Genomic DNA, 288,358 nt, shown 5'->3' with positions numbered 1-288,358 from the left:
TGTGTTGCATTCCCTATAAAGTATGATTTACATGTTTGTATTGTTCGTAGTAATTAAAGATTATTTTACTTATCTATATATTTGTATATATGCATGCATTTGTATATGAGTGCATGGGTGTCATTGTATACATGTGAAAGTCAGAGGACACTTGTAGAAGCTGCTTTTCTCCTTCTACCATGTTTGTTCCAGGGGTTAAATGCAAGTTGTCAGGTTTAGCAGCAAGTGTGTTTACCCATTGAGTCACCCTGCCTTTCCACCTTTTAGCAATTTTGAATTGTGTCTTCAACAATGTGATATGTTATAAAGACTGTTTTCTGTCATACTCATCCAAAAGCTGATACTGTCATTTTAGCCAGAAATTAATATGGCTAAATTCAATCTCCAAGTCCTCATCTAATACAGGCATCACTAGAATGCCTATTTCCTTCTTTCTGGCTTAGACTTCTTAAAGTTTGTCTATTGTGTGAATACATAGTTCAGGAACCAGAAAGAGACTTAGGCAGTCATGTGTGAGAAATTTTAGGTCAGGTCACCTAATTGCTATGTAGGCTTTTGTCACTGTGACAAGATACTTGTCACACAGATTTATTTTGGCTTATGATTTCTGTTTGTAGCTATTAATACAAAGAGCTGACCATAGAGAGACAGAAAAAATATGGCTGTAAAAACACATAGGACGTTACTCATTTCATGGCATACAGGGAGAGAGCAGAGAGACAGGGAGATATCCAGTGTATGCCCTAAAGAATACTCTTGCCATAACCTGCTTCTTCCAGGTAGGCCTCTCTTTCTCAAATTTTCAGATTATTCTAAAACAATGCCTCTAGTTAGAGACCAACCTTCAAGACATGAGCCCTTCTTAACCAAATGATAACAATTCTTTCATGGACCTGTCCTGCTCCTAGCTTGTAGTAGGTATGATCACAGTGGATGCTGCTCTCGGTCAGGTAAGACCACACACTTCTAAGCTTTAGCTGCCTTGTTTAGTACTAACTAGGGCATGTGCTCAAGGGGAAAATCTATTTAAAAAGTAAAATTTACATATGACATTTCTTTGTCTCAGTGACTTTTTCTACTTTGCTTTTTCTCTTTCCAGTGCCTTCGGGCAACTGGTTTTATCCCCCCCCCCCCCATATTGTCTACATTTTGTAGTTTTTATTTGGGAAAAAATTGTCTGTATAGAAACTATTTTTGCTCTAGTAGTGACATCCAAATTTCTAAAAATCTACACCTTAGAAAATGTTCCACTGGAATTCAAAACTAGAGGGAAGAAGCTATTCAGATGTTTAACAACAGTGCAATGAAACCTGCATCTTTAAAGACAGTGCAGGGAAACCAGCAGTAGACTTCGGGTGTTAAATGAAAAGGGAAGTTTGCATTGGGAGACTCAGACCCCTACTTTCCAACTCCCCAGTAAATGGCTGAAATCTGATCCTCAACTGAAATGTCAAGAACTTCTGGATATATAGATGGCCTTCGTGTTGAGAGGCAAGGTAATGATTTGGGATGGTATTTTCACAGGAGGAAGAGAATGTTGTGACTTTTCCTGAAGAGACACGGACCGTCACACCCTGCCCTCAGCATAGTGAAGCAACAACAAAGAAATAATTCCCCACAAGTTTAAGTAAATGAAATAGAGAGCATAGATGGAGTTACGTACAAAACACGGATGACTCATATGCTGCTGCACTGCCCAAAAGCCAACACAGTGTGGTGATACTTCCTAACAGCCTCTTCCATAGAGTTTCCTGAGCAACTGGAAGGCTGCTTGGCCTGTTTGAGAGACTTCTTTCCACAGCATAAAATTTTTTGCCACCTACTTTTAATAAGGGTTCAACCTCTCCTCTAGTCCACCCCCCCAGCAGAGGGAGTGGAAGAGAAAAGTTATTAGGAGGTGAGGGAAGTGGACCTGTCCAGCAATAGTTCTTGGGGTGAAGTCGATCTTCTTTGGCATCAGTTCAGTCCCACAGCAAACACCAAACACAACTCAGCAAGTTGCAGATCAGTTCATCAGGCGTGAACCAGAAGCTGTAGTTCAATCTTGGCGAAACAGCAAAGCTTGGCAACTGGCAGCAGAAACATCAAGCTGCTGCAGGAACCTCATGTGTGGTTCTTGGCCGAGTTTCTCTCAATGGCAACATTACCACAAGTTGAGCTTAACAAAGCTATGTAAGACACAGTGAGGCAGAGCAAATCAAACCAATGCTTGGTGCTCATCTCCCACTGTCTATGGAGTCATATTTATACTCCTTCATTGCAGGTCCTTTCATGTGTTTACTATATCAAAACATCCTTTCAACTGTGTCTGTTCCAATAAAACATCTTTTCACCTGTGTCTGCTTCAGGAAAACATTCTTTCACATGTTTGCTTTAGCAAGACATCCTTTGTCCTGTGTGCCCCAGCAAAACATCATTTGACATAACTAACTTTCCAAAGAAACTAAAAGTTTCTACTTCAAAGGGATTTTTGAATCTTGTAAGCTTCAGGCGCTTTCTGAGATGTCAAAGTTTTATTTCCTTTTTAAATCCCAATGAGCCACCATGTTTCTTCCAATATTTTAATACTGGAATATTTTAATTAGGAGAAGTTTGCTACAAAACAGATGTCTTAGTTAGTTTTCAATTGCCATAACAAAATACCATGACCAAGGCAACTTATAAAAGAAAGCACTTAATTTGGGGCTCAAGTTTCCAGAGGGTTAGAGTCCATGACAATCATGACAGAATTGCATGGCAGTAGGCAATCAGACATAGCACTAGCACAGTAACTGAGAGCTTATATCCTTATCCACAAGAATGAGGCAGAGGGAGAGACACGAGGAATGGGATGGGCTTTTAAAACCCCAAAGCCTGCACTCAGTGACACACCTCCTCACACGAGGCTACCCTTTCAAATAACTTCCCAAACAGTTCTACCAACTGGGGACTGAGTATGGGAGCCATTTTCATTCAAAGCACCAAAATAGAGTGTGAGAAGACAAACAGAAGTAAGAGTTGAAAGAAACAGAGCCTATAGGACAAATTAATGACTACAGAGATCCAGAGGGCCAGGAGAGTGGGTACAATGACAGAAGAGAGTCACAGAGGAATGCTGGTTAATAACACTGGGAGCTTCAAATTAACTGGGTAAACTCAAGTCCAAGGAGCTCCCATTGGGCCCTCAGTCATAATATCACCACTGACCTTGGCAGCAGTGACGAATGACAGATTGGAGAAGGTTTAAAAGTGAAGAGAAGGTGTGCTGGGTGCATATCATCCTGCATGCAGGCACCGTCAACACTTTTCACCATTTTCCATACACACATTTCATAACCATGTACCACATGATTTTCAAAAATTGTCACAGATACTTCTTCCACCTAAATCAGTTGATTTACAGTTTTCTACTTCTCTGTGGTGGTTTGAAAGCAATACATGTTCAGTGAAAACTGTGCTGTTGCTCTGGAAGTTTGACCTTTCCCCTGGCTAGCTGTATGTGGTGAGCTGGTCTATCACAATGCAAATCGGTGACATTATACCATAGCTCCTACCTAGCTGTGCCATCACAATCAGAGACAGGCAATACTCTAAGCAATGCTGGCCAGTAGTTTACTGTATTAAACACATTTCTGACTTACAGTGTTTGATTTATAATAAGTTTTCCAGGTCATAACCCCATCACAAGTTAAGGAGATTTATAATAAGTTTTCCAGGTCATAACCCCATCACAAGTTAATCAGCATACAAAACCATTTTTGGTCATATATTTATGTGGCTATCCTTTAAAATAAAGCCACCTAATTAATTATGCCTTCACAAATTTAAAGTAAGCAATTGGCGAAAAGGTTATGGCAGAAAGTTTCAGTATTATATCAGTGATTTTTTTTTTTTACTTCAAAAGGTATAATCACATTAAATCAGTCTTCCAGTAGATTTGAATCCCAAGTTGTCATTTGCTATTGGTGTGACTCTGTGCTTAACCTTGCTAAGAAGCAGGTTCTTGGCAGAGTTAGTAACAATGATAGCAGTACCAGACATGTAATTGTATTCCTCGGGGCATTGCTGTAAGCTTTATATATATTAAATGATGCCATACAGATAACAACTTTTTCTTGTAGTACTGTTATCTTTTCCCTTTTAGATGACAACATAACCAACCAACCAAACACAAAGAAACAGAAATAAGAATATTTGCTTGAATATTTGAGAATATTTGAGCAGACCTGCTCAAACCTCTGATGTCCTGGAATTTCAGCTGGATGCAGTGAAGCCACAGCATCAGAGGCTTATCAAGTTACTCTTCCCCCAACCCCTCTTCTAATATCTGAACACCCATAATCAGCTTGAAGAAGTTAATAAAGAGTCAGAACTCCTATTCCCTGGGCTTGGGGACTGAGGTGGTTAATATTGGGCTGTCTTTCTAGGGAGTAGTGGTTTTGTTGGAACAGGGAGGATTAGCTAGGATTTATTGCATAGCCATAACCTATTGGTAGAAATATGTATAATTATTATTAAACTGAAGTTATAATTTCTTAAATGGTACAAAATTTACTTTGATTTCAAATTTAAGGTTTTCATTGGTATGAGCTTCTTACTGATATAAAAGTGAGATTAATATTGTTACTCTCATAGGTATTGTGCCTGTAGAACACATTTAGGAAAACAAGGCTTAGACCCAGTCCTTCTTTAACTTTTCTAACTGATTTGAGATGGTTAGCCTGTAAGTTAAGGGCCTATAGCAAATTCATGGCTTTGAGTTTATTGTTAGGGTGCTTTCTATATTTTATTTAGAAATAGCTGAGTGGAGTTAACAGACAACAATCCAGATTGCCTTACATGGATAGTTGGTTTTCAAAATGTCAGAAGTCCACAGAATTGATGTTACAAACATTTCTGTATTAATATTTATTTTAATTAGAGACCTGTCTGCTCCTGACAGCTGATATCATTATAACTGATATCATTATAACATTAATTCATTTAATAAATATTTTTAAAAATCTTTGAGTGTGAGCATGAATTAGACAGATCCAAATTTGAAATTTACATGAAGGACTGAAGGTTAGTGGGTTCTTGCCAAGTTTAGTGTTCTTTTAAAAATATGCTGAGTTGCTGGGAGTGTCTCATATCTTGCAAGTTTTCGAGAATATAAATGGCAACTTGAGTGGAGTACAAATCACTGGGAGAGCTTTTGTGAGTGTATCAGGATTTAGCTTTACAACTTGGAGACCTGAGTATACTCATAGCCGGCCTGTCTGAGGACAGCTGAGAAGGAAGGGAGCAAATGGCACAGCAGTTGGGAACCATCACTTGCATCAGTCCAGCTGCCTGACAACTGTACAATGGAGACTATTTAACTGAAAGGGCAGTCTTAGTAAGCGACCAGGACTCGATGGGAACATGAGAGGCATAAAACCAGAATTGGGAATTAAAAAAAAAAAAAGAACACAATACAAAAAAAAATGTTTACCACCATAGATAATGATGTTCTGGGAAGACAGAAAGTCAACAACAAACTGGGGAGAGACAGACAGACAGACCCAGGGTGTTGTAATGAGTAGTCCTGGCTCAGGAGTTAGAAAGAGATTAGTATAAAGCTGGCCTTGATCTTTAAAAGCTGGCCCTTTAAATCTTGGTTCCTTCATAAAACTGTGTTAGTGTCTATTCTGGAGACCTGCACTGAGGAAATGAGATAATGTAAAAGAAGAGGCCAAAGGTATTACTCAACTATGCAAAACTCTGCTCAGACCTGCCATACTACAAAGCCAAAAAAAGTAGGAGAAAATTCAATAGAACTAATTGAAAAACTGAATCACAGAGCAGCTGTCTAACTAAATATCGTATAAACATTTGTAATTATGTCTCACACACAACTAATGTGGAAATGATATCATAATTTCTTAAGAATAGTATTAGATATAAGTGCACATAGGTATGATTTTTATAGAAAATTATTTATATAAAAATCAACAGTGGTTGTTATTTATATTGAAAGATCACAGATGGTTTTGATTTTCCCCATGTATACTAAAACCCAGAAGTTTATGTACCTTTCCAGGTTTTCTGCAGTAAGAGTGCATTGTTTATGTGAAACATGGATGTGTGATTGGAGACAAGCCATCATGGATGTTTTAATGTGTGTGGCTTTTAACCCTGTCATCATGGAATTCTAATTTGCTGGTCCTCAAATCTGTCACAAGTTAACCCCTGAGAAAATGGCAATAATCCAGCAGAAACCTAAAACGTGTACATAGAAGAATGAGAGGGATTTGATTTCACTTACTGTGGGTAGATTCTTTTTGTCTGCCTTGGTGTGTGCTGCTCTGAAAGGAAGTATATGTCACTGGAAAAGAATTTAATTGTTTGCAGAGAAAATGACAGCCAGTGGACACAGAAAGGAACATGAGTGCATGCTTCTCCAAGACTCACACTCAGGGGAGCTGGGCTTTCTAACTGGAGGAGTCAGTCACCTGCTCACCCACACAAACTTCAGGGCCGCACTGTGTCAGAAGAGCAGGGACATGGAGCTTCCTGATGCTCTTGAGGTGCTGGTGCATTTTGAGCTTTGGCTTGTAAGGTTGGCATGTTTTGTGGGGGAAGTTGACACCTCTACGAGCCTCAGTTTCTCAACTGTAAAATTCTATCTGTTTGCCACCCCTGAGAGAAGGTCCACTGAGAAAGGGGTCATATTTTGTCTTGCTTTGTTCCTGATGAGGTCACACGTAAGCTCGCTGTGCAGTAAATAAAATGACACAGGTGTTCCAAGTGGCACTGAAAGTACGCAGTCAATGTTGGCAATTACATCTGTGAACGTGGCCCTCCACGGTGTAGTGTATGCATATATATGCATAAATACATGTCATATTTATAGATGACATTTTATTTTTCAGGAAAAAAAAAAAACCCAAATCAGGTGTAGGGAAGTGTTAAGACGTGCTAAATCAAGATGGTGAGTTTTCTTTATACTTCGGTTTCTCTGCCCCAGAAACTTGTCAAATTGTCCTTAGCCTTTCCAAGAAGTGTTATATAGAAGGTGAGGTACCTTTGCCCTCACTAAATGTTAATTGTCTCTCAACATGAAGAGTAAAAAGTAGTTTTTGTTCATTTAACAGTAAATCTGGGCTGTTTGATTTGAAGGACTTGACTTAACTGCGATCCCATGGTGGCAGCATCCCACAGTGACTTTTTTTTTTTTTTAATGAAAATAGAATAGGCACCAGTAAGCTAAGCAAGAGTATTGATCTCAGCTAATATCCTGGCTAGTGTTGGGCACTTTCCAATTTAATGTGTGTAAGTATCATTGGTTGTGTATCAGCTTAACAGCTGCCTGCCACATATACCAGGCATTATACTAGAAAGGACTTAAAAATGAAGCAATCAGAAGAGATAGTTTTTGCTCTCTCTCTCTCTCTCTCTCTCTCTCTCTCTCTCTCTCTCTCTCTCACACACACACACACAACCTCACTTGTGTAGGATAAGAAAGAGAAACAAATTATTATGTAGTAAAAACCAGATTATGGGCCAAGCGATGAGATGTAACCTCTATCCGTGCTTAGCCATTTCATTTCAGCATGGGATCCATAGCTCTTGTGTGTCTTACAACTTTAGTAAATAGTATGGAGATCTTTAGTTTTTTTTTTTTTTTTTTTTAAAAAAATTAATAACTTCATATAGGATCATCTTACATAAGGATGAAATATAATCAAGCTTAATTGTGGGCATGTGTAAAAATGAACAGAAGTATGGAGCGAAAGTTTGGAAAAGGAACACATCATTGACCAATATTTATTTGAAGGAACAAAAAAATGGCAAGAGGGTGGTGAGAAGGCTGTTCCTTTGTTACATGTGAATTTCTGTATTTTCTTAAGATTTTGAATCAGGGATTTGGGCATGTATTGTTTCAGTAGTGAATGTATTATTGCATTGTTCTGGAGGCAGAGGAAAAGTTAAATCTTTCCTCAAATGCCCACATTTTGCTATTTCATCTGTCCCTTTTTAAATTTATCACTTTAAAATTACTACCTCACCACCATCGAGACCTTCACTCCCTTCTCTAGTTCATTGTCTTCACAAAAGTTACCAAAATCTGGCATCCCAGGCTGGAAAGATGATTCAGCAGTTAAGCTGGCAGAGGACCCAAGTTCTGTTCCCATTACCCATGGCAGACATCTCAAAACTGCCTGCAACTCTAGCTTTAAGAGATATGATGTGGTCTGGAGAGATGACTCAGCAGTTAAGAGCACTGACTGCTCTTCCAGAGGTCCTGAGTTCAATTCCTAGCAAGCATGTGGTGACTCACAACCACCTGTCATGGGATCTGGTGCCCACTTCTGGTGTGTTCCTGGAGAGAGTGACAGTGTATTCATAAACACACATAAATAAATAACTCTTAAAAAGAAGAGAAAGATGCGATGCCCTCTTCTGGCCTCTGTGCACACCTGCACACTTGAGCACATACACACAGAGACACTTGTATACATGGAATGAAAATTTTAAAATAATTTTAAAGTAAGATTTTAAAAGATCTGGCATCTTGTATATTTTACTTAAAAAAAAACCAAAAGTATAAGTCTTCCTAATCAGAGTATAGGCTCTATGTAAGGTGAAAATGCTGTGTATTCATTCCATAACTTCAAATCCTGTTGCCTAGGACACCAAGCAGGTGCTTGCAGGCTGACTTCCTGAGTCTATAGAATAGAATACCAACAGTATTGCTTCTGAATGGAAGGATTAGAGATTCTTCCCCTCCTCCTCCCCCTCTCTTTCCACCTTCTCCTCCTCCTTCTCCTCCTTCTCCTCCTCTTCCTCTTCTTTCTCTTCCTGTTACATGGAATCTGACCTTTTAAACAAGAATATATTAATTTTATTATTTAAGAAAGCTTTTAAAATTAAAAATTGTAACATTGTTACCTGGTTGTTGATAAATGAGACTCTGCTAGAAACCACAATGGAAGGAATATGGGTTAGTGGGAGTCAAGCCAAGGAGTCTCAAGAAACCTGGTGGGTTGAAGACAAAGTCTCCCCCCCCCCAATTCCTACAATCTTATCTTTTCTGTCACCTGTTGTTTTTTTCCAGACACTGGGATAAATGCCAAGTCATGGGTTATTGGCTTACAAAGGGTCTTCTGCTTCATGATTTTCCATCCTTAAACAGTGGAGCCCAGAAACTCACCCTCATCTTTCCACCCAGCCAATGTTTTCTTTTTTGCATCTGGTTCCTACTTAGGTTTCAACCAATTCTTTGTTGAGCCACTGGCCTCTTATTTTCCTTGGGAACTGGACTCTGTTTAGGCCATAAAAGGGATGAAATACACCACCTGATACTTCTCTATTCAGCTATTGAAAGCCATGCCCCAGATGGAGGTCTCAAGGGCCACGCTCTCCCATTGTGGCAGCAGCATCTACACCCAGCCCTTTGAAAGCGGCACATGTGAAAATGAACTTGGGGCTTTTGCCATTTTTTTTCTCTCTCATTTTCTCTCTCTTCTGTTGCAGGTTGCATTGAATGACTGGGGGGATCCACAGCTCATCTACATGTTAAAGTGTAGCCTGCCCTGAGAACAACAAGGGATGGTGGCCACCATCCAAAGTTAGGGGACATGGATTCTTATTGCCCTACCACTAAATTGCTATGTGATTCTGCTCAGACCATGTGGATTATGCCCAGTGTCTTCATCTGTAGACTTTTGACATATTTCTATAGTCCCTGCCCAGGTCAGCTTTGTTAATTGAGGACCGACAGTGACACCTGGTGGTTCATTTGGAGCCATGCCTTTCATTTCTCCACTGGACAGCCATAGAGAAAGAGTCCTCTTGGCCTGCTCTCCTTCCTGGTCCCTGGCTCACCCTTGTCAATCATCATTGCCCTCACTTTGTCTCCTGCCAGACTCAGAAGAATTCGTCTGCCTTCCTCCACAAGCTGCTTCCAGCCACAATCTGGCAGATGCTACTAAAGTCAAGGTAAAAATAACAGGCATACTTGAGAATGAGAGAATTTCAGCCTTGGGTGTTATGTCAGCTGGCAGGACAGCTTTAGAGAAAACATAGGCGACCTCTGCTAAAGTAGTAGAAGTAGACATTTGTTTCCTCGGGATCCTAGCTCGTAACACTATCAGACTCCAAACTGCTTCATGCTCTGCTTTCACCAAGTACAAAGTAAGAGAAAGTTGCCACTAGCACTGCCTTCAAACTTAGTTTATTTGTTCATTTATTCATCCACTGGACATTTAATGAATACTGATCTGTGCCAGAAATGCAAGCTTAAAGACACATAGATACAGTTTTCAAGCCTCGGTTTTGTGTAATAAAGAGGAAAGGTAAGAAAACTCCCAATACCAGGCAAGAAGATATTGGAAGGTAGCTGGTATCAGAGATGGAGAAATGGCTCAGCGGACAAGAGTGCTTCCTATTGAGGTATGCAGATCTGAGCTGAGATTCATGACACTCACATAAAAAGCTGGGTGTGTCTGCTCAAGCTCTTATAATCCCAACATTGCGGGGATCAGAAACTGGAGGATGGCTGATCATCATCACTACAGCTACAGGTTCAGTAAGAGATCATTTCCATAGAATAAGGTGGAAAGTTATAGAGCAGGATACTTAATATCCTCTGGCCTCCATCAGTGTGCATGGGAACACACACACACACACACACACACATACACACACACACTATACAAACAAATAAGGTATACCATGTGGACACAGAATGGCCTGTGCCTTGAGAAGAAAGGTTGATAGTGGACAGAACACTGATTAGGGGTTTTCCAGAGGAGGATCTTCTGGAATGCAAGAGTGGAAATTTGCATATATCTACATGATCTGTATCCCCAGTCTCGACACTAAAACCTAGCACTGTCCTGATCCAGCCCCACGCCTTCCATACTGTGCCATTCTACAGCTTCATTCTGTAGCCAAACCACTCAAAAGTGAAAAGTTCATGTTCTGTCCTCACTTTTTTACTCCCAGTTCCATGCAACCCACCCTGCTTTAGTTGTCACAGCGTGGTGACTAACATGGATAGAAAGCAAATGCACCACGACGACGCTGTACCTGAGCGGCTCCTTGTTTCTGCTGTTGCCATCCCGCCCGCCAGCCTACTGTCCCTCTCAGTGTCAGCCCCTTCCTGACATGTTTGCTTTTCTGACTTCATGATATCTACTCTTCAGTTAAGGCTGCTTCCACTCTATCTAACGTGAAATGTCCTCCTGTATGTGGAATCCCATTCATTCTTATGGTTGGGCACATCATTCTAAATTCATATATTTGAACCCGACCTCGGGAATTATTACTCATTGAGAGCTTGCTATTCTTGTTATATTTTTATCTTGATTTTTAATTTATTTTTTATTGTGTGAGAATTTCATACATGTTTATAATGCATTTTTATCAAATCTAATCCCTTCCTTCTCCTCAAATTTCTCACCTATCCCCAGTACCACTTTTCCTTCCTAACTTCATTTTTTCATCCACTAAGCCCATTCAGTACTGTCAGTATGTGCCTGTGGCAAGTACCATCTGCCGAAGCATGTGGAGCCTCACAAGGCTGGATAAAGTTTGGGCGGCCTTTCTTGTCACTTTTTGTTTTTATATTGGTACCGGATAGATGGTTAGATTGAAGGCCTTATGCAAGAAAATCTATCCTGATTTTCTTCATATATATGCATGCAGTATCTATCATGCTGACCAGATAGCTCAGTGGGTAAGGTACTTACCAAGAAAGCATGAGGATCTGAGTTCAAATCCCTAGCACCCACATGAATGCTATTTATAGTGTCATTCAATATGTTGATCCTAGGATTTCCTGGCCAGCCAGACTAACCAAACACTAAATTCTTGGTTCATTGAAGAGATCTTATCTCAAAAACTGATGCGAGAAGTGATTGAAGAATGCATTGGACTCTGGCCTTCACACGAACCTACATGAATGAGAGCATGTATGCATACTCGCAAGTCCACACACACACACACACACACACACACACACACACACAGAGAGAGAGAGAGAGAGAGAGAGAGAGAGAGAGAGAGAGAGAGAGAGAGAGAGCCTACTCAAAATAACTTGTTTACTGAATGACTAAATGAAACATTAAAAAGCAAATTATTTAAAGTGACAGAATAAACCTTTGATTTTTTTTTTTTAATTCTTCACTCGATCCAGTTCAGGTTCATCCAGGCAAGCCTTACAGGTTGTCACAGGCTCAGTGTTCCAGGATATGACCCAAGTTTTAAAGATTTTATGCTTCTATAGTAAGTGGCTCCCTTCCCCCATGGTCTCTACAGCCTACTGAGGAATTTCCCAGGATACTTCACTGATAGTCTTGATAATACCGGGTTCAGGAACTTCTTCCTCTGTGGCCCTGATGCTTGTTTGTTTTAGGAAATGCTGTTCCTGCAGCAGGTCATATTCCACCTTAGTGTGTATTCACATTCTCATACCTTTATCAAGCCACACCATTCCCCAGTTTCCAGGAACATGAGACAGAAAACAATGGTCCAGGCTGTGGAAAAGGAAAGGCTTCTTATCCTAGCCCATTAGCACCTGCAGAAAAGGAAGCTGTGGGCAGCACACTCAATTCAGAAAAGCAGGTAAACTCTCTTCAAAACAAACTTGAAGCTGAGATCCCTTCCATAGTTAAGGCCACAGGAACAGAGGAGCTCCCAGAACCAAGAGGGACCAAAAAATAAATCATCCTCATCTTCCTTTCTCAACAAAAGCCTTCAGGAAGGGGATCATTCGTCTCCTGGGATGGACCACCAGTCACATTAATCAGAAAGCTTTAAGGATACTTTATAAGTAGGCAAAACACAGCAATGATCTCTGGAATATTCTTCTTTCCTTTATCATGTGACATTGGTCAACCTAAACAAAATCAGTTTCTGAGCCTGGATTCTAGCTCTGGGTTTGCTAAACTACATGACACTTGGGTAATGACTTCCCTATTTTTTCTTCTACCTTCCTTCCCTCCCTCCCTCCCTCCCTCCCTCCCTCCCTCCCTCCCTCCCTTCCTTCCTTCCTTCCTTCCTTCCTTCCTTCCTTCCTTCCTTCCTTCCTTGTGTTTTTGTTTTGTTTTGTTTGTTTTGGTTTGTTTTGGTTTGGTTTGGTTTGGTTTGGTTTGGTTTGGTTTACTAGATCTTGCTATATAGCCCAGGCTGGCCTTAAACTTGTCATCTTCCTGCCTCAGCTTCCCAGGTGCCGGGATCAAAGCTTGTACCACTAAGGGGTCTTTAAAGTGGGCAGAATGTCCTTGCCAATCATTATGAGTATTAAATCAGATAATTGTCTAGTGCAGGGCACAATACCTGGATCAGGAAAAATCAGTGGTTTTGTACCCCTTCATGCCTGAGCAGAAGAAAATGTTTTAGAGACCTCAAAACTTGATCCAGAGAATTTCCTTCTCATCTAGCTCAGTCAAACACACAAACAAGTAATCTGGTGACCCAGATAAAGACTCCCAGCCTTGCATCCTGGTTCATGGTTCTCCGTGTTTTTTGCTTGTTCATGTGACGTGCTTGTTTGCCTTCTAATCCTGTATCTCTTGAGATGTGTGGCAATTAATATGTATAGATATAGAAGGCTTAAGGGCTTGAATTAAATCTGAGCTACAACATACTCATAAGTGACTATAAAGGCCTTGAACGGTAGCTAGCTTTAATTTTACAAGTATACAATGCATACCTAGTTTTAAATATTTGGCAAAACAATAAAATATTCAGTTAATAATTTATATATTAATTATACAATGAAACAATAATATATTGCATACCAGTGAGTTAACAAAGATTTAATCTTAATTTTATCCATTCTTTTTCATATGTTTAATGTAATTATTATAAAATTTGAAATCCTGTGCATAGCTGGATTTCAGTCTGAGCTGAAGGAGACTATGGATCAGTAACTGGGTGAAAGATCATTCAAATACATCCTAGACTTCGTGCTCTGTATTCCACACTACTAAGGTTGTAAGGCACTTTATAAGTTACAGTATCCTAGGTTTTTACAAATGTTGGGATATAGGTTTGTTCCTTTTTGAATGAAGATTTAGTAAATCACTAGTATGGGACAATTTCTGTAGAATAAATGTAAGGAGAAAAATGCCTTTCCCTTTGCAAATGAGAAAGAGAATACCTGTAGAAGTTAAAAGATTTAGCTATGGTGGATGACCTTGCTTTAAAGAGGCAGAGCTAGCCTGGAATCTGCATTTCACCCCCACCCTGGGCTCTTGGTAAAATTAGCAATTTAAAAAATAGTTCAAGTGCCATGGGGATGCGTCCACTCAGTTTCCCCTAAGGAGTAGTTTTTTGTTTAGCAGAATCTTACATTGTTGGGAAAATCTTACATGGTTGAAAAAAAAATGTTTTCAAGAGGCTCCTTGAACATTGGAGAGGAAACCCTTGCACTTTTCAGGTTTGGTAGATCATTGACACCTAGTAGAAAAGTATCGAAAGCTTCTAAAGGAGAGAGGCTCAAGACGTGAACAGGCGGGGGAGCTGCTGGTGGTTAATTGTTCACTAGCTCTGGAGGATGTGCCTGGGAGGGCAGCGGGAGTGAAACATTGACCAGCTCTGATTTAGATGCAGGAATGTACTGGGAGGCAAGGAAGGTCATGGGAGCAGTCGGCACCTGAGACAGCTCCCATGGGCAAAATTCCTGCGAGGAAAAGGGAGTGTGCTCTGAGGGGAGGAAAGGGCCTCTGGCAGCAGAATTCCTATGGTCATTTCCAGAACCTGATTTAAAAAGAAAGAGAGGAAGAAAGAAAGAAAGAAAGAAAGAAAGAAAGAAAGAAAGAAAGAAAGAAAGAAAGAAAGAAAGAAAGAAAGAAAGAAAGGGAAAAATCAGTGAGGTAATGTTTGACTTTCCATTCCAGCAAACTCTCCTAAATTTTATATCTGGGTTTAACAGAATAAGAGACAGGAGAAATAAAGATGAATTAATAAGATATTTTCCCTGACCTCTGAGCCAAACTGAAGAATGGAATGAACTAGCTTAAAGGTCCTTGGACCTGGATTCAAGTGCTGGCTTCCTCTCTCATCCTGCAGTCTTACGCAATTAGATAAGTCCCAGTGTTTCAGTGTAGTAAACTTGAAGAGAACGGTGATAAAGCTTCTTTCCACGTGTTGCTACATTGGTTAACTGATAAGGAGAAAGCTCCTGGTTCCTTCTCAATTGCTGTTTAGTTGAAAGGTAAGAAAGGCAGTATCTGGCTGTTTAAAATTGTGCAAAGCCTCCCACAGCTCCTGGGAAAAGTCTCAAGGTTCCATCCCTCTGTGATCTGATCCTCGATCATCTAGAGAGCATCCCTCTGCTCTGCCTCCCCCTCCCCACCTCCATGTCCCCACTTCCTGGAAGTTTCTGATCTGTGACCCTTCTAGAATCAACATTCTGGATGATGGGGCTTGGTGCTTTATTCCTTAACATTTTCTGAAGTCCCTCTGTCACCCAAGAGAATTACCCTTCAAAGGTCTTCCTCCAGTACAATCCTCCAGGCAGCCTTGGTCCTCTCCTGGGCTTAGAACTTAACACACTGTGGCCAAGCTTGCTAGATATAAATTGACAAGGAGCATGTTGCATTTCTCTTAAAGTACAAAAGTTTGCTGGCTGCCTGCCAGCCTGGTTTCTGTTTTAGAGACTTGGATTAAATTTCTCTTGGACTAGTTTGTAAAAGCCCTCGATGCTGGATGGAAAAGTGATTTGCATTTTCTCCTGGCAGGGAATTCTCCAAGTGAGAACAGCGTTGAAAAATAACCGCTTAACTAGAGCTCCAGCATGGTGTATGCATGCGTGCTGTGTGTGTGTGAACATGCACATGCACGTGCCTGAGTCTGGCCAGGTTGACAAGCTTCTCCTCATTGGTTGACAAACTCCAGAGGCAGAAAATCAATATGACTTTGTAAATATGGTGACCGTAATGACAACATAGTTTCATGGTTGAGTTTCAGAGTTGATGCTACATTCCCCAGCAATTGAGGCAGATGGGAAATCTTAAATCATCAGAAGAAAGGTTCTTGACCATTCTGGATTGGGGAGGGGTGACGCTATTGAAAGCGTTATGGTAACTGTTATTTCATTTTACTATAGACCCATTGTGTGCCAAATGCTTGTTTAATGTTTACAACTACCCAAATTAGGTTTCTTATTTTTTAGATGGTAAAAATGGACTCAGAGGTGAAGAGTCCTGTAAGACACTCTCCTACTAGTAGGAGCTAAATTTGAATTACCATCTAAGTATGTCTGCCTCCAGCTATTACGCTATATCCTCAGCCTGTGGGAGGCATGAGTCATGCAATGTTTTGATAGCAAATAAAACCACTCTTCATGATTGTTCGACTTCCAGGGAGAAGTGTTTATTCAAACATTGGGGTTCGATTGGTGTCATTCTGGAAATTAGTTGAGCTGAGAAGTGAGTAGCTAAACAAGGCAGGCATCCCTAGAAACTCCTCTTTTAGTTTACCCTCAAAGTATTTCGTTTCCCAAAGGAGCAGCTAAAACCTTTTATGCAAAAGATGCTAAGCTGCATGGAAGTATTCCTGTTACTATCTTTAGAGTACAAGCTAAACATGTCCAAAACAGTTTTTACCGCGCATGTCCAAAGTAATCATCTGCCATCTTTTTTTTTTTTTTCTTGAACTGTAACCTTAAGCTGAGCATGCCCTCTAATGAACATCTTAAATATGTTCCAGAATGTGGCTACCTTCAAAAGGCTTTCTCATATGACTATGTTTAGGCTTCTCCCTTCCCCTAGTAAAATTCTTCTCCTTCTTTTCTTCACAGAGGGTGTTGCTTTTGAAGTAGTTATCACAATCCCCCACCTGCTATAGGTACAGAATCTTTCTTCACTTTTTTATGTCTTGGTTGTGTTTTCTTTGGCTCTGCATGACTAAGATGCTGACTCCTTGCTTTTTGTTGGAAAGGCTGAAGCTTGGAGCGTCACCCCATCCTCTCTCCCATCAAAAGCAGAAAACTAAAATGAAGCCAATGTTGAGTCCATTACGCTACATTGTCCACAACCAATTTCTTTTCCAACCTCACGAGAACAGAAGCCTTATTTAGAAGCAACTTATATTATACAAAGCTTGTTTGAGGGAACTCAGGGGTAAGAAGTATGGCTGTGCTTCCTAAGAAAGTTGAGAAGGCAAAGCTGAGAAATCAGAACACAGATGTCAAGAGCTACTTCCTGGAGTGCACTTTCTCTTGAGCCTGGTTTTCTCAGCATCTTCACAAGAGGCCAGGTCTCTTATTTCCCAAGTACAAAAACTTCAGTTACGGTTATACTTTTGAATTTTTGTTGATGTCTTGAGAAAAAGATCAGACCTTCAGACTTCAGCCATCTCTACTTCCTTTCTCCCTGGAGAGACTTTCAAAAAGCCACACTCTCCTTCCCTCCATCAGGGTCACCACAAACCTGTCTCATCAAGTGTTCTACATTGTCACACTAACATGTTTAAGCAGGAAAGGCTGATGTGTTTCTGATCTCCTGATGATTACCATCCCTTTGATAGTCTGGAAGTGAAGCAAGAAAAGGAGAGACCGCCTTGCCGGTCCCCCACAGGTGTCAGTAAGTAGCCAAGTACACTTGAGGATGGCCGCAAACTTCTCAGGTGAAGATCTACCAGACTCCCTAAATTCTATTTATGAATTGATTTGAGAACGCCTACTGACCTGACTTAGATGGGTTCACTCAGTTCTGTCAGTTCTGCTAGAGACCAGGAGTCATGTGGATGTCAACAGAAAGGAATATGGCAGAGGAGAATACAGATTATATCAGAAGTGAAATCCTTATCTTGGTCAAATGGAGCTTATGAGGCCCCATAAACTGGCTCTGGGGTGAACACTCTCCATCGTTGAATAACATTCCTGTAACAATGACACCGATCACAGGGCTGATCTAAAATTTTAGCAATAACCCATTTTAGCAATAGCCCATTTTAGCGATGCCCCTGGTTCTTTCTTTCTCCTTATGGACTATCCAAGAAGAGAGGGGTTGTAAAACACTCACAGAAAGTCTTCTGTATATGGTGCCATTTCCAAATTCTGAGCACTTAAGTTACTCAGGCTTAACCTTAAAGTCTTTGATCAGCAATTCAGTTTTTTCACCTATTTAACAAATATGCTCATTATATACCAAGGCATAAAACATATATCACACCATGATCTATATTATGTAACTGCTTATGTCGTTATTCTATCAATAGATATATTGATATCGCAGGCCAGTCACTTAAAAATACAACAAATTTTGCCAGACTCTCAGTTGCCATCCTCATAATTGTATGTGAAAATTCACTGTCCTGGGGTGATAGGAAGATGTCCTTGGTAGTAGAAAGTAGGGGAGGCTGAGTGTGAGCACAAGATTTAAAAAAAAAAATAAAGAAAAGCCCAGAAAAGTAGTTTGCATTTCTAATTCCAGAAATGGGAAGGCAGAGACAAATGGATCCCTGGGACTCAACAGCCAGCCAGCTAGCTTACTTGTAAGCTCCAGGCCATTGAGCAAGTACGTTATCGGTGAGGCACACCATTTCAAAATGAGGCGGATGCCACCTGAATAACAAGTCCTCTGGCCTCCATATGTATGTGCACACACATAAACACACACTGGCACAGACACATGTACCCAAGTACTCCCATGAACACCTAAACACACATATATAATCCATCCTGGGGCTGAAGGGGACATGAAAGTGGGACTACAGTTGGAGAGTGAGGATTCTTGTGAAGGTGTTTGTACAGCAAAGTCAGGGATGACACCAAAGTCATCTTCCTTTTTTGATATCTTTATTCTTACTCACTCCAGAAAATATAAGTAACTCTTCCTGAATACCTTGCATTACTTCCTGGGAGAAGTGATTCCCTGTGGATCTGATGGTTGGTCAGTTTTCCAGTGTGAACATTTCAGTCAGGGCCTGGTAGCTAAGGCATTTTCCAGGAAAATTACAGACACTGATGGTTGGTCTGCAGTAGCTTGGTATATGTGAGCCAGCCACCTTGTATCTTCAAGTGCCATTTACACCTGAAGAATCAGCAGTTTTGAGTTGGATGAGGCTGGAGTGCCATATGTTTGGAGGGCAGCTGAGATCAGTGAACCAGACTTAAAGTTAAATCTTCACCAAGCTGTGTTGGTACCGCTGGTAAAGACAGATGGTTGTTCACATTCAAGGGGCTAACCACAGCTGAAGGAGCATAGCTCACAGCCCTACAGTAAAGTCTCCATTCAAGTACAGCACTTGACGGTCCAGAAGTGACGGCCAAGGAGCTGATTATACTTACTGACTGGCCAGGCCTGCTTGATTCCACACTAACATGTTAACTGCTCTACCTGTGGATATATGATCCATGTAAGCAAATCCAGATCTTGTGCATCTCTTAGTCTGCTCCTTTCACACAATGTCAAACCTCCAGGAATGAAATGACTACTGTTGTAAATATAATGGAACAGAGCCATACATCACTTGAGCCCACTGTTGACCCATGAAGGGTAAAAAGCAAAACTCTCTCCCCTAGAAACAAACAAGAGCAATAAAAAACATGGACGGGGTGGGTGTTGCACCATGATTATCTTACCTCTCCTGTAACTCTGCTATGTTTCAATGACTGGCTTCCCCAGTGGTGACTTAGTGAAAGCATAGAAAACTTAACCCTTTCTTCACTCTTTTGCTTGAATCTAACAAATGAGGAAAACAAAGCTCACTAAGTAGCCAGGCCTGTTTTCTAAGCATAAGTGATAGCCTTGAGCTGGTAGCAGGCATCCCTGATGCTGTACACCTTGCTCTACCATGGTAGGAGAAGGAGAATGAGCCACACCAAAGTAAAGGAAGGAAACTTTGTTAAAAGTCATCTACATGGAGATAATGGCTTTCCTGGTGTCAGACTGCCTAGTGTCCAAACATTCTGTGGCACATATAAGAGATGTGAAGAAGATAAACCACAAAGAGGGATGTGAGGGAACAGCTCTGGCAGACAACCTCCCAGTCTGTTAAACACAAGCTTGTGTATGCTTTGTAATAGCAGTTTGGTTGCTATCTAGGGGTTATTTTTTTTAATATTCTCACATTCATTCATTAGAATTCACATTCATTAGTAGTTATACATGCATGGACATCTATCTAATGTGTATGTTATCATGGCATTTTGCTTATTATCATAAAAGATGGAAAATAACTTTAGTTGCCATCAGTTTAGGTCAAGATCAGCCATAGAGTAGAATACAGGGACAAAGATTAATTTCTGGAATGAAGATTTGCAAAAGTACATCCAAGAGCAGAAATGTAACAGTGTTGGCACTACTAAAAAGAGTGTAGTAACAGTATTACCAAAAAAAAAAAAAAAAAAAAAAAAAAAACCTCATAATTCTATTATATGTGGTGATACAGTCAAATGACTAGATAATTATAATCACAATAGTATAGTTTGTGTGTGTATTCAATTTTGTATAAACATTATAAAATGCCTAGGAAGGAAAAACTAATATCAAATGTTTGATTTTGTTTTTAAAGATGTGTTCTTTACACTTTTACAGCAAGCTCTGGCTCTTAGAATCTTTCTGCCCTCTGCTTCTCCACAGTGTCCCCTGAGTCTAAGGTTGTGTTGTTTTTTGTAGATGATCTGAACAAGAGCAACGGTAGATATGCTGAGTGGGGAAGCAGCAAGAGGCCTGTATAGATGGGTATAACAGCCTAGATGGAAGAGTATAGATGTATAGATGTATAGATGGGTATAACAGCCTAGATGGAAGAGTTTGGAGAAAGAAAAGGAAGGGGGGATGATGTCATAATATTATAATCTCAAAAAATAAAATAATTAAAAATATCATTATAAAAATATTTGTTTGTTTTAATTTTTAGTTATGTGTATGTGGCAGAAGTATGTATCCTCTGAGCCAGAGGTATCAGTTCTTTCTGAAGCTGGAGTTAAAACATAGGAGCTAACCTACCTCTCCAGATCCCCTCTTATTTTTCTTTTTTAAAGTATAAGATGGGAAACCAAATATGAGGAAAAGCTTGGAAACAAAACTTTTGAAAGAATACAGTTCGATAATTCTGAACCATATGAATATATAGCTCTTCAGAAATTCAAATAAATATATGCAACTTTTAAAAAATTAAAATGTGATGAACACTAGGAAAGAGAACCCCAGCGTCCCTCAGGAGACTACCACGAGGGACATAGGTCAGCCTGTAGAGCCTGGGGAACATCCCTAAGAAATTAACCTTGGAATTGGGATGGGAAAAATGAAGAGTCAAAGGGCAAACAGGTGATGTGATGCTGCCCAGGAGAAAAAAAATATCATCAGCAGTACCTCCTCCACCAGCCCAGAAAGAGCCATCCGCTTAAAGAACAGAAAGATGTACAGTTGACTGAAATGCACATAGCGGCAGGCAGTCAGAGAGAGAAAGCAGCAGTTGAAGGCTGAGAGAAAGCAATGCACAGCCTATGTTTAAAATGCCTGGCTTTGTATTAAGAGCTGCACAAAACCATTGAAGAGGTTGAAGCTGGAAAGTGATGGGATCAAGGTTACAGTTAAAACGAGTCTAGAGCCAACGAGGGGATAAGACATGAGGAAGCACGAGGGATGCTAGCAACTCATAGAGCCGACAAGTCACTGTGGAGAACGGCTTGGCAGTTTCTTTTTAAAGTTAAACATACACCTACCCTATGACCTAGCAATTTCAGTCTCAGCTTTGTATTCAAGTTAAATGAAAACATGTGTTCACAAAAATATTTGTACAAGATTTTATAACGACAATAATTTGCAGGATCAAAATCTATACTGAAAAAAAAAAACCCGCCAATTTTCTATCAAAAAATTCATAAGCAAATAGTTATGCATTTATATTCTGGGATACTACTCACTACTCAGCTGCATCATAGATGATTCTTAAATAAAAAATAATAAAACCAAAAACCAAACTAACAACAACAACAAAAACCCCAGCAACAGCAAGTATGTGTCTGTATATACCTCCTGATTCTATGGATGTGAATGAAGTTCTTGTATGGAAATAATAATTTATAGTTATAGAAGTCAGAGGGGAGGGAGCATTGGCTAGAAAAAAGTTGAGGAATGATCTAGGGTGGTAGAAATGTTTTGTGTCTTGTACATTGCGATTACAAAGAATTCGCAATTGTCAATGTCGTCAAAGAATAACTGGGCTTGTGCCTCCTATTGTCTGTCAATTAAAAAAAAATAGATATTAAGAAAAGCAGGAAGTGAGTTCAACAATTCAGGGAGGCATGAAGGTAACCCAGCTGCCTATCGTAGCACTAAAACAGTGTATATAAGTTAGCAAACTCTATACAGCTGCAGGTGAGATGCATGGCTTTATGTAAACTGTAGGACTCAGTGAAGAAGCATGGACTCGGTTTAACCTAACTTATTTCAGACTTTGGTGGTGATGTTGACCTTCAGAACTTCCCCCAAAACAGTTCTGCTTGTCTGCTGTGAAAATCTTGGGATGATTCGTCATGATCTCCTTGTCAGCTTGTCATGGCTTGGCAGGAAATGGAAGCAACTACTGCTGAGATGTATCAAACTACTTAACCTTGGGGCAAAAGGAGAGTGGGCAGGAGCTATTTTTGCTAGGGGTGAAGGACAGTTTTCTGCTGAAAACTAGACTCTCAAAATAAAAAAAAAAAAAAGCATTCATTTGGTTGCTCCAGTTTTGAATTTACTTTTATTTATTTATTTAGAATAATTAAAGCCTGAAGGGTACAGCAAAAAGGAAGCAGACTGTCAGTTCCCAAGGCAGTGACTATAATGATCAGTGACACCGGCCACCCAGGGTTCAGGGGAGTTTGCTTGGAGCTGGGAATAGATAGTAAATACATGTGGACTGCTTGCAATCACATGCCTCAGTAAGAGAGGCTTGGAGAAAAGGCTACGCGGAAATCCACCCAAAGCTATCCGAATAGCTGTTCACCAACAATGTCGCCCAGTTCAACATTTTCCAGTGCATTTCCCCCCAATGTTAGTAATTCCATACTTATTTTAATTTCATATTTATTTTTTTCCTCTAAACTACTTTAAATAAGCAGATAAAGCTACAGCTTTTAGTATCCACACCAATAGATACTAAATGTCCTGGTTGTATACTTGGCCATTTAATCTGTGAAAGGAAGACATCCTTTCACAGGACAGTGTCTTAGATCCTTAAGTTATTCCTCAGCTACAGTAGAAAGATCAGTGTTCTACTTTTATTCTCTGATATCTGCTACCTAGTGTTTTTCCCCATTGTGGGTTGACGTTTTACTATGGTGCCTCTTCTTAAAACAAGGTAGGGTATCAAAAGCAGACATGACCTGAAACTCTCAGAGGAGCAATGAAAGATGGAGGTGGCTCTCACTGGGTCACCTTTTCCAAGGCATCAGGGCAGCCATGTTGACCAAACTGCTCCTGTCATGTCATTATTGCTATGGTTCCTTTGACTGGACCCTGATTGTCCCCTGACTTCTACCCATTTCCAAGCTTAATCTATTTTACAATTTCCTTCTTTTCTACTTATGCTGTCTGAAGTCTGCTTTCATTGCTGAGATTCGAGATGGTATACAGTCATCAAGCATTTCCTTCCCTGTCTCAAACCTTCTAAGTAATGCCTTTCATACAGTGTCTCAGTCACTCAGATCCCAGACATTACTTGGATGACAAGGGTCTTGTAAGACACCTGACTGAGAGGAGCATGGAGTGTGCTCAGTGTGAGAGCAAGGGAGATGCTTAAACCTGCACACGATGCAGGGCTGCATTGCATGACTGACGATGCGCAGTTGCTCCACGGAGGCAGAAGCACTCAAACACCAGGACTTGAGGTACCCTGCTACCTCATGATTACAGCAGCAGGAGGGAGGTATGGCTAAAGGTGGAGTGAAAACAAGACTTAGTGAGACTAGAGAGCTGGCCCGAGGTCACACAGCACAGAACTCTGTGATTTGGATACTGGAATTGGAGCCAGGTCTTATTGGTACCTGGGGTTGCCCCTTTCCACTCCAATAAATCTGCTAGGCAATGAAGAGTAACCATATGTCATTTCTGCCTTCCAGATTTGGATTTCAGCGTTGCATCCTTGACTTGGAATGAATCCACCTGAACCTAATGATGTAACCAGACCACTGGATTATAAATGTTTTTATTTATTTTTAAAACACAAGGTAAAAAAAAAAAAAAAAAAAAAAAAGAGTCCTCCAAGCCCATGGCAAGGAGAGCTGGCGCATCAAAGCCTGTTTTGATTTAAGTGGAATAGATCCAGCTTGAGTGTAAATTTGAGACTGTTTGCTTATGTCACACTCTATTTTTCAAATTGCTTTCACATGTCCCAGCTCACTCATCCCCCCCACTTCTGGATGGGAAAACTGAGGCATGAGACTTAAATAGATGTGTTCATGTTCGCGAGGCTAATTACCAGCAGAGCCAACACTGTCCCTGTCTGCGTGTTCAAAGGAAAGGTTGTGTCAATTAATTGAGGTCATAGACTGTTCACTGTGACAATTTCATTTAGTTCCTGGGCCGATTCAGGTAAATATTAGCCTGCATTTCACTTCAATCAGTCTTTCTCTATGTGTCTTTGGGTTTTTTACCCTTAATTATTTTTATTCTGTATTCCAATTCACCATTCATTCCTCTACTCTCTCTTTTCCTCTGTTAGTCTTTCTTTTTCTTCTCTCCTTTTTTTTTCTTTTGCTTCACTCATAAAAACATTTGTCTGTCTCACATAGGGATAAAATCATGTGACCAAGTGGCCTTTCAGGTCTTGGAAGCAGGGTATTTTCTTATGAATTTTTTTTTTTATTGTTTGGGTTGTTTTGTCAGGGTAATGAAAAAAGACTCCCAGGCCTCTTATCTCAGGCCTGCTAGAGGGTGCTTGCAGTTTTGTTTTTCTTTCCAAGCTGGTTCCTTACAAATGCATGCCTAAGGTCACTCCCAGGTCCCGGAGATAGTGTTGGGTAATCAATCACATCCAACACAACAGCCCCAGCAGATAATGTCAGTGCTGGAGTAAGGAAAAGCAACAGGGTAAACCGTCCTGGGACTGTGTGCTCAGCACAGGTGATCTGATGGGTTGCTTTTTGTTCCCCAGAAATTCTTTGAGAGTCAAAAATATCTTCTAGCTCTGTGGTCCTTTCTCCTTTCTGCTTCTATACTCAAAAACAACAAACAAACAAACAAAAGAAAACAAATATTCATGTATAGAAAAGGCTCAGAAATTTCCCAGATAATCTCATCATTGCAAATCTGAGAGCAATACAGACGTGTTTAATAGCTCCAAGGGATGGGTCCACATGGGGCCCTCAGCAATGATTAATCCTTTCAAAATATAAACAAACAGAACCCCAGAAGGAACTCTGTGCTGCCTTTGCGGAGGACAGGCTTTGCAAGCTCGATTAAGTCACGTCAGTGCTCCAGGATTCAGTTCTCTAAACCATAAAATAATGAGCTAGTTTATTTCTTGCACACGATGGTGGCGGTGGTGAGCTCAGCCATGCGTGCGTGCTTAGAAGCCAGAGGTCAACCTAGGTTTACCTCTCCACCTTCTTTGTTGAGACAAGATCTCTCCATGAACCTGTAGTTCAGTATCTCCTCTGAACTGTCTTACTAGTAAGTCCTAGGGATCCCATGTCTCTTTGTCTGCCTGACAGGATTCAGGAGCACATCCATCTCCTCCCTGCCATGGGAGGAAAGGAGAGGACTTTTACATGGGTTCTAGGGATCTGAATGCAGGTCCTCAGGCACCTATATTAAGCACTTTACCCATCAAGTCACCTCCTGGACTTATATTACTCAACTTGCCTGATCTACATAGTGAGACCATATTCCAGCCAACCAAGCAACCCACCAACCAAGCAACCCACCAACCAACCAGCCAACTAAGAGCAAAACAACAACTACTTAGTGACAGATCTTAAAATAAATACAGTGTCTGACCTCAGAGGCTTTCAAAATGGAATAAACCAAGTGGGGCTATTCAAGGGGAAATAATATCATTTAAAATTGTTGTTTCATTTCTTTATTGTGTGTGTGAGTATGTAAGTAGGTGTGCATGCACATGTGTTTACATGCGTGCCAGAGAGCCTGTGTGGCTGAGGACAACTTGTCCGAGTCAGTTTTCTCCTCCTACCCTGTGGGTTCCAGGGATCAAACTCAGGTGTCAGTGTTGTTAGCAAGCGAGAGTGAAGATACTTTGTAAAACACAGAAACCTCTCTGCCTAGTTTATTTTTAGGAGTCCTGCCAGCCTTAAAAGCTGACATATCGGACTTGTTTGCTTGTCTTCATTCCAATAGCTTTTTTGTACTAATGTATTTTGTTCCCCCTTAGTTACTTGTTTTAAAATTCCTTTTGTCATTCTTATCCATAAGCAATTACTGAATCAAATACTGTTTAATTGCCATGGCAACTAGAAAAGCTAGAGAACATAATAACCAGATCACCATATCCAATAAGAACAGCAAGGCTTAGAGAATAAGTCAACCTTTTCAAATTCACACAGCTATGATGTTGCAGAGCCAGTATCTAAGCCCAAACTGTCAATGTCTAAACTCATGCACCTTCTATTTTATTACATGGTGCTGCTTCAGGGAGATGCAGCCACTAAGGATCAGCAACATAATTTGCAAAATCAGGCATAAAATAAAAATATGAGTCTCTGGGCTGGCAAGACAGCCTAGTAAGCGATGCCCTGAATGATTGTCCAGGTCATTCATCCATGAAGCCAAATCTGCCAGCTACAGTGACTTTGTAAATGGTATCTACTGTCAAAGAAAAGACACATCCAAGCAGTGTGTAGGCCTAGACTACAGTGGCAGGTTTTTTTTTTTTTTTTTTCAGTGACCAGTTTTGTAAGCAGTTTTTCTGATATCCAGTGTGTATCACCTGAGTGGAACTTATGGGCTTTGTATGTGACTTTCCCAGCATACCCCCCATTGTTTTATTAAGCAATACTAATATTTCCAGTAAAGGGATATCTGACAAAATCTGTGTGGTTAAGAGCACTGGCTGCTTTTTCAGAGGACCCAGGTTGGAGTCTCAGTCCCAACACAGTGGCTAGCAACCATCCTTAACTGCAGTTCTAGGAGATCTGACACCCTCTTCTGGACTCTGTAGGTACTACATGCACACACACACACACACACACACACACACACACACACACACACACACACAGAGAGAGAGAGAGAGAGACAGAGACAGAGACAGAGACAGAGACAGAGACAGAGACAGAGACAGAGGGGGGGCAAAACACCCATACATATAAAAATCAAGGTTTAAAACAAGCTCAGACCATGCCCTTATCTTTACACTGAGAACATGAGGATGACTAACAAAGTACAAATAGATCATGGCAAAAATCCTCTTAAAATAAAAATATTTTTTAAAAGCATAGATGGGGATCTGAAGGTATGCTCTAACAAAGGCCAGTGGAATGAAATTTCCTAAACTCTGAACCTCTCTCCTGCAGCATGAAAGAGGAGGATAACTCCCAAAGATCCATCAGAGATCAAGTGTAGGTGTCTACTTCAGGTGCTTAACCACTGGTATTCAGTGGATCCAACATCACAGATCCTGTCGATCAAAGACATAGACATCTCACCAGAAATAAAGGCATGTGTGCATGGGAAAGCTTTGTAAGCAATTCAAGAAGTCTTGAAATGACCCCAGATCTGTATAAACCTTGTTTTCCATGGCGAGTTCTATAACTATAGAATGTGGCCATGTTAAAACTAGATAAAGCTTAGTCCTCAGGGGCTGAAGGCTGTGGTCATTTGGGATAATAAATTGTTGTACATGTTTTGGAAGACCTAGATATCTGACTTCCGACCCTATCATTGAAGTAGTTGTCCCACAATAGTTTGTTCCAATTAAAATGTTGTACCAAGTGGAAGAATCTACTGTCGGGGACCGCTCTGCCAAATGTTGGAACCTGCACTGCCAAAAGCCTGGGGGCCAAAATTGTTAGAGCCCGCACTGCCCTAAGCTTTGGGGGCTAAATTGTTCTGGCTCGTACTGCTGCTCCAGTCTGTGGGTCAGGGTTCAGCAAGAGAGTGAGGGCGGACACAAAGAATGGAGACCAGACAGAGTGTGATTCAGTCCCATTTATTCTCAAGAGTCTCTTCCTAGTCCAAGTCCCAGGTCTTGAGTTCCTAGTCCCTAGTGTCTCCAAGTTCCAAGTTTTCCAGTCTTTCTTCTGTCTGCCTCTTGCCTTTTATAAGTCTCACTTCTTAAGTCACGCCTTTAAATCATGCCTTTAACTCACACACACCCAAGGGAAGATCCTGGGTATATAAAACAAGATGTTATCAGAGTGTGTTCAGCTGTTGTAGGCTGTTGAAAACAAGTCTCTTGTCATGGTATATGGCTCAAGATGGCTGCAAGGATGATAGCAGCCTTCTGTCAGCTCCGCACAATCTACTGCCACAAATAGCTGCTGCTTGGGCATCAGTGAACATTTTTGGATCTTTTAGACAAGCCAGAGTGTCAGCTGATGAGCAGTTCTTGTCCATGAGACATACCTAGGAGGTGAACATGTAGAAACAGGAAAATGTACCATGATGGATGCTGGGAGACAATGCAAAGGAGGATGTTGTCTGTCTTCTCAGTCAGACCATGGAAAGGTTCCTAGGAGAGGACACAAAAACTTGAAGAATGATTTGAAAAGATATGAAGGGATCTTCTGAATGAGGGAGATGATTATGTACAGAAGAAAAGAAGGTGAAAGTGTGTGTGTGTGTGTGTGTGTGTGTGTGTGTGTGTGTGTGTAGAAGAAGGTATGGGAAATCTGGGAGACAGACGAACAGCTAGACTTCAGACCGTGGACATCACACCAGGTGGTTGAACTTCAGGAAGAATGTTACTTCTTGTGATGCATCGTAGGTCCTTTTGTGGCCATGGCACAGGAGGTCAGAGAGCCACCTGTCCTGGATAGTCTTCTATCAGGTGTGGGCAGACTGTAAGTGAATGAAGGACATCCCCTTTGAGATCCCAATCGTCCCTTTTCTCAAAGCATCAGATACTTCCGACGTAAAGCAGTTCAAAATGGCAGGTGCTGCTAGGCCTCAAATGCATCTCGAAGATGCCGGTGATCTCCTCTTAGCACACAAACAGTTTAACTCTTAGAAGGCTATCTGGCTCTGAGGAGGAAGTGTCAGTCAAGAGGAGAGAGCATGACGGGAAATGAATTAGGAAAATGCTGGCTGTCACCCTCCATCTGCATTCTGGGGCTTTACGGGTACTTAGGAGTGCTTTTGAGGAGTGTGTTTTTCTTTCAAGAAAAGTCATAAGCAACAACAACAACAACAACAAAAGGCCTTGTTTCTGCACTAAAGTTGTTCTACCTCTCTTAACCAGTAGGTGTCAGAAGACTCCTATTTTAAAACAAAACAAAAACAAGCCCTTCAAAATTACTGATCTAATGATAACAATTTTCCAGTGTTCAGATTTCTTAGTTTTTTTCTTTATTCTTCTTCTCCTTCTTCTTCTTCTTTTTTTTTTTTGTAATTCAGCAAGAGGAAATATTGCAGCTGTGTGTAACCTATCTCTCCAGAAACATACTTGACTGGCAAAATGGTTCTAATTCCTCAGACGACCCACAAATACAATGAGACCTAGTAGGTAGCCCATGGCAAATAGCTTTTGTTGAAATATCCATGGTAAATTTACATTTTACAGGAAATTCCATTGCGTTTACACTATTTATTTAATAGACATAATCTCTGTGATTATTTGCATTTATTTCTGAAGGAGGATGTTTTCCCTTCCTTGGACTAGGCTCAGGAAATGAGTGAAGTGGTCAGGAAGTTAGCTAAAGCTGATGTAACCCCAAAAGGAAGATCTGCTGTTGGGGGACAGAGGGGCTTACAAAAACAAAAAGGCCTAGGAAGTGGGCTTCTCATTCGTTATGGAAAATGTTATCCAGAATTTTGATTTTTAGAGGAAGAGAGATAGGAAAAAAGGTGTGTTCCCATGATTTCTTTTTCAGAGGATCTGTCAGGCACCCCACCTTTTACCAATAGTAGCAGCTGTTGAAGAAACTGTTAAGCAAGAAAGTCAAGATAGGCAATGAATGACTGAAACTAAGGTGAGGCTGTATTAAATGAAGGCTTTAGTAGGAAATTGTGTCAACTATTCCAGCAAATAAGTCTGGCAGGAAACTCCTGAGTCCTGAGTTGCTGGTGGTTCTCTAAGCACTCCATAAATGAATAAACATTTCACCTACCCTCAAAAATCTGTGCCTTCCACTAACATGGTGTGCCACAGACCCTTAGCCTCACAGGGGAGTCTCACAGCGCAGACAAACCCACGCCCCCAGACACTCTGAGTCAGTGAGTCAACCCCTGTGACCTTGCACGCTGTTAATCTGTAGCGGGCCATCTTGAGAGCACTGTATCAAATGAACAGAGCAAACAACTCCTAACCTCTGGGACAGAGGAGTACATTTTAGAAATAAAGGGTTGCCAAGGACAAGATTGCATCTTATGTGAAAAGTGGTGATCCCTGTCCCCTGTGTCCCTCAGCACTTACCTTTCTGCATTCACAGTTTTTTATCCAAACTCCATTTTGCCTGGTTTCCAGCCCACCATCCACACAGCAGTAACAGCAAAGCCCAGAAGGCCACCAACATAAACATGAACTTTTCTGGCTTTCCTCTGACTCCCCAAAGCCAACCCAGGAAAGAATACCACCTCCAGGCCCTTTCACAACTTGGCCTCAGCTGCCCTTCCCTCCCACTCCAAGAATCTCAGACTCCAGTTAGGCTGAAATGACTTGGTGCCTGGCGCCTACCTCCAGTCAACACAGGGTCAAGTTTATTCACACATTTATCCCTTTAGCTTGGGTAAAGGAGGGCAAATGGGCATGTACTTCCTTAAACATCTGTAGAACAATCTATCTGGGGTTCTAGAACTATGGCGTGACAGTATTGACAGAAGCAGCTTCCAAAGACACCAAGCAGAGTCACCTATAGAAATTCCCTATGGGGAACAAATGTTATAAAGCAATATGTATTTACAAAAGATGTCCAACTGGAGGTAGTTATCTGAATCTAATGATTCAATGTCTCTGATGGCACATGGCCTTTAACTTTCATGCTTTACATGTAGAATTTAGAGGGTCATTCAGAGGAACAGAGCCAGGCTTCTAAGGGTCACAGTGTCTGTTACATTCAGTTTTCCTTTTTCCTTCTCTCTTCAAAGTTGTGTGAGAAAAATTTGAATGGTGAGATTAAGAGTGGCCAAGAAAGGGTTAAATGATACTGACGACTCTGAAGTCCTTCTATTATTTATGCTAAAGCTAAGGAAGTTCTGAGGCTTGTGTCAGGAAGAAATGACATCATAGGTATGGTAAACCAGTTGCACCAATTTGAGGGAGGGGTCAAGGAAGGTATATATTCCTCACAGGACTGTCCCAGGACAGTGGCTGGCCCATGGTGGGCACTCATTCTGCTGTTCCACCAGCATTTCAAAAGCAGTGGGTTTTTTTCCAGGTTTAAAACCTGTTAATATAAGCTAAGTTTCTTCTCTGTTCATTCAACTGCATTTGAGGACTCAAAGTTAGAGTTTGTCTCTCATGGCTTTGTTTTGTTTTGAATCACCTCCTCTTTCTCCATTCCTGGCCTACTCCTGTGTTGTTAAATATTTGGTAGGGCAAAGAAGAAATGGCAAGGAACAGAAACCTAGAATAAGTAACATTGCGTGGTAGGTCTTTATTCTGTAACCTGTGTTTGAGACTAGAGAATGGTCTCGGAGGCTAGTGTCCCAGCATTCCTCAGTGAATCCTGCCATTGTAGTGACTTTTGTTGCCTGCGATTTTCTTTTGTGAGCCTCACTTCACTCAAGTTCCCAAGGCCCTCTTTCCCACCTGTTCCTTCCCTCCCTTTTTCTCATTTTGCTTCCATTTTGCTTCTACAAGCATACTCGAAACCTGTGTTCTACGACAGGTGCAACTCTAGGCTGCAGAAGCACGTAGAGAATCCCTGTTGGGTGTTCAGAGAATGGATGTATGTGCAGACCATTTCAGATGGCACAGGAAGGTTCCCAGAGTTTAAAACAAAGACCAAGGCTGACATAATGAAGAAAAATAAATAAATAAAAACAGGGACTGGGAAGTGGTAAGCCAGAAGACCAAGGGCATCTTCCCAGGACAGGGAAAATAAGAGTTCCATCGTGAAGACAGCACACATACAAGATAGTTCAAAAGATAGAATAGGTACTCCAGACAAGGCGGAAACACAGCCATCCCCACATACATGCACACAGGCATGCAGCTACAAATGCACAGGCAAGGAGGTGAGAGGGAAATCACAGAACTAGGTCCAGTTTTTCTCTGTGACTTATCACTCCATCACATGGCTCCTACCCTGGCCACTTACAGCCCAGCAAATGGAATGATGCAATCCTCAGGCCTTTCAGGAAATTCGGGTACCCAATCTTTTAATCTCTCATTAGGAAAGTAGCCTGGCCACAAGATTAAGTACATTCTTGGGTGAAAACAGGATTGGATGCGAGGGAGTCAGAATCTCATACAATCGCTCAACTGTTCCTTGGCCTGCCTTAACCTGGTTGTTTGGAGAAGCTGCGATCTCGGTAGGGTGAGGAACAGAAATGGTTACAGAAAGCTAACCTTTGGAAAGAGAAAGTTAATCTATCTGGATTAGTAAACACTAGAGGCAAACACAGCCTTTTCTGCTGTTTCCCTACCCGTTCCCATCTAGCAGAGATCCCTGCAGGGAAATAAAGAGACTGGGAGTGACACCTGGTCCAGAGAGACTGTCTGTTACTAGCAATGGTGGCTTCCAGGAGTGCACACCCACCTTTATGGCTCTTGTTCTCTGATCCCACCCTCTTTTACATCTCTCATAGCCCAGGACAACCCCATTCCTCCCATTCCTCTGGCCCCTGTCTCTTTGTTATTATCCATGTAAACAATTATCTATGTTATTATCTATGTTAACAATTTTCTCTCTTTTGAGTCTTATGCTCAATTTGTAGGTAGCTACCATGCTTAGGCACTGTGGCAAAATCAGTGATCTTCTTTGATTTTATTGCCATTTCCTTCTTTCTTCCCTTCCACCCCCAAACTAGGAATTCCCCAGAGGAAGTATTTAAAACTTCCCTCTCAGTGGGGACAGGATTCTTGGTTGGGAGGCTGGCAGAACTCATTAAACTGATGGGCAATGAAATATAATTCTCTTGGTGTTGTCTCTTCTTATCCTGGGAATGTAGGTCAGAATCCTTTGCCATGACAGGCTGCTGATCAATCGACCATTGATCTCATAACCTCAAGATGAAAGACCCTGAAGGGAAGAAAACAGGAGAGCTTTCTAGGAATCTCAAATGATGGTCAGGTCCATTTTGAAGTGGTTTGGGCTAAATCTCTTAAGGGCCAACACATTTGCAGAACATTGTATAGATCCTCCCGGTTCTACCAGCTCTGCTGCTTTGAGAAGGAAAGCTAAGAAGTTTGAGCTCTTCTCCCAGTGTGGTTTATTTCTGTGCACAGAACCTCCAAAAACAGGAGGCTGAGGCTGACCTCTTTGGTCAAGAGTCAGTTCAACTTTTAAATTATGATCGCATGTGAAGGCTAAAAATGGGAAAGGGAAAACTCGGTTCTCAGCACAGAAATGCTGGAAACCCTTAGCCTGCATTCCAGTTAGGGTCTTGGCCCCATGTGCAGATCTCCCACTGGGGGTAGGTGGGTGGGAGATCGGCCAAGTTCATTTTAAATTAGCTGAGTGTCAAGGACCATGGAGTTTACTCTAGAGGTGGCCAGTTTATGGATAAAACTATTTACTGTAGTGATTATGCTTTTTAATCCCTAAGAAACAGAAGCTCATAGGCAGGACTCATTATTGAGAAGGATGCCTTCCAGACTTCACATAATCTCAATGAACCTTGTGCATTAATGAAATCAAAAGATGGAGTTTGTTTCAGTTCCCTAAGGTCTCCATAGCAAGTGATCTCTACTGGCAAATAAAAATTAACAGAAATTCATTATCATACAACTTTGTAAACTAGAAACCTGAAATCAATGACTCCTTCTGGAAGCTCCCAGAAGAATCCTTCACGACTTTCTCCTTCTCGCTTCAGGAAGCCTCTAGCAAACTTTAATGTTTCTTTCTTTCTTGACCTACAGCTACAAAACTTCAAACTCTTTAAGTATGTGGCATTTCCCTCTGTACCTATGTCTAAGTGTATCTCTAATTGACAGACAACAGTTATGGGGTTAAGATACACCTCCAATGTAATATGAGCTTCTTTTCATTTAATTGGTCCTAAAAAGACCTCCTTTCCAAATAAGGTGATACACATTGATATCCAGGATTTGAACTTCAACACTTCTTTTGAGGGACTCAGTGTAAACCACAGGAATATAAAATGATACAAAATCCCAGGTAGAAGAAAAACAAAATCCCAAGTCCTAGACATGACACCCTCTAGCCATCTGTCTGCCCCACTGGATTACTCTCACTCTCTGAGTCTTGGTTTCTCTCTCTGCAAGCAATGCTTGTCCTACTTACTTCGGAAACACTCCTGGAATAAAACAAAGTCATGCAGTATTTTCTGTTGAAAAGTGTTTCTACAAGTGCAAGGGATTAGTACGAACTCGTTCCAGATTGTGTTGACTTTCCCTTAACTTCATAACTACTTAATAAGTGGGTAATGGAATGAGAAACACAGCCTGACTTACAGGGAAGAGAATTTAAATTACATGCCTCCCTTCATTTGGGCTTGAGATAAAGTTATAACAGAAATCTGCAGATAAGGAGAGTAATATTACAAACGCTTGTGCAGAGCTTTTTATTCACCCCCAAGAAGGGTGGTGTTCAAATTCAGCTAAGAGGTGGCAAGCACTGAAAGCAAAGCAAGAAGGATGATCTCAACGGTGACATCAGCAGCTGCCCTGTTTTCTGTGTGGTCCATATTACTGGATATGCTGACAATGTCCTGCTGGTTTTGTTTTTGTTTTGCAGTGTTGGGTATCAAGCCCAGTCTCACATGTGCTGGGCAAGCATTCTACCACTGAGCTGCACCTCACCTCCAATGCTCACATAGCTGCCTAGTCCAAAGACTCTTCTGGATATAGGGACAGAGACCACCCAACTTAGAAAATTAGCCCCAAATGACTGCTCACCCCGGAAGCATGAGATATACATAAAACAAAACCATTGTGTAAGAGATTTGGAGCTCCAGCAGCAATAAGAAATCTGTTCTTAAATTTCAAAAGGAAAAGATGACCACTCTTGGAAATACCAAGAGAGGGAAGGTATCATTGGGGTAACACCTTGCAAACTATAGCTATGTCCAAAACAACATGTGATCTACTTGCTTTCATTGACCTTAGATTGTGGGAGTTTGATGATCCAGGAGAAATCCCACAAGGAAAAAATAATATGAGCTAAAGAGCCTTTTTCAATTGGCCAAACTGATCCTCCCTTTCTCAGTGCTGGGCATGTATGCCTCCCAGGGATCGTCATATACCTTCAAAAACACACCAAATCACACACCACTTAATAAACAAAACTTTATTTTCCTTTAATACAAAAATTAAATAGCAAGTTTTTTTTAATACAGTGATAAATTAGAAATTTACAGTACAGACATCAATGCAGACACACTTTTGTACATCCTTAAAAGGGCGGTCTATTTCCTTGGAAATTCTGCAACTTATTCAGGGCAGGTATAGCAGGAGTTTTCCTGGTACCTCTGCATTATCATCTGAGTGGCCCCAGGTTGCATCCAGGTTTCTGGAGCTAGTGAGAGGCATCAGGTTCCAAGAAAAAAAAGTAGAGAACAACTAGATAAACTGCTGCACAAAATCGCTCTAACTGTATTTTATCTCCTTGTAGACTGGGATTGTGATTTTAGTTCATCTTTCTTATTAAGAGCCAAGGGGTCTCATCCGAGGCCTTATATATAGCCTCACAACATCTCTGTGAGGTCAAAGAAACTCAGAAGTATCTGGATGTCCCACTATGGAAGCAAAACCAACTTACCTCTCCCCACAGCCACAGTGAAGACAAGGCCTCAGCCTGTTAAACTCTCTAGATTTTGAAATGTACATAACTTGAAAGGGGAGGCAGATCTAGCCTTTGTGGGGCAGAGCTGCTGTCACCCTCTTTCAGCTTTCTGGGATGACACTGTCATAAGTGGAACATGGACATTCTAAGAGATCTGGGAGGCACAAGTACTGTGAGGAGGTGGCTCCGCTGGGATTCCAAACAGACTCTTTACCAACTGCTGCAAGGAATTGACCACTGCATAGAAGGGAAATAAGGCAAATGGAAGACAAAGACAAGTGAGGACAACAATGAGGGCAAATGTGATTTTTTCTGGGAAGAAACATGTTGGGGTGGAGTGGGGCCATGATATACTTCCTCTTGGTACTGTGCCATTATTGCACAGACTGCATGGCAAAAGGCAGGAACAGAGCACTCTATCCAGGAGCCAGTGGAACAACAAGATCTATCACTTGGGGCTTCAGTATCTGATCATTTGTAGGAGCAAAATGCTCTCTCAAGGGTTCCAAGATCTTTGACCTAAGCAAGAAGGAAAAATGATAACCTGGGTCTTTTGACAGACATACTGCAAGTTCAAACAACGACTCTGAAGTCAAATACAATAAGAAGTCAAAGAGCATTGCCCAAGTCCAGAGATTCATGATGACTGGCAGGGATAGCAACTCTCTCCATTGCCCTCTGTCTCAGGATGGAATTTACACATTAAGCACTTCCTGCCAAAGTCTGTGCCCTCTTGGTTTCCCTTCCTAACTGTCACACACGGGTGAGACCTTTTTCAATTGTGCCTGCTCTTTGAGGACTAAAAATATCAACTTCATCATGGTGTTCCATAGCACAACTTTGCACTCAATACCTAAGGCAATAAGTTCTGGGAGAGAAGAGCTGAGTACACAGCTGGAAGTATTAAATAGAACCACAGATCAGAACCTGATAACGACATGTCTCTGGTTCTGGCTTTAGGGATACAAGGGTTAGGGTACAAGTAAGGGAGTGACAGAAAGGGAATTCTCAGGAAATAGTGTCACCTGTCCCTTGTTTCAGGCCTCTGGGCACCGTGCCAGCTCAGAAGCCATCTCAGCAACCAGGAAACGGGTCACCATAAAGGAAGAAAGATATGATCGGCCGAGTAGCTCAGCCAGGTGGCTCTGGCCATGTCTGCCCTACACAGCATTCCTCTGCCCTATGGCTTGGCTGTTATGAAGCAAGACTAAGGAGTTTATCAAAGAGGAGGTTGGAGAGAGGCTTCCTTAGTTGTGCTTAGTAGAATATCTGGAACTTGAGGACTTTTCTTGAAAATTACAATCACATGTACTTACTCCAGATCTCAGAGGAAGGTAAACAAACCTCACTTTCCCCTCAGCATGTTGTCGTCCTCAAATATGCCAGTGTAAGTTCAACGGAACAACCCAAACCCTGGTCCTGCCATCTCCAAAGCCACAGTACATGCTGGAGCCAGTCCTTGGGGCCTACTCTGTTTTCCTAGGGAGTTTATATAGAGATTGTCATGAACCAAAGCTGGGGCTTTCTGTCATTAATTTAGAAGGAATCATGGGAGAGGTAGAGAGACCTAGGAAGAGATTTGTGGGAATGATTAGAAGAGTGATGCAGATGCTTGACAGGCATTGATAAGGAACTCCTCAGCCATCAAGTTCGTTTCCCAGAAACTGGAATCATTCTCCCCCATCAATAGGAAAGGGAAGACGGGACAACTCTGTGGTGTTGCTGAGACTATTAAGCCATTCTGAATTGCCAGGCCCCTTTGCTCAAACATAATGTCCCTTAAAAAGGCAAATTGCCTCAGAAGACAGAAAAATTGTCAGTACACTTGCTCTAGAATTCAGAATGCAGGTGGCCAGTTTCACCCAAAGGGTTGCTGTTGTCATGGTTATTGTAGACACATGCCCAGCACCTACTGCTTGCTCTTTGGAGGGTGCAGTCTTGGTCCTACAATCACTGAAGTATTATTCCAAAGAGAATTGCATTACAAAGCCTGCACAGGAAAGCTAGTCAGCTACTGCCTTGCTCTCCATCCCTTTCCTGTGCCAGAGTCACTGCAAACTCCCAAGACACCAAAGCAGAGCGTGAGTAAGGGCAGAATCTGCCCTGGGGTGCACACTCCAGGGCCCTGGACAGCTATGGGAACTGTCTGCAAACAGTGCAGGGCGTGTCCATTTCATCTTTCATAAGCAGCTCATTCAGGAGTTAAATTGGCCCTTCGATGGATCAGTTCTCATGCTCCTGGAGCCTTATGCCCTAGTCCAGTCCAGGTACTCAGGCTGTGTAAATCACCAGGGGCCACCCAGGTTCACGGTGATCTCAATGTCAGCAGCCCTAACACTCTCCTTTCCAAACACACAATGGGCCTTATATGCATCTTGATATCAGACATCTACAGAACTTGCAAAAACAAAATGTGTGGGAAAATATAGTCAGAAACAAAGCTCAAACTGAGAGAGAGAGGGAAAGGGAGAGAGAGAGGGAGAGGGGGAGGGGGAGGGGGAGGGGGAGGGGGAGGGGGAGGGGGAGGGGGAGGGGGAGGGGGAGGGGGAGGGGGAGGGGGAGGGGGAGAGGGAGAGGGAGAGGGAGAGGGAGAGGGAGAGGGAGAGGGAGAGGGAGAGGGAGAGGGAGAGGGAGAGGGAGAGGGAGAGGGAGGAGAGACCCAATTTTTAAAAATGTGTATTTGCAGAATTTGAACATGTATTTGGGATTTGGAGTCCATGAAATGTTTCTCCACAAAGTATGATTGGACAAAACATTAAGAGCTCTCTTACTAAAAGCATGAATCAATAAATAACTGCAGTTGCTGAAGCAGACAGGCATGAAATACAAGGAGAGCAACCTGTGACATGTACAATGTTTTGTCCCAGAGTTCTGGTGATTAAAACGCCTAAGGCAGGTTAAGAAAAAGGCCAGTCACAATTTTAAAAGAACTTCAACGTTTGATAGGTTGCTAGCGGGCACCCCCTTGTGAGGGACTTAAAGCATAAATTTTAAAGGCTTTGGATACCCTAGCAAAGGCAATTAAGACTCGTGCTGTTAGACTTTGCAGCTCATTTCATTCGGTCTACACCATATCCCCTGCTAACCAATCCAGCTTCTGGCTGGCATTCTGGAGGTTCATTAGGCACCATATAAATACTCCAGGCCACACTGCCTTCAATGAAATCTTATAAGGAGCCTTTGCCCATTACTAAGAAACAATTATACACCAAGTATTTGGATCTGCTGTCCTTAGTTGCCTTTACAAAGTTGAATAAGTCTCCATTGTGGCAAGTAGACCAAACTTCGATAACATTCTTATGCTACAGGGGGGGTTGGGGGTGGAAAGGCACTATCACACTAAGAATGCAAGTTGACCACAGTTTTAAAGTCAATTGAGTATACTATGTCATGGTCCAAGAATGTGCTTTTAATTGTAATTGACACACACAAATTACACAGTTAATCTGTGTGAATGCAAAGTTGCCAAGAAATTTAACATTTCAGTTCTTCCAGACTGGCGTCTGCCTAGATGCAATCACACAAACTAAAATATTTTAAAGTTCCAATTGCTTAACATTGCTTAATGCAATCGGTCTCTGGGGTCGGTAAGGTAAGTCAACTTTGCAATTCTCATTCTCCTTTGAATTAAGTGATTGTCAGAAAGTGAATCACCTTTCCTTTTCCTCTCATTAGGCATACTGCAGTGCAAAAAAATTCCTATAAAAATAACGTTTTTTTTTTTTTTTTTTTTGAGTCGAGTCATTAGTGTAAACTGAAGAAAACAGGGGCAGCCTAGAATTAGGGATGTTGAAATTTAAGGAGAGAGAAATCCATTGGATACCTTACTTGTGTTAGTACAGTACTTTTGTTTGCTCAAACAATTCTGTTTTACGACAAAGGCACTGAAGGATTTTGACACCACCTCTTGGGAGTGCGCTCCAGAGTTCTAAACAGCAGACAGTGTAGGCCAGAAGATGTTTATGTTAGACCAGCCAAACTATAAAACTCCGCCACACGTCTCCGAACCCAGCATTTCCAGTGTTTATAGATCACTTTGCTATCTGCAGGACCTAGTTACTATTTAAAATTTAAAAGAGTTTTAAAGATTAATCTTTCTCCTTGCATGTTATCAACTCACAGCTAAAATCCCACCCAGTAAGGAGCAAACACCGCCACCCTGGACTTCAGGAATCTAAGCTGGAGGGACCTCCACGAACTCCAAGCTGTGACCTGCTACAGTGATCAACGTTTTGATTTTTCACAGCTTTGAAAGCCTCTAACTGGCTTTTCTACTTTGGACCATTCCAAAGTCTGCAGCGAAACCATCGGTCATCTGATGCTGAGTCGGGTGAGGGGTGGTCGGCTGACGTGGGGATGTGTGCTGAAGTGTTTCTAAGTTTGTTCAAACTGAGATTCACTGCATTTCCTTCAGCATGAGGAAAGTGGAAGCTGGCTAGGCTTATACCACAGTTTCGTTGCCTTTCCCTGGCTTCACCCAACCATTCCCCCTCTTCTCTCTCTTTACCTTCCCAGAATTCACCAATCGGTTAGAACATTTTTGCCACGTGTGAAGAGTTTTGGCAGACCAAATCCACATGCCTGAAGTGATGCCCACGAGCAAAGACATAAAAATTTTCAACATTTCGACTGCCATGTTTGAGTCATCTGCAGAATACCGAAAGAGTGCCCAGTTTGAGATTTCATAGAAATAACAGGCAATCACACAGGTTGCAGGAACTGTGTACAGTACTGAGAAGACCCCGATCTTGACCATTAGCCTTTCCAACTTGTCTGTCTTTGTCCCATCTTTCTGAAGATTTGACCGAATTTTGAATAAGGCCACCAAACCTGCTGCAATGAACAGAGTTCCAATCACCAAATACGTGAAGAGAGGAGCCACCACAAAGCCAGTGAGGGCATCTAAGTTTTGGTTCCCAACATAGCACAGGCCAGTCAGTTCATCGGCATCCACTAGTCTCATAATCAAGATGACAATGGTTTTCACTGCGGGAATAGCCCAGGCTGCAATGTGGAAATAAGAACTGTGCATTTCAATGGCTTCGTGGCCCCACTTGAGTCCGGCTGCCAAAAACCAAGTGAGTGTCAGAATAACCCACCAAATGGAGCTGGCCATTCCAAAAAAGTACATCAGCAAGAAAATTATTGCACATCCTGTGTTCTTAAGTCCTTCTTGGATGAGAACGGGTTCTGCCGCCTCTTCAAAATCACAGGATATCCTTTCCCGGCCTACAGTCAGCCGAACAATATAAGCAATGCTATAAATATTATAGCACATACTGAGAAATATGATGGGGCGCTCAGGGTAAGAAAACCTGGATGAATCGATCAGGAAGGTCAGCACAGTGAAGGTGGTAGAGATGAAGCAGAGGCTGGCCCATACAGCCATCCAAATATCCGTGAACTCCTTAGCTGAGCGGCTATACAAGCCAGCATCGTAGCCACACTTGAGAACACAGTTCAGGCTCCTTTTCACCCAGATGTACTGATCAGAATTGGCTCCCACTGAGTGGCACTCTTCCCCGGGCTGGATGGGAGTTTTGTGGGGCAAGGGTACCTCTTCATCACCTGGTCCTTCCATGCACATGTGGTTGTGGTCATTCTGCGGTGGGAACTTGCTGCAGTTCAGGCTGTCCGGCCAGGCAAACCCAAATTCTTTCAGGACTGGCTCACATCGTCTCTTGACTGAAAGACACATGCCACCACAAGGGCCAATGGGGATGTTGATCTTCTCTGTGCACATTGGCACATAAACCGAACAAAGGAAGAACTGGAAAAGTAATGACAGGAACAAAGAAAACAATGAGTGGGATTTGACCAAAAGCACTGAGCTGAGTGAATGCTTTCAGGCAGTGTACATGTCTTCTTTTAAGCCAGCCTATGGGAATATGTCTGTTTACTCTGACCTCAGACTCTGCTGCCTAATAATCCATCACCTTTACACAGTTTCCGTGGTTGGGCTCTAGTGCTCCCTTTCACAGGAGCATAAATGAGAAAATAACTAAAATGTGTCTGAAGAATTACATAATCTTTTTTCATGTAACCCTTACAAAAATAAACGTTTAAATAGTGACTTCCAATATCTCTCTCCTCCTAGCTACCATTTGAGAGAACTAAAGAGTCTAATAAAGTGACTTGGTCACTTAGGTGATGGGTGCCTGACTTTTATCCTTATTTTTCTGTCACCTTAAAGTGTAGATCCCGTGACCATTCTATTTTACCCTAATTTACATTTTAATTTTAAAAAGCCAATCCCGAATTTAAACAGAAAATATACTAATTTGAGACTCTTGGACCCAGGGAGAAAATATGGGTTGGGGGTTCTTGGGCCTCCAGGGATTTGTTTGGTTAGCAACTCCTCAATGATTAATAATGAAGCACAATAGGAAGATGTAAATGTTAAGTCCCCGAAATTGCAACAGCAGCAGGGGAGAGTCCAGTTGCTGTCCTCAATTCCTCCAGCATTGATAAACAGTCTCCTTGGCTCCTTACAGATGTTGTCTATGAAGTCTAGAGTTACAAGTAACTATTTTCCAGCATGTAAAGGGATCCAGTCTTGTCTTTCAAAACAGCTTGGCTGCCTCCCCAGGATACATGTAATTAAAAATATATATCCCTGCAAAAGCTGTTTCTCCAACAAAATTGCCACTGATGTCAACTATGTGCTGTTTCCAAACTGTGAGTGAGAGGATCATTTCTTAAGCTTTTATAACCTAGTTTGGAAGTCTTGAAACTTCCACAGGGATATTTCACCAGCAAAAGGACTAATCCCAACCATCTTCCCCAAACCACAATTCAGCTTTTACAATGACCTATGTGAAAACCCGAGCCTGTAAATAAACTGTATGTCTGTTTCTTATCTCGCTAGAGCCAGAACTATAGATTTCTTGAGGTTTCAACCTGGACAACTCTAACCTCCATTTTTTTTTTTTTTTTTTATTAAAGCCACTCAGCCTCACCAATCAAAACATGACTATTGTTAAGTTTTTAAAACGTCATTCCAATCCGTTTCCCACTGAGTTGGCTGTATAAGAGAAATTATAACTATGCTACATATGCAAATTACTTTTCACTTTTTATTGTAGGGAGAATTTCTATATCATTTCACATTACCAAAGTTATAACATCTTAATGACTGTCAAGAAAAGGAAAAAGTGTGTGTGTGTGGGTTCCTTCAAATATGCAAACTACCTTCCTGGAGCTTTTTCAGTCCCTTCAAACACTAAACCTGCCTCCAACTCTAAGGACAAGAAAGAACTCAGGCCAACCTAACTAACCACTCTCTCCTGTATGACCTCTAAAAGTGCAGGACGACGGCGGTGGGGCATTCTGCAGAAAACAGGCAGTGATGTTTTATTTGGTAACCTACACCCAAAAATACAGCCAGAAAGGAGGTCGATGAGCGACCTGGATGGGGCGAAGTTCTGTCTCCTTATCACTCCTTCCAAGTTTTAGGTGCAATCAGCTGCCCTGCCAGGACTCGCCCACCAAGCAGCGGCTGCCTGCTGGAATCCTTGGCAAAGATAACCCTCAACTCCACTGGGGTTAGGGGCTTGGCCAGACATGGGCAGGGGAGAAAAACGGAAGGGCGGGGTGTAAGAATAGGTTCTTTCGCGGGCCAGATGACTTACACAACGTTTTGGCTTCCAGTCTCCAAGAGGAACAGAAAAGTTGGGGGGGTGGGGTGCGGGTTGGAAATCACTCTTTCAGGAGTTGTACCTTCAAGTTAGAAAGGGAGCAGGGTTCTCAATCTGTCAGGGATCCCAAGGAAGGAGTTTGTGAGTCCCTGTCTACCGAGTCCTCCGGGGATGGGGGTAGGGGCGCCCACCTGCAGCTGGCTGGAGCAGCCGTACTGGATGAGCGGCGTGAAAGTTGTCAGCTGCAGCTCGGCGTCTGTCTGCAGCTCGTGTCCCACTAAGTTGGGCATCTTGGTCACGTTGTAGCCGAGGTTCTGGCACATGGCGATGCGGATAGGGTCGCAGCGCCGCTCCTCCTCGTCCCCGAACCCCAGGGTCGGCCGCAGGAGCAGAAGCAAATGCAGCAGCAGCCCCAGCCTGAGCCCGACGCCTCCAGGCGCCCCCCGGACGCTCGGCCCTGTGCCCGGCCAGGCCATGGCCAGAGCCGCGGGCAGCAGCGGCGGAGGCTGCTCTAGCAGACACCCCCAGTTTGCACAGGAGCGCTGGTGGCCGCGCTGCTCCCAGCTCCGGGTAGGGAATGCCGTAAGGCGCCAAGGGCGATGAGGGGGAAGCGGCCGCCTCTCCAGCAGCTGTACGAGACTGTTCAGGATATCAGACGTCCGGAGCCGGGGCCGAGGGATGAACTGCTAGGGTCATGGCTGCAGGCGGCGATCCCAGAACCCGGCGCCGGCCGAGTCCGGCTTTTCGGCGAAGCCCGCCTGCACTCTACGCCGCGCTGTTCTCACCGCCCCAGCGCTCTGCGGCGCTGGAGGTTCGCAGGGCGGGGGCGGGGCGGGACGGACAACTCGACTGTCCAATGAAAGCCCCCCATGGGCAGAGAGGGCGGGAAGGGGCGGGGCCTCTCTCCCGCTGTAAGGGTCAGGCCCCCGCCCGCGGCTTGATCCTCTCTCCCTTGCTCGCTCCTGAGCCGCCCCGCCCCGCTTGGCTTCCCGGCGCTAGGCGTCCAACCACCCGGATCCATTGCACGCTGTGGCCAGGCGTCGATGGAGCCCCGTGGCTCCTGCCCAGCCAACCTGCTCTCTTCTTCCAGGTGAGACGTGTTCCCACATCTGTGCCCCTTTCATGTCCTTCCCCTTACAGCTGTCACCTCCGGCCCCGTGGCCACCTCTGTATCAAGCAAAATAATACACACAAAGAACACGGTATTTGGGGTTTACACAGATTGTGGCTTTAAATCCTTGCTGTGTGACCTTGAGCAAATTGCCCAACCTCTCCGCGTCAGGTTCCTCATCCGTAAAGTGACTTGGGAGGATTAGTGATAAAGCCTAAAAGGCTTAGAGTTGGTGCCTGGTACAGAGCGAGTTCGCAAAAATTTTCACCCCTCGCCAGTGGGGCTGGCGCCCGCCCCCCGACCCCGCCCCGTGCTCGGCGCGACCTGCGCCCGGGAGCAGCCGGTCTCAGCCCCGGTGGGGGAGGCGCCCCGGAGCAACAGAGCAGCCGCTGGGCTCGCGCTCCGATTTCCTCACCGTATGAAATGAAATTCCACAGGGGGATTCGAAAGGAAATGAGGCCGGGACGCTCCGTGCTTCTCGGCCCGCCGCCCTTCCTGTCTCGGGGACACGGTTTCTAAATAAGGTTGGGAGGGTGAGAGCGCGGGAGGGAAGAGGCTTGACCTGTGCACCCGAAGCGAGGAAGGCGCACAGGCCACAGGGACGCCCCTTCCCAGACCCCGGACACCGTTCCCCTGCATCCTGCACTCTTTTCGTCCCCGTTCTTGCTCTGTGTAGCGCTCTGAGGTTCGGCAGATGTTTCCACCCGTGTTCCAATCCAGCTTCTCTCCTTTTCACCCACAAAGGAAGGACTTTGTGTTGGGTCCACCCTCTCTCTGCTTCCCATTTGGCCAGTGGAACTCTCAGCAGGTGATTTCCTAAACCATGTACTTGTTGCTTGATTGGTCAAGCTAGTGGGAGCCTCCAACTGGCCACGCGGTAGGCCAGTTTCTGAGTGAAGTCCATGTTCTCCTGTCACATAGCGGTTCTCAGTACACGAGGTAATTAATGCCCGCAGTGCAGATCATCTAGTATAGTGACTGATGAATAATGCTCAATAACTTGGCTATCACTTTTGTGTTTATATTTGGGACAGATTGTGAAATGTAGATTTTAAGACTACGTCTTGCTTGTCAGTCTCGTGCTAAATTTTGAGGATACTGGTAATCAGTAAAGGGATTCCCCCTCTCTCCTTCAGATCTGTTTGTCTAACACCCCCCCAACCCCCCCCCCCCGTGATTTTCTGATGTTCTTTGTGCCTTCCCATTTCAGCTGATGCTCTGACACACAGCGGAGGTAAAGTACAAATGGGAAGGATACATGCACTCAAATTTTGTAGCTTTAATTTTCTTATGTTGGCTGGCCCTGGTTGAGGGTAAGTATGAACTCAGCTGTTTTGAGTATTTGCCTCTGTGCCTGGAATTGTTGGGCATATAAAAGCTGCATCGTCTCAAGTCATGTCATAGTCTGGTAAAGAATGTTTTGGCCCTTTAAGTAGACTGGGGAACCGAGTCTAAACCAAAGCAATAGTTGGCAGTGATAGGACCCACCAAATTGGAGCCCAACCTTTTAAAGCTGGAGGGTGGGATTACTTTCCAGGAGTTCAGGACCAGGTTGAGTCCTCTGTATACAAGTGCCTCTGGCTTACAGGGATGCGTAAATAATCAGATGAAGAGAGCAGCGACCTATTCATTGTTTGAAAGGAACACACTAGATGAATAAATTAAATTGATTGATACATGATCCCCATTCTCTAGGATCCCATAGGAGACAAACAAAACAAACACACTGGGCATGGTAAGCCGGCAGAAAACCATAAGCAAATTGGAGGTGGAGGTAGCTGAGTTTGGAGAGCTACTCAAAGAGATGACTTGCAAGACTGTGAGCTACTTACCAAAGTGGGCTTGGAGTACAGCTGGCGTTTCTCCTAGAGCAAGGTGTGTGCGCGTGGTTTATGAAACTGAGTTTCCTGAAGTCAAGGAGGATGATGGATCTGTCACCCACAGAGCGCCTGGCTAATAGGCAGGACATTGTTGGTGCTGGCTGAAGGGGCGCAATTATCAAATCGGTAACAGATTTCATAAGAAACCCTCTTCTGCACCAGTGTTCTATGACTTATACTCATAATTGTATTTAATTATTAACAGCCATCTGAGAAAGCATTTTTAGAGAAGCCAAACAATCTAACCAAGGTGCCTCACTATGTAGTAGAGAAGGACTCAGTTGCCCATTTACTGTAGTCTAAACTCCTTGTCCATGTTCCTGTTCTCAAAGAGAAAAGTGCTCAATTCTCAGCCTAGTCTACCATTAAGGATGACCTTTTCGGGGGGGGGGGGGTAGATCCTGACCTCTTCTCCTAGGCCTGGAATCTCTACTTAAGCATGTTTGAAGCAACTTGTCTCCTCTGAGAACACATGAAGAAGCTCCTTTTCCACCAGAAGCTTTTCCTGTCAACAGCTTTTCTTTCTAGCCAGGGAACTCATCACAGGTATTTTCCAAAAAAGAAAGCCAGGGGAATCACATTTCAGTCTGAATGTGGAGAGAAAACAAAGACCAGGACTTCAGGCTAAGACTGAATGGCCCCTTGGCCTCCTTCTCCTGGAGTTGTTCACACGGTCCATAACTGCCCCTGGTATCAAATACAGTGGGCTTGCCTTTGTTACAGAAAGTATTTCTCTGAGAGGTTCGAGCAGAGGGCTATCGTCCGGGTGACAGGCACAGTGTGTCTGAGAGAAAAAGATAGAGATTCATGAAAAGAACCTTCACTTACCCCAAAGTACAGGTCACCAGCCTCTAGTGGCTTTGTCCCAAGTGCAGGGCAATTTCCTTGGTCCGGCCTTTTAGTTTTTAGGATGCAAACCCTTCAGAGCTGCAACAAACATGACTTCTGTGGGTGGCTGGGCAGCTGGAGGGCTCGGTATTTGCAATCAAATGAGAGGCTGGGATCCAGTGAATTCCTGTGATGTGTTAAGTTTTCAACCTGACATTTTTGCACTGATCTATTTGTGTAATGGTGCCTGAGTTAAAAGCTCCCGTTTGGAGGCCAGCAGTTAGGTTAAAAAAAAAAAAAAAATCTACCACCTAAGGGGTTGGGTCCAGTAAACATGCTTTCCCTCCTAAAGAAAACCTCTTATTTGTAGTTCTTTGCTAACCCAATTAAATGTTGAAGTGGTCACCCCAGAGCCTGCTTTTTATTTCCTGAGAAACAGTCCAACTAATCCATATTCAGTAGCTTCTAAGAAAAGTCTTATTCCAACCACTCATGAAGAAACCAGCTTCTTTGAATCTAGACAGAACATTTAGAAATCACAAAGAGCTGTCTTGATAGAAAATGCAAGAGAGTGATTCATTATTACCCTGGTTGGTTTGGGAGGGGAAATTCACTGGGATTAATACGCGTACCTATAGGGAATTTATTATGGAGCCACCAAGCTCCCAATTTACATTGGGAGACACCAAGCCACATCCCATCAGTTTTGGAGTAGCTTGGGCACTACACTTACACCCAAACTAATTATAAAACAAAAACATGCATGCTGGGTCAGGTGGAAGAGAACATTAATCTCGCTCCAAGCTGGGCAATTGTAAGTCCTAAAAGGCTAAGTAACTGCTATTAAAAGGCAGAGTCAAAGTGCCTTCTTAGCCCATTGTGTTACTAGCCTGCATAGAATTATCACCACAGGGCTCTTGATATCAAGTAATCAAGTCCTGTTCCGTCCACCACCATACTTTTAGCAAGTGTGAGATGAAACATTGGAAATTCTTATTAGTGGAGATGATACAGTGAACAGACAGGCAGCCAGTAATGTCTGTGGGAGGGTAAAATCAATGCAAATGTACCGTATGCCCCCACAGGCTAATCTCAACGCAGTGTTCACGGTCACAGCATTAGCTTACATACAGTGACAGGTTGTCCCCTGAGCTGGGTACTCAGACAAGGTATGTAGCCATGCACAAGATGCTCCTGGCCTTTAAAGGCATTTACAGTTCACAGTCACGTGAGATCAAAAGAGAAACACATTGCTTTACGGTGGGCGTTTTTTCTTGGCCTCCCTGAACTCCATCCACTTCCATTGTCATACACAAAATTCTGTCTGTATTCCAAGGCTATATACCTTGTTTACGCTGTCTCTGTCAGAGGCAGTGAGTGCCATGTCCTTCCCTGATCCATAGAAGCCACTTAAGATTGTGGGTAGATATAGAAAACTGCCAAAATGTAATTAGGTCCTGTCCTTCTTGTAACTCAAGCATGATTCACAGTGTCCAGCTTTCTCCTGAACTTGGTTGTTTGACAATCATTTATCTTTCTTTTTAAATTTTATTGTGCCTATTCTTAAACACTCTAAGATGAAACATTTGTCTGGGCTGAAATGGTGGCTTAAATTAGAGGTGGAATGAGTTTATTTGCTTCAAGAATAATCAAACTATAGTATTTTCTTATCGCCATTTGAACATTGTCCGCTGAAGTCATTGAGAATTATGTGTAACACGGGACAGAGCAAGGCTCTCAAGCTGAGATGATGTAAGTTGGGGAATGACTTCTTGGTAAGTTTATAGAAAAATTAGGAGAGCTTAGTTTTGAGAAATGGGTAAGTTTCCGAGAGACCGAGGGAAGGATGGCAGTGAAACAGTAGTCTCAGAAGCAGCACGCCTCCTCGCTGGATTCGGTGAAAATGAATAGAAATAAAAATAACAGACAAAGGGTGACCTAGCCACAATCGTACACAGGCACTAGTATAAAGATAGAGGGACTTCATAGCCTCTGTCGAGGGAAGAGGAGGGACTGCTGTGTCCTGTGATGTGGAAACATCTTTGCCATTTTACCATTACCTTCATCTGGAAGCTAAGTGTGACCACAAGACATGTGTTTGAATTCTGAATTGATACAGAGTTGAGTTATAGTACTTGGTACTGTGTCAGTTTAGCTTACTAGAAGGTTCTTTGGCATATTGCAGGAGTGCATGTGAACACGTGCATGTGTGTATGTGTGTGTGAGTGTGTGTGTTATGTATGCACGAACACTTGTGCATACATATTTGTGTGCTGGTGCACTCACCATGCATATGTGTGTGTGTGTGTGTGTGTGTGTGTGTGTGTGTGTGTGTGAAGGCCAGAGGTATGTCTTCTTCTATTTCTCTTAACTCCTCTTCCTCATCCTTCTCCTTCTCTTCCTCCTCCTCCTCCTCTTCTTCTTTCTCTTCCTCTTCTTCTTTTCTTCTTCTTCCCCCTCTTCCTCTTCCTTTTCCTCTTTCTCCTCCTCCCCCTCCTCTTCCATCTCCTCTTTCTTTATCTTCTTCTCCTTTACCTACTCGCCCCCCCCCCTTCTTCCTCCTCCTTCTTTGAGATATCACCTCTCAGTGAGCCTGGATTTCAGTGTTTAAGCTAGGTTAGCTAGCCAGAAAGCCCTGGAACTCTTCCTCTAACATTCCTCGCTTCTATCCCTTGCCAGTGCTTTGCTTGCAGACTTGCCACCCCAGGCTCTCATGTGGGTACTAGGAGCTGAACTTAGGTCCTCATGATCGCACAGCAAACACATTAATCAGCTATGTTCTCTGTCCTACTCATAAGGCTTGACCACTTTTTAAAGAATTTCCTTTCCTATATCATTCCAGATTAATGGTGACCCTAAGGAAAATTAGCACGACACTGGAAGTCAAGGAGAAGCAGCTGTTTGATGCTCTGAAAGTCAAGTGTGAGTACAAGACAGCCTGAACACTCAGACACTGTCACTCACCTGTTGCCACAGTGGTTAGCATGCAACAGCAGCTGGATCTGAAGTTCCTCCAGATGCTAATAAGTGAGCCCTTCTAGTCACTGTGCACAAAGCTTGAAGGTGGTTAAACAGTGTCACTGTGAGTTCCATTTTGCCCTGGATTTCACACACGCCACACCCAGCTTCCAGCCTTTCTCCCTGATTGCAGCCCTGGCTGCTCGTAGGTGATTTCAGGAACAACAGGCAATGTCACACATGGAGGACTTATAATAAACTCTTTATTCTAGCTCACTCATAATTCCCGACTAGTATATCTCATAAAAAAGATCCATCGACTGTTAATACACGGAAACTGCTCCTCAACTTGCAGGGCAGCTGTAGCAAACAAATGTGACCTACCCACGTGGCATACAGACGCTGAGCTACTGGACCTTAGATCTTTGACCAAGTATGTATCACATTCTTCTTTGATATGTGTATGTGCCTGTAATCAGCCTGTTGTACTCGATCTGCAGCAAGCATCTAATTAACCCAGGCACGTTGTGTTTTTACATATGTTATCTTGTTTAATCCACCCTATCCCCAGAACAGATATTAAATGAAAATTACTTCTTTCCATCTCCACCAGTCTGAACTGCCCAGTCTGCTTCCCTGGCTCTGTTTTTGTACTGCTCATCAGTGATATAGTCTCTGTACAAGAGTGAGCGTTTAAAACCAACTCAAGGTTATATTCCTTGCAGATCGAAAAATTCTCAGGTTTTTCATTGCAACTGGAACAAAATTTAGCAGGCATAGAAAGAGAGCTCCCTTTTCAGCAATAGGGTTTTTTTGTTTTTTGTTTTTTCCCATGGTACACCATCATGTCCTTCCCTGGCGTCCTAAAATATTCTAAGCTAGTACCTGGTTATCTTCTCTGCCTAGAATGTTTCCCGTAGCCCTTTTCTTAACAGATGTCATTGTCTCCGAGATCTTCCCTGGATCCTTTAACCATTTATCCCTTAATCTCGTTTTGCTTCCTTCAAAATTGTTCCTCCTCTTCTCTCTCAAGGAGCTCGCCTGAGGTGCCACAGTAAATGGCAGAAACAATGTTCTGAGTCAGGCCCATTTGGCTCTGTGGGCAGTGCTTTATCTGTGATGCCCTCTTTCCACCTTTCTTAGCTTTATTTTTCCTACAGGTCTTCTATGCACTAAATAAATATACCCATAGGCCATTAGAACTGAACGGAACATATGATAATTAGCTATTTCCAAGTGAAGTCATTACAGTAAGGTAATGACTTAACAACTATTGATTGAGGTTTCACGGTTTGTATTGCTAAGGTAGGTAGAACAGGGTGGACATTGTAAGTTGCTCACTTACATCCTAGGGATTTCCAGTTATCTAAAAAAAAAGAAAGAAAGAAAGAAAGAAAGAAAGAAAGAAAGAAAGAAAGAAAGAAAAAGAAAACCTGGTTTTCCTTCAGTAGCCCGTGAGTTTTCAGTTTCAAGAATGTGAATGAAGTGGCAAATGGCTGTAAGTGAAGTACTGAGGAGGCTGAGGTAGAGAGACCCTGCTGCAGGACAAACAAAAGGGACTGAACTGTAAATGCCTTTTGTTTCCCTGTTTATCTACTTTGCTTTTGAGAACCCAAACCCATAATGTCAATTCTATAAATTCTAAAACCAGGCAGAGGAATGCCTTTTAAGAAAATGTTCTTCAGGCATATGCCCAGAAAAGACAGGAGCCGATAGCATCTGATAGCCAGAGACCTGCAAGGACATTTCCAGATCGCTGCTGCAGAGCCCTGTTTAGCAGATAAAGAAGCTGGGACTCTGTGGAAATGACTCACAGAAGAACAGGGCTAGAGACACTTGTGATTCATGTGCTACATCAGTCTGTCTTTCCTTTACCTCCTTTGTTCTGTAGACCCACCAGGCTGACTTGAGGCTTCAGACGGCACGCAGAAAGCTAGTATGTAGGTTGCCCTTCCTTGTGTGATAGTACGGATGCCCATACTGTTGATCCACTCAGTATGAACCAGTACCGCACTTACCTGCCTGCAGCAGCGACTGATCACTCCACATCTGCCGTCAGCACTCTTCCTTCTTATCAGAAGACTGTTTCTCTGAAAAGTGCTGTGTTTGATTTCTGCTTCTGTGATTCTATTTACAGCTTCATGTTGGGGCAGGCTAACGAAGTCTAAAAATTACAGCATCCATACCACATCAGGGTTAGAGAAGTCGGGGGCTCAGAGGATTTCAGAATTGTTGTTACTGCCGAGGCCACAGACTCTCTTATCACCCAATTTTGCAGATAAATGATTCAGAGAGAAAGGGGAGTATCAGTTAACTGTCCACATTGGTACTGCTAGGATGACACAGTACAAGGCCAGATCCCAGGGCACCCGACTTCACGGGTCAGTACTTTGTTATGCTGAGACCATAGCATAACACAACGATATTATAGCACTGATCCAGCCAGAGCATCTTCTACTATGGAAATTAAGAAATTCTATTTCTTCTTTAAAATAAAGGCCTGCCACAGTGTCTGCCCTCCAGAAGAACAAAAGCAAACATAAAATGTCGTTATCATTCTAATAATTTTATAAGAATCAAGAGGTAAAAATATGAAATTTCTTGCTTTTGGGTTTAGAAAATGCTGTTAGCTTTTCCTTACAAGTGAAAATGTATATATTAATGGTATACAACATAATATTTGATATATTTATACTTAGTGAAATGATAATCAAAATGAAGTTAACTAATAGATCCATAACACCACACAGTTCCCTTTATGTATATGTGTCAAAAATACTTAAGCGAACTTATCTCAGCAGAGGTCAGGTATATAATACTCTACTAATTACAGTCACCATGTCATACAGATCTCTATAGCTTATTCATCTTGCATAAGAACTATGTACTTGCATAATATTTTACCCTCTGACTAACAATTCTCCATTTACATAAAGCACACCTTAGCAATGTTCTCTTTTGGTGAGATTGAAGCTTTTAGGTTGCATGTGTAAGTGAGAACATACAGTACTTGTCACTTTGTGCCCGACCTACTTCACTTACACAGTGTCCTCCACGTTCCTACATGGAGGGTGACAGGATTGCCCTGTGTTTTTATAAATCAGGCTAATATTCCATTCCGTGTGTATGATGTTTTCTTTATACATTCATCCACTGATGGATGCTTACTTTAATTCAGTACCTTGACTATTACAAATAGTGCTTCAGTCAATGTAGCAGTATTGATATCTCTTTTACAAACTGATTTTATTTTCATTGGAGAGGTGTAGGTGTGTGTGTGTGTGTGTGTGTGTGTGTGTGTGTGTGTGTGTGTACCCAGTTAGTTTAACTAAGGCTGCTAACATGAGCATAGTGGGGGTGGTTTACTGAAATATAACAGTTTATCAGTATCTATAACAATAACAACCTCTCCACCATGGTATTTATTAAGTGTTAACTACTTATGGACCTGGTGAGGGGAGCAACTCATGAGCCCCCCTCTATGTATGATGAGATATTGACAAACCCAGTCTTACGCAAGTAATCACAGCTTTAGTGGATTTATGAGTGCAATGGCCATGTCATACCCAGAAGACACCTTTGCAGCACACCTCTGCAACCTCTGACCCTTAATGTTTTTCTATTCCCCCCTACCCTTCCATAATATTTCATGAACTTTTGGAGGTAGTAGTGATATATGGAATGCCAGGTATGAGCTCCATCCTGTAGAATAGGCATCAAATCAAATGAGAGGGTAGTTGGTTACCACTATAATAGTCATGCCACTACTGCATTGTTGGACATATCTTGCCAGCAAGTCATTACTATAGTTAGCATGATAAGACTGTTAATAACTTTTCTTTTCCAGAAGTCTACATAGCTCCTTTCAGCACTATAAAGTTACACAGCAAAGAGAACTAACTGTTTCAGCTCAGATCTAGCTTGATTTATCAAAATCTTGCAATTTTGATAAATCTTTGCAATCCCAGTATGCAGTGTCTTATGGTCTTATGATCTTGTCCTGGTGGGCAAACAAAAGCATTGTTTGTTTTCTAAGGATTATGCCCAAAAATCTATTACCCAGATTAATGTCAAAATGTTTCCCTAGTATTTAATAGTTCCAGGTCATACATTTAACTCTTTATTTAGAGTTTTTGTTTTCTAAATAAATGAAGATCTCATTTCACTGTTACTATATGTATATTTATATTTTACAATACAATTTATTGATGAGATTTTAATTAAAAATTTTTCATCTTTGACTTTTGGAAAATTGTTTTCACAAAGTTCTATTTCTGTTTAACCTATGAAGTTTTTTTGTTTTTGTTTCTTTTTTCAAATTTCTCCTTTGGCACAACCCAAAAGTCTTGACGCCTCCAACAGTTGCAGAAAGCCTTAAGTCCTCCAATTCCAGGTCATTTTTCATTACCTCTGGGAGCACTAGATCTAATGCCAGCACGGATATACTATTTTGATACTAAACACATTTCTCAGAAACCCAGGCAGCATGCCATTTCAAAGAGCTAGTTAATATTGTTGTCCCATGGTATGGAATCACCTCTGCTGTCCTTCAGTCTAGGCTTTGTTGGTTATGGAGAAGAATTGCTCTAACATTTGCCTCCAAAATGTGTTGGGGAAAAATACATTTACAAAATCCAAAAGTTGTTTGTCTATTGAGGCTTTCATCCCTGCATAAATAACGTTTCCATAAGGAAATTCTGCTGTAGGTCAAAACCATTTGTCTTCAGGTGATTTCTGGAGTGTTGTCTGGAGTGATTTCTGGAGAAGGCAAGTGAGAAAAACATATTAAAGCACAGAGAGGGGCTAAACAAGAACATGGTCCTAGATAATGTCTCAGTTCAGACATGGAGTATGCTGAGAGACAAATTACATTACAGAGGGACTCCCAGACTATGGTGAGGTGAGCTCTCCTTTTGTAACCCTGACATTCAGTCAGAGATCAGGGGTGTGTGTGTGTGTGTGTGTGTGTGTGTGTGTGTGTGTGTGTGTACAAAGCCTCCTAGTCAGGTTGGCTCTCACCTACTCAAGATCTCTTCTTTTTGGTCAAGAAAAATTTTCAAAGAATGGGATACCTGTCTATTATATTGGACAGCATTTTTTCCAGCATCCGAGGGCACTTGCTAAGGTTCACTGGTTGGTAAAACCATCTAAACAAGGTACTAACCACAATTTTGATATAAGACATAAAATCGTTTAAACATGAGTATTGCTTCACTAATCTTAGAATTCCCAGAGATGCCTCACTATATTCCTTCCCACAGATTCAATTAATGAGTAAATAAAGGGAAAAATTACATAACAAAACGGTCCCATGGTTTATAGTGGCTACAACCAAAGTTGTTATCCAAACACAGCAGTCTATTTCTGTATTCTTCCGGCCTATTGAAATTCATAACCTTGAATGTTATACCACAAATCATATTTTGTATTCATTTATATTATATGGTACTGCCATACAGTTCAGTCTCATAGATTGACCAATAGGTGGCACCAGAAACACCACACTTACTGCAGCTAATTTATGCAATATGTATTTATGTGCTAAAGCTTCAGTCTCTTTCTACATAACTGTGCCATATGGAAAAGGGATTCATAACATTGAATCCAGCTCCAAACTTGGTAACTTACAGTTCAGTTATTTTGGTATTTGAGTTCTTTCTATGGAGTACTTTGAGTTGGGGGGAAAAGGATGATAGGGCTAGTGAATTCAGAAAGAAAACATCTATTCATTAGCAACAGGAAGGAAAAATGCCTGGAGACCCGCATCCTCTACCTCTGAAGTCTCTTGAGTATATATATGCTGAAGATTATTAGGAAATATTTGAATAACAGGATAAAAAAAAGTCAAGGATCCTGCTTCCAAACATGAACTCTATTTTCCACTAAAAACAGACTTGGATGGCAACCAAGTCGTCCAAGGATCGCCCTCGCCCGCATCTAACCACAGGGTTCCACTCTGGGAAAGGGCTTTGAGTCTGGTGTTCATCATTTTCAGATTTGTTTCTTTTGAAGTTTGCACTTTATTGTTGATGAAGGGAAGTAAAGGAGGAAGGGCACTACCTCTTCCAGATTAGTTTTTCTTTTTTGAGAAGTCCAGCTTCTAGCTTCTTTCTGAGAGCAGACTATTTATTCTAAGGAGCTTGAAGAGTTATTGGGGAAAAGTGGTGGGCTGAACCAGGCTGCAGAACACTCTGCATTTGCTGATACTTCTCTAATCATCACTTGACCTTCCATCCATATTAAACATTGGGATACTGAGTCCTAGAAAAGTCATTAAGCTAGCCAGTTACTCAATCTAGTTTCTATGACTACAAGGTCAAGGCTAAACCTAGGATGTACAATTGGCTTGCTCTGCAAGTGTGGACTGATCCTTTTCAGCTCACCAGCCTTCAGTTTCATCCATAGTTTCCAGGCACCTTTCTGCTAGAAATCAGCAGATGCTGAACAGTACGTGTGGAGTGTGATGTCTTGAGTACTGATTGGGACTGGAGGTGTGGCTTGGCACCAAGGTCAATAGGAAGGGAGGGTAAATCTCACTTTGATAAGAGTCCAAGGTGGAAGGTGACACCGCTATTATACAATGTGTTAAACAGCCTGGTTCTTGTGTTTTGAGGGAAAAGCAAATACCAAGACCTGATTAGCCTTTCCTATACCTATCACCAGCTTATTATACTGTGAGCATTGTGCCTCTGGGAGCTTTTCTTTCCAAATGAAATGATTCCAAGCTTTGGAATGCCTCTTTACATGGTATACACCCTGCCACCCATGTCAAGAATTCTTCTCCCTCTCTCCCTCTGAGTCTCTGTTAGTTTTGTTCTGCTGTATTTACTACCACCACTATTATTATTGCTATTGCTATTATTAAAATGGAGGCTTATTATATAGCCTAGGCTAGCCTCATACATAGTTCTCCTGCCTCATTTCCCCAAATGCTGAGATTCCAGGAATATACTTACTTTTCCCTTTTGACAGCGGGGCCAACTGAAGGGAGTATGTTTTACTTTTTACATAAAAGCTAGAACCAAGCCTTGTGGCACAGGTCAATAGAATCCAAACCTGGTGGCACAGGTCGACAGAAGCCAAGTCTGGTGGCACAAGGTCAATAGCCCTAAATACCAAGGCAGGAAGATGCCAAATTCAAGGGCTTCCTGGGTTATTTAAGTACATTTGAGACCAACCTCAGCAACTTAATGTGACACTGTCTGAAAATAAAAATAAAAATAAAATAAAATAAAATAAAATAAATATTGATAAAAAGGGCCAAAGATGGAGCTCCATGGTAGAGTAGTGTCTAGCATGTGTGAGGCCCTGGTTCTATCCCCAGTACCAAGAGAAAAAGGCAGTAGAACTGTTCAAGGACACATGTACATCATTGTATTACGTGTGTGTGTGTGTGTGTGTGTGTGTGTGTGTGTGTGTATCTCCTTACATCATGAACAAGAAAAGTCAGGAAAGAAAAATAGAGGCTAATAATCCTAACTCAGTACTTAGGCTGTGAAAGGCCCTCTGCTAGGTCCATTAGAGAGATATTTTAACTCCATCTCTAAGATGAGAGCTGTGCTGTGTTAACGGTTCTGTGGTCAGGAACTAGAGCCAGACAGACCTGGCTTTTCACCAAAGTCTTGATTCTGTCTCACATGTGACTCTTGACAAATCTATGTGACCTTCCTAAGCTTTGTTTCCTCACTGAAACAACATGCGTAACATTCTCAGTATTGCCCAGAATAAGTGCTCAGTGAAGGTTAACTAACAACATTGCAATCACTGCAATCAGCAGATCTTATCTACGTTATACTACTTGAAAAAATTCAAGGTCCTAGGAGGTTAGACAAAGTTAGCTTTAAGCCAGTTCTGATGTAATGTTTGGGCACATGTTATTTCTTTTCCCCAAGAACTCATTTTTATCCTAAGAAACCATTCCCATTCCTTTTGCCCTTTATCCCATTTTGTTCTGGAACAAAGGTCAAAGAAGAACTCTGGAGTCAGACGATCTGCTCCTAATCTTTCTATGCTACCTGCTAGTTGTGTAAATTTTTTTAGTTTCTTTAACTATGTGGATTAGTTTCTTCATCTATCAAATGGTTGATAAAAACATTTGCCAGTTGGATTTTGAAAAACGATTAAATGTGTTAACACAAACAAAATGCTTATAGCATGGCCTGATAACAATGCAAGTGTTCAACAAGTGTAAATTATTCTTGCTCTACAGGGCTTGGGTGGATAGCTCTGATTTGTCTGGTTGAGAGTGTCCTATATTCTTGTGCGTCATGTTTGTCTAGGGCAAGATCATGAGCATTTTCTTATAAAGAACAGATGCCAATTTTTTTTTTCAGCTTTGTGGCTATGCCATCTCTGTGAATTTTATTCAACCCTGCTGTTATGGTAGAGAATCAGCCATAGGCAGTCCGTCAAGAAATTTCTATGTTGTATTCTAACAAAGCTGAAGCTTAAACACTGAAGTGTACATTTTATTTGATTTTCAGGTGTTATTAAAATATTATTCATCTCGAGTTCTTTTTGCAGGCGTATACACATGACCAAACATTTTACAGTTCATCTGCTATTGAAAAACAGGAGCCAGGCTGAAATGGGTCTATCACTCAATGCTTTCTGATTCCTGGTCTGAGGGACGAGCATCTGACCCACAAAAGACAAAGTCCTGTTGGAAGGGAGTTTGTGCCTCTTCCTTTTCAGCCATGATTGATTGTTGATAGAGAGATCTGGCCTGTGGCAGAAGAAAATGAGATGAACAGTAAGAAGAATCAGAGCCAAGAAGAGCCATCTAATTAAGCAAGAGAAACCTGGTCCTGCAGACTTTACCTCTCAATTATGTCTATTTTGGTTTCATGCTTCTCCCTTACCCACTACTGGCTATGTGATGCTTTATTTAGTATGATTCAGTTCTATACATTAGTATAACTTGTTCTCTTCACACTGTCCACAGTTAGTAAGAAAAAAAAAAGTGAGGGCTGGCATTTACTTGGTACTTACCATGTGCCAGGCAATTTAGTACATGCTTCCTCATGTGATCTCTCTCTATGTGTGGTGACCATCTGAAGTTGGCATTGTTACCATAATTTGACCAAGAACACAGACATATTTGTTGCCAGTCGATGTATCCTTCTAAGGATGTAGAGTGGACATTTCAGGTCCCAGTTCAGGTCCACCTCAGTCTCCAAGGAAGAAAACTAGAAGGGAAACTTAGTCAAGGCACACTTAATCCCTCTTCTGGGAAAAAGGGCATGTCCTGATCAGGAATCCTCAGTGCTCCCTTTGGCCCGTTTAGGCAGTGAGTGGGGAGTGGCAGTCCTGGAGTTTTTGCCCAGCTGCCTGGAAGAGAGTGGATGAGCAGCTGAGGCTGCTGATAAACAGCCTGGGTTAATCCAGGCTGCAGCTTGTAGTTCTCTTGCAAGACCCATCAAGGATTTTCCTTCAGCAGCATCACTTCATAGCAGTTGGCTGACTCGTGGTTACCAACTGCCTGACTCCTGGCTGTGCGGGCAACCTCAGCAGGTACAATGTGGCTAACCTGAGTAGACACATCTGGAGCTCTGAGGCTAGAACAGGAAGGCTTGCATACACAGGGCTTTTGTGACAGAGGCTGAGAAGGAAGTTGGGGGAAATAATTAATCCCCATATCCATTAACAGTCCTCATCTGGAACATCGGCTCTTTGAGTTTTGGATCGGAGTCAAAGAGCTGCCAAATTAATATTTTGTATTGGACAACTCGTGTGTCTTGTTCCATTTCTTCCTAAAGTAGCTGTCATGGTTTATGTTAGGCACTTAACCTACATTACTTTTAATTATCTTCAGCAGTTCTGCCGAGTCACCAACTAAAGAGATGAACAGAGGTTAAAAAATAATGAAGACTGGGAGGGAAATCTGCCTCTGTTTACACAACAGTGAGGGAGGCGTGTAAATGAGAGAAGAGGGCCATGTTTTATCACTTTCAGTTGCTCAGACAGGTCAAGACACCGGAAATAGAAATGAAACTTTGGGGCTACACCTCTTCTTAAGTTCTCTGACTGCTTGAAAGGAGAGGATTTCACTACTTTGTGTTTGGCTGAAGTATCATCAGCACATGACTAATACCAGGCGCAAAGCAGGGAAATCAGCAAATTTGTGCTGAATGCATAAATCAATGGATCCATGTGTCTACTTTCAATAAAATGTCAACACTGAGGTCATGAGCTTAAGTTTTTAATTCCACAGTTAAGTTCTTTCTGGAATTCTCACTACTTTTGAAATTAACTTTTATTTATTTAATGTTTTAAGTTGTTTGTGTTTGTGTGTATGTGCATGATAATGTGCACATGAGTGGGACAGTCATCAGCAGAGGCCAGAAGAGGGTTTTGGATCTCCTGGAGCTGCTACTACTGGTAGTTGTGAGTCACCTTAGGTGGCTTCTGGGAACTGAACTCTATAATGGTAGTGCATGCTTCTAACCACTGAACCATCTCTTTAGCCCCTGTAATACTTTGTACGGAAAATGAGTAGAAATTTACTCAATTTACAGATTACTAGTAAGGTACTGGGTTATTTAATGTGACACAAGTGTCTGCAAAAGTTAGCATCTTTCAAAAGTTACTCTTATAGGACTTCTGCTCCCTCAGCTTTTGTATGTGTGAGAGAGAACAGGTGCACGTGTGTGCTCATGCATCTAGAAGCCAGAGGTCAACCCCCAGTGTTTGTTTTTAGAAGCCATCCACCATGACTTTTGAGACCAAGTCTTTCACTTGACCTGGAATTAGTCATATAGGTTAGGCTGGCCGGCCAGTGAAGTCCAGGGTTATGCCTGTCTGCCTCCTCCTCAGCAATGGAGTGCCAACATGTCCTACCTTTTTACATGGATGCTAGGAATTGAACTTGGGCCCTCATGCTTGCATGGCAAAGTCTTTATTGATTGAACTATCACAGTAAATTTAAATTAATTTTTTTAGACAAGCTTTCAATTGTTACCTATGTTGCCCAGGTTAGACCCAATTCCTGATTTTTCTGGCCTTAGTCTTTCAGATAGCCAAGGGTATAGGCATGAGTCACAATGGTAGGCCTGGACCTTCTGGAGTATTAGGCAGAGGAAAGAATCTGACTCCAACTTCTGGAGTATTAAACAGAGGAAAGAATCTGACTCCATGGTTTTCATTCAGGCTTGTGTGTGTGTGTGTGTGTGTGTGTGTGTGTGTGTGTGTGTGTATGTGTGTTGAAGCTTAACTAGACAGTTACCAAGTTTTGTCTGCTGGGAAAGTTAAAGAGACCCCTACAATGCAGGCCTTTAACAGGGCAGGTATAAGGGAAGAGGGAAATTGCAGACAGCAGTAAGGGTGGCGGAAAGCTGGAACTGTGCCTAGTCCTTGCTTCATAGGCAGAACCCCAGCCCAGTTCCTTTTTGCTTGCTCCATGGGGCAAGGCTGCATTAACAAGCTATAAATTCCACCAGTATAAGTATGAGGAATGTGGAGATGAATGTGAGGAAGTCTTTATTCCAGAGGAAAGGGCATGATAGTGGGCCAGCTGGAGACGGAAGACAGAACAGCTCCCAAGTGTGAGCCAGCAGAGATTTGAAATTAGAATCTCGGCTCATCCTGCATCTGGATTTTAAGAACTGGTTGTAAGCGATAGGGCTGACGAGTGACTGGAAACAAGTCTGCAGAGACCTGAGGTGACATGGGATCAATTTGTCAGGAAGAATTATTACATCATTTGAGACAACCTGTCCCTCTGGCAAGAGAAGCATTTGTGCAGGGAGTTAAACTCAGAAGAGAAGATTTAAAGTAGCAGAGGGCCCATAAAGATGAGCAAACAGTCAAGTATCCAGAGAAATCCATCTGGGCTTGCCATCGAAGGCAGCTTGATAGAGATAGGGAGTGTAAGCAATTGGCCCACTGTCCTGTGTATTGTAGGTGGTGTCTTCCCTGCAGACCAATGATTCCTACTTTGGAACTAACAGTGAAGGGTTATTATCCATTAGGAATGAGACTTAGAAAGGAAAACTGTAGATGACTGTTTGGAAGATGTGTGCTACGTAACTTTTGCTGGAACTTATAGAAGGTCTCTGGGTTCTTGGAATGCTAACAGAGTGACCTCTGGTCTTCCCCACAGTTTGACTAAGTGTAAACAAAGACATATATAAAGGGAAGAAGAATTTAAGGACAAAGACCCACCCCCCCTGGAAGGTTGCTTTGAGTGGAAGGATTTAAAACTATGCTATCTAGGGAGCTGAAGAGATGGCTCGACCATTCAGAGCACTTGCTACTCTTGCAGTAGACCTGGACTTGGTTCTCAGAATCCACATGTCAGCTTACCTGTAACTCCAGCTCCAGGGTAGCCAGTGTTCTCTTCTGGCCTCCATATGCATCAGGCATACATGTGGTACCCATACCATCTATTTCTTATATACCATGTAGGCATTAATGCATATACATAAAAACTAATAATTTTAAAGCCCACAAAACTTCTTCTAGACTTCACCTTGTCACAGAGTATATGTGTAACAGCGCATGTGCATGCATATTTTATTAGTGTCCCTGGGAATGGGGGCAGGTTAGCACTTTCATTAATTGATGAAGTTGGGCAAGCCATTTTTCAATGTGCCTCATTTTTCCACACATTTAAAATGGAGAAAATACAATCTTCGTTAGATTTCTCATAGGAAGCACTTAACCCAAGTGATATTTTAAAAGTGATTTAATTGCTTCCTAACACCAAAGATGAGAAAGACATACGGGCATGTTTCCAGTGACCCTAAGGGCAGGGTAGTATTTCCGAAACATGGCGGTTTGAGACACCTTCAGTCAGGGCTTCCCTGGAAGATCTCTAGAGAAGAGTTGTGGGGTGCCTTAGCATTAGTTTTCCTGCCTTGAATAGCTTGTTATTGAGCTGGCAGAGTTGAGCTAGGGAAGCATTGTTGTTGAGACCTATTTAACTGTTGTACTTCACGATGCTCAGGCTGAGCTCCTGTCTTCTCATGTGTCAGGAGGTATGCAGTGATTAGCATTGGGAATTGGCTATACCTCTCACTACAGTGGATGAACACCTGACCTGAAAGAAAGCGGGGCTGGAGTATGGTGAACTGCGGATGTATGACCACACCCTAAACGTGGAAATGCTTCTGTGCAACTGAAGCATGATGTCATACCACTGCACCTGCCCTAAAATGTCTAAATTCTAAAGATGGAAAGCATGTAGAGCAACGGAGACTTTCCGGTGTGGCTGGGAAAAGCAGAGCATGAGGCCTACCCACCTTGAAGACTGGCAGCACCTACTGAGATTGAACACACGTGCCTCCTACAGCAGGTACCAGTCCACATACTGGAGGTGCGTGCACATAGTTCCACTGCAGACATCTTCCCAAGATGTTCTTAGGGAGCTGTATGGATGACTAGTGATTAAGAACACTTGTTGCTCTGCCCAAGGACCCAAGCTGACTTCCCAGAATGTTCCTAGCAGCACTGCACGTTGGAGCCCAGCTACAAACATGCAAAGAACCATCAACAATGAGATGGATAAAGAGTCATAAACAATGTATAACTTACCAGACACAGTATGTATGAAGCATGCAAATATGGCTTGATTCTTTTAGAGCTAGAAAGGACAAATGGTTCATCCATGTTGCTGAAAGCATGGAGGTGATGGGAAATTGGGGGGGCGGGTTGGGAGGCTGAGGTGAAGAAGGGAGCAAGGGCTTTCTGGGGTGTTGGTTGCTTTTTACTTGAGAAAGAGGCTTGTCTAAGGGCTGTATAGTGAGATACACGTGTTGGGAAGTGGAACTTTCCTATAGCTTTTACATTTCAGTGAAAAGGCAAAATGTGGAGGCAGGCATTGTAGCACACTCTTCCAGTATGCAAGAGACTGGGGCAGGAAGATTGAAAGTTTGAGACTATACTGAACTACACAGCTTGGGGATAGCCCGGTGTCTTAGTTAGGATTTCTATCTCTGTGAAGAGTCACCATGGCTATGGCAACTCTTAGAAAGGACAACATTTAATTGGGGCTGGTTTATAGTTTCAAAGGTTTAGTCCATTAATGTTATGGCATGGCGTGAAGCATGGCATAGTGCAGACAGCCACAGTGCTGGAAAGGGGCTGAGCGTTTTTACATCTAGATCCCCAGGCAGCAAGAAGAGACTGAGACACACTTCCTTCAACAATGCCACATCTACTCCAACAAGGACACAACTCTTAGTAGTGCTATTCCCTATGGACCAATAGGGGTCATTTTTTTATTCAAACTACCATAGTTGGCTTACACAACACAGTTTTGTCTCAAAAGAACAGCAACAGCAAAATGGAAACAATTCAGATGCCTATCAGTGAGTGGAGGGCAAAACAAACTATGGTTTGTTCACCCATCGCATACTGCTCCATGGTTTAAAAACAAAAAGAACTGTGGATGTGTGCGGCATGGTTGGAACCAGGTCTGGAAAGATGACTAAGCCATTAAGAGCACCTTCTCCAGTGCCAGACGACTCAGCCCCATGTTAGGCAGTTCCTAATTGTCCCAAACTCCAGCTCCAAGGGATCAAACACCCTCTTTTGACCTCCTAGACACCTGCACACACATGACATACATGCATACACAGACACAGACATACATACACACATACACATAAACAAAAGTAAACTAAAAAACAAGGAAACAAATGTGGATAGTAGTATTTGGATTGAAAGAGACCAAGAAAAATATAAAATTTATTTATTTTTGTTATATGAAATGGGCTTGGGAATCTGAGTTTAAACCCTTATCCCATCATTAATCACCTGTATATTCTGGAACACGTTTTTTTTTTTTTCAATGCCTCGATTTTCCGATCTCTAAACATTTCATCAAATGATCGATTGGTTGAGATTGAATGATGTATGTCAAACACTTAACTGATATATGAGATTTTATAGATTATCTAGGCTATGATTATGGTTTTTTTTTTTTTGGAGACATATCTCTTTTCGTAGCACACACTGGCCTGGAACTTAACATATATATATAATATATTATATATATTATATATTACTATATATATATAATATATTATATATAAATATATAAAATATATAGTATTTTATATATAATATATTATATATAAATATATAAAATATATAGTATTTTATATATAATATATTATATATTATATGTAAAAATAATATATATATGATTTATATATAAATCATATATATATTTATATATATATATATATATATATATATATATATATATATATATATATCTCAGGCCAGTCACGTTATCTTCGAGGCTAAGCCTCCTGCACACTGAGACCTGAGATGAGGATTATGACACTTATTTATTAATCAAGACATACATGTTAAGTACATGTTAAGTACATGTTGAGTGTTAGTCTAGGACTGCTTAACCTGGCATGTGGCATGGTAAATGTTGCTGGTGGATAGAACAGTCAATGTCTTGGCCAGACAGACTAGTTAGTTGGAAAACTTAACTAGAGACAGATTGCCTCCTCTTGCCCTGGGAAATAGCTGAACAACACAGAAGTGAATCTAGTCCATGCAAAACAGCTGGTTCTTAACTGGACTTAGATCCACCTGGAGAAGTCATTTTTGTTTTGAGCAGCGGAGACAGGGAATAGGCGCTTTATTACAGCATTGAATGCACAGGCAAAACAAGCCTTGGCCAGGATTTCTCAGCAGTTAACTCTGGAGCAACCATAGCACCACCAGAGTGATGTTCTGCCAGAAACCTCAAAGTTAGGGTGGTGTCACTCTACCAGTTCACCACAGGAGATTGTACCAAAACCGTGGGCAGGAGCCCACAGCGAACAAATTATAGGACAGAGAACTGGAAGTCCAAGCACAGGCAGAATGTGGAAGAATCTCTGCATGTTGCTCACTGCTGAGAGAAAACTAGCTACCCTGGGCTGTTCATCAGTAAATACTATGGCAGGGTTACAAAATTGCTATAAGCTTTCTAGAAAACTAATAAAATACCCAGATATTTGTTTTTCTAGCCCAAGGGTCTACTGGTTTCTTCTTAATACTTTTCTGCACATTATATCTTTTTTTTAGAGGCAGTTCTATTTTTGTTTTTAATGAGTTCCTAAAAATTTATATGAAAAGTATAATATATAAAAGTGAAATAATAACCTTACCTATTACATGAGGAATTTTATCCCCAAGAACTAAACAAATTATGAATTTCCCAAGACACATTATATATATATTTTAATCTTAAGTTAAAAATAGAAACCTGAATGCTGTAACATATATTTGATTATTTAAAATGTGAAAGCAACATGAACCAGAACAACAACTATCCAAATTAGAATCTGTGGAGGTAGCTTGGCGGGGAAAGTGCTCACTGTGTCAACACGTGGACTTGAATTTGAATCCCCAGCACCCACTTACAAAGTTGGGCCTGGTCATGTTTATCTGTAACCCAGAGTTAGTGCAGGGTAGGGATTCAGTGTGTAAGGGGTATAGGTATGGAAACAGACTGGCCAACCAGTTTAGCTGAAATGGAAAGCTGTAGATTAAGTGAGAGACCCTCTTTCAAACAAATATTAAGAAAGAAGAGAAAAACAATGTAGACCCTTGAAGCTGTCGCTCTTTTGCATGTTCATGCAGAGGCTAGCTATTTGCTTGTATTTTCATGTGCACACGCATGTGCGCGCGCGCGCACACACACACACACACACTAAAATTACTATTTGTAGTAATTTTCTACCTCAACTTCTTCCTGTTCTTGGCCAACTTGAAACACTTATGATTAGTTTGACTGACCCAGGCATTGGGCGAACACATGTACAAGTCCAGAGAACACAAGTACAGGACAAAAAGGGACCCAGGTCATGCATTATGGCTATAACCATCAAACCTTCTAGAACAGCAAAGCCAGTCGTATGCCTGACCTCTCACCATCACCACTGATTAGCTCACAGCAACAGGAGCTCTAGACCTTGGGTAGAAACCACATCAGAAGAGTTCTCCACGTATGTGACTCTCTGATGTGGAAGGGATAGTGATATACAGGTAGAGGGCTGAGACAAATGAATACAAAAACTTCTAAAATGAACTAAGAAGACACCATGTATATCTATTGAAGCCCTACCATACAAAAGTAAAGCCGTTTTTATTCTACAATGAGGGAATAGTGGAAGGAGGAAGGGAAAGGCAAGCCTGGATGCCGGTTGTCCTGTGCCCATGCTTTCTAAGTTGGTCAAGTTCCCCAGGCACTTATACTCACACCTCAGGGATTCTTTCTTTTAGGCCAGCAATCTTTAGGGAAAAACAAGTCTGAACAGCCACAGAGAAAGCCCATGCCAGATACTTAAACTTATAAAACAGACAGCTAGGTTCGCCAGGCATAAAACTGAGAAGGAGCAAGAACAGACTGAGCAGAGGAAAGAGAAAAGAGCCTGAAAGAAATATTGAGTCTTGAACGAGGAGGTATGTAAGGCCATCACACTCATAAAACAAAAATAGGAGGCAATCACAACCCAAGCCTGCCAAAGAAATATAATAGGAGCTAAAGATGACTAAAGACAGTTTTCTCCTCTTGTTTGCTTTGCAAACAATAGTGGTAAGCTGCAATAAAACATACAGAAGAACTTCAGACAGGAAAAGAAGTGACCTTGCCGGAGCCAAGCTGTGGCTGGCTGGCGGTGCAACCACAGGATGCCTCAAATTGCTCATTAAGCTGCAAGTGTATGGAATTCCAGATTTGGTGTGGGAAAGGCATTTTAGGGTGGCATGTGTAATGTGTGAAAATTGGGTTGTATAAAAGCTAAATATGTGGAAGTTAGGAACCATCTGTGTCCACATCCCACTTGGCTATCCCCAGGGCTTGGTAATATAAATCTTCCATCCTAAACTCAGGGTCACCATAACAATGACTAATTTCTGTGTACGACTTCACCACTTAGTAATTTACAGAACACTCTTACTAATTCTTCTATTTATTCCTTAGCTCGGAAGTCCACTATATCCACAGTTTACTACTGAGCAAACAAAAGGAACAGACATTTGTGTCTGTAAACTTACAGAAAATGTTTCTCAGAAAGGCAAATTTGCAATCTACTTCCCAAAAGATGATCTACAGATTTTCAGTTCCTTAGGACAGTAGTCCTCAAATCTTGCTGTGAATCATATTAAACACACACACACACACACACACACACACACACACACACACACACGACTCTTCTAATATCCTAGTTTTTATCAGAGTAGGAGCTCTGATAACTCTCTAAGTACATTTGCTGCTGAGGGTCTAAGTTGAATTCACACATCAACTATTATTATTGATGATGGAGGGACTCCTGTCTCTTTGAGGAAAGTGTTCCCAGGTCAAATTGCAATGTGCTTTCTGTGAAACAGAATACAAATAGCTTTGGTTCTATAAAGAAGAGGATAAGTAATATGAAAATAATTGTGATAGAGTCCCAGAGTTGTGTATAACTCCAGTCTGGAAAACATTTTTGTATACCACAAATTATCTTCTACTTTAAAGTGGAGATGCCTATGTTGTGCTAGAGGTAATGAAAATAAAAGATAATATTATGACACAGTGAAATATATATTCTCAGGGGTTTATGGTGTCCAGTACAGTAAGCATAGGTCTTAAGATGGAGCTGATTTTGAGGAACTGGGAGAAGAAAAAAAAAACACTGGATGGGAATTCCCTCATAATAGTTATCTTGATGGTCTCTGGATTTGGGATTAGTGGCAACTTTTAGCGGTTTTTTGTTTGTTTCTTTGTTTTTTTTATAGGGAGTACATATTATTTATACAGCAGGTAAATAAACCTGTCTTTGAAAGGTTCTTTAAGACTCTTAGAACCTCCATTAAAAGGGAAAAAATACCATTTCCCCCCTTTCAGGCCACTGTTAATTCTATCCCTTTTGTCTAAGCAATCTCTCTGATACAGTTACACATTTCTTGTAACATAATTCATATAAATGTCAATTTGGGGCTATTTACTAGTGCAAAAAAAGAGATTCTGCCACTCAGTCAACTAGTGTTGAATCATCACATTTCATTGCATGGAGGTTGCTATTAAGGCAAGTCTAAACTAACCTCCCATTCCTGTCTCCAGCCCTCATATTAATCTAGTTTCATCTGTATTTCTACCATGCCTATGAATTTTGTTTTGCTTTGTCTGTAAACTTCCCCAAAGATACAGGCCAGCTTATGACACCTGTATATAATAAAGTTTCATTTCATAAAAAGAACTGTAAACCTGTGCATGTTGTGGTGTGTTGCCTATAGCTTATGCCTGTAGCAGAAGTTCATATTGTGCAGATCCCAGTGTAGGGAAAATATTCTCCCTAGAGGAAGCATGAATAAATGGTTCAAATACTAGCTTCATTTAAACAAACATTTCCAAGATGGAGTGAATATAGTGTTTTTGTTTTGTTTTGGCTATAGATAGTTTAACAAAGAAACTGTTTAAAATCATTCTTACAATGTATTTATAATGTACTCCTTTCAAAATTAAGCCAATACTGTATATGTTATATGCATAAATACCCAGTTCTGTGATGTCTACAAAAGTTTCTTCCTATAAAAAGGTCTGTGTAGACTATTAGAGATAAACTTTGTACACATGACTCAATAAGAAACAAATGGCAGACCCTGTAGGTAAATGCTTTCATGAGCGAGTTCTACACTAGAGGAAGAGGAGGCATCTTCAAACTCCTGTGTATGTGATTTTGTGTATGTATTTTCATATATATATATATATATATAAGCCTGCATATACATACTGCATATATGTGTGTAGAGGTCAACCTTGGGTGTTGTACCTCCGAAGCCTTTCATTTTGGTATTTTTTAGTCTCTCATTGGTTTAGAGGTTCCCTTCCAGTCCTGCAGAACTGCTTATCTCTGCTTTCCCAGTGCTGAGTTTATAATTCTAATTATTTAAATACGACAGTGTCAGATTTTTGGTAGTTCAGAATGTTTGATAGCATAGCCATCCCAACCAAGGCTGTAAAGTTTATTAAACTGAAATGAATCCTTGCTTGCTTGTCTGCAGGAAGGAGGTAGGCCCCACCTCTGCCCCTCAGCATCGCCTCTCACTCTGCTTCTTCATTTTACAGCTATAAGCGTTTAGTTTACCAATGATCCTGGGATTAGACCAAGGTGAAATGTTGCTTCTTAGGGAAACATGGAAGGTAGGAGGCTTTGGGCTGCAAGCAGTGAGAGGCTCACATATATAATTGGAAAGGAAACCTCCCAAGTCACTAGATAAGGAGTTCTGAGTGAGTGTGAGCCGGAGGTTCAGAAGCTCCTCCCCAAGGACCAGGGTTTTCTCATCCGACCATTATCAGGCTGGAAGCGATGCTGCACTTGGACAGCGTTCAGGCCTGAACACTGCCCAGCAAGGATAGGCAACCGGACCCAGGGACCATTGCCTGATTTTATAAGTAGGATTTATGGGATCACATCTATGGACATTTCTTTTATAGAGTATCTGTCACTGTACTTGGAACAAAATAGATATGAATAGCTACAAGAGAATATAAAAATTCTCAGAGTTAGGTCAAGACGAGAGGTAGCCAGCTCACTCATTGCTGCTTATTGTTCATGTTATCTGTTACTGTTTTCAAGGGGCCATTCATCTACCCCAACAGTGACTCATGCTTCCACAAATGTTTATTAAATTTTCTGTCTCTGTCTCTCTGTCTCTCTCTGTCTGTCACTGTCTCTGTCTCTCTCCTGTGTGTGCGCGCGCGTTTGTGTGTGTGTGTGTGTGTGTGTGTGTGTGTGTGTGTAGACAGACAAGCAAGGAGCGTCTAACCCTTCTGTACCCTCACACTATACTTGCTGTGACATATGAGATTGCCTCTGTACTTTGTGTGAGTAGGCTTTTCTTTTACATATAGGCTTTTCTTTTATAGAAAGGGAGAGAAGTGGCTATGTATGTATGTATGTATGTATGTATGTATGTATATCCTGGGCATTTCTAAACTCTTGTTCCTTGTTGTTCTGTCTTTGAGCAATTCCCTAGCTTCTCTTCTATATTCAGGCTAAGGGTATCTTCTTCATGGGTTCCCTTCCATATTTAATCTGCTTCTGTAACAATCTCAGACTGAGAGTAAAAGGTGGAGAAAGAAGAAAGACATGGAATTTGTACAGAGAGTCTGCTATGAGACAGAAGTTGTGCAGGGAAGCCCACACATTTCCTGTCTTCATATCTGAAGGCAGCTGCAAGGCCAGGATGAAAGCTCTTTGTATGCAATGCAGGCTGGGTCAGCAGAGGGAGACTTTGATTCATAGTTACTGAGTGTGTTTGGCAATCTTCTGCCAGCTTTCATAATTAGGCTCCTGCTAAATAAGATGTTCTTTCTAGCCCTCCTCTCTCCTAGGTCGAGGTCTTAGCAGTGTAGAATTAGAGAGAAACTAGAGATGATACTGAAAAGTAATTCACAGGAGGGGACATATTCATAAAAGGAGATTATGCAGAATGTTCATGCTGATCCTGAGGAAAATGACATCAATTTTCTTTGTTATGCACTTTAGAGAAAACCAACATCTACTGAGCATTTTCTCTGGGGCATGCATATTAGCATTCACAGCATCCAGTGGACCGTTATAATTACTTGGTCATAGATCTGGCTTACAAACAGAAAAATCTGACCATAGAGAGTAAAAAATACTGTAGTTTATTAGGTCCATTGAGGTTGTTGTCATTTGTTTCACTTCTCAGGGAAATATATCCTTACGTTTAAGCACAGTAGTGACCCAGTGCCCTTAAACTTGGGATCTTTCTGCTTCTACCTCCCAAATTGCTGGTAGTACAGGCAGGTGCCACAGCAGTTGGTCCTTTTTTGTTCTGTGTGTAAAACTCAGAATACTACATTATCACCAGATTTTACACATCTCTCAGTTGAAGGGAAATGATATGGCTAGCATGTTAGTCTTTTATTTTTTTTTTTTATTAGCAAAACAAAAACTTTCCCCCTAACCGTCTTCTCATACTTATATTTAAGAACAGTGGTTGCAACTGGTCACATAAATACCAACCAAGAAAAAGGATTCACTATCACTTCCAAGATCACCTCACCATAGACTTGCTGTATCCAGATAGCACCCACATCTGAGCCACAGTCTGGTTGTGTGCCTTCATTTTGCAACACAACCAGCATCCATTCATGCGTGTATCGTCTGTGTTTATGGCTGTTTTCAAATTACAATTCCAGAGTGCTGACTGACTGAAGGGCTTCAAAGTTCAGTGGATGTACAGTTTGGCACTTTTCAGAAAATTTTGCCAACTCCTGATTATTTCTATTCACAAACCAGTACCTTTCCTAAACCAAACTGGGAGAAATTCTGGTAGAAAACCAAAAAACAATCAACCAACCAAACCACCACCACCACCACCACCACCACCACAACAACAACAACAACAATAATAACAACAACAACAACAAGCACTGCCATTTAGGTCATTCATTTGCAGAAGTCGTTACTTTTGCTCAGAAAGGCTAAGTAAACACAAGAGCATAAGTTGAAAAAAGGCAATTGCAAACCCAAAGTCAGTGCTCTTCGACTTCACATCTGCCATGGCTTGGATACGAAAGGCTCATGTGCTAAAAGGCTTGGTCTCCAGCTGCTGATATTCTTGACAGGTGCTTGGATTAGGTGCTGACAATGGACCAATCATGGAGGAAGTCATTTTTCCTGGGCTACCAGCACTGGTTGAAAGCAGTAGGTCACCAGAGGCACATTTTGAAGAGCACATGTTGCCCATGACCATTTTTGTCTCTTTCTCTGCCTCCTGTTCCCCATGAGGTGCCACACTGACATACTTCCCTCTCCTCACTCTGGTGTTCTGCCTCACTGTGCATGGGGTCCAGAAGCAATGGAACCAAGTGACCATTACACAGTACTCTGAAATTGTGAGCCAAAATAAAGCCTTCTTCCCTCACACTGCCTTCTCATCATGTATGCTATCTATCCTTGTGGTGAAGAGTTAACTCAAACAATGTTCTTTTACCTATATTGTATTTGGGGGGAGTTTTTCATCAGCAAAGGAACTGTAAGATCTGTCTTGTAGTTAGTTAAGCCAGACAATATAAAAATCAATCCATTTAAATAGCTTCACAAGACAATTAAACACTTATTTTTTTACATTGCATATCAATATTCATTTCCCACTCATTTTCCATCCTGTTCTCTCTCTCATGCGTGCATGCATATATATGGATTATTTTCTTCTCTCCTTTACTTCACAAATACCTGAATACACAGTAATGATTCAATAAAGTTGTTATATCCTATCCCATGTGTGTGTGTGTGTGTGTATATATATATATATATATACATATGTATATACAAACATATCCTTGAAATATATATTATTCAGGTTTGCATGTTATCTTACACATAAGGCTGTGCAATCATCAGTGCATGTACACTCTGTATTTGACAAATGTGTGACAGCTAGATTTCATCTATTAGCTGGTCCCTTGCAACTACAAACGACTGTGGTTGCAATTTGAAGGTGACATCGTTGTATAGTCAACTGTGGCCTGGCTGATGCATGCCATTTTTATATGATGGCCACGGTATCCTCATAGGTTACAGGTCACTGCCTTGTCCTGTTTCTATGCCTTCATTTGCAACCTTGCAAGGGCATCTCAGGTGGTCAGAGAGCTAAGAGGTATATATTCTGGAGCAAAGGAAAGGGTGACAAAGTATGTAGCATTATAAAAATCTGTGGGTTTTTTTTTGTTTGTTTGTTTGTTTTCTTTTTCCTCTCACCTTCCTCGATAAGTCAATCGGAGGGGAGCTAGAAATGCCACTTGTCTACTTCCCGTCGTCCTTTATCTCATCCTTAAGAAGCATTCTATACTGCTCTCCACCTCTCATGCATGCCTCCTTAGTCTACTCCTCTGGATAAGGGATGCTTCCTCCATTCTGAAATGCCCTACAGCACTGGGATAATTCTCTAAAGTTATGCTTAAAGCCAGCTGCCTCCTTGGTGTAAAAAGTGACTCTAATATCATAGTAGATGCATCCTGTGAGCTGCGTTTAATTGTCAGCCTTGTATGATTCTATTAGCAAAACTCTTGAGAAGTCACATGGGGCTTATCCTGTGCACTCAATAAGTAATTAGCAAATGTAAGAATGAAGTAGGGGGTGGAAAAACCACAGGGTTCCCAGAGTTTCAATAGCAGGGATTTTAACTCACATTTGTTTCCCTACCATTCTTTAGGAGAATTTATTTGCTCCCTAGGCCTTGGAAACCGCTAAGCAGAATCAGAGATCCTGTTTGGAGATCTTATCTTCATGCCTCACTTCTGGGTGTCCCTTTTTCTTCTATCTCAACAGCTTGGCATTCCTCCTCCATACCTCTTAAGTGTCAGAGTCTGTCATCCTGGATGGAGTGCAAAAGCTACAGTGTAATCTCACATTCTTTCAGGGCCACTGGCCAGAGGAAACACAAGCTAGATGGACGAAGCTCTCCTGATGCTGAGCAGCCAATGGCCCTGCAGTTTCCTTCTGTGTTTAGAATTTCTTATCTGGCATTGCTAGCAAACACTGGGGCCCACGAGTCAACTAGAAGCTTATCTGTAGGGCTGGCGCTTCAAAGAGATAGATGCACACTGTTCCTCGGGGTCAGAGGCTCTGTGTCAGTGTGAGATGGGAGGAATTTGGGATCAGTCAATTTAACACGGGCAACACAACCCATTAGCTTCTTCTTTTGTTTTGAAGCAGAGTTCTTCTTCCCCTTATTGTGCAATCAGAACAAAAGGTGGAGAAAGGGTTTCTTAACAGTTCAGTACATTTGACATACCTCTCTTGAATCTTGTATTATTTAATAGTTTATATCTCCTACAGTTTGAAATTTTTATGTTGTTTTTTGGATTTTTTTTTTCCCACGAGATGACGCGGGAAGACAGGAGAGACGGCGGGACTCGAACCGGCGCACCAAGAGACGGGGCGCCCTCTGCGGGCGGGAGCCTTAAGGGCAGAGCCACCGGCGGTTCGCTGTTTTTTGGACTTCTTAAATAGAAAAATAAGATGGAAATAATTCTTCAAAGTTTTTATACTGTTGAATAAGAAGGGTTTTTATGGCTGACTCATGTTTATTGTGTATGTATATTGTAGAGTCACATATATTGTATGTGTGGAATAAGTTGTTTCATTTCTTCATTTAGATTGTGTAGATATTTTGTTGGTTTCTAATAGTTTTTATTTGTACTGTTATAATGGCTTGATGAGAAAGCCTTTTCCTACATATAAACTACCTTCCTTAGCTTGAATTTCCTGGAGTGATAAAATAATAGCACAGAAAATGGCAACTATTAGAAGACAATTTGACAGAAAGTTTCTTCTCATTTATTTTTTTGCCAAGGATGTGGCATCACCACTGTATTACACAGTTGTCTTATTTAATAAGAAAAGAACCAACAGAGGTTTAGTTTTCATTGTTAATAGTGACCAACAGTTTTCTCATTAAAATTATTTATTTTTAACAATCTATTTATGCCCCTTTTCTGTTTCTATTTCTACTATTTTTCTTATTTGTTTTTGTGGATGCTACAGGCACATTTTTTTCTCCAAATTTGAGGTTTCCATTTGATTTTGATTTGTTTGGGTTGTAAATTTTTTAAGTACTTCAGTTTTATAACAATATATACTTATTCTGTTACTTGTAAACCTAGTTCTCCCCATCCTGGATAATAATCATTTTTATTCAATTATCATTGATAATCATTTTTACTGTTGCTTGCGTGCTTTGAGTCCAGTTTTCCTTCTTTGCCTTATCACCCATTTTCTCTACCCCAGCCCACTGTCTGGCTTTACTCTGTCACTCAGTCTTGACCAGTTGGAGTACTACATCCCTCTAGTCACTGTGCTCAGTTTAGGAATGAACTTGCAATTAAATGCAGACCACTGAGAGACACATAGAAAAAACACATAGAAGAATTATATCATACTATTATGGAAGATAATCTGAATTTTCTGCTAGATGTGATATTGGAGGACATAGACTGGAGTGGAGCTTTACTAAGCCATCCTCCCATCACACAGTCTGTGGGGATGAAGCTTATACTCAGAGACCAGACCCAGAATGAGGGATTTGGACTCCCAGTGATACTATGTAAGCCCTTCCATGATACCCTACTTGAAGACAACATAGTTATACTTTTCATTCCATGATCTAATATTTCTTTATTCATTTAAGCCAGATTAAATGGAGTTTCCTTTCATTGAATAGCAACAAAGACCTAATGCATGGTATTTCACTGCCTTTATATTTTCCTTTCTAATAGAATTTTGGCCACAGTGTCCCAATCCTGCTGTATTTATCTTTCTGCTTCTGTTGTATGGCAATTTCTTCCGAGATAACACATTTTTTCATATAGGGGAACTCATTAAGACTCAAGAGGTTCTAAAATAGGCTAATTAAAACTTAATAGAGAAAGCAACTCAGAAGCTTCAGGAAGTCCCTGAAACTGGTGAAATACATTACCCTCACCCCCGCCCAAGCATGTATAAGCAGTAAGGACTGCTAAGATACACTCTTTGCCAAGCCCAGGCATCCAGAAGAGTCTCACATGAGCCAAACAGCCTGGAAGACAGAGACGAGCTCTGATGTCCCAGAGTGGCTCAGACTGACTGAGTTCACTCCAGTAGAGCTGCCTGCAAGTTGTGCTGAGAGCTCTAGTGGTTCTTGTTTTGGAATTTATCAACCATGCTGGGGTAGGCTTTGGAGATGCAGCTCTCTGAACTATGTTTGCTTCTGTAAGTAGCCTCAGTAAACTCATTGGTTAAGCAGCTTCCTTCTCACCAGTTCCTACCATGATAAGCAGCAATGCTCTGCGAACAGATGGAGTCTGTTGAATGAAATGTCAGCGGATCCTACATTCCCTAAAAGTTGATTTTGAAAGCCTTCTGTTTGTAAGCTTGCTAAGTACCACTTTTGTCTCTTAGTCAGAAAAGTAATCTATAGAAGAAGTTTCAAATATTTGATCTCTCTGTGTGTTTGGATCCACATTAAACTGGATCTGAGTGTAAATATGTGGTTGGAATGTTCGCTGCATGCTTCAACAAAACAGATGGGAAGATGTAGCATGGCCCACTCTTGAATCAGTGGCTCAATAAAATGTAATGTTTACTTTCCATTCTTTGTATAAAAAAATAAAAAAACCGGTTTTTCTTTGGAGCTTGATTCATTTCACACAAAGCCACTGACATCGTCTCAAATAAAAAGGGGGCAGAGAAATGAGATGTTTTCCTGGTGATTACCATGAAAACTTGGCAGCGATTCTGTACTGAAATGGCCATAGGCAACTGCTATTGTGTGCTATTTAGGAAGCTTGCTCTTTTCCTTTGTACCCATTAAATCAAAATGTCATAGGCAGAGTATGGAAACACTTGCAGAACACACTGCGGAAAGACATTAAATGATGTATTGTTGTGGGGACAGCTGGCAATTCTTGATCTTTCCTCCTTTAATAACTATTAATTTGGGTTTCAAAGTGAACTAGGGCCCATCTTCTGCCACATCTTTATGCAAAACAAATACTAGAGTAATACAATGAACTGATCATATAACTACCCATGGCATCGTAACTGTGACTGTAGTTGAGTTTTACTATTTACTATGTGCCTGACACTACCAAGCAGTTGACACATTTTACATGTTTTCTCATCAGCATCATTCTCATACAGTTTTATACATGGAATTTGAATAGAGTGCAGTAACTTAGTGTGTGGTTACACGGGCCATAGTAGGGGAGCTAGAGTATATACCAAGTGGTTTTGCTTCAGAGCTCAGCCGTTGTGTTTTATTGATTCTCAGAATATGTCCACAGATAAGTTGATAAGCTTGTGGTAACAAAAGAATGTGGCCTTTGGGGGGAAAAGTCATCTTTCAAATCTATTGAGATTTTAATTACACTTACCCTTGACTTATAGACATGGGATTTACATTTAAGAATATTTATTGCAACTTTGTTGGTAAGAGCAGGAAAGTGCTGAGAGTTTGTCAATAACTAAAGGTTTACTTAACAGTGATATGATTATACTTGTCCGCAATCACTTGAATGAATTAGATCTAGATTTACTGACTTGGAAGTTTATTCATAGCATCATTAAGTAAGAAAAGCAAATAGCAGAGAACAATATGGAGTTTTTATCAATTAATGAACAAATATCTTTAGTATTTGAAGAAGAAAGGGAAGGAAGTGGGTTCAAACATGGTAAGAAAGTGGAAGGGGAAGTGGCTTACTGAGTAAAACATGATATAAGCACAAAGATCTTAGTTTGCCAGAACCCACATAAAAGACAGATATAGTAACATATGTTATAATGCCAGAGCTCTGGAGTGAGAGAGCAGGTGGGGACAGCAGAATCTCTAGAAGCTCAAAGGCCACTTAGCCTGGGATGTGTAACAATGTACAGCAAAAACAAGTACTTTGTTTCAAACCAAGCAAGTAAGGGCCAACACCTGAGGTTGGCATCCCCTCTCCACAAGTGCCACGGCATGAATACACTAAAACATACATATGTGCACGCATATCTTACTCACATATGCACATGCCCCACACATACTTACACATACAAAAAATGTGAAAGCAATGACTGAAACAACACAGCACCATGGCTAATAAAAATGTCAAATATACTTCCATAGTATTATTACACGCACATAGAAATTGACCTTGTCTTCTAGAAAAACTAGGAAGCAGAAAGGACAATTGTTATTGTGAACATTAATTTAAAAATGATTTTGATCAGGTGTATTCTTGGACTTTGAGCAGTTTTTAATATGATTTTTAAAAATAGTTAAGGATCATCGTCATGTGAAAAGGATTATAAATCTCTTTAGCAGAGGGACAAGTCTCAGATCCAGAAGAAGAGTCAGATGAACATGAAAAAGTGTGGCCAGTTTAGTGCAGTGTAAACACCATGTCTGAGAAGTGAGGTGGAGGCAGCTTTGCCAAGTCTCAGGCTGGGACCCAACTGGTATGAGACTAATTTCCACATCCCTAGTCTGTGACTTACTTAACCTCAGATCACAGCTGTATTAAAGTACTCACTAGGAACTCCAGAGCTTTTGAAACTATGTATGGCCATTACTGTTAATCCTTCTACATAGGTATTTAACACAATGATGATGGCATATCTGTGCCATCCAGGAACATGTTCTGTGGTGAGATTGTCCTTACTACAGAACACACACAGACTCCTTCCTTTCTGTGCATAAGCATGTTCACATATCATGCCCACTATATATACAAGCAAATAAAGGGATGCTCTATTTCTTTTTTAGTTGGGTTTGGAGCAGATATTAGGGGCTACTTAACGTTTTTTTTCCCTATAATAGTCCTATCAAATTCCTGTTACCTACCATGACATGTGAGGTTTTCCACCGTCTGACCCTAACCTAGTTGCTCGAGATGGTGTTCTACTTCCTGCCCTCTCACAACACAGACACACAACATTTCTGATTGTTCCCGGAACACAGTGTGATTTTGTCAGTTGTTTGTTCCTGAGCAAGGCAGTTATTAGGACCGGAAGTACCCTTCAGGAATCAACTCAAAAGTCACCTTGGTGAAGCCCATAGTTCTTTTCTTGGAGAATTCTGAAAATTTTCAGGCATTTCTCTATTTTTGTTGTCATTACCAGTTGTGGTGGTTTGTTTATGCTTGGCCCAGGGAGTGGCACTATTAGAAGGTATGGCCCTGTTGGAGTAGGTGTGGCCTTGTTGGAGTAGGTGTGTCACTGTGGGTGTGGGCTTTAAGACCCTCATTCTAGCTGCCTGGAAGCCAGTCTTCTACTAGCAGCCTTCAGATGAAGATGTAGAACTCTCAGCTCTGCCTGCATTATGCCTGCCTAGATGCTACCCTGCTCCCACTTTGATGATGATGAACCTCTGAACCTGTAAGCCTGTCCAATTAACTGTCGTCCTTTATGAGACTTGTCTTGGTCATGGTGTAGGTTCACAGCAGTAAAACCCTAACCAAAACACCAGCCTATAATAAATTTAAGAAATGGAAAATCAGTTCAAGGCTACCCTGAGCTTGCTACATAACAAAACTCTGCCTTAAAGTCTTTCAAGAAGTTGTTAATCTATGACATGAGTCACCTGTGTATTGGTGAAGCCCATGTGGCAATGAATAATGGTTGAAAACAGACAAAAAGAATTACCTTAAAGATACGAAAGTTCTGAACTCATAGGATATGACTATAACTGAATTGAAAAAAATACAACTCCAGGAGATATTGTTCTGTTGAAACAAATAGACATGCAAACACACATGTGCATGCACACACATGCATGCATATATACATGCACACACATGAGTCTGAGAAGCAAGTGTGAGTAACTCTTCTTGAATTGCTTCAAGGGGTGAATTTTTGTTGCTAGAGATAAGATTTTAAACATTTCTAGATCCAAAGTCAAAACCGTCCCTTCTGTGGATATGGATAAAATGGATTGTCATTTTCAGGACCATTACCAAAACCATTTTTATTATGACAGCAATAAATCAGAAAATATTGTTTTGATTCACAAACCAATGTTGTAAGTGGGATTCCTGTTTACCTTAATAACAAGGAACAAAGGCATCATTCAAAATATAGTGATGTTAATATTGTAATTTTGTTTGACACTTTTATTTTTATGACATATATTAAATGAACACCGTAGTGTCTATTTTGCTGTGATATGCATTAGATTTATTAAAACTCAGACGACTCAAGTTTCCCTGGACATTGGTCATAGCAAGTTCTTGGAATCTGGCAGGCATGGAAACATTAGCAACTGATTTCCAGCTGTTCTTCTGCCTGATACATGGTGAATGGTATTCACGTATTTCTGGGGTCAGTTGCAGGCTAGTATGTTCTTAGTGTATTAGCTCCAGTGATTTGTTTCCCCACTTAAGAAAGCATGTCAGAGTATAGTGAGTACAGGGTTGCTGTAGAGATGACTTTAAATCTGTTCTACTTCTGTTAGTTTTGAAATAGAGGCTTACCTTGTAGCCCTGGCTTGCTGGCCTCACACTTGCAGCAATCCTCCTGCCTCTGTCCTCCAGGTGTTGGCATTACAGATGTGTACTACCACACATGGCCTACCTTAAAAGTAAATCACCCATGCTCTTTCAGGCAGTCTCACTATGGTTATGTCCAGCTTGGAGAATTCAGTCTACCAAGGAATTTACTAGATATTTTAAAAATACAAAATGATGAATGTAACAGTTGCTGCTATAATATTTGTGGAAAACACAATGATATCTAAATCAAGATTATGCCCATGAGGATGGAGACAATGGAGCGGTTTGAAGTGTTTTAACAAGAAAACTCAGAAGGGGAATGGATATTGATAAACATAGTTGGAGAGAGAGCTAAGGAAGGGCAAGGTTTTGTGTGTGTGTGTGCACATGAGTGTGGTGTATACACATGGGTATGCAGCTGTGTGTGCATGTTCAGAGGCCAAAGTAAGCCACTGTGTGTCCTGCTAGATCTATTGTTTTCTCTCTTATGCTATTGAGTCAGGGCTGGGTTGAATCTGAAGCTAGGTTGTGATTCATGAAACTCTGTCTCTGTACTTCCCAGCATGGAGATTAAAAGTTTATGTGCATGGCTGTACTGGGCTTTTTAACATGAGTGATGGTGTCGGCAAAGGCTCTTACTCATGGAGCCATCTCTGAGACCAACCTTTGGTTTGCTTAAACGAATGAGAACCTATAGTAACAGTCCTGGCAGGAAAGGACTGCAGGAAAGTGTTGCTTTGGGTTGAAAAACACATTTTCTGTTATATATTCTAAATTCACAGTGGGAATTCAAATGGAGTGAACAAAAATGCAGATCTGGAGAGTAAGGTAGATGTTTAAATATGTATTTAGAAGTGATTGCAGGGATGAATGTGTATTAGTTGTGATTGCAGAAATCTTGGGACTATGAGGCAGGAGAATGTAGATGGTGAAGCCATAGCAAGACCTACATAGCAAGATGATGAAAAAAAGAAAGAAAGAAAGAAAGAAAGAAAGAAAGAAAGAAAGAAAGAAAGAAAAGGAGTAATTATATTAGGAATGGTAATTGAGGCAAGGTAGCTGTATACAAAGTGAAAAGGAAGGAGAGGTGGAAGATTAGGTCTGGGCACAATAAAATGGAAGAAGGAGAAGAAGGAGCAAGGAGAAAGCTGCAAAGACAACAGGGGCACTGAGACCCATCAGGAGAAACAGAAGGGGTTATCAGGAAACAAAGGGAGGAGAGACTTCAAATCAGAGCAGTGATGGGGATATCAAATGCTCAATAGAAATCAAGCGAAACAATGGGAAGTATTCACTGGCCTTGGCAATCAGAGGGTTGCTGAAGACCTTTAAAAGGACATCAAAGTACATGGGCAACAAAAGCAGAAACAAAGCGGTAGAACTGCATCCGAGTGCAACCTTCTACACAGGTAAAGAACAATCAACACCTTGGAAAAGTGACCCATGGACTTGGGGAAAAATATTTACAAACCATACAGCCAATGAGGAGATAACGTTCCAAAACAAATACAAGGCACTTTTGCAACTTAATAGCCCAAATCAAACGATCCAATCTCAAAATGGACAAAGGACTTGAATAAAGATTGGGATTTTCTCAAAGAAAATTCCTGTCTTTCCCAAAGGTGTTCAGTATCACTAATCTCCAGAGAAGTGCAAATCAAAGCTCCACTAAGACATCATACTATCTGTTTGAATGGTTATTCGGAAAAACAGAGGAAAGCCAGAACAATGGCTCAGGGCCAAGTGCTTTCTGTAAACCTCTGGAGACTCAGATCAGTGCAGAAGAAGAGACTTGACCCCATGTAATTGTTCTGTGACTTATACAGATGTGCCATGACACTCACGTACCCATCCACACACACTCATAAGTGAATGAAAGGGTAAGTAAATTAATGTAATGTTTAAAAATATAAGAGCTCATGGTGTTGGTTAAGGAAGGAGAGAAAAGAGAATCTGAGTACAGGGCTGGTGGGAATGTAAATTTATACAGGCATCATGAAAAATCGATTGAGGAATTAAACATAGGGTCCAAAATTAAAGATAGGTTCACCATATGACTTAAGAGTCCCATTTTATTTTGTTTCTAGAAAATGAAATAAATTCTTCAAAAAAAATTGTCTGGACCCCCTTTAAATTGCAGCCACCATCACTGTAGTGTAGACATGGCAACATCCTTCAATGTCTGCTGTTAGATGGCTGGATAAAAAAAACTGTGTCAATAGACTATCATCCAGCCATAGAAAGGAAATCTGTCATTTGTGACAATATTGGTGAACCTTGTGGGCATGATGCTAAGTGAACAAAGTCAGATAGAGAAAGACAAACATTGGATGATTTTATTGTTGTGTTGAATATAAAAATGTTGAACACAGAGAAACAAGGTAAGATGGTGGCTGTTGGGAACTGGGAGAGGGTGGTAGTGAAAACAAGCAGATGTTGGTTAGTCAAGGGGTACAAACTTTAAATTTCAAGATTAGTAAATTCTGGAGATCTCATGAATAGCATAGTTACTAGAAATAAACTGTTTCGTAACATTAACGTTTCTTGATTTATTCCCATGCCTTGCTGCCTGCTTGGGCAATACAGTAGAGCTGGGCTGGGGTTGTGCGCAAGTGTGGGAAAGACTGCCCTGAGGGCATGAGCAGCTGGAGGGATGTCCCTGCCCCTCACTGTGTAGTGTGAGAGAGCTATCCCTCCTGGTGGTGAGGGCACAGAAGAGCTGGTAGGGACTAAACAACTCAGCTAGTACCCAGGCCCAGATCCAGGGCTTTGAGTGGGCCCACCCCCAACATCTACCCCGTTTATGAACTGCTGGAGCATGTAAAGGGGCCAGTCTTACAGAATTAAAGCTGCAGGATCTTCATGACACAAGTCAACAACAAAATACTGAAGAGGAGTCCAGGTGAGGTTTCAGTATTCACGGTGTAGTAGAAGCCAGAGGCTGGAACCAGACCAATGACTCATTTCCATGAACGTTTGCAAGTAAAGCTGTTTGGACAAAAGCGTATGCTATGTGACACAACATGACACACTGCAGCTTCCACAGTGAGATTCTTATTTTATTTTATGTTTTCTTTTTTCTTTTTCTTTTTCTTTTTTTTTTTTTGTTTTCTGTTTTTTGTTTTGGTGAGGGAGGTTGCAAGGGCAGAGGGCAGATACGGAGGGATGGAGAGATTTGTGTGATTCAGGGGCATAATGGGAAATCCACAAAGTATCAATACAAAGTTAAAAAAATTTTTCCTGATTCTTGAATGATCCTACCATTCATATAAGACATAACTAGATTAAGTTGCTTGACTGTAATGATCATTTCACAACATGAAAATATATCAAATCACACTGCACATCCTAAGTGTATAAACTTTATTTCAACCATACTTTAATAAAACTACATAGTTCCCCCAAATTGAAAAGTAACTGTGTGAGGATATAGATGTTAAATTGCTTAAATTTAGTAATCATTTAACCTTGTGCAAGTATATCAAACCTCATATTGCCCACCTTAAATAATAGGCCCAGGAAAAGCAACCTTGAGGCTGTTTTCCTTGTACTGCCGTCCTGATAGTATATCTGCAAGCAATGGGAATGAATGACTCCATTCCTTTGAATGTGAGAACTTTGCACTCAATCAGTTATCTGGTCAGTGACCGCCATGAGCTGAGCACATGCGTAGAGGAAAAGGAACATCAGAGAAAATCCAGTCTTAGCTGCCTTGACCATACAGGAGGAGCAGCAGGTGAAATGTTGCAGAGTTCCAGATCCAGCCCTTGTTCAGACCTGTGGCTAAGGTGCCTTTCAGGGGCCCAAGCCCTGCTGGAGTAGCCCCAGGAGACTGCTTCACATCTCCATTTCCCTGTTTCCCTGTCTCTCCCTGTCTCTCTGTCTCCTTGTCGCCTGCCTCTCTCTCTCTCTCTCTCTCTCTCTCTCTCTCTCTCTCTCTCTCTCTCTCTCTCTTTCAGATTCCACATGAAAAGTTATGAGCTCTCATTTTCATTATGGAAGTGTCCTTGAGTTGCACCCACTAGGTGCTAGCTGTGCCAGGTGAGCTGAGGGTAGGGTTGACAGTAAATAGTGTAAAAGCTCCAGGATCTCATTTAGCACCCAGATTATTCTCTTTAATTTCTCCGGTTAAGTGTACTATCTCATAAGCATTATTAGCAAAAACTCAGTGTCTCTTCCTCTGGAAATCTTTAAGAAGTCAAAACATTTCTTTGGTCCAAAGTGGGTTATGACCCACTCCTAAAAGCCAGGTCTAGAAACCAGTGAGAAAGCACTTCTTTGTTTTGTTTTGCACATTGGGTCCCTGCTGTGTGCCGTCACAGGGCTCTTGGGCTTGGGTTTGGTTGATTAGTTTACTGATCTCATCTGGCTTTTAGAATGGAGTCAGAGCTCTTTGGACGGAAGCTATGTTTTGATTTATTAAATAATCCTGAAAAGATGCTACTCAGATCCTATGCTGTCTACAGGGACTTTACCTGTAAGGTTCAGCTCTTCAGAGGCCTTTGTCTGCACTCAGCATCTTTCATTCTTTCCCAGGGGCATCCAGCTTTGCTCAGAAACCTTTGTTGGCTCAGCCCTATGCAGATTGTCCTTCCTTTACAGCAAGAGCTTCTTAGAAGCCCTTGTTCCCAATCCATTTGGGGTGATGTAACAGAGAACCTCAAACAGGCCAGAGCCTGTTTTCCTTTTTTTTTCTCTGGGCTGCCACTTTGAACAAGTACAGTGGCATCATCCATAGTAAACCCTTTACAATATAGTCATCATAACAGATCACAACACATGTAGTGCCCTCTGGATAATATAACTCACCATTGACTCACAACCTTAACCCCTATCTCAGCTTTCTATCTAAGGGGAATGGGAAAGAAGAGATACATATAATACTAAATCTATCACATTATTCCCTTATTTCAAGCCAGTGGGTTTATTGTAGTTGTATAAATCACTCAAGTGACTTACAAAATAAAGATGCTCTATTCCAGTGTGATTTCCTTAAGTTTTTCATGTTCATATATATGAACAACTTTTTGATTGTCTAGGCACCTCATTATAAAAATAATGATAGCCATCATTTGTTCATCAGACATGGTACCAATAATTTACATTCATTATCTCGTCTTTCTTACTAAAGAATTATGAGTCTAATATAGGAGGTAACACGTGCAGAAATGATAGCCCAATCTAGAATGTGAAAAAGATTACAGAATGACACAAACGCAATGCATCAAGGGGACCCTTAGAAGGCAGGGATCATTTCTACCCAGAGAGAGTCAGCCAATCAACATTTAACATTCAAAATTGTGTGCATTTTGCATCTCGGTCTCAAGAATCTCGAAAACCATGACAAAGCAGACAAAGGTACAGATCATCCCCATAATGTGATGTCATCTGGTGGTGGCAATCAAGCCAATTTGGGGAGGCTCCTTGAAAGAGGTAAACATAGCAACTGTATATGTTGAAGGATCGAGGGACTTGTGGGGATCCCTGGTATCACAGGGTTACATCTGGATGTCATTATGGCAGCCCATGGGGGGGGGTTAAAGAAAAAGGGGGGAGAAGGGAGGGAAGGAAGGAGGGAGAGAGAGGGAGAGGGAGAGGGAGAGAGAGAGAGAGAGAGAGAGAGAGAGAGAGAGAGAGAGAGAAGGGGTTGTTAATTTCTCCACTCCTGTCTCCTTTGAGTCTCTAATTTGGAAGCCTTTAATGGTAACCAGTCTTTCCCTTTCATACAACTGGCTTCCTTCCCACTGAAGATTACACTTCACTTTTCTTTCCTTAACTCCGTGCAGTTTGTGACCTCCTCTCCAATTTACCAATTCTGAGTCACGTGTTCCTTCTTCCCCCTACAGAGAAGAAACAGCCAGCGTTTGGAGTTCCAAACTTCTTGGACAAAGGCCAAGCTTCCATAAACCCCAGAATATTATTGTGTGAATTAAAATGTTCACATGCTATCAGCCATGCAGTTACTCTGCCGTTTATTTTGGAAAATATTACATTTGGAAAATGGGAAGCTTTCCAAGGCATTCCTTTACCTTAGGATATCAGTACACACAAGGGTATTTTGAGATCATTTCTTGCTCAAAAGTTCACAAATAATCTGTACAAATAGACATATAAAATTGCCTTAAGTAACGTTAGTTAAGGACTCTGGGGCTTTACAAAGTTCCTATAGGGTATTTGTTGAGAAATATAGGACAGAGGCTGCAATTCTAACTCACTAAAGCAAACTTTCATAATGTCTTTGAGTTCATTCCCACTTGGCTCTTCTTGCACATTTCTCTTCCAATCACTGACTTTCCTTGCTGAATTTTATCCAAGATTTTACATGCTTCAAGCTCCGTCTTCCTGACTGCAAGAGGGAAAGCAGCCCAAGTCCTGGGTTGGACCACATCTAAAACCAATGGTGTAGGTGCCCAAGAGCCCCCAAATGTCCATATTTCTCCCTCAAATCCCTTTCCATAGAATTTTCTTCTTGGATTGGTTTTATAATGCTAAGGCTTTAAGAGAGAGCCAAGGGCTGATAGCTTACTAACACACCTTGTTCTTTTGGGTGGCTCAATTCCCAGTTATTATGATATGTTTTCAGTGGCTACAATACAAGCAATACAAGCAAGATAGAAGTAGACGGCCTTGAGGGAAAAGGGCTTTAGTGATTGGCAGAGTGCAGCCCTTCTTCAGTGTTCTTTGGGCTTTGAAATTTGATAAGGACTGAAAGTTAACATTGTTCATCATTTCAATTATGAAAGCAGAAAATCCAACACTGTGGGGAACGTGCCTGGGGAGGGAAAGAGAGAGAGAGAAAGGCATAGGGAAAAGGTAGGAGGACGTATTTTAAGAGGCAGTAGTAATTACCTATGGGAAGGAAGTGTCATGCAATGGGAGATACAGGTAAAGGCAGACCCCTGAATGACATAGAATACTCTAATTTTTTTCTTTTACATTGAAGATGTATTCATGTAGTGTGTGAGGGATGAAACATGATTAAAGCAAAGAGCATTTAATAAGAATATGTGTTTCTATACACTAACTTAAAAAGCCAAGAAAAGTTAAATTAAAAAAAATGGCAAGTCTGAAGTAGTTTCATAAGTTCAATCTGGGGGAAATGTAAATACACTAAGAAACAGCTGATACTAAGCTTGAAAATGAGGATCTATTTCTGAGTGGTAATAGAAATAAAAAAAGTTAACTTCTATATTGTGTAGTTCCTATATTATTTGAATTTTTAGTTAACACATTTGTTGCAGCCCAGGCAAAATGTTGAGGCCCGGGCCGACCCACGTTTGGGCGGCCACTGTATCCCGGCCCAAGCTGCTGCTCCGGTCTGCAGGTCGGGTTTCAGCAAGAGCCAGGGTGAGGCCAGATTTTACCTAATGTCTGATGTGTATGAATCTCTCTCTAGTCTGATGTCTGGTTCTGTCTTCTATATTCTGATTCTAAGCCACGCCTCTAAGTTACACCTTTAATCATGCCCTTAGGTCTTGTCTCTAACTCTGATTTCTATACTTCTAAATCATACTCTTAAATCACACACCTTTAATCTCACACACCTTTAATCTCACGCACCTTTAATCTCAAGGTATCTAAACCAAGATTATCGGAGTGTTCTCAGCTGTTGTAGGCTATTGTAATTCAAGTCTCATGTCAGGGTATATGGCTCAAGATGGCTGCAAAGCTGATAGCCGCTTTCTGCTAAAAGTCGGCCCCCAACACACATTTTAATGTGCATTGATTTTCTTCTGATCAATATTGGCTGGCTGACAGAGTATTATGATTTCATCTACTTGATATAGCTCTCAATGGACTTTCTGGCTCAGTTCTCTGTCTCTGTCTGTCTCTGTCTCTGTCTATGTCTCTGTCTCTGTCTCTCTCTCTCTCTCTCTCTCTCTCTCTGTGTGTGTGTGTGTGTGTGTGTGTTCTGCTGAGAATTGAACATATGACCTGTTTCTGCTGGGCAGCATGTTTTACTACTGAGTTACCTCCCTAGTCCTTCCTGGCTAGTTTTACTGGACTAATATGTAACTTCAGGCTGATTGGCCTGCAGTGTTAGTCATCCCTCAACTCAAATGGTTGTGACAGAGTCTCATGTTTGATATAAATCCCAGGCTTTACATCCTGTTTACCTTTAACACGAAGTTCCTTCTGCTACATGTCCACCCTGTCTTTCTCTAATAGAACTCATGTTAATCCCTTAATTCTTAGCCATTAGTTTTCCTCACTTTGCAAGGTGCAATTTCTGCTTTGTTCCTGAAGCATTTACAATGCATTTCTATTGCCATAGTATTTATAAGGTTTTCAATGAAAATGTTCATTTCTCCAGCCTTTCCCAATGAAAGAGTTTTAAATCTAGTGAGCCCCAGATATAGCTACTATCAGAATCAGCAGCAGAAGACTCACCAGGAGAAACCTAGACAAGTCATTATGCTGTCACGGTTCTTTGCCTTCTCTCTGCTTCCAGGAGAGTAGAAAGGTCTCTTGCTTGCCCCTGCTGCACCTTTCCCACAATTACAGTAGTGTCACTCATACTATGCATATCCAGTAGTATTTGTAGGATGAACAAGAAATGAATGAATGCCTGGGTGCCTTAATAATCCTCTGTTTACCAGGCCAACTCCTAGAATGCTTTCGAGACTAATGTCAAATTCTTTGAACCCATCCCATTTTTTTTCCAGATCCCCAAGCATTGAGCCTTTACCTGTATGTGACCATCTATTTTATATTATCCGTGCATCTTAACTTTCTTGTCTTCTTGCACAAGAGAACTCACAAAGCCATACATTTACTGTCTTTTAATCTTTGGTAAAAGAATGTCTTGGAAGGAACTACATTTATCATTTTCCCTGTGCTTAGGGAGAATCTTGGGCAAAGAATTATTGAGGCACAAAAGCTATGGCTCCTCCAGAAGCAGGAATCCTGGGATTTGGAGTTGGGGCTCTTATCTCAGGCTTTCTAAATTCCACTTGCAAGGAAGAACCTTAGGCATGTAAAGGTCAACAAAGAAATGATGCCAGGAGAGTGGTGGCCCTGGAGACCACCTAAGAAGTCTTTTTATTTGGAGACATGAAAGGGCCTGCTGTCTGAGAAAGGAATGAAAATAGGGCCGCTGTATTTTTAGAGTTAAAATGCAAGGGAAGCTGGCCTCTGGTTGTGCAGTCCGTGAAGTGGCAGTATCTGAGTAGCTAATGTGAGGTTTCACAGCTTGATGGTATCTGAAGGAGAGTGACCCCACTGGATGAAAAGGACTCAGCACAGAATGCTACAGACAACAGGATACAGCCCAGTGGCATTCTTTACTAGGCATGGCATCGAGAGACAGCTCAGTCATGATGTAACCTCCATACTGTGAGCTGACCTGGCAGCACAATCAGAAGGAAGAGACCATGTTTCAGCAACACAAGACATCATTCAGTAGTAGTTGATGCATAGATTCAGGGCTTAGTTTGAAGTGAAAGCCAAAGGGACCATGTAATTAGTCTGTTTTCACCAGATCATCCTCAGAATACCTAGAAGAAATGGGATCCTCATGAGAGGGCCTCCATTTTCACCACTAACATGAATAGACTAAACATATGGTCATAATTCTGTCTTGGACTCTGAAAAGTCTACACTGGATGTGCTCCTGTTTCTGCTGCACTGCTTGGTATCTGATGGAATTTGGTATGCTATTAATAAAATATAGGTCAAAGAGTGATGTCCATGAAGCAATGAATGTACTTTCCATAAATTAAGATGAGACTCCTATAAGGGTTTGTTAGATTGCTCAAGCCTTACATTAAATGGTTGCTCAGGTACAAAGACTATTTTATGGTGCATTCTGGATATGTATAGCCAGTTTTCCCTGACTCCACTACACTGTGATTAGAGATGAGGTCAGGTTTGCCTTGTCATGTCTGAATTACTGTGGTTTAAACTTTCATCTCATTTGATGACAGGAATGTCTTTTATGAGGCTTTTCTTTCACTGGCATCGTATTATACCTCAAAGTTGAATATATATTTCATTCATCCATACCTCCCTGGCCACCTGCACCTCCAGATTCTCACCATAGCTCCATCACCCTTGTTCCTTCTTCCCACAGTCCCAGACCTGGTGACACCTCAGTTATATTGGCCTCGGTGGGTGAGGAAAGGCTTTTGTGTTCTTTGCTAGGTATTCCTAATGATGGATCTGTGTTATAAAACTGACTTATTTAAAAATGACTAATTCTGAATGCTCCTAGTCCCTTAAAAGCACAGACTTTAGCTTGGGATTTTCAAGAGTGCCCCTCTCTCGCGTTCGTCAGATTGGGCTATCTGGTGGGGTCTATTTACCTTCTCCCTTTGGGACTGACCTCCAGTATATTTTATTCTACTGAAAGCCTCAAATAGAAGACAGAATGTCTTCCTTGAGTTTCTATAACCCCATTTCCTGCCCATACTCTCTAGGAAGCTCTGGCTCTTCCCAGTTCAAAGCCCTGTAGCTTCTGTGAGATCATCACATAAAAGCCAAAAATAGTATGAGACCACACTACCAAAGACCATGTCTGAGTAACTCTACCTATGAGATAATAGCAGGTCAGTTTTTATACACCAGACCTTGCCCAGTCTCATTTGTTTTTATGGCCTTTTTGTCCAGTGTGAGCTTGAAATCAGAACTGCAGTTTTCTACAGTTCTACAGTATTCACTTCTGAAACCCTTGTGAGAAGCACTTTAAACAGGAAGCCCAAGCATGTCTACTAAAATAAAGAATAGCACACAGCAGACAGAGAACGCTGCAGTGATGTAGCTCTGATTACAGTAAAGATGATTTTTAAAATATTCTTATTTGAAAAAACTTAGCTCTCTTGAAATGCATCTGTCAAGTTTCCACTCCAGAAGCATCTGGCTCAGTAAAAGCAGAATAACCTGGTCCATGTAGGTCACTGTCTCCACACCAAGGGCTTATCTGCTTCAAGATGAATGACAGCATCCACATCTTGCAAAAGCCATTTGGAGATCTGAAATTAAGACATGTAAGACGCTGTTTTGACTCCATCCTTAAAAATAACCCTTGGCCTGTTTTTAGATAGAGTCCAAGTTCCAAGGAATAGGACCATCTATCACAGCAGAAAGCCTGAGCTTTCTAAAGTTGTCATTCGTGAAAGAGAGTCTAGTCTGAAGATCCAGGCAGAAGGTAATGGCTACCCCCTTCCAGGGATTATAGCTCTTTCGTGACACACAAATATGGAACTAATTTTGATTTCTTTTTCTCAAACCATAGATATCTGGCTTGTCAACAATAATTCAAAAATAATTTTGTGGAAGTTAAAGTGTTAGAGTTAGCCAAATTGCAAAACTGAGATTCTTTAGGGATTCAGTTTCTGTAGTCATAGGTCATGCAGAATTAAATCAATTTGGAGCTGTAGATATTAGTGGGTTTAGATTGCAGAGAGTGTCAACTTAAATAAATTGGAATAAAAGGGGTGGATTTTCAAACTACATTCCTGAACAGACTTTATAATCAAAAACAGCCAACAAATGCTTCTATGTTTGTTTCCATTTATATTGGTCACTAATTGGCTACTAGCCCAAACAATAAAAAAGGAGTTTTATCAATCATTTAAAATTGCCAATAAGGAATGCTGTTAAATTAAATTGTATATATGTTTGTGTGTGTGGGAAGAGGGAGTCAGAGGGAAAACTTGTAGGACTTGCTTTTTGCTATTCATCTTGTTGAGGCAGGGGTCTTCCTTGTTTCTGCCACTTTCCTCTGTGCTAGCTAGCCTATGAGCTTCCAGCTGTTTCTTCTGCCTCTGCACCCTCTTTCACAGTAGGAGTACTGATATTACAGATGTAGCCATTACATCTGGACTCTCTCACAGGTTTCAGGGCTATTAGGAGTCCACAAGACATCACCCTGACCCACATTTAAAATTATGAAACACAAACAAATATACATTAGAAAGAGGGGCCTATAGTTTTGTTTTTGAGCTCAGTTCCTTTTATTCAAATATTTATTGCCTGATGGTATGCTGCAAGATGAAAGAGCCAATGTTCGTTCTAACTCTTGGCTACAGAGTAGATATTCAAGGAGGGTGGCAGGAAGCTGTTGACCAAAATGCTGAAATAAAAAAGACTTGTTATGTGGTCTTAGAGCTGTGGATCTTATGCTATTTGAATCCTATGAAGTTTTAACCAGGGGTCAGAATGATGTCTTATTGGGCATAAATACTTGTAGTGCAGCACTAACATCCCTGGAACCAATTAGTCTCAGCAAAAAGTGCCTAATTCTATACAGAAAGCTTCATAAAGAAGTTGTATTTGAAAGGAATCTTGAAAGGTGAATAGAAAGTCATCAAAAGAAGGGAATAGGGATTCGCTATTTCTTTGGCACCTACTATTATTAGAAAATGGACCAAGTTTCACGTGGGTGAAAACTGGGTCTTGCCCAATGAATGCTGTATCCCTAGAGCTCAGATGGTCCTTGCAACACATCAAGAGTTCAAAGAGACTTTTTGCCCAATTGATTGAACAGTTTTAGAGAGAAGCATAGGTATGAGAACAAAACAAATAACATGATGATGTGCTTTTCTCCTACTAGGTTGTAGTTTAGACCATCAGTACTGTTCGCTCCTGGGAAGGAAAGAGATGTATCTAAGTGAGTAGAAGGGAAAAGCGTTATGGAAGAGACAGGTCCACATTTAGCCCTGTTGTTACTCATTATGTGGCTTTGAATGAACACTTAACCCACAGTGCTTTCATTATTCTCATTTGAGGAACACCTCTTAGTATATTAGTACAAGAAGAGTGGGGGGGATTTAACAGGAAGTGGAAAGAATGTGGCACTAATCTTTTCCAAATTCAAAGTTAATATGCACATTCTAGCATGCTGTGTTACATACTGGTTATTTCCTCACATAATTATAGTCCTTGAAAAGGCAGATTAATAGATGGTCAAAATAAGAACTGATCCCCTTGCACCAGAAACTGGGATGAAATAAGAAAGCAAAGCAGGAAGCTTTGGTTCTTCCCATCCCAGAAATACTGAGTGTAGCCATGTGTATGCCTGACTGGAGTCTTCTAGCTCTCTCTAAACTGGTCAGAAAGGGAAAGTGATAAGAAGGAAGGCTACCATGGAAGGCCAAGGTGTATAGCAGTTGCAAAGGTTTTACCAGAAAGCTGCTACAGTCATTTAAAACATAGGTTTGGGTCATGGGTGTCTTAGAAACTTTAGGGACCACTACAGATCTCTTCTGACAATACTACTTTAAAATGTATAAAGTAGAACACTTAAGATAATAAGAGAGATCAGTTATTTAGTTGTAAAAATATTAATTTTTATGATATTGGAACAACTATAAGTTATATAATGCCTGACAGCTAATTGATGATGTTTTCCAGACATTTGTAATAATTGTAACATGAATAGATCTGTGAACTCTATGGTGATAATGTCACAGATACCGACAGTGCTGCTCTTATTATTGTCTATGGTCAAATGGTGGAAAATAGTATATCAGTTATAAGCTAGTGAAAATGAGATCGCTATTTTTATTTTATAGTAGAGTTATAACGATTTAACACCTACAAGATCAGCAAAGTGCTCCTCTGGACGTGTCCAAGTGTTTCCAGTCCAAGTTAGGCTCTGAGGAATCTGACTTGATCAGTGGATTAACCCTGTGATGGACTCATAATATGAAGGCATTGTTAGGAGCTGAGGAAAGCAGGAGGCTACTTGGAGGCATTAGGCCACTAAGGAGCCTGAACTTCCAGCTATATTGTGTCTTGCCCTCTTCCAGGATGCACCTCCTTCCTCCCTGCTTCCTGTCTGTTGTGAGGTAAGAACCTCTGCTGGCACACGCCCCTTCCACCATGATGCTCTGCCAAGAATGTGGAGACAAGACTGTGAAACTGTGAGCCTAAAGAAACCATTCTTTCTATAGTTGCTCATACCAGGCATTCTGTCCCAGAGAAGATAAAAATTATGAGTACACATTAAAAAAAATAGGATCCAATAACATTCCATATCTGGTTAACAAAATTCTATACAAAAAAAAAAAAAACAAACAAATACTTTTAAAACATGATGGGGATTTTATTGTGAATTTTAGTTCTATATGTAAGCAAATGTTGTTAGCTTGGAATGGAAGGAAAGTAAAATATTGATTTTTTTTGATATTGTTGTTCCCTCCTGCTCCTCCTCCCTTAACTGCATGACCTTCCTTGTGATTGGGTGTATGGCCTGAGAGAGAAAGAGAGGCAGGAAAGGACAGGGGGAATGGAGACCTCAGAGGCAGCCTTCATTGAGCAGCTTGTTTAATTGGGAGGAACACAGGCTATTTAAACTTTTGAGGGTGGGTATGGGCAATGGGGTAACTGTACATCATTGGTCCCAGCCAGGGTGTGTGTATGGGGTGCTTTGTTTGCATAAGAAGGAGCTCCAGGTTTTGATGGACATGACCTTATAAGGGGAAAAAAAAGTTTAAGCTGTAACCTGGCCACTGGACTATGTGACCTTTAGTGAGGCAAAGGTGTGGGCACAGGTCTATTGCACTGGGATATGCAGGCCCAGGGCACGTAGGGAGGAGTCCTACTCCTGATGGCCTCAGGATGTGATTTCCAGGGTTTGGACATGCCTTGACTGCACGCTTGCTTCAGTCCTGTTTCACATGGCTCTACAGCACCCCCAGTCCCATAAAGTATTATGTTTAAAAGTTAGAAAAGTGACACAGTAGTTCATAAAGTGAAAGGTGAGATGCTCTCACATCCCTTTGTATCCTCATGTATACCACGTTCAATGACTATGCAAACATGCCTGTAACTATATACATAAAGTACTCCTTCATCAGTGAGTGCTATGGAACAACTTATGATCTTATTCTTTTGATACAATATAATGATTATCATTCAATATTTGTGTAGCCACGTTTTTCTTTTTGATTTCTTCATTCTTTAATGTAAATTACATCATAATTTTTACATGTCTACTGAGGATGAACATGTGCATTTCTGCTACTTTTTTGTTTTATAATAAGGCCTGGATTTTTTTTGTTAATATATCTATAGAATAGTGGTCTAGATTAGAATTGTTGGGCTAAAAGACCCATGGATTTAAAATGTCAATAGATCTGCCAAAATAACATAAAGGGATTTCTAGTTTACAGCCAGAGGAGAAGTAAATGCAATTTATGAGAATTAGATGTTATTAATTACTTGAATTCCTGCAGAGTAAGGGAAGAAATCTTCAGAAAATAGACACTGAATTTTATTGAGAAGTAATTGCTTAAAGAGACAGAAAACATGCAATAGCTTGCGTGCAAATGGCAGCTGACTATCTTCTACATCACGCAATCTAGTTTTCTTAGAAGAGATGCCCTCTCCACCACAGCACCAACCCCAAGAGATTTAGTGAACAAAGAAATGTTCAGCTGTTCATTTTGTTCTTCTTCTGTTAAAAACAGGCCAGGAAATAAATTCTTGTATATAGTCTTACCTTTTACAAGCTAACACAAACGAGGAGCACCCTGACTGTTGCTTGATTCTGGCCACAATGGAGTGCTGATTTGTACCAAGAAATAAGAGAAGTGAAGATGAATTTAAAGTAGATCCTGCCTTGGATGAGCTTATGATCATAGAAAGGCCGATTAAAAAATCTAAAGTTATTTGGAACTGATCAACTTGTATTAATTATAGTGAACTGCACACATTCATTTTTAAAGAACAGTCACATTACTCAAATGGATGAAAAATAGTCGAAAAAGATTATTATGTAGCTATGATGCAGATGTCTTGATTGCTTGTTGTCGCTGTTTACAGCAGATGTAATCATCATAGGCTTACAAGTCTCATTTCATCTTCTGGTGATGCAGAAAGGCGACACACAAAGCAGTTCCTAGTCTACTTTAAAGTTAGGGTGGGGACAAATGACTAGAGCCTTCAAATGGAATGTAAGCAGAAATATCATTAAACCAATTCAAGACATAGATCATAAAAAACAGAACAAGGGACATCTTCCACCAAAGTTACACATGTAGCTATTGCCATGAACCTGCAACTTCATTGCTTGGTATATGTGGTCTTGGGTTCTATCAGCACAACATAAACTACATATGGTGGTGTATGCCTATAATCCCAGCACCAGGGAGACTGAGGCAGGAGGGTCAGAAGTGTAAGGTCATTCTGAGTTACTCTGAGAGTTCGAGGGCACCCTGTGCTGCGTGAGACTATGTTAAAAACAAACAAAAACAAACAAAGAGAATTCACTGCTGATTTATTAATAAGATCTGTTATTGATACATACATTAAAAATTTACACAGCAATAAGAATGAATGAACTGTGGCAACACATAGTAATAGTAATTTTTGAGTGAAGGGAGCCAGGCACATAAAATTTCAATATTTCCTTCTACTAATACAAAATTTTAGGAAGAAGCAAGCAAAGAATTTAGAATAGCAGGTTTTTTTGTAGGCATATTTATTGAAAAGGGACACATGAGAACTTTTTCTGTGGTTGAAAATATTCTCTTTTATTAATCTACCTCGAGTTGAGGAATGAAAGAAAAAGTAAAGACTTGCCAGGCTTTACTCTAAAGTTTTATATATTTTACTATATATGATAACTGAAAATTATGCATACACACATCATATGAGTAAAAAGAAAGTAAGAAAGAAGGAAAGAAAAGAAGAAGGAAAGAAATAAGGGAAGAAGGAAAGAAACAAAATAAAAAGGAAAGAGAAGAAATTATAACGCAACCCAATTAACACTGAAGCAATCCTTGCTTATTTTAAGCCATGAGCCTTAGGATGCATGTGTTATCTCAGCACAGCCTACACTGGGCATTTTTTAAAATCTTACATGTCTTTTGCTTATTTATTATGTTTTCCCATTTTACGTGTAATGGTGTGTGTGTGTGTGTGTGTGTGTGTGTGTGTGTATTTTGTGCTTTATCTTTGCTTGTTTATTTTGTCTGTTTGTCTGTTTGATTTATTTTTAAAATTTACCTTTTTGTTTCCAAAGAGAAAAAGGGAAAGAAAACATGGAGTTGGGTCGGGGGTGGGCAGCGGGGAAGATCTTGGAGGACATGAAGGAGGGGAAACCATGTTCAGAATATGCTGTATGAAAAATTATTTTCAATAAAAAGAAAATAAAGTACTGAGGATCACCATATGATGGTTTCTTATTCATATTTAACATTTTACTTCAAATAATCAAAGAAGGAAGGCTTGTGTATAATGCACTTTTTTGTTTTTTTTTTGTTTTTTTTGTACTTACAACTGTTTTTTTTTTTTTTTTTTAAACATTTTTCTTGTAGACCTTCAGGCTTTCAGGGATCGATTCTTGATGTTAGCAAGATAGGCTTGGGTTGTAATTCCTGTTATTGCTAGGACAAGCTTATGCTGTGTGTTTCTTATCTGCCTCCCTTCTGAGCTGGAGAGTTTATAAACACAGTGATTATTTTGTTCCCATTTTTTGTCATCTATATTGGGCATGTTAAGTGGGGAATGGGGGGACAAGTTGAACAGCAAATCTTCAGGGAGACCTTGAACTTTGAACAGGATATGCTACAACTGGGAACTTTCAGTTGTCTCTCTTGGGAAGTACCTTCATCTGTGGGAAGAATGATGTGTCCAGATGTTTGAGTAGCCAGAGGGGACTATGGCTGATGCTAATAGTTTCTCTGGTATCTATTCTGCCATTTTGTGCAGTGAAACAACCATCAGCCTTTAGCTGCCATTTTCCCAAGCCGAAATCATGCTACACAAATTTGTAACATGTAGCTGACAGATTTGCACAGGCTTACCTAAAAGTTCCTTTCTCGTTTCCTTTTTGAAAAACTAAGGTCTTTTGATATAATCCTAGGCTGATCTTAAATTCATTGTGTAGCTCAAGCTGGCCTTGAACTCCAGACCTTCTGCCTAGCCTCCCAAGTGCTAGGGTTACAGATGTGTGCTTCCAGGCACAGTCTGAGAAGTTTCCTTCCCTCCCCTTTCTCTGGCCCTTTTGGCTAGTGTTAGTGAAGTGGTCATTTTATAATCAGCACAGCAATCAAAGGTGATAGCTAGCAGGGTATAAAACATATACAAAGTATATGGTCGGGCATCTTTCAGATAGTTCACACCTGTCTTATCTGTTTGTTTCCTAACTTCTAGAACACTAGTTTCCTGACAGCCGAAACACACCTTTTTCACTTCTGTTTGTCCAGGTCTTCAAACAGGGCCTGGAAAATCGTATTAGTTTAGTAAATATTGTAGAAGGAACGGGATAAATACGAGAAATTGATCTAAAAGTAAAGCATTTCTGTTTTAAGGCAGGTTATTATACATAAAGGCTATATGGCAGGTGGCTTGTCATGGCAATCAATCTTAGGTCAAGCTCTCTAGCCAGGCAGTTCTATTGCTTCACAGCTGCCTCTGCTTTGTGTGTTGACTGGGTGATGAGCACTTGTCTAGGACTCTGTTGATAGGACTCCTCAGCCATTAGGGGTTGGCCAGGTCTCTTTACTGTCTCTTTCCACATGACATGCATTTAAACACATCTAAATTAGTATTTTCAAGGCTTCACAGGCACAATAGAGCTTAGGAGGTTGAGCAAGTAGCAAGAATGTTGAAGGTTCTGTTGCAACCGCAGGTAGTCTTAGGTGAATCCATGGGAGAACTGGCACAACAGTGGAGCAAGCGCCTCCATCTCCTACCAAAGACATAGAATCCTTTTGTTCCACTACCCTCTGCTCTTTTGGCCTGGCTTTGACAGGATGAAGGCTGAGCTATAGAGCTCGACCCAGGCGGTATCCAACATCGAGATACCGGTTGTGCTTCCTTGAGTCGCGCTCGCACTCAGAGGGTGAAGGTGCTCACTTCCTTTGCCCGTCCGGGGTCCGCCCACCCGCGGGAGCGCGCATGCGCCTCCCCTGCCCGCCTCTGTCGTGCGCGCCCCGCCCCCTCGCTCTGCCATACGCGGACCGGCCAACATCCGAGGACTCCGGCCTTGAGTAACCCGCTCCCGTGACCTTTTCGCACCCCGCACACCGAGGCCCGCGCGGCGCCTGTCCCGCCGTTGCGTGTCTGCCGCCCCCGCCGAGCCCCGCGTTCCCCTGACCACGCGCAGCTGCCACCGCCGCTCGTCATGGCGGCCCTCAGCAAGTCCATCCCTCATAACTGCTACGAGATCGGCCACACTTGGCACCCCTCCTGCCGGGTCTCCTTCCTGCAGATCACTTGGGGCGCTCTGGAGGAGTCCCTCAGGATCTACGCACCCCTGTACCTGGTGAGCAGGGCTGCCGTGGATGCAGGGCCTCCCGGGGTGTATTGCTCCTAGGTCAGCTTTAGGGGTGGTGAGAGGCCTGGGGGGGAGTCCTAGGCGGAAGGAGGGGGAGGGGACCTCGAGGGCGAACTGTCACTGGACGCCTGTTGCTAGGATGAGGATGTGCTCCGGACTTGTAGGGTCCAGTGCCTTACACTTGGTTGAGAACCTGGATCCGGGAACTCTGTGATGGAGAGGTGTTGGAGCTTTGTGTTTAGTCAGTGCATGCCCACAGTCTCTCCTCAGCCCCCTTTACCACCCTCTGGCCCCGTTCTCATATGGAAAAGGGTATGCTGCATCCCAAGCCCGCTTAGTCACAGATTTTGTCCTTGTTTGAGATGACAGAGATGTCACTTGACGGTTTGTTCTTTTGAAAGTTCCCAGAGTAGACTCCTGGTTTGAGATTTTGTGCAGTGATTTCACAGTCATTGAGGATGTTTCTGTGGCATGTTGCTGAGGTCATTTTCTTATACAGGTTTACACGTAGGGAAGCTTATCTAGAAACCTACCTGTAACATTGCGAACTGATAAAGATATTTTCTCCTAAAGAGTGCCCCTGTTTTCTTCAATAACCGCATCCTGGCATTAAAGATGGGTTATTTGGCTACTGAAGTTCATTGTCATTTTCTTATCTGTTGAAGTATGTATGCTAAGAAGGTAGACAACATATTTTGTATGTTTCCTTAAAGTTCATTCACTATTCAGTGGATGGCTCATTCTTATTTCTCATTGAAGTAGTAATTTGGACCGATGACATCTTTGGCTGTGTGGTTATGTTTGTAACTTAATGGGGAAGTCTAATTAGTAATTATAGACAGAACACAGGAAAAGACAGTGACTCCTCAGAAGTTGCAGAAGCCAAGTTCCCTCTTCATGATGTACACTGGTGCTTCCCCATTTTAATGTATTTTGAGGAAACCCCAGGGATCATGTTAGAATGGGGTTTCTGATTCAGTACGTCTTGGTGGGGGCTAGAGTGCATTTCTGATAAACTCTAAAGTAGTGTGGATACTGGGGAATAGCAGCTTTATTAGTAAGGACCTATAGTATAGGCCAATATAGATTCTTATCTGTATCTATATACACACATTCCCTAAAGACTGTTGTTACTGACTTTTCTATATGAATGTTGGCCAGCCTTTGTTTCATATTTATTACTATGTTATTATTATTTTGGTGTTGCTGGGATTCTAACCTGTTGTCTTGTACTTTCCAGACAAGAGTCCTTCTGTTGAACTCTGCCCCAGATTTCTGTAAACACTTATAAATACATTGGACTCTTGAACAGCTGTGCAAGAGACTCTTCCTAGGCTGGGGGACTTAGCTTAGTGGTAGAATCTTTGCCTACCGTGTGCAAGCTCCTGTGTTCTGACTCCTTGCCTACTTCTTCCACCTCCCAATCCTGACAAAACAAAGTAAAGCAAAACTAATCCAGGCAATTTGTGTCAAAACTGCTCTTAACCTAAAGGATTAGGAACTAGTTGCAGTGTTTATATTACGTAATTTCTCCTGAGATCTACAGCATCATTCATTCACTCGACACATATTTGTGGAATGCCTGGTATTATATCTACAGCATAGACAACTTATTGATTCTATTCTGTGTTTGGGGAATTTAAGGAAGCAACTGGAACAGGGGTTCTCCTACTCTAACAAGATAGGACTGGTGGGGATCAAGAAAGGACTTGTTCTACTATTACATTTTCAACTAGATTAAATACTTCCTGAGGACAAATTTCCTATTTTATGTTGCTGCTTATCAGTGTCTGTGAAATGAAATTAGTGAGAACTGACTTGTATTTTATTTTAAGTGAAGTAGAGATTAGAAAATTTTAGCCCATTTCAGGTACTAAGGCTAAGCAGTGGAATTTGACTTTGGCCTTGGTGTGTGTGTGTGTGAATGAGGTAAGATAATAATTCACTGGTAATCTCCCAGTCCTGGGATTGCAAATATGCACCATCACGCATGGCTTATACAGTTCTCTTATCAACCTGAGAGGCTTATGCATATAAGATAGGCAGTCTACCAACTGAGCTATATCCCTAGCTCATAATATGTCTTGAGCGTGTACTCCAGTGGCACTTAGGAGTAAAGTTTACTGCCAGCTAGAGTTAGTGGGATTTCATTTTGATGTTGGAAATAAGATTGGGCATTAATTCATGGTGTAGATTATGGAGTGTGTATCAATAGAGGGGATGATAGTGTGACCTGAGGGAGAAATCCAAGAGTTTTGTAAAACAAAGAGCCTGTGCGTTATAAATCAAAAGGTTTGGATGTAGCTGGGAACTATAATTCCTATTGAACATTCTGTGTTTGCTTCTTCTCACATTTATCCTCTAGAGCTGGGACTCTATCTGGAGATTCTCCTCACTGGATGCATAAGAAAACAGAGAATTAGAGAAATGAATCTTGCTTCCAAAGATTTTAGGGTAGTTAGAAAAAAAAGGATAGAATTATGGAGGTTACAGGAACACATGCTGCGAAAGGATGAGGAATCGGGCATCACTGAGCAGTTGGAGTTGGAAGAACAGTTAGGAGGTGATGTAGTTGCTTCATTCACCTCATGGTTGAGTTAGAACTCACGTGGAATCCCACCTGTGCGTCACTAGCAGTGTTAGCAAAGGAAAAAAAAAATCTCTGTTTCTATCTTGCTAGAAGATAATTTCCCATGTGTTAGTGCTGCTGTTTGGACTTAGAGTGGGTGGGATGGCAGTGTGTAGGAATAGCAGCTGACATAGTAAGCCCTAATGTGGTGGCTTTGCTATTGAAATATGACCTTATGCTATATCTCCTGCTAGGGCAGGCTGCTTCTATTAAGAACTAGTACTATTGAGAAGTTCTGAATTAGTTCAGGTATGAATGGATAGACTTCAGAGTAGTACAGAAGAAGGGCGGTGTTTGGCATATTTGCCAGAGAAAATGAAAGGGCAGTTTTAGAGGCATTCTTCTCACTGGAAGAATAAACAGGATAGGAGGATGGAGGATGTGGGGACAGCATGGGGATCTGCTGATGTCTATAGGAATATAAACCATTCGGAAACTGTTGTCTTCAGTGATAGAAGTGGAGATATGAAGGGCTGGTGGCTTGCCTGAAAGACTTGATAAGGAGTGTATTCTGGAACCTGTAAGATGGGCCTTACATTCTTTCTCTCTCATCTGAAATATGAGCTAGTCTAATGGGGTCTGTGCTTTGCTCACAGGGCTCTCTTGTTCTCTGTATTTCTCTTCATACTTCTTTTCATCTTAGAATTGACCTTTCCCTTAAAACAGTTTTGAAATGTAGACACCTCATTTTTTTATTCTGATAGAGTTTATAATTCAAGTATAAAAGGAATATAAAATGCCAATTATGATTCAGTGATTAATACAGTCCACTGCTTGATAAAGAGAATATGTTTCAGAAAGTTATAGCAAATCAATTCATACAGTTCTAATTACACAAAATTGTCCCCCCCCCACCCCGCCCCAATGAGAACTTGATCATGTTAAATCCTTTCACTTGGCAATCTTGAAGTCATTTAAACTTCTAGCATTACCCACAAGTCCCCCAGAATGGCTGTTAATAAGAACTATTATTCCCTATGTAAATATATTGGCATGGATGATTTTATCTTAGGAAGTATGAGTCCCTAAAGAGAGACCAAACTGAAAAGATGAGGTTCAGCATAGCTGTAAGTGAAACATGGTCTGTATCTATCTGTATGGATAACTTCAAATATATGCACTTAGTCTAAGTGATAATGACTCCTTAATTTTTTTCCTTTCACCAAATCAAGCATGCATTTTATTGAAACAACTTGCCTCCAGAGAACTGTATTTTATTGTTTTTATTCTTCTTTAAATTTATTTTTACTCTTTTTTTCTTCTTTGTCAACATTCACAGAAAAGGGTTGAGTTTCTAGTGAATTAGTGAATTAGGAGTAGGGTTATGTTGCTGCAAATGCTGGTTACTTGATTTTCTCATTTTCTATTTGTAACCATGAGAAGAGTATATTTTTGTATATACATGTTAAGTTCTTTTGATCAATGGCATAGTTTAACTTTGCAATTTCTTTGTTCAGTTTTAGCTATAATAATATATCTAGAGAAGAATGGGTTACTCAAGTTGATTAGTACTCTTGTATCAGGACTCACTTGACCTTGGGGACCTTTAATAATGGTGATGATAATTTTTATTATTTTATTTATTATTATTTATTCATTAATATTTATTACTATTATTATAATAAAAATGGGCACCCCAGCACCCAACATTTAATACATATGTCTTTACAATTTTATGTCTTGATGAGTTGTTTACTTTATCAATATGTAGTGGCCTTTGTCTCTTCTGAGGCTTGAAGACTAGTTTATCCTGTGTCAGAATAGCTACACCAGCTTGCTTTTGGTTTCCATTCTCGTCACAGATTGATTCATATCTTGACCCTCAGACAATGGGTTTCCAAGTGGGGAATGGTTTTCAGAGACAACAGATTACCTGACATTATATAGTTTTAAACCCTGCTAACTGGTCTATATCTCTTTATTGGGGAGTTGAAGAAATTTATATTTATAGTTATTATTGAAAGAGTTTTACTGACCCATATACTTTGGTTGTTTGCATTTATGATTGGTTGAATGATTTCTTTGTTTCTGTCTCATGCTGGTATTGTGGGTTTGCTGTTTTATAGTATAAGATGTGTGTGTGTGTGTGTGTGTGTGTGTGTATACACACACACATCTCCATCCATTCTTCTCTGGATTTATTATTGAAGCTAGAAATGGAGCAAAGAAGTTGCAAAGTTAAACTATACCATTGATAAAAAGAACTTAGACTATGTCTACAGAAATGTAGTCTTCTCTGCAGCCCACATAATAGTGAATTCCTTCCTGCTTTCATGAAATTTATCTCCATTTCCTTGTTAATTTAAAATAGTAGCTTTGTTGGTGGTTATTTACTTTAAGGGCTTGAAATGTATTGATCCATCCTTTCCTTGTTTCTAGGGTTGCTAATGGGGGATTTGATGTTATTCTGATTAACATGCATTAGTGGGTGAGCTGGTGTTCTTCCCTGACAGCTCTAATTGTGTTTCTTTGTGCTTTTGCCATATGTTTATAATATATTGTGGAGGGGTTCTTCTCTTGTCGTGTGCATTTAGGGTCTGGTTGTGTTTTGTTATGTATTGTTTCCTTAGATTTGGGAATGCCCTGTGGTACATTCTATACATTCTGTATGCTGTTAGCTTAGTCTCTTCCCTTTTTGGACTTTGAGGTTTGGTGTGTTAATTTTATCTCAGAGTTCTTGTTCACTGTGGTCATTGTTGCTATAGGTGCTTTGTTGAGTTTACTGGTGATGCTACCCATTGTTTTAATGATACATTGAAATTTTCATTCCTCCAATTTATATATCCTTTAAAAATGTCAATTTCCAGTTCTATTTTGCTGCCTTTTCTCCCATATTGCTTATTTTCCCCAACCACTTTTCTGACTTTCTCTTCTCTGTCAATTACTTTCCTTTCTAGGTGCTCAATCAATTTTGTCATTCTTTGGCCTTGTTTTCTCTTTGAGGTTACTTTATATTTTTACTGGCAAACATTGGAGAACTTCATCTGGCCTTTTACTTTCTTCAGTATCTTTGAATAAAGCAGTTGAGAAATTGTGACCTTGAGCCGGAATACTGATATCTCTGTTCTCAGGCTTGTTCTCTTGCGTTATTTGTGGTTTTGTTTGTTTAGGCATCTCTTCCTGTTTCATTTGGGGATCTTCTTAATGGACATAATACTCCCGTGGGCTCAATCCCCAGTGCTACCGAGAGGGGAGAAGACAAGCTTTTGTAGTACCAGTAACACCAAAATTGTACAAGATATAAAAATATACTCAGAATCAATTAGAGCCCACTAGCATATATATATCACCAATTATCATAAAAAGAAAATGGTGGGCTTTGCCGTTAAAAAGTATTTGGGGGTAAATGTGGAAGTAGTAAGTGGATCAGGTAAATTCAGGGAAGGGGGGAATGAAGGGAATCAAGATTTAGTGAGCAAGAAGAGAAGAAAATTGTGAAGAAAAGAACAAGAGATTAGGAAAAAAAAGTACACATGGAACCAAGAAAAGATGGCATGTATATTGGAGAGCGCTCCGTCTACTACGTCTGTCGTCATGGTTGAGGACTGCTGAGTGTAGTAAGGGGCAGGGTTGTGTCAGATGAACTTGTAAGGTTGTAACTATTAATAAGACTTATGTTGGCGTGAGCCTGTTTGGAGATGTGTGTGTGATAGCTACTGATGATACTCTTCCTTTTATCTCTCAGGGTCTTCTGCTGGCCAGACTCAACTTTGCAGTCTGTGGGCTGAACAGGTTCTTCCAGCCTGCTGAGACTTCAGTTGTAACCTAGCATGGCCAGTATTCTAGGTGGGATTATTCTGAATTGTGTAGGGTATCAGAAAAGCAACCATCACATCAAAATCTATACAGGCAGGTGTCTACACACCTTCAAAACTCGATATGCATCTGTCACTCTGCTGGACCTTTAGATTGCTCCAGTTCCACAGCAGTTAGTCTGAATCAGAGGTTGACAGGTTACCAGACCTCAGGTTCTGAGCTCTCAGATTCTAGAGTAACTCTCAGCTGAGGAAATTTGCTTCAGGTTCTAAATATGAGGTTGATTTCCCCTAAGTGGTACATTCAACTACGTAGGTCAGTCCTGCAGATGGCTTGTCAGCATCTGGACTTGTTCTCTGTACCTGTCTCCTCAGGCAGTGTCTCATCCTAGAGCAGTGATTCTCATCCTGTGGGTCATGACCCCTTGGGAGGGGATCACATATCAGATATCCTGCATATTAGATATTTGCATTATGATTCATAAAAGTAGCAAAATTACAGTTATAAAATAGCAATGAAATAATTTTATGGAGTATTTGCAGCATTAGGAACTGTATTAAAGTGTCGTAGAATTTGAAAGCTTGAGAACCACTGCCTTAGGTTAAATTCAGGATCCCAGATTTGGGATAGGTTCCTGTTCTCAGGCCCCATGGTAACTCAGCTTTTTTTTCCTTGTCTATTAATTTGTTTATTTATTCACTTTACAGCCTGATCCCAGCTTCCCTCCTTCCTTTCCTCCCAGTCACATCCTTAAACTCTATCCCCCTACTTTTTCTCCACTTTTCCTCAGAGAAGGGGAGACCCCCCTATGGGTATGCACCCACCCATGTACATCAAGTCACAGCAGGACTAAGGACATCCTCCTCTCCCTCTGAAGCCATACAGGGCAGCCCGGTTATGGGAAAGGGACCCAAAAGCAGGGTACAGAGTCAGAGACAGCTCCCACTCCTATTATTAGGGAACCCACATGAAGAACAAGCTGCTAAAAATGTGGGGGAGGAGATGGCTAAGTCCAGCCCATGCATGCTCTTTGGTTGGTGGTTCAGTTTCTGTGAGCCCCCATGGGCCTAGGTTAATTTTCTCTGTTGGTCTTCTTGAGGTGTCCTTGACCCCTCCAGTTTCCTCATTTCTTACCTCCACTCTTCCATAAGAGTCCCCAGCTCTGCCTAATGTTTGGCTATGGGTTTCTGCATATGTTTTCATCTGCTGCTGCATGAAGCCTCTCAGAGAACAGTTATGCTAGGTTCCTGTCTGTAAGCATAACAGTATTATTAATAGTGTCAGGAGTTGTCTTTCACACATGGGATGCGTCTCAAGTTGAGTCAGTCATTGGTTGGCCATTCCCTCAATCTCTGCTCCATCTTTATTCCTGCATTTCTTGTAGGTTTTGTGGGTGGTTTGATGTCTCCTCCCTCCACTAGAAGTCCTGTTTGGCTACAGGAGGTGGCCTCTTCAGGTTCTATATCCACCCTGCTGCTACTAGGAGTCACAGTTATATTGTCATCCCCAAAGACTCCTAGGAATCTCCTCCAGTCCTAGAGCTGCCTCCCTTACCAATTTCTGTTGCCTTTCCCAGCCCTTCCCCTTCCCCACACTTGATCTTCACCCCTTTCCTCTCTCCACCCCATCTCATCCAGTTCCCTCCTTCCATCTACTTCAGATGTCTACTTTATTTCCCCTTTATTTCCCCTTCTTGAATCTCTAAGTGAGATTCAAGTATCCTTCCTTGGGCCCTCCTTGCTAGCTGTTTTGGATTTATGGATTGTAGTATGGTTATCCTGTACTTTATTGCTAATATCCACTTAAGAGAGTACATACCATGCGTGTCTTTCTGGGTATGGGCTACCATACTCAGGATGATATTTTCTTGTTCCATCCATTTGCCTGCAAACTTCATGATGTCCTTTTTTTTCTTTTTTCTTTTTTTTTTTTTTAAATAGATGAGTAATATTCCATTGTGTAAATGTACCACATTTTTTAAATCCATTTTTCTGTTGAGGGATATCTAGATTGTTCCCATTTGCTGGCTGTTATGTATAACACTGTTATGAACATAGTGGTATGGTGGAGCATCTTTTGGGTATATGCCCAGGAGTGGTATAGCTGGGTGTTGAGGTAGAACTATTCCCAATTTTCTGAGAAACTCCCAGATAGATTGTCAAAGTGATTATACAAGTTTGCATTCTTACCAGCATGTGCTGTCACTTGAGTTATTCTGATTGGTATGAGATGGTTTTGATTTGCATTTTTCTGATAACTAAGGATGTTGAACATTTCTTTAAATGCTTCTTGGCCATTGGAGATTCCTCTGCTGAGAATTCTCTGTTTAGCTCTGTACCTCTGTTTTTAATTGGGTTAGTTGATTTGTTGGTGTTTAATTTCTTGAGTTCTTTATATATTTTGGATAGTAGCCCTCTGTCCAATGTAGGATTGATGAAGATCTCTTCCCCTTTCCTATTAGGCTGCCTTTTGTCCTATTGATGGTGTTCCTTTGCCTTGCAGAAGCTTTTCAGTTTCGTGAGATTCTATTTATTGTCAGTCTAGTGCTTGGCTACTGGTGTTCTGTTCAGGAAGTTGTTTCCTATACCAGTGTGTTCAAGGCTATTCCCTACTTTCTTTTCTACTACACTTAGTATATCTGGTTTTCTGTTGAGATCTTTGATCCACATGGACTTGAGTTTTGTGCAGGGTGATAAATATGGATCTATTTACATTCTTCTACATGTAGACATCCTGTTAGACTAGCACCATTTGTTGAAGATGCTTTCCTTTTTTCCATTGTATGGTTTTGGCTTCTTTGTCAAAAATCAAGTGTCTGTAAGTGTGTGGATTTATTTATGGATCTTCAATTCAATTCTGTTGATCAGTCTGTCTGTTTTTTTTGCCAATACCATGTTTTTTGTTTTGTGGGCTGGATCATACAGCTCTTTTCACTGGGGCTGCTTGCCTTCCTTTTAGACCTGGGAACCTCATGGCTGGAGCTCTATTTAAGTGGCTTCTTTTCAGTCCTCGCACCTTTCTTTTTCTCCATCCTCATTCATTGTGGTGATTTCTGAACCTCCTTTCCTTTTTTAGAACAGAGTCTGGTTTTTTTTCCCCCTCTTTTTCTTACCCTGATGCTTTTCCTTCACTAGGTCACACTGATGTAGCTTCCATTACCGGTCTTACCCAGTGTCTTACACTATTCTTTATAATAGGAATCTTTGTAGTTTTACAATTTGTGAAAAGATTGATGCTCACTAAAGTTTACTTTTGATGTTTAATATTTCTGTGTATTCTGTAATTTAGGCTAACAACATATATTGGAATAGACTTTTAGAAATTATATTTTAGGGCTAGAGGGAATGGCTCAGCAGATAAGAACACTTAAAGCTCTTGCAGAGGACTCAAGCTCAGATTCCAGCACCTACATCTGGCGGCTCACAACCATTTGTGTTTTTAAAAACAAAATTTTATTTTGTACTTTGGATGTTAGCTATTACTTCACATATAAAATAAATGGTGTTCCTCCCTGCCTGCGTCCACCAGAGTCCATTATAAAATGTAAGCCCTAGACAAAAATTAAGGACAGCATAGCTAGCACCATGCCATGCTGGTGTGGCGCATAGCACCCATGCTGGTGTGGTGGTATTTTAAAATGCATGCTTGCATGCTGGGAGTATGAATTCTGTGGTGGTCAATACTTAGGAGCGTTCCCTAAGAAGGAAAAGTTGTTCATTAACCTTTAAAAATGATCCTTTCCTAAGCAGGTTCTTTGAGGACTGCCTGACCAGTGTGCTAGATAGCCCCTTTGTTGAGTCAAAGTACATACATTCTTTGCATTTTGGGGAAGGAATAATGTGTTTTTGTTCTCTTTTAGATGTATAAGTCTCTCTTCAGAATATGAAATGCTTGTTCAGTATTTACTTGAACTGTCCTATCTAACTGGTTTGTGATTAAAATCTCATAAGCCTGTCTACTCAGGTCATTATCTTTAGGCCTTTAGTAAATATTTAACCAAGAATTGGGATTCCTAGGGATAAAAAACAATTTATTAAGCATCCAGTTACTTTGTAAAAGGTTGGAAAACCACTAGCTATGAAATCGGCTCAGTGATATGGATGGAGGTTTTAAAGCCAGAGGTTTAGTGTAGTTTCTAAAGAGAAATAAGACCAGTGTTGGTGTGACTGTTTGGTATTAGGCTTTCCCCCCACCTCCCGTTTGAGACAGGGGCTTCCTATGTAACCCTGGCTGACTTCCAACTCTCTGTGTAATTCACACTGGATTTGAACCCACACAAATCCATATGTTTGTTTGTATCTGGTATTAAAAGTGTATGTTTTATCACAATTTTTTATAATAGGCTCTTTAAAAAATTAAAAACAAAACTAGTTAAAAATCCTTGAAAGACATTAAATAATGCAAACCACTAAAAACTATCTGTCCTGATGATCTGACCCTGGGTGAACGGCTTATTTTGTCTCTTGCTCTTCATTAAGTCATTGATGCCTTTTCTTGCCTTGTTAATATTCATTTTGGAAATGGAGCAATGTCTTTGATGTTTTTTCTTTTAAATAATGAATGTATTTATTAATGTTCCAGTTTGAGTCCCTTGACCTTGTTTTTCTGTGTGACTTCTTGGTATTCTTTTTTCTGATCCATTGAGTGCAAAGTACGACTGCCAACAGATCATTCTAGTTGATTGTTGAGAGCCTGCTATTGCAAAAAACACTTTCTCAATCCAGCCTTCCCCTTATCAGCTACAGGGTGGAGGTGTCTCCAGGTTTACTCTCAGCTGTTCCATAGGTCAGAGATGAAATCAACATGTATTGGAAACATGTAAAAGGAGCTTAGAAGGCCTTTATATCCTGAATATTTTCTATGCTAACATTATTTTTGTGTGGTCACTAGGAAATTTTCTTCAAGTAAGTAAGAATGGTCTACTTGGAAAAATTTATATTCTACAGAAATAATATATTTTGAAAATAAAAGTAGATTTTGGTAGAGGGACCCCCCTGGTTACCAGTTCAGGGAGCTAAGTTCATACTGAAAATCCACAGTGACTTTGTGCTCAGCATGCTGGTTTATACCCAGCATTCCTGTTGGGATCATTATGGTGCAGATTGGAATAACCTGACCTTTTCTTTTCTTTTCAAACCTGACCTCAGAAACACTTGTGCACAGGAGACCGTGAGTTAATTGGAATAGTGTAGATTGCTTCATGTGTCCATGCCCTATTTGCAGCCTGGGGAGCAGAGTGTAACTCTCTGCCCAGTCTTCACTTCCTTTCACCTTGCCTCTCCCTGCCATTTTATTTGTAAAACAGTGTCTATAGTAATCCTGTAATCAGGGATATAGGATTGGAGGGATTGGGGATTATAGGTAAAGGGGGATGCTACCAAACACGACTTGACAAAGTTGTTTCACCTGGAGGAAGTGCTGTTAGGCGACGTGCAGAGTGTTGCTCGGTTTTTAACGTGTTCTAGTTTGCAGGGCTAAGAACCTTTTCCCAGGGAAAAGACCTTGTGATATGACTGAATCAGTGAATACATGTGGGGTTTCATGTTTAACCACAGGAACTCAAGCACAAAGAAATGGAAAAAAATAAGAAATCGTTATTTTTAGGGTTTGTTGGACAATTTCCTATGGCTAATACTCTGGATAAAAATTTGATATTCTTTCTTTCTTTCAAATTTGATCTTTTTACATTTGAAGGCAAACAGTAAGAAAAGTTACCTTAGACCATATAAATACTGTAGTTAAAGGTTTTGAGAGCTGGAAGCCTCCTTCTCAGGTCCACATTTTAAAATGTAGTAGACATTTTTAGTTATAAATGCTAGTAAAACCATTTTGAATAACTTCTGCTTCTTTACACTCTCTAAAAGGTAAGTGAAGTCATTTGTGTGTGTGTGTGTGTGTTGTGTATGGTGTGTGTTCTGTATATGTGTGGTGTGTGTGTGTGCATGTACATGTACATATGTGTGTTCTTGTGTGAGAATACAGGTGCTTGCTTTTTACAAGGCACATGAAGGTCAGAGGATAACCTTGGGCTTCAGTCCTTGCCTTCTATGGTTTGAGACATGTTAGTGTTGTTCACTGCATAGACCATGTTAACTGTCGTTGAGCTTTTGAGCCACCTCTCTCTACCTCCCATCTTGCCATAGGAGTGCTGGGATGACAGACATTCACTACTGCATCCAGTTTTACGTGGGTTGTAGGCATTCAGTGTCACATGGGTTGTAGACATCCAGTCTCAGATCATCCCTCCTGTGTGATAAGCATTTTACCCTCAGAGTCATAATCCAGGCTCGAGAGTATCTTTTAACACTTTATTTTTCTGGGCTTTTGTTCTGTTTGTTTACAGTCAGTTGTGATTAATTTTCAAGGTTAGTTGTGTGTGTGTGTGTGTTTTCCTGGTTTGGGTAACTATTTTGCTATTTTATTAAAAAAAAGAGTTAAAGATACTGTATGTGTATCAGTTACTGAGGACTGCTGATTAGACTCCAAGCAAACATCTGCCTGTCTCCCTACGTCCTGTCCATCTGTTTATTTAGTGTACTCCAATTGAACTCAGGGCCTCAGGTATGCAAGGCAAGCACTCTACTATTGAGCTCCATTGCCATGCCAACAAACTGTGAAGTGGTTGGTACTTTTTAGTCAGGACATAACTGTGAGTGTCTGTGATTTCTTATGTTCCACTTGCCTGTCCTGGGTGTGAACTCTTGGTTTGCTTGCATCTGCTTTGACGGTTCAGTGCATTAATTCACATTGTCAGTATCATTATTCTTGCTGGATGAACAGGAATGATCAAGCCACCTTCTGTTTCTCATCTGCATTAAGATGGTTATTGAGAAGAGCGTTATTAGAATACTATTAGAAGGATATAATAGTATGTCAGTCTGAAGTTCTGGATAAAGTTGCAGTCCTTCACGGCATGGTGCCCAGTAAAAGCTAAATCGACACTCCTGTGTTTTCAAGGTTGTGCTCTGGTGCCAGGAGCATTATCTACTCAGTTTATGAGAGTAATGGGGCCGGGCTTGCCCAGAATCTTAGTCCTGAACATATTTTTGTTTCAATACTGTATCTTAAGCACATTCCCAGGCCATCGTTTCCCTTATCTCCTATTTAAAATTGGAAGTAGAGGAGAGAGAAAATGTTAGAGGTGAGCAGTGTGAGGCTTACTGGTCACCATTACAGCTTCATGTATGGTTTTCTTTTCTAGCAATAAGTTAGGGAAAACTTTGACACTGTTAATGAGTTGTTCTAGTGTTTAGTTTAATTTTTACTTATTTTTTTATCACATATATTTAGTGTGTATGTGAGCATGGCTGTCTGTCTGTCAGTCTGTCTGTCTGTTCGTGTGTCTGTCTGTGTGCTATGGCATTTGTGTGGAGGTCAGAGGAGAAATTTTGCAATTTGATTCTTTGCTTTCATTCTATGTATTCATGGAATTGAACTTGGGTTGTCAAGCTTGGTGGCTTGGGAGCCATCTCTTTCTCCTCCCTAGAAAGCCCTATCCCATTCCCCCTCCTCCTTTTTGCTTTTATACATTTTTTAAAAAATGTTAATCAAAGGCTTTATAGCTTATGTCCTTCTTACAGAGCTAAATGCATTCAGGTTGTCTCTGAGAGTCCCTTCAATCTTTCTTGCCCTGGTATTGCTGAAAAGTCTTAAGTTCAAAGTTTTCTCTGAGACTCAAGGCTCAGCTGTTGGCTTCTACAAAGTGTAAAAACAAGGTTGTCTGCTTCCAAGATTCACAGAGTAAACATTCCTAATCCAAAGAGGAAGTATTCAGGAATAAAATACAGGGCTTAGACCAAAGCAATACTGGATTGGCGCACGGCTGAACATTACATCTTAGTTTCGTATCTGGCATCTGGTGTGTCCCCAGTTAGCTAATTTGAAAAGACAAAGATTATTGGCAGTCCTTGTCAAGCAGGATGCTTTTGGGTCCCTTCTCAACAAAAAGGCCTTAAAACAGACTTACTCTTGTCCACCTTTAAGCCTTTGATGGCATGGGTGGTGTCCTGGTTATTTCTGAGAAGTTTTCAAGGTATTTTCATCCTATTTTCCAGGATTCAAAGTGCTTGGATTCTTTATAAAATTGTAAAAAAAAAATTTTATTCTGTGCATATGAATAATTTGGCCTTTGTGTATGTCTGTGTACCACATGTGTGCAGTCCTGTGAAGGCAGAGGATGGCTGGTGTCAGATGCTCTGGAACTAGAGTTATTGACCTTTGTGACCCCTGTAAATGCTGGGTCCTCTAGAGGAGCAGTCAGTGTCCTTACCTGCTAATGATCTCTCTAGCTCCTACTTGGCTTATGAAGAGCCCTGCATGGCCCTGGTGGGGACAGAATGACATGGTTCCTGCCCCTGGGACAGGGTCCTGGTGTGAGCCTCTATGAGTGTCTATAGTTGATGTGGACATAAGGCTTTTTTGTATAATAATATACATATTTCACATTTCTCTGAGAAATGTCCTGTCTGTTAACATTAATGACCCCATGATAATCAGACAGCATGAGTCCAGGAGCTGAAGTTGTGCCTAATGTCTCAGCAAAATGGTAAACTCTGGGACCTTAATGACAGCCCTTATCACTATGGGAAAGAGATTTAAATACATGAATTCAATATGTATATGAATATGTATATGTATATTTCTCAACTATACAAATGCAATATGAATTATGAGAGGCTTCATGAATCTAAAGGAACAAAGACAGCTACTCTATGAGCCAACTTGTCAGAAAGATACAAAGGCAGGCAGATACCCAAGTTCAGGGTCAGCCTAGGACAGATGGAGGTTAGGCTTAGGTGTGGTAGAAATGGTAATTTCAGGGCAGGGTCCCACCAAACTAGTTTATCATCTGTGCTTAACAAAGGCAGACAGATCTCTGAACTCTTGCAATGTTAAGAAAAAAAATGTATGCTTGCTTCTCTTAAGAATTGGAATAAATTACTGGATTTATTGGTAAAAGACTGGACCTGTGTTCTGTAGGATATGAGCTAGTCAGAGAATTATTAGGATAAAAGGAGAAAACTTCTTGGAAAACAGTCAGACACAGAAACAAATACAGAGAGACAGACACTTTCTCTCTGTCTCTCTGACTCTCTCTCTCTCTCTCTCTCTCTCTCTCTCTCTCTCACACACACACACACACACACACACACACACACACACACACCCACACACAAGCAAGCAGGACATGGACAGAGAGATCTCCAAAGAGAAAGCAGAGTATAGCAAGAAACACTAGAAAAGTTGTATTAAGCAGAACACAGGTCATCAACTTGGGTCCATGATTTGACTTTGAGTTGTTCTTTTCGCTGTTCCCAGATACCCCCTCTCTCAGAACCCCTCTCCATGCTGAGGCTGGTTCTTGCAGCTTCTTTCAGTGTTTCAGGCTCCTTAGCAACTACACCCAGTTACACACACACACACACACACACACACACACACCCTTACACATCCTTACACACCCTTACACACCTACACTCCCCTCCTCTTTAACTCAGATGAGAGTATTAAAACCTTTCTCCTGTGCTTTTTTGTTCCCAGTTCTTGAAATGCTTCACTGCCTTGAAATTTTCTGGTAATCTGGTTTATCACCTTCAACTCAGTTCTCCACAAATGATCGATGCCATTTCTTTTTTGTTGTGTAAAAAGTTTGGCATTTAGTAATTTCTGGTGGAATCTTCATTCCTATCTGAAACTTCATCTGCACAGCCATTACTATCTATACTCTCAATTTATTGTTAGTTTGTTTTTTTGTGCCCTACAGAAGCACCTACTATTCTTTTGCTTACAGCGTTCTATGCCTTTTCTCCCCTATACCTTCTTTCCTAGATTTCTTTCTCCTATTTCTCCTACTCACATTATCTAGGCGTGCTCCTAGCTACAGCCCTACTTCATGATGGCAGTTTTCTGTATGTTATCTCCATAGCAAAACACCCAGACAATCAGTTTAAAAAAGAGGCAGGTGTATTCTGTTCCATGGTTTTGGGGTTTCAGTGCATGGCTTGCTTGGCTCTGCTGATTCTGAGTCTCTAATGAGGCAGCAAATACATGATGGCTGGTGGTATGTCAGAGGACTCTCATCTGATGGCCATCTGATGAGAGAGGAAGAGAGTAGAGAGGAGATTGGAGGGGACTGTATCTTATACTCCACTCAAAAGCATGCCTCAGTGGCCTAAGGCCTCTCTGACTGGTTCTCATCTCTTAATGTTTTCACAGTCTCCAAATATACTACAGACTGGGGATTGAAACTATAACATGGGTCTCTGGAGGCCTTTAAGACACAGTAGTAGGATTCAAGATGAGCTGGCCAGTTTCTTTAAAGGAGTTGTTCTTAAGGATTGGCCGTTTTATTTCTGAATAGATGTTTGTCAGTGTCTGCAGATTGTTCTGGTTGTCAAAACAAGGGGATGCTGTTGGCATTTTGTGTCATTAGGAAGGAGGGAATGGGGCGGGGGCACGGGGAAGGGGAGACAGTATTAATTAAGGGGATAGTATTAATCTTATAATGCACAGAAGGATAGCTCCTACAAATCAGACTGGCCCTGTGTTAGTAGTATTGAGTTACTGTGAGATCTTGCTTTAAAGAAATCCTTATTTAAAAGTGATTAAGAATAGATACAACACAAAATCTGTTACTGTAAACTATTTTATTTTTTCCAAAGAAACTAGATTTGTTTACATCTAGAAATGGAGTTATTTTCAAGAGATGAATGATCAACCTGTGCGCTAAAAGTGAATGCTGATTTATGGCTTGTTACTAATGAGTCTAATGCTGTGCTGAGCCCGTGAGAGCTAATTAGATTTGTCGTTGTCCATGGTCAAAGACTGCAATGTCAGTGCTGGTACGATATCTCTATGGAAAATATATGACATTCATCACATGGGGAAATCATAAATGAATAACAAGGGACTATAAGTGCGTAAGGTGAAGTGCATACGGCCTTAGTGGATGGTAAGTGTGTTGTGAACGGGGACTTGGAGGCCACAGAGTGGTATGTGTCGGTAGTGCCTGTACCTTGAGAGGCCAAGGCTAAGACCTTCTTAAAGGTCTGGAGGGAACTTTAAAATTGTGATCTGGCCTCCCAATTATGTCTTTCCTCTGCACTGAGTGGTTTGGCTTGGTTCACATTGGTCTTTCATGAGCTCATTCAAGCTGTTGGTGGACCTTGACACGTGTTTGTAAATGTATTTGCTTATGTTTTAGATACTTTAATATTTTCTGGTTTTATAACTTAGGTCTGATGTCCATTCCAGAGCATTTTTTGTGTGTACTATGTGAACTTTTTAAAATTGTATCCATATCTGCTCATACCTGATGTTTCCAGTATCATTTATTTTAAAAAATTTTTTTTACAGAGAAAAAGGGAGCTTACAGTGTTACTTAATTTAACCTCTTTATTATTTCTTGATTTATATTTTAAAAAAGATTTTTATTTTATGTGTGTGAGTGTTTTGCCTTTGTGTATGGATTACATCACAGGTGTGCAGTGTCACTGGAGGACAGAAAAGGGAATCATATCACCTGGAAGTAGAGTTATAGACAGTTGTGAGTTGCCTTGTAGGTCCTGGGATCCAAACCCAGGTCTTGTGCAAGAATAGAAAATGCTCTTACCCCTGAGCCATTGCTCTAGCGCCTTAACCTCTTTGTTTAAGAAGTGAGGAAACTGACCTCTAAAGAGCATGTAAACAAGGATCCTATATACTAATGGCTGGAGAGTGGAGACTGAAAATTAAATGAATAATGAAAGTGGAGAATGAAAATTAATTAAGTAATTAAATTATTTTGTGCCATATCTTTGTGGTTATTGCTATTTCCTAGTTATATTTTAAATGATAGATAATCCTTACTTTTTCATACTTATCTCTTCTCCCTGTTATTATAAATTATAACATTTTATGTTATGGGATGTTATGACTGAGGTATATGATGGCAAAAAGGAGAAAATTAAATTAGCAGTTTATATACCATTTAGTGATAACAATGCATAGCATTTTAATATTTGTCATATATGAGCCTTATTGTTTTACAGTCTTTTTCCTTTCATATATATTATTTTTAGATATTATTAGTCTTCTAAAACAACATTACATAAATATATGTTAAATTTTAATATGGTTTAGCGATTATTTTATGATAAACTTTTTTAAGTTTTTTGCTAAGTTTTCATATGAACCATGGAAACTGCACAGGGAATTAGCATAGAGTTATTGGGTCACAGCATATAAACAGTGCTAAGGTCTTTGATATAAGAAATGATGTTTCTTACATCAATGAATGTGTTTGATGGTATCATACCTGAGTATGAAGGTTTTAAAAATGACCATAAGGCTAGCCCAGGTGCTGCTATATTGTTTGCTTAGCCAGGGTTTTGAGCTGTTCACGCTGTGGCCCACTGTGTGCATGGAGAATGAAAATCGTGTGTTGCATACTGGGAAACTTTGGTGATCACTCTGTCTGGACTCCCAGGCTTCTCCTGGCTTCAGACTGCACAGCGTTCAGTGTCTTTACTACTTGTAAACCCTGGCTGTAAGCTCTGGCTAACAACACAATGATGACAGAGTCCTGATTTCTTGAGCTTTGTGTCAGGTTTTCTTTTTTTTTTTAGAGCCACTCTGTAGTTTGCTTTTACCAATATTGTATAGATGTAAAATTGTTACACTTTACTACTGTCAGTGGATGTTTAGTGTGCTGGTATTTGGGGTTGACTACAGATGGAGAATAGTCTTTTGTTGAAGAGAAAGCATGTGTTCTGAGCATATACATAAGAGTAGAGCTATGATTAGATGTGTCCGTATTATCAAACAGATTTGCACAGGAGTTGTGCAACATTTGCAGTATCATCAGCAATGTGTAAGGTCTGTAATCGTGCCTCTTTCCTGTCAGCTCTTGTCTGGTTTTTCATTTTTCATGATTTTGGTGTATGTGTTTTATTGGGTACTTCTCTGATAGAAGTGAGAAGTATTTATTTGTGAGTATACTTTGAAAACAAATACTCCTTATTTTGAGGTAGATGTAGATTCACATACACATGAAGGAAATAATAGTGATTCCATGAACTTTTTATCCTGTTTCTTTTAATGGCATCTTCTTGCCAGACAATGCTACAGTATGCAATAAATGTCCTGCCATTGATGTAGCCACAACAGAACACAAGAAGGGAGATGTCCCTGTTGCTCATAAACTGGGAGAACTGAGCCAGGTGAAGTGGCACACATCTTTAATCCCAGCACTTGGGAGCCAGAAGCAGGTGGATCTCTGTGAGTTTGAGGCCAGAGGCCAGCCCCATCTATGTATCTACATAATGAATTCCAGGATAGACAAAGCTACAAAGTGAGACTCTGTCTCAAAAATACAAAAATACAAAACAAAAAACCAAAAAAACAAAAAGCCCCAGGAGGACCAGAGTTTGAATTGTTACCACTCAGATAAACTGCTGTGTATGGCTTTGTGCCTATAATCCCAGGAACTGGGAGGCAGAGACAGGAGGACTCTGGGGAACTCACTGGCCAACCAACCAGTGTAGTAGAATTTGTTCAAAGAGAGGCTCTTAGAATGAAAGGCAGACAGAGATTGAGGGAAACATAAGACATCAAATTCTTGCTTTTAGATGCCCACAGACATGTTTAGTGATTACGAGTACTGGCTGCTCTTCCAGAAGACCTGGGTCCAATTCCTAGGACACAAACGATGGCTCATGGCCATCTGTAACTCCATTTCCAGGCGATCAGACTCCCTCTTCTGACTTCCATGGGCACTGCACGCATGTGGTGCACAGATTAAGTGCAGACAAAACACCACTATACTTTAAGTAAGTAAGTAAGCAAATAAATAAATAAATAAAGACAGACCCAGAACAGTTTTGCAATCCCTGAATTCGCTCTTTTGTAGCTGTGCTTTCACCTTCACATCCTTGTCCCCTTAGCTTCTGTTACCCAGCCAGTGAGTCTTCCTTCCTGTACTTTGCCATCAGAGCAGTGTTAAAAAGTAAAAGTACAGCGAGTGCTCCTTTGAGATTGGCCCCTTTCTCTTAGCATAGTTCGTTTTATATTACTGTCTTGTGTTTTTTCTTTTAAAAATTTATTTTTAAAATTTCATATGTATTTTCTTAGTTAGGATTATTCTTGCTATGATGAAATACCATGACCAAAGACAAGATGGGGAAGAAAAGGGTTATTTGGCTTACACTCCCATATCATAGTCTGTCATTGAAGGAAGTCAGGACAGAAACTCAAAACTGGGCAGGATCCTGGAGGCAGGAACTGATGGCATGCAGAGGCCATGGAGAGGTATTGGTTATTGGCTTGCTCATCATGACTTGTTCAGCATGCTTTCTGATAGAACCCAGGGCCACTAGCCCAGGGATGACACCACCCTCAATGGGCTGGACTCTTCCTGTCAATCACCAATTACGAAAATGTCTTACAGCTGATCTTATGGGGGCATTTTCTTGATTGAGGTTCCCTCCTTTTTTATAACTCCAGGTTGTGTAAAGTTGACATAAAACTAGTCAACATACATGCATACAGTGTATCTTTGTTAAATTCCACTTTCCCATCCAGCTCCACCTTTCAACATGTATCCCACTTCCCTGTTATCTTCATGTAGTTTTAAATAAACCTACTAACCCCAATTAGTGCTGCTTATGTGCACATGTGTGTGGGGCCATCCACTGGGTCATGGGTAACTTACCAATGGTCACCAACCTTAAAGAAAAATAATCCTTTATTTCCTCAGTAGCCATTAGCTCCTCAGTAAAGGGCAAGATGTCAGCAGCCCCTTCCTTCTCCATGCTGGGCTCTTTAAAGCTCTTGATCTTGTGGAGGTCTTGTGCAGACAAGCACTCATAGCTGCTGTGAGCTCATGTGTGTGACAACCATGTCCAGAGGCCAGCCTTTGACAGCATTCTTCTCCACCTTCTGGCTCTTGTATTCTTTTAATCTTCTCCCTCTTGCATGATATTTCTAGAACCTTTGTGGGCCAGGGGCTTGACCCATGTGGATGTTCAGCAGGGCTGAGTACTGTTCACAGTTGTGTGTTCTCAGCACTTAGAGCAGTTAATGAGCTCTGCATTAACTGGTACCCTCTGCAATAAGAAGCTTCTCTGACCAAGCCTGAGAGCAGTGATTTTTTTTTTTTTTTGTGCCTTTAAAAAAACTATTTCTAGGTAGTAGTTATTCCATAGACATATCTCAGTTTGTTAAACCACTCACCTGTTGGAGAACATCTGGGTTTATAATTTGATAATTATGAGCAAAGCTGTTATAAACATTTGTATACAAGGGTCATGTTAGCAAGAATTTTTATTTCTTAGAGATAAATACACACCCAGGATAGCACTTATTGCTCTAATGGCAGTTGCTTGGTTAGCTTTTCAACAGACTGCCAAACTCTCCTCTAGCATATCTTAGTCTAATATCACGTTTCTACTAGTAACAAATGAGTGCCTAGGTTGCCTGAATTTTTGCCAGGATTTGATATTGTCATTGTGTGTTGTGTGTGTTTGTAAGGTGTATGCAGTACCTGTGTGGGGGGGAGAGAAGGAGGAAGGGGGGAGAGAGGGAGGGAGGGAGGGAGGGAGTGAGGGAATGAGAGAGAGAGAGCACTCAGCAGTGCATATACATATGGAAGTTAGAATTAGTGTCAGGTGTCTTCCTCTGTCACCTCTCCACCTTACTTTTTAAAGAGAGTATCTTTGCTTGAACTCGAAGCTCCATTTCAGTTTGACTGGCTGGTGAGGGAACCTGAGAAATGTACCCTGTCTCTGCCTCTTAGAGCTGGGGTTACAGATGTACAACACTGGTGCAGTGCTTTTTGCATGGATGCTGGGATCTGAACTCAGGTCCTTATGCTTGCACAGAGAGCACTTTCAGCCATCTCCCCAGCCGTGACATTAGTTTTCTTTTTAGCCATTCTAATGATTGTATAGTGATAGCTCATTGTGATTTTAATTAACATTTTCCTACTCTTTATTTGGTATTTATATATTCTATTTGGAAAATATCTCTTCCTACCTTTATTCTAATTTGATGTGTTTTTACTGTTGCCTTTGAGATTTACACACACACACACACACACACACACACACACACACTAGTTGCTAGTTTTTAATTAGATGCAGGCTTTCTGTTTTCTCTTGTAACATATTTCTTGTTCTCCTGATGACACTGTCTACTGAATGGCTCTCTTCCCTTTGTAGAATTGTTTTTGTGCCTTTATCAAAAGTTAGATGTATTTGGATGAATGTCTTGGTTTTATATTTTGTTCTTTTCATGTGTTTGCATTGTCAGTATTGCACAGTTGATCTGGGAATAGTTTTTCTGCATTTAAAAAATTTTTATTTATAGGACCTCTACTTCCTTTGCTTTCTGTGTAAGTTACAGAAGTCTATTTTGTTTACAGAGGTCTCTGTTGGAGTGTGTAAAGAATTGTGTTGGACCTGCATTTCATACTAGGTACAATGGACTTGTAGTTTATGAACATGGCCTGTACAGCAGATTGGATTTGGAATCTCCCCACAGGCCCATGTGTTGACGACTTAAGTTTCCTGACTATAGTGCTGTTGGAAGAGAGAGGCAGACTTAATGTTGGGGCACGTAGAAGGATGTTAGGTCATTGGGGGCCATTGAAGGGAATAGTTGGACCTTTGCCCCATTTTGTTTCTCTCCCTCCCTTTTTTGGCTGCCACTTGTTCCTGCTCTGATATATTGCCTTACCCCACGCAAAAGCCACAGAGTGGGCTAATGGACAGAGACCTTTTGAACTGTGAGCTCCTCTCTTCTAGTAAGCTGTTTCCCACAGGTGACTGGTCTTAGTGCAGAGAGGTGATTAAGTGACTAATAGCTTGTTTCTGGTTTCTTCACCAGCATCAAGTAGTTTTTTTCATTCCTGTGTTTGACTATCAGTACCTTCTCTCTTAGGCTTAGCATTACCACACTGCCGAATGCATGGTGGTTTGTTATTTACCCCCACCTCCATCAAGACTTTCATATGCCTTAAAAATAGGATTGGGCTTCCTTTTTCATTATTTCTTTGTATGGATGGCACTTGAGTTGAAATAGGGGAGATGGTCAGTTTCAGAGACTTCATGGTTGAAATAAGATCATAGCAGAGGTCACTGGACTTGCTGGCCTCCAGCTTCAGGAAGTGTTATTTCTGGAAAGATAAGGGATGAATAGAGACTGTCAGCCTTACTGTCTCTCCCCAGTGCCTCTTTCACCTCCCCACTAATTCCCTAATCTTGCTGTTCTAACCTTTATTCCTTTGTGCTGTTTCCTAACAATGGACAATGATTCTCTCTCACCTGTAATAATTCTGTTATCTGTTCAGCTTCTCCTCTATACCCCTGAACAAAGGCTATACTCACTCCAGTGACTCTGCAAGGCCCCGTGCATCAGAGCGCCCCCATGGGATCACCTTCTATGCGTCAGTCCCTATCATGATCTTTTGCTTTATGATTATCTTTACTTATGATTATCTTTTACTTTATCCCCTGTAACATTATTAGTGCACTCACTGAGTAGATTCAGATTTTCATTTTTATATCATCTCACTATGCCAGGGATTTGGTGGTTTTAATTTAATCTAGAAATCATCCCTTTACATTCAAAATTATCCGAACCAAACCAAACAGGTTTTAACCAAAACCAAATCAAACAAACAAAGAAACAAACTCATAGGTTTTCAATTTAAAACCTAGAAGTTAATATTTTTCAATTTGAAATTACTAGATGAATCTCTCAAACGTTTTTAATTTTTAAATGTCTGTGGCATTGGGGCCTTCCCATGTTATCATCAGAGGACACTTTGTAGAAGTAGGTGCTCTTTCTCCCACTTGAATTCTGGGATGGAACACAGATCACCAGGCTTGGACGCAGACCCCTTTATCCTTTGAGCCAGCTTGTTGGCCCATCATTAATTTTTTTCTTTTTCAGGGCTCTAGAGTGCCAGAAGTTATTAACTTGTTTTATGCCTCACCTTAATCCCTCCCAGCTGCTGTTTGAATCTCTGAATCATTGCTTAGCTTTTGGTACCAGACACTGAGGTTCCCTGAGATGGTAGGCTGAGCTGAAAATGGCTAATGGAGCTTTGTTGTACGTGTGATTTTATTTGGCTTGCAGTTTACCTTTTCTTTTTGAAAGTATATTTTTCATTTGAAAATTGCTTTTATGGTTTACATGTATCTACCTTTGGGGCTGACTTATCTTGTAATCTGTGTTGTAATTTTTGTGTGATTATTTTTATTACTAATTTTATATTTATTAATGTACCTGCTTTGAAGCTCTCTTGTCATATGACCATGAGGTGTGGTGGTGGTGGTGGTGGTGGTTGTAGATGCTTTCTTTATTTAGTGGTTTCCATATAAGAGTGAATGTAAGGGGAAACAGTTGGTTGGCTTAAATAACAAAGCCTCCCTCTTTCCAGATTGCAGCTGTTCTCCGGAAGCGGAAGCTGGAGTATTACCTGTACAAGCTGCTTCCTGAGATCCTCCAGTCTGCCTCCTTCCTGACCGCTAATGGGGCCTTGTATATCACTTTCTTCTGCATTTTAAGGTTGGTACTCATAATCACCAATCCATGTTAATGGCTTTTTTTGAAAGTTTCCTTTTGAGTCCTGCCTAGTTCTGACAGAGAGACTTCAAGTCTATTGTGGGACCTGGTGTGTTTGGGGTACTGTGGGATATTTGGATAGAGGGCAAGTGGAGAAGAGAAAGTTCTGTTTATAAGTGCTCAAATGATCAACTAGGAGTTTCATACAAAAATTACAAATTTGAATTTCAGGAAGATTCTTGGAAAATTCTACTCATGGACTCCTGGCTTTGGTGCTGCTCTGCCAGCCTCATATGTGGCTATTCTAATTGAAAGAAAAAGCAGGTAAATTTTACACATCTACATGTTTAATAAAATAAGTTACCTGGGAGAATTGTATTATGGCCTATTATTTATTATTGTCCAGGGATGACAAATCTGTCCCTACATATTTTTTTTATTCTTCAGCTATTTGATTGAAAATTAATTTTATATGAACACTTTGTTTATTGTCTATAAAATAAATATAAGTATCTTATAAATATGCAATACAAAAATAAATATAAAAGTAGAGACGAAAAATACCAGCTTCTTTTTACTAAAGTAATAGAAGGTTCGATGATAACAGCCTAATGAAAGCACTGGAATATGAAAATTTCAGTGGAAGCCTGTTTCCTTAGCCACATAGCGTCTTTGTCATATCTAAGACAGTTAATAATAAATTTTGTTTTACTGTCTAGGTCTGTTCTCTGCTACAGGATCATTGACTAACCTGTCATACCAGTTGTATTCTATAAAGAATCTTGTGGATAGCATTTTTTTTTATTGTTCATCACATAAAATTTTCCATGTGAACTCATTTATACTATAGAACCTTACATAAGTGGTTTAGTCAGGGGATAGTTGATGTTAAAGCTTTTTCATAAGAGTGTATTTGTCATTGTATGGATTGCTAAACTCAGAGGTCTGCTGATGTTGTAATGTCTGAAAATTCAAAACCTGTTTTATTCTGCCTCAAAGGACAGCATACTACAGAGCTTAGGGGGACTCCAGAGCCTGTCTCTGGCTTAATAGTCTGGCTCCACCATTAACGGTGTCACCTCCTTAGCTTGTTCTTCACCTGAAAAATGGAAGCAATGATAGTCATTGTCACACTTTCAGATAATTTAGTTAATGTATGGAAAAAATAATTAGAGCAACACGGTTGGTAAGTATTACTTGTGGTTTTTTTTTTTTTTTTTTTTTTTTTTTTTTTTTTTTTTTTTTTTTTTTTTTTTTTTTTGCCTGTACGTAATGAAAGAGTTATTCTGCTGATGGCATCTCAAATCAGTTTTAAAAGGTGAATATTGTTTTTGAAAGCATATCAAAAGATACATGAAACTTCAAGTTGTTTGTTTTTGCTTTTCCTTTTGGATGGGAGATTACTTCCTAAAGCATGGCAACTGAGCAGCAGCTACAGGACTGAAGAAAACACCCCTTTCTCCACAAGCATCCTTTAGTCAGCATGCTACAATTGATTGACTGTTAGCACTTAAGCAGGGTTAGTTTTATAGTTAGGTGCCTATTTCAACAGGGCACGTGACAAGAATTCTCACATAACCACCAGAGTCAGCAGTTTGCAGTTTACAATTTCACTTTATTTTGCATGTAAGTGCACATGTGTACATATGTGGCTGTGTGTGCTTATCATGTGGAACCACACTGAAGACATTAGTACTCTTTATCTGAAACTTTATCAAGACAATTCCCCATGTAATCACAAGTGCTCCCACATATAAGAAAACCAACAGATCTTTCTTGCTTTTGTCTGTAAGCATTATTGTTTGAAAATTGTGTTTATTCTAATGCTAAAGTTGTGTTGCTGTTACTATTTAAAGCTTTGAATATACTCACCACTGCTATAAGTATTCTGTAGATTATGATTATAATAGGTTTATCAATGTCCTTTTCTGGAAATTCCTTCATCATAGGCTGTGTTATTCTTTTAATAAGAAATTATTTTGCAGTGAGTCTAGAATAATAAAAGAGCCTATTGCTGTTAACTCTGTTTTGTTGCATCCTTACCTGAGAGTGTTGTTTGTAGTGTTTGCTTTGTTTATAACCTAATAAGGTTTTCTGTGTAGCTTAATTTATATCCAGCAAAGTGGCTGGATATAAAAATAACTCAAACAGTAGCCTTTCTTTATACAAACGATAAATGGATTTAGAAAGAAATTAGGGAAACAACACCCTTCACTATAGTCACAAATAATATACAATATCTTGATGTAACTTTTACCAAGTAAATGAAGATCTGTATGTGTGGCAAGAACTTCAAATCCCTGAAAAAAGAAATTGAAAAAGATCTCAGAAGATGGAAAGATTTCCCATGCTCATAGATTGGTAGGATTAACATAGTAAAAATGGCCATCTTACCAAAAGCACTCTACAGATTCAATACAGTCCCCATCAAAATTCCAACACAATTCTTTACAGACATGAAGAAAGCAATTCTCAACTTCATATGGAAAAACAAAAACCCAGAATAGCCAAAATAATTCTCAACAATAAAAGAACTCTCCAGGGAATCACCATCCCTAACTTCAAGCTGTATTAAGAGCAATAGTGATAAAAAAAAAAATCACATGGTATTGGTATAGAAACAGCCAGGTTGATCAATGAAGTGTTTCGGCCTGCTCTGTCCACAGATCGGGGTCTAGCAAGAGAGAGAGAGAGAGTGGGGGGAAGAAGAGGGAGAAACTCGAAGAATGGAAAACAAACCAGAGGATCTATAGTCAAGTCTCCTTTACTGTCTTCAACACACACAATTTCTACTCTACTCCACTACTACACCACACTTTTACAAGGAAATCCTGGGTATTTATAAGCACAAATAGGAGAACACAGGTGAAAACATTTTACCACATGCAGCATACAGCTGGGGTCACTAAACAGCAAAACAAGCTATGTGGGATAAACAATATACTTATCAGAGTGTGCTTCAGCTGTTATAGGCTTTTGAAAACCAAGTCTTTGATCAGGGTATATGGTTCCAGATGGTTGCAAAGTTGATCTAGCTGCTTTCTGCTTAAGGTCAGCTCCCAACAATGGAGTAGAATTGAAGACCCAGAAATAAATCCACACATGTATGGACACCTGAACTTTGACAGAGAAGCTAAAACCACCGAGTAGAAAAAAAGACAGCATCTTCAGTAAATGGTGCTGGTCTAACTGGAGGTCTGTATGTAGAAGAATGAAAATAGATCCATAGCTTGCACAAAGCTCAAGTTCAAGTGGATCAGGGACCTCCATGTAAAATCAGATACAGTGAATCTAATAGAAGAGAAAGTGGGAAAGAGCCTTGAACTTATTGGCACAGGGGGAAATTACCTGAATGGAACACTTCTGGCTCAGACTCTAAGATCAACAATTGATAAATGGGACCTCATTAAACTGAAAAGCTTCTGTAAGGCAAAAGATGTGTCTTTAAGGACAATCGGCAACCTACAGATTGGGAAAAAAAATCTTCAGTAACCCTACATCCAATAGAGGGCTAATATCCAAAATTTATAAGGAACACAAGAAGTTAATCTCCTAAAAATTAAATAACCCCATTAAAAAATGGAATACAGAGCTAAACATATTCACAACAGAAGAATCTCCAATGGCCCAGAAGCACTTAAATGTTCAAAGTCCTTAGTCATCAGAGAAATACAAATCAAAACAACCCTGAGAGTCTACCTTAGACCAGTCAGAATGGCTAAGACCAAAGCTCAAGTGACAGCATGTGCTGGTGAGGATTTGTAGTCTCCCCATTGCTGGTGGGATTGTAAGCTTGGTGCAACCACTCTGGAAATCAGTCTGTTGTTTCCTCAGGAAATTGGAAATAGTTCTATCTGAGGACCCAGCTATACTACTTTTAGGCATATATCCAAAACATGCCCCACCATACCACAAGGACACATGCTCCACTATATTCATAGTGGCCTTATTTGTGATAGCCAGAAGCTAGAAACCATCCAGATGACCCTCAACCGAAGAATGGATACAGGAAAAGTGGTTCATTTACACAGTGGAATATTGTTCAGCTATTAAAACTGAGGACATCATGAATTTTGCAGCCAAATGGCTAGAACTAGAAACTATTCTGAGTAAGGTAACCCAGACCCAAAAGGACATGATGTATGGTGTGTACTCACTGATAAGTGAATATTAGCCAAAAAGTACAGAATACCTAGGATACAACCCACAGACTATAGGAGGTGTAACAAGCAGAAAGGCTCAAGTGAGGATGATTCAATCCTACTTAAAAGGGTGATGAAAATAATCATGGAAGGCAGAGGGAGAGCAGGGGAGGGGAAAGGGAAAAGGGGAACAGGATCAGGTATGTGGGGAACAGGAGAGAAGCCCAGAGGGCCGAGAGAGTGAGTGCTAGGTAGGGGCCTATAGAAAGTACCAGAGACATGGGAGACTCTAAGGACTCAATGGGAGGGACCTTAGCCAAAATGCCCAACATTGTGGAGAGGGAACGGGAAGAGTCCACCTCCAGTAGATAGACAGGGCCTCAAGCAGAGGGACAGAGTTACTAACCCACAGTCAAAACAATTCACCCAGAATTGTTCCTGTCCCAGAACTGCAGGGACAAAAATGGAGAAGAGACTACAAGAAAGACGGTCCAGTGACCTGCCCAACTTGGGATCCATCTCATGGGGGTGGAAGCATTCTGAGGCCTGACCCTATTACTGATGCTGTGATGTCCTTACAGACGGGAGCCTAGTATGGCTGTCCTGAGAGGTTCTACCAAGCAGCTGACTGAGAAGGATGCAACCCAACCATTGGACTGAAGTTGGGGACGCCTATGGTTGAATTAGGGGAAGGATTGAAGAAGCTGAAGGGGAGGGTCACCCCAAGACCAGTGTCTCCACTAACCTGGACCCCAGGGAGCTCCCAGGGATTGATTGTGTACAAGGGCTGGTCCTGAGGCCCTTGGCACATATGCAGTAGAGGTCTGCCTGGTCTGTCCTCAGTGGAGAAGATGGGTTTATCCTCGAGATACTTGAGGCCCCAGGGAAGGGAAAGCCTTGGTGGTGGTGGGAATCACCCTCTTAGAAGCAAGAGGGAGGTAATTATGTTATATAGAATCTATCTTCATCTTGTGGTAGAATCTCTGGTATTAAAATATTTGAAGGACTTGAAAGCATGGCATACGCCTTTACTGACAGTACTGCAGAGGCAACAGGAGTGCTCTGAGCGCCAGGCCAGCCTGCTCTCCTTAGGGAATTCCTGGTCAGCCAGGGCAGCATTGTAAGTCCATGTCTAAAACAAACAAACAAACAAACAAACAAATGTTTACTTCCCTTTAGCTTGAGTTCTGTCTTGTTTTATATATCACAATCAGAATTCCTTTTAGTTTTGCTTAGTATGTCTTAACATTTGAAAACAGTTTATGTATCTCTCTTTTTGTTTGGTGCAACAATTTAAAAATATTCATATTTTAATTAATTAATATGTATATTTACATGATTTTAAATAAATTAATTTAAATATAATTAAATAGTATTTAGTTGATATGTATATTTACATTGATGTTTCTTGATATCACTATCATGTTTGCTTTTTAACTCTGCATATCATCGTCAGTGAAATACTGCTTGACCCATCTGCTCTTCTCTTCATGAAAAGTGCATAGACTCAGCCGTGCAATGTTGTCTCAGTCCTCCACCAGCCCTTTCCGTTACGGCTACCGTGGGAGTACAGTGTGAAACTCGGAAGGGACATTTCTCTCAGCTACCTGCAGAACTCTGTGTTCCTATTTTAACTGCACTCATGAATGTGTCTCTGTGCAGTTCTGAGCAGCTTGGCCTCATGCATTGAGTTGTTTAACCCCTATTACTGCTGTCTCTACACAAAAGGATTTCATCACCACAAAGGTTGCCTGCCCCCTAGGGACAGGTAATCTGGTGTGCACTTGCATATGTCATGTTGAGGACTTGAACAGTTACAGCAATGGCTTTTTCTTTTCTTTTTAACCTAAGCATCTGTTGATCCACCCAAGATTCAGTCTTTTTCTATTGCTTAGTTTCCCATTATAGAAATATACTGGTGCATATTTATGATTTATTTATTCTATTGGTATTTTATCCATGAACATGGTGTTACTTTCCATCTATTTTGATATTTTTGAAATTCCATCAGCTTTTGTCATTTGTAAGATAGAACTTTTATACCTTGTTTCCATACAATTATAGTGTTATTATTATCAATTTTACTCATCCTTTTAAAAATTTAGTGGTTTTAAGTATATTTATAAATTTGTTCAGCCATCACCACAGTCAATTCCAAGTATTTTATTTTCACCCCCAGTGAAGCTCCTTTAGTAAGTCATACCCATCCCCAACTGACCCAGTCCTAGCCAATCAATCAATTTCATGGCTACATTTTTTCCTCTGAGTGTTTCATGTTAGTGGAATCACACAGTTTCTGACCATTAATGAATGATCCTGTTTGCTCACCTGATAGTTTGAAAGTCAGGCTATGATGTGCATCTCTGCTTCACTGCTGATTGCTCTCAGAACACCCATACCCTGGAGTTTTAGGCCCTTTAGGCTCCGGCTGTGAATGATGCTGCCCTAGTCGTGTGCACATTGCAATGTGGACTTGGAAGGTTTGCACTTTGCTGGGAAATGAACCTAGCTGTAAAACTGCTGGCTTAGCCTGGCAACGATGATAAACCTTTTGCAGAACTGTTGTTCATTAAAGTGGCTACTTGGTTTCTATTTACTACAGAGGCAGTATAGGGAGGGTCTTTGGCAGAGTGGAAGGTGCAGTCTCAGTGTGATCTTGATTTGCATTCCTCAGATGGCTAGTGATACCAGACATCTTTTAATTTATATCTTCTATAAAGAAATGACATTTTCTTATTGTATTATTTACATTTGAACTATTGAGTACGACTATTTTTAGATATTCTGAATGCACATCTCTTGTATCTGGAATTTGCAAATACTCTACCATGTTCTGTGAATTTGTCTCACTACTTTCTTGGTCATGTTTTTCAGAACACAAAAATATTTTGATTAAAGGCAGTTTGTCTTGTCTTGTTTCTTTCTTTTTTTTCTTTTCCTTTCCCTCCCTCCCTCCCTCCTTCCCTTCACAGAGTGTTCCTGTACAGTCCAGGCAGATTTTGAACTCACTGTGTATCCCAGGCTGGTCTTGAACTTGTGATTCTCTTTCCTCAGTTTCCCAAGTGCTGAAAGTACAGATATTCCCCACCATGCCTGTCTCTTTTTTATTAAACTTTAGTTGATTTTGGTATCATGTTTGTGAAACATGAACAACCTAAAGATTACTCCCATTTTCTTTAAAAGCTTTATAGGTTTAGCGTTTACATTTCAGCCTTTCATGTGTTTTGAGTTACTTTTTGTGTGTGATTGGAAGTATGCAAATATAGTGTTTATATTTCATTTTCTCTATGCCTATTACATTGCATGTAAATGCCATTTACCTTTTGTCCTAATCTTGGCCTGGAAGTTGGTGGCACATTCCTTGGAAATTTTGACAGGAGATATTGTTACCTGCCGGTGGGAAAGCTTTGTTTCTCTTCTCTTCTCCTAGCCCTGATCCTGGTACTAGCAAATGGTACTCCGTCTCTTACCCTAAACTGTGATACTGTAAGCTGTAGTCTATTTAAGTGTGCATTGTCAGCTCTATAAAGCTCACATTTCATCCAGTATGTTGAAAGTTTATCATGAATAGATAATAGTGTTTTTGCCATATGCTTTTCTACGTCAATTGATATAATCGTGGTTTTTCTTTGGTTCATTTATAGTGGTTTTTACCACAGTGGTTTACCTCTGTGGTTTTTGCTGAGGCCAGGGTTGATAATTTTACATATAGCTGAATTCCTCAACCTTGGCAATATTGACAGGTTTTCTTACAAAAGATCCCTTTATGGGGAAGGCTGTCTTGTGTATGAGGCCATTCATGTTATTGGCTTTTTAAAATTCCTTACAAACTGGGACAGCTAAACATGTTTTTAGATATTTCCAGATAGACACCTGGGACAATTAGTCTTGGAAAACTAATGATCTGTTTCTGGTCAAATTCAGTGGTCTCAGGTTATTTGCTAAGAAAGCATAAGACCTCCAGCTGTGGTTGGGAATTGTCTACTTCTAAGTCAGTTTCTATAATGGTTTTATCTATCTATCTTGTTTGTATGCTTTTGTCAGTGTTGGTATTGTCAGTGCCAAGTGTTTGCCTATAGCTCAGATAGTTTGCTTGTTCAAAAGTGTCTTTCTTAATTGTACAGCATTTTCTTTTCTTTTTTCTTTTTTTCTTTTTTTTTTTTTTTGGTTTTTTGAGACAGTGTTTCTCTGTGTAGTCCTGGCTGTCCTGAAACTCACTCTGTAGACCAGGCTGGCCTTGAACTCAGAAATTGGCCTGCCTCTGCCTCCCAAGTGCTAGGATTAAAGGCGTGCTGTACAGCATTTTCTTAACAGTCTGTACAGCATTACCAGTCACGCTAGCATAGCTGCTGCTGCCCTTGAACACTGACTGATGATGGTCTGGGTCTTTTAATTTCAAGCATCTGTGCCTTTGTGTTAAAAGTTTTTTTTTTTTTTTTTTTTTTTTTTTTTTTTTTTCAGATACCATGAAGCTGAATTTTTAAATAGCATTTCTACTTCTATTAAGTTATTTAGTCCATTAACATCTGGTTTATTTACTGATGGGGTAGGTTAGATCTGCTATTTTTTTTACTATTGTTAATTTTTGTGTTTTTTCTTTTATTTACATTATTAGACTATTTTAAGACTTCGATTTCATTTTATTTATACATTTTTGCTTGCTCTGTTTTTAACTTTTCAGCTTCTCAGCATTAATATTTCATTACCTCATAAAATATAGAAACTTATCTTGGTCCAGTTTAGAAGCTGATTATAGGATATTTAAATTATAATTGTTCATCTTTTACAGTATTAACAAGAGTTGAACTACAGTGATACCAAAGTCAAAATGTATATGAACACAGCCAGTGTACCATCTGAGGACAGGAAGAGTAGTTGTCAGGAAGTTCATTGATGGTGGGATTGGTACCCTGAGTATAGTTTTTTAATGCTCACTTTTGATTCTTTTTTTTTTTTTTTTTAAAGCTTTTTGCTTATATTTCCTCTAAGAGAACTTTTTGCTTTAGTGTTTTAGTCTTAGTAGTTGTTCACACAAGATTCCTGATGTTACAGACTATGGTCCATTCTAAATAGTAGTTGAAGTGGGTTTTGTTTGTTTGCTTTTGCTTTCAAAGCGATAAAATAATTTATCTTCTTTTTAAAATTGCTATTGTTACTGGAAATTTTGGAAAGCCCCCCTAAAGTTCTGTGGCAACAGGGCTTTCCCTTTGGCTTTCTTACTCATTAATGAGAGAATTTAAGGACAGACTGCAAAGGAAGTTTGAGGACAATTTTATTACAATTTAAAAGAAAAACCTCAGGTTAGGTAAGCTGTAAATCTCAGCAGCTACTAGGAGAAGAGAGAAGGAGAAGAAGCAGAAGTTTAGGTAAGTGGATATGGAAGTCAGCCATGTAGCCAGTCTACTACAGCCACAGGGAAGGACACTGAGCAGTTAGAGAAAGATTGAAAAAGCCCAAAGCATCAGAGAAAGCATCCTTAGGTTCTAGCCAGCATACAAAAGAAGACTAATGAGAAGAAGAGCCCTGTAAGAGAGGCTAACCCCACAGAACCTTCTGGCCAGTTATTCATAGGGACTGTGTCCTGGGAAGGGAATTCTTGGAAGGAAAAGTATATTAGCTCATTAAAGAAATGGAAATATTCCTTTTGTTTGTTTCATATGTCTCATCTTCCTAGGAATGCTCTGCTTTTCTGGGAGATGGCCCCTTATCTATGTCATTGTCCTGTCTAACCACAAAGCTAGGTCTCTGTTCAGGCCAGAGATTTTATTTTTTTGTCCTGAAGAAAATAGTTTTTTCTTAATGGACTCTTAACTGCTATTATGATATGGTTGAAGAGGAGGAGGAGGAGGAGGAGGAGGAGGAGGAGGAGGAGGAGGAGGAGGAGGAGGAGGAGGAGGAGGAGAAAGAAGAAGAAGAAGAAGAAGAAGAAGAAGAAGAAGAAGAAGAAGAAGAAGAAGAAGTAGTAGTAGCAGCAGCAGCAGCAGCAGCAGCAGCAGCAGCAGCCATCATTATAGAAGTATATATAACTTACTTCTTATTTTATGTGTACTGGTGTTTTACCTGCTTGTTGGTTCCTAGAGTTATAGACAGTTGTGAGCTACCATGTGGGTGCTGGGAGATAAATATGAGTCCTCTGGAAGAACAGTCAGTTGCTGTTAAACACTGAACTGTCTCTCTGCCCCCCGTTTTTTGCCTAGTGATACCTTTCCTCCCCCCAATCTCTCTCTCTCTCTCTCTCTCTCTCTCTCTCTCTCTCTCTCTCTCTCTCTCTGTGTATGCACAACTTTAATTATTTGTGTGCACAACTTTAAAATGAAGGAAAGTAACTATGTTTTTTTTTATCTCTTTATAAGTTGCCTTTCTTTGGGTTTTATGTTAAAGAAATTAATTCAGTGGTTACCTAAATTAGTCACTCATTTTCCCTAAAAAAGTGTATCTTACATGTTACCAGTTTATATTTAAGGTTGTACTAAATATCAAGATCTCTACTAATAGATTATTAATTTATAAAACTGAAGTTATACATGTTTCAACATTATTGATTTAGTACTAAAATGAAATGCCATTGATGTTGTTATTATGGGAGGAAGACAGACTTGTAGCGGTGTTTTTAGTTCACAGAGAAATCAACAGTGTGCAGGTAGAAGCAGCCAGTAAGCAGGCAGAAATGTGATTAGATTTAGGAGGAAGGAGTTGATGAAATGAAATTGGAAGTTTTCCTCTACAATGTCATAGAAAATCCCAGGAAAGAGGTTGTCTGGGGTTGAATTCTAGGAAGTGAGTGTCTTGTCTTCAACAACTGACAGAATGTCTTTGACAGAGTGGAAGAAACAGGGAAATAGGTTAGGCAGCAATAGTATTTGGGTGTTTTTGTTTTGTTTTGTTTTGTTTTGTTTTTAAATAGTAATATTTGTAGTTTATAAACTTGGAAAGGTTTATTGCCCATGAAAACTTTTCTCTGATGATGGAATCATGTGCTGCTCAGCTGTGTGATATATTTAGGTTCTATGAGACGAAACTGTAGAAAGTGGATTTATCTGCGTTTTCTCTGTGCATAGTAGATACCTACAAATGTGTCTTTATGTTCTCCTGTGCCCTCCATGCTTTCTTCTCCCTGGTTCTTACCCATTTTACCCTGACATCCTAGCCATCCATTAGTCCACCAGTCCTCCCAGAGTTAAGCACTCTTTGCCAATTAGTTCCTCCTACCAAGTGGAAAGAAAGAGGGACACTGAGATGAGTCCTAATCACAGCACTATGAGCTTCTGGGAGAGCTTTGAAGTTGTTTCCAGGGCTGCTTTAAAAACTTGTGCCACAAAGAACAGGGTTCATCTTATCCCAGCTGGAAGCCTGGTAACATCTAGCTTAACCCCAGGAGGGCTGCTAAGAAGAAGCTTTCTCTCTAACTCTAGGAAGTGCCTCCTTGTCCAGAAAGAGGTTGTTCTGATTAGTTTTTTTTTTTCTTCAAAATTGCTGTGAAATTTGCTTTGATATAATACAGCATGCTTAAAGATGGATTAAATGAAAACTGCAGTTTCATTTTAAGCACATTTTTATTGAGTTATTAAGCAGTTTAATAGTTAAGAAACATCTAAGCAGACAGAGTAAAGATAAAAAGAAGGATATAATATGCAAATCAAGGGGTCTTGTGAGTTTGGTCTCTGAGTTCTTGATATACTTGTATTTTCACAGCAAGGTTTGGCCACCAATCTCTGATGTACTTGTTCTGTTCAGTGAATAGGACATTCCTGGGATAGCATGGGATCCTGCACTTGTCCCTTCGACTGAGAGCTTGTCTTGCATTCTTATACCTTAGAGGGGAAGTACTTATATTCTTTTGCCATATTCTAAGGGATTACATCTAAAAGGGCTTTCTGAGGTAGTCAAGTAGTCTTAATAGAAATAGACTTACACTGTTTGGAAACTGTCTTTGTTTCTATGTTATTTCCTTTTCTCTTTGTGGAATATAGACATGCTTCATACGTCTTTAATAATAACATATGTATGTATTTAGAATTGAGAAGTTAGATTGTTTCTGCTGCCCCCCCCCCCCCCCCCCCCAAGTAACTTCAGAAAATGCAGTATCCAGTATCAAAACCTAGGGGTTGACTAAAGAATATATGCGGTAAGTTCAAAATGAAGCCCTGCTGCTATTCCTTCATTGAAAAGTGCCAGTAGGGCTGTTGGAAGATGCCACTGTTTAGGATCTGGGCAGGATGTACTTTATAATCTGCTAAAGTGTTCTGTTTTCTATAGGTGTGTTGATGCTGTGATTGCAGGGCTAGCTGATGTAACAGTGATTTAGTGTAGCTGCTAAAGGAGTAGAGAGGGGAGAGGGGGAGGGGAGGGGGAGAGGGACATGGGGAGGGAGAGACTGGCCCAAAGCAGACATTAGCAGGGTGAGTGGGAAGTGACTATTGGTTTGGCTCTCCATAGCCTCTGGTCAGCTGCCTGAGAGGGAGGAGTTATGGCTGTTAAGACTGTTCTTCCTTAATACTGTCCATCGTGCTGACCATGCTCCTTCTCATGTGATAGGGTTGAAGTGGTTGAGTTGAAGGTCTGTAGGATGCTAGCAGTGATGATTCATTCCAAAGAAAATCATGATCCCAGACTGAGAAGGCCCTTACGTTTTTTTGCGGCATTGTCAGCAATGCTGAAAGTCAGAAGGACTATGAGTTGAAATGAACCACAGAGAATGAGCTGAGCTGGTCAGTGAAAGAGTTTCTGTCCAGGCTACAAGATGACCTCAAGGAGGCAACATGAGGGGTAGATAATATAAAGGAAAGTGTAGAAGATTCGAGATAGGCCAGGAGACTAAGAGAGCCGGATACTGTGCTGGGTATGATAGGCCACATCCTGCTGAGGAAGGAGACTTGGGTAGATGTAAGCCTGTTGTACCTCAGGATCAGTTATAGGATCGCAAGATCTATGACATCGCAAAGTGGGCAGGAGTCCAGCATGAATCTCTTGGATACCCATGGAGTTCTGCATCACATCCCACTTGGCTCTTGGGTACTAGGTTCTGGTGGTTGGTAGAGGGCCACCTCGAGGGTCCTGCAGGGTATCTTGAGCTAGATCATTCAAGTACCCCCAGCCAGATGTACAGTGGGAACTTTTTTGTAGCTGCTCATTGTGGCCACTGCAACTCCCAAACCCAATAGCTCAGCATTCTAGAGACAAGCCAGAAGGAAATGATGGAACGAAGTGAGGTGGCCCTTCTAGTGCTGACACTATTTTCATCCTCAGATCGATGTCAGGAGTACAGTACAGGAAGGAGTTTGATGACATTATTTTTAAATACTTTAAAAAGGGAAAATTTAAAATTGTACTGTCAGTACTAATAAGAAGTTTCTGAACTACTCTTCCTTGTCATTGGTACCAGGAACTGGTGGTGTCTTCTGACAAGACCAAAGAAACAGGAGGTAGCCAGAGCAAAGCCTCAGGGGGTGCTGGACCTAGTCCTGTCAGTATGTCTTTAGTTTTCATTTACTTTATTTGTATAGCCTTTTATTTTTCATTTACTCTCAGAGCAAATGGCATGCACCCCTTTAAACTGAGGACATCTTACTTTGTTAACCATTATAGGTATGTCTCAGTTTTACCCTGATAAGTGTGGGGCCCTAATTTCAGAGATACAGAATTCAGAGTGGAAAGTAAATTTTTCCTGTTTTTCATCTTATAAGTAAATCATGTTGTGCTTACTGGAGCCCGATGTTGGACGCCAAACTGTTGCAGCCCGTACTGCCCGTTCCGGTCCGAGGGTCAGGGTCTAGCGAGAGAGAGAGTGGGGATAAAGGGGAAGAGACGCGAAGAATGGAGACAAGACAGAGATTCTGATCAAGTCTCTTTTATTGAAGGGAATTCTGAGCTATTTATAGGCTTTTGCCACGTGCCTTGTAGGTGCGTGGATACCACGTGCCTTGCAGGTGTTGATATGACGTAAGCCTTACAGGCGTCTATAGCGTGGACAGCACGTGCACTGCAATGCTTTGCAGGTGTGGATAGCACATGCGCCTTATGAGCATGTATGGCGTAGATAGCACGTGGACAGCACGTGAACTGCAATACCTTGCAGGCGTGGCCACCACGTGCACCTTGCAGCTGGGGCCAGTAAACAGCAACACAAAATATGTGGGATATCAGAGTGTGCTTTAGCTGTTGTAGGCTATTGAAAACCAAATCTTTCGTCAGGGTATATGGTTCCAGATGGCTGCAAAGTTGATCTAGCCGCTTTCTGCTAAAGTCGGCTCCCAACAGGTCCCCCTTTTTAAATTTTTTTCAAAAGGGAAGGCTGGGAAAACTTACGGAAACCGTGCCTGTCCTAGGTTGGAACAAAGGACCCCAGCCTCCCTTTCCCGTCCTTGGATACTCAACAGCCATTGGTTGAGCTCCTGTCTTAGGATGGTGAGGCCTCCCTTCTTTTAGGGGCAAGGGTCTCGGTATGCTCTCTTACCCGTCACTGACTATCCGGCTTAGCGCGTAAGTTAGGGGTTAATCCTCATCAGTCTTGATGATAGAGGTTTCAGAGTTCCCTACTTTCAGCCTGTAATAGTGGACCTGTATGGGTTTCATTTGTATAGTATCTCGTACAAAAGCCATCAGTTTGTTGAACCTTATTAACCCAAGAGACAAGAGACTTAGCAATGCCTGAACAGTCAATATAAAAGCAACACTCTTTTTTAAGGGTAACACATAACTCCCTCTATCAGAGGAGTAAAAAGTGTAAGCCTCTTCTATTCTGTTTATAAATGTCTTATATCAGAATCTAAATCTATATAAATATAAAACTGATCATAGCTTTGATCTAAAGAAAACTAAGGAAATCCCTGTTTCTGCTCTAGTCAATCTCAAACCCAAAAAACAACTATAGTAACTGTGGTAGTGGGTTTTCTGCTAATCTAAATTCCCACTAAATCTAAAACAATCTAGTTCCCCACTAAATCATAAGTCAGGGAATCAAGAGTCCAATAGAGCCACCCTGGAGATATGGGTGGTGATGTCTTCTTCAGCACTGATAACTTCCCAAGTCAGGTTTACTCGTTGATCTGTTCCAATTTGAAGGCAATTGTGAAGCATCTTTATGTTTCCTGTGAAGAAAAAATACGCTTCTCAGGGGGTTTCTCCTCCCTGGATTTGTTATTGTTGTCTATTTGTTTAATCAGTCTCTCTGGCAGCCAACGTGCAGCATCTGCAGTTTGGGAATATATGTAAACAGAACCTCTTCCCCAGATAAGCACTGGGTCTGGCCCATTCCAGGTTCCAGTTAATGGATCTTTCCAGAGGACTGTTGCAAAATTTTTTTTTGTATCAGGATGTCAGAATCTATCTGCAGCAGATTTTCCTTCAGAATCAAAATTTAAAAAATTTAAAATGAAGAGTGCATGATGAAGGATATTTCTGGGGGATCCCTTGGTAGGGTACCATTCCCCCTTTTTAATTTTTTCAAATTGACATTTAATGGTTTGATGTGCCCTTTCTATTATATCTTGGCCCTGTGGATTATATGGAATACCCGTTTTATGTAGTATTCCCAATCTTTCACAAAATTGGTGGAAACTGGAGCTTGTATAATCTGGGCCATTGTCAGTTTTTATCTGTTTAGGCACACCCGTTATAGCGATTGTAGCAAGCATATGAGTAATCACATGTTTGTTTGTTTCTCTAGTTTGTAATGTTGTATAGATGAAATCACTGTATGTGTCTACACATATATGTATATATTTTTGCTTGTCAAATTCATTATAATGAGTAACATCTATTTGTCAGATATTGTTTGGTATCAGTCCCTTTGGATTTATACCCAAATGAGGAACTGGTAAAAGTTTAACACATGATTGACATTGTTTGACAATTTGTCTAGCTTGTTCTCTGGTAATTTTAAACATAACTCTTAAGGTTTTAGAATTAAGGTGATGTAACTCATGAGCCTTTATGGCCTGATATAAATTAGATTTTTGAGCTGATAACTGTAGCTATTCGAGTAGTTAGGTCTGTCTTGGTATTTCTTTCAGAGAGAGGACCTGGTAGCCCAGTGTGGGCTCTCAGGTGTCCTATAAAGAATTTACACTTTTTCTTCAAAATTAATTGTTGGCACTGTAAAAACAAATCAGCTGTTTCTGAGGAATGTTTTATCTGTGTAGCAGTTTCTAGCAGAGGGATAGACTGAGCTATGTATGAGCTATCTGTATAAATGTTAATGGTTGATTTGGAAATGTTTGAAACACAGCAATAACAGCATGTAATTTAACCAATTGAGCTGACACAGATGATGTAGCAAAGGAGATTACTTGATCTTTAAAGGCATAAGTAGCTGTTCTTGATGAGGAACCATCAGTGAAAACTAGCAATGTTTCTTTGATAGGTTCATGTGCAGTACGAGATGGAAAAACAAATTTATGATGATTATAAAATTGAACCAATTTATCTGGTGGATAATGATTATCTATCTGACCAGCAAATGAGGCACATGTAATAGGCCAGATTTCAGAATTCTGTATAAGCCAATCAATCTGATGTCTTGTATAAGGTTGTACTATGACATCAGGATCTTTTCTAAAATATTTTTGACTGTTATCTCTGCCTAACATAATCATATCTGCTACAGCTGCATAGTATGGATTAAGAACCTTCTTGGGGGATGAGGGAAGATGAACCCATAATATGGGTGTAGTTTGTCAAAAAACTGAAGTAGGAGTCAGTTTAGTGTTAAAAATAAGAAAATATAAAGGCTTAGAATAATTAATATGAGTTACAAATTGGGATGAAATAGCATTCTCTATCTTTTGTAAGGCTTTTCTATCCTCCTCTGTTAGAGCCCTGTCAGATTTAGGGTCAGGATCTCCCTTGAGAATATCAAACAGAGGCTTCAATTCTCCTGTTGTAAGTTTCAAATATGGTCTTAGCCAATTAATGTCTCCCAGTAGTTTTTGAAAATCATTAAGTGTCTTAAGGGAATCAGTCCTCAGTGTGGCTTTACTATTAATAATATTTGGACCATTAATCTGAAATCTTAAATAGGTATATGGGTCTTGTAATTGCACCTTTTTTGGTGCTATTTGTAACCCTGTAGTCTGTAAAGCTGTTCTAAGATCATCAAAGCACTGGAGTATCTGTTTTCCATCTTTTCCAGCTATTAAAATATCATCCAAGAAATGAATCATGTAAATTTGCTTCCACATAGTTCTAACACCCTCTATGGCAGAAGCCACAAACTTTTGGCACAAGGTAGGACTGTTAGCCATACCCTGAGGCAATACCTTCCATTGATATCTTTTCATAGGTTTTCTAAAGTTTATAGAGGGAATATTGAAAGTAAAACGTTTTCTATCATTAGGATGTAAGGGGATAGTAAAAAAACAGTCTTTTAAATCTATAACTATTTTATAATAACCTAAAGGTATGGCCACCGGTGTGGGCAGTCCAGGTTGTAAGGCTCCCATTTTAATCATGGTTGTATTAACAGCTCTCAAGTCTTGTAATAATCTCTACTTTCCTGATTTTTTCTTAATGACAAATATTGGGGTGTTTCAGGGAGAGTTATTCTCTTCTAAATGCCCTGTCTGTAATTGTTCCTGCACTAGCAACTGGGCAGCTTGTAATTTTTCTGTGGTTAGGGACCACTGATCCACCCAGACGGGCGAGTCCCCTTTCCAGGTGATGGGATCTGCACAACGTCCTAGGGGTGCAGCTGAATCAGTAGCCCCCATCAAAAATATCCCAAGCCTCTTCTTTCATTGTTACCATAAACTTCAGTAGGATGAATAATTTTATCTTCACCTTTTCCTAATCCTTTGTCTGGGGAAAGCTCAGAGTTTACCATTTGAGCCATGATTACTTCATTAGGGGTGCACATAATCAATCCCAACTGGGATAACAGATCTCTGTCCCAGAGATTAATGGGAAGGCCTGAGATGACATAGGGTTGTATATTTCCTGTATTTCCTTCTTTATCTTTCCACGTTAGCACCTTAGAGCTTTGTAGTGGATTTTGACTTTGGCCAATACCCCTTAAATTGGTTAAGGTTGGGGTCAGAGGCCAGGTAGCAGGCCAATCACTTTGTTTTAGGATAGTCACATCAGCTCCTGTGTCAACCAAGCCTTGGAATGCCTTTCCATCTAGCCAGATTGTCATCATAGGTTTTTGTTTAACTATAGGCTGTACCCAGTATGTATCAGAGGAACCAAAACCTTGATCTCCTCTTTTAGGATTCTTATATTTGTGATTAGTAGGGTACAATGGAAGTAACAATAGTTGAGCTATCCTCTTTCCTGTAGGAATGGTGACTATGTTCTGAATTGCCTGCGCCATTACCTTAATCTCACCCTGATAATCATTATCTATAACTCCAGGAAAAATTTGTAATCTCTGCATAGTAGTACTGCTTCTTTCCACTATCAGGCCAAACACATTTGGATAGAGTGGTCCAAACACTCCAGTGGGTAAAGCCTGAGGTCCCATTTCTGGGGTTAATACTGTGTGGGTGGCAGAACTGAGGTCCAGTCCTGCGCTTCCTGGTGTTGCTCGACTAAGTTCAGAAAGGGATTGGTGTTTGCTGGTAGGACACTGACTGCTCCATAAGCCTGTTTTGGCTTGTGTCGGTTCGGGGCCTGGAGCTGGCCTCTGTTCCCGTTTCCCTGATTATGGGAAAGGGTGTTACCTTGTGCGTCTCTTTTAGACATATAATGACTAGCCCAATGCCTTCCACGTTTGCAACGTGGGCAGAGCCCAGGCTGTTTTCTGGGCTGTCTCTGGCTTAACTCATTTTTTACTTTGCAATCTCTTGCAAAGTGTCTAGGCTTACCATATTTAAAACATGTCTTTCTGTCTTTATTTGCCAAAAAATCTCTTACAGATTTTCCTTGCATAGCAGCTGCCATAGCTAAGCCCTGTTGATAAGAGGGACCTATGTCAGAACAGAGTCTGATATATCCCGTAAGGTCTGTCTTTTTCCTATAAGGTCTAATGGCCTCTTGGCAGGCAGGATTAGCATTTTCATATGCAAGTTGTTTCACATAATCTACACCTGTCTCTGTATTGTCAAAAATCCTCTCTGCTGTTGTCATTAATCGATGAACAAAGTCAGAAAATTGTTCATCAGGCCCTTGCCTGACTGCTGTTAAAGATGCACCAGGGTCTCCCTTTACCGGGAGTTTACGCCAAGCCTTCATGGCTGCATTTTGAATTTGAGCAAATAAACCTGGGTCATATTGCATCTGGTTATCACTAGAAGCAAATTGCCCTTCTCCTACTAAGGCATCAAAGGACCAACCATTGCCTGTCTGAATGTTTCTCCTAGCTGTCTCTTTACAATTCTCATGATACTCTGATTTCCAAATAAGATAGTCTCCACCACTAAGAACTGCCCTCACTAACATATTCCAATCACTAGGAGTTAGCCACTCCTCTGCAACAGATTCTAAAATTGCAAGAGTAAAGGGAGTAGTGGCACCATATTGAGATACTGTATTTTTTAATTTTTTAATAATTTGAAAATTAAACCCTGTGTGATGTCTCCAAGCAACCCCTTGAGCGTCTCTGGTCTCTGATACAGGGAAAGCCTTAGCGTCTCCCTCCTCTGGCTGATCTGTAGCTGAACTAAAGCTAGAGGATAGGGACTGCCTTTGGACACCGGGTTGAGGAATGTGAAAATCCGGGGGATTTTCACAGTTAGTCTCTTGAGACCTCTTCCCTGTCCTTAATTTCTGTAACTGGTTACTTAAGCCCTGATACTCTTTTTCTAACTCTATCAGTTGTTTAAGGGTAGTAATTTTGTCCTGTAACTCCTTTTTAGGATCTACAACCATTGTCTCCATTGGGGGAGCACTTGGAGGTAGAGGCACATAGGGAAAGGGCATTTCAGCGTCATAAAATTTGACTTCCTCTTCCTCTCGGTCAGCACAATCTGGCTCTGACAAATTGTCATCAACCTTTGGCTGTATTTTGGATTCTAACTTACGCCTCTTTTTATTTTGAACCAAAATGACAGCATTCAAGAACAAAAGCAGAAAATTAACACATGTGAGCAGCAAACAAAACCAAAACAGAGAGTTGAATTCAAGCTGACAAATTTCTTGTCCCATTTTCATTACCTTTCTCGAAACAAACCAAAACAGAGAGTTGGATTCAGGTTGACTAATTTCTTGTCCCATTTTTCTTACCTTTCTCAATGCGGCAGATTCCTGCGGCAACCAACAGATTCTTCTTCCGTAAAGTCCCTCACTGGGTCTCTCGTTCCCGCTGTCTCTCCTTGAGTGTCAAACTGTTGCGAACGCCCCACATTGGGCGCCAAACTGTTGTGCTTACTGGAGCCCGATGTTGGACGCCAAACTGTTGCAGCCCGTACTGCCCGTTCCGGTCCGAGGGTCAGGGTCTAGCGAGAGAGAGAGTGGGGATAAAGGGGAAGAGACGCGAAGAATGGAGACAAGACAGAGATTCTGATCAAGTCTCTTTTATTGAAGGGAATTCTGAGCTATTTATAGGCTTTTGCCACGTGCCTTGTAGGCGCGTGGATACCACGTGCCTTGCAGGTGTTGATATGACGTAAGCCTTACAGGCGTCTATAGTGTGGACAGCACGTGCACTGCAATGCTTTGCAGGTGTGGATAGCACATGCGCCTTATGAGCATGTATGGCGTAGATAGCACGTGGACAGCACGTGAACTGCAATACCTTGCAGGCGTGGCCACCACGTGCACCTTACAGCTGGGGCCAGTAAACAACAACACAAAATATGTGGGATATCAGAGTGTGCTTTAGCTGTTGTAGGCTATTGAAAACCAAATCTTTCGTCAGGGTATATGGTTCCAGATGGCTGCAAAGTTGATCTAGCCGCTTTCTGCTAAAGTCAGCTCCCAACAAAATCAGAGTAGCTTCAAACTTGTTATTGATGGCCCAAATGAATCATTTTTAAAAAGCCTTGTGTGAAGGAGAAGGATAGAGGGGTTCCCAGAGACCCTCTCACTGACCAAGGGTTTATATTTAAGTTTGTTCATATTTGTATGTATGTATCTGTTTAAAGCCCAGGGAATTATCCTTCTGTAAATTATAATTGACAAGTCGATGAAAGCAACTTTATAGATCTTATTATGACTTAAAACATAAAAAGATTGTGAGTGTGTGTGTGCGCGCGCTCGCACGCTCACACACACACACACACACACACACACACACACACACACACACGCTTTATGTTGAAGTTAGAGGACCGCATTTGAGAGTCAGTTCTGTCCTTCCTATGAGCGTCATGGGGATTGAACTCAGGTTGTCAGGATTGATAGCAGCTACCTCTACCTTATGAACCATCTTTTTGGCCCACCAGTGGTTTATATATACATATGCATACATACAAACACATGTACTACATATGTATGTAAATATGTCTGTCTGTCTCTTATTTTGCTGAGAAACATTTACAGCAACTGAGGAGGCAACATTCCCGAGTTCACAGTGTATGAGAATGCTGCTGTCCTTACCCTTAGGTTGACTGGCCACATTTCACATATTGATGATGCAATTATAATCACATCATTTCTCCCCTCCTCTAACTCTTCCTATGCTCCCTTCACCCCAAATTTATGGTCTCTTTTCCCTTAGTTGTTAGTTACACACACACACTCACACACACATACACTAACTTGCTGAATTTGTTTAGCATTGCTTATATGTATATAATTTTAAGATTGACAACTTGATATTAGCTAACAAATTCCATTTCTGGTGAAGACTAATCCTCCCTGTGTCAACAGTTCTTATTTGCCTGTAGTTCTTTGTCTAGGGGTGAGGTCATGTGAGCGTTCCCCCTTCCTCATTACTGTATCTAACGGCATTGGCCTTACTTGGGTCTTGTTCAGTCTGCTACATTGTTGGAGTATTATGGATGAAATGTGTCTGTTATTCATAGTAGCTCTCCTGTTTCACTTTCTTTTACAGTCTTTCTGCCCCCTTTCCCCTGATATTCCCTGAACTTTAGGGCAGGAATTGTGTTGTTAACTTAGCCATCGGTGCTTGGTACCGTATACTTTTTCTCTGCATTTTGACCAGTGTTCTGTGATGGTCTCCATATGTTAAAAATAGTAGCTTTTTTGATGAGGGGTGAGAGCCACACTAATCTGTGGGTGTGAGAGGAAGTATTTATAATGCAGTTAGGAATTATGCTGGCTGGCCAGTGTGCTTGTAGTAGGTTCTCCCTTAAGATCCTTGACCTTACCAGCCCTGGGTAGTTGGCCAGATTTCTTGTACCAGGCAAGATTTCTTTCCTGTCAGCAGGCCTTAGCTCCAATTAGATTGATTACCGCCAAGATATGACTGGATAATTTATTTTCCTCAGACAATTTTATGTTTAACAAAAGGTGAGCAGATATGTAATTCTGTTTTTTCATTTTAGTGATAAGGTACAAGAGAATAAAAGTTAACTAGAATTCTGGTTTTCTACATTTATTTTATAAGTCCTAAGCCATACCGCCTATGTGTAGCTTTGGAAATATTAGTCTTAGCTGTTTTTTAAATTATAAACAGTCAAGAATGTATGTGATTATGACACAGATGTATCTATTATATTACATACATAATTACATGTGTAATAGTGATATGTAAGCCTGGCATGTAGGTGATGGATACTAGCAACCTGTTTTATATATGAAGTACTTTTCCTCTAGGTCCTGAAAGTACTTGTCATTCAGATCTGAGTGAGATTTTGAATTTTCTATTTATTATTTGCACTCTTCCCTTGAACTCTTATTAAAGCATGAGACCTTTTCTTTAGAGAACAGAATGTATTTCTTTTATTTCTCAAATGCACTCAAAGTAAGTTATTTAAAAGCTGTCATTATCTTTGAGATAATTTTGAAGTCTCATTAAACATGTTTGATAAAAATACTGTTTTCTGGAGCTGTATTTAAAGAACCTTTGTTCTCCTTTTCACATGTCTACTTACTTAATAATGTGATAAGTGGGAGGGCTTGTAATCAGTTAAAAATGGGTTGTAGCTTTATATGAACAAATTGCACAGTTGCTTTTGTACAAAATAACAAGATAATCTGATACTTTGATAAAATTGCATTTGAACTGTTCTGACCTTGACTTTTTGGCAAGGTAAATTCCTTAGAATTTCTTTTTACTGAATCATGGATCCTATAGCACAATCAAGATATAGCAAGTATGTGTCAGAAGTACCAGCTACTCTGCAGGGCTTCTTGAATCTAGATATTTGAGACCAGCCTGGCCAATAGAGGAATCTCAAAAAAAGGAAAAAAAAACTATCCTAGGATAGAGAGATTTCAGTGGGATTTCTAGTAACAAAGTGATATTAATTTAAAATATTTAATGACAAACAAGTAGAATCTTAGGACTTATATTACTAGAATGACCTAGAGAATCAACATAGGATCAGCTCAGCACATTCAAAAGATAGCTCAACACAATTTGCTTACTTTCTAATTATTAGTGTTAGTATGGTTTTAGACTCCTGATAATTCTTTTTGATAGATTTTTGATAATGATAAAGTGATTTAAAAGTCAGATCAAAGCTTAATCTTTCTTTTTTAAAAATTATTTACAGGAGAGGGCTGCTCACAATTTATATGGCCAACTTGGTAAGTAAAGGTTTTTGTTTTCCTTTTTTCTAAATTAAAAAAAAAATTTCTATAGGATTTTTTTTCTTTCTTCCCCCCCCTTTTTTTTTAAATGGAAGAAGGAAAAACTTGATTTTGAGCCATTTCCTGTGTATTTCAACTCTAGTGTTGAATGGCCGGGAGAACTTGATACCACTTTCTTAGTTTCTGTCATAGTGACTTTCACTTATTGGAGAAGAGAATCAACTCACTGCCATATGCTCTTTGGCATTCTTCTTTTCTAACTTTAGATCTTTGATGGGTTACAAGTTGGTACTTGTATATCCAGGTCTCTTACATCCTATTTAATTTTCTACTCTGCCTGTGATGTTGTTTTAATTTGTTAAGTGAGTTAAGGATGAATTCTCATGATAAACCTTTAACATTAAAACCCGAGTGTGATAACATAATCATCGAAATTCCCAAGTCTGCAGGAATGGAACCAATGCCATGTGGTATCATGGTGCACGTATAATCCAGATGGCTGCTACATGTTCACCAGTTAACCTTGTCATAGCATTTTTCTTTATTTTTTTATTAAGTTATTTTATTTATTTACATTTCAAATGTTGTCCCCCCACCCCTGTCCTGGCTCGACCCTCCCAGAGCTCTTCACCCCATTCCTCCTCCTCTTTGCCTATGAGAGGATGCTCCATACCCCACCTGACCCTCCCCCTGACCCCCAGCGTTCCTCTTCCCTTAGACATCAATCTCTACAAGAGGATTAGGTACATCCTCTCCCACTGAGACCAACAATGCAGTCCTCTGCTATATAAGTACCAGGGGCCATGGACCAGCCCATGATGTATGCTCTTTGGTTGATGGCTTAGTTTCTGGAAGCTCTGAGAGGTCTGGGTTAGTTGATATTGTTGTTCTGTGGGGTTGCAATCCCCTTCAGCTTCTTCAGTCTTTCCCCTAACTCTGGAATAGTGTCAGGGTTTGGTGCCTACCTATGCAATGGATCCCAAGTTGGGCCTGTTACTAGATGGCCTTTTTTCCAGTCTCTGCTTCATTTTTGTCCCTGTATTTCTTTTAGCCAGAAACAACTCTGGGTCAAAAATTTTGAAGGTGGGTGGGTGGCCCCTTCCCTTCACTGAGGGCCATGTCTATCTACTGGAGGTGGTCTCTTCAGGTTTCATCTCCCCACTGTTGGGCATTTTGGCTAAGGCCATCCCTATTGAGTCCTGGGAGCCTCTCACATTCCAGATCTCTGGGACTTTCTAGAGGTTCTGCCTCCCACCCAGAAAGCTGCACATTTCCATTCATTTTCCTGGCCTTCTGGGCTTCTTTCCTTTCTCCACCCCCATGCCTGATAACTGCCCCCCTTTTCTGCTCCCTTCCACTCTCCCACCCAGGTTCTTCCCTCCCTCTGCCTCCATGATTATTTTGTTCCCCGTTCTTAGTGGGATTGAAGCATCCTCACTTGGGCCTTTCTTCTTGTTAAACATCATATGGTCTGTGAGTTATATCATACGTATTCTGTACTTTGTGGCTAATATGCACTTATCAGTGAGTATGTACCATGTACCTCCTTTGGGTCTGGGTTACCTCTCTCAGGATAATATATTCTAGTTTCATCCATTTGTCTGCAAAGTTCATGATATCTTTGTTTCTAATAGCTGAATAGTATTCCACTGTGTAAATGAACCATTTTTTTTTAATCCATTCCTTAGTTGAGGGACATCTGGGTTGTCTCCAGCTTATTATGAATAAGACTGTTATGAGCATAGTAGAACAGATATCCTTGTGCTATAGGGGAGTGTCTTTTGTATATATGCCCAGGAGTGGCATAGCTGGGTCTTCAGGTAGAACTATTTCAGGTTTTCTGAGGAACCACCAGATTGATTTTCAGAGTGGTTGTACTAGTTTGCAACCCTACCAGAAAGAGTATTTCTCTTTCTCCACATCCTTACCAGTATGTGCTGTTGCTTGAGTTTTTGATCTTAGCCATTCTGATTGGTGTAAGGTGGATTTTTAGGGTCATTTTGATCTGTATTTCCCTGATGACTAAGGATTTTGAACATTTTTTTAAACGCTTCTCGGCCATTCAAGATTCCTCTGTTGAGAATTCTTTGTTTAGCTGTGTACCCCATTTTTAAATTGAGTTATTTGGTTTTTTTGGAGCCTAACTTCTTGAGTTCTTTGTATATTTTGGATATTAGCTCTCTATCAGATGTAGGATTAATGAAGATGTTTTCCCAATCTGTAGGTTACCCTTTTATCTTATTGACAGTGTCTTTTGCTGTAGAGAAGATATTCAGTTTCATGAGATACCATTTGTCAATTGTTGATCTTAGAACCTGAACCATTGGTGTTCTGCTCAGGAAATTTTCACCTATGCCAATGTGTCCAAGGCTATTTTCAATTTCTCCTTTATTAGAATCAATGTATCTGGTTTTATGTTGAGGTCCTTGATCCACTTGGACTTGAGCTTTGTACAAAATGATAAATATGGATCTATTTTTTTTATTCTATATAGAGACCACCAGTTAGACTGGCACCGTTTTTTAAAGATGCTTTTTTCCTACTATATAGTATTTATTGGCTTCTTTGTCAAAGATCATCTGTCCATAGTTGTGTGGGTTTATTTTGGGGTCTTCAGTTCTATTCCATTTATTGACCTGCCTGTCTCTGTTCCAATACCATGTGATTTTTTTTTTAAATCACTATTGCTCTATAGTACAGCTTGAGGTCAGGGATGGTGACTCTCCCAGAAGTTCTTTTATTGTTGAAAATTGTTTTCACTATCTTGGGTTTTTGTTTTTCCATATGAAATTGAGAATTGTTCTTTTCATGTCTGTGAAGAATTGTGTTGGAGTTTTAATAGGGATTGCATTGAATCTGTAGATTGCTTTTGGTAGGATGGCCATTTTTACTATGTTAACCCTACCAATCCATGAACATGGGAGATCTTTCCATCTTCTGAGGTCTTCGATTTTTTTCTTCTGGGAATTGATGTTCTTGTCATACAGATGTTTCACTAGCTTGGTAAAAGTTACATCAAGATATTGTATATTATTTGTGGCTATTGTGAAGGGTGTTTTCCTCTTTATTTCTTTCTTAGCCATTTATAATTTGTATAAAGGCTACTGATTTGTTTGAGTTAATTTTATATCCAGCCACTTTGATGAAGTTGTTTAGCAGCTGTAAGAGTACTCTGGTAGAATTTTTGGGGTCGCTTATCTATATACTGTCACATCATCTGCTAATAGTGATGCCTTGACTTCTTCCTTTCCAATTTATATTCCCTTTGATCTCCTTTTGTTGTCCAATTGCTCTAGCTAGAACTTCAAGAACCATATTGAATAGATATGGAGCGAGTGGGCAGCTTTGTCTTGTCCCTGATTTTAGTGGGATTGCTTCAAATTTTTCTCCATTTAATTTAATGTTAGCTGTTGGTTTGCTGTATATTGCTTTTATTATGTTTAGGTATGTGCCATGAATTCTTGGTCTCTTAAAGACTTTTAACATGAAGGGTGTTGTATTTTGTTAAAGGTGTTTTTCAGCATCTAATGAGATGATCATGGTTTTTTTCTTTGAGTTTGTTTATATAGTAGGTTATGTTGATAGACTTTCATGTATTGAATCATTCCTGCATCCCTGGGATGAAGCCTATTTGGTCATGGTGAATGATGGTTTTGATGTGTTCTTGGATTTGGTTTATGAGAATTTTATTGAGTATTCTTGTATTGATATTCATAAGTGAAATTGATCTGAAATTATTATTCTTTTTTGGGTCTTTGTGTGGTTTAGGTATCTGAATGGCTTCATAGAATGAATTATTTAGTGTTCCTTCTGTTTCTATTTTATAGAATAGTTTCAGTAGTAGTGGTTTTAGCTTTTCTTCGAAGATCTGGTAGAATTCTGCACTAAAACCGTCTGGTCTTGCTCTATTTTTGGTTGGGAGACTTTTAATGACTGCTTCTATTTCCTTAGGGGTTATGGGACTGTTTAGATGTTTTACCTGATCTTGATTTAACTTTGGAATATGGTATCTGTCTAGAAAATCATCCATTTCATCTAGATTGTCCAGTTTTGTTGAATATAGACTTTTGTAGTAAGATCTGATGATTTTTTGAATTTTCTCAGTTTTTGTTACAATGCCTTCCTTTTCATTTCTGATTTTGTTAATTTGGTTATTGTCTCTGAGCCCTTTAGTTAGTTTGGCTAAGGGTTTATCTATCTTGTTGATTTTCTCAAAAGAACCAGATGTTGGTTTTGTTGATTCTTTGTATCGTTTCCTTTGTTTCTACTTGGTTGATTTTACTCCACTTGGGTATTTTTGCTTCTTTTTGTTCTAGAGCTTTCAATTATACTGTTAAGTTGCTAGTATATGATCTCCAGGTTTTTTATGAAGGCACTTAGTGCTATGAGTGAACACTGCTTTCATTATGTTCCCTAAGTTTGGGTATGCTGTGTCATCATTTTCATTAAATTCTAGAAAGTTTTTAATTTCTTTTTTTATTTCTTCTCTGACCAAGTTATCATTGAGTAGAGAGTTGTTCAGTTTCTATGAGTATAAGTATTGGGGTCCAGAGGCAGGCATGTTGATCTATGTATCTGGTTATGGCAAATTTCCTGGGACACAGATAGACTATGCTCCTGGTTATGACAGACCTCCTGGGAAACAGTTAGGCTGTGGGTCTTGGGGTGAGGTTGTGTGGGCAGGGTCACAAATTTTCCATGGGTTTAGGTAGAGGTGCAGACCAGAAGGGGGATCCCAAAGCCACCCTATCTCTCGGGAGGCCTGCCCTAACCAGAAATACAAGAAGACAGGGACATACGAGGACTACTCTAACCAGGGACACAAGAGGCCTAATCGGAGACAATGCTGCATACCTCCCAGGATGCTTGCTCTAACATGGGATAGATTCCATGTCTGCTGGGCTGTGGGCAGTGAGAGAGGTTCCCAGCTGGCATGGGGCAGGGATCATACCTGTGTGTTATGGTAGATCTCCTGAGAGATAGGTAGGCTGTGGGGTCCTGGGAAAAGGCGGAGCAGGCTTAGCAATCTGCTAGGGATTCAAGTGGAGGTACCGACTGGAAAGGGGCTTAATAGCTTTTTTCAGTAGTTGATCGACACCATTCAGTAGTTTAATTGAGGATGGTTAGTTTACCTGTAGATAAGCTTTTGAGTTCTGTAACAAGTATTTCATGATGTATTTTGTGTGTTAGTTTTCTTTCTTGCTAATACCTGGCAAAAGCCATGTGAGGAAGGGAATGACTTCTGGCTCTTGGTTTGAGGGGACATAATCCATTATGCTGAGAAGGCATGGTGGCGGAAATGCCGGGGCAGCTGCTCTGTCATATCTCATGTACTGTCAGGATGCAGAGAGGTGAGTGCTGGTGCTCAGCTTGCTTTTTCCTCTGCCCTCCCTCCCTCCCTCCCTCCCTCTCTCCCTCCCTCCCTCCCTCTCTCCCTCCCTCCCTCCCTCCTTTCTTCCTTCCTTCCATTATTTTTTTGCTTAGTTTTTTTTCTTTTTGATTCAGTCCATGACCCCAACGTAGAAAGTGGATAAATTTCTCTGGAAACATCTTCGTGAACAGACTCAGAAGTATGTCCTTTAAATAACTCCAAATCCAATCAAGTCAATAGCAAAAAAAAAAAAAAAAAAAAAAAAAAAAAAAGTCCATCATATGTATGTAGCAATACATTTGTTAAACCATTTTGGCTCCTGGTGGGACACATGTGCGCTGCACCTGCCCAAGAGCTCTCTGGATTCAAGAATGAGAAACTCACACACACACACACAAACACAAACACACACACACACACACACACACACACACACACAGCAGCTAATTTTGATATTCCTCAACTAGCTCAATGGCTGGGCATTTCTAATCCTCCTCACTGCTAGCATACACCCTCCCCTCCAATTTTCCTGAGTCAATTTGATAAAGCAACCTTTCATTCTGATACCCCAGACCCAATCGGTCGAGTGGCAAATAGGACCACTTTCCCATATTCTTACATGTCTGGTTGTTTTTTTTCCTGCAGCTCTTACATCTAATCTGTCTGCCTCCCAGTCATGGGGATTCTCATCTTCCTCTTCTCCTTTGATTTCTTGCCTGCACAATCTGGCTCTGTGCCTTTCACACATTCTTTCCCATTGCCTCTGCCCTTTATTGGACTTGGCATCTTAAGACATTGCTCTATGTTAGTATGGCTTCTGAGCCTTCTCTCTTCTCTTTTATGACAGGGTAAGTTGGAACAGTCAATAGTAGAGCATTTGCAGAAAGTGCACTTTCATGGACCACTAGCAATCAGTTGTCTGTAACTGGAAGCAACTGGAAAATAAATGAATATGAATGCATTTTGATAATTTCAATGGAAATATGTCCTGAACTGTCCTAGTAGTAGTAAGCTTGGTCCCAAAATGTCTGTGCCATTCACAAAAATGTGTAGTATGACACATCAATCAAAATATAATGTTACTGATTTAACATTTTGTGGTTAAAATGCCATAATTTTGCAGATTTTGCAAGAAAATGTAATCAGCTTAAACTGAGCATGAACTTTGTAGTTTGAACTTTGGAGGAGAAGGAGGCCATGCAGATACCTATGCCGTGAGCACATATTACTGTTGGCCTAGAGACTGAATTTTTACCTCCCTGAGTGTTACTAAAGTTTGCCTAAAGGTTGGGTTAAAGGGGAAGAATGAGAAATATACTGAGCATCTGCAAATACTTACTGTTTTAGCTAGTCCACAAAACCACAGATGTCAAACGTGCTAGTGTGACGTCTTGACCTTTCATGAGAGTGCTTGTACTATGTATGCATTTGGCTCTAAATGCTGACCGCTAGGTTTGCAGTGGTGCTGCAGGCAGTAGGTAAAGACATGTGACCTCTGTGCCTGGGGATGTCTCTCCTGATGTTTTTGTTTTAGGACAGGGTTGTCTCTGTTGACATTTGTGTTGTAAAAATGTTCTCCCTGAGCACCTATGTAGCTAATCTTAGTACTGACGAAATTTGACCCAGTTTAAGTTTCAGTTGCTAAAATACATAAGCATTGAACACAGGCTTACAGCAATAGAACTAATATCTGTTTAATTCTTATATATTATTTAATGTAATATATACTTAAAAATAACTGTTTTCTAGAATTCCAAATTGACAGTGAAATATTTGTTAAAGGTCAGATTAATAAAAGTCATATTAAAAATTAAAAAAATAATCAAGTATTTTCTCTGGCTTCTTCACAAAAAAAAAATAAAATGATAGAAACATTTTCTTATGCCCAAGTCAGTTATTCACATGAGTGCCAGCTGCTAAGATTCTGTTTGCCACACTGTACTGTACAACACATGTTTTTCCTGAGCTATGCTTACATGCACATGAGTTTTCTTTATTACACTGTTGTGCCAATGACTAAGGTTTCTAGTCTTTCAAGATCATCATATGCATCAGGTGTTTAAGAAATGTCAAGTCTTATTCTTTATTTTTAGTTTAATTCTAAGACAAATATTTCAGATGTGAAATTATAAAGAAGTTTCCAAAAGGACTCGTAGAGGATATTCAATGTCTGACATTCTTTTTTTAGAGCTAATCTAAACTGAGGAATAAGACTTGACATCTTTTACAACACCTGGTTAGCATATGATGATTTAGAATGATTTCCAAAAGGATACTTTGCTTTATAATTTCATTTATGCCATCAATCATTTAATGGTGTGTGCATTTTAAAGTTATAAACATACATATACATATGTATTTGTATGTGTATGTGTGTGCAGACTCCTAAAGCACTTACTTTTCCATGTTAAGCATGCAGTGTCTTTGACTAAAGCATCTGTATTTAACATTTTATTTTTAATTGGATATTATATTTACATTTCAGATTTTATCCCCTTACCCCATTCCCCCTACCACCCAGGAACCTCCTATCCCATCCCCTCTCCTCCTTCGTCTATGAGAATGTGGTTCCACCTACCCCCCACTCGAATTCCCCCCCCACTTGGTGTTCAGCCTTCATAGGGCCAAGGATCTCCTCTCCCACCTCTATGCCAGACAAGGCCATCCTCCCCTACATATACAGATGGAGTCATGGGTCCCTCCCTATGTGCTCCCAGGCTGGTGGTTTAGACCCTGGGGAGCTCTGGTTGGTTGGTATTGTTGCTCTCCTCATGGGGCCACAAACCCTTTCAGCTCCTTTAGTCTTCTCTCTAACTTCTCCATTGGGAAACCCTTGAGCAGATCAGTGGTTAGCTGTGAGCATCTGCCTCTGAATATGTCAGACTCTGGCTTACCTCTAAGGAGACAGCTATATCAGGCTCTTGTCAGCATGCACTTCCTGACATCTACATCAGTGTCTACCTTTGGTTACTGCACATGGGATAGATACCCAGGTGGAATGGACTCCAGACGGCCCCTCCTTCAGTTTCTGTCCCACACTTTGTCTCCATATTTGCTCCCTTGAGTATTTTGTTACTCCTTCTAAGTAGGACCGAGACATCCACACTTGGTCTTCCTTCTTCATGAGCTTCAAATAACCCTATTAAAAAATGGGGTACAGAGCTAAACAAAGAATTCTCAACTGAGGAAACTCAAATAGCTGAGAAGCACCTTAAGAAATGCTCAACATCCTTAGTCATCAGGGAAATGCAAATTAAAACAACCCTGAGATACCACCTCATACCAGTCAGAATGGCTAAGATAAAAAACTCAGGTGATAGTAGATGCTGGCCAGGATGTGGAGAAAGAGGAACACTCCTCCATTGTTGGTGCAATTGCAAGCTGGTACAACCACTCTGGAAATCAGTCTGGCAGTTCCTCAGAAAATTGGACATAGCATTACCTGAGGACCCAGCTATACCACTCCTGGGCATATACCCAGAAGATGCTCCAACATATAACAAGGACATATGCTCCACTATATTTATAGCAGCCTTATTTATAATAGCCAGAAGCTGGAAAGAACCCAGGTGTCCTTCAACAGAGAAATGGATACAAAAAAATGTGGTACATTTACACAATGAAGTATTACTCAGCTATTAAAAATAATAAATTCGAGAAATTCTTAGGTAAATGGATAGAACTAGAAAATACCATCCTGAGTGAGGTAACCCAATCACAAAAGAACACATATGGTATTTACTCACTGATAAGTGGATATTTAGGCCAAAAGCTTATATTTAACATTTTAAACATAAGGTTTATAAATGTTGACACGAGTTTTGTTGTAAAACCACTTCAATACTTCAATTTAATTAAATTTAACAAATATTATCAGATGTGCTGGACACAAGAAGACAAAAAAGAAATACAAAGACAGATTCTGAGTAGTTAAGAGAATCTTGATAGAGGAGTCTCAAAGAAATAAGAATATTAAATTAAATAAACAATAATAAATATTATCTCAAAATTTTCCCCCAAGCCTTTCCTGTTATGTCACGTGCATCAGACATCCATCCAGTGGCTTACACCAGAAACTCAGGAATTTTACCACTTTGCTTCTTTTTATTGTTCTCTAGTCAGTTCTTACATCCCACTGTGTGTGGGCTGGGGAGTGAACACAAGTCATTAGGCTTTATGGTAATTCAATGCATAATTATTACTAAAGCTTAGAAGCATGTACTTATGAATTCTCTGATGAATGAATGAAGAAATAAAAAGGTAGGTATTTTTAGATCATGTTTTCTAGTAAGATTATAAAGTATTTTGGAATGTGAACAAACATTACTTTGTATTCTAAGAGATATCTGCTTCTGGTCTGTATGGCTGCTTGGATAATTCCATCATTCTAGGAACTTTGTGGATGGAGACTGAAATCTGAAACTAGTAGAAAACCTATTCTGACTGCCTTGGCAGTTTACTATGGGGTCAGCTGGACCTGTGGTGAAATTATATATGCATTTTTCCCTTGGGCATGCATTATCACATCTAGTCTGTATATCTTTGCTTTCTGCTTGGGGTGGAAAGATGGTAAAAATGCACGTGAAATGAAAAAGATCAAATATAAAGAAGCTTATTAAAATGAAATAGATGAATATTTAAAAAAGGGGATGCAAAGAAGAATTGTATATGGTCTAAATAAAACTTACATAGAAAAATAGTACATGAGGTAGGAAAAGAAAACCCAAAGCAAACCAAACCCTGTTCCAACCTGGAAAAACAAAGCAAAACAGAACAGTGGAGAAACAGTTTCTGTTGACAGGTTAAAGAGCATGTTAGGTTGGAATGTTTGTTCAGTTGCTCTTGTAGCACCATTAAGCTATGGGCCTCCTAAGAGTTTAGGTCACTGGCTCCTTTCTTAAGCAGTAGGCTAGAGCCTTACTGAAGGAGTGGACTCATGGAGTGTGTTTGCTCCCTTTGCTGTCTGTCTGTCTGTCTTCCTGTCTTCTTTCTATGATGTGATTATCTTCTGCTGTAATATGTGTCAAGAAGCCCTTGCCAATGTCAGTTTTTTAATCTTTTGAGATAATTTACTTATATTTTTTCCTTCCTGTTCCTCCCTCCAAACCGTCACATGTACACCTCCCTGCTCTTCTTCCAATACAGTCTCTTTTTTTGCACCGTTATTGCATGCATATGTGTGTGTGTGTGTGTGTGTGTGTGTGTGTAAAAAGAATCCAGTCAGTCCATGTCATGTTTCTAGTATGTTTTCAAGGCTGACCGTTTGGCACTGGACAACCAACTGCTATGCTCCTCCCTTGGATAGAGCAACTCTTCAGCTCCCAGCCTTCCTCAGTGAGGCTTCTTGGGCTTTTCTCTGCCTTCTTTGGCGTGCCTATTGTTGCTGTACTTGTTCAGCTCATGTGTAAGCACTTACGTTGGTGATGCATTAGGTGTGTAGCTTCTGATATTCCTAGGAGATACACTCTTGCACCTTACTTCCTGATCCTCTGACTTTTACAGTCTTTCCCGTTCCTTTTCTTCAATGCTCTCTGAGCCTTAGGTGCAGAAGTATTTTGTAGAGAAATCCTATGGGAAGTTGTTCTACAACTCTTCCTTTTGTTTGTCTGTGGTTTTCTGTAGTTGTCTCCAGTGTTGCAAAGCTCCCCAGCACCTAGACCATTGAGGCAATAAATTCCTGTTCACTATAGTTGACTAATTTGGGGTTTTGTATCATAACATAACAAAACACACCAAAGAAGGTCTGTAGCTCCTCATCACTTGGGTGCCAGTTGGTGTCCTGGTCCCAGCCGGGCTGTACTTCTCCCTCTCAAAGAGGAAGCACAGAGACCTTTCTACTGGCTACTGGTCTCACTTCTCAATTTCACATTTCCTGATACATTTGTCCACTGGAAGTATTGAGGTTCACTGCTGCAGCTCATGAACTCTGTCATGTGGCCTCTGGAGTGATGGAAGTGTCACTTTTTCTTTGTCCTGTACTATTGGATTCCAGGAAAAGATAGGAAGAGTTAAAAGAAATTTAATAGTTTATGGGTATAGTGAGCACAGGTTTACAGGTGTATGTAAAATTTATCAAAATATACTGTTAATTGTGGAGTTTATTCTTCTTAATGATCAACAATGTTAACAATTTATTTTTTTACTGTAACAAAAGTTCCTGTAGCATCCTAGAGTTTTTCATGCTCTAGCAAAATAGTCAGCTTTTAGTAATATTGATTTGGAATAGTTGGAAATACCAAGTTAGTTATTTGGTCATTGTTACTCTATTGTATGTCAGGTGGCTTTTAAATCCTCTGTGTTAATGAGGTAAAGAAGCAAACCATGTTGGGATACATTTATAGGAATGAACAACAGAATAACCTTTTCTGTCTCTTTATTAATCTCCTGACACCTCCTCCTTTTTGTTTGTCAGATTATTGGGTCTCATTTTTGTGTGGAAAATGCCTGTGCAAGCATTCTGTTTTACATGTTAGATTTGTAGCCTCATAGAACAACCTGCAGATTCACTATTTCTTGCTGAGAAAACCTTGGCTTAATTCAGTTCATCTGCATTGGTCCTTCATGGTCTCCTAGAAATCTTGGAGCTGTGGATGGAGGAATTCTCTCAAGGAGAGCAGAGTTCTTTGGGATGCTCATTGGAGTGGTGCGGTACATGTGAGAGGTTACAGGTTTCCCAACTCACATGGCAGCAACCAGGAAAGACTGAAGCAGTTAGGGGCATGGCTGGGCATCAAATGAATTCAAATTTCAGTTCCAACTTAGTGTTTCTGAGTTACTGAGGCAGTGAATCGTTTCCTGGAGTAAGAAAAGAACAAAAAGTACATTTGCTTATCCACAGAACAACAGACTTTTAAAGGAATATCTATAAATATCTATATTCTATATATCATCTATCTCTACAACTATATATGATTATTTAATATACATATATCTATCTTATGTATCATATTATTTATATAGATATAAATGCCAAAATACACCAAAGCAGAAGTAATGTATAAGTGGCTAGCATTGCAAAATCAGATTTATAATGCATGATTTATATTTTTAACAGTTTGTTGATCTGAACATGGTAAAGACGTGTAGTACTTTTTTGAATTAAGATATTCACCTTTATAGCCCTGTATTCTTTTACTAAATCCGAATAAAACAAGTCATTGCTACTCAACACAAGTTTGGAAGGTGTGTAGAGCAGCACTCAGAAGTGATTCTCACTAAAAAGGACTAATGCTATGCTTACTTCCCTTCCCTCTCCCTGCAGTCTCTAAAGAATCCACAAAATGCTCTTGAAGGGTATGTGGTTTTTTCCGGGGCGGGGAGACGTTAAAAGAATAAGTTCAGCTTTACTTAATACATGAGGGTTTTTTTTTTTTTTTTAAAGTTTGTTTTTATTCTTTGGGCTTTCTCTTTTACCTTTGTAATTTCATGTAATGATCTGAATGGTTTGTGTTTGTTTATTGACTAATACTTCATGGTAATCTAACCCAGTTTAATTCCTGCGTTATAACATGCGCTTCCCATATGTTTGTGCATTTAACATGTCTCAACAGCTTTGTTAAATAGATCTGACAGGTTTTCTTATTTTTTACATAGATAAAGAAAATTACACAGAGGGGGATATGCAGTTTTTAAGTTTCTACTGATCATGTATAAGGCTTTGAAAATTCACACATTGATGCCGGAGTTAGTGGTTGATAAAGGTTATTCTATTGTATCTAAATATTCCTTAACACTTGAGATTTTAAAAAATGTGTGAGAGCAAGAAATGACTCTTAAATGAAACAGTTACAGCATAGAACTTGCTTGTTTCATTTATGGCCTTTAATTAAAGTTATGTGTGGGGTTCTAGCATATAATAGCAGTGTTTTAAAAAGTTTTATAATAGTTTACCAGCCTTAAGCAGTCTCAGGGGACAGAAGCATGGCTTACCTCTGTGTATTAAATCATTTTATGCCACCACAGTCTAGAAGGTATACACTGCTGATACATTTAGGGATTAAATTATTTCCATCATGTGATTAAAACAAATAGAAAAATAACTTATTTAATTAATGTTCATTTATTCAACTGGTAAATTCCTGAAAACATCTTATTTTGTAGCCCTTATTTATATTCCATTGTGGTCTTGTGATTTTTATGTATCTATTTTGATATAGCTATAATTTAACACAACATTTAATGATTCAAATATTTAGTACTTTATAAATAGAAGAATGGTATGCTTGTATAGTATTTATTCTGCTTTTTTTGGTGAGATAGAAACTCTGCAACTTAATGTGTCATTTTTATTATCTTGAATAAACAAATTATAATACTTATGTCTCCCCTTGGGAAAATGTGCAGAAAATGGTAAAAACACGAATGTACACTTAAAACACTATATTATCTGTTTGATATTTTATTTTGTAGGACACACACACACACACACACATATACACACACACATATATATATATATTTGTATATATGTGTGTGTATGTGTATATGTGTGTGTACATATATACATATGATTCACAATATCATTTAGCTAAATGACATAATATCATCATATGCTAAATGATGTGTGAGAAGCAAGATATGTTATTTTTTTCCTCACCAGTATTACCTTGTGGTATTTATTGGGATTCCTTAACAGACTTCCATGGAAACAGTAAGAAATCATGATAATGCTTAATTACATTACTTCATGGAAATGGGTTATTGCTTGTGGAATTATTTAGATGTATTCTGTAATACTTAGATTCTGGAGTTTTTGGTACTGGAACATTGTAATTAGTTTAATAAAATTATATAATGAAGAAATTTAAGGGATATTGGGTTTAAAGTTTAGGCAGTAGTTTATTTAGAATATGCCTCAAAGGCAAGCTATGTTTTTATCTCCAAAAGTGATTAACAAAATAGAAGATAAAAAAAAAAAAAACACTTCAATTTAATATGTCATTTGATGAAAAGTCACTTTACTCTGTAATGTTTATTATTTGTTAGAAAGTTACAGGATGCAGGCAAGCCTTCTTTTTCATGAAATTTGATCATGTATTTATTGGGAACTGTTTATTTAAAGAAATGCAGAAGAAACAAAGTAAATGCTTGCTAAAATATAGAAAAAACAAAGTGAATGTTTGCTAAAAAATGTGCAATGCAGAGTCTTGTCTTAGGTTTGTAATCATTTTTCTTGGTAGATGATTAATAGGAACAGTAATTTAATAAAGATGTTTCTTATATCTGAAAATGTAGCAGTAACCTGATACAGGTCAAGAGGCAGATCAGGAGGACAGGGGAAGGCATGTTAGTGTGGGCCTAGAGACCACAATTTTGTTATCTCTTTCACACCTATTAGTTTCCATGTAACCTAATTGCTTGCATCTAATTTGCTGCTCTGGGAACTTGGATGTCCTGTCAGTACTTCCCAGTGCTACTTGAATGTTAATAAAATAAAAAGAAATTATAATTCTTTTCTGAAACTGTCTTGTAAATATAATTGATGTTTCTTGTCTAGAAAGCAAACATGGCCAACAAAGAACGATAGGCTAATCAAAGTAAGTGATGCTTAGTTACATCTGCATGTGAAATACAGATTGTAATGCTGAGAAGATGCTGTATGACAGTAAGCTTGGCCATTAAAAGTATACACCTTGGAAGGAGATTATATACTGGTCCATCATTTACTACTTCTGCCAGTTAACCTGTTCCTTCAAATCTCAATGACTTGGTAGTTAATACAGTAAAAGGAATGTTTGAAAATAATAGAAGAGACCAGAAACTTTGATGAAGCTGGAATCTGGAATCCTTATAGTGTCACCAGAAATAAAAATCCTAGAGGTATAAGGTACATTCAAGTGACTGTTATAAAAGGTTTGGAACCAGTCTTTTTGTTGGAACTCTGAAGAGGCAATCTAGAGGCTCAGGAAAGATCAGGATGCATGAGTTAATGGGACGTATCTGGAAGAATGGAGTCATTCCCCTTAGGGATGGGCGGGAAGAGTTGGATGGTACAGAATAACTTCATCCAAGAGTAGAAGTATTGAAGGATTTAAACAATTGGAAAGACAGCCAAGTCTGCCTCTAGCTTGTTTATCTGATCTTTTATCATTTCAGTAGAGTGAGGTTTGCCCCTCACTATTCCCAGCTCATGTTTTCTCTTTCAGTTTTCTTTCAGAGGAATGTTAACTCCATAAGTGCAGTGGACATTTTATTTTACATATTTACAGTCATGTACATGTGATTGTGTGTATCTCTCTAATATTCACCTTAAACATGAATAGTCAGTATCAAGAGACATTTGAAGAAAATCAGACATTGCAAAACAGAAAGCTATTGTTGAATAAACATTTGATTTTAGGAAAAAACCCATAAAATTCAGAAATATGCTAACACCTCTCATTAAGTTTTTAAATAATTTTGAAAAGCAATAGCAATTATTAAACAAGAACACAATAAACAGTTATAGAAGTAAGAGATATAAGTTCTTAGATATAAACAAAATAATGATTAGAAACAGCAGTGACAAAGAGGTAGAACAATAAAGCTGAAGTTGTTCTGTAAAAGTAGAACATGGGGGAGATATGAACCAGTGCAAGATTCTGAAAAGATAAGCTAGACTAGACAGAGGTGAATTTAGTGGAGAGAAAATAAGATGACAGGGAAAAAGTAGACAGATAATTGGATATAATTTCCTTGAATGAAGAAAGCCATCACTTCACACATTGTAAAACCCACTGAATGTTAAAAAAGATGAGTGAAAAAAAAAGACTCATTTGCCACATTCATGTGTGGTTTTAGAATTGTAGGGGTGGAGGAATCTTTTTGGAAGCATCCAGAGAAAATACAGATGTAATCAGTTAGCATCTACAAGTCCTGAAAAACAATGGTGGGATGTCGCTAATTCTGAAGGCAGATTGTGACCTGGAATTCTGCGTGTAGTGAAACTGAGTCAGGGACAGGCATTTTCAGACATTGCAGATTACTCTTTATGAAGTCTCTCTCTCTCTTGTTTTTATTTTTGGTTTTTCAAGACAGGGTTTCTGTGTGTGTAGTCCTAGCTGTCCTGGAACTCACTCTGTAGATCAGGTTGGCCTCGAACTCAGACATCTGCCTGCCTCTGCCTCCCAAGAGCTGTGATTAAAGGAGTGAACCACCACTGCCTAGCATGAAGTTTCTTTTGAAGAAAAAAAAAAAGTGCAAAACCAAAAAACTCCCTTGAGAATCCAGCCTTTAATTACACTCTAAGGAGGCTGAGGCAGGAGGATCAAAAGTGTCAAGGCAGCCAGTTTATTGCTTCTCTCTTGCCTGCCTATGGCCTGACACTATAAAGTCTGTCTGTAGTCACTTTTGCTTTTGTACTTCTCCCTTTACATTGCTCCTGCTACTTTTGAGGACTACAAATTGTGTCATGACTTAAATGTAATGATTCTATTGGGATGATGTTTCTATTAATATTTTATATCTAGCTCACCAAAGATAGATAACTAAATTTAGAAATACTTTTGACTAGAATATTTGTGACTGATTTTCTGGGAGTATTGATTTATAAGAAAATTTTACTTTTATTTTCAAAATTTTCTTTTATAGGGATGAGTTTTATTCGCATAACATTTTCAGTTGATCACAAAAAGGTAGAGCCTGCCATATTTAAATTCATGATGAAAATAAATGTTTAAGTCTTAATCTAGAAGATTTGAAAGAATCTTATAGCATAGTCTTAAAAGATTATCAATTATTTTACATTTATCAGTACAGAGTTTGTCATTTGAAATTTTTTAATCTCATATCTGTATTTGTGTGTATGTGTCTGTACAAGTGCACACATGCTGCTATTGTGTGTGTATGGAGGAGGTTGGGAGCAGCCTGCAGGAGTCAGTTTTGTGCTTCTTCTATGTGGTCCCAGGATTGAATTTAGGTCATCAGATGTGGTAGTGTGTATTTACTGGTCCACCTCATCAGCCCAAGTTTTGTTAAGCATACATACCAGTATGTATCTCAATAATATAGATGAAAGGTAATTTTTGTTCTTTTAGCATTTAAATCTGTGGTTTAAAAAAGAGATCTGAAATTTACTTTCCAGTTGCTAGTCTTAAATAAATGTTCATTCTGTGATATGGTTTTCCTCTCTTCTAGTCAATGATGTATATATCACATGCATCTATATACATACATATATATCTATATACATATATGTATATAGATATATATGTTTATATATGGTATAAGTACATTCCTCACCATAGTTTGGAATATAAAATTCTATTTTTTTCTCTACTTGGAATTGACTGAATTCATTCGGTGATTGTTGGCTGTTACAGCTTTATTATGTTTAAAATAAGAAAACAGTGACATTGAAACCTCCCTTCTTTGTAACATGTGGCTTCAATTTGCATTTTAATCAGAGTATGGAAGTCATTACTCTGACATCTGAAACTTTGGTAGCCGTAAAAGTTATCACTCACAGGACAGCAGACATAGTTTATTTTGTGTTTATTACTGGGTGGCCCTCTTGAAACTTTCCTAAACCTAATTGAATCCAGATATTAGAAAATCAAATTAATTATTTAAATACCATTAAATCATGACATTTATTTTGGATGTATTTAGTTGAATTGTCTTAACTGGATTGATTCAAGCGAATGTTTAAGATTACAGACTTAGAGCATGCACATTCAGACATCTACTTGATAGTATTTCCAGAAGATTTTAAGTGGATATTTTCTGCCTAATTTGTACATAATAAAAGAAATCATTAGTTTTATTCTTTCCATTATACGTAGTTTCTTCCTGACTGATGACTGATGTCATATAATTTATTTCACAGACCCATAGGACTATTATTGATAATTTTTTTTGTGTTTTGTTATGCTTTCAGTAAATCTTGCTCTATTTCAAAACTTTCAGACATTTCTCATGATAAAAGTCTCTAGTTCCTTGTTCGTTCATTTCCTTTTTTTAGTCAGCCACTACTTGGGCCTGTTTCCTTTGTATCCACCAATCTAAGAAGCTAGTCATTTCTGCCCTAGGCATTTAAGCTCAGGCCTAGGAATTGGCAAGCCTTTGTTTTTAAGCTTCAGATGGTTGGTTTTGCTGGCTGTGTAGATAGATCATGTGATCTCTGGGTCAGTGTCAGCTTTGCTAGCATAGGACAAAAGACCCCTAGAATATATATAAATGAACTAACATGGCTGTATTCCAATAAAACTTTCTTTACTGACACTGAAACTTGAAATTTGATAATTTTCACATGTCAAGAGTAATAGCATCCTTTTGTTTTTTCATTTTTACAAGTGTTTGTGTTATCATCCAGGGCTGTCATAGCAAATAACCACACACATTAAATGGCTCATTACAACAGACGTTTATTTCTTCTTGGTTCTGGAGGCTGGAAGCTAAAAGCTGCATGTGGCAGGACCTTGCTGTCTCTGAGGTCTCAGACTTTGGGAATCCTCTCCATACTCTGACAGCTTCTGGTGGCTCCTTGCAAGAATTGCTGTTCTCTGTCTTGTCACTTCATTGTTTTAAATCTCTGCCCTAGTCATTCTGCTGTCTTTTGTTCTGACTGTGTGACTGTGTAAATGAATCCCTTTCCTTTCTCACATAAAGACATCGGTGAGTCACTAGATTTCGTGCTCAGCTCAGTGCAGAGATCCTGTCTCCAATAATTTCACATTCACATGTCCTAGGATCATATTTTTTTGGGAGGGGGGACAATATGTAGCCCAATAGCCAACTTTAAAAATAATATAAAAGCTATTCCTAGTGTGTAAGCCTTGCCCTTGCAGAATATGCAGGGGAACAAACTTGTTCATCTATTTTCTGACTCCTGCCAGAGTTGACTTTTATTTATTCTTTCATTAAACTCATATTCTAATTTGGAAACAAGGTGTGAATTAAAGCTTATTGAGGCCTTATTGATGCTTTGTTTTTAATGTCTTTTATATTGTTGAATTTTCAAGCAGCTGCTTACAAAACATGATATTACTGAATTTAGTCACTGAGACTGACATTACATAGGTAGAAAATAGTAAATCTAAGATTTGATTCTGCATTTGAACCCAAATGATGGTGGAGTTTTTCTCTCTTCTACTCTCTGTGTAGTTTCTTTCTGTAGCACTTGAAGTAGGCCTGTGTCCTAGTTACATACAGCAGCTATAAATTCATTTCTGTTTCTGTGATAAAACACTCAGACCAAAGCAGCTTTAGACAGGAAAATGTTTAGTTTACAGTTGCAGGTCATAGTCCTTCGCTGAGGTAAAGTCAAGGCAAGAATTGAAAACATTGCATTCATGATCTGTAGAGAGAAACAAGAGCCCACACTCCCGATTCGCTTCTGCTTCTGTCTTTTGTTCTGTATAGATCAGCACCTATTACCTAGGGAACAGTGTCACTCACAAGGGGCTGAGCCCTCCTATAACAATTAAACATCCAGACAAGTCCCCACAGATATGCCTACTGTCTAAACTGATGAAGATAATTACTTGAGACTTCTTTCCAGGTAATTTTAGGTTGTGTCAAGTTGATAATGGCAACCATTGTAGTCCATAATTCTTAATGGCTTGTTTTAGCTCTCCAAGAGGATGATATTAAGTCCCCAGTGTTTGGGGTCAAAGAATGACTTGTGGGAGTTGGTTCTTACTACCATTATGGATCCTGGGGATGGTGTCAGGTTCTTAGGTTTGTGTTATATGTCTTTAATCCACCGGATTAATCTAGCTGGCCTAGAACCCAGATCTTTAAAACAAACAAACAAACAAACAAACAAACAAACAAATATACAAAACTTCTGTAATAGTATTTCAGGAGAGTGAACTTAAGTTCAAGGTCTTACATGGAAAGAACTTGGCTCATTTTATTATACTCAAAGTTACTGGTAGGCCTTGACAGAATGGTGTTAAAATGAGATTAGAAAGAGAGGCAAAAGTCTGATCATATTTAAGACATTGGTGGCCATGATAAAGTAGTTAGCTTTTTGGTGTAGGAGACCATTGGGCATTAAGGATGTAAGATGTTGCAATGCCACTTGTATTTTTATAACAGTTATTCCAGGTAGTAAAGGAAGAAATAAGATTTGTGAATAGTTGTCCTAGAAGCTCCCGGCCCATCTGTCTCAGATACTGCCATGAATTGTAAGAGACTTAAAGCCTTTGTATATAAATGTCTTATGAACTAAGTTTGATTGAGTTTCACAGATGTTTATTTAGATAAAAATACATGTGGGATAACATGTAAGAGTTTTACTAATGTATTTTACTCTTAACAAAACAAATTTTGCAGTCATTTTCTGTAATTTATACTTTTCTTTCTGTCACGTCCACCAAGGCCTTTTAGTTTTCCTGAAACAGCAGTGTGTCGATATCTGCAGTACCACACTCTAGCACATTTTTGCATGTAGTAGTGAAAATAGTAGAATTACTTTTTTTGTTAATAGAAGTTATCCTGAATTGTATGCCAGTACCCTGTTGGTTGGAAGGAAGGATGAATTATAGATGGAGTTACATGAGCTGTTCTAACTGTAGAAACACCTGTGAGTGGTAGATCATGTTAGGGATCGCAAGGCAAGAAGGGTTGTAACCAGAGTTCCAGATGCATTTGAGCCACTTTAAGTTCATTACAGTCAGAATCTGTTAAGTGAAAACATTTTATGAATTGATTTGAACTTTTATAATGTAATGCAATATAGTATGTTGATTCATAGTATCAAAATGCTTTGTTATTCATTTTGAAAAATAGGTTTTAACATCTTTATTAGTACTCTATTAAAACTTGATTTTCATAGCTGTTTTTTAGAAGTCTATCTATATAAATGTCTCTATACATGAAGTAGGATCAGAATGTATTTTTGTCCTTATATTTTAATGTCTTTTTTTAAGTTAATGACATTTATTTTTTCATTAAGAGTGACTAACAATTACATTACTTAATTGTGCGAAAGTTCATATGGTATACTTTGTCTTTTTTTTTAAACAGTGAGCTTAATTTTGCTAAAGATTATTTATATTTAGAAATGCTAGTCATTTAGTCTTTATTAGCAACGTGTGTGTGTGTGTGTGTGTGTGTGTATATATATATATATATATATATATATATATGCATTGTAGTAGAAAGGAATTTATTGACTGTATTTTTAGGCTGTCATATTTAAAATACATTTTTTGATGTTATAAATTGTTAAAGTGAATTCCTATTAACTCTAGAGTGTGAGCATTTGATAAGACTAGAAGGAAACATCACCTTTAGAGAATACTGGTTTTCTGTACTGTATGTTCTTATACAATTTATGACTTCTAAATTCTTATTAGTGTAATTTATGATGGAAATAACATTGACAGCGAGGCAGACTATATACAGGGGATGATGGAAGGTCCTGGTGATGGGGACTGACTGAAAGCTGACCTCCATCTCAGGATCTCAGGTAGAGAGGACCATATGTGGGAAAGGCTAAGCACTTTTAGGATGCAGCAAGGGTCAGTTTCCATCTCTCCCGACTCCTGTTTATGTTGTTAAGTATATAGCAAGGTGATCTTGTTCCTGTGGCTTAAGGTAAAGAATTCTCTATTGCAACACTATGTATAGGCAGTGAAGCAGTCTAGATTAGTGTCTAAGGAGAATGCTTGGCATTGTATTGAGTTAGTGTGAACTAACGAGTTAAGTGCCACAATTGCAAATCAGCTTCAGTTACTACAAACACTAAAGCCTCTGTTCATTTCCATTGGTCTGTGCAGCATCATGGCCTGTGGCAACCAGACTTGGTGAGCTGATGAAGATTCATGGCCTTCAGGTTTTGCCACCCATGTATTAGTATTGGGAACTTTACTTATTCTCTTCACAGACTTCTCTCTCCCCATTTTCTCTACACAGTTGATCTTGTGTAATTCTTTAACACAGTTGGCAGTGAATGGTAGCTTAGTAGAGTGCACCAGAAAGTTAAGTAATTAACTAATAAACAGGTATTTATATATACACGCTTTGAACACAGTGGTGAGTGGTAATTTAGTGGAGTATATAGGCCTGTTATTAAGTAACAAATAAATTTGTAAATTTATGTAAAACGAATTCATGTAAAAAGGGCAGTTTAGGATGTTGCTCTTCAGTCTTGAGTAAAGTAAATTTTCTTGAGTTCAAGTAAGGACCCCAGACACTTGATTTGCGCACCTTTGTTCATCGGATATGCTAAATTGATAAGTGAATTTTGTTTCCCCTTCTTCTTTCAGCATTTATTTTATTTCTATACCTCCAGGTGCTTATCCTTGTAAGTTTCCTATGTTTAGGCATTCTTGAACTTAATGAAAACTGAATGTCTAGCAGAAAGCAATAATATAAATGTGGTTTCAGACAGTGTCAAAACAACATAGGTTAGGGGAACTGTTGTTAGAGGCAGGAGGGAGGGAGCAACTTGTAACAGTGCTTACATCCTAATAGGCAAACTCTACTCCAGCTATGCTACCATGTACCCCACTGTCTGCTTCTGCCCCATCTAGAATCTTAATTTGGCCTTTTCATGTCCATTTCCAGTTTTTGTTTGTTTGTTTTACTGAATTGATAGAGAATTGGCTATACGTCTGATTTGTAGTCTAACAAAACTCTTGGTTTCTAGTTTCTTAGTTTTCTGTTAACAGCATTAGAGCCCAAGGATATCCATGTAAGATGGCAGATTAGCTGGGTGGGTAGGGAGGATCTAGGCTGCAGAGGGGGAAAGTGTCATTAAACTATATGATATGAAAGAAATTTCTTTAATTAAAAAGAACAATAAAGAAGTCACTCTGTGTGACTCAGTGAAATAAAAGTCAAGATAAGACAAACAGCCTGTTAGGGAGGAGCTGAAATAAAAAGAATGCCTAACTGGGATTCATGCTATAGAGGGACATAAGCAGCCACCATCTGAAGACTTTCCTTAACTCAGGCCCCAGGTCGGTGCTGAGTCTTTGGGTGGCATTCCTCTATCTTGAACATGAGTACCATTAAAGCACTGAACCAGAGAAATGGACTGCAAGGCAGAGAAGCAATGGATACCCTTTTATGTGGAATATTAGCTACAGTAGATTAGGTTGTGGAGACAGCCAGAAGTATGGGCCCAAATCTTAGATATTTCATGGATGCCCAGGAGTCATGAGCCTGCGAAGAAGCCACTCACTCACCTTCCATCTTGGTGAACTACATTGAACTGCAGAATTCCATTACCTTGGAACAGTTTCCTAACAGGCATGAACAGGAAGAGACCTTCTCTAGTGACAAACTGTAGGTTTCTGTAACTCTCCTTAAAACCACAGTTGCAGAAAGCTAGCTTGCTCTCTCTCTCTCTCTCTCTCTCTCTCTCTCTCTCTCTCTCTGTACGTGTGTTTGTGGGGGGTGGGGGAGAGAGAGAGAGAGAGAGAGAGAGAGAGAGAGAGAGAGAGAGAGAGAGAAGGAGGAGGAGGAGGAGGAGGAGGAGGAGGAGGAGGAGGAGGAGAAGGAGGGAGAGGAGGAAGAGGGAGAGGAGGAAGAAGATGAGGAGGAGGAGGAGGAAGAAGGAGAAGAAGGAGAAGAAAAAGGAAAGAAGAAAAGAGAATAGAGAGGAGAGACCAAGAGATCAAAATGTATCGATCATGTAGGGAAGAGCCTCTGGGGGAGGCGAGGCCCCTGGTCTAGAAAGTTCAGGGTTAGGGGTTGATAGGCCAGCCATACTTCTTAACAGGTAAGGCACTGAGGAATGCTGGGAGAACATGGAGGCCAGGTTATCAAGCATTTGTGCAATGGGTGGTTGGCTTCATGTGTTGGGTCTTGCAGTGAGGTGAAATATCATGATGACAGGCATGTATGACAGAGGCTTTGTAGAAATAGAGAATGGTATAATCTTTAAAATTGTGCCCACAATGACCTACTTTTTAAAAATAAACATCATCTCTTAAAGTGTTTAACACCTCCTAAAATAGCATAATCAGTTAAGGACCAAGAATATAACACCAGAGCCCACTGGTAACATTTTGTATTTAAATCCAATGCAACCTCTGTTCTTAAATGTAGGATATATATTACATATCTTTTGTAAATTGAGTTTTTATTTTGACTTATTTCTGGGATTATATTCATAGATAAAAATCACTCTCAAAAGGAGTAATTATTACATGTTTATACCAATATTGGTGCTAGCTTTTGTAGCACTGTGACTCAAAATACCTGTCAGGGAAAGGTTTATGTTTGTTTAGGCTTCAGAGGAAGCTCAGATGAGCACGGTGGACAGTAGGAGTACAAGGTGATGTTTTGTTCACATGACAGCAGACAGGAAATAGACCCAGGGCTAGACCCAGGGCTAGATTAGTCTTCAGATTTTTGCCTGTTAGTCCCACCCCTCCCCCTAACCTCCTAAAAACTCCACAGCTTTCAAAATAGTACCAAGACCTGGAGGCCAAGCTACTGGGAGATATTTCTGCTGGAAATCATAATAATTACTGTCTGCTTAAAAATCAAGAGGAATTATCTAAATATAGTCACCATTTCTTAGTACAAGGGCAGAGGAAGGAGGCGGGTTATTGTCTAACAACTATTTACTACATGGGCTGAATTTGTATACTTTCAAAATATTTTAAATGACAAATCAGAGACCACATTAAGTTTGCTGGTTGAGAAAATTTAGTTCTGTAATATCGAAACTCTTCTTTTGAAAGAGGATTGAAGTAGTAGAATTCTATATATTGTTGTTTTGTGCTTGTAGTTTTGCTTGTAATATTTGTTGTGATGATTAATTGAAGAAGGTAGGATTATAGGAGAAATAGGCTTTTCTTTTGATACATTTTATTATGCTAAAAGAAGACAGAACATAACAAGGTACGTGATTAGGTCATGTCACACTGAATGGAACATGACAGGACATGTATTTACCAAAGTACATTCTTCCTTAGAGCCAGACTGTTGCTCTCAATTTGGAAATGAACCATCTGCTTATCATTACATTCCTGGAGAACTCACCAGCCCACATCTCTAAACAGAAGTAACATTCCTCATAACCTTGAACCGCTGCTGAGCCCGTTGTCTCCATATGTAGCAAATAGTCCCCGAGTTCTGAATGAAAACAGATTATGACATTTATGATGTCTAAGAAGGACAAGTTGATTTCATTAACATGAAAGACCAACAGATTATATTCTCAGCATTTGAGATTGCTGTAACACAGTTGGGACATATGTATTCACACTCTGGTTAACCACACATCCCCAAACAACCAGTATATGAGCATTTACCCATACAGAACTTGAACAAGCTATGTAGTGTGAAAAGTTGTTGAGGGGTAAAGATTCAAGGATGCCTCCTAAATTTCTCACTTTTGTTGACTTGAAGAACAAGAACAGGAGCAGTGGCAAGTGCAGGTGAGATTCATTTGCCTGTTTGCTGTTGGGTAGCTCCTGAGTGTGCTACCTTTTCCCGTGGGCTATCCACCAGAGCTCAGCTTCTTAAGCTGTACTCACAACCCCATGCATGTAACTGGACATGGGAGCTGTGCAAAATTGGAAGCAGTAGAAGTTTTCTAATTACCCAGTGACCAAAAATTAATTCAAAGTCAATTCACAGTGAAGCCAAGGTATTTCTGGCAGTTTTTGTTTGTGTTGCCTGTCATGACTTTCTGATTGTAAACATGTAGATTATGTACTGTGCATGTCGTGGCACATAACACTAACATGCTGCATGAAATGAGTATGCATGTATTCAGATGTACTGTGTTTCGAATCATACTTCTTTCGCTGTACAGTTTTCTGCTGTGGCAGAGACATAATGATTTAATTATGGAAAGTAAAGACTTGTAGTATTTGCCTGTCATCATTGCTTAGAATGTAAACATCAAATTAGTGCATCATATTGTGGTAAAGTGTGTGATTTTCAGCATCACTGTTTGAGTTGTTGACTTGAGTTTTAGATTATCTGTAGACACATAAAAGAAGTTGTATTGGGCATGTCATAAATCTAAATTGGAGCCAGGCGGTGGTGGTGCATACCTTTATTTAGCACTTGGGAAGCAGAGGCAGGCCTTTATGAGTTCGAGGCCAGCCTGGTCTACAGAGTGAGTTCCAGGGCAGCCAGGGCTACACAGAGAAACCCTGTCTCAAAAAACCAAACCAAACCAAACCAAAATTAAATTGGAAATTCACATGGTTCATAATCAACTCCTCCTCTTCTGTCACCAATACCACCACCACCACCACCACCACCACCACCACCACCATCATCACCCTTGTCATCATTGTCCTTTGTATATACTATGTCTGCAGACAGGAGCAGTAATAGCTGCTGTCTGCCCTCTGATGTTACATCTCTTGTGTAGGACCAAGAGGTTGGGATTCCTCAGCTCTTGTTAAAGGTTGCTGTGACATTATATAGCAGGCCTCCAGTTCCTTAGTCCTAGATGGGGGCCACTGTTAAAGCTCCTGGATGTGAAACCTCTGCGATGCTTGGCCTACAGGCCTGATAGGTCTCTGGAATTGTTCCAGTGACTAAGTTTTCAATTTTTCTTTTCTGAGTTTATTTAGATTTTTTTAACCAAGAGCTGAGGTTTCTGTTCTGTCCATTTTTACCATTTCCCTTGTTGTTATTCCAGTTTTTTTTTTTTTTTTTTTTTTTTTTTTTTTTTGGTTTTCTTGTTCCTTTTGTTTCTTCTTCAGCTGTCTTCAACATTACTAGAATTCACCAAGGTTTGGGACAACAAAAAGTTAGTAAAAATTCTTTTATATAGCCCACATTTTCATTCTAAGGATCTTCAGAATCAGCTGCTCTCATTGCATAGTTTTCTGGAGCCATGAGTTGAATACTAACACTCCCTGGGTGATTCTAGCATTTGAAAGTCCAGCTAGCTGTTTGACTACAGGTCTTTTGGTGACGGACTGCTAGTATAGCAATGGAGAGTCCAACATTTGCCAGTTAGGGAGTCAGATCGTCCCATCTTACAACAGTTTTGTATATTTGCAAGAAAATGAACATCAAAAAGAATGATTATGCTGAGAATTTAAAGAACTTATTACCACTTTTTAAAATTTCACAGTGCTTTAACAGTGTTTACTATCTGCCCAGTGCCTTAGCACAGGGGTAGGCAGGCCTTTTTTCTCTGTCTCACATCTCTTAATTCTGTACTTTTGAAAGACATATTAAGAACGTCTAATAATAGTGGGGTAGAGAGTTCTTCAAGTGATTTCTCCTACAAAAAATAGGATAAAAGCTCTAGTATCAGAAACAACAGGAAAAACAGTCAAAGTCCATAGGAACTTGCCCCCTCTAAAATAGCTCCTGGCTCCTCTCTGTGACCAGTTACTCATCCAAAATTACTGAATGAAATTATAATAATTTACATTTGATAATGATACTTAAATTTAATTATTGAAGGTACAAAATATTAAATACAAAATTCTAATAATATGTAATTCAGGATTTAAATAATGTGAGTGGTATTGTTAGATTTTTAAATTATTTTTGTTCATTACATATATTATATTTAAAAGTTATACATTTTCATAAAAATGTATGAAAGCATTTTATGTGTACATGCACCCATACACATACATACACACACACACACACACACACACACACACACACACACGGCATGATACTGTCTGCAATTTCAGCTTTCCTCTGGAGTCATAGGACCTATCCTGCCCCCCTGGGTAGAGACCACCAAATGGACAGAGGGAAACATTAGAAAATCAACAATAAAGAAAATCTCCCAAGATTACTACTGCTGTTTCTTCACTATACATTCCTATAGATGCTTTTGACACACCCACATGCTCACACAGGCACACACATTCAGTCTTAAATTTAGAATTACATCTAGGATTTATGAGACTGGGTTTCTTATCTAGCATTGTTTTTAACAAACAGACTTTTTAAAAATAATGTTTTAAACAAGATTTTGTAGATATCTACCCACACATAGTCACATAGGAAATGTCAAATGAATGCTTAGTATTAATCATCTTCGGTGGAATGAAAACTCTAGGAGCGGAGCATTTTTAAAAACAGTTCCCTGTGAGATAGTTACAAGTACTGACAGTCTTCTATCCCAACCATTTCCCTCCCACACTTGTTAGCACTGGCTTAGGTACAAGTAAACTAAAACCCTTTAGTAGAGGTCAGAAGAAAGTTGCACACTCCAGTGCTTTCCAATAGAATCCAGGGCAGCTTAGCCTTACTGACAGAATGCTGTTAGATTGAGACACTTAAAACACTGGTGGAAAGAGGTGGCAAATTAGTTCATTTGAGCTAAAGATGAGATTTGAGTAAAGTTCATTTGGATACTAAAGAAAAAGAATTTTGTCTTCAAATCATGTCTCCATAGATAGCTCTCCCTTTTATCTCTCGTTTGAGACATAAAAGTAATTTGATCTGGTTTTGAGAAACCATTGTTTACTTTATCACGAGTGATTGCTTGCTACATCCGCCTTTCCATGCTTCCTCTATGAAATCACCTTCCTGAGTTGTCTGGTTTTAACAGAAACTGGAAGACGTATGGCACACTGTGGCATGCCCGTCACCGAGAGTAAAATAAAAGCAAATGCGTCATTGGTGACAGTTTTACAAGTAGATCTTTCAGCTGGTTTTATGTGCTTCAGTAAAATCTATCGGTGAACTCATTGATGTATAATTTATGTTGGGAGTATGTGAGTAATTCCTTTTTCAACAATGGTCTACTTTGAATCTCTTACCAAATTATATTGAAATTGTGCTGCATTATCACAATTTTGCAGACTGTCCTAAAGGATTTTAGTTTTAGTGTTCATGTTTTGGTGTCAGCTCCTCTGCTTCCCAGGTCTATGTGTGTTGACTTGTGCATAGGACCTCTAAGGATTGTGATCTCCCATCTCAACACATGCAGAAATGGTGGTTCTTATTTACAAATTACACTTTACCAGTTAAGTCTGACTGAGGGTCCTGCCCATGTCCCATATGCCAATGTGTAGACCTGCTTTGCCTCGACAGCTTGTAAGCTGCCTACCTCCTTTGTTGTAACTCTAGATTTAGTGCAACAGCAGTGCATGTTTTCTAGACTCTGCTGGACTTCATTCCAGGGCCACCTCCCTCTCTTCCATCTCCTTGTTTTTCTTTTGCATATATTATGTACTGTCCCCCTGCCTTAAAGTCTGTATTTTGGTCATCCTCATAAGATTATTCTATCTCTTAATTCACAGAGGAAGGAGGTAATTGGATTGGATAAAGCAGAGATAAAGCAGGGAGGAGGAGGGAGAGCTCAGTTGTATTTGTTTTCCTTGTAGCACCATTTATATAGAGTGCTATGCATACTTGTAACTCCATCCTCTGCAGGTTCATTCTTGCTTAGTCTCTATAATCCCTCTGTTCCCCCTTCCTTTCTGGTCACCCACTTTTTATCTAGCCATTAAGTACTCAAGATGTAGTTATTAAAAAATATTGTGACCAACTCAAAGCCCTAGATCTGAGCCTGAGTGGGTTGAGCTGGTCAGTCCACCAGCTCTCCTTCATCTACCTGCACCACTAGGGTGAGCTTTTCAGCACTGCCCTCATTCGCTTGATCAGTGTTTCAGCCAGCAATGGATATGTAGAGCCAGCTCTCCTGCTCTCATGCCCTCAGGACTGGCTTGCCTGCCCATGCCAGCAGGGCTAGCTCTATTGTGCTGCCCATGCTAAGTACAGGGCTGGCTTGCTCCTGCTCTCCTGAGTGCTGGAGCTCATGAAAATATACATCTGAGTTTTGAATTGGTCAAATAGGGTCTTCATGACATAGAACAAAAACAGGTTATCCTCTGGGGAGGAGTTCTAGTCAGGATCCAGTATTGCCAGTGTAGCAGGATCCAGAGACCTCAAACCAGAGCAGTTACTCATTGCAGGGAACATTTGCAAGTAAAGACCTGTGGACAAAAGAGTATATACTGCAGGGCACATTGTGACACACTACAGCTTCCAGAATGAGATTAGTTTTTTCTTTTGGTAATTTGATTGCAAGGGCAGAGGACAGGTATAAAGGGTCAGGCAGATGAGTGAGATTAGGGTGCATTGATGTGAAATTCACAAGAAAATAAAAAGTTAAATAATAAAAATACCGTGACCATGTTTTTTCTCTTTCATCTATGACTTTCTAACTGTAACTCAGTCTCTTTCCTTACCTTTTTGGTCAAATATTTTAAAGAAGTTCTTGGATAGCCTTTCACAGCCTTGTTCCCATTTTTATGGAAGAAGCTAAATTTGTGGAACAATTGACATTGTTTTGAAAACTGTTCACTGATGATCAGATGACTTCTTTGAAAGTTTAAAAACTTTAAATTTGGGCTGGAGAGATGGCTCAGAGTTTAAGAGCACTGGCTGCTCTTCCAGAGGTCCTGAGTTCAATTCCCAGCACCCACATGGTGGCTCACAACCATCTATAGGAGGATCTGCTACCCTCTTCAGGCAGGTGGATGTATATGCATCAGAGCACGCATAAATTAATAAATAAAATTAAAAAACAAACAAACAAAAAAAGTTTAAATTTACATGACTATGACTCATTCGAATGGGGTTTAGATGAACAGCAGGCTGCTCATTCTTACTCTTGCCCTTGCTGGCAGCTTTTCATTAACCGAATGCATTGCTGTCGTTAGTTATTATTGTTTAGGGTTTCTGAGACACTTGCCTCAGCCTCCTGAGTGCTGGAATTTCATATGTTCACCATCATCCCCACATTTGCTCTTCTTGATTCAGTTGTAGCTGCTGTTGTCTTTGTGCCGTAGATGATGGGAACTTGGCTAAGATGTTCCCATCATGGAAAAACACAAATGGTGCTTAAAATAGAATTTAATGATCACTGGATCCTAGTCAGACTTACTTTGTAATTTTATTTCTAACCAAGCAAACCTAGTTTTTCTCACCTCACTGGCAGTTAGGAAGTTTTCAATGAGTTTTAGCCTTTTTCTATAAAATAAAGTTATTGGAATTTTATAGTGATTGAATATCTAAATTACTTTGGATAGTTTTAACACCTTAATACTAAGTCTTCCAAACACAGGAGCAGAAGATGTATTTGCATTTATTTGTGTCTTAAATTTTGAATTTTGTTGTTTATAGTGCATACTTTTCTTAAACCTCCATGATTAAATTATTTTGCTAAGATTTTTAATTTTTAATGCCTTTGTAAATGAAATTGTTTTCTTAATGTTCTTACATGATTTTTGCTACCTGTTAGAGATCAATGACGTGGGTGTTATCTCTGACATTTCTAAATTACCCTCACCCCGAGTATTTTAAAGTAGTAGTGCTTTGATTGAATTCGTTGGAAAATAACATTCAGAATAACCAGCAATGTCTGAATTGAATACAAAATGTTGAATTTTGCTAAGGTAACACATCTCTAAGTGAACATATTTGAAATGCTGCCACAGAAGGATCCAGCATGTAAATAACTTTTAGGAACCTTTCACATCAGGTCTTTAAAGTCAGAAGCCTGAAAACTCTGTTTTGGGGATAATTTAGAACTTGTCACTCTTGAAGGTACTGAATATGTTCTAGTGTTGGCATTTCACAGTTTTGAGTGAGATATACAGTTGTGTACACATCATACATTTAGTTATTTATATCTTTTTATTTATTCACAGGCCACAGAAACACTATTTAGAATGGGTGTTGCAAGAGGAACCATCACAACTTTAAGAAACGGAGAAGTAAGATGAGAATCTTGATATCCTTATGACTTGTTTGTTATTCTTGCATTAACTCTTGGTTTGCTGTGTCTGCAGTATATACTGAGGGGATGGTGTTCTGTGATGTACGCGATGGACATGACATTGTCCTTGATGTGCCCATCCCTCATTGCTTCCACTTAGTGGAATCAGAGCTTAGGTTGAAAATGAGTCATATAATCTCTGGTTCCTAATTGCTTTTACTTTTAAGAGAAGGTGGTACCTCTAATAATAACTTGTACACAGACATTTTAGTGAAAAGAAATCATGTGCCCTTTATGCTTCCTGTTTTGTCAGAAGTAGGATTCTAACCCACGCCTCCAGGGGAGACTACAGTCTGAACTCAGTGCCTTAGAACTTGGCCATCTTGTCAGCTGTGCTTTCTTTTTGTGTTATACAGAACTGCTACTTATTTCCTACGATAAAATTTAAAATATTTAGTCTCTCTTCATTGGCAGAGAGAAAGTGGGAGGAGGAGAGATATGTTTGTTTTGTCTTATTGAGTCAGCTCAGTTAAATTGTAGGCTATAAGTTTTAATATTTCTAAATGTTCCTGTCAGTTCAAAATAGTCTATCACCTGGAATAAATTTCTACTCAAAAATTATCCGCAGCCTGATGGCTACCCCATATTTATCTTTATTTTCTTCCTCACTAAGACATATTTAGGTTACAGGTGAATTTAATATTTTGTTGCTGTTTTCTTTCTGTTTTATGCATTTATTGGTAAATGCATAATGATAAAATGTAGTATATCTATCCTGGAATTAAGTCCCTTGTTATTGAATGTAGTATTTCTAATTGAGTAAGCTCAATATTTAACAGCAGAAGTGTCTAACAGGTAATTGGAATTATATATACCTATACGATTATAATTTGGATTGACTTGTATATTTATTCATTAAGAACAACCATACTATCATTTAAAAATTCCTAAATATTTATTTGTATATTGGCAAATCACTGTATTATTTTAACATTTTATTGATGAAGAAAGACTTAATCCCCCATATCCATAAAAAAATTTATGAATGCTATATCTATAAAGGAAGCTTTATCTGTCTAGAGAGCCTGACAGTGAATTTCAGTTTTATTAGTTATTTTATGTTTATTCAGAAGGGGTAATAATGCACTTTTGCACTTGATGTCCATCATGTAGGAAGGCTTTCTAAGCAGTTATTTGAGTGTGTCAGTATATACTGAGTATATGACTTGACTTTATTGAACTAACTAATATGGTGGTTTTCCAGCCATTCATCCCTTTTTACTGGCAATTACTGCATATGACCAACCTAGATTAACATTGGACCAAGTTCTTAAGCACTCTGTCTGTCTGTTCTTAAAACCAGTAAGAGACACATTAGTTTTTTTTAAGAGACACATAATTTGGAAGCTCTGAAAATAGAATGTGTCATTTTATTAAGGAAATTATTGAAGGACTTTGAATACTATGTTATAGATTAAATGTAGGAAAGACATTTTGAGCAGCAGAATGCTATGTTATGTTTTTTAAAGCTTTGTGGAAATCATATATGGGAGAAATTAAACTGATCATATTACAGACAACATGGAGGTTCAGTGAAGTCAGGTATTTTGCCCATGGTCAAGTATCTATTTCTTAATAGAAGAGCTTGTATTGGAACCACAGTCTCTAAAACCCAGTCTTTTCCCATACTATTTGCTTCAGTCAGGTTCCTGTAGACAAGAGATTTTAATCATTGGTGATCATATTTGAATATTAAATAATTCTACTTTTGCTAAAACTTGTAAGATTAATCATCAAACATTTTTATGTATTCTAAATTGCTACTTTTCATGTGTACAGAAAAATATATGGCTTAGCATAAGCAGAAAACCAAAGTATTTACTCCTTAATACGTTGAGCTAATTGAATAGCCACCTGTGGCAAATGCTTTGTAAAATCTACAGTAGTTTCTTGGCTTAATTGTATAACTTAGAAAACAGATCATTTTCTGGGCAGGTAAACACATTTTTAAAAATGTGTTTGTCTGTTTGAATGGTGGACTCTATTCACCTTAGTAAAAAGTTACTGGCTTAAAATGAAACTTTTGATAATTCTTTAGGAAAGCTATAATACTGTATTCTACCATTCAGTTTTGTCTGTAAGATGAAAAGCATACTGTGTTAAAGATGGCCACATTCTTAAATTTTATTTTTATTTACACACACACACACACACACACACACACACACACACACACACCTTTTTCAGTAACTTAGAATGAGAATAAAATATTCTCAGCTTCAGTTAAATGATTCATCTCTATTGGACAATTGGTAGTATATATCTATTCCTTAATTAAATGATAGGGTATCATTATGACAACCTAAGTGATTTGCCTATAGCAATGGTTCTCAGCCTTCCTAATGCTGCATGCAGCCCTTTAAAACAGTTCCTTATGTTGTGGTAACCCCCAACTGTAAATTAAATTATTTGTTGCTACTTACTAATAATAATTTTGATCCTGTTATTAATTGTAATATAAATATCTGTGTTTTCTGATGGTCTTAGGTGACCCCTGTTAAATGATTATTCCCACTCCCTTCCCCATCCCCAAAGGGGTTGTAATCCACTGGTTGAGAACCATTGGTCTTTAGCCATTCTGAATTGATTAATTTATTGTGGCTCTATTAATTTTTTTTTGCAGTATTTAAACAAAAAAGTCATCTATTTACTTTCATTTGATGAAAAATCTCACTTTAACTGACAGTTTGGGGCATCGTATTTGAAATATTGGAGGGATTGATTTCCTGACCAGAACGACTTACTCATGTTTTTTCATTCAGGAGTCATTTGTTGACTACTTTGTATGACTGACATTATCTCAGGTACCTGTCATCTGTAAATGAGCGAAGTTGGGCAACAGTCCTACACTTGGCGAGGATGCATGCTAACTAACCTAGCAGTAACTTATTTTTATTAGGGAGGAATGTTAAAGCATACAAAGAAATCAGGAAATACCTAGTTCCCAAACTTCAAAATCAGGTGTAATCAGGTCTGTGGTTTGCTAGTAAAAGTAATTTAAGTCACAATGGAATTCAGTTAGTGGTTTGCCAAGGAACTGCATCTTTACCTTTGCTTTTATGATACACATGAGCAGGACTGAAGGTGAAGATGTTGAAAGACAGAAAGTCTGAAAAGAAGCAAGGTAGAGAGCTCTGGAGAGCCTCTGGGGACACATAACTAATTGGAGAATCCAGAGAGAGCAGGAGAGGAGGATGAATGTTTGCTGAAGTAACATTTGTTGAGGGTTTATAGTGTAAGCACATTATAAGAAATCTCACTTATCACCAGAACAGTTTTCCTCACAAAACATTATTGGGACTAATGGGAGAGAACATAGCTACATAACTATTGATGGGTTTGGGAGACAGTGTGCCCATGCTACCCAAGGCATCCCATGTGACATTCTTCAGAAAAGTAGAACTCAAGCAACAACAACAAACCCCAGAAAACTCTAAAATACACTTGGAGTCATAGAAAACACTCAGCACCAAAAAGCCCTATCCCTGGAGAAAACCCAGTGAAAACTTAGTAAGAAAGTGTACAGTGAGTACTGGTGAAGATGTAGACATGATGCTGACATACAAACTACTGGTGGGAAAGTAGATTACTATCAACACCATGGAACACGCTGTGGAGGCTGCTGAGGAAAATGACATGACCCAGCAGTCGAATTCTTTCACATATAGCCAAGGCAAATGAAATCCACATGTTGAAGGGACATGCACATCTGTGTGTTAATTGTAGCACTCTAAAAACCAACCAATAGAATCCAACAAATAGAATAGTACCCACCTGCTGCGGAATGGAGGAAGGAACTGTGATCTGTATGTGTCAAAGAATACTACTTGGTGATGAAAGTCAGTAAATCCCCTAATTTGTGACAACATGAGGAGAGGTGGAAATGATAATGCTAAGTCACATCAGACACGGAACGTTGAGCATTGCATGTGTCTCATGCTAAATCATAAAAAGTTGATCACACAGAAACTGGGAGTAGACAGATGCTTACTTGAGGGGAGGGTCACAGTGGAGGGAAGGATAGGGAAGCTAGAACAATAGGGACTACTAAGGTACATTTAGATAAGAACGTCTGGAGTGCTAATGCACAGTAGTGCCACTATAGATAATAGTAATATACGGTACATTTAAAAATGCCACAAGAGCCTTGAAAGTCGTTACCATAAAGAAATGATTGTTTGAGAAGAGAATGATATTTAACTTGATTTAAAAAGTAAATAATGCAGTCATGTCTTGAAACATCACTCTTTGTGCACTCTTTAATATATGTAATTTTTATATTTTAGATATCAATTAAAAATTACAAGAAAACCAATAAATATCAATTTTATGCACTTAGCACGATTATTTTTAACAAGAACTTTTAGGTTAAGAAAAAAACTTTACATTTTCTTGAGAATTTCCTATATGCATACCTTATTGAGGTCATAGTACAGGAATTAGAATTGTGTTCTCCTTGGCTTAGGCAGCCTCTTGTTATGAAAAACCTGCATCTGAGTAGACCCAGATTCTCTTTCTGGCTTTCCTACTTGTGTCTTGGGGCAATAAACTTAATTTCTTCGAAATTGGCATTCAGAGTTTTGAGAATGTGGATTAGCTGAGATTTATGGTTCTGGATAGCTTTAACATTTTCTGCTTCTCTGTGTATGTCCTGTCCACCTCATGTATTCAAGTTTAGGTTGCCAGGCTTGCCTGTCCATGAGGGTTGCTTTGCAGTGTTCTGAACTTACAAGGCTGGGCTAGTCTTGTATATACATCTTATTTTTAACTGTTGACTCACTTCAGTGCATACCTGCTTCTCTAAAATATCTTGAAATGTCTTTCATTTTTTACTTTTTGAACTTAAGAAAGATAATACCTTAAGATAATACAAAGAAATAACACAATACAGAGTGTAATTTAAAGGTTTATTACATAAAGAACACAGTGATAGGATTTGTTGCTGATTTGACAAGGTGTTTATGGAGTTTGACCCTGAATCTACTTGTGGCATTTGTCTTAGTGTCATTTCCTGGTGCTGTGAGAAAATAACCTGGAAAAAGCAACTTAAGACAGGATTTATTTGGCTTCCAATTCCAGATTACAGTTCATTGTTGCATAGAACTTAAGGCAGCAGGAACTTGAAATGGCTGGTTGCATCATATCCATAGTCAAAGAGAGAGCAGCTAATACATAGGTGCATGGTAGTGTTCAGCTCCCTCTCTGCCTTTCATTTAGTGCATGGTACAGCCCAGGAAATGGTGCTGCCCACTCAATAAGTTCACTCGAGAGCATCTCCAGAAGATGCGCCCATATGCCCACAGGACATGTCTACAGTCCCGCATGCATGAGACTCCCTTCTCAGGCGATTTCAGATTATGTTACCTTAACAGTTTAAAACAAGTTATTCTACTTGACTTACTGGGGTGGGAGCCTTTCTTTTGTAACTTTCTAGGAGCCTGCTTTAATAACAGTATAGAATACTCTTCTATAGAATAGGTACAGCAGTGAGAATCCTTTGGTTATAGAACTGTGTTTCCTGAGGCAGGAGCCTGGTAGATGACAGGGATCTGAGTACCAGATGGACAATCTATGGATGGATGCACCAAGGGCTGCTTTGGCAAATGTTTTATTTTTGTTTAAGACAGATCGTAATATAAATATCCTTATTGATATTTTTATGTTTAAGTGTTAGTACTGTATTAATTCAAAGATTTGGTGCTAGGATCCGTAAGAGAGGAAACTTGCTGGATTTATCTTTCTGGATCTGGGTTACCTCACTGAGTATATTATCTAGTTTCATTCTTGTACTTGCAAATTTCATGGTTAACTTTTCATTACAGATTAATAGAATTCCATTGTGTGTATGTACCAGATTTTCATTATTTATTTCCTAGGTGTTGTGAAGAGAACTTCAGTGAACATGGTTAAGCAAGTATCTCTGTAGCAGGGTATTGAATCCTTGGAGTATGTGACAAGGACTAAGATGGTAGATGTATTTTAAACTTTGAGAATTCGTCTCATTGATTTCCATAAAGACTGTACCAGTTTGTATTCTCACTAGCAGTAGATGAGGGTTTCTTTCTAGCATCTTCTTTAGCATTTGTTGCCAGTTGGTTTTTTAATCTTAGCCATTGTGACTGGAGTAAGACAGATTCTCGGACGGTGAAAGAACAAAGTGTTAGTATGACAGACAGGGGTGGCTTTCCAATAACTGGAAGCAGATATTTTTCAAGAGTATCTTAGACAAATCTAGCCTGTGGCAGTGCAGTAATATTTAGTGCTTCCTCTCTTCTCTTTCGTCTCCCAAATAACTATTGTGTGCTTGTAAGATTTTCAGTACTTTTAAGTTACAAACAAAATCAACTGTTTAAGCTTCTAGGATACCTTGTCTATTAGTTGAGCCTAAATTTTGTCACATGGAACCTTTTCACTTAGTGTCTTCTTCTGAGATAAAAACATTATCTTGAGAAATATGATCATGTATCTGTAAGACATCTGTCACAATGTCTAGTATAAACTAAATGCATTAGATTTGTCCTATGCTAAATCATAATTATTTTCATTTAATTGTATGGATATCTTGTGGTAATTTTTCACAGTGTATAAGTTGAGAGTCCATAGTGAGAGAGTTTAAATGATTTGATGCATAGCTGTGTTAACAACAGTTCTCTGCTCCCTTCCGAGTAGTCAATTACTTCCTTGAAAGTCATGCTGTTTAGATTGGCATGTACTGTGGTGCATGCAGTATGTGTTCAGTTACAAACTTCCTATACTTACTCAACCAAATCCTGCTGATTACATCTTTGTTTTTACACAAGTAATAAACATGTCAGGAAGTGCTGGTCAGGAAGTGCTCTGACAGAAGAAAAACTGACATGTAAAGAGCTCTGTACACAAAAGAAGGTAAAGTTACTATGTGTTGAGTACCCAGTTCTTCTGAGAAGTGGAAATGGTTGGTCAAAGGTCCCACTGAGGTGAGACACTACCTTTCCACACACACAGGCTTTCTTTTCTGTTAATCCTACAAAGAAAACTAGATTGCTGCTTTTGCAACATAGCTTTGATTTCTTTTTTAACAACAGGAATAAAGTATTAAGACACCATATACATGTCTACCGACATGGAAATATTCTCTTTCTTAATATTCTAGTTTCTCCTCATTTGCTTGTATCTTCCAAGAAAAGAAAATTAAAAACAAAAGTTCTGACCTTTTGAGATTATTTCCAAATTCCATATTCATGGTGGTTCTTTACTTCTGGACTAGTTTCCAAATTATTTGTTTGGAAAGCTGCACAATGATCTATTAGATTTTATCCTACAAAAGCTATAATATATTTAACAGGATCCAAAGAAGGACAGATGTAATAGTATAGGTTGTGGTCCAGGGACTATTTATATTGTGTAAGAGTTATTATGCAAAGAATTCCCAAACCAGTTTCTGTAATGTTCTGGGAACAAATGAGTCTCAATTACAAACCAGAAAGTTTGAGGTCAGTAAAGTCTGGTTGTCATCACATTTGGGATGCAGTGTTAGTTATCGCAGCTGGGGGCTCCAGTATAATAATCACAGGTGGGTCATGCAGTGGTAATCATCACAGCTGGGTTGTGCAGTGTTATTGTGATACAGTGTTAGTCACCATAGCTGGGTTGTGCAGTGGTAGTCATCACAGCTGGGGGATATGGTGTTAGTTATCACATCTGGATTGTTGTAGTGTTCATCTTCACAGCTGGGTTTTGCAGTTCTATTGTAGTGATGCAGTGTTAGTCATCACATCTGGGGATACAGTGTTGGAGGTGGCTTCAGTGAACATGTGGATTTCTATCTGGTCATAGAGAAAACAAATCATATTGTCAGCAATGTGCAGGGGATAAGCACTTCGATTGGTGACTTGTCTAAAGTAATATGTCAATCCTTTCTTTTTAAATACTGTTAGTTGAAATAATATTACATTTAATAGGTGGTTAAATTTTCACTGTTATATCACCTCTGGCAGACAATGTACAGTATCTGTCAGAATACTGGCAAAGATTGTATTTCAGAACTTGAATTTTCATATTGTCAGACATTTAAAAAATTTAATCTACTATAAATAACTCATAACTCATCACGTTATAATCAGTGATTTCTAATTTTACTCTAAATGTACAGAATTTATTTAGGAAACTTTGGTTCAAAGAAGTCTAAGGACTGAACACAGATTTTAAATACCTTTTTCTTTACCAATTATATGTGTGTGATTTTCTTTTCTGAATAGTTTCTGCCCACAATTCACATTGACCAGGCGTCTCTGGACTCCTAGGCTCCAGCGATTTTGCTCTCTTAGTCATCTGAGTAAGCTGAGGGTACAGGTGTGTCAGATCCTGCAGTCATCTCTGCCATAGAAAACACCCTCAATTTGCTTAATTAAACCAAACTCTGCTTTTGATTTAAACATAAAGTAAATGTCTTACACTTTTTCCTTAACCTAAGCAGTATCTGACCAACTATCAAATAGTTAGACTTTACTTTTTCAGAACTTGGCAGGATTCTTAAGACAGCATCAGCTTGTTTATTCCTAATCCCAGCTTTAGGCCAGGAGACTAATTATTTCCATATAGGTAATGCTAGTCTCAAATACTTCCTCTCAGCCAGCCACCCTGTAAACTTAAAACTCGGATGCATGCAGAAGCAAATATGGTTGTAAACATCAAAGCATGCAGGATTCATTTTAAAATTCAGTTCTTTTGAGATAAAGAAAAAAGTTTCCTTTGTACAAAGAGTACCAAACTAATTTTGTGTGTGTAACATTAGAATGAGTTAATCAGTAGTAATTAGATCTTTTAACTTATAGAAATACATGTCTGTCTGTCTGTCTGTCTGTCTATCTATCTATCTATCTATCTAATTGATTGATTCTTACCTCTGTCTGCTGTATGTGAAGTATAGTGTCAAGTACTATGTGATTTGGTTCAGGGCATCAGTTCAGAAAAGAGGTATGGATTTAACGATAAAGAGACTCCCTTAATTTTAGGCAGAAAATTACACAGATTTCTTATGACTTAGATGTAAATAAGATCAAAGCTCATGGGAAAGATTGTTTAGGTGGCTTGAATTGATGACACAGTGTTAAAAATGCTGGCTCACTGACTTTGATTGTGCATGCTTTAGTATATATAGTAGCTGGAAGTTAGATTACAGTGGATTGGGGAGATCATGAGAGTAGGGTGGGTGAGTAGACGTCATAAACCCTCTTTTTAGGGAGACAACTTCAGGAAGAGCATGAAAGATGGATAGCAAAAGGAAAAGCGCAGGAGTTAAAAATCAATCATAAGGCCTCCAATGTAAATAATGTTCCTTTTTCTTTGCGTATTACATAACACGTTATACCAGCCATTACTGAACACAGATTTGCTGAATATATGTGTGTATGTGGTGTGTGTGTATTTATGTGTAAATGGTACTTCTGATGTAATTTATGGGGATTGTAAGATCATGGAAAGAAAAATCCCAATCAGTCTTAAGGTCCTTGCTATTGATAAAGACAAGTAGGACTTTGTCTGCTCCCAGAGTTTTCCATGTCAAACCACTTTAGCACTGTTTCCTGATCCTTTTTCCTAAATGATAAATGTGAATTTGGTGACTTAAGTATCAGTTTCTCCATATGCAATGGAGTGTTCTCATAGTAAAACTTATTTTTCAGTGATTATGTATTAAATATCTTGCTCATAGTGAGACTATAGGAAGATGAAATGTGATAAACACAACCTTTTAAATGCCTGTGTAATCTTGAAAATGTGATTAGTTTTTAAAATGGATTTATTAATCATGCCAATAGAAATTACCTACATTGAAAGTATATAATTTAATGGTTTAAATTTTTTTAATTTTTTAAAGTTTTGGTATGATAACATACATACATACACACACACACACACACACACACACACACACACACACACACACAATTAGTCATATTCCCCTAAAACCTCTTAACACTAACACATTCACTCGCAACTTCCCCACCTCTTCTCAACTTTCTGCCCTCTTTATTTTATAACTCACTGTGTCCAATTTGAGTTACTCATATACTCATGGGTCGGGGGCCATCCGTACCCTTAAAGAAATCTGACTCTGCCTATACCAAAAGCCATCAATTCATTAGCTTTGCAGCTGGGGTAGAGGTCTGTGAGCCCTTTTTATTCCATGCCAGAATGGTGAATGGCGTCATCTTGTGCCTCACAGTTGCTGTGAGTTCAGGCATGCTGCCATCATGCCCAGAAGGCACTGTTTTACAGTGATCCTCCTTAGCTTCTGGCTCCTACAGTCTCTCAATCTTCCCTTCCTCTCTGTAGGTGGGTAGAGTGATATGGCTGTTCCATTTGTGGCTGAGCACTCCATAGATACTGTAGTAGTTTGAATGAAAATGGCCCCATAAGCTCATGGGGAATGAATGGTGTTATAGAAGGTGTGGCTTTGCTGCAGTAGGTGTGGATTTGTTGGAGGTTGTGGGTTACTACTGAAGGTAGGTTTTAAAGTCTCAGAAGCTCAAGATAGGCCCAGTGTGGCATTCTCTTGCCGCTGTCTGAATCAAGATGTAGCTTCTTGATTCCCTTCTACAGCACCATGTCTGCCTATATGCTGTGATGCTTCCCTCCATGATGATAATAGACTAGACCTCTGAACTGTAAGCCAGCCCCAATTGAATGTTTTTCTTTATAAGAGTTGCCATGGAGTCTTCTTCACAGGAATAAAAACCCTAACAAAGACAGAAGTTGGTACCCGAAACTGGGGTATTGCTGTGATATGCTGGACCATATTTTTGTTTGAAGAAATATAGATTTTGGGAATTTGGATTTGAAAACCAGTTGAATGCTTTAAGTGGGGCCTCATGGGCCATTCGGAACATGGAAAATAGTGCTGAGGGTGATTTGAACTGTGAGGTCTGACTTTAGGGGAGGTTTCGGGGGAGAATAATTTTTGTATGTGGCCTAGAGACTGTTCTTATGATATTTTGGTGAAGTATGTGGCTGCCTTTTACCATTGCCAAAAAATCTACCTGACTCTAACTTGATAAATTATGGATTAACAGCTTTAGCAGAGGACATTTCAAAACAACCTAGCACTGACTGTGTTGTATGGTTATTAGTGTTTACTCTTATGATCATCTATAATGAAAAGGAACAAGTTGAACAAGGAAAAATACAAAATGTACAGTTCAAGGAGCAAACGGGCACCAGGAAGATGAATAGAGCTAAATATTGTGTACAAGGGGATAAACAGATTAAAGAAAAGCTTAATGTTAGATAGAATCAAGGGTATCGTGACCTCAGGGTAAAACTACACCCTGCTAAGCTTCTAACATGTGAAAAAGAATTAAAGAAAAGCTTAGGGCTGGATGTGGTTATGCACACCTTCGATCCCAGCAATCTGAAGGTCCGGGTGGAGGCCTGTGAAGGAAACCATGGAGAACAGAAAGCTGGTGAAGATGCAATTGAACAAGGAGGTCAAGTTCCAGCCCCAGCAAGCAACAGAGCTTGGTAGCTTTAGCCAAATGGTTCTGGCTTTAGAGACAAGAATAGAGGAAATGGGTTGGAGAATCCCTCTACGTGACTAAGGAAAGCTGCTAAGGCCAGGCATGTATCATGGGTGTCCTCATGTAAAGGTGTAGAGAGGCCATTGTGTGAAGCTATGAAGGTGAAGCCTGGATTTCCTTGGAGTTCTGAAGATGTTGGAGATGCCAGAGTTGTGGACTACCTGCCAAGGAAAGCTGCTAACAGGGAGTAGAACCAGCCTAAGAGAAACAATTGTGCTGCAGTCAACAAAGCTGAAAAGAATTGGAAGAGAGTTTTGTATCAGACATGGAGATGTAGAGCTTGGAGTTGGTGCAACTGTTTTTGGTATTGCTTTGGTTCAGTATTTTCTCAGTATATTGTTTTCTCCCATCTGAAATGGTAATGTGGTATGGTAATGTATGTCCTGTGCCATTATATGTTGGAAGTATGCAATCTACTTTTTCATTTTGATTTTTCAGATTGCATGAATCTCAGAAGAAACTTTGAAGTTTGGAATTTTAAATAAGTTTGAGACTGTTATAGACTACAGGGATTTTTGAAGTAGGACGGAATGCAGTTTTGCATCATGATATATCTATAAGCCTAGGGGACCAAGGAGTAGAATGTGGTAGTTTTAATGAAAGTGGCCCCATAGGCTTATAGGTAGTGGCATTATAGGAGTTATGGCCTTGCAAGTGTATGTGTGGTTTTGTTGGAGGAAGTGGGTTACTGGGGGTGACTCAAGATATAGAATTCTCAGCTTTTCTATAACACCATGTCTGACTACATACTGCCATGCTTCCCTGACATGATGATAATGGACTAAATGTTTGAACTGTAAATTTTTTTATAATAATTATGCTCAAGTGTCTCACATAAAAACGCTAAGACACTACTCTGAGCAGTTGTGAATTTCTGCACTAATTACTGTCTACTGCTCACAATTCTATGATGTCTTAGATTTCTGTAATCCAGCAATGTACATTTAAAGGACAGTTTGATTCTATGCCTATTAAATAATAGTAGCAGATTTGCTCCTAGGGCTTGTGATTTTCCCTACTATGGGTTCTTGGCCAGATTTATTGTGCCAGGTTTGCATTTTCTCCCATAGACCTTATCCTATATCCAAGTAGAAAGTATTTGCTAACTTTACAATATTTGTGCCACTCTTGCAGGCATGAGCATGCAGCATGCCAGTCAGTGTTTTAGCTCATAGAGTTCACAGCTGGGTAAGCCTGTTGATGGCTATCCATACCCATAAGCCTACAGAGCACCTTCTGGTATTACGAAATCTAGCTAGCAAAGAAGCATTTTGTTGTAATGATTTGATTTCTTTTATGTTCAACGAACAAAGTGTTTGGTATCTTTAGCCATAAAGTCTTACTCTAAATTTCTGGCTGGTGGGCAACCAAGGCCAGTGCTAATAGCCTGCATTGTTTTGGGGGGTCTTTGAGACACACTTAACCAACACTTTTAGGGGAAGTAGCCCACACCTGATATTGGGCTTTTTATTTGGCAAAGTGTAGCATCTGGGAGGAACATTATTCTCTGAATAGAGTAACTGCAATTAAATGTTTATATGAAATGTATATGAAGCTTATAAATAGTAGGTTTCCATGTGCCTTTTAAGTGCATCCTTAGTGTCGCCTAACCACCTCTTCTGCCCCGCCCTTCTTTAGTACAGTTTGAGTTGTAAAACCACCATCAAATAGTCTTTAGAAACATTTGTCATTCTTAAAAATCCTAGTTGCTTTCAATATCTACTGCTACCCCAGGCCCCAGGAAGCACCCACTTTTTGCCTCTTGTTCTCTTTCCCACCACTTGCAGATCTTGCATTACAACACTGATACAGTCTACCCAGTGTTAGTGTCAGATTGTCCACATGAAAGGACTCTGTACTGCAGAAGGCTACTCTCATTTCAGATGCCAGTTACGGATTCTTATGATTGTTAATTTGGAGGGTCCCTCACTTCTCTTGGTTTAGTAATTCTGTAGAATGATTTGCAAAATTCCCTGTACATTTTATTATTAGAGTTTTAATGTGACATATAGGATAAAATCTTGCTAGAGTCCTGAGGCCTTTGCTTTCTTCTGTAGGCTAAGTGAGCATCACTCTCTCTACACATTATGGTAGCTACCAGTGCTGAGACTACTTTGTGTTCAGAGATTGCATTATTGAGACCTGATTGACTAAATCACTGGCTGTGCAATTGACTGAATCTTCAGTCTTCACCCTTCCTCCTATCCTTGAGTGCCCTGTTGTACCAGCTGCTGCTACTACTATCATCAGTGGTTCTATCACCACTATCATTATCATCACCACCGCCAGTACTTCATTGAACCACCCGCACCACCACCACCTCTACCAGCACCATCATCACCACTACGTTTAACCTCATTATAAGAACTGTACTGGCTGTTTTTGTTAACTTGAGATAAGCTATTGTGACAAGAGAGAAAGGAGCTTCAGTTGAGAAAATCTCCCCCATGAGATCCAGGTATAAGGCATCGTCTCAATTAGTGATGAGTGGGGGGGTGCAGCCCACTGTGGGTGGTACTATTCCTGGGTTAGTAGTCTTGAGTTCTATAAGAAAGCAGGCTGAGTAAGCCACGGAGAACAAGCACCCCTCCATGGCCTCTGCATCAGCTTCTGCCTTCAGGCTACTGCCCTCTTTGAGATTCTGTCCTGACTTTCTCCAGTGATGGACTATGATCTGGAAGTATAAGCCTAATAAACCCTTTCTCCCAAACTTTTTGGTCATGGTGCTTTTATTGTACAATAGAAATCCTAACTAAGACAAAATCAAAATCAGAAACTCAAAGAATTCTAATAGTTTTTGAAGCCAAGAATCAAGGACAAATTCCAGATATATTCTTCTATACAATAATATATAGACTTGCTTTTTCTGCAGGTAGAATTTTATGTGTCCTTTTGTGTCCTTGTAATGTGTTTGATTATTTGTGTCAGTTTTTCCTTTAATTTGATAGAATAGCATTTTATTACATGAGTATTTTATTTGTCTTTTATATATTAATGAATAGGATGGTTAATCTTCATTGGCAACTCAAGTGGATTTATACTCATATAAGAAATACACTTTGAGACTACCTGTGGAGACACTTTTCCAGAGAGGATTTACTGAGGAGATACACAATCTACCCCAAAGGGGTGGCAGTATCTCCTGGCTGAGGCCCTAGAACTAATAAAAGTAGAAAGAATTGAAAGCCAGAGGAGTGTTCTGGGTTTCTCTCTGCTCTCCTGAGCAGAGATTTCCTGAAATGTCAACAGCCTTACACATTAGCCACCACCACTGAGAACTGTTCTAGTCCCTTCTGCATGGATGCACTCTCGTCTCAAATCTTGAGCCCAAATAAACCCTTCCTCTTTAAGTTGCCTTTTGTCAGCTATTTGGTCACAGAGATGAGAAAAGTAGTAAATGTAATGGACATTTATATTTTTTCCAGTTTCTAGCTAATGTGAATAAAACACTAGAGTAATTTATATAGACACTTTGTGTTGATGTTATATGTTATGTTATCCTAGGTTAATACTGGAGGAAGTTTGCTAGGAATTCTGAGTAACTTTTACAAAAAAAAAAAAAAAAAAAAAAAAAAAAGGTGATCATACTATTGTGCATTCCTCCTGGCTATATATTTGTAGTCAAGAGTGTAGGTGCGCACAGCAGCATTGCGTGTAGCCGCGGTTTCCTGTGGGATGTGTAGTGCTATGTCCTTGTGCTTAGAGCTTCATCTCCCAATGACTAAAGATTCTTGGCTTTTCGTAGAGCTTTGTCATGTGTGTGCTTTTTGAAATAATGTCTTTCTTTTATTCATTTTCCTCCATAGGGTTCATTCACTTCAGTTGTAAGAGGTGATTTTTAAGTTTTTATTTCAGCATAGGACATTAAAAAGTAAACATGAGATTTGAACTTTTTGCTATTTTCTATATAATTTTTGAAAAAATAGTTCTAAAATTTGATAAAGATTACAGTTCTTAAGTTTTTATGCATTATGATATTTTGGTGTCATAGTCAAGAAATGTTTACCTTCTTCAAGGTACAACAGTCTTTTTTTTCTCCTAAAAGAGTTTATTTTGTTTTCCAGTTACGAATTGGCCTGTGACCCATGTGGAGTTTGATTTTGGATGTTGCATGAGTAAAAGTTCAAGTTCATTGTTGCTATTATTATCGTCACTGCTATTTATTACTGTTTCTGTGGCTGCTCTCACAGCACATGGCTGTCCAGTTTTCCTAAGAGCACTCGTTAAGGAAGCTGTTGGCTCCTGTTCATTGCCTCACCACCCCTGTGAAGACGCAATTGACCATAATTGTCAGGGTTTATTTCTGGACCTTTTGTGGTTCTGATTATGTAAGGTAGAGCAAGCACAGTGCTTCTCTCTCTTGCAGATTACAACTAAAATCCCTGGACAGAGCACAGAAAGCAACTGTTTGAAGTTCCTGAAGACTGCATAGTAGTGGAAGGATTAGAAGGCACATCAAAGCTGAAGGGCCACTAATGCTGGGGAATATCTGCCCCACCTCATTTAACTCTCAGCTTGGACTCCTGAGTGACCCCTATTTTTGTTCTGAACAATAGATAGAGGAGTAAAGTGTGCAAGAGAAATCCTGTCTGTGTTCACAGTCAGAGGACTGGAAAGGATGGCTCCTCAGGAGTTGCCTGGGTGGGAAATTACTGATCCTTCTTTGTTTTGTATTTGGGCTTTGTTTTTCTCTTTTCATGGAACCCTGGGGGACCTTAAAATCTTGAGCCTATCCTTCTGTAATGGTGGTCCTAGTGGAAATGCAGCAATCTAAAATTCTGAAATATAAAATTTTTTTTGTTGACAAGACAGATTAGCAAAGGGACTTCTGAAATGTAAAAGACACTGGGAGAAGATTAGTTTCATCTTTTCCTTTCTCTCCCTTTCTTTCTTTCTTTCTTTCTTTCTTTCTTCCTTCCTTCCTTCCTTCCTTCCTTCCATCCTTCCTTTCTCTTTCTTTCTTTCTTCCTTTCTCTCTCTCTCTTTCTTTCTTTCTTTCTTTCTTTCTTTCTTTCTTTCTTTCTTTCTTTCTTTCTTTCTTTCTTTCTTTCTAGAACCTTGAAGAGGGACATGCAATTTCAGGAAACATATCACACTCTGTGGTGGGCATGTGTGGAATTTATCCCAGCAAGGATAGTAAAGAGTGGAGAAGCTGAGCAGAAGTGTCCCTAGAGTCCCTGGCCCCTTGCCCAGGTTAGACCTTAGCTGACATATATGAGGCTAGATTGTACAGTGCTGGAAGAGTTGGGGAATGAACTAACATTAAATCATAGTATCTCAGTGTAAGGTGTAGGCTGTTACTTTTTTTTTTTTTTTTTTTTTTTTTTTTTTTTTTTAACCTGATAGAATTGATGGGCTATGGCCACAGCTACTACAACGGTAAAAACTAAAGCAGCAGTGAATCAGTTCATAATATTCTTCAACAGGACTAGTAGTGTAACAATGCGGGTTCTAGGATGCAGACTAACTTTATTTGACCTATCAACAAGGGAGATAGATCATCAATTGTTGTATAGAATAGACTGATTGACACATGCTATCAGTGATATGACCTTCATGTTAGAATTATAAGACAGAGTCCTTAGACAGTGCTTATAATTCTACCATGAAGTTAGGGTAGCATCTTTGAGATGAATGGGAAGACAAGTTCTAAGAAAGTATAAAAGCCAAATAGAAAATTTGTACTTAAAAAGTAAAATAACTCATTGAAGTAATTAAAAACTGAGCAACGAGTTCAGTATCAGTATGGAGACAACAAGAGAACAAGTGAGTCCATGGAAAGATGAGTAGAGATGTGTAATCTGAACAGAAAATGGTAAGGTCTGAATGAAACAAGCAGCACAAGGGGAAGGGTAGCATGTCTGTGACATGAGAAACCCAGAAAACGTACATAAAGATTGCTACACAAAAATATTTGAAGAAATAATGGCTGAAAACTCCCACATTGGCTGAAAGCCATACAGTTACACATTCATAAAACTCAGTGAACGTCTACACAGATAAATATCCCCTGAGTTAATTTATATGACAGTCTGAAAAACAACTTAAAAAAACAAAACCTTTTAATGTGGAGAGATCAGTGCTTGTCCGATGGGAAGAGTTGATTACACAAGATGTCGAAGACTCTTGACAGCTGTGAGGTCACTGTTCCTGATGCTGACATAGGGGTTGGACATGACTGTTTGACTTGTCAAAACCAACAGAAGTATACAGCAGACAGTGCATTTTCCTGCTGATAAAGTAAAATATTGACAGATGAAATTCTTGCAGCACTGTCAGAGGTTGGACCACTTGGCTCTCTAGTTCTGGGGTTTTAGTGATTGATGGGCACAGTAAGGAGACTCTTTTATAGAGTTCCTTTATGGAGCGCACTCATGTGCTTATCTCTCATTCCTTTCTTCTATCCCTCTCCTTTTTCTCTCTTCTCTACCTTTCCTTGAGATGCTGTCTGCTTAAATTGGCCAAGCTGGTAATTCTTGGTCTCAAGGAAGTCTCCTGTTTCCTGAGTGTCCTCAACCTTGCCTGCCTACACTTGGTTTTGTAGTTCTAGATTATATTAAAATATTTTTTTCTCTTCAAACAAGGATGATTTATTTTTAAAGAGATGATCTATAGAGTCTGTCTGGAGGAGCAGTATTAAGCCTTGTCATTCTTAGTTAAGCATTAGGAAGGTCCTATGAAGCATTTGCCAAAAGTAGAAATTGAGAATGGAACTTTTGACATGTAATACTATTTAGCCATATTTATGTGAAGACTTTGTTTATTGTCTTTCCATACACTTGTTCACTGAGTTTCTGTGCCCAAATAAAAGGTTTTTACCTTCGTAATGTAAATTTTTATTTTGATAAAAAATTTTTTTTGATTCTATATGTGGTGTTGCACACTCAGGTATGTGATTGCACTTGTGGCACATGCATGCTTATCTGTATTCAGGGATGTGAGTACATATGCGTGGGTCCAGGTAGTGGTTTAGGTAGGATGTCTTTCTTGATCTCCCACTTGCTTTTTAAGGCAGAGTTTTGCATCTGAAACCAGAGCTCACTGATTTTTGTAGTCTAACTATCCAGCTTGCTCCAAGGATCCTCTAGTTTGTCTCCTAAGATCTGGGATTAAAGGTGAGGTGCTGAAGCCAGCCACTATGCATCTAACTGATGCTGGGGATCTCAATTGATGTCCCCAGACTTGAACTTCACTGAGTATTTAACCCACTGAGCCATCTCCCTAGCCTCCTACTTCTCCTTAATAGTAGGTAGAAATAGTACCTTTATGTTGCTGTTTTAACTATTTAAGAAGAAAAAGAATGTGTTCATTGTTTCTTGCTCCTGTGCTGTTGGGTCCCTTCTATATAGTGTCTAAGTTTTGGAATGTAAGCTATAGTAATTTTCTATATTGTAAGATAAAACGATCTAAATCTATGAGTTGTAGACGGTGAGAAGCAATATTTGTGAGCAGGAATTTGAGTCTGTAAAGATCTTAGTACCTCTGACATGGCAACTATTTCTACTTCTTTTCAATTCTTTCATAAAGTTTTATTTTGAAAACAGTTTTTATGTTTGTATGGTGGGAATGTCTTCTGTTTACTATTGATTATTTCATTTTTGGAAGATCACACCATTACATTTCTAGGAAGTAGGATTTTTTTTTTTTTAAGAAAATCATTGTAATTTAAAACAATGTTCCAGATGTAAGTGAATTGTAATGATGAATGACACATGGCTTCTTTTCATAATATTTACTTAAAACAATACTGTTTCACATGTATATCTTTCTCTTTCAATATTTAACACTTCCTATTAAATATTTTAAATATTACTTTTCTTTTGTTAAATAGAATCCTGGCATATAGATTGTAAATAAAATTGGCACTTGTCCTTGCTACGGCATTTGATGAACAATTTCTTTCATCAAAAGTTTTAAATTATGTTGATTAAGGCTTAATTACACTTAATTCTATAAAATATGCTTCTGTAGAATTGAGACTAAGAGAAGGAAACAAGAGAAAGGTATTAAGTGGAATGGAAAAGTAGATTGTACATGAGTTCTAGGTGCCTGATGTTTTACAACTGATGGAAATCACTCGTCACTTAGACTAGTGGAGGGTTAGTAAATCTTCACGAAGTGACGGGGAGTGGAATTTAAGTCCTAATGACTTTAACTCATCAACTATTTTAAAATATTTTGACTCTAGTATATTCATTGTACAAAATAATGGTTTTGTGATTGTACTGTGATGTGTATATAATGTGCTGCCCTAGAGTCACCTCTATTTCTTTTTTTGTTTTCCCTCGCCCTACACCAATTCTTTCCTTTCCTCAAATAGTGCCTTTCACATTAATTTCTTAAAAAAAAAATCTAGATTTCACATGTGAGAGAAAGCATGTGATATTTGGTTGTGCAAAAAATTTTTTAAAGAAAAACCCTAACAGTTAAATCACATGATAAAATTTACAATTTGATTTTTTCAAATTTTTGACAAATTGATGTTTTCGAGGACTAGAATGTAGGTATTAGTACTGAACTTTGTGAAGCTGTACACTTTGTATAATATTAACACTGTTTAAAAATCTGAGTTTAATCTTAACCATTCCTGCTTTAAGAGCATGTTCATTGAACACTCTTTAATTAGAATTACTACATCTTTCAAATATTATATAATCTTCTGAATTCAGACAGCATTGTGTGTGATGGTGTTTTTACTATTGGAAGTTGTTTTAAGAAATTGAGACCCTATCTTAGTTATGATATTATTGCTGTGAAGAAATACCATGACCACGGCAACTCTTATAAAGTAAAACATTCGGTTGGGGCTGGCTTATAGTTTCAGAGGTATGACAGCTTGCAGGCAGCACCAAAGAGACTGTGTGCCATACTGGGCATAGCTTGAGTATATAGGACCTTAAAGCCTGTCTTCACAGTAACATACTTCCTCTAAAAGGGGCAGACCTACTCTAATAATGCCACACCTTCTAATAGTGTCACTTCCTATGGCCAAGCATTTAAATGCATGAGTCTGTGGTGGCCATTCTTATTCAAACCATCACAGATGTTTTCTGTTATATTTATTTGTGAGCTATTTGTGATCCAGTGAATTTATCAAAAATCTTTAATTCTTTAGACAAAGACTTTTGGATGTTTAGATTCCTTATCAATCCGTGTTACCTGATTCCTCAGCTTATTCAACGAAGTTTTCAAAGTTCAATGGTGTATAGCTTTGAATGTTGCTTTGTATAAAATGCACAATAAGAAATTAGTATATATTTTTGTTTAAAGCCATTTTCAGTAATAATTTCATAAAGGAAAGCATTGGATAAATTTATGTCTCTGGAAGCAAAATAAATTTAAAAATGAGTTTTAGAACACTATAGTGTTTAGTTCAGGATTTCTTAACTAGTAGGTTTCAACCTTCTTGGGGATGGACTAACCCTTTCACAGGATTTGTGTATCAAATAGCCTGCATATCAGATGTTTACATTATGATCTATAACAGTGGCAAAATTACAGTTATGTAGTAGTAATGACACTAAGTTTATGTTTGGAGCCATCACAACATGAGGAAGTATATTAAAGGGTGGCAGCATTAGGAAGGCTGGTTTATCCCAAATGCTACATGGAGTTTCTAGCGCTGAGAATATTTTTAAAAGTACATAAATGTCAAGTTGTATGGTCTTCAAGTATATTTCATAGTGTCAGTTGTTTCTCTTCCCTTAAGTATTTTTGGTGTTGTGTGTGCATGCGTGTGTGTGCGTGCGTGCGTGCGTGCGTGCGTGCGTGCGTGCGTGTGTGTATGTGTGTGTGTGTGTGTGTGATTGCAAGGTATTGAGCGGGAGGACCAAGGATGAGAAATAGAGAAGATGAAAACAATAGCTGGGAACAGGAGATCTGCATAAGCCCATCACTGTGGTAAGCAAGTTTATAATTTATACAGGGAGAAAATGCTCAGGATCAGTGGAGAGCCAAGTCAAACAGTGTTGTCAAAGAAAACAGGGATACCTTAGACAGAGTTGCCTTCACTGATAACCATAGCCTAGGAGGAGAAGCTGGGTCCCTGAAAGCTGCAGCCCTGACTCCTATGAGGCTCTGACTCCAGCCCCAGACCAGCCTTGCCAAGTTCATTTCTGGATAAGGATACAAACTTAAAGTTTTCTTTGTCCAATCATCAGATCCTTTGAGAAAGTCTTGGGTCATTCTGGATGTCCACATGTTATATATGGGAAGTATTGTATTTTCCATGCTTATTACTTTATGTGTTAAAGCTTGTAGCTTCAATCACCATGCCCAGAGCTATTAAGCATGCCTGTAAGTAAGTATTGGCTTATCATGTATTGATGTACTCAAAATGCAGTTAATAACATGTATTGAAAGTCAACTTGTCTCTCTTTTTTGCTAAATTAACATCTTAGGTACTATTTTCTATATTTTGAGAGAATATGTCAGTTATTTTTATTATGGGATATTTTATATTTATAAACAGTGTAGAGGATAATTATCCCAAAGTCATTAGTCTCTCTTTCATAATCACCATCTTACTATCCGTGTCTTGTCCATATCCCCTACCATGTCCTAGGATGGCCCTAGTAACTTTGAAGCAATTCGTATCACTGAAAACAGTCCCTGCCATTAAATGTTGAGAACTCTCTTTTGAAAAAGTATAAAAACTGTCAATTTTCTCACATAAAATGTCTTCCTTGGCTAGGGAGTTGTTCAGTGGTAGAGCTGTGTGCTTGGCATGCCTGAGGCATGGGTTCAGTTCTTAGCACCAAAGAACAAACCAACAAAAACCCAACCCAAACAAACAAAACCATCCATAAAACCAAAAAACCCACTCCATAAAGCCACAACCCCCCCCTCCCCCCCGTTCAGTAGGATCACCACCATGAAATTTCTGCTCATGCCTCTGCTTCTCTTTCTCTTCACAGTTTCTTAAAGTCAGAATCCAAACAAGAGCCTGCATTCCAGGTGGTTAAACACATCCTAGACACGCTTTCATCGTTAGCTTCCCCTCCCTTCATCCGTTTAGTTTAGTAGAACTTTATTTATTGAAGAAATACAACTGTAAAGTTTCTCACAGTCTGATGTCGCTGATCCCTCTAACATTCATTGCCAGGGCTTTTTTTTTTTTTTTTTTTTTTTTTTTAAAATCTTTTTTCTTTTTAATTTTTGTTGATATTGTTGTATGTGTTTCCTGGAAGCCAATAATAGGTGTAATGATTTGATTGAATCCAGGAGTGAGAGTTTTTTTTTTCTTTCCAGAAATACTTTGTAGCCAGTTTTGTTTGCTTCCACATGGAGTTACATAATCTGTAGTTGACTTTGCCTGTCTCATTAGCAGTGACTGATGACTGTTCCTGTCGAGACATTTATTAGAAATGAAAACTAGAGATGTTCTTTTTGTTGTTGTTTTTTTTTTTCAGTTAGGATACTTGCAGAAAGGGGATCATTCCTCTTTGTTTGCCTTTCATATGGTAATACAGGACTATAAAGGCTTAATTCTTCCTTGTTTACCAGTTTTGAAAACGATGAACTGACATCTTAAAACCCTACAAATCTATCAAATCTATTCACTGTTGTTATACAAAAGCATTCACAGTTGGATAACAAGGTTTAAAGAATGTTATTAGGAAGTTGAAGTTGTAGACTGGAGCATCCCTTTTGTCGTATCCAGTCTCTGGTTCTTCTTGGTCATTAGTTGGGCCTTCCTGGCCAGGGCGAACTTGTAAGTTAGGTGCTGAATACGTATGATCCTATGATGTTTCTGTGAGACAGATGTTTTAACTTTATCTTGTAAACTTAGTCATATGTCACTTTTTGATTGAGGTGTGAGAAGTAAGAGTTAAGAGAAAGTTATTGTATACAAGAGCCTGATTAAATCAGAAGCAGTGTTTACACATGATGTATTGAAAAATATAGGATCTTTTGTACAATAGGATGAATACTGTAGTTTTGTAATTTATAATTAAGTAGGTCTAAGCCAAAGTGATACTGTCTAGATGCTGATGTCTTTAGCTAAGCCAGGCCTGGAGATGCAGATCTGTAATCTCAGGTACTTTGGAGGATGAGGCAGTTTGATTGCAAGTTCATTGTCAACCTAGGCTACATACAGAGTTAGTTCAGAGTCAGCCTAGGCAGTTTAGACACACAAAGACTTTGGAGGCAGAACACAGTGGTAGAATGCTTATGTGGTACACATGAAGTCCTAGGCTTAATTCCACGCACTGGGTGGGCGGGGATAATTTGTCCTCTTGGGTTCTTGAACCTTTTCAGACTTACAGATTTGAAATGGTTAGTGCTATCATAATGTGGTATGTATCTCCTAGGGAGATAAGTCAAATCTAGTAAGGGTTGGTTCATAAAACTTCTATGCTTTATCTCATGCAGACAGCTCTTAGCTACAACATATGCCAGAGATTATGCAGCAGAACTTCATAGAATTGCTCTGAAGTAAATAGTAATAGATCACTAGGGTTAGCCATGGAAAGTATGTATAATAAGCCAACTAACTAGTGGCCATACTTTGATTAATGTGTTCACATAGGATGGGATCAGGACGTGGAGAAGTAAGAGTTCTTACTGCTAGTTCTAATATGTCCTATTGAGTCCACTGTAGCACACCTGACCCCTTTCCCAGATGCTTCAGGAGTCAGAAGTCCTTAACCTTTGCCACCTCAGCTACTTAAACCACTCTGGCTTTGAGCTGTATCAGAATGTGGTTTGTTGTTACAAGTGTAGAAAGACTGCCCAAATACACTGAGTGTGTGTGTGCTGTGTGAGTTTTTGTGTTTGGTTTAATTTACTTTGCACTTAGAGTATTTTGTGTTGGTTTTTTTGATAGTGTTTTATAACTTTAGATTTCAAAGATTGTAACATTTTTTTTCAACCAGATTATAAAATTGTTTAAAAAAAAATGTCTAGCCATCAAAATGTTTAGCTGTTTCAACAACTTCTTTTTGTGATTAAAATAAGCAGGTAAGAATCCTTTCCTTACTCTTCCTCATTCTTACGTTTTGTAGGGTGCATATTCTTTCCTTGCCACTCATAGTTAAGCTTTATTAGACTATTATGCTTTAAAACTCTGTTGATGTTGCCTTTATATGGTTTCATTTAGCAGAAGTTTGTGCTGTATGATGTCTTTCTCAACAAGGTTGTTTATTCCCAGCTACAGTCACATAATTGTCCAGTGTGAGTGCATTCTCATGGACCACTCAGTTGTGGTAAAATCCATCAGTTGTTAAGCACTGTGGGCTGAGTGGTTTTTTTGGAGTGTGCAGAAAGGGAGTCACCTGTGGTCACTGTACTGTCCTTGTCCCTTCCTTTCAGCCTTGTGCAGAGACCTTGATGACAAACTCTAAGTCATAGACTTTGCTAGGTTATTGGAGCTGATTTGAATTCAGATTTGTCATTTTTTAAAGCCTTTCCTTTTGTGTTGTTTTTGTTTTTAATTATCTTCATTGTATCCCCTTTTCTTTTTATGCTTCCATTGAAATGTTGAAATTATTAAAACCTGCTACTTGACAGGGTTTCAAAGTGCATGGAAATGTATAAGATGACACTTGATTCCTTTAATTTCTTCTATTTACACTGTGGACTAAAAACACTGTTGACAGTGTGAGCTTGTATTCATCTGAATTATTTTAATTTTCTTCATGTATATTTATACATTTATGTCATTATGCAAAATTCATGTCTGTTTTAATAATTATTAAAATAAGCACAGAGTCTTCGTAATATAATTTTTTCACATGAAGTGAATCAGGAATGTTTTTCCGAGTAGTCTTATGCTAATATAACCTATTCTTTGTTAACTGTGGTGTTTTATTTTTTAACTCGTACTATGTAGGACAGATACACCATAATTTATTTGTTTATTACTCATAGGTACTTTTGTATATTTTTGAGTGGAATGAATATCTGGAGGAAAAGTTGCTATGTCATAGGCTGTGAATACTTTTAAAAATTGTTAGGACAAATTGCCTTTCTAAGAGTTAAAACTGATGACATCATATATTAAGAAAATATTTTTTCATACCTTTCTCAATACTGATACTTTAACCTTTGAACTTTTTAATAGTTTGAAAATACCATTTATTCCCCATTTCTATTCAAGTTGTTTTTTTTAGATTCTCTGAATTATATTTTGATTTGCAACATTGTGAAACTTTCAGAAAATGCACATTTTAGTTGCTTATTCTGCTGAAATAAAAAAGTGAATGTGTAATGGTGGTAATGTTCCCTGCTTAGCCAGCAGCTTTCTCTCTGTCATTTTGGGATTATTTCTGTGCACGTGTGTGTTGAGTCTGACTTATTCATGCACATTTGCTAAATTGTGAAAATCATACCACATTTGCTACACCTGAGGACCTTATGGTTTATATTGAGCCTGTGATTTTGGAAGATTGATTTTATAATAGTGATAAAGCAAGGAATATATAACATATCTTCAGGACCCGATAGAGTGTAATAGACTAGCTCTACAAACATTCTGGTCTTATTTGAGGATTGTTTAAGATAAGGATATAATTTGCTCTCCAGGGCAGGACCCTGGTTCTATTCCTCAATCTGCATGTAGTCTTTACAGTGAATTTGATATACACTGCTATCATCAAGTATGAGTAGACATGGGAGTTGCTTTGTGTAAGTTCAATAATTATGTGTTTAAAATTTTAAATCTGAAGAAATGACATTTCAGTTAATTGTATTTCATGAAAATGTTGTTAACTTTTTGGGAAATAAATGATTATTTTGTGAAATAATCTTTGGTGGTCAGTTTTGAGGCTTGACCAGTTAGTAACCCTGGCTTCTTGGCTTTGAAATATTCAGATATTTAAAACACTTATTTTCCATTGCTACTTATGGTGTATTCAAGGAATCCACAAAGATCCTGTAAAAAAAAAAATCACAAATGCATTTCTGTTGTAGAAGCCACTGCAACATAAAATAAATCTATACTAGTGGTCTATTTAAACTCTCGGATGAGGGCTGCAGCTCAGTGGTAGAAGGCTTCCACAGCATACATGAACCCCTAGGTTCCATACCTAACATGAGTAAATAAAAGTTTAGCTAAACCGCAAATCGAAAATATGCTCATTATGAAGTAATTTCAAACAAGTTCCTTTGGACTAGGGTTGCACTTCATTACTAGAGCACTTGTCTACCTTGCACAAAGCAATGCGTTCAGTCCACAGCATGCCCCTAAGTCACAGATAACCCCCAAAGCAATGGGAAGTATAGGTATATATGTACGTTTTTATGCTTTTCATAAAAGTTCAAGCTTTAGTATCTTAATATCCATTTCTCTCTAAATATGCTTTATGCTGGTGGCTTTGACTCAACCTCATATTATTTTTAAAATATATAGCCTCATCATAAATACTTTGCCATTGTCTGAATTATAGAATATTTTGGAGGATATCCTTTCCCTGAGCACATGAAGTAGAATAAATGCATTTACAAATTCTGTTCATAAATGATATCATTATTTTTAAGTGTAGCCAATCATGTATCCACTCTGCTTATGGCCAGCATCACACTTGATTCTTAGAACCTGTGACAGTTTCTGCACTTTGTAGTCATTGAAAACACATTATAAGCTTTTATAGTAATGATGGCAGATAGAATGTTTTGTCATAGTGGCATTAGTCAGCAACGTTTGGAGAAATATTTCTAGATTTTTTTTAAAGGAAGTATTCATTATGAAACTGCTAATAAAATTTGAAATTGTTTGAAAAAGAATTGTTCCCATTTATGATGAATTTATGAAAAACAAGGTACAAATTGGTACATAATACCATTAACATTTCATTCATGAGGGCTGTAATGACATATATTTCTTAGATTTGGGATTGTGGAAAAACCACTGTAGTTTAATTAATTTGTATGTAGAGTGTGCATTCACGTGTGTGCTTCCAGGCCAGAAGTTGATGTCAATTGTTCTTCACATCAGTTTTTGAAACAGAGTGTCTCAATAAACCTGGAACATGGTGTTTTAGCTATACTGCTTAGCCAGTGATGCTTGGGGATTCTCTGGCCTCCAGTGCTTGTCTTAGAGATGTGCACTATTATGTCTAGCACTTTATGTGCTTCTGGGTGATGTGAACTCAGGTCTCCATCTGTGCTCAGCACGTCCTTTACCCAGGAGACATCCCTACTCCCAAGTTACCATACTTTAGATATGCAGTGGGTAAAAGCATTTTTGAATCTCAGACTTGGGTCTTAGGCTAGTCTAATACAAACCGTTTTAATCAGTCATTTCTAAAAGCCAAGCAGAGAGCAGCAGATATAAAGTCAGTATTTCCTCTTAAAATCAATTGCACAGAACAGAGAACTGTTATTATAACTGAATATTGTGATAATTGAGAGAAATGTATTACATAAACTTGGTATGCTTTTATTCCATAACCTTGTCAGATAGGACCAAAGTTGATTTACTCCTTAAATTCTTTTATGGTTGGAGATATCTCTACACTTCAAAGCAACTTACTCCCTGATAAACATGATCTCCATCTTTGTGAATTCTGTCATTGTTGAATTCTGGTGTATCCTTGGCTCTGCCTGTGAAGATTGTTATAGATTACAGCATACAAAATAGAAAATTATGGTGCTCCCTAGAAGTGAAAAGTGAAAGCAGGTTTTAATAAGAATCAAGTAAACTCTTTTTTTTTTCTGGTGGTGATTTAGTATTTTGAATATTTGCCATGTAAAAAATATAGCCACCTTTTTTAAGTAAGGATGATAGTATTAACATTAAGGAGACTCAGGATCACTATTGAGATTGCAGACCAAATTATTGTCAAAGGCTGCAATCAAGGCTTGATTGGAGTAGAATTTGTCTTCCAGCTTCCCCTCATCGCTGCTACAGAAAGCTCTTAATTCTTTGCTGACTGTTGTAGAAGGCCTATTTTTCTTACAGTGTTAAAACATACACAGATTTGTTTGTCTGAAGGAGTCAACCAGAGCTTTGTGATTATGGTAGTCTCCTTGGCCATCTTGCCTGAGGATCCTTTGTGTGTACATGGGAGGCTGAAATTACAGCAGGGCTGCTATACCCACCTGCTACACAGTGCCTTCTGGGTATCTGAACTCCGTCCAGTTCCTAGGCTTACACCAGAAGTGCTCCAACACCTTTGTTGTCTCAGCCCCATATAAAAGCTTAAATAAACATCTGGTTTTAGGTTTTTCATTGTTTATCATTTCTTAGTGAAATATTACACTTCATTATTAAGACGGGATAAAAAACCACAGTGGCTAGAGCATGGCTCATGCTTGTGCTTCAGTTTATTGTAGCGTCAAAACTGGGCTGGGGCAGAAAGACTGGATTGAAGAAACATTGAGGAGCTATTAGAAATGCTAATAATAAAGAAAATATATAAAGAAATAAAGAAAAAATTTCTTTATAGTTTTCCTGGAATAAGGTACAGATGATTAAACAGTCTGGCCTCTGTCAAAATTTAATTTTAATGGACACAGTGTTTTTAGAGCCCCCCTTCTTGTCTCTGTCTCTCTGTCTCTCTCTCTCTCTCTCTCTCTCTCTCTCTCTCTCTCTCTGTGTGTGTGTGTGTGTGCGCGCGTGCTTATGAACAGATTTTTGTTTGTTTTGTTTTGAGACAGGGTTTCATATAGATCAGGATGACCTTTATTCTATGTACCTGAGGCTAGCCTTAGACTCTGATTGCCCTACCTCCATTTCCAGAGTACTGGGTTTATTCATGTGTGCCTTCATGGCTGGCTTCAAGTTTTTCTCATTATGCCCATTTTCCTGCTTTTACTTGCTCACAAGATACGAAGGCTAATGCAACCATTGTTCATTTGCTTTTAAAAATTGTATAAAAAACTTTAGTTATGCATATCTTATGGAGTTTTTTGTGTGATTTTAAAAAAGTTATTAAATTTGTTTTTTTTTTTTTAGATCTCACTGAATGCAAAACGAACTTCCTTAATTTAAGGAAACATCTTTCTTGTTAGGGTTAGAAAAAAAATTGAGTGAATGCCTGGGGAAACTGCTGTTTCTTACACATATTCTTAAAATGAACATAGTCCTAACAGAAGACAGCTGACACCCGTGGCTGTTACTCCAGATACTGTCCCTGCTTGCTGAAGTCTGAAGTCCAGTTAACTATGTGGTGTGCTGCAAAATTTAACTTCACATTCCTTTAGCATGAAATACTTCTGTACTTTCCCCAGCATAATAGATGAGGTCGATGCCCCTATTTTTAAAAGTTATTCTTTATTTTTTGAGAATATCATGAGTTCTATCTTTACATTATTCTGCTCCAACCTTCCTCCTTTCAACCCAGTTCCTTCTCAAATTCATGGCCTCTTATTCTTTAAGCATTATTGTTACGTAGGTAAAAACTTGTAAATCCTACATGTCATCAGAATGACTAAGATTAATAAAAAAAGATCTGACAGTAAGTGTTGATGAAGATGTAGGGAAAGGGGCTGTTGTTTATTGTTTGGTGGAATTGCAAACTGATGTAGCCACTGTGGAAGTCAGACTTTTCAAAAAGCTAAAAAATTGCCATCTACACTTCACACGCCCCAAAGATTCATCTTGCTACTGAAGAGATGTGTTCAGCTGTGTCCATTGTGCTGTTAACTATTGGCTCCTGGATTTATCTTTCTTAGTGTTTGTAATTCTTTTTATTTTTAAATATGGGTATGCTGGCTAGTTTATGTCATCTTAACACAAGCTAGGATCACTGGAGAGGAGGGAACCTCAGTTGAGAAAATGCATCAAGATTGTGCTATAGGCAGAATTTAAGGGCATTTTCTTATGTAGTGATTGGGGGAAGGCCCAGCCCATTGTGGGTGAGGCCCCTCTGGGCCTGTGGTCCTGGGTGTTATAAGAAAACAAGCTGAGCAAGCCATGGGAGCAAGCCAGTAATACCCCTACCCACTAAGGCCTCTACATCTGCTCCTAACTCTTAACTTTCTGCCCTGCTGGAGGTCCTGTATTGACTTCCTCTGTTGATGAACTGTGATGGAGAAGCAGAAGTGGTCATAGTATTTCATCACAGCAAAAGTAACCCTAATAGAATGGGATCCTTATATCTTGTCTAGTATAGTCTCAAAATTCTGTGTTCAAATAATACTCTTGTCTCAGCTTTCCATAAATATAAACAGAAACAAGATCCCAAATACAGTACAACTCTGAAATTTACATGGTTTACTTTTCTGGCCAAATGTCTGTTCTTTCCTTTTCTGCTTCTCCTTCCTCTTTCTCTTGTCCTTTGAGTGCAGTCTGTCAGAATGATACATTTAGAAGTCATTTCCTTGCTTGCACAGAAATCCTTATTTTTGTGTGTCTGTTACTGACAGCCTGTAGTTGTGTGGAATGTTCAAATTGAGTAAGATTGGAAGACATTTCAAAGATGTAGGAAATTTGCCTGACATTGAAATGTTTTCAAACAACTTTCATTATCTTCACAAGCTATCATATGGCTGTTACAGACTTGAGTAGAATGAAACTATTCTATCGAAGAATTATTATTTAAATAATTTCCAAATTTCCCTTTGTGGCTTTAGTTGGAGGATAAAATCATGTTAGATGAATAATTATGACATTTTTTTGAAAAATGTTTAGGCACTTTTCAGTAAAAAGTTTGTAACTTTAAGGAGATTTCACAGTGATGAAATTTCTACAAATTATTACCTTAAATACTGGGTTAATGTTACAGATTTTGAACAAACTGAACTTACACTATCATTTAACAAACACATTCAAAAAACCATATGCACAGTAGTTGATCTATTCCTGGCACATTGTGGGGAAGTAAATTAGCGAACTATAAAGCCACCAGCGTGCATGTTTGATTATTTCAGGCTTTGCCAGCCTTCTGTCTTAGAAACTGATGTTAGTTTATCCCAGGCTTAGTGCTGGCCAGAGTGTACTTCCTCTCTTCTTTTTTATGCTGTGGAAATTTTTTAAAAAGGGAACTTGATGGAGAACCTGAAACCCAGGCTTATGAAAGATCTCTTTTGAGCTGTCAGGAAACGTTCCCTGAATACAATGTGTACACTCTATATAGCCACTGACTCAGTTTCTTGAGTTTTTATATAAGACAAAGTCCTGATTGGGTAAAATTTCCAATAAAACCTGACCTTTCAGACTTTAATGCATAATGCTTTATTTGGAAATGTAGTATTCCCTGAGCCTTTAAAATATGAAAAAGAAGGTAAAAATTATTATTTGGGAGTTAATTTAAATTCCTTATGAATACTTGCATTTTTAGGAAACATACTACTTTTGGTTAACTGTTGGTGATTGTTACAAATGAGTGATTTGTAGCCTTAAAGAGTTATTTGTGCATAGCATTTCTCAAAACTTAGTAATATTTACTTGTAATTCTAAAAGAGCATAAGTACTTTATTTAGCCTAGGTATATTTTTATCTTCATATAAATACAATTTTTATGTTTAGTAATACAAACAGAAAGTACAGCAGTTACATGAGTCTGTATTATGTGATTTTGTAATGTAAAAGATTCTAACTCATCTTAAGTGAGAAAAAATTTGATTCCTCTACAGACTATTATTAAATAATATAACAGGAAAATTAATTTCTCAAGCTGCAGAACAGCTAAATATTTGTGTATTCGAGTCAAGAATGGAGATGTTGTCCTGTAATTTGACATTTTCATCTAGAGCTCTCTCTGAGTTACTAAGTACAAATTGTTAAAGTTTTACTATAAATGGCATGTAGATTACTTTATGTTTTTACTTACCAATTCCACTAAGATTATAATTTCTTGTGGATCATTTGTGGTATGTTTTAATGAGCAGCTTGTTCCAACTACAGTTGGAGCTGTAGTGTTGAAGTCACTCTGAATGTAAACTATAATTTCATACTTAAATATTTAAAATATTTGTAACAAATTGATTTAACCCGAGTTTACATAACTCCAGTGCTAATTCAAAGGAAAAATGTAATAATTATTTGTATATTATTAGAGAAGAAAATGGGCATTTGGACTTACTGGGAAAACAATGAAATGTATTAACTGTTCAGAATCTATTTAAAAAATTGTTTCATTACTCATTTTTATTAGGGCATCTCTTTTAAATCTACTGGGAAGTATGCTATACAGTAGAGCAAAGACCATGGAGTCTTTGAAAATATTTTATTTTTAGGGAATCAAATCATAGCAAAGCCACATTAATAAGGGTACTTTGTGCTCTGCAGATATCCACTGCCTTGGTTCATTGGGTTGGTTGCTGCCTTCATTTTTGCCTCTATTGCTCCCCCTGCAATATCCATTCTCTGTTCTTCTCATCCTTTTCCTTCTCTCATCTCTCCTTTGTTTTTCTTCATATCTACTTTTGCCTTGCCCCATAAATACAGAAAATGATTGAAGCCACTCCATGAAGTCACTGTGTCAGGTAATAAGGACAAGAGTGATTTGTGGTGGTTGTTGTTATTGTTGGTTTTGTGTTTTTTATTTTGTTTTGTTTGTGACACAGGGTTTCCCTGTGTAGTCCTGGCTATCTTGGAAAACTCTGTGTAGATGAGACTGGCCTCAGAGTTACAGTCATCTACCTGCTTGCCTTCTGGAAGCTGGTATTAAAAGTGTGTACCACTATGCTCAGCAAGTAATATAGTTTTAAAAGATGCCTAGAAATGAGTATTTCATTGAATTCCTAGATTTTTCAAAAAATACCTTTAACAAACATTGTCAGCTTTATCTGTTTATTGTGGTAGGCTCCAGGCAGAGGTTCGTTGCTCTCAAGCAGTGAATACCTTACATCTAGGTAGTACTGTAGCGATATACAAAATGTCAAAGAAATATAGGAAACAAATCATCTTAGCATTTGAAGAACATTTAAAATGGATCACCCCACCACCCCCCCAGGAAAGATATTATACCTACCTGATTCTTGGAACTCAGATGGTTTGGAGGAGAGGACCTACTCCAGAAATCTGTCCCCTGCTTTCCATATGCATATGCATGTGTGTTCTTGCATAAACACTAAATGTGAAAAACTGTTTAAAGATGCTCTGATTTAGAAGTCTAGTCTAGGCACATCTGTGTGGTAAACAGTTATCATTAAGACTGGACCTTACAAATCTGAGCCTGCGCTTTGACATTCCAGACCTATAAAGTATCTCTACAGAGTAAAAAACTAAAGACCAGTGTGGGGAGCCGACAGAAGGCGGCTATCTTCCTTTTAGCCATCTTGAGCCATATACCCTGATAAGAGACGTGATTACAATAGCCTACAACAGCTGAGCACACTCTGATAACATCTTGCTTTAGATACCCAGGATTTTCCCTTGGGTGTGTGAGAGTTAAAGGTGTGTGACTTAAGTGCGTGACTTAGAGATCTGATTTAGAGACAAGACCCAAGGGCATGATTAAAGGCATGACTTAGAGGTGTGGCTTAGAAGTGAGACATATAAAAGGCAAGAGGCAGACAGAAGAGAGGAACTGAGAATCAGACACTTTAGAGAGTACAACTTGGCAGTACAACTTGGAACTAGGAATTGGGTTAGAGAGTACAACTTGGAGTACAACTTGGAGTAGGAATTAGGCATTGAGGAAGAAGACACTTGGACTAGAGAACTCAGAAGAAGAATTATTATTAGGCATTAGGCACTTAGCACTTGGAAGAAGTAACTTGGAACTTGGAGGCACTAAGGACTAGGAACTAGGGACTAGGAACTCAAGACTTGGGACTTGGAGAAGAGAGACTGAAGAATAAATGGGATTGAATCACACTCTGTCTGGTCTCCATTCCTCGAGTCCATCCTCACTCTCTCTTGCTGAACCCCGACTCGCAGACTGGAGCAGCTTGGGGCAGTGTGAGCTCTAACAGTTTAGCCCCCAAGGCTTTGGCAGTGCGGGTTTCAACACCGCGACATTTTGGCTCCCAAATGTGGGCCAGTTGAGCTGCAACAGACTGAAAAGCAGGACTTACTTAAATGCTTAAAAGCCTGACACATGTTGACTTTTATCTGCCTTCCATTTCTTGAAGGCATTCAAATAAAGGAATTTAACTCAGGCAGCAATTTTTTAGTACTAATAATTTCTAAATGCAGCACACAGAATCAATCGTAAGAACACTTGAGACCTTGTTGCAAATGACTAACAATGGCCAACCATGAGAAAATAGGCCAGTTCTTTAACTAAAGCAAATAATTAGGAAGAGGATTACTACAATTCTCTGGTGGAAGTCTAGACAAGTAGTAGTAGCAAGTTTTTGTTTGTTTGTTTGTTTTTGTTTTTAATGATACTGTTTTTCTTCTTATCCACAGTACAATATCTCAAAGTCTGAAGTTCATAGCAGTGCTAGAAGTCTTTATAACTATGTCACCACAGTAACAAGTCTACATAGTGGTCTTCCTTAAGTTTACACTAAAAGTACCTTTGGCAGTTTTTACAAATATTGAACCAAAATGCAAAATATTATCAGTTATTTGGTGTCACTTAAAGCCATGCCTTACTTGAAAACAAATATAGAGATTTAGATTTGAAAGTGCCATTATTTACTGCATTATGAACTTATGGCCCAACAGTGGACCTAAACTATTGTTTTAACTCATGGCTAGATGAAAGTTATTGCAAAAATTTGCTGTTGCCATCAGCATGTTTGTCACTGGCTGATGTTATGAGAGGAATACAGCTTACATGTTTATGTTTCTCCCATATGTTAATTGTCTTCAGTGGGATGGTGGCACACTGTTAATGTAAATGACTGTTTATCCCTATTTGGATCCCTTTGGATGAGGAGGGAGACTGTGACCTCAGGCTCTCTTTCTCAGCATGATTCTTGCACTGAAATGCTGTAACATTATCTTTGGGAATTTGGGCTCTCACTGGATAATAAACCTTAATTTCGTTTTTCAAAGAGCTATGTACAGAAAGGGACATGTTCAGTCTAATTTACACTCAGTGCTTGGCTAGAATGTGCTTCTTTTTTCCTTTCTAACTATTTGCCTTTAGTTGAAGAACTCTGCTCTTTTGTCAGCACTGAAGACAGAAATTTCTTAAGTCTAGACATGGGGACCTCCTTGCATGCTATTACAAGTGCTTCACAGCTTCTGAATAGGGCAGGTTGGAGGGAGTGTTAAAGGATGGAAACCTCCTTGCACTTACCTCATTGAGACAGTGTATTCATGTCAAAAACTAATCTAGTGCAGCTGCAAGATTAACTGTGTGCAGAAGCTATAAACATAGGGAGTTGTGACCCCTCCTCAGAGCTCTGTTTCCTGTCCCAGCATCCACTCTGGCATTGCTGAAAACTCTGATGGACCATCATTTGCTCAGCATAGCTTACAGTAGGAGCATGGTAGGGGGTGGGGTGACTCTGCTCCTGCAGCATGACTTCTCCATAAGGCTGTGAACAGACTGGAGCCAGTCTAAGTAGGAGAGTAGAAAATAAAACAACTTGAGTTTTTAAGATATAAGAGAATTTTGCTATTATTAACATTTCAATCTTTCTTTGACCCCTTTGCTATAATGGAATTTTACTTTAATTTTCAATGTAATTTGCTTCTTTGACTATATCTAGTTAATAAATGTTTTAAAGTACTCATAAAATTTGAAATTAATCTTTCTCAAGTACTTATGTTATAGACATAAAATAATGTTTCAAATTATACAGTTATATTTAATTTTATTTTTAAAGTTATATTTTACTCAAATATATGTAATTAATATGGAAATTCCAAAGGCATTGAACTTTGTCTAAAAACACATCAAAATTTTAATAGAAAAGTAATATAAATGGATATTGGAATTATTTTATTAGGTTGTTGAGAGTCTTAGAATTCAAGATTGTTTAAGTTACATGATTTCTCTGAAGTCTTTAGGTTATTTTAAAATTTATTTTAGTGTTTTCTTGTCCATTAACTGGTCTTATGCCTTAGAGTAAAACTCTTTGAAGCAAAATTGAGTGGAACACAACAAGTTTCTTTTCTATGCTTTGCCTTCATATCTACACAGCCTCTTCCATCTTCATTTACAATGTAGGTATGGTACATTTACACAGTCAGAGAACCTGCATTGATAGCTCAGTGGAAGGACATCTTGCTCAATTTCAAGTCATGCTATTATGAAAAGAGTTTCAATAACATTTGCATGCAGGTTTTCAGATTATGATCACAGAATCTATAGGAAAAGTAGTGTCGGTGAATGCAGAGACATGTGGTTGGTTGCCCATGGGCTGAGAATAAGTCCAGAATAAGTCCTGAACAGAATATTTATGACATAAGGTTTTGGAAGCAGAACAAGGGGCAAACAGAATATAAGGGCCAGAAGATACAACAAGGGCTATGAGATGCTGTCTTCTGGACATGGCCCAGCTAAGGCAGTCACAGCTCAATACCAGTATTTTAGGTAATTAGTTTTTCTGGATATGTGAGGATAATTACACCCATAATACACAAATGACTTATAGTACTAAAGTAATTTTTGCTTTAAGCTATTTCAGTACATATTCTCCAAATGGAGAATATACATGCTTCAATTTTATACTTTCAAACATATTCTAAAACACAGCAGTAAAAACTTTAGAAATCAGTTACATGTAACACATTATGTATAGTTACGGGCATACTTACATGTACATAATAAATGTCTAAAAAGAGCTGTCAGTGTTTTCAGTGAAGCATTTATTCCACCAATATGTGAGTAGAACTTTTAAATACAGTCAACATCAAAATTGACTACCTCTTTAAGTGCAAAGACAAAACTTGAAAAGTAAAAGGGTTAGGGCTTTTGCAGATAGAAAAATGAAAACACTGGGGCTGGAACAAAGGCTCAGTGGTTAAGAGCATGCACTGCTCTTGCTGAGGACTGGAGGTCAGGTTCCAGTATCCACAGTAGGTAGCTCACAGTCACCTGTGACTCCAGATCTAGAAGATCCTGTGCCTTCATCTGGTGTGTTTGGGTACCCATGAACAAGTGTGCATACTCACAGATATACCTATTCATGAGGATAAAAGTTTAAAAGTGAAAATAGTTAAATGTGTTTTTGTTAAATTTTGCTGGACTTTTCTGGAGACAAGAGTTAATCTAATTCTTTTATACTGTCAGGGATGGTTTGGGGATTCCTTGGCAAAAGGCATATTGGATGTTGAGATTGTTTGCCCTGTATACCTCTGATCTACATCATCTTGTATTTTGAAGGGTGTTGTCTTAGTCACTGTTGTGTTGCTGTGAAGAGAGAGTATGAACACAATAACTCTTATAGTTGTGCTTTTGGTTTCAGAGATTTAGTTCATTATTAGCATGGTGACACACAGACAGACATGGTGATAGAAAGGTAGCTGAGTTTTATATTCAGATCCTCAGCTAGCTGAGAGGGAGGGAGAGAAGCAGGGGAGAGAGAGAGAGAGAGAGAGAGAGAGAGAGAGAGAGAGAGAGAGAGAGAGAGAGAGAGAGAGAGAGAAACAGAGAGAGAGAGAAACAGAGAGAGAGAGAAACAGAGAGAGAGAGAAACAGAGAGAGAGAAACAGAGAGAGAGAAACAGAGAGAGAGAAACAGAGAGAGAGAGAGAGACAGAAAGAGAGACAGAGACAAAGACTCACTGGGCCTGGCTTGAGCTTCTGAACCTTCAAAGCCCACCCCCAGTGGCATACTTCCTCCAACAAGGCCACATCTACTCCAGTCAGGCCACACCTTCTAATCTTTCTAAGTAATGTCACTCCATGATGACTAAGCATTCAAATATACACACTTTTGGGGCCCATTTTTACTGAACCACCATAGCTGGCTTTCTACAAAATAAGAAATTAAGCTTAAAATTCTGGATATATTAAAGAAAAAAGGCAATTTTTAATGTAATAATTATATAAAATAGATTTCAAACAGCATTGTCTAAATAGAATTGACTGCTATTCTAAGATATATATAAACAAAGATGGACAGTGATCTTTCCTCATTAGTAGATAAGTAGTCATTTAGAAGATAATATGACCTCATGATGTTCCACATTTTAGACTTTGTAAGTTCTAGGCTGCAAAAATTCTTCTAGAGCAGTGGTTTCAACTGGTTGAGGCTTTGTTCTCTTCAGGAAATATTTTTCCAAGTTTGTACATTTTTGGGTTCTCATCATCAATAGGTGAGCAGCAGGGGCTGCTGTCTAATGTGTAGATTCCAAAAATGTTCTAAACATCCTATGGTGCTGGACACATCCCACCCTAAACCACACAGGATAATCTACCTCCATTCCCTAGTCACCAGTGCCAAGGTTGAGAAACAAAGATGAAGGGATTTGGCTGAGTAAGTGATTTAGATAGTAGTTTATTTAATCTTTGAAACTAGTCCAGGCTTGGAGTTACTAGGGCTGCTAATACTGACCTTAAGCATACATGAAGTAGGAAATGCTTGAAAATAAATTTGTGATGCTTATCAAATCTATTGGTGTGCCTTTCACTTGTAAAAATACTAGGGTTCAGCCTTAACAGCTTGTTTATCTTATTTAACCTTAAGGTCCTGCCCAATCTGCAGATGTAGTCAGTCTCATTCAGGGGTGAGCTTAATAATTTTTAGAGAGGACAAAGTCATTCTAAAAAGAACTGATTGACCTTTAGTTTTATTTACATATTATTAGCTTTATTTAATGATTGTTAGCTGTGTTTTTATATTGATCATTAGTTTTATTTACATAAGTCTATGGAAATGAAATAATCATGTGGTGGTTTTATATTGAGGCTTGGTTGTATAAATAAACTGCCCTGAGGTGTGTTATGATTTAGTGACATAACAATTCAAAACAAGAGTGTGTGTCACTATATTGTAATAGCAGAATGCAGTCCCTTCCATCTTCTGTTTTCCTTGCTTCTAGGCTCTGAGTAGGCCATTGGAAATTAGGTTTTTCTTAGGTAGTTTTCAAAGCACATAAAGGTCAAAGTTCTAGTGAAATATATATAGTAGCATAATTAACAACATCTTAGTTTTCATTAAAAATTGCCAATTTTGTACATTTCTTTTTCTTTAAGCATTAAATCATGGTTCTGCAAAATGTCTATTTATATGTTTTGGCTCCTAACTTTATTAATGTGAGTGAAATGTATGCTTAGGATAGCTCAGACACTGAGGCTGTGTGTACCAGGAGCCACCTGCCTTCCTTAGAGGCATTTTCCATTAAAATATTAATCAGACTACTTGTTGTTAGAGACAGAATTTCCATGTGAAAATTTGGCTAACATATATGTGTACAGCACTTTTTGCCATATTCTATATTTAATGCACTAAAAAGAACACATTTAGAAATATTCTTCAGAAGTTTCCAGTTTCCCAATTAGTCTGGTTTACTGTTACCAATTAAATCTTGAAGACTGAGAAGTCTAGGGAATATCAGTTTCATATTGCATTTGATGTTATACAAGTTTATTTGTGAGAATTGTACTCTCTGACTTCCAATCCTCTTCCCTGGGGATTATGTAGAATTGTTCTGGCCTACCAGTATACCACTTGTTCATCTCATTTGCACTTTGTGTATGGAGACAGCAATGCCATTATGACATGGGGTTATGTGTCCTAGAAATATTCATTATTTCTTTAAGCTAAGCCAGCTTTGAACTCCCCAGTTCTGCAATTATAGGCATTAGCCATCACATCCTGGCTCCACAGATAATTTTCTTTATGAAACAGTTTGTTTTGAGATTTGCTTTTCTAAGTTGTATAATGCCTTTAAAATTAGGCATCATAAAATATCTGGGTGAGAAAAATCACTATGTCTATAATTTATATTAGATAATAAACTTAATGTACTTGGTCTTAGCCATAAAGTATGTGTCTAGTATGTCTGCGTGTCCAATCACCTATATTTTTATGGTACTGTTTTAGACTATAGCCAAGACTAAGTATATAACAATGATAATGGCATTTTTCCTTTTTTGTTTTTAAATTTTTCACTGACTCTTTGAGTTTGACATCATGCACTCCAGCCACAGCCATCTCTCTGTTCTCCTGTGTACACCCTTTGCCCTTACAAATTCCTGCTAAAAATTAAGAAAAAAACTCAAACAACAAAACAAAACATCGAAAGCAGAAGTCGTAGTATATCACAGTGTATCCCACAGTGTATTCCTCTTTGCCCACACATCTTCACTTACATTGTCATTGCATTGCAATGGTCTGGCTCCAGGCCTCTGGCTTCTGTGACACCATCAATTTTGGATCCTCACTGGGACTCCTGGTTATTCTGTTGTTGTCCTATGTCATGGAGATCCTGCAGCTTTGGGTCAGCAGGACTGGGCCCTTCACATGCTCCAACAGTTGGTAGATGACAGATTTTGGGTTGGGCCAACTCAAAGCCCTGGGTCTGTGCCTGAGAGGTGTCTGAGCTGGTCAGCAGGCTGGCTCTCCAGCATCCCACTACCAGGGTAAGCTGTTCAGCACTAGCCCACCTAATGCAGCCATCAGCAGGGGCAGGGCCAGCTCTCCTGCTTTCAGGCCATCTCAACTTCTCTGTGCTGCTCCATCGAGGGCTGGCCCCACTCTTCTATGGACTGTAGCTGGTTAGGGGCTGGGCCAGATCTTCTGCCCTCACACCTTCAGGGCATGCTCACCCACTCCCCCTCCACCATGGCCAGCTCTACTGTACTGCTCATGGAAGGTGCAGGGCCCTCTCTCCTGAGTGCTACACTTGGTGGGAGGTAGGACCAGTGAGCAAGTGAGATACTGACATTTTAAAATAAAAACCTAATATAGGTGTTTTCACAGAAGAATACAGGAAAAGCAAACTAAAAGTTGCCAACCTGCTACTTTGTACCTGAAAAGAACATACAGATTAAAAGTACTAAGAGAAACCTGACTGACATCTCTGCACAGTTCTTCCCATCTGCTACCCCACCCTATGGTCTTGTGTAGTACAAGCTTGCTGTACTACCTTGAACTTTTTTGATCCTCCTACCTCCACTTCCCAAGTGTTAGTGTCAACAGGCTTGGTTTATGTAGCTCTGGGTTTTATGCTATATTTCCTGACTGTATTCTGTTTATCTTTTAGTAATATCTTCTGGAGAAATAAACTCTATCTAGAGAACAGTTCCCCCCCCCCCCCCAGCAATCTGTAAGATGCTTTTTGGGTTATGATCATAACTACAGAGCTAAAAGATGAGGTGAGAATATTTTTTTAACCTAAAACTTGCCTGTCCTTTTAGATTCAAGCCTCATAAAAAGATAAGGTAAGGCAGGTGTTACACTTAGATTTCTGTGCTTATTGTTTTGAATTTATTCAGAAAGTAGGAGAATGCTTTCTTTTGGTGCAGAATTATGAAAGGCAGGTGTATATGTGCATCTGCTTATTCCATTAACCCTATATACAGTGAATATTAATATTGTATGCTTTTGTACAGACATCTTCAGATATCAGTGTCTAAGCTTATACCTTTGAGTATAGGCAGAAATCAACCACCTTGCTACATTTTAGGTTAGATTGACCAGACCCATTGTTGGGAAGGCTGACACTACTTTACAGATGACCCTGACCATATGCAACTGGCTACACAGTGGTAGAGAAAGGTAATATATCTAAGAGAAAACCAACCTCATGCTGGCTCTTATTTTAGGTTCTTATTTTAGTGGGAATACCAGTCTGTGAAGGAAAATAATGAAATTAACATGAATTGCTTCTCTATACTGGGGGGGGGGGGGGTGGCCTGCCCACTTTGTCCTGTTGAAAGCACAGTACTCTTTCAGCTGTAACTTGGCTGAGTTTGTATAGAAACCTGTTTCTCTTCCTGTTTTCCATCATGTGCCAAGTGATGTATGAGGTTTTATTGATTTATATTTTCTGAATTAATAAAGTACATGTTTGGTCACAGTAGGATAAAGAATGGTAGGATACATAGGCACATGGAACACTACTGTGATGGTCTCTTACATCATTACACAGGCACATGGAACACTGCTGTGATGGTCTCTTAACATCATTACACAGGCACATGGAACACTGCTACTGCTGGCTCATCAGACTTCTCCATTCATCTCATTACATATGTAAATAAATGTGATTTTTAGCTTTACTGTGTGATATTGAGAGTGCTTATTTTAGAAATTGAAAAAAGTTATATTTCTTGACCTGACATTCTTCACTGGAGCAAGTATTTTATATAAAGTCTGAGAGTTAGAGAATTTTCTTGTCACTTTCACTTTTCTTAAATCTGGTTCACAAACTACTTGATGCAGGCTATTTTTAACTTACTGCTTTATTTTTTATCCATGAAAATAATAGGTGTTTCATATTTGATTTGAATGAAAAAAAAATTAAAGCTATAAATCTTTCATGAGATTTTCAAAGGCATTCAAGAAATTCTTGTTGGCTTATGGGTTTCCAGATCCCAGCTGGTTTCACATTTTGACTGAATCCCCAAAGTGCCTCCGTATCTCTGTGGAGGGAGTCTTTGAATGGTAGCAAGAGTCCTTGAATTACATAGCTTTTTTAAACATTACATAAAACTACATGGGGCTGGAGAGATGGTTCAGAGGTTAAGAGTATTGGCTGCTCTTCCAGAGGACCCAGGTTCAATTCCTAGCACCCACATGGTAGTTAACAATTGTCTGTAACTATATATCCAAGGGACATTGTAGAGTATAAAATTTGCCAGCTTAAATATCCATTTCATGGGTTTTTATTGCCCAAGAATAACCTTTTACTCAATATTGATCTATTCCCATCACCACTTACTCCCCACTGTGAGGCAACTACTATTCTATTTTCTGTAAATAGGTTTGTCTATTTTGAAATTACGTATAGAGAATGTATAATATAGCACATAGTTTTAGTTTCTGGCTTCTTTTACTTAGAATATTGTCTTTGATGTCCATCCATATTGAAGTGTGATATTTAAAAAGTCAACTAAAATAGTAACTTCAAAGACAAGTTTGAATCAATGTTTGCGAAGTAGTTGGACATTGCAGAGAATTTACGTCTTAATAGTTAGCATTTATTTATTTTTTTAAATTAAAACTTTTATTTGTATTAGTGTTTTCCTGCATGTATATATGTGTTCCATGTATGTGCTCAATGCTTGTAAAGGCAGAAAAGGTGTTGTGCCTCTCTAAAACTAGAGTTACAGACAGTTATAAGTCTCTATATGAGTACTAGAGACTGAATCAAGAAACTGCAAACTGCAAGAGCACTGAACACTTCTAACCATTGTGCCATCTTCCAGCCCGGCAAACATTTACCGAATATTTATAATGCACTAGTGATTATTGTTAAGCTTTCTATATATTAATTTTTAGCATTTCAGGCATATAGCTTATGCAACTGGCATTATAATTCTTAGAAATGAACAACTTAAATGACGACTAATTATTTGTTAATTTGTAGAAAGTTGCAAAGTGTAAAGTTAAAAGTGTACCAATTCATACTCTATATTCAGAGTTATGATATGTGAACTGCTATAACTTTGTCACACTGGCCAGTGAAAATGCCATTAGATGGCCAGAGATGCTCATTTGGACTTTTGTAATGATGAAGGCAGCTTATGGCTGTCTATTTGTGATGGGGACTGTTCTTCTATACAGCTGTTAGTTGCTTCAGATACAGCACTAATATGAATGAGAAAATACATTTAATATTTTATAGTCATTCATTTTACTTCAGTAACCATACTCTTCTACTTCTGACCAAAATACATTGAGTGACTGTACTTACTAAACAACAGAACAGGTGAAAGAATAGACAGAATACATAAACCAATGGTATTGGGCATCAAAGAGCAGGGGTACCATGATACGAGAAACAAATGGACTGCATTGTATTGTTACCCTAGTTTAATGTATTAAGATGTTTCTCAGTCATGAGTCAAGGAGGAGTCACTAGATGAGGACTCTGTGAATGAGGAAATAAACTGAGCATGTGAGTGGATCACACTGGACAATGCTCACAGAACAGAAGGCTAGGGTGGAAAGTACTCAGCTCGTTATGGATTAGGGTATTGCAGGAGGAAATACTCAAGCCCCGGGAGGTGCAGCCTTAAAGATTAGTTGTTCTTAATTGTGTGCTGGGTATTCAGGCAGTTGTGAGAATAGTTTCACTTCCTATTTGCAGACATTGTAGGACAATCTCAGAGAATGATGTGGTACTGAGTAAAGCACATGCACTCAGTAATGGGAGAATTAGCTCCATAGCAGTCACTATGCAGTCTGTCCTAAAGGATCTTTTTAAAAGGTCTGAAAAGATAAAGCTGTTCCCAAGTAATTTCTTTGTGTACCAGAACAAAGCTGAAGATTTGTGAGAATTCAGAAATACCAGGCTCCATCAAAGTAAAGCTCAGAATGCCAGGCATCGAATAAGGAATTTACTACTGAGCAGTGAGAAGCAGGACCTTTTGACTCACAATAGATAATCCAGTCCATACCAGGGCAGAACTGAGAACCATTTAGCAGACAAGGACATTGAAAAGTGTTGTTATAACTAAATCCTATAGTTTCAAAGTAGTTAGAGACATGGAAGAGAGGATAAAAGTCACACTCCTAATAATGAAAGTTTATTGTTATAATTGTAAATTATACATCGTACAAGAAAAATCTTAGTGACTGTCAATGTAAAAACAGTTTGAGAAGTCCAAAATGAAACATATAGAGAAAAAGAAAAAGATTTTTTTTTTCAGAATAAAGATTGCATCCATGAATTCTGGGCAAATTGCAGATAACCTAGTATTATGAAATTAGATTTTCAGATGGAGAAGACAGCAGAACAGAAAAAAAAATTGCTCAGTAATGAGTGAAAGGTTTCAAGTGTGATTGAGACTGCAAACTTAAATATTCAAGATGCTTAATGGAGCCCCAGTCCACACAAGTTGTTGGGGATAGAGGGTCACTACGAAGCACATCACAGTCCACAGTGGAAAGAGCAATGAAAGGTGACCTACCATGTTAGAGTTCTATACCTAGCAAGAATAGTTTTCCAAATAGTGGAAACATTTCAGATACAGTTTCAAGGAAAAGCGATTAAAATTCGGTGTCGAATTTGATGCACACCTGGGGTTTGGTGACAGCAGTGACATGAAGACAGCTAGGGAGAAAGGGATGGGAATGTGCCCTGAAAAGTTTCTATAATGGTACAGTGTGATGGAGATGGATTAGAAATTCAAAGATACTACAAAAAATGGCAAAGTAGGCAACCAGTGAAAGGAAGTAGCACCATTAATTCTGATAATTGGAAAAAAGTAAATAAGAAAATAGAAGGGGCAATATTGAAATCAAAGATATTTTTAATCTAGATATACCAGTAGGTGCATTAAATATATAAACAGTTCAGATAGTCCAATTAAGAGATAGATCTTCACCAAAAAAAAAGTGCTGCATATACTATTCCATGCCTTTAATCCTAGTACTTTGCATGTTGAATGCAAAAGCAGGCAGATCTCTAAGGTCAAAACCATCCTGGTCTATTATATTTTCCTCAAGTTAACTACAAATTCTGTCTTTTTAAAAGATTTATTTATGTATACAAGTGCTTTATCTGTATGTACACCTGCATGCTAAAAGAGGGCATCAGATGCTAGTATAGCTGGTTGTGAGCCACCAGATGGTTGCTAGGAATTGAACTTGAGACCTCTGGAAGAGCAGACAGTGCTCTTAACCTCTGAGCTATTTCTCCAGTCACTGCCATTTTTATTTTTGTTCTTTTCTTCATCAGCTTTTAATAGTTGGAGAATCATTCACTAATTTGCCTGAGGATGAAGCCATTGACAATTCTTGTGCTTAATTTGCAACATTGTGTTTGTTAACAAAAGCACATTTTACCTTTTCCCTGTGACTTCACAATAATGTTAGAATGATCCTTTTTGTTGCCATAACTACGACTGGACTTCTGAGTTTGTACATATACTATTTTATGTTTTAGTATAATTGCTAATGAGGGAAACGTCTTCAGTCTAGGCTTACTGTGTGTTCTTAATAAGGAGGCCTTTTCTGGAGGGTAGTTATTCTTTATGCCACAAAAGGTGATTATATTTTCTAAGCTTTTTAAAAATTATATTGCCTGTTTGTTGGAGCTTTCATTACATTTAAATAAATTATGTTGTCCTGATAGTTAGCAGACATGCTGGCTCAACATGTGTGTATGTACTGTGTATGTTTGTACTTGTATGTATATATGTGTGTATGTATGTATGTTTGTATATGTGTATGTATGTGTATGTGTGTAAGTATGTGTATACTTTTGTTTCTTTATACATGTTTGTACTTACATTATATGTATTTATGTGAATGTGTGTATATGTGTTTGTGTGTATATGCATGTGTGTATCTACATATGTGTTTATGTATATGTTTTCATATGTATGTATGTGTGTGTTTATACACGTGTGTCTTTGTGTTTGTGTGAAAGCTCCTGTACTCAGTATGGTTACTTCTTCAGAGCTTCTTAGACTTTTTCTACTTGTGAGTGCCTTTCTCCTGAGAAAAATATCCAGAAACCAATAATAAAACTAAAATGTTTTCTGATTATAAATCATAAAGATATATTTAAGAACACTTCTTGGGTATACATAGAACTTTTATTTTTATTAAAGACAAGAATAGTTGCATACTGATCAATAGACTTGCTTTTTTACATAAAGAATTAAAATTTGAATTTTTGATATTACAGTGCACAAAGCATAGCAGTATTTTCACGGTTAATCAATATTTTGATTTTATGAGCATCACTTCTGATGGTTTGTTTTATATAAATACATAGTATAAAATCATAGAAAACGTGTTTGAGGTCATTTTAGAAGCTGTTGCAAATTCTATTCTAATCCTAATGCAAAATTTATTGGTCAAGTATTAGGAAACTCAAGTTAGGAAGTCAAGCAGAAATTTTCAAAGTTGAGCACTCTAAAATGATAAGATACTATACTTACATTATTGAAATATGATAGCAGGAAAATATTAGAAGACATTTTTAATAATTAACCTGGCTAAGTACCAGAAATATCTCATATTTAATATATATTTGATTTTGAATTAAATATTGGTTGTTGCACATTTAGAAAACATTTGCTGTTGCTAAGTTTTGTCAGTTACTTCACATAATATATAATTCTCATTCATAGTTTGAGGATCTGGGCTCTTACAGGCAAGTTGTACAGATGTTCATTGTTGAGCCCTGTTTTCACCCACCTAGTCTGTAGGAATCCTCTGGGCATATATGTTTGTTAATAGCTTTGTGTATATAGGTGGCCTTATGTATCAGTGGCTCCCATATCTATGAATTCAACCAACTGCTGATTGAAATATTAACAATATTTGGTAAACTCTCCTGAACATATAGTCTTTTTCTTTTTATTCCCTCAAAAAATACAGTCTAGCATCTATATAGATTGAATTTATGTTTTACTGCCTACTAGTAAGTAATCTGGAGATGATGTTAAATGTGAGAGGATGTATGTAATTCATATGCAAATAGTATGCTATTTTATATAAGAGATTTAATCATTTATGGATTTGTGTATCTGTGAGCTAGTTGGCTGGATTATTTTTAAAATCATTCTTTCATAGATACTGAGTGAAAATTTTATATATATATATATATATATATATATATATATATATATCACATTGTAAGTATAATTACAAATATTTACAAGTCCATTACTGCCTTTATGCAGTGTATTTGAGAGGTACATAACTGGTATGTTGATGTACATTGTGATGGGAGCTTCTGTGTCGTTTCATTACAGGAAGCTTAGATTTAATAGTGGATCATTTGCTTTTGTCAGTAATAGTGATGTCAGTCAGTACCTTGTGCAAATAATCCCTTTCCTCCTTGTTGCAGGTCCTTTTGTTCTGCATCACAGCGGCCATGTACATGTTCTTTTTCAGGTATGCTCTGTTCACCAATTTATTTAAGTTATCAAATAGTTCTAATTCCATTCAACTAAAGTATTCCCTTCCCCAAGTCATTATCTCCAGTGAATGGCATGGATTCATAAACATCTAACCCCAAGAGTTTAAAGGTAAATCCTACTTCTTTGTTAGTTAAAAAAAAAAATAGAAAGAGGAAAAACGGTTTTGGAGGAATGTGTTAGTTTGACTCAAATATGAATACAAAGGGTGTCTGTCACCTTCTATGACCAGAGCGGTATTGAAAATGATTCTTGTTTAGGGGGAATCTGCTCTTCATAATCTTCACTTTCAGCCACACTAATCAGTTTGCATTTATGGCCCTTATATGATACTCCTTGAGATAATTTTCATTGACTTATTGGTGTTCAGTCATAGCAAAAATGTCGAAGCTTTAACATTTGTCCTTAGTTGATACAGGCAGTGGCAGACTTGTAGTAAGATATAGTTTTAAATAAATTAAATCATACAGATAATAGAAAGTAGGAATTTATTACCAGAACATCTTAACAAATATTTAATAAAGCACAACATGATAATTTTTATTTAGTTTTATTTTTTCAAAACCAGTCTATGAGAACAGAAAATTATGATGTTGCTGTTGCCAGGCTATCAGATAGAGAGAAGATGATAAAGCTATGTGACAGGAATGACTTCATCTTCAAAGAGCTGATAAAGATGCAGAGGATTTTATAGCAGATATTAGTGATAGAAAACGTTGGAGCTTTGTGGTATTAGGACATGTGTCCTCTCTCCATCCTTTTTGTTGTTGTTGTTGTTGTCTTTCTTCCTTTGGATTCTCTGTTTTGATCAAACACAGAGCCTGGGCAGGCCAGGCCGTCCTCTACTCTGATCCACTGATTCACACACCCCTCTCTTTGGGTTTCATTCTGTATGTGCCCTGGTGTTGTACTTTGTAGTACACTGGTTCTTGTGCTTTAATAAATCTAATTTGGTAAGGTGAATTAGAAACCATGAACATTGCATTTCTTCAGTTTCCTCAGACTCTCTTAGTTTCTTCAGGGATATTATTAGGATATCACTGTAAAAAAAATTCATAGTCTGTTTATAACTTTGTGTCCTGACTAGTCTGATGATATACCATAGCTATCAGGAAAATCAGTTTCCAAAATGTTGCAAAGTTAGAAAAGCTACCTTTGTTGCCAGGTATAGAGTAACATACCATGGAAAGTAAATGTCCTTCTTGTGAAAATCCTAACAGATCATAAAAGGAAACAACCCTTCCCAAAGTGACTGGTCAGTGTAACAAGGATGTTTAATGTTTAGCATTTCTTAGTCATAAGAAGCCTGTGGTTTAAAAGCATATTGCATATTGAAAACATAGACAAATACCCAGTTTGTTGCCTGGTTATAGCAAATTATATTTTGAAAACTGCTGCCATTAGCCTAGTATTTTTGGTGCAGAGGGAAAATCAACCTTATAAATATATGTTTTGGTGCAGAACTACAGAACCATTCCTGCTTCAGTTACAAATGTCTGAGGTAAAAACAACAGTTTAAAATACTTTCCAGAAGTCTCAATACAAGGTTTAGGAGCCAAGATAAACACTTTCAATTTTCTGAGGAAAAGGGGCTATTTTTCTCCCCAAAGAGGTTCTGTCACTGAATTTGTAGTGTTCTTGGCAGAAGTCCGTTTGAATAATTCAGCAAGGGGATTGCTGACTGGTAAAAATATAGTCCTTTAGAAAGTACTACAACCAAACAAAACTGTGTTCTGTGCTTTCCTGTACCCTGGATTGTGTTTGCAATGAATAGTTACTTTGCATGGCATTTGGCAAGTCCAATGACATTTTAATATAAACACAGGTATTTGTGGACATATTTATTCAATTTATTGTTAGTACTTTAAAGCTAATTGTATAAAATTGGATAATTAAATATAAAGTGATATTGTCCTCAGGTCTACTTTTAATGGTTAATGTCTTTTGGCAAGAGGATAAAGGAACATTTTTATGTGCCAGTAAATCATCTTATGTTTTTATCCTGATGTATAATTTGGAAAGAGGAAACTGAGATCCATTTCAATAAAGATAAAATGTACCTGTGTGATTTTTCTTTTTAAAGAACTTGAGGGAGTAATTTCATAAATTTTTTTTGTGAAATCCATGTCTCTGATGTGTGAATTTACTTAAAAACCAGCACACTGAGTTTGGTATTCAAAACTCTGCTTACCCAAATGCCAAATGAAGCACTTCACTTTCACAGGTCTCTTAGTAGATTTTTAAATGGTTTTTCACATACATTATCTTGTATATGGTGATTGTGATTTTCCATAGGATTTTCCACAGGTGCATGTTAAATTGGAATCCTGGAAAGCTTTAGATGCCCGGTTTGGGGGAAAGTAGTAGGTTGGCAGTTGTAATTTTTATTGTCTTTTTGCTAGCTGCCTGACTAGTGAAGGCATCTGGGTTTTATTCATCCTAACTGCTATGGATCCCAGTAGAAATTCAAGTACAGAGAGGATGAAGCATGTTTTGAAGGTGCTTTGAAAGGGTGCTATTCAAATGTCCCACTAGGCATTCCTGATGGCTTGCCTCTTCTGTTCTACTGCTTAGTCAGTATGCACACATTTGTCCTGAGGGCGTGGTCTGCTGCTGTCAGTGCAGGCTAAGTAGGAGTGAGAGGTAAGAACTGATAGAAAGTGTTTATCTTCCACACATTGGTTATGTTCAAGTATATACTAGTGGGTAAAGCAGTGTAAGTATTTGAAAACAAAAAAGTTACCAGACACACCACTTTGTTCTGGCTGTAGCCTCAGGTGGCCTGGAGTACCCTGCAGCTTAGGCTTCAGACTTACAGCCATCTTCCCATGCCAGGCTCCCGTTTGTGAGGATTTCAGACTTGAATCACTATATCAGATTTAGGATCAAGATGTTTTTATAGTTGAATGGGAACTTTTTCATTTGAAACATGAAAGAATCAACAAATACCACAGTCAAACATCTAGCACTTAATCCTATTGAAAAATAAAACTAGGGGCTGGAGAGATGGCTTGGCGGCTAAGATCACTGACTGCTCTTCTAGAGGTACTGAGTTCAATTCCGAGCAACCACATGGTGGCTCACAACCATCTGTAATGGAATCTGATGCCCTCTTCTGGTGTGTCTGAAGACAGCTACAGTGTACTCATATAAATAAAAATAAATAAATCTTAAAAAAGAGAAATAAAATTAGGAATGATAATTAAACATGGGTTTCTCATCATCAGGTGTCTGTGTATAAAGAATTTCGCTACTCTTTAAAAGCAAGTAAACAGCACATTTCATTTCTTTAATTAAACATAGTGTCTCAGAATATAACTTGGTCACAAGTTGTGAATACTAGCTGGAAATTTTTCCTACCTGGCCCTGTGGAGGCATCAGTGAGGTCAGCAGTTTATTTAGGCATGTAGCTTGTAAAGGCTGCACATGGCATAACCTTAATCCATACATTATTTATGTCTATATGAGGACACATTTGGTGTGTGTGTGTTGTGTGTGTTGTGTGTGTTGTGTGTGTTGTGTGTGTTGCGTGTGTGTGTAATCCTTATTTTGTCTGCCACTTGTTGAATTCTGGTCAGGCACATACACAAAGCCATTTTCATCATTCTCAGGGCATAGATTTAGTGTTTGGATTTAAAGGAACATGCTGTTTGCTGCAGACTGTTTCTCCAGGAAAGACATTTTTACAAGCTTACCTTTCCGTTCTGCAAGTAAAGAAGTGTTCTTCTCATTTTTCACTTGTTTTAAACTTACATGAAGGTCATTTAAATATCAGTTAGGTTCTTGTTTTTAAAGCATCATTTGAAAATATACAAAAAAAAGGACCTAAAATTGGTATGCATTTAGCTTTAGAGATTTTAAGTTCTTCTTATAGGCTAGAATTTTCTCTTAAGTTATTAATTTTATTGTTCCTTCCAACAATACAAAAAGCGATTTAGAATGGGAGCATGTGGTAGGTCATGGGAAAAAAAGTGAGGATTTGTATATCATTAATTTTTAAAAATAATTTTATTATTTCTTGAGATTATAATATAATGAAATATTTTCCTCTTCTCTGTTCCTATACCAGTCTTGGGCAACATGAACCATCATTTGATAGCTTGATTTTAAGTGAACTGATTGGTTCACTCTATTGGTTATCTTCAATTTGTACTGATTCTGATTTTGTTGAACAGTGGTAGGTTTGCTGTCTTTTGTTTATCTGAGGAAGATTTCACTGTAGGATAGCTGACCTACTTGCCACTCATCAGATTTGAAATGAACGGAAAAGCACAGGAAGAAGTTATACTAACATCATGCCTCATTGTACCACACTCTGTAATCATTTAATAGGACACTACAGAATAGCATGGCAAATTACAAATGTTACAATTTTTTCTTAAATACTTGTAAAACTTCATGCGAAATATACATGTTTGAAGATGTATTTTTTAAAATCCTTTATAGATTCAGTGACGGCATATATTTTTGAACTGAGCCCAAATCCAGCTGAAAGTCACAACAAAATGAATATTTTTTACCATAATATTTTTTTAAATTTATTTATTTATCTAGGTAGAAAAATGTGTGCGTGTGCGTGCGTGTGTGTGTGTGTGTGTGTGTCCCCATGTGTAGATCTGAAGACAACTTAGAGAAAGTTGGTTCTCTCCTCACCATGTGGGTTCTGGGTGTCAGGCTTAGGTTGTTGAGTTTGGAGACAGGCACCTTTCCCTGCCAAGCCATCTCTCCGGTTTCAGGTACAGGCTTCATTCCTGGGATGTGGCTGAGTCACTGAACCAGGGAGGTGTTTGCTTGTGAGATGAGCTAGTAGATGTGGAAGATGTTTTTAAGTTCTGAACTTCCAACCTTTTCTTCCTGGCCCTCCTGAGGAGACAGGAAAGTGAGTCTCCTCCCATTTTACATTTGTCCATCCCAGCACCTCTTGGTACTGATCATACCTAGATGATTAAATGGCAACCATTGCCATATTTCTGTCTTTTGAAAAATGCAGAATAAAGGATATTTTGCAGTCTGGAGACGCTCAGGAGATCAGGGTCTCGGCTGCCCTATGTGCTTCTGCTGTGACAAACATATATGTAATTCTTGATGATCTAGGACTCAGTCACCTACCATCAAAGACTGATATTAATACTCAGGTGACAGAAAGCAAGTGAACTGACATTTGATTTCTGTGACGGTTCATAGAAGCTTGGGCCCTCATATTGGAAACACAGTGCCATCCTGAATTCCCTTTGTTCTCCAGATGTTAAAAATGCCCCGTGAATTGCATAATTTCACATTTAATTATTGTTGTTAAGTTTCTTTGCAAGTTGTTTAGAGAAAACATCTGTCTTTGTTTATAAACCACAGAGAAATGGCCAGTGATGCATTGTAACACCTAACATTCACTGACCACCATGTCATTTTAAGTGTGACAGATGTGTCATGAGAACATTCTAGAACTGAATTAAATTTCTTACTGTTGCCTTATCTATTATTCATAATATGTTTTTAGAAAAGCCCTGTTGGCATACATTTATGATCACTTCCAGTTTTTGTCAGTAATTGATTGCTTTATAAAACATATGCATGTTTCTATTGAGAGTTTATTGATGGTGGCTATGTATTTATTGAGGTGGCTCAGCAGGTGAAGGAATTTGCCAGGAAGTCTGATGTCCTGAATTCAGTTCCTGTGACCTGCATAGGGAAAGGAGAGAACTGATCTCCAAAAGTTGTCACCTGGCCTTCACAAGTGTATACAAATGAAATAATTCATTTAAAAAAACTAGCTGTGCCATTTAAGAATTCTGGCTGTTTCATATGTGTGTACACTGTGCATATAGCTTTAAGCTCACTAATATAGTCAGTTGCCATTCAAATTCAATCTTCCAAAATCTATGGTAGGTTAATTTTTGATAAATATTCTATTTATTAGCTTGCAGACATACTTTTTTGTTTGTTGCTTGCTTTATATTAAAGTTCATTCAGTTGAAAAGTAATTAGCTAGACCTACAGACAGCTTTATAAAGCACAATGACACAGTGTTTTTCAAATCTATAGACTAGTACTCTCAAAAGATAGGTCACCATGGAGAATACAGTTTTACATTGTTATTTCCCATATCAAATTGGTCATAGTACTAACAAATAGTAGTTGAAATATGAAACTTTCCCATAAGAAACTGGAACTTTTCTAACAGCTGTTGTAATGAAAGATCGACTAGAAATTTACTGTCCCTCTAACACACTGGCTGCCATCATCCTCCTGTGAGTCCTTTCTGTTGGAATTCTACTTCCATTGTGCTTAGCCCTGACTTTTTTTTTTTTTTTTTTTTTTTTTTTTTGTTCAGTCAAGAATTAAGTAGCTACCATTCTGTTCACATCTACCCAAATAAAGTTTTTTATAGGTAAGAGAAGGCTTTTCCAAGCGTAAGCCTTTTGGTTAACTGTTGTTTCTGATACTCACTTCTAAGTCTGCAGCTCTGATGCTGAGCTCTTGGCCCCCCCTGTTCCTCTCTCCCATCTCACTGTGTTCTCTGATCCTTGGGTTGAACCTTTTGTTTGAATTCAGCATCTCTCCTTAGCAGCTTCTCTCCTCTTCGTCTTTCCCCATCAGTCTTCTCTGTGAGAGGGACCTGGCATATCCCATCTGTAAGGTGAGTTGCCTTTATATTTCCACCATCCAGAGTTTGATTCTGTGCCCAAGTTTATTCAGAGGACATTAATTTTAAAGTGCTAGGGTACCCTAATTAGGACCTGTCTGTACTGTCCTTGTGTTGGTGACATCATTACTGCAGAATGGTGCCCAAACTTAATTTCTGGATGTGTAACTGAAGTGAAAGAAGTTGTAACTTTCTTCTGAAACAGTTAAGCAAGGAATGAATCAGTGAATCTAGGAACAGATACTTGTTTGAGTTTTATCATCTTTAGAGGAATTATAGCTAATGAAGCCTTTCTGTGTAAAGAACCTGTATGCCCATTGTGATAAGTGGCACACAGTGTCAGTCTTTGTCTCCTGGAGCTTCAGTGAAACTGTTTGCTGCCTTTGTAACTGAGAAGGCCTTTGAATGGTATAATTTGATAACAAAAAGTTATATCATCTAGCTAGTGTTTATTGAGTGCTTATTGTGTACAAGGCTCTGTACTAGCTGCTTTATAAATATTCCTGGAATAAATCTTGCCACAATTTAAAAAGAGTAGGTACTGAATTGTATTGTCTTATAGGTGACGAAATTGTATAATGTAAAAAATTGTGTAATGTGCCAAACTAGAAACAAAGCATAGATTCAAATTTTGTTCTCTCCATCCTCAGAGGCTGTTCTCATCATTGTTTAGTTAGCTTACAAAACCAGTACTTCCCAGTGTTCTAAACCATCACCTAAAATTATGAAATATGTCAGCATATTTTTTGTATGCATATGCTGCTCAAAGCTAGAGGCAACTGGCCTAGAGATTCCATTTTGGCATGTTAGAAGCATGCCTTCTCTCTATCATCAAGCCTATTCTAACTAAGAAGGGGACTAGGGCCTACTTATTATCTACACTAGTATCTCCCTGGAAAAGAAATGGTGAGAGACAAATGCCACAGCAAAGTGAGACAAGTACACTTGCTCCCCATATTTCCATGGGTCATCTGATAGGGCTTGAAAGAGCTGATATTTTCTCAGTTGGGTTATGTTCCTTTCTGTGATTTCTTGTTTTTCCTCTTTTTGTCCAAAAGTTCATTTTTTATGGCACTAATCACACAAAATTGATTTTACTTGGGAAATGTTTTTTAGCGTGTCCTTTGGTAACTGAAGGGAATAATAGCATCTGTACATAAATTATATGGCATGTGCTATGTGGTCTTGTGAAACAGTGGCATGCTCATATTATAACAAATCTAATTCACACTGCAAATGGCTCAACTATGGAGTATAGCAGATGCTTCATTTATAAGTAGTATTGAAGAAGCCTTTAAAGGTCATTCATCATAATCATAATTTATCAGAGAGAGGTCAGGTGGCTGGTGCTAAAGATGACATATAGAGTTGCATCAGGAAACAGTGGTTAGAGGTGTGAGTATGTTGAAAAGAAAGAGAGGGAGGCTTAGAGGCATGGTGGAGAGAATACACTGCATTCCTTCCAGACACTACCTTTTTGTCTTCCTTTTCTTAACATCTAGATTTTTCAAATTACTTGTCCATATTTGCCTTTTGCTGTTCTTACCTGTCACTGCAGTGTGATCTCCACCCCTTGAGCCTCTGAAATTTCTGTCTCTGATGCCATCAGAAACAGCCTTCCTCTAATGGATATTTACTGTTCCTTTTTTATAAGGCCCCTCAGCTACCTAGGGCATTTCGCCCCCTTCTCTTAGGAAGCTTTCCCTTAGTTTTTCTGAAAGGGTTCAGTCTTGATCTTTTCTCTATTTTTTCCTCCAACCCTTCTTCATTGACTTGTATCTTGAATCATCCTTTGTGCATGTATATATTTGATACTGTGGTTTTGGACCTTAGCATTTCTCAGTGCTTACACTGTCATTTGGTAAATTGTACACACTTCTGAGCATCCTATTATCAGTATATTAATGATGCATAGTCTGTTTAGGTCATGTTGGTCTCCTAACTTTCAAAGCCACATTTAACTAGTGACATGGTTATTTTACTGCTTCTCAGGCTGAAGTCTCTAGTTGGACTTAGCATCTTTAGTTCAGAGATTCTACCCCTTCCTGCAACTCTTTGCTTTCCTCCAGATCTCTGTCAGGTAACAGAAATACCACCCACTGAGCTGTAAATGCAGGTAACTGAATGTTCTGCCTCTGTCTCTGCTGTCAGTGCTCAGCTACACTGACAATGCTCTCTCTCCCTGCAGTCTGCCTGCATCTGCCCTCTCCTCTCAGTTCCTTTGTAATGGCAGAAATGAACACAAAAACAATTATGGCCTGTACTTCAGTTTAAATCTACTCTTTTATTTAAAAAAAAATTCCTTTATTTTAATTTATGTTTCTGCAAATCTCTGCATCATAGATTCACACGTGTGGTTGCCTGCAAAGGCTCGAAGAGAGTGTTAGCTCTCAGGGGGCTGTGGTTACAGGCAGTTTTGGGTCTTCTAATGTGGGTGCTGTGAATCGAATTTAGGTCCCTGTAAGAGTAGCCAGCATTGCTTCTCAACCACTTTTGAGTCTTCTCTCCAGCCCCTAACTCCTTGTAGGCAGAATGCAAGGCTCCTGGTAGTGTGGTCTCCTGTATATGACTAGCCAGGTAGAAGTTTGAGCCCATTGCATGGATTTGAATAAAACTTATTTGGGGATCTTGGGCAAGTCACTTACCTTACCATTGTGTCATCTCTTCAGTGTACTTAAAGGAAGTTATTCCTAGAGCCTATAGTTATAGCTAGAATTGAATGACCTTGGCCTAATGAGTAGTAATCACTTAATAAAGGTAAATTTTTATTATTGTAATTGTTATCTAATTTAAATAAATTATTTTTGAAATCTAGTCTACTGTATGTATAACCTTGAGTTATTTAATCCCTTGTCGCCTGTCTTAATTTATGATGTGATCATAGTTTCCATTTTGCTGATTATGTTGATTGCCACCCACACAAGGTTTTCAGTAGGCAGTAGATTAAATTCATTTTTTCTTTTCTTATTCAGTAGCATGATCATCATGTTCATATTTGTATATATAAACTCTGCATATTTAATATCACAGAAATACTGTATTCCACTGAGTGATTCCTCTAAATAAATCTTAGCTTGCAACAAATCAGTCAATATGTTGTCTGTCCCGTGTTAATCAGATAATCCAGTCACTGACAAAATGTGTTTTAAGATAAATTCTTCATAGCGTTACATGGTTCTTTCTTGTCTACAATGCTCCATTGTTGCCACCTGAGATTAGAGGCAGCAATTAGCTGAAATTGCAGCAGAGATTAAAGAAATCATGTAATTTTATTCATAATCTAGGTAAAAAACAGTTCAGATACAGTATTGAATTCCTTCTAAATGATGAAATTTCTATGTTTTGTAACACACAGTTGAGACACTGGTGATGACTAAACAACTATCAGAGTAGAAGCCAGTGGGGCCTCATCAGTGAGTGCTGGGCTGGTGGGAAACCCCACATCCAAAACATAGGGTTGACAGCACTGATAGGGTTGACTTCCTAATGTATTAACACACACACACAAATACAAACATGCAAATCTACACACACGATAACATATACTATGTTTGACACCATCTGATACCAAAATTTAAGCTTCCAAAGTAATTAAGTCTGCTTAGATTAGCATACCTGGAAAAATAAAAGATTCTATCTAAATGAAAGCACATTGCTATAATTCTAGAACCTAAGAAGCTGAGGCAGAAAGAGTTCAGGGCTAATTTGAGCTAACAATGAGTTGAAGGCTAGTCTGGGCTACAGTATGAAACCTTGTCTCAAAAACAGATTGTCAATGCCACTATGTCATTTTAATGCCACATTAAACATCAGCATTATGGACAATAAACAGAAGTATGGATGACATAACTATTTAAAACCACCCTCTTTTAAGACATTTATAAAGGGAACATGTTTATTCACAGTAGGAAATGAGCTGCTTGTTTCATAAAGCAGTCACTTGTGTTTAGATTAGAACTTTTAAAATTGTAAATTTTACCACACATGAGAAGTGCTCTGTTATGTGCTCCTGATTTCTGCTGATAAATATTGTCTTAGGGAAATACTCATATTTCCCTATTTTTATATTATAATTAGAATACTTTCAATCAGCATAAATGCTTTTTTCTTATTAAAATATGTTATTTTCTTAAAAATGTTCATTTACTTCTAGCATTGGATTTTATTTATTCAGGTTTAAATAAGTATATTCAGTTCTTATAGCACAATGTATACATTTCAAGTCAAATTAAGTATTATCTTCTACAATACTAACAATATAAGTATTCACTATCCAATCTGTTCTAGTAAAATAAGCATAACAGTTGCAAGATGGTAAAATCTGTTAGAATTCTTGATTTAACAAAACTTAAGGATTACTTAATATGTATGATTAAAATTCCTGTCACATAGATATTGTGGAATAAAAAATATGATTTACTTATATAGAAAAATATTTTTGGCATCATCAATTACTGATTAGAACTGGATACCTAGGATATGAGCAAGCATCTGTGTCCATATGTACATCCTGGGAAACAGCCAGGCAGCTGAAATATTTCCTAATAGTTCATTTACTTTCCATCGAGAAAGGATTTCACACTGAGGTCAGTTCTTCTGGAAGGAAGAAATTAGAGCAGAACAAATAATATTTAATCCTCATTTTACAAACCAGTAGTGAGAAATCTAGCTGGGAGCCAAGACGTTCCTTCCTACACAACTGTCCACGATGCTTTTGGCATCCCGTCCTCTGGTGGTATATCTGTTAAAATACTTGAAAATATTGCCTGCCTAATTCATTAAACAGGTATTGAGAAGTTTTTGAATCACACCAAGTTCCTGTTATCCATGAAGAATTCTGGACTTCTTTTTTATTCAATGAGAATAACTTGGATGCTTTGAGGGCCATCTTATCATTTGTCACTCAGATAGAGTACTTACTCCTCCTCCCCTCGCCTCCTGCACTGAGTCTGTCACAAGAGCAAATTTTAATAGGAGTCTTAAGACCTCCAGAAAATAGTTGGTATCTTTGATAAAATAGATATTCTTTCAGACACATTTAACCATCAGCTGCCATTGTGGCATAGTATTTAAAGAAAGTGAGATGCATAATTAATCTAGAAGTAGTGTTAGATGGCTTCTATCCTATTCCAAATCCTTGCAGAAAAAAGGTGACATCCATGGCATGTCTCATTTCATCTCATCCTTTAGGCTTGTTATTAGCCAATGTGTAGAAAATAACAGAGATAGTCATAATACTCCATTTATTTCCTATTGGGTACCTTCTCTGTTTATTTAGATGTTCGGTAAGATGCCAGTAAAGTCATTTATCGTTTCATGAATTTAATGAGTAGAAGAGTCCTCAACTGTGAATTGAAAATGTGGATCTTTTGATAAAAGATTGAGCTGAAAATGTTTCTGTTTTTTAACAGACTGAATATTTTCATGACTCAGAATAATAAAATGGAAATATTTACTTTGAGGATAAGCCAATTTATATATTGTTGGACATAACACAGACCACCCAGGCCTGGACTCTACTGTTTATAGTTAAGGATCTTAAACGTCCATATGCTCTTGATGAGTCAGACCTATCTCTGTTCCAACTAGAAAGTTTTCTGTCTGCAAAGGGCAATGATCTCACCTTCCCCACCCTCATTCCTACCCCTAGCTAGTAAAATTCTGTCAAGCAGATTATTTCATTTCTGCAAGCAAAGGGCTTATTTGCAGCTCGGTAATGATAACACTGCAGGGCTTCTTCTCTCAAAGGACAGATGTTTAATATAGTTGGAAACCACTGGAGTTATACTTGCCTTCAAGGCAGTTTTGATACATGTGAATATATATGTATACATATTATTGGGTTATTTTTATGAAATTTGAGGTCTAATGTGAAACTTCATTTTCCTTTATTCTTGTTTACAAAATTTTAGATTTCTGTTTTTAAAACTTTTATTAGTTCTATTTCTTCAATATTTCTATTGAGTTTCCTCTTCATGCCCTGAACTGACTTCAATAATCATTCAGGTTTATTTGTGTTTTCTATGAATCATTTAGGGGTTTAATTATGTTTCCTTTGTTTTTACTCAATCTTTTTAATACTACTTGTCTTAATTCTCTATATGAGCTTTCATCCAAGTCACTCCCACTGCAGTCTAGTCCATAGAGGTGATACTGTTTCCACTTTCTCATACTTCTTAGATTCTGTATTGGAATATGTACATCTGGGATTAGCTCACTGATAGAAGGGTTTTTTTTTTTTTTTTTTTTTTTTTTTTTTTTTTTTTTTGTTGTTGTTGTTGTTCTTTCTTTTCTTTTTTTAATGTTAGGTCCATTCTTTCAGCTGAGACATTTACAGTGTCATATGAGATTAGATTTGAAAGGATTGAGTTGTTCTGTCCCCATGGGCCTATTGGGGTTTTAGTTCAGAAAGCTAAACTCCCAGCTCACAATCTTTTAGAAAGGACATTCAGTAAAATCTACTGTAGACTACTAATTGCAGAAGCAGCAGCTACAGCTGGACAGGCCCAATAGTCGAAGATCATAATAGTCGATTACTAACTCAACCCTTTAACTCCAGTAGCTGTTGGGGTGAAGGTACAGTGTAGACTCAGGTAACTGGTTGGTGAGATTAGGAATGGAAGTTTAATTATAGTTGAGAAAGGAATAAGATGGCAAGTAGATTGATGGGTGACGCTGGGGTGGTTGGTGTTCACATTAACAGAGTTTCAACATTATTAAAGCTATGGAGAGTTGGAGTGAAGAAGAGGATAGAATAGGCAAGAGAGTGGAAATGAGATAGGATTCAAAATGTATGAGTTGTGTGTGGAATAATGGAGTATTCAGCAAGAGGTCCAAAATCTTACAGAACAGTCATAAAACCTAATTAACCAATATATAAAGAAGCAAAGTAATTAAGAGAATTTATGCAAAAGTGAAATTTTTTATTTAAAAGACAGTAAAATAGATTTTTTTTTTCTTTTTAGAAATTACACCATCAGTCAGCATCCTCTCACTGTGATTTATTTAGCAAACTGAACTGGTGGGGGAGGGGGAGAGCAGTTGTGGTTCCAGTTCAAACCTGTTAAACCAGATTTGCTGGCATGCATTATCCTGATGTTTGAACCAGTTAACTTTGTGGGTAGAGTTTCTACTCAGCTGTCAGCGGGTGTCAGCTTTACTTTGGGTTTTCCCAGCCTTCAGCATGGACTGATGCTTTGAGGAAATGCCCAGCCATTATTCTGTATGTAGTGGATGGCCATCCTTCCACCAGTTGGGTTTCAGTTGTCTGAGGTTCATATGTGGTCATGTCTGTGCTATTGTCTACCATGTCAGCTGGAAATACTCATTTTACCAGGGTTCTGGCTCTCTCTGTGTGCACTTTAGTATTGTCTGTGTAGTTGCCAATCAGGCTCATTCATTCACTCGTCCAGTTACTGCCTTATCATCCACCCCCATTTTCTTGCCCAGACAGTTTCAAGGCACTTCTTTCTTGGAGCATTTCTTCCATGTTACCCACAGAAAATCTTAGTTTCTGGTTTGTGGATCACCGTTCAGTGTCCCTTCCCACACTCCTTGTCTTTGTGCCCAATTTAGCCTTTGGGTGCATTTCTCCAGCCTTCCTTTCTTTGGAACTGGTGTTGGTAGGAGGAAGTGTTCTTGGCAGTCCCTGCTGTCCTCAGCACCATGTGCCAGAGACAGTGGGGGGATCTCCTGAGTGCTGCTTTGGGCAGATCTTTGGTTTTAAATGTCATCACTTATGATTATGGCTTTTTGAGCTGACTTTTCATTTATTTCTTGGACCAAGGGAGTTTCTATTTTTCATTTTACCCACAGTCCTTTCATCTGGTTTTGTTCAAAGATCTTTTTGTAATTCTTGATAACACTTGACTTCAGGAGTACTGTACTTTCTGTTGCTTTTGTTTGTTTGTTTTGTTACACTTTCAGCTCCATCTTTTCTCTATTGATATTTTTATTTTGACCCCTGGTTACCCCCTTTAATGAATGTGGTTATAAAGTAATAGAACAAACCTCTTATTTAGATGTTCTGACTTATGATGGAATAGTGCTTTGACAAGTTCACTGTGAAAATGCGTAAGTAAAAAGCACAGTCCATCCAACCTCTGCAATGTTGTAGCACAGTACACTCAGAGCATGGGTGTTTTCCATTGAGACTCCAAGGCTCAGTGGGAAATAGGGCTCACCCCTCTTACTCAGCATCAAAGGAGACTTGCATACTGCCTTATCAGTAGTCAAGGAAAAGATGAAAAGCCAAAATTTGAGTTGTGGTTCATTTTAAATGCTATAATAACCCATCATTGTTAAGGGCTGTTTCACTGAGCATAAGTCATTGCTTGGAATTGCAACTAATTTGTAAAACTGTAATTATTAAGAAAAAATAAAACACTTGAATACTAAGAGAAGAAAATGCTACAAATGTCAGGAAAGACATTCAAAGGAAAAAGAAAAAAACTAGCTTAAAATGTACTGAATGAATACCTACCGTATTCTAGGCTATGATCTTGATAGATGATTTACACACAATCTCACTGTATTTTATTCTTGAAAGCATCCTCTAGAGTAGTGTTTCTCAACCTTCAGGTTAAGACCTTTTCAGCAAACTTGTGTCTCCAACAGTATTTTCATTGTGATTCACAGCAGTAGCAAAATTACAGTTACGAAGTAGCAACAAAAATATTTTTATGATTGGGGTCAGCACAACAGGAGGAACTGTATTAAAGGGTCACACATTAGGAAGGTTTGAGAACCACTGCACTATAGAAATCTGCTCACTCTGCTTTATGGAAACTGAGTAATAGGCTTCAACTCGTGCATCAGAGACCAAGGCTGTACAGGATCAAGACTCCTTCTCCAGCCACTTTAAAACTGTAACTAGAGGGGCTGGAGAGATGGCTCAGCATTAAAGAGCATTGGGTGCTCTTCCAGAAGCCCTGAGTTCAATTCCCAGCACCCACATGGAGGCTCACAACTGTCTATAATTGTAGTCTTACAGCACCCAGTGTGCAAATCCAGCATCTCTCTCTTCTGGTGTGCAAATGGACATGTAGACAAAACATCCATCTGCATAAAATAAATAAATCTTAACAACAACAACAAAACCAACTAAAACTAGGTGACTGGAGGGATGGGCTAGTGGTTATGAGCACTTCCTGGGGCTAGAGAGATGGCTCGGTGGTGAAGAGCACTCGCTGCCCTTGCAGAGAACCAGATCTATCTAGTCCCTGCATCTGGCATCTGAGAGCTCATGCACATATGTGTAGAGATACATATATTTGCACAAAATAAATAAAGTTAAAGGCCTCAAGGGTAATAGGCATATCAAAAAAATTTTTTCTGTTTGGTTTCTTCTTATTGTTTTATCTTACCTCCCTGCCATTGTTTGATAAATTGTGTACTTTGGACATTTGAGTTTTGTACTAATTATGTAGAGAGAGATGGTTTAAATAAAATAAATGAAAATCAGTGCTTTAAATATGGAAATCAGACAGGAAGTCTCTGAAATGTATTTTGTTGTTGTTGTTGTTGAAAGGCTTTCAGACCAGTCTCAGTTGAGGAGGTGACTGAGAAAAGTTTAGCCTCCTGAGCTAGAAATGTCAGCAGGACTTGCAACTCTGAAAGCTGCTCCACTCTGAAATGAAACCCTTCCCAGCTCCTGGTTTGTTTCCCACATTCCCTCAGGGCCAACACAGGCTACTCTGCCAGCTGCTTCATTATAAATCTGTGAGTTATGCCACAGCTTTCAGGAATAAATCCAGCCTTATTTGTCATATCCTCCCAAATGTGGCATGAAGCAGTTTAGGCCTATGTTTCCCTCAAGGCTGCCTTCCCTGGTGACATGGTTCAGCTTCTTCTCTTCCCAGTGGGCCTCTGTTACCTTCTTCCTCCTGAGACGGTGCCAAGCCGTTCCCACCTTCACACTTTGTGTTTTGTAACAAGAACCAAAATATACTGAGTGTAATAGTCGTGTGCTCTAATGCACAGAGCCTCTGTAGCAGAAACTCGGTACAGATCCAAATGGAGAGTGCTCCCATGCTGTATTTTCAGTTCCATGTCCCCTCATCACAGAAGCCTGAAGATATTTACATTAGCATAGTAAAGGGACTAGATTCTGATGAAGCCTCCTCTATTTAGAGATACATTATTACACTGGATAATTGTATTTAAAGAAATAAACACTAGAATCATTGTTGTCTGGTAAGCTCAGCGGAGGTTTTGATTCTCCTTTCTGTCTCCTGGGCTTTTGCCTCTGAAGCATGACTTCCCCATTTCTACAAAATGTACAAGTAGAATAAGGTGTGGCTCACAGTCAAAAGCAAATTCCTGTGTTTAAGACTAGCAAGCAGTACAGGCATTTTGAGTCCAAAGCCTGCCTATCAGACACTTGGCTGGTGGGTGAACCCAGTGTTCTAGCAAAGGCCTTTGACTGTAAGAATGTGGAGTTCTGTTGCCCAGACTGTGAGAACACATCACTCATAAAATTGGATTTGTGTCTGACAGGATACTAAAAACCTCAGAAACAGTCCACACACTCGGATGTACTGGAAAACAGTGTAGTTTTCACCATGGTAGAGTCTCAGAGTGGAAGAAACTAAGCACCTCTGTATTTTAAAGTTTTCACTTCACTTTTCTCCTGCACCCCACAGAGACCCCTAGTCATGCAGCAAGGACAGTTTGAAATAAATTGCCTTTTTCATTGCACCATTTTTGATGTACATTTGCAGTCGAAAATGCTGAATTGAAATTGTGATGAGATGGTTTTGGAAGAAGGAAATAGATGTGCTTGGAACTCTTTGGAATGTGCTCATAGCTCAGCTTTATCCATCTTAAAGGAGGAAAATAGATGAACCTGAATGATGTATGTGTATACATGCACATGGACGCATATGTGGAGACACAGAGACCATCTGGGTAGCTGCTGCTGCTGCTGCTGCAGTGTGAAGATGGAACCCCGCGTGTGTCCTAGGCTAACACATGTTGTCTCTTTGAGCTGCACCCTTACTTTTATTAGCATCTAAAAATGTTTTAAATCATTTTGAGGAGTAGGCTTGCTAATGTCCTATGCTATTTTCTTGTTAATTATTGGATAGTATAATTTTTCTTAAAACGACATTGTATGTATATTTTTCCCTTTTGAATCTAGGAAAGTGAGGCCATTTTTCTAAAACTCAGCTTTTTAACAAATGTTGATTGCAGTTTCCCCCTTCACATTCACTGTACTTAACTCAGATAATCCACACACAGAAATGATATAGATGAATCTGGAGCTAGGTAAGCTACCTTGACTTAAAGATTTGAGTATTTAGTTCCCTCACTAGTATTAAATGTCCCATTATGTTGAGAGACTGACAGTTATGCAGCAACCTACATATAATATATAAGGAGATATCTTCAGTGCTCTTTTAAATTAAGTATTCCAATCTGACAAACACAAATTTAATATACATTCAATAATAGTGATTTAATCTGAGGCTTAAAATCAAATTGGGACCATATTAAGTTTGAGTGAACCATAAACTTGCAGCTAATACCCTATGTCAGGAATTTTAAGTTATGAAGCTTTTCATTTTGCATTTATTTATTTAATCTGTAGGTATATGTGTTCATGTGTGTGCTATTATGTGCTTAGAGGAATCATATCTATTGTATTTCTATCATGGTTACTAGAGATTCAACTCAGAATATCGTGCTTAACATCAGCTACCCTTGCTGAGCCATCTCACTAGCTCCAAGTTGTGAAGAACCTTAAAGACCATTCAGTCCACCCTGTTTATATTTTCATTTGGAAAATCCTAGGCTCAGAAACAAACTTCTCTTTTAAAGTGCCTACAATTAGGTAGGGAAAGGGAATTAAAAATCAGTTGGTTGGATTCTAACCACAAGTAGATGAATACTTACCAGAAAGATCAATAAAGTAAGCCTCTCTGTTGTCAGCAGGCTACATGTCAGTCCGCAGGTCTAGAGGCAAGTCCATTCTTTCTATAGAAAGTCAGGGTAACCCTAAGACTATTATGAGGGTTGAAGTCGGTGGTTCCAATGAGGAAAACCAAGTAGCAGCAGCTGGCTCTCCTTTCTCACACTCGGAATTGTAAATGCTGAACTCCTTCGATCACCTTCTGATAGCTTTGCTGTGTTGAGTAACACATGGTCCCTACAGTTGTAGTTGCCCTCTCCTGGCTCCACTTCTTATTGAGGCAGGTCAAGAGAAATGGTTATCGTGTTTACAGTGATAATGTGTTTTGTTTTGCTTTGTTATGGATAGCTTTATGAATGCAAATGGCTTTTCCCAAACAGTCTTGGTGGTGTAGGTGTTGTGACCCTGTGGGCTGAGGTAATGAGGTGATGAGGACAAGTTCTGCCTAGGCAACCTAGTAAGAATCTGACTAAAACAGGATTTTAAAAGGAGACTGGCGATGTAGCGCAGTGGTAGAGCACCCTCTAGGCATGTGAATTGTGTAAAAAAGATATGTTCAGATCCCCCTACTAAAAATAAAACCAACTAAGTAAAAATTGTTTTAATCTGTTTTTGGCCTGATACAGCTCTAGCCTTAGTAAAGTATAGCAGACTATAATCATTGGTCATTTTATAAAAATATAATTATAATAAATTTATAATATATAATTATAAATATATAATTTGAAGTTGGAAAAACTTACTGTGCTGTCAACTTTGGAAAAGTCTTCAATTTACGGTACTGGGTTGACATTGTGTAGAAATCAGCAGCTATCCCACTTTATAGGGTCAGGCACTGGGTGACAAGTGTGGCACCTTACCTTCTTGGGTTTGATTATAGAAACTAACAAAGCATTGTCTAAATCTGAGGCAGAAACAGAGGAGAGGAGAGAGTGCGCGAGTGAGCTGCCTCCCCAAAACTTCCTCTAGACACACTCAGAAACAGTCCCCTAGCTTCCCCTGCTGCCCTCCAAACAGACACCTGTGCCCAATCTCTTGTCACTACTAACCCGAAATCTCCCTTGCATGTCCCATGCTGCAGGTCTGGCCTTCAGACTCCATCTGTCCTGGGAGACCTTCACAAAGGGGGCTGATCCACTTCTTCCTTCCTTTCCAGGGTTGTTTTCTGATTATCTGCATGGCTTATTCTCTCCCTAGGGCTCATTTGTCAATCACATATCTTACTAAAGGGTTATTAATCTGCATACTCAACAGCTTTTACAACTCCTTCATTTATTTACCTACCGACTTATCTTTTACTTTATTGTTTTTGTTGTAAGTGCAGTGTACTTGAGATTGGAGCCTCCTACCGTCCCAGAAAGGTTTCTTGTTCTTTTGCTGTCTTCTTTACCTCTGCTTCCCTGAAACTAGAAAAATGTGGATCTACTTTCTGTCACTAGAGATTTGGTTTCTTTTTCCTACAATTTCATGTGAATGGAATTATGTATAGTGTCTCTTTGACTGACTGGTTTTTCTCAGCTTTGTTTTATAGATGTTTACCTTTACAAATAAATTACTTGTCGTCTTCTCATTGCTGAGTACTGTTCTGTCATACAGCTCTGCCACAACTCATGTCTTCATGTGCTGATGCAGGTCACGGTTTTATCTGACAATATTTCATGTATTTCTGCGTGCAATTTGTAAATCACTGTATGCTGAGTTAATTGAGTATATATTTCTGAAAGAGGCCTTCAATTATGCAGCATGGTAAAATTGCTATGATATTGGTTTCAGGAAGACATTGTCTATCTCGCCACAAGATGGAAGCCAGTGAGCTTGCTGTAAGTCAAGGCTGTTCACTGTTTCTGTGTTGTGTTTGTAAGGTAGCAGTTGCAGTTATGTCTTGAATAGTGTGAGATAGGCTCTGTTATTTACAGTTTCAGTTGGAGAAGCAGGGGCAGAGTTTAAACAGCCTGCTCGTGAATCTGAAACCCTTTCTTGACTCTGACTCAATAATACACATTGACAAATGAATAATTGTTCAAACAAATACTATTTGCTTCATCATTCCTTGGGAGTAGTGCTAATTATACAAGACTGGAGGAAAAGCAGCTTCTCCCTCTATAATGACACTTATTGTTACCCTTCTTCCCAGAGTAAAGAAACGAGGTCATTATCAGTTATATGCACACAGCAAAATCTGAACCTATATTGTAGTTGGTGACAATGAGGGTTTTGGGGACAAGGCAGCCTACATGAAAGCCCTATTAGATAATGTTTACTACACTAAAGCTCTGGGGTTTTTGATTTTTTTAAAAATAATATTAGTTACTTATATTTATAGTCAATTAAGTTTGATATTTTATCTTCCTATGTTTATTTTGCTGTAGTCTTGAGTTATTTTTAGCCATATTTGAGTTTTTTAACATCATTTGATAAGCATTAAAAGAAGATTACTGTGATTAATTAAATGAAGATTACTGTGGCTTCATCTTTTATCTAAGAAACAAAATAAAAGAGCAATACATACTTTAGATGTTTTTAATATCTGTTGATTTCAACAGAATTTAGTTGATAGGTTGCTATTGTGGAACCTTAAGTAGATATTACTCGTGATATTACATTAAAAAGAATGAAGTCGTTTGAGAGGGGAGATCATAGGAGTCGCCCTACTCCTGATAAGAAGGGTTCTTTCTCCTAGAGGTGGAATTCATTCTTGTTTCCACATGGCCTGTGCCACTTTCTCTCCCACGTCCTCAACACCATGCTGTAGCCATCTTAAACCTCCACCGTTCCTGACACCCAGTTACCTCTTGTTGTAAGGTATCTGTATCCCTTCCTCTTCTATGTCTACCTCTTGCATTATTTTGTCCCTTGACCTTGATATGAAAGCCAAGGTTGGCTATCCCTTTATCGTGCTTGGCTAGCATCGTATTGTGTCTGTTACAGGTCTTTCTGTACTGTGGTACTGGTATTTATTTGTGTGACTACTTCTGGATTGTGACACTGTTGCAGGATAGTCATGCTCATTGTTGCCAGCACAGGAGGATTTGTACGGTGGATGGTAATGGTCATTAAGTATTTAAGGGTATGAAGGAATGAATACACGATGAAGCAATGCCAGCAGTGTCCCACATGCAAACACTGTGGTCTCATCTCCTTTGCTGGATTGCAGTTCCTGATAAAGTGGTGAACTTGCCTGCCAGCAGTAGCCCTGCCTTTTAGACCTGACAGATTTGTATTACAATGGCAGTTTATTTCATTGGTGGTTTTAAAAACACCTTTGCATAAGAAGAGGCTGGAGCCTTTCAGACTCCCATGCTCATGTGCATGTGCTGGGCAGAATGAATAAATTAAAGGAGCTTTGTGTGATGGTTGAGTACTAGGAGCTGTTGATCAGCATTCAGGTAGCTGATTCAAAATTAGATTGTTTCAAAAACCAAAAATCAAAATAGACAGGCCCCAGAGTTTCTGCTATAGAAATGAATCCAAGGTACTTGGTGCTCAATTAGGAATATAATTGCTTTACAGCTGATAGATTTCTTTTCTTAATTTCTACATAGATTAAAATTTTCTTTCAACATATTTTTACTAAGTGTTCTATCTGTTGTGCAGTATTGTTGCCAGTTCAGTGTAATGAGAATGTTCTGAACTGTCTGAAGGATTAAGGAATTAGTAAAGAAAGAATCTTAGACTGTACACAGTGTATGCGCAACTGTCAATACTCAGTGTGCTATAGTAAAGCCTGTTATCAGAAAGACCTTTATCTAATCACCCTGCTTGAAATTAGTGTAGGAAACAATGACTAATGGGATCATGTTCTGTAGAAAAAACAAATTTTGTTTTGAATTTCTTGAAATATTCTAAATAAACATAATTGATTCTTGGCAGTTACATGCTTTGCCTTAATGGTAGACAGGTGCTGCTGTTCACAAACTTGTGTGGTGCCTCCATAGGAAAGCATGCATTCCTTCTCCTGCTTACACTGTACCTGGAGTTGTGATGTGCTTTGGCTGAGTAATTGTAACTGAAGTGACTTGTGCTTAATTAAAAGCAGTAGTTCAGTTTTCTACATTTTCTGTCTTTTTCCTCTGACAACTCACATTCATTCCAGATGGACATCTCTCTACCACACTAAGATACAAAATAAAGATGGCTGCTAGTCTACCAATAGCCAGCCCTTGTTCCACATGTGGCATGAGCATAGAATAAACTTGTTAGAAACTGTTGAGATTTTGTATGTGCAAATTAACCCAGACCCCTAGTACCCAAGCATTAGCATGAATCTGCATGAGAGACACATGGAGGATTTCTTGTAACACAAGTTGGAATACATCCTTTGGCTCTACTGTTGGAGTCTCTAAATTCTGTGGATTTAGAAAAAGAGTCTGTGCTTGCAGTAGGTCAGTGATAGTGACCAAGGCTTTACATTTCTTGCATGGAAAGTAGCTGAGGGGAGGCAGTGCAAAAAGGCAGCCTCAAGTCTTGACCAAAGCATGCTTTCAGGTAAATCATGACTTGAAAGTGAGGAGCTGAGCACCCGCTACTTTAAAGCTTGCCCTTTGTAGCATGTGAAGTTTGCCTAGCACCAGCTGAATGACTGCCACTGTCTTGCTTTAGATCTGTGGTTTTCTTTGGACACTAAGAGATGCTTATCTGTCTGTGATATTTCTTTTTCACAATTGGAACTCAAGCCAGAGAGTTAGCCATTTGGGATGGCCTTCCTGTTGTGTTCTGAGAGATGGAACTAAACTTTGGGGAGAGTTCTCTGGCATACATTTCTCAATAATGAGAGACTAATGTTAATATTTTCATATAGCTGATCATTTTACTCACTGTGAAAACTCAATTGCTATATTAATAACATAGATACCAATATATATATTTGAAATAAATTAATATGATCTATTTAAAACATTTGGCTTTATCTTTTTCTTAACATTTATGGAAGGAGAAAAAAAATCATAGTATTTCCCAGTCTTGAGGTCCTTTAAAAAATTATGGTTATAATTAATTTCATTTACTGTAAATAGTTTTATTTCTAGCAGTGCTGTGAATTTGAGACACTTCTTAAATTTTTCTTGGATTAACGTGAAAAGTAATTTCAATCTTACTCCTAATACCTTTAATGTGTCAAGTGCGAGCATGTGTTCCTGGTGAGGCTACAGCCAAGCCCTTCAGTCCAGGTCCCGGAAGTCGCCTTCTCCTCCTTTTTGTCTTCTGGCTTGACTACTGCTGCTATACAGAAATGTAACCTATTGACATTTCTCTCCGGTGATTCTTGGCTCCTGAGCTATTGCAGGAAGCTTGGAACACCACTTTCCTAGTGTGGATTTTAAGCAAAAGCTGTCGTAGCTTGTCCAAGTTTAAGGAGAAATCTGATTCTGTTGAAGTTGTTGCTGTGTGTTTAAGCCCAAATGTTTCTGATTTGTATGTGGGGCTCAGCAGAAATCAGTGTTCAGTAAGCATTTGGAGGTTCCTGCCCGGTTCTCTGCAACTGCTGCCTGCCTCGGCAGCATTCTTTGGGTTCTTAGGGACCAACCCAATCCCCAGGGCTCCAGGCATGAAATGAGTGTATGAAAAAAATATTTATCAGAGTCAAAAGCAGTATTGTTGGTTCACTTGAAAGTGCATGAAGAGGATTTATTGAAACTGTTTGGAGTTAGGATTGCTTATGGAGTAACAAAACAAACTTTTCCAATTTAATTGTTGCTCTTGTAGCTCTGGATGGCTCTGTGTGAGATAACTTACAATAAGAACACATGATTTATTCTATTTTTCATGTTAAGTGGTATATGCAGGCTGAAACAAAGCTCTGTTGGGTTTTGATTTTATTATTTTAGGTTTTTTTAAAAAAAGATTTATTGATTTTATTTATTTTATGTGAGTAAACTGTCAATACACCAGAAGAGGGCATCAGATCCCATCACACATGGGTATGAGCCACCATGTGGTTGCTGGGAATTGAACTCAGGTCCTCTGGAAGAGCGGTCAGTGCTCTCAACCACTGAGCCATTGCTCCAGCCCCACAAAGCCCTAACTTATTGTTCAAACAATAATAGATGTAAGGAGAGGGTCCTGCTGTGTACGTTTAGGCAATGTAATGTTTTAACCACACATATCATAAGTCTGAATAGGAACTTTGTAGCAGTCAGTTTAACCTATTTAATCATATGCCTTTATGATTAAGACATTACAATTTTAAAACAAATATAAAATGCAATTTATTCTATCCCAATTTTTTGTCATGTGCAATAATAAGCAAAAGTAATAAAACATACAATTACTGGTCAAATCTCATATTTTGAATTATAATTTAGTATTAAGGTATATTCCTACTATTGAAAATGAGGTAGAAAATGAACTACAAAACTTTTTATTATTTTGTGAGATTGAAAAATTTAATTTATTAAAAACAAGCTACTTAAAATTGCATATTTTAGATTTATTTACTCATTTATTTTATATATATGAGTCTTTGCCTGTGTGTATGTTTGTACACTACATGTGTGCCTAGTGCCCATGAAGGTCAGAAAATGCTGTTGGTGTCTCCTGGAACTAGAGTTACAGATTTGTTTGAGCTACGACTGTCTTCACACCAGGAAATTGACCCAGATCCTCTGCCCGAGTAATGAGTGCTCTAAACCACTGAGCTATCTCTTCAGCCTCATAAGTTTTCTTTAGAATGAACAATCATGATCCCTAAATCTGAGGCATTTAAGTGTATACATTCATTCTTTTTAGACTTTAAAAATTTTCCATTGCATTTATTCCAAATCAATTTGTGATTTTGGTACCAGTTCCAAATTTTGTTGATAAATGGCTATTACTATCATTGGTCATTTTTTCCATAATACTAGTAGAGAAATCTTAACATTTGAAGTCTGAACAGTTTCTTTTAAAAACAGTTTTTCTAATTTGTCTTTCCTTTTTCATCTCTGTACTCTCATGTGGTTTCTGTGAGTCATAATTTAAATCTAAGGTTGGAAGTGATGGTTCCAGTACTTCAGGCACTATGCAGAGCTGTCTGCATTCCCCAGGTTGCCAGCAAGTTGCCCATTGTGAAGCAGATGCTCAGTTAATGATCATTGAGCAGATTAAGTTAGAGTGTATACTGTTAGCTACATTTAATAGTTTGGTTTCATGGAAACTGTTCAGTGAATCAGAACCAGTTCAGAGCACCAAAGTATAGCAGTTGATACATGATAAATGTCCTCTCCTGTACTTTGGACTGTATGTATGTGCACGTAAAAAGTAATTGAGCCTTACAATTCTCTCAAAGTTAAAAAAAATCATTACTATATCTATTAACCTTGTAAATATCAAGATTTTCCCATAACATGCATTTTTTTTTCATGAAGAAATATTGTAAGGGAACCTTAAGGAATTTTTTTAATTGATTACATTAACTGAATCATTGAAAACTGAGCGGGCAAACTATTTCTGTTCTCATTGTTTTCAGTATCCTGAAAACTGTAGACTGAGGGGAAGTGGCAGGTCACATACCATTCTGAGTCCCAGTGACTGATGCAAAATATTTTATAGTTTTGTAAAATTACAGAACTATAGAAACAAAAACACCAGAACTCATATATTATGATATTTACTTAACAAAGCATAATGTAACATTTTCTTAATGACATTTTGAATTCCCTGTAAAATGAATATTTAGAGAAAAGCTCGTCAAAATTGTTGCTTCCTGGGTTACCTTCTTCTAGGGATGGTTCTGTAGTGACACCTGCTGGTAAAGTGTTGTAAAGTACATCACAGAATCTCACGGAAGTCATTTCACAGGAATTAAGTAAGCTTGGGAGAGAAACAAGACGTGCAGAATTGTTTCTTTTACTATTATTTATACATCTAACGAAAATAACGTCAAGTAATGTAAATATTAGCCATTTCTGTGCTTCCCAAAATGCAATGTGTAGTTCCAACCTGAGTCTTTGATAATAGCTGTCTATCGGCTGAGGTTTGTGCTGCAGAGCTAAAACCCTTTTCTCCTTTGTCTTCATTGAATTTTTCTTATTACACATTATATTAGCACAAAGCCTTGCAAAAGTAGACTAGGGGCTGAATTATGATAGTTTGTATCATCTGCACAGACTAAATAGCAAGTTTAGGCATACATGAGTTGAATGCACTGGCTTTATGGACAGTTGAAAATAAAATGAGACATTATTTTAGAGGATGATAATATTTAAAGAAACCAATGAAATTTTTTCTATAAAGAGCTTATGTGTTAGAGCTTATGGGTAAATCAAGTATACATACACATGCACACCTGACACATTTCTACATCTGTACTTGTTTCCCTATTTGTGGTTGTATCTAGTCTCCTGTGTTTATGTACTGTGTAAAAATGAACCAGTTGTTTTCCATGGTCCTTTACTAACTGATATTCAGCTCAGGCACATCTCACACTTAAATTTCCAAAACAAAGTTCATTTTCTCCTTGAGTCCTATACAGTTTTTCATGTCAGTGAATGGTCATTGTGTTCTCTTTGCTTTAACCCAGATCTGTTCTGTCAGTAGGTACAGAATTCTCTCTTGTTTACTCCACAATCAAACTATTAAGAAATTTTGACTGCTTACCTTTGTCATACATTCACATTCTTCTCCTTTCCCTTCCAGCCACCGTCATCTTTCCCACCAGCTTCTAACTCTGCTTTCCTATTGTCTGTTTTCCACTCAGCAGCCAAAATACTTCTCATATAACTTAAGACAGATCTTCCTCTACTGAGATTCCTCCGAAGTCCTTCCCTTGCCCAAAGGCACTTCTCTGCATGGTAGAAACTCCCCTTGCTTTCCATGGCCATATTTCCTACCGTTGTGTCACTCACGTCTTCTCCTCAGTTCTAGCAACTTCAGTGGTCTGTTCTCTCTGCTGTGTGCACGCAGTACAGCTGTGCACTTGTTGCTTCACATTGAAATCCCCTCCCTCAATTCCTTAAAGTTTAGAACTGATTAACATCCTTTGCCTTCTTAAAGAGACTATTTGACCAATTATATATATAAAAAAGGAAAACCCAAATTCTCCCTCTCCTGACTTGTAGGGCTTTTATATCCCCACAGCAATTACTCTGGGTCTTAGACTTTTGTTGGATCTCTCCTGCAAGCTGCATGTCAGATGAGAATGTGATGCTCTTGTGTCCATGAATTCTAATGGAACCTAATCCAGTTCCTCCATATGATAGATACCCAATATGTGATGAATACTTAAATGGAGACTTGATTTGATTTTCATTGTAATCACCAAGGTCATAGGAAAGTGAAGAACTTTCTAGTGGGTGTGCCTTGTTGAAATCTTTATATCACGCCTTGCACATTTCACATAGATTTCAGTAATGTTTCGCAGTTAATACCTGCACAATACACTCAATGTCAAAATGTGGAGCCACATTTTAAAGATTCTTCTTGCAGAATAATTACTTTATTGTTCTTTTGACCCTCAGTTACCTTAACAAACCTTAGACACATGAATGAGAAAAAAAAATATCCCCCTTTGAATCCATGTTAAGACTATCAATATGAAGTGCTTCCCACAGGGCTCTACTGAAGAGCCAGACTCCCATCATAATGAAACTGCAGTCATTTGTATACGCCCCCTTTATTAAAGCTTGAAAGCTACTTTTTGATGTTTGGTCTGCAATTAAATGTATTGTGCAGGGCCACAAATATGCCTGCTGACTAGACCGAGTTGTCAGAATCTTTTAACTATTCAACACCGCACAAAGACAAATGGACATCTTTTAACAATAACATCCAAGGCCAACATTTGTTCCCAGATGTACGTAATCTTTTAATTGATCTACTGCTTTCTCTTTCCTAGTCAGTAGACCACTTGCCCACTCCTTCTCTACTCCACCAATCCAGATTATGGGTTTTAAATTGCTGGGAAACACTTTCTTCTGATGGAAAAAGATAAGTTTAAGTAATGTAATTTTCCCAAGCACACTTTTACTTCAATTTATAAATTTCTTTGCCTTCATGTACATTCTATGTAGATATATATATTATATAATACCTAAATGTAAACTTTTGGTTACATTTCCCACTATCAACATGACCACTAAGTCAGTCACACTGCTTAACTGGCATGAGCCTTAAATATTTTAAAATGTCTTCTTGTGGCTTACATATTCCTAAGATTATAGGTCACATACAATAAGATATACTTTAAAAGTAAGGCAGTTGTTTCGTATATTTTCTTTATCTCTTGTCATGCAAGTGACAAACAGCACTTACATTTGAAGATGCACTTTTTAAATTCAAGTCTAATAAGGCTGTCATTTTGTCACTAATCTTTATAGTTTTTTTTTTTCAAGATATTTTACCCCAAATCCCTTTATGACTAATTATATTAAAGGTTCCTTGTGGCTATAACTTTTTTGCAGAAAGGGCTTCTGAGTATTTCTAATGTCTTTAAGTCTATTTTAAATATTTATTGTTAATCTGAGAATCTTAATTACTACATAATCTGCATCTTCCCCAGCTAAAGACAATATAGTTAGCAGAAGGACAGGAGGGAAGAAATGCTTTATTATTCAGATTATCACTGCCACTACCCCTACGCACGTGGGATCCTGCATCCTATTAGTCCATTAGTCCTGTGACCTCTATGAGGTAAGGTTGTTGCAGGTCTTGAGCCTCCATGAAAGTACAAATGCACACAAGCCTACCTCTAGGGTTGTGTTGTTATCAAATGAAAAAATGACTGAAGCACCCAAACTGCACAGCAATGATAAATATTCAAGAAAAACTACTTTGATTCTTCTCCTCTTCCCAGTCTCCATCTGTGCCTGTCCCATGTTATCTCTCCTGCTTGGCCTTAACCAGAGGCTTTGTGGATTTTGCAATGAACTTGAAGCCTTTCTGTGCCTGTTCAGCCTCTTGTTATACCACGCCCACTGAATTCATGAGCCAGGAACTGCCATGTGTGAGATACTCAGAGAGTGGATGTGTTGCTCTTCTTCATAGGGAATCAGGTCCCAGGGATCAGGAGCAATGAAGAGTGTCTTAGCCTTATTTTAGATCCACATGGAACTCTTAGAAGATTGACTTAAGTCTCCCTTACCCCAGCTCTGAGGACTGAGCCCCAAGTTGTATTCCTATGCCAGAGGAAATCTGTAGTATACTAGTTGCTTTGTGTAAGGTGACTTGCTGTATTTTTTAATTGCTTATGCCATTACCAAAAATTTTCACACTTTAAATCATTTTTAGGAAGGAATGTTAGTTTATATACTATTTTATATTCTAAAACATGTCATTTTATGATTGCAAATTTTTGTTTTAGGTGCAAAGATGGCTTAAAAGGCTTTACATTTTCTGCACTTAGGTAAGTAACGTTCTGTCATTGTGTTGAGAGAAGTTGCAAGTCAACCTTCTAAAAATATTGAGTGTATATAATTCCAATAAAGATTTATAAATTTAGTTTTTAATCTGACAGTAGTTATGAAAGTCACAATACTATTTCTTTGCATTTGTGGATAGTTCATTAAGTAATTTCTTAGACTAAGTTGAGTTATGGGTGGGACTTAATGGCCCATCAAGCACAATAGGTCTTAAGGGTTCTTAGAGTGTTTGATTTTTCACCTCCTCTATTAACATAGTAATTGGCCTATTATATACTGTGTAAATGTAGTTATCACCATTATTGGATTTTATAACTCAAAACATCTTAACAAAATAGACATTTTTTTGCAGCCACTCTGCAACATTTGTCATGTGTTTAATGGAATGTTCCACTAATATCTCACTGTATATACTAAATCCAAATCCCACATTTTCTCATTTTGTGTCAGAAGAGTTACTTATTTTTCAGTGTCCATGGAATACTTACCTAGTAAAGTTTGGTAGCATGGCATTCATTGCAAGTATCAGAGAGAAAAGTTAGGGCATGCCTCAGGGTTAGAGTCAACATCTTATATGGTTATTCTGAGGAGCTTGCACATAAGGTGCTTTAGTGCAGGGCTCACACTTGTAAACATTCAGATCACAAGCTCTCTATCTTGTAAATTTGAGGCATAGCTTTAGATAAGGAAAAATGAAGACGGGCACTGTTCATAAAGCTGAATCAAAATGTCTGCTGGGGAGTATAATGTTAGTTTTGGCAGATGGTGTCAGAGTGTTGAAGACTGAAGGGTTAAGGTAGGGAGAGACTGGTTTTGACTTGATAAATGGGTAGTAGACACCTAATGGTGTCTAAGGGAGATGGTTAATAGTGATTTCAAAAGGTAAGTCCAACAGTAGTATTTGGGACATTGAATGACAGAGAGCTAGAGGTAGGAAGATAAGTACTGTGATTTGTGGGATAATGGGAAGACTCAAGAGAGAAACTACAAGTTAAATGGAAGAAGGTGAAGACCAGTAAACTATGTTTTCCATCTCTTACAACCTGACTCCCAGCGTAGCACTGAAAGCTGAGTGTGCCAAGGAGGTTGGCATTTACCTACAGATGGGATAGCAGGCAGGAAACTGTGATTGTCAGATTTTCAGGGTTTAGTGGTGGAGTACCTGCCTGGAATGTGTGAGGCCCTTGGTACAATCCCCAGGGGTGGTGGGGAGGTGCGGGGAGGAGGGGAAGAAAAGTTGTGTTATTAAAACTTTGATAACTAGACGTCTGAAGCCATGGTGCATGTCAAATGTTTTAGTTTTCGTTTTTCATTAAGAGATATATGAGAAAACCTTTTTTCCTCTGTCCTTAAATGATGATAAAGCATGCTTTTTAATACTTTGTTAATAACAAAACCAAAAGATGATTTCCTTAAGAGATCACCTTGCCTCATTTTCCTAAGATTCCAACCTAATCCTTGGAAAACCTTGAGATATTTCAGATAGTGTTTTATCTCTCTGTCTTGTGCACTTTGAATCAGGGCTTAGTTTGGAATGCTTGTGCTTAACTTTTTCTGTGTTATAGGACAATATTCTAGAAAAATGTTCATTGTTATAGGAATTCTTGTTAAACAAAGTTGTTAAGCATTGCAGATTTTTCTGCCTTTCACAAGTCTTCCGTCTTCCTTCTGTCCTGTCAGCTGTTCTCCTTCATAGATGGGAAGGCATCAGTGAAGTGTGTGGCAGGTTCCTGCCTTATTCTCTGCCTTTATTCCTATCCACAACTTGGAAAGCAACAGTGCTAGTTCTGGCTGAGATACACAACCAAAAAATCCGGTCCCTCCTTTGTAATATCAGCACAGTTTTAAGTAATACTGTCCTCTCCACAGCCTCTGAAGGCAGAAATATATCTGACTCATTCATCTGTGCATTCTTGACACAGTACACATCTGGAGACAAAGTAAAAGCATAACCAAATAAATACTGAGTTAATATTATTTAGTTTTCATATGGTGTCTACAGAATTTATATGGTACATGCCCTTCTACTAAACAGGGTGAACTTTATTTTATATTGCATGCATTGCCCATTGATTACTCTTAGATAATTAAAGATGGCACATAATTCTAATACCAAAAGCTAGATTCTGTTTAAATGTTAGGTTTCATTGTCAAAGAAAAGTGAGTTGATGTATGTTGTTCTTAGAGTTTCCTAAAGTGTTACCTGGTATTGATTTCTGTTCTGCATCTCCCTATTGACACCTGTCTGATTGTTGTTACAGACACATACATTGAGTTTATAGCTTGTCAAAATATTCAACATTCAACATTAATTACAAAAGGGAGGGAACAGAAAAGTACCTGTGGTGGCCACACTTAGCAAGTATGACTTCCTGGTTGCAGTGGTAAATTTGATGAGAAAAGAGTGTTCAGTGCCTGACCAGTTTGAGGGTGCTAGCCACTCCAGAACTTAGATGGATCCACATAGATGCAGTCACCATCAGGCTTAAACAAAGTGCCAATCCTCAATAGATTATAATCACTCTATCATGAACACACTGTTTTTTTAGAGGACAAGTCTCCTTCATCTACTATAACCATTCATAAAGCAACCGAGTTTAATGTCTCCTGGTTAGAGTCAAGCAAAAAGCTTTAGAACATAAAACTTTACTCAGCACCTATGCTTTAATGCATCCCACTTCTTAAAGAGTACATGAGCTATAAAGATATCATTCAGTATTTATTTGGTTATGCTTTTACTTTGTCTCCAGATGTGTACTGTGTCAAGAATGCACCGATGAATGAGTCAGATATATTTCTACCTTCAGAGGCTGTGGAGAGGACAATATTACTTAAAACTGTGCTGATATTACAAAGGAGGGACCAGAGTTTTCAGTTGCATATCTCAGCCAGAACTAACACTTTTGCTTTCCAAGTTGTGAATAGGAATAAAGGCAGAGAATAAGGCAGGAAAACTGCAAACAATACTTAGAAGCTTAAAAAAAAAAAAAAAAGAAGAAGAAGAAGAAGAAGCCAACTTCTGTAATAGAGCAAATTAAGTGCTAAGTCATCATTTCCCTGATGACTCTCCCACCCATGAAAGGAGAACGGTTGGCAGTACAGAAGGAAGAAGCGGGACTTTTGAAAGGCAGAAGAGGATTGTTTAACAAACACGGAGGAAAGAATGATGCAGACAACAGCACAGCAACAGCTGGTTTACCTGCAAATCTCTTAGCCCATTGAAGTTAAGAGCAATCTGGTCACATGTTACACTTAGAGTTTGCACTCAACTCAGGAGGCTGTAAGCTGGCGAGTTCTCTGCTGGTGAGAATATCAAGTTCTGATCTACACTTTAGGAAACTTCCTCTGGCAATTTTAAGGAGAAATTATCTTTTAATGCAGATAGGAGTAGAAAGGCACTGGAGTAGGTAGAGGCAAGGGGGCAGGACCCTTTGAAAAGAGCCAGTGCAGGTGTTAAAGGGGCATGGCTCAGGGATTACATCAGATTCCACAGCAGTAGCTCTCAACTTTTCTAATGCTGCGACCCTTTAATAAGTCTCATGGTGACCCCCAACCATAAAATTATTTCATTCTATTTCATAACTGTAATTTTGCTGCTGTTATGGATTGCAAGTAAATATTTGATATGCAGGATATCTGATATGTGACCCCAAAGGAATTATGAGCAACAGGTTGAGAATCACTGCTCTAGACAGACAGCTTTCTATTAGGGGTTGCTCACTATGTGACTTTTGTACACAGGGTTGTCCCTTATTCTAACTCATGGGAAATACAGTACCTGTAATACTACTGTGGGATCAAACCACATAACATTTATAAAATGCTTTTTGGCACTTTACCTGCCATATAATAGGTACTTAGAACACATGCTATATTACTATAGCCATTCATTCATTCATTCATTTTCATGGTGTCACAGACCTATGCTAGACATTATCATGTGATAACAAAGAAGATGGACATAGTTTTACAGTCCCCACTGTTTAGCCAGGAATACATACTTTTGAAACAGTACTTACAGTGTTGCAATTCGTGGGGCTATGAGTCCACAGATAAAGGGCCACTCAGTCATGTACATAGAGGCAAGGACAGTTTCTTCAAGGAATTGCCTGTACTGTGAGTTCATCAGCACTGGCCAAAAGAGCAACAAGTTCCAAAAAGCATGAGAGAGATTTTCTAGTTTTATCTGGTTGCTTATATAGAATTGAGTGCAGGTCTTAAACTTTCCAGACACAAACACAAATAATGAGCAGTCTCTTTTGTAGTAACGGCACCCAGGGCTCTCAGCTACCATGTGATGTCAGAAAAGCCCTTTGCAAACCCAGTTTGATTGGGAAAGCTAAAGTTTGACTGAGCTCTCCAGGACAGGATGGGTCAATGGTTAGTTGTAACAGCATTTTGGTTTTCTTTTCCAAATACTGAAGTTTTCTTATTTTGTTTACACCAGTCTCAATCCTGGAATATTAGTGAAGAATTATTGATCCTCTCTTTGAGCTGATACACTAGATATGAATCGATTTTCTGAAAGTTAAAAAGGTTGAGTTTCCTTTGGAAAGTTCAGCTATTCTTTTTATCAGCAATGACTCTTACGGTGTAGTCAGAAACAGCTGTGAAACTTCTGAGACAGCTCCGTTTCCAGGTGTTATCTGATGGCAGGAACATTTGCAACTGCACTGTTTTGACAAATGGTCATCTCCTATATGTGTTTGATTTTTCCAAAGAAAATTAAGTTGATTGACATAATAATAGCAATAACAGAGTTTAAATTTTCTAAGGAAATATGAGGATAGGTATTTTTGGATGTTTCTATCTTATAGTTACCACTGTTTTCCTGGGGACCTAAAGTCCTTTCAAGTACAAGTAACTCAACTAACACCACTGCTTATCAGTAAACATGTCGATATATCAAGGGCACAGTGAAACCACAGAATCCAATTACTCAGTTAAGTGAAAGAAAGACTTATGGGGAATTTCAATGCTGCAATGGCTTTCTCCTGAGATTAGAGAGAATAGCATAAGGTGGAAAAGCCTTGGTTTTAAAAGGAGCAGGTAGCTGGCAGAGGGAGTCTGTAAGCAGAAACAGCCTGGTAGTTTAGAGTAGCAGTGGGGAAAGTTTGCATTCGGGAGAGGCAGGACCTTTGATTTGTGTTACAGGTAAGTCCTGATAGGGAGCTAGACACACCATTGCTGGAGTGTAGGGAAGAAAAGGGAAGTAGTCTCTCTTCCTGACAGACAGAGGTCATTGCTTCACAAGCATCTGAGGAATGCCCCTCTAAGCGTTTGTTTGTCCACTAGCAATCTCTCTGTTTACATGGTCAGAATCCAGCCCCAGTTGAGCCTGTCATTTTGGGGTTTGGGGGCACAAATCCCAAATGTTTTGGCCTAACTGTTTGGACCTAACAGCCATCTGGTGTAAACTTAGTTTCACTTTGAATGAGAAACTATATTATGATTGATTATGAGAAATTATAATTATGATTGATCTGTAGATCAGACTAACCTGCTTCTCTTGAAAAAATTTAAAGCATGTAATGCTTTTAAAAAGTGTCCTGGGTTAAAGATTGCCTCGTAGAAGTCCTGTAGTATATTGTAGTTGATTAATTTGATTTAAAATATCATCATGTCAAGTAAATTCTTTTTTAGAGTATAATGTTAATTTATTTTAAGTTGTAAGAATAACTATTTTAACTAAGAATTTGTACTGTATTCATATTTAATCATCTGTTTTTCCTGAGGGGCTAAAATGACTAACGCTGTGTGCTCTGCCCTTCAGGTTTATCGTAGGGAAGGAAGAAATTCCCACACACTCTTACTCGCCAGAGACAGCATATGCAAAAGTGGACCAGAAGAGGGAGAAGCACAAGGGAGCCCCGAGAGCAATGAGTGTAATCTCTCTGGTTCGGACTCTCGTGGACTCCATGTGAGTGTTCTGTCCCGTGTTTCACTTATGTCTGTCTCGTGTCACTGTGCACGCTAAGGTCTCTGTTTTTCTCTTCAGGAAATGATGTTACTCTTTTGTTCCCAGCAATGACGATACCTAGAGTTTATAGAATGCACAGGATGGCAAGGGGGTGTTGCTTATTCTTTGTCACTGGCTTTAAAATAGAGTGCGTGGAATCGGAACCATTTTCTGTCCCTTCTGGGCAGAGTTAAAGAGGCTGTAAAGGGAGGAGTTCGGAGACACTGGCGTGTGCTCAGTGGCTGTGTAGACTATGAGAAAGAGAACGATTGCTGAGAGAACCAAGATGACACAGGAGTAAAGGCAGGCTTCAAGTAAAGGGAGTTTTCCAGCAGTGACAATATATTGGGCTCTGGGGTGAAATATTTATTTGTATATTATACAGAAAAATAGTATACATTCTGAATGTTCATTTTTATGTTACCGTAGACATTTAATAAACTAAATTTAATACTTTGAAGTTATGCCATCAGCCCATGAGGCAGTCATGGCTGTGGTGTTTGAACAGAATGACTAGGCAACATTGCGAGGAATGGGATCATATATAGGAAGTCAGAGAGCCTGCTTGCTGTTTTTATCATTTTTCCAAAGACTATCAGCTCTGTGTTTTTGCAAAAATGATTAAAATAGCATTCTTCACAAAATCCTTGTCATCACCTGGGGTTGGCACTTGTAGCACTGCCTGTTAGACTGTGTAGGCACAGGTGATAATCACGTTTGGCCAAATTCATTCTTCTCTCTCTTTTTTTAAAATTTTTTTATGGGTTATTTTATTTATTTAAATTTCAAATGCTATCCCTCTTCCTGGATTCCCCTCTGCAAACCACCTAGCCCACCCCACCCCAAATTAATTTTTTTCCATTTTTGCTCTCCTTCCTTCCTTCCTTTTTTTTTTTTTTTTTTTTTTTTTTTTGTCTTCCTATTAGTCTAAACTTCAAACAGAAGACAGGATCAAAGAAAGTGTAAAGGGCAGAGACAGTTGTGGCAGTGAACTCAAGCAAATTCAAAAATAGGGCTGGGTTACCTGAGTGAAGGACAGTGTAGTTCCCTTAATGGCAGTAACTGAGAGTAGTCAGAGGAGAACATGAGTGGATGAAGTGATGGCTCGTGAAGGCCAGTGCTGGTTCAGTCATGGCAGGCCTTGCCTGAGTAGCTGCACTCAGTCCACTCAGGTAAAACTGTTTGAGTATTATGTGGAAGCAACACTAAAAGTATGAAAGTAGCATCCTAGGACAGTGGAATCCATTCGGGTGACCAAGGAAAGCCCACGTGACAGTACTGATGACTTTGGTACCTAACTTTGCTGGTGAAGTGGTTCTGGTAGTGAAACCTGACCTGCGACAGTTTGCACAAGGGAGGCCGACTTCTGTAGCTCACCTCTGCTCAAGCTTCCAGCTTTAGTCACTCAGCATCTCCACATGGCCAGATATGCCATACCATTCCCATGACATAAGGCTTAGCTCAGAGTGAGCTGGTGCTGTCATGTTTGGCCAGGAGAAGCTGCCTGTGTAATCCAGCTGCAGTGAAAAAATTGGTTTCTGAGAGGTCTTGCTAAAGAGTTAGCACACGTTTGGAGAAGGACAGAGCCAGAACGCTATGCTACAAGCTGCTGTTGCACCCAGGGAAAAGCTTAAGTGTTCCCTCCTCGGCAGAAACAGTTAAATAGCCGGGAAGAAGTTATAGTGACTGCTGACTTTGGAACTTGAGCTCTTCAACGAAAACAAGTGATGTTGAGATGCATGTTCGTTGCCTTACATTTTTATGCCAAGGGTGAGTGAGGGGTCATAGAGTCGGTGTCCCACCACACGAACAGTAGTCCTGGCAGGAATGTTTATATGAAACTCCAGACTGTAAGTGGTTTACAGTTAAATTACAAATAACCTTTGAGTTCCCACATGATTCCTATTTCCATATTTATTTTAATAACTGAATTTTGAATTCTGACACTTTATCAGGTTTCTTTTCCAGATGTTTCCTCTCAAATATAATTAAGTATAAATTCCTATAACCTGAACACATTCTCATTATGATTTTGTTTAAGTACTGACTTCACGAATGATTTATGATCATCATACTCTGTAACAAGAGATTTAAAGCTCCGAAAATTTGGTGGTGTGTATCGACAGTGTAGCCATATTTTTCATACTCAGTCACAAATAATTGCCAGTATTATCTTCCTATTCCGCAGAATATCATTTGAACTTCGATCACATGTTTTGTACAAAGTGTTAGTGACAAAATCAAAACAACACTCTTAGCTCTGCTTCTGTAGGTCATAAAAAAAGCCATAACTATTTAGGGGGGAAAGTAGGATCTTTTTCTCCTTTACTGGTGAGAAAATTTTAAGTAGGTTCAAAACACACTCATGCATAATGTACATACGTGCATGCACAGGCACACCCAGAGATGCATACATATGCACACATACTTTAATTATAGTGTTGTCTCTCTGCTCTGACTTCAGATGCAAACATGGACCAAGGCACAGATGCTGCAAGCATTATGAAGACAACTGCATCTCCTATTGCATTAAAGTGAGTCTACAAAGGTGTCTCCCTAAGTTTTGTCAACAGTTGCTGCTTTATACCCAAGTAATGTTTCTGAAGTAATGTCTAAGTAAATAGAAAAGTCTACATTCATTCTGCTGCTGTTTGTATTTGATTCAGATTACTAGAGTGTGCTTATGATCAGCATTAAAGGAGTTAACTGTGTACATTCACACAAATGCCCTATTCTCTAGGGAACTTGGGTAATTTTTCAAAATTACACTTCTTGCCTCCTGATTTGTCTCTCATCACTAGCCCTGGAAAGAGTGTCTGGGTCTGGTGGCACCATCTGCTGCATGTCCCTCAGTTTTGAATGGCACTCACAATCCCAGTGCTTTTAAAAAGTCACTTATTTCTTACAAGGTCTGATTTTTTTTTTTTAAGGGGGAGATTAGTTGGTAGTGAAGTCATACACACCTCAGATGTGCAGTACTCTGCATGATGATGGAGACTTAGGTAGTGTCCCACATCACTGCTTATAAGTGGAATACCAAGTGTTGATAGTGGCATTTGCCCCACTTTGACCTCCTCTCAGACTCCTTAGAGCCATGTCTAGGTGTAACAGCAGTAGAGTACATTTTCCTTGTGCAGTGTCCAGATTTGATTTCCTGCCTCGTTTTCAAAGCGGCAACAGCAAATAAACCACACTATGCTGGCTTGTAGAGGGAGATTCTGTCTGACAACATAGTGAGAATATTCATGGGGAGAGTTCAGGCAGGCTGTGGGGAGGTGACACTGAGCATTTTCTAGAAGAAATAAAAAGACCAAGAGTTGACAAGGAAGTCAGAAACCTAGTGGCTCTTTGAAGTGCGTTCCAGTGCTAAGGAGTTAGCCGTTGATGAAATATGCTAAACTGTTTGGAGAGACAGACACATGGGAGAGGAGATTACACTATGAAACTACTTGTAGCCCTGACTGTGTGGGCACTCACTCTGTACACACAGATCTGCTTGCCTCTGCCTCTGCTTCCTGAGTCCTGGGATTAAAGGCTAAAATACTACAGTTTTAACAAGATGTATCTCATTATGGTGGAGCTTTGATTACACTATGTTAGGCTACAACCTGAGTAGATATTCACATTAATTACATTCTTCTCAGCTCACTCTGCTCTCAGCTGTCTTTGTAGGATTCTGTTTCTGCCCACCTCTTTGTGCTTTTTGTCCAAACTGTGGGATATGTTTTCATGATAGCATCTTCTCTTTTGTATCAACTTAAATGTCATGCCATCAGTAGTTTTTCTTTACTACCCAATCTAATATGAGTTATTCTAGTTGCCAATTACTTCCTTTATAACACATTGTAATTTTTAATTGTTATATTACTTTACTCATTTGGTTCTCTTTCCATATAAAATTGTAAAGCTCCACAAAGGCAAAGAACTTGGTCTTGCCTGCCATGTCCCCCACAGCCTTGTAATCCCAGTATATAACAGATAGCCAGCAAATATTGCCTGAATACATGAAGGTGTAATAAATGGTTTTCAAAAGTGTATTGATTTTATCTTTTGGAAACTGTGTGAAAAAATTAGTCTGTTTGCTCTTTCTGAGTCACTAGCATAATGTTATAGAGATAAAAGGACTGTTGTAGTATTGAAAAAAATCCATTGAGGCTAACTCATGGGAATTCACAGATGACTGACCTATTTCATGTCCATGATTTCACCAGGTTTTAGGAAAATCAATCTGTACTTTCTTGTAGCAATTCAATTGTTTGTTTTTCTAAAAAAGAAAATTATAATTGGAGAATACAAGCTTGAGATTTTGGCACTTAGGCAAGGTCCCAGCTCTTTCCCCATTCCCATGGGGCTAAGACAAGGAGGGTGGGAAGGCAGTGTTGAGTGTCTTCAAGCTCAGTTCCTTCAATTCAGAGCATCCATTCCTCAGTTTAGCTTCATGCAGTTACCTAGACAGAGTTCCCATCTTCTAGGAAATTTCTTTAACTTGGTTACTTAAAAAAATACATATAACCAGAGCTCCAAACAAACAGTGAAATGATCCATGCTTGTACTGATGATCAGACAGTTTTCTATGAAAATTTCCAAAGGAAAGTGACTTTGTCCACTGCTTTTTTGGAATTTCCATGCTGCTTGTATTTCTAAAACACTGTGATTATTGTCAAAAGAAGGTAAAGAGATTGAATGTTTCTAGGGTTTCATCAGAATGTTCAGCGTGGGCTACTTGATCCAGTGCTGTCTCCGGATCCCCTCTGCATTTCGGCATCTGTTTACAGAACCATCCCGGCTCCTGTCTCTCTTTTACAACAAAGAAAACTTCCAGCTGGGTGCTTTTCTTGGATCTTTTGTTAGTATATACAAGGTAAGCTTATTCAAAAAAGAAGAAAGTAAGAAGTAAGTAAGGCAGGGTGGAGAAATTGTTTTTCAGTTAAGAGCACTGCTCTTCCAGAAGACCCCGATTGGGTTTACAGTTTCCACATGGTAGGTCATGACCATCTGTAACTTCATTTCCAGGAGATGTGGTGCCCATTACACTTTGGTTCCTCATTTTAGTATACTTGTGAGTTTTCCAGCAGATGGCAGGATTTGGCTTATGCCGTGATGGTCTTCTCTTGGGATCCATGAGTGGCAGGGTGTTACCCTGTTGTCTACTCTGTTTCCATTGTGCTGTGTAAAGCAGTGAGTCCTCATCACTTACTTATTCTGCCATCACTTGTAGTATGTGCTATAATGTCTCCATATGTCAGCCAGACCCTCAACACATGTATAGAGACCATCCTTTACACGGAACATTATAGTGTTGTCTAATGGGCTACTGTTTAGTGGAGACACTAATATGTTACTCATTACACTGAAGTGTTTTGCTATCTAAATTTTAGTTTGTGTATTTAAATTCTTGTTGATTTATGAATATGTTTTTAATTTTTGGATTTCCCTTATTTTCATCTTTAAAATTAGGTCTCTCTCAGACTAAATATAACTGGTTCCCTCCCACATTGAGATAAGATCTTAATATGTAACCCAAATTGGCCTTGAACTCCCACAGTTCACCCTGCATCAGTCTCCCAAGTTTTGGGATTATGCATGTGAACCACCATGATTTAATTGGTGCTGTCTAGATTATTTACATTTCAGCTATGTACAGTATGGTCTATCCAAGGTCTCTATAATTCTTGTTATTTTCTATTCCATTTTCTTCCTTGTTACTTGCTCCATATTTTGGTTCATTTATTTTTTTTATTGGTTTCATATTGTTCCTGCTAATATATATTTAATATTTATTGTTGTAACTTAGTGTTCTCCTCAGCATTCAGAATATTTGTTTTTTATTTATCAGCTCAACATTAAATAGTATTATCACTTTACATATAATGTGAAAATATTGCACTGTACACTGAATTTCTTTTTCGCCTTTGTGCTGTGCATTTATCTTTGAAGTGTTAGACCTGCACATCCCATTGTTTATATTTTGCTTTATAGTCATCTTGTTCTTTAGAAAGCCAAAGAGGGAAGACTTTAATCTTTGGACCGTGTGATTTCTGTCTCAGCTACTCAGCTCTGTTTTTGTGTGAGAGGGCAGTTGTAAGCAAGGTGTCCATGTGAGCATGGCTGTGTTCCAGTAAATCTGACCACATCATAGGTACAATTTTATAGAATTTTTAAAGCATAAATATTATTTTTTGATTTATTTTTGTCCATGTAAAATTCTTATTATTTTAAAAAAGAACCGTAAAAACTGGCACAATAACATGTGCTTCTAGTTACAGCTACTCTGAAGACTGAGGCAGAAAGACTGGTTGAATTTAGAAGTTGTAGAAAATGCTGGCAACATAGCCAGGCCTGCTAAGCACAGGAACAAACCAAAGCAAGGGTTACCTCCCAAGCCATAGGAAGCCACCCGGCAGCCATTTTTAGCTAAAAAGCCATAATCTGTTGACTTGCTCTGGCTGACTGAAGATGAGGGACACATGTCTTCTAAATGTACCCCTTTTCTCCATTTTCCAGCACTCTTCCTTCCGTTTTATAGAGCTGAACTTTTGCCTAGCATTGCCTTATATTGGCTGAGGAATGACCTTCCTCGTAGTGTAGTCTGTGTCTGCTGCAGGTGAATTGTTTCTTTCATTGCCACTGCTGAGAACCAGCATCTGTGGGTTCAGTATCCTGACTTGACAGATGAGTAATTTCTCCAGCTCCTTTGCTTTGTTGAGATGGAAATGACTCTTGCCTCCAGGTCCTGTCTTTAGAGGTACATTCATTGGCAGGCTTTTGAAAAGCAGTGCAACATTGTGACATGTGATCTTCCGTAAGTGTATCCAGGGCTGCAAGTGGACTTCCCAGTCAGGGGTCAGGCTTGTCTCACACAGGATCAGGTTGCTGAGAAAATCACTCAGTGCAGTTTTTGTTTTCATGCATTTTTTTTCTCCTCAGAAATAATGTAACTAAGCTCGTGTGTTTCCTCCTTACTATAGGGCACAAGTTGTTTCCTCCGATGGATCAGGAACCTGGATGATGAGCTGCACGCTATTGTGGCTGGTAAGTTAGTAATAAAAGAGTGTTCATTGTTGTAGCATTGGTGGCAGGATGAGGTGCAAGCCTGCAAAGCCACTCAGTTTTTGTTTCTTCCTGCATTGTAAATCTAGTCCCTGCTGACGCACCCACCAGTGTGGGAAGTTATACTTGCTGTCTGGTATTCTGAGTTGGCAGTATAATAACTCAGGTTGTCATAATTGCCAGAAATCTTAGAGGATGTGTTGTAAAGTACCCAAAGACTTGTTTAGACAATTATCTAAAAGTTATTAAGTTGAAGTCCAGTTAAGATTCTTTAAAAATCTATTTTTACCCCACTGGAAAATGATATTTAAATTGTTAAAAGGCACTTAATTATTTTATAAAAGTAAAAATTGAAAGATTGTTTTCTAGGGTGAAATGCATGTACTTAAGTTAGCTTAGTCTCTAGGATTCCAGCCCCAGCCTCTAGTTTTCTACGTGTATAGAAAGGTGATGCTACGCACAGTAGTACACTGACCTCACTGAAAATAGTTGGAGCTGTTATGAAAATAGACGAGAGTATTTCCTTTGAAGAAAGAACTGATACCAGTGGCTTTTATGTTTATGTTTAAAAGTAGTCTTGGGCAAGACCACTACAGTTTTTTAAGTAGTGTTTCTTGTTATGAGTAACTCACACTGTATGTTCTCCACCCTGAAGATTATTGGCTCTACTTGTGAAACATGGATAATGATGTCTTACTCCACTCTAGTGTCAGTGGGCTTGTTACTGAGTTTTTTCCTAACTAAAGGCAATGTGAAAGCGAATATTTTCCTATTTAAGAGAATTAACATTCTGATGACTTAACCACAAAGAGAAAATTTGCAATCTGATCAGCTTCTCGTTGTCATTTCAGGGTTCTTGGCAGGTGTGTCGATGATGTTTTACAAAAGTACAACAATTTCCATGTACCTAGCTTCCAAGCTGGTGGAGGTAAGCACAGATCTTATGCCTGAGAAGTTCCCAAGCACACAGCATTTGCAGTGCTCTGGAGCTGCTTCAGTTGTAAGAGTAAACTACTACTAAGCTCTGGTTCCAGCTAAGTTCTGACAGTCATATCTCTACTTAGGTTTATTTCCTTTACACAGACAAACACATAGTAAGCAGTCCTCAGTCCTCCATGCACATGAGCACGCACCAGCATCTAGACAGTGACTTCACCTCTGCTCCGCCACCCCACATACCGTATTGTGTCTTTCCACCTATGCAAACTCAAGACGAATGCTTCTTAAAACAAAATCAATAGTACTGCCAAAGTGTGGCCAAAATACCTCTTTTTTTTTTTTTTTTTTTTTTTTTTTTATTTAAAGCCCATGAGTGATTAGATTTTATCTTCCCTAAATATCTTACGTGTTTGTGCCATCCTCTCTTTGGGCCATTCAAAGGCTGCTTTAATTTGTATAGTTACCCCCCTTTCCTCCTCCTTCATTAGATGTTCTCGCCCTCCTCTCCGCTTCCTTTCTTTGATGTTTCTCCTGTCTTTCCTGTGAACCATTAACTAGGTTCAAAAGCTTACATTTAACCTTTATTTTCCCAGGAGTGGGTAAAGGAGTGTCATGTGTGTGTCTATTGTATCATGTTCAGAAGTGTCTGCTTGTCTTTTTGTTAGCTTCGAGCGTTGATAGGACCAACTTGAGGCTCCTTCCTCTGGCTCACAGTCTGAGCAGGTGTCAGTGATCATCTCTCAGCCCCACTAGTTCATTGAGTTACAGCGTGGTGCAGAGGCATGAGCATGGATCCCAGCACCAGGAGATAGAGGCAGGGGGTCAGAAGCTCAAGGCCAAATAAATCCATTGACATAGGGTAAAACTAGTATTGAGATGTCAGCCAAGCAGTGGGATGCTTCTCTGTTCTTGTTTCATCAATTTATAGATGTTTCTAGCAAAATAAACTGGCCTGTACAGAGTGCTGATGACACTTTAATGAAAATTGAAAGCACTAATCATCTGAGGTGTCTTTGAAATGAATTTAAATGGTGTACTGGTAACCATTTTTCTGTGGTTGAAGTTAATTTTTGTTAAAATGCTATACCAGCATTTAGTGACTGATAGGAAATCCCACTTCATTTCCAGCTTTCCACCACTCTGGCAGATATGTGAGGTAGATAACACTTGAAGAGAGAAAGGTTATTCTGGCTCATGGGTGGTAGGCTTCAGTCTGTTCTAACCAGCTATTCCTTTAGCTGTATGTCATGTGGGGCACAGGTGGAGCACAGCTTCTTACTTTATTTACAGCTGGGAATGGACTGAAGGGGGAGGGAGGAGAAGTTTCCTAGTGTCCTCTTCCAAGGACTGCCTCCAGTAACCTCCAAGGAGGTCTCCACATGGGCTGGCTGCATAACCCTTTCACTTCCTCCCACTAACAGCATTTTGGGGACAATCTGTTAATATTTGGGTCTTTGTGGGGCATTTTAGACGCAAACTTTGCATTGTATAAATTTTTTCTTGGAATTTAAGAATAAAATGTATTCTGTGTTCCCATTACTACAGTAGGAGCTAGCAAGCATATGATGCATACAATAGGGCTCTGGCCCTTCACTAACTTAGAATGTGGTTCGGTATATGTGTTTAGTGTGATATTTAGGAGCACAAGTATCAAAAGATTAGAAGATAACTTCCATTTATTATCTCTATGATGCTATTTACATATATTTTCTTCAACATGAATATATCTACCTTATAATAATTGCCTTTCATGTTATTTTGGAAACAATGATTAATAAAGTGATTGCACATCCTGTTTTCTAAGTAAGCTGTGCCTCTGTATGTACTCTACAGGGTTTCTATATCCCAATTACTTATGCATATTCCTTCCCATGTATTTCTTTTTCCATATATATTCCTGATTGATTCATATGTAATGTATTTTTCCTGTCATTTCTTCTGTTTCTTTTTCTCTTTGAGTATGGTAGCAGTTGTGTGTCTTATTTTTTTAATGTCAAATTAAAAAATTAATTTGGGGGGGTTAAATTTTAACAAGGTACATGGATGTTGCAAGTGTGATAGCTGCAGAAGAGCACCAGAGGATGAGGATTCCATCTGCTGTCCTTGGAGAACTGTCCACACCTTCTTGAAGCCTCCATCCAGTGGGAACTCCAGACTCTTTAAATTTCTTCCCACATGCTGTCCAGTTTTCCCTTAGTTTTCTGTATATCAGAAAACCTGTTGCCATGAATTTCCCATTCTGAATGTATAGGCAATATCTTTTCTGTGCTCCCTGCATGCTTGCCTGTGTGCGTGTGTGTATGTGTGCGCACACACATGCGTGCACATGTACATGCGTGTGTGCCTTGTGTTGTGTCCCCCTCTAACATAGCTGTTGGTCTTGTGTGCGTTGAAGTGTACTCATCTTGCTGCTTTCCTGCCATCCTGTGACAAGCTGGTGTTGTAACTAAGAGCACAGCACTAGGGAACTTTAAGAGCAACTTGAGACACTGTTTTGCTTTTTAAATCTCAGTGAAACTTTGGTTCAATTCTGTTTTGTTTTTTTTATTTAATTTACTAGTTAATTTTATTGTATCATAAATTTATTGGTCTATCACCATTTTGAGCTTTAAAGTGTGATAGTTTGAGAAACATTACAAATAAATCTTTTAAAAGTTCTCCTTGGTCAAATTCCCTTTGTTCCCTGGGAGATCTGAAGAACAGATAATACATGCTTGACATTTATATAAATGTCACATGTAGTTACGCCTCTCTCACAGCTCTCCCCAGAGTGCAGGGTGTGTATCTACTAGGCTTATATTTTGTTCACTTCTAAATTCCTTGCTCGTAACACTGTGCTCATCATAGTTAACATCAGGAATGAACAAGTCTAGTACAGGGGAAGAAGCACTTAAGCATTTACAAAAGCATCCAAGAATAAATGACATCAATGCAACAGAAATGAAGCACTGTTCAGTTTCACGCACAAAAGCATCACTGCTCAAAGCTGGAGTTTGGCATGAAGGAATGATGGAAGGAAAGGCCAGCCGAGACCACTGTCATGAAAGATGTGAATGATTGAGACGTAGAGGAAATAAAAGGATTCGGAAAGGCAGAAAATGTACTTGCAGAACTCACTACTGATTTAATACTGCTCAATTTTTAAATATGATCTAAGCTCTTGCCTTATGCTTGATTTTCAGACGATGTATTTCAAGGGCATCGAGGCTGGAAAGGTTCCCTATTTTCCTCAAGCAGATACTATCATCTATTCCATCTCTACAGCAATTTGTTTCCATGCAGTAAGTACAGCTCTTGTGAAGACAGCAGACGTTTCTATTTCTGCCTTACATTAAGCCAGTGACAAGGGTGGGGGAGATCGGGAGAAATCGAAGCCTAGCAACACTGTTGTTTGTCACGCTTCCTTCTTACTGGTTTGTTTTCTCAGCAGAAGAGCTTGCATGTCTCAAAGCACTGAACGTGTTAATGGGCTAGGTCTTGCTTGAAGAGCAGACCAATATTTATGTCTAAAAAGAATACAAGGAAGGGTGAATTCATAGCCCTGTACTGCAGGGAGAGCACCCTGATGTAATCCTTCCTGGAGAAAAGCTACCTTAAGAGTCTGCACGGGTGCCCTCTGAGACACTCCAGCATTCATTCCTCAGGAAGGGGAAGGAGAAACAAGTCTCATCTCTCTGTGTTTCATTGGATTTTTTTCTGTCTCTGTATTAAAGTCCATTGATGAGTTTAGGCATAGGAGGAGCTTTTACTTGCTTTTCCCCACAATGATGGTGTCAGCTTGAAGCTCAGTAAAGTCAAATTATCAGCTCTCTAATGCAACATCTCATGCTTCCTGATAAAGATGAATATTCACTGATTATCATCTCAAAAGCAGCATGTCTACTTAAAAGCATATTGACAACGATAGATTCTTGAGAGTCTTAAACATAAAAGCAATTCTTTTCATCACTAAAGTTTTTAAAGTACAACAAGCAACAAGAATAGAGATAAGAACTACTATATTTCTTAAGACTGCAGTGTTTGTATTTACTAAAATAAATATCCAATTGAATAATCTTAGGCTGTTATGGAAGTTCAGAACTTGCGACCATCTTACTGGAAGTTCCTTTTAAGGCTCACCAAGGGCAGGTAAGTGACCAAGTTGATTTCAATGTTTATAACAAATTAATAACCTTTATGAATATATTATAAATGTCTTTGTTCCCAGAGGGAATATTCTCTCAGTGGTAAATTAGTTAGTTATATGTAAATCAATATGACTAACGTAATAAGAAATAGATCTGAGTGAAAACTTTGAGTTAAAACTAAATATTTGACCTTTTTCCTTATAATATTTTAGACGTTAAATATTCTAGATTAATGTGCTTATTTGCTAACTGCCAGTTTGTCAGTAATTAGATAATCAGCATTTAATCTTATCTGTGAATCTTTAAACTCTTCTTTATATAAATAACAAGTTCAAGTTGGGAATATAGGCCAATGGCAGATTTGCTTAGTATGTGCAAGTCTCCTTCATGACTCCAGGGCCAGGTCTCCTGCCGGCTGAAAGTGGTGACAGACAAGGGAACCCCATTAATCTTAACTGAGTTCTTTTGGAGAGTTTGACCTAATAGAAATAGGCTGAAAGAGTTGGACTTCAATTCTGGTGACTGTTACTAAGGGAAATATATTTACTCTCACAATCTTAGGTTTATTTTGTTTTTTAATGAAATAGTAATCTATATGCTGTACTCTGTTCTGTGTTGCTATGAGAGATTACCTGACTCTGAGTGATACACATACTAAAAAGGTTCACTTGACTCATGATTCTTGTAGTTGGAAGATATGATTTGGAATCAATTTCAATCTACTATCTTCTCCAGAAATGAAGTGATTGTGAATAAGAAGGGAGACCTACAATCCTTCCCCCAGCTCTTCATAAGAATCCCCAATCTCCATCCAAAGTTTGACTGGGGGGCTACCCTATCAAAGGAGAAGGGGATAGAGGATGGGGGATGGTCTCTGGGGGGGACAAGGGGATTGCGTTTAGAATATAAATAAATAAATACATAAATAAACACACATACATACAAACATTAAATAAATGAATTTTTTTTTTTGAAAAGTGAGACCTTAAAAGTCTATCCTGTGCACCAACTAAAACTGCTTTATCTTTAGGATTGGATGATTGTTAATATAAGGTATAGTTTTTAATCACTACATCTTTTTTAGTGTGTTTGTGTTCATGTGTGTGTGCAGCGAAGGTTATAGATTGGCTTGTGGGAGTCAGTCAGGTTTCTTTTGCCATGATCTGGGTTCTAGGAATGGAAGTCATATCTGACTTAGCAACAAGTGCCTTTACCTACTGAGTCATCTTGCCTATCCATGAAGGTAATGTTTACTCTGTTTTATTAGTTCTCTTCTGCTGTTTGCTCTTTAATCATTACCTATTTGCATATTGTTGGTAAGTGTTAAATAGTATTCTGTGATATAATTCATCAGAAAAATACATAGTCAAGTTTTACATTTGAAACCATCTACTGTATAGGGTTCTAGATGTGTTTAAAATACTAATCAAAGGCAATGGTTTTGCCCTGGGGATTGATTACCTTTTAAAACATAATCCTAGACAGTTACCCTTGGTCATTGGGGTGCCTGTGCTACAGAGTTCCAGGGCTTTTGCCTTGCCAAACCAACCTGACGTTGCATTTCCTGAAAGCCAAGTCAGAGGAATTGCCTGATTTCTTTCATGAGTGTCTTTACCGGTTTCTGTACTGTGTTCTCTTCCACAGGTTTGCACTAATGAACCGAAAAGCCCTGGACGTGTTTGGTACTGGTGCATCTAGAGAATTTCAGAACTTCATCCCCAGACTAGACCCACGATACACAGTTGTCACACCGGAGCTGCCCATAGACTTTTACTGAAGATAACTATAACTTATTGACTGTGTCTCACCATTTTCTCCTGAAGAGTTAATTATGTTCAACACAGAAGGGGCCCAAGCTGAACTTCAGTGTTATGTCAATGAGAGATGCTTTTTTTTTTCTTTTCATACCAATCAGAAATACAGAAGCTTTTTAGAAAGGCGTTGCTTAATAATTAAGCTTCCTCTGTAGCCAGAATCTCATTCTGGATCATGTAGTATTGATATATTGTTGATTAAATTATGTCCACAAAGAATATTGAATAATCTATGTAGAAATATAATAAGAAGAGTATACTTAAAAATTACTTTAAAAGATGTCTTTAGTTCATTCCAATAGAATTCTTGGTCAAAACTAAGAATATTTCTTCACTTTATGATTTGCAAAGGATCACGGGTACATGGATTCAGTCCGTGATTTTTATGCTTTTGAATGGATTTCTGTAGCTATGGGGTGTTGGAGATGGGGAGAAACCTCCGTGGGCAATGCTGCTTTACTGTGGAGCATTGTGGAGAAAGTGGCCATTCTTATTTCAGGGATAAAAAACGGGTTTCATACCATTTGGCCCAATGTCATGGTGGTACCCATGCTCTTTTGTTCAGCTGACAGTCCTGTCTCTCTTTGCAACCAGATTGGCTGTTTGGCAGCCTAGTGACCTTATATGATAGTAGCAGCTTAGGAACAAATGGAAACTGACATGTGCTGCAGTAAAGAAAATGTCTCAGTGTTCCCAGGAGTGTCACACTTGAATATTGTCAAGCACACAACTTAAAAGCCAATCTTTATACCTCCCGTAGGCATATTGTGTTTATTTTCACCACAGTGGCCATGCTCTTTGGCTCTTTGTAGCTCGGTTTGAATACCATTGGTGTTTTAGAAAGGGTTAAGATCCCATTGGACAGAAGAGCTTTGGGTCAGTCTGACAGTTGGTACCCTCTCTAATGCCTCACCTAAATGGGATGTTTTGTGACTAAAAATGTGAAAATGTAGTGATTGTTGGGAGTTTGTCTCTCACTAATTGGATTCCCGTTCCCCTGCTTCCTGTTCATTAACCAGTTCACTCTGGAGTTAAGGGACAACAGATAGTCGGTGCTGATAATAGAAGTAGTCTTGGACAGCTGACTGAAACATGATCACTTGGGTTTTCTGGGGCAAGTTGTACTTTTCTAAGTTAATATAGAAGTTTAAAGTGGTTGTGATGTGTTTAGTTAATGTAATATATAGGAATTATCTTTAAATATATAATTTTGTTGCTAAAAAGGTTTCAGGCCGTTGTAAGTTACGCAGTAGAACTTGTGTTATGACAGGAATTGTTAACCCAGACATTAAAAATACTTATCTCCCATATTCAGTTGCATCAGCACTTGTATTTCTGTGTAATCCTATCCGTGGTTGTTATGGTAAATTGAATCCCTACCGAGAGACAGACTCTAGTGCCATCATGTAACAGAACCACGTGAGTTTGGTCAGAATTCTGCATTGTGATTAGCTTCTGGAGTGGGCTTACCTACTTGGTAATACTGTTGAAGGCTCAATTTGGTTTTGGACTTCAACACTGATTCATTAATGCAGTTTTAGGTTTTATTCACTGGAACTGAACTGATGATTAGTTCTGTGTTTACTTTTGAAAATGAAGTATTAAAGCACTGAGAACGCCTGGCTACCTGGACCTCATTTTCTCCTCTCAGATTTTATGTCTGTTGTATTTTTCTTGTCAGGTTAAAAATCTATTTTAAGCCATAAGTCATTCTTTTCATTGATGTTAAACGGCTGTGATAATGATTAACCCTATTAAAGTGTGCTAAAGGGTGTTTAGTAAAATCTTGCTGGTCAAAAAGATGCATTTCTATAAGGATGTATTTTTAACAAATTACACCCATGTTTTTATTTTATGTAAAATGTAGTAAACAACTACCATGCAGCAGAATACAGCAGTGAATGTACAGCTCGAAGGCTAGCTCGCTGGCTTGCCGTGACAGATGGAGAAATACAGTTCAGACTCTTGAGCACAGTGTACTTGTTCAAGCAAACAAGAAGAAAACATGCTATTTCTAAAGACAGTCTGTGTCTTTCTTTCTCTAACTAACCAGGTATTGACTGACAGCTGCCTGTCATCATAAATAAGGGCAAATAGATCTCTCCATTCCAAAACAGGTTTTTATTTCCATTTTGCTTTTCCAGTTCATTTAAATTCTGAAGAAATTACATCCTCAGCCTGCATTTACCAGAGTGGAATATCATAGATGACACTCCTTTGGTCTCCCCAGTATCTTTGTGCAGAGTGAAAAGCAGTGCACTTGGAGCAGTCGTGTAATGATCATTTCATGTGTTAGTAAAACTGTAGAAGTGGCCCCAAGTAAAGACTGGGAAGTTTGAGACTGAGCAATTATCTTGGGTCTCTTTGGTTCTTACCATCTTTTCATCAAATAGTTCATTGAGATATTCACTTCTGAACACTACCTGATCTCATTGTCTTTTTTCCTAAAAGCTGTGTTTGGCTCAGTGCTTTTAAAGGTAACCTCTAAACTACAAGTGTCTCTGAGATCAGAGGTGGACAGCATCTTGGCCTTGATACAGCATATGTACTAAGACTTCAGCAAGACAGAGAGGGCATCGCTTGTGCAGCTGCAATGGATATGAATACTGAAGCCTGTTGCTTCTAGCTGAAGGAAAGAATCCATCCCGGACCTGAAGTTGTCCTCTGGCCCTTTGATATGTTCTTTCTGTGTCTGCTTCCCTGCTGTTTGCTTCTCTTCACTTTTCTCTGTCTTTCCATGTCCCTCTCTCCTCCTTTCTCTTCCCTCATCTTTCTTCTCCCCTATCCCATTCCTCTTGTTTCTCCTCCCTCTTAGCCTTACTATCTTTGTGTGTGTGTGTGTGTGTGTGTGTGATGCTGAAGATTGAAGCCTGGGTTTTTATGTGCGAGGCAGATGTTGTACCATGGAGCTTCAGAATCACTTTCCCTGACATCTGCCTCCCCTTTGCCCATTTTCTGCTTGCTGATGGTATTCTTTGTTTCTTGGGCTCAAGGACTGCTGTGAGATCTTTAGTGTTCAACTGGTCCAGTGTAGGAAGAGACATTTCTGGGCACACTTAGGTTTTAAATAATTCTACACCTCTTAGGTAGGGTGATATGGAAGGTGACTGCATAAATACAGCAATCCTGTTTCTCTGTACTTTGCCTTTAAGTTCAGAACAGTCTCTTCTTGACAACCTCCTGACATCACTTGGCTGTGGAATGTGCCATAGCTACACAAAAGGGGCAAGAACTAATGTCTTACTTCCTTTTACTTTCTTGTTATTTTCCCATAAGTCTGCACTTGTATGCATCAGGTGAGATAATGTACTGGGCTTTATCTTTTGTTCCTAAAGACCTAAAATCCCCAATAAAACACAGACACAAACCAGAAGGAGCATCAGGCCAAGTACAAGAAATAACAGAACCTTCTGCTCCCTTAAACTGTGGAAGGTGGGGTGTCCAAGTCTTGGTGTGCAGGCTGTGGGCATTCAAGTATTTACCTGTGCTTCTTAGAGTCAGTTTTCCTCTGTGGCTTGAAGAGTCTTGAGCTCTGAATGAAACTGTATTATCTCAACTTACCCTGCAGATTCATTAATATGAACCACTTAATTTCTGAGGCCTGTTTATTTCCTTAGTGCTTGGAAAGCCCTTCTCAACCATTCAGCAACCTGTAAGTGAGTTTTCAGGTTATTTGGTTACGACAGTAAAGGCTTAGGACAAGGAGTGAAAGCATGGCATGTGCCATGTGGGTGCTCAGTATGGGCCAAGTGAGAGGAGAGCAGAAGCACACACCTCAAGCCTCACTCTTCTCCTCTTCCTTCCAAGCCAAGAATGGGCTTGGCTCCTTGTTCTTGGTATTTATTTCTCCAGAGTAGGTTCTTGAAGGAAAAGACAAAAGAGGCACTATTTTTGCTTGATAATTTCAGATCAAAGGTGAGTGAGTTAAGCATTAGTCTTAATGTATGTGCATCTGTGTGACTTACTAGAGATTTTAGGTCTTTATGAACAAAAGATAAAGCTCAATACATTATCTCACTTGGGCTTTTTGGGACCTGAAACTGTGTTATTGAGTTTATAGGGAAATAGGGTAGGCATGGTGGCTACCAGTAATCCCAGCACTCCAGAGATGGAGGTGAGAAAGTGAAGAGATTAAGGGCAGCCTGGACTGCAAAGTGAGACCCTGTCTTAACCTAGGAAAAGAGACAGAGGAAAGCAGGTATTTTCCTCTTCCTGTTACATAGAGGTAAGTTGAATTTAGTCAAAATGAAAATGTTTCATTGTGTTTCTGTAACATTGAGTCAGATGCTATGAATCTACTACCAGACTACTACAAGACAGTCTGTGATGGGGAAGGGTGAGGGCTTTTTTATAGAACCATTAAAGTGGCAGCCATGTCTGTAAGCAGTAATTACAAATATACACCTTACTGGAGGCAAGTAACCAAATGGGTACTATCAAGGTACCTTGTACCTTAAGTATCTTCAGTGTGTGTGTGTGTGTGTGTGTGTGTCTGTGTGTGTGTGATGAATAATAGCCCCAAGATGCTTATGGAAAACTGCTATTTCCTCATTAATATGAAAGCAAGTAAATGTATTAGAGCATTTTATATGACTAGTTTTAAATATTCTTCACTTGAAATTTGTGATACAGATAAAAATTTGATAGGGATTTTTTAAAATTTCTGCTACAAGCAGAAATAAAGTGACATAAAAACTTGCATGGGCAAACTTTCAAAAACAGGCATTGTTGCACACTGGCACAACCCCAAGAGAGCCCAGGAAATATAAGGTGTGAGTAAGCCACTAGCCTTCTCTCGGATCCAGGGTCTCAAGTTCATATAACAAGCATAGGGTTGCAGTCACTGTCAGCTCTTACCTACTGATGCTTTACTTCTCCCTTCCTGATGGAACCAGTGTTCGTGGTTGGGACAGCACCATACCCAGCCTCCGGGAGTAGGCGGAGACTGTCCCAAAACACTCAATCATCTTGTCTGTTACTTCTCTAATCAGTTTTTTTTTTTTCTTTTGAGTGACTAATAAGATGTAATGGAACAACTGGGACAGTTTAGAGGAATTTCTTCTTTCAAAGAAAGCCCACTTTACTTCTCCTCCTGTTCCACATGAGTGGTAATTAATTGTCTGTAGATGATGGTGGTGATTTTCTCAACATTAGATGAGAAATACCAAGACAAAAACCAGCAAGTTGAACATGTCAGGGAAGGAAAATAGAAAGAGCACACTTCCTGAATGCTGTTCTTAAGCCAGTGACTTGATACCAGTGACCATGTATTTCTGAGCATTTTGAAGAAACATCAATCCATTTCTTGTTCCATTATTAAAGAATCCCATTGCTTTTGATCTAAACTGTTTCTGATACAGTCTCCTCCCACACAAATCCCACCAGTTTCATTTCTTATCATGCCCTTGGTCCACTTTTCTCCCCATCCTGCTTTAAACACATCAGCTGAAGAAAACACGTAGAAATAATTCAGCAAAACCTACAAAATAAAACATTACATTGAGGATGTTTAGACAATACCAGAAATTCTGGATGTTTCCACTACTTTATTATTATACTCAGACAGCAAAATGAGATTTGAGTTTAGCTGACATAAATCTCCGCATTCCAGCTGCATTTCTAAGCATAGCTTCTATGTTGTCTACTGCTATGCCCTTTTAGTTTGAGGAGTTACCAATTTGTTCAGATGTGTGAAAGATTTTTAATGTATGCACATGTATATTTGGGAACATGCATGGAGGCCAGAAGACTGTATTGGATTTCCTCTGTTCTCCACCCATTGCTTTGTGGTTGAATCTCTCCATAACCTGGGGCATCAGTGATCCTCCTCGCCTTTACCTACCTCTGAGGTCACATTAAAGATGATTCCAGAACACCAGTCCTGTGTACAGGGACCCAGATTAATCCTTATGATTGTGTAGCAAATGCTTTTAACCATTGAGTCATCTTTGCAGTCATTTGTTCTTCACACCTTAGCTTTTCTGGTTAAGATGGCCCCATGAACGATGTTTTAAAGTCTCAGTTCTTAGTATATCTTTTCTCAGGACTGATTTTCCATTCATGTAGCTCTTTTCATTGCAGTGGTTTTTCATGCAAAAATGTCTGGACAGATCTGACTTTTGGAATGATGTCTGTATATTCCAGCCACACTGGAAAATCCAAGAAACTCCAGTTAAAGCAGCACCACCTGACTAGCTAGCTATGTTTTTGCAACCCCCAAGCTACTTCCTGTTCCAGTTGGGATTTGGGATTGGGTTCTTGGCAAACAAGACAGTATCACTGAGATAATTTAGTTTTGCATAAGCATTTTTGTTGAAGGCCTACACCCCTATATACCAAACCTGTATGTTTGGTAATTGGTCTACCTTCCATACAGAATGGACTTCTGTTTTTCATGGATGCTAATACATACTCTCTGCAGCCTAATTTTCCACTGGAGAGGCTTCAGCTTCAGCAAGCCAATGCACATTCAGTTTGGATCAGTTTACGTCATAGGCTAGCTGTGCCATCTTTATGCAAGAAGCCCTTGGCAGCCTTGACATCCATCTTCCTGCATCGGTTTGCCCCTTCCACAAAACACATTCCATTTCATTCTGGTAAACTGTGCTTTCATACTTGCTCTGTAAGTTGTGGCATCTGTATTTAATTCATCCTCCTCACCTGTGCCTATGTAATTCCCTATGTGGGAGCAGGGTAGAATAAGCAGTGTTCTCAGCAGCTGCCTATTGACTGCCTGCAAACTGAGTCTGTAGACCAAAAATCTATCCTCCAGTTATCCCTATAAATGTCTGCAAAATGTTATTCTTACAAATGACTTTGTAAATATTCCAGAAATTGGCCTCTACTACTAACCCAGCAGTAGTTGGGGCCAGTTTGGCTTTGGGTTTGAACAAATGATTTGTCATCTGTTTCTGTTGTTTGTTTTTTCCTGATAGAGTTAGAATTCTTGACTGTCTTCTCCTTAAAAGCTGCCAAATCTAAACTAGAAGTAGACAGGGGAGGACACAAGGCTCTCCCACTTGATTTCATGAAATAAAATTCACAGAAAGTTTTCCCAGAATTCCTTTGTGTTTGGCTTAGTAACATAATACTGTTTAGTTTTTCTTATGTAACAGAATCTGAGAAGATAATGGTTCCAATCACTTGACCAGATAGGCTGGTCTCTAACAAGTAGTTTCTCCAAACAATCCATGTTAAGGGGAAAGGAAGGAAATCAATGTGGGGAAAAAAAAAAAGAAAAGAAAAAGAAGTCAATTCTCTAGCCTAATTTACAGGAAATGACCAATTCAGACTCTGTATCCCCTATTGCTGTGAATCTTAGCTAGGGTCACCCTTATAGATTTCTGGGAATTTCCATTGTCCTAGGTTTCTAGCTTGTTCCTGAAATGTCCCCTGATCCCAGTTTTTCTCTTCTAGTACTCTTTCTCCAACTCATCTCTGTCTGCCAGTTCCTGGCTCCAACCCCACCTCTCCTATCTCATCTACCCTAGATGTCTATTCTAGATTCCCTTCCCAGGGAGATTCATTTCTCCCCCCTGAGACCTCCTTGTTACGTAGCTTTTCTGTGTCTGTGGATTGTAGCATGGCTATATTACTTGCTCTATATCTGCCGGCATTGGCTGTCACTTCTGCTTCTGGTCTTACCCATTCTGACAGGTGTAAGATAAAATCTCCAGAGTCGTCCCAGTGGAGGGATTGGAACACAACCCAGCCACAAAATCTTTGACCTACAATTTGTTGTGCCTACAGATGTTTGGGGATAAAGGTGGTGCAGAAATTGAGGAGGTAGCCAACCAATGACTGGTCTAGTTTGAGAAACATGCCACAAGAAGGATCCCACCTCTAACACTGCCTAGAGGGCTAGGATAGCCTAGAGACCCAGGATAGAACCCAACACGAGTGAAGAGGGAAAAGTGAATGAAATGATTCCTAATGCTATTCTGCTTTACTCATAGATTAGTACCTAGCCCAGTTGTCATCAGAGAGGCTTCAGCAACTGATGATAACGGGCTGAGTTTCTGTAATGGACTTTGCAGTCCCCAGAGTCATCATCCAATACATTTTTTTTTCATCACACATTTTTGCTCCTTAACCTAGTCTATTATTTCAATACATTAGTACAAAAATGAACGAAAATACAGACTGAAAAATCTCAGGGCTGAACAACATTGTTAGAGACACTGAATTTTTAGTACAACCTAAAACTTCTGGTCCAGCTGTATACACAAGTGAGCTTCACCAACAGCAATAAATAGACCAGATTCCAGGAACTGGAAACTCTTCCTATTTTGTTCTATAAGGCCAGTATTCTCTTAATATCAAACTGAATTTAAGAACAAAAATGACAGTACCTTGTGACCAACTGGGACATCCACAAAGTTCACAATTGGAAATCAGTCAGTTTGAAAATCAAGGTAATTCAGCATATATAAGTATGTATATACACATATATATGTATACACACATATGATACAGTAAGGTGAATTACCTTCTGATTCACTGCTCATATATGAATCAGTAACATGAATCAGATACATACATATACATATATATATAAGACAAATATACATACATATATACATATGTACATGCCAATTCTAAAATCTATTTGGAAATGAAACTCTTAAATAACCAAATTTACTCTGACAAAAATAAGTCTAAGAGGGGTAGACACCTGGACTTCAAAGCTTATTTTTAAGCTTTATAAAAAGCATGCCATTCCAGTGCTAATGTGAAGACAGACAAACTGATCGATGAAACCCCATGAGTTCAGTGTCCAGTTGCTAAATCATTGCAGTGTGGTGCTTCATTAAAGGAAAAGCCAATCTTCTCAGTATGTGCTAGTGATACAGCAAGAAAGGGATCTTGAGTCTCAATGCAGACAACTACAAAATTAATTTTTAAAAAATACATCTAACTTAATAGGTATTCTAAACCAAAATG

The 288,358-nt window shown here is 39.1% G+C and overlaps 3 protein-coding genes across 14 annotated transcripts; 2 read left to right on the top strand and 1 right to left on the bottom strand.

The window, feature by feature from the left end:
• Window positions 1–39,362: 39,362 nt before the first annotated feature.
• On the bottom strand, window positions 39,363–44,264 carry Fzd4 (frizzled class receptor 4). Its single transcript, XM_034521886.2, has 2 exons — window positions 43,803–44,264; window positions 39,363–41,744 (listed from the first exon to the last, which is right to left on the bottom strand). Exons 1-2 carry the CDS (start codon window positions 44,085–44,087, stop codon window positions 40,416–40,418), a joined length of 1,614 nt encoding a protein of 537 aa, XP_034377777.1. The 5' UTR covers window positions 44,088–44,264; the 3' UTR covers window positions 39,363–40,415.
• A 41-nt stretch (window positions 44,265–44,305) lies between these two features.
• Window positions 44,306–77,532, top strand: LOC143442908 (uncharacterized). Of its 11 annotated transcripts, none has more exons than XM_076937603.1 (7): window positions 44,306–44,701; window positions 45,467–45,530; window positions 45,933–45,956; window positions 46,418–46,597; window positions 50,273–50,352; window positions 50,744–50,821; window positions 75,246–77,532. In XM_076937603.1, exons 1-4 carry the CDS (start codon window positions 44,306–44,308, stop codon window positions 46,459–46,461), a joined length of 528 nt encoding a protein of 175 aa, XP_076793718.1. In that variant the 3' UTR covers window positions 46,462–46,597; window positions 50,273–50,352; window positions 50,744–50,821; window positions 75,246–77,532. The 11 variants fall into 11 exon arrangements, 7 of the variants coding, with proteins under 7 accessions (XP_076793718.1, XP_076793724.1, XP_076793749.1 ...); XR_013111537.1 differs by lacking the exons at window positions 44,306–44,701; window positions 75,246–77,532 and adding exons at window positions 44,903–45,246; window positions 58,912–60,571; XM_076937609.1 differs by lacking the exons at window positions 45,933–45,956; window positions 46,418–46,597; window positions 75,246–77,532 and adding an exon at window positions 58,912–60,571.
• A 22,734-nt stretch (window positions 77,533–100,266) lies between these two features.
• Window positions 100,267–281,047, top strand: Tmem135 (transmembrane protein 135). Of its 2 annotated transcripts, XM_034516600.2 has the most exons (15): window positions 100,267–100,583; window positions 125,402–125,529; window positions 125,758–125,850; window positions 149,225–149,258; window positions 181,179–181,244; window positions 229,576–229,622; window positions 259,469–259,510; window positions 265,300–265,446; window positions 267,950–268,019; window positions 270,179–270,346; window positions 272,454–272,517; window positions 273,387–273,463; window positions 276,657–276,755; window positions 277,535–277,602; window positions 279,246–281,047. In XM_034516600.2, the coding sequence occupies exons 1-15, from the start codon at window positions 100,443–100,445 to the stop codon at window positions 279,376–279,378; spliced, it is 1,377 nt and encodes a 458-aa protein (XP_034372491.1). In that variant the 5' UTR covers window positions 100,267–100,442; the 3' UTR covers window positions 279,379–281,047. The 2 variants fall into 2 exon arrangements, with proteins under 2 accessions (XP_034372491.1, XP_076793703.1); XM_076937588.1 differs by lacking the exon at window positions 181,179–181,244 and having other exon boundaries at window positions 100,300–100,583.
• The last annotated feature ends 7,311 nt before the right edge of the window (window positions 281,048–288,358 follow it).

Source organism: Arvicanthis niloticus, chromosome 1 (assembly GCF_011762505.2).
Source record: "Arvicanthis niloticus isolate mArvNil1 chromosome 1, mArvNil1.pat.X, whole genome shotgun sequence".
Taxonomy (NCBI): Eukaryota; Metazoa; Chordata; class Mammalia; order Rodentia; family Muridae; genus Arvicanthis; species Arvicanthis niloticus.
The sequence above is the reverse complement of the archived record's forward strand: the minus strand, read 5'-3'. Positions and strand labels throughout refer to the sequence as shown.

Bases quoted from the DNA above. Each gene is read 5' to 3' on its own strand.
- Fzd4 (XM_034521886.2), bottom strand. From the start codon at position 44,087: ATGGCCTGGCCGGGCACAGGGCCGAGCGTCCGGGGGGCGCCTGGAGGC. The intron at 41,745-43,802 runs GTGGGCGCCCCT...TTACTTTTCCAG, and splicing joins GCTGCTCCAGCCAGCTGCAG to TTCTTCCTTTGTTCGGTTTA.
- LOC143442908 (XM_076937603.1), top strand. From the start codon at position 44,306: ATGGCTGCAGGCGGCGATCCCAGAACCCGGCGCCGGCCGAGTCCGGCT. The intron at 45,531-45,932 runs GTGATTTCCTAA...TTCCCATTTCAG, and splicing joins GCCAGTGGAACTCTCAGCAG to CTGATGCTCTGACACACAGC. The intron at 45,957-46,417 runs GTAAAGTACAAA...CCCATTCTCTAG, and splicing joins TGCTCTGACACACAGCGGAG to GATCCCATAGGAGACAAACA.
- Tmem135 (XM_034516600.2), top strand. From the start codon at position 100,443: ATGGCGGCCCTCAGCAAGTCCATCCCTCATAACTGCTACGAGATCGGC. The intron at 229,623-259,468 runs GTATGCTCTGTT...TTTTTGTTTTAG, and splicing joins ATGTACATGTTCTTTTTCAG to GTGCAAAGATGGCTTAAAAG. The intron at 277,603-279,245 runs GTAAGTGACCAA...TCTCTTCCACAG, and splicing joins TTAAGGCTCACCAAGGGCAG to GTTTGCACTAATGAACCGAA.